The 245,719-nt window shown below is 38.1% G+C and overlaps 2 protein-coding genes across 2 annotated transcripts in view; both read left to right on the top strand.

Moving 5' to 3' along the window:
* The first annotated feature begins 2,670 nt into the window (after positions 1 to 2,670).
* Positions 2,671 to 164,837, top strand: LOC150081223 (uncharacterized). Its single transcript, XM_090378899.1, has 7 exons — positions 2,671 to 2,872; positions 26,393 to 26,708; positions 27,116 to 27,269; positions 39,195 to 39,309; positions 74,475 to 75,618; positions 124,558 to 124,749; positions 164,716 to 164,837. The coding sequence occupies exons 2-6, from the start codon at positions 26,420 to 26,422 to the stop codon at positions 124,734 to 124,736; spliced, it is 1,881 nt and encodes a 626-aa protein (XP_090235025.1). The 5' UTR covers positions 2,671 to 2,872; positions 26,393 to 26,419; the 3' UTR covers positions 124,737 to 124,749; positions 164,716 to 164,837.
* Positions 164,838 to 223,233: 58,396 nt separating this feature from the next.
* LOC150081221 (protein still life, isoform SIF type 1-like) overlaps positions 223,234 to 245,719 on the top strand; it is a 496,225-nt gene continuing 473,739 nt past the window's right edge. Inside the window, exon 1 of the mRNA XM_090379423.1 lies at positions 223,234 to 223,532. The gene's annotated coding sequence lies outside the window, so the exon portion shown is untranslated. The remainder of the gene's footprint in view (positions 223,533 to 245,719) is intronic.

Below are 245,719 nucleotides of genomic sequence, written 5' to 3'. Positions count from 1 at the left end.
GTCAGATCCCCGAGTTGAGCTATGTGGGTGTTTAGGAAATTGAGTTAGTGGGATTCTAAGTTGAGTTTTTTTGTTGGTGCTAAGGAAAATGAAATAGTCAGTGGACACAGCAGTCGAGATTTTCGTCGAGATAGGTAAAATGAGTTAGTAACATGGACAGTTGAGGGTTCTGTTGTGGTAGGAAATATGTGTCAGTTAACAGTGGAGTGTTTGGACGTGGTGGGAAAAGAGAAGGGTAGCGCCCTGGGGAAGTTTTCTTCTTGAAAGAGTTCTTAATAGGTGGAGCAGAAAAACGAGGGTAGCACCCTATGAGTTTTAATAAAGTGGAGTGGAGAAGGAGATATGTGAGATGCCCTATGAGTTTTTCTTTGTAATAAGTTTTAATAAAGTGGAGAGGAGAAGGAGTTAGTGTGAGATGCCCTATGAGTGTTCCTTGTGATAGGTTTTAATAAGGTGGAGAAAGAACGCCAGTCCCAGTGCAGCAAAGAGTTCCAAAAAAATCATCTGTAGCAAATTCAGGTGTAGCTGATGAAAGAGATCCCCAGAAGGTACCCTGAGAGCCAGGAAAGCTTGGAACCTCCCCGGAAAGAAAAAAAAAGAAAAAGATAGAAGTAGGTGAGATACTATTAAGTACTGTAAGTTAAGAAGAATACTGTTAGTGAAACAGTATAGTGATTAATTAATGAAAAACAGAGATAGCACTAGAAGTAAATAGATAGATAAATTATCTCTTAAGTTGTGTTAGAATAATATGTTAGAAGGATAATAAAGTTTATAGTGAGAATCTTGGAATGTTCTAGAGATAGATGATTGAATATGGTAAGTTTTATGTGAGAGTATTTGAATGTTCTAAGGATAGATAATTGAATATAGTGTTTGTATTAATGGAGAATTGTTGATCTAACTGAAAGACTAATAACAAATAGAGACTTTAGGAAAGTTAAGATTAGTCTTCAGTGTATTGTAACAGAATGGCGAGAACACAGATTATAATGATGAAACACAGATTATAATGATGAAAATAGCATATTGATTGTTAATATAAGAATAATATATGCAAAGTATCCTTGACTTAACCTTGTATGCATATTACATGTTTTTTATTCAATTGCATATTATGTTGTATATATATATATATATATGTAAATAAACTTTGTTGTTGTTTGTTAATTTGTGAGTTGTTATTCCTGAACACTCAGCCTTTCCGAAGGGAATTATACACAATTGAGAAGTTCCCTCGAATCTGGAATTCTCCTAGGAAGTAAAGTCAGATGCGTAAGTGGGGGAAATAAGAATAAAGTGGACAAACGCATAATAGGGAACAAAACGAAATAAAAATAAATATATAAAACAATAACAAAAAATGTATAAATATCATCACCTTTAAATTTCCCCCCCCCCACAACAGAATATATGAATTCAACAGGGGATATTCTGAATATTAATGGAACACAGATAAAGAATGTGAAGCAATTTAGATTTCTAGAAGCTATTGTGTAGACGGACGGCTCATCTGAAGATGAGATTACAAGAATTAATGAGGGAAGAAAGGTCTTGGGAACGTGCTGCATGAGTATTATAGAGCAATAATATTTTTCCGAAAACCAAACAATTAATATATAACGCAATTTTCCAGGGTATCCTACTATATGGATCTGAGGTTTGGACTATAAAGGAAAGGCAAAAGAAGAAGTTACTAGCTGTCCAGGTAGATTTTTGGAGAAAATCAGCCGAAGATCTAAATTGGAAAGAGTCAGGAATGAAGATTTAAGAAAAGCAATGGACGCTAAAAAAACAACATAGACAGAATAGAACAGAAAAGATTAGAATGGTATGGACATGTTATGAGAATGGCGAAGAGAGGCTACCTGAAAAAGCAATGGAATGGTTACCCCCCCCCCAGAAGGTAAAAGAGAGGAAGACCTAGAAGCACATGGGTGAAGGGAGTGAGGACAACTATGGAAAAGAGGAAATTGAAGAATGGGGGCTGGCAGGGCAGAAATGAGTAGAGGAACAAAATTAAAATATGTTAGGTTGAGGATAACCGTTGATACAATGGAGAAATCTAAGAAGAAGAAAGAAAAATAAAAATAAATAAAGCGTAATAAATAAAATAATCTTTATTATATTTTTCACATATCTATTTATTTCTTTTTATTTAAAAAAAAAGTAAGAGAAGTATAAATAATCAGATTTTGATAAGAAACCTGTTATGGCTGAAACCTAATATTTCACAAAACAATTGTGTAATTTTTAATTTAAGCTGTAATTATCACTCCTAAAATGCTGTGGCAGTAGTTGTTCTATTTATAAACAGCAATAGCTGTTTTTATTTCGTGACACTCTATACATTAAAATAAAAATCATCCTCTCCTATCAAACTGACAATAGGAGAGCGAGGAGAATGCGAGTCCACTGAACGAATCGAGTGAATAAAAAAGTTTTGCGTATCCCGGAACCATAACAGATAATAATAAACGCTGAGTGGCGCCTGCAGTCGAGAGTATCACAGTTTACAATGCACGCCATTTTATTTCAGTTATGTTATGGCTTTCGGTTGGGAAGTACGCGGTGTAATCGCTAAGATGTGCTCCTTGTTCATAATTTGTGTTTGTGAAAAGAATTATTTTACTTGTTAATTTTTTTTTTATCGGCGTTATGTTTCATTTGGATGAATCACCGAGTGTGACTCAGGGTGTTTCATCGTTCCTAAAAGATTTTTTTATTTTAGTGCGACAAAACTAAAGCGGAACTGTCATCAGTCGAATGGCAAATGTTGGTGGAAGAGGCGTCATATGAACTGCTGGACCGATGGACGATTACAGTATTTGAATTTAAGAGGAGACGGTTCTTGTAATATCAGAGGAGTTTAGTAAGTAAATTGGGTGCGTGCAGCTTAGCAGTTAAACGAATATGGATGAATAATTGCAAATTCGTTTCTGATGGCTGTCTAAGAGCGCTCCATATTTTGGTGTTAGATGTACTTCATGCATGTAAATATTAACATTTTTTTAAATGAATGAAACTGTTCTGTAATGCAATGATTATCTTGTAAGAGATGCAACCTATCCGATATTCGATTTAATTTTAGGTATAAAAAAATATCAGTGTTTAGTGAGATTGCTTAATGAGGAAGCATACTTTGCGTAGAGAATTGAAAGTGATGCCCTAGTGGCTAAATGATTATATGGTCTTATTCATCTTATCTTTGGAATTTATATAAATATGCAAGCGACATTGCAACATCTTTATTTCCTGTACACTTTAATACGAATCTGTCAATTCATCCAGCAGCTGTTAACTAACTGACTGCTCTCGTTAGCACATGGGGGGGGGGGGTGACAGATTTATGTGGCCAAGCCCAGTTTGTTGGACCATGCAGTAAACTGATAGAAGTCATTCATATGCTCAGTTGGACGAAACTTTTTTTTTTTTTTTATGGTTTCTACTTTTATGCAAGAATTGAAACATATGCTTGTTATTATTTTCACAATCGAAATGCTTAAATAGCAATATTTATATTTGAAAATTTTGAAATTTAATTTCATTATTGTGCACTTGTTTGAAATCATGTTAAGTGACCAAAAACTAATGTAAACTTATTGTTTAGTATATGTTAAAATTGTATTAATTATAGATAGATAGATAGATAGTTATGCATGTGCCTAACTATTCATAATTTTTTTTAAATTATATAACTCATTCATATATACCCAAATGTCACATTAGAAATCTGACTCAGTTTTAAACCACATAACATAGCAGCTTGATTTCAAATAATAAATTAATTTTATTAATCCGATTTATTAGTTAATCTCTAAAAAAAAAAATCATATTTTTATTTATTATTTTGAATTCAATATTCAGTTGCATTTAGTATTAGTAATGGTAAATGATACAAGGAGGCAATCTTATACAGCATTCAGCCAAAACCCCAGGGGCTCACATCTGGTGAATATGGGCTTGGCACACCCAGGGTCCTGAGCTGGATATCATCATTCTTCTCCATATTGGTGATTCCCTTCTACTTTTGACTGTCTCTCTCACTCAGGGTAACTCAGATTTTTTTTTTTTTTTTTAGCTGGTGCAGCATAAGCCTCAGGCTTCCTTGCACTATATGGCTAGTAATAATAATAATAAAATAACAAAATCTGAAAAAATATAAATATAAAACTCATTTGTACAGCCCCTCTAACAATTTCTCTAATGCTTCCTTCAATTTATTCAAACTACCTACTTTCACAACACCAGATGGAATTTTATTTCGGCAGTCAATTACTCTCCCTGGCTGAAAGAAAAATTTCCCACATTTATCGCTTGTGTATATTGTCTGAGAAAGAGCTTGCCTTTTGCAAGCATATTAAACTGAAAATATATAGTCCTAAACTAATATGAACATCTTGTTTATAGGACAATTTTTTTTTTTTTTTTTTTTTACATTCAAGGGATTCATAAACTATGCATTATACTCTGTTTATTATGAAATGATGGTTATTGCTATATTTACTGTCTTTCTTAAATTAGCCAGTTCGGTAAAACTCCAGATCTTGGGTACTAGTCCATATTTCGACAAACGGACAGAAACAAAGCAGTGATTGGCAGGTGCCACTCACTGCTTTCTCCACCCACTGCCCTTCTAGGTTGATATGCCTAGGGTGTTTATTCCCCCTTTGCCAATGTTTTTAAATCTAGAATTCTTTTTCTGATTTTAAAACAGCGGGATGGGGGGGTTAAACACCCTACCGAAGCTAAACCCCCCCTCCTCGACGACACAAAACAATCAGAAACAAAATACTTTTACACTAATCATCCAATTACACAACTCGACTGTACAATCACTTCGTTCTATGACCACGCCCGCTGCACAGAGATGTGGTACCCAGATAATAGATTTTAGTAACCATTTCAATTCACAGTTCAGTTTAAGACATGCTCATTTATTCTGTTATGATAATCAAGTTAAAATTATCCATTTCACATCTAAACATTTTAAGGTATTTTAAGAAATGCATAACAGAAAATTAAATCCCAAAGAAAAGTTGAGAAGTTTTGGTCTAACCAGTTTGATTGGTTACTATGACGTGGTCACAAAGGAACTGGATGCAAAAATTAATTTTGATATCATATATTTGGATTTCAGGAAAGCTTTTGATACTGTTGCACAAAGAAGACTACTGTACAAATTGGAGCAGTATGATATTAAGGGCAAATTGCTACAATGGATAAAAGGATGGTTGAGTGGGAGAAGACAGAGAGTGGTAATCAATGGATACTACTCTACGTGTCTCATGTTATTAGTGGTGTTACTCAGTGTTGGGCCCATTGTTGGTTTGTATATTTATTAATGATATTGATGAAGGTATGTCAAGCTTAATGTCAAAGTTTGCAGATGATACAAAAGTTGGCAGGGTTGTTAATAACAGTAATGATAGTATGCTGCTGCAACAGGATCTGGAAGAGACAGGCTGAGAAGTGGCAACTGAAGTTTAACATTGATAAATGCAAATTACTGCATCTGGGTAGCAGTAACCCGAGAGAAATGTATCAACTGGGTGGTGTTACACTCAGGGTAGTGGAGAATGAAAGAGACCTGAGGGTCATCGTGCAGTCAGATATGAAGTTTTCTGAGCAGTGCAGACAGGCCGCCAGAGTAAGTCATGGGGTCTTATCAATAATATACAGGAATTTTGTGAGCAGGGATAAGCAGGTGATTATCCCCTTGTATAAGGCAATGGTCAAGCCACACCTTGAGTACTGCGTACAGGTCTGGAGGCCTCATTTTAGGAAGGATGTAGATTTGCTAGAACAAGTACAGAGAAGGGGAACAAGGAGTGCTCGTACAAAGAAAGGCTTAAGTTCTGCAAATTGCAGCTTCTGGAGACTAGGCACCTGCGAGGTGATCTGATTGAGGTGAAGGTTATTTCAGAAAAACAACAGTTGAATGAATAAACAACGAAGATTAAAAGTTGGTTCTGTGAGTTTGAAGTTGGACAGTAAATAGATGTTGGCTGGTGGCAGCACGTGCATGTGTTTGGACTGTTTTGAAAGAGAGCCGGGAATTACAGAAGCCAATTCAGAAGAACAGTGCCCATGGAACTATCTCTAGAAGAGGCATGCAGCAGAAACAGTACGTCTATGAGATAGGGAGTGGAGAGGCTCTGTTAGAGATGAGTCATTAATTAACCTAACTGCCTTCTTCTGAATGGAATCTAGAAGCCTGAGAGAGGTTTTGGGGGCACCACCCCAGATGTGGGAACAGTATTCCATGGTAGGGTGGATTTGCAATTTGTACAGAGTGAACAGATGTTTGGAAGAAAAGTAATGCTGTTTTTTAGATGCAGAGGAAGAAATATTTGTAATATACTTGTGCCAAGAGAGAGATTAGAAATCAGGGTAATCTCCAAAAGAGATATATCATTTTGCCTAGAAATCGGAGTGTCACCAAAGATAAGCATAGGAGCTGAAGAATCCTTTTTGCGAGATATAAGAAAAGACTGAGTTTTAGAAGGATTGAACTGAAAAAAATTCAAACTGAGGAAAGACATTGTAGAATAGATGTGTGGAAATTTGCCTTTAGCCAGTGGGTAGTTGATTGCTGGAACAAACTTCCATCTGTTGTTGTGGAAGTTGATAGCTTAAATAAATTCAAGGCAGAACTAGACAAACATTTGGAACAAATGGGAAGGATTTTTTTTTTTTTTTTGGCTGATGCTGTATAAGCTTGCTTTCTTGCATCATATGCCTCTACTAATGATAATGCTAAGAAAGCTATGTGGGAATTAGAATGTCTTGTATTGTTATGAAAAAAATCAGAAAGGAAAGGAGAGCCATGTTTAATGCAGAACTTGCATATCTATTGCAACAAATTAGGAAACTGTTAACAAAAATTGAGAATAAGCTTTCATTGTCTGTTGGGCAAAAACTGTGTTAATAGGCATCCTCGCCTATTGTAAATGGGCATTAGATTGCACTAAATAAGGTTATTCAGCTGTATTTCAGGAATGAAACTGTTTTGATTTCCTTTGTGAAAGAAAGGAAAACTATTGAAATTCATTATATAAAGAGTTGCAGTTAAAAGGCTATATGAATTTCTTTAGTTTTGATTTAGGTGCATGAAAATTTAGGTTTGATTTTATTTTCAGTAAGTAGATCAGTGCGCTGAAATGGGACATTTTACTTATCTTAAACTCTTGTTTTTCTGCTTTAGAAATGATTGTCAAATCACGTTACTTATAATGAGGTGTTCTAAATAAATTATTTAAAAAAATTACCTTAAATTTATTTAACGGAATGCTGATAAAACAAACAGCTTAAAGGAATGCACAGAAAATTATTATTATGTTAATAAATAAAAATTATTATTAAGTATATTTTTGGTAAGTTCCATATGCATTCTCTTCCATTAACAAATAAGTAAAAACTATAGTAGATGATGCATTGAAATAAATATATCATGATCGATTTACCTTGAAACGTAATTTTATTGGAAAGTGTGAGGCAGTAATTTTTTCCTGATATTTTTGATTGACATCCAAGGATGGCAGGCTATCACAGAATTTTTAAATTTTGCAGCTTAAATAAAGACATAAACTTTATTTTCAGAGTGGTATAATGAACTTTCAGAATAGAATTTCTGCAAAGAGTTGTTCTCAGAAGGTATTCAGTTCTGTGGTATGTTTATGCTATTAATAAGTAAGATAGTTTAACTCCAAAGAAGCATCCAAAGGTGTCCCTTCTTGAATAGGATTCAAGGACCAGTACATCCTGACATTTGGCAAAATCAAAAGTGGCATATGCTTACAGTTATAAGTATACCTGATTTACTCTTTGGCATTAGCTGAATTTGCAGCAATATAGCATTCTTCAAGACACACTCACAGAACCAATTTGCAAACTGTAACCTCTTTTTTTCCTTTCACTTATTAGCATTACTAGAGGCATACATTGCAAGAAAGCAAGCTTATACAGCATCAGCCAAAAAAACAAAAAACTCCCATTTCACCTGTCCATCTTAGCCTTAAATTTATTTTGGCTACTGGTTGGTGGAACAGACTTCCATCTTTTGTTGTGGAAGTTGATAGCCTAAATAAATTTAAGGCTGAGCTTGAGCTGGACAGGCATTTGGAACAAATGGAGGGGTTTTTTTTGGCTGATGCTGCATAAGCTTGCTTTCTTGCATTGTATGTCTCTAGTAATGCTAATGCTTATAAGTGAAAGGTAAAAAGAGGTTACAGTTTACAAATTCGTTCCATGTGTGCATTTTGAAGAATGCTATACTGCGGCAAATTCAGTTACTGCCAAAGAGTAAATCAGGGATACTTGTAACTGACAAATGGACCATATTCTGATATTGAATTATTATGCTGTATTAAGTTACTCAGCCAGTGTGATGATCTGGCAAGAATGATGCTTAATATTTAGTGTCTATTGAAAACGGTGTTAAATTTCAACTCTTGTCTTGTTCTCTAAATTTAACCAGTAGCTAGTAGTAGTAAAAGCAAGTGATGCAAGAAAGCAAGCAAGCTTGTATAGCCTCATCAAAAAAAATAAAAAAAACTACACACTTCTCTCATCCATACCCTCCAAGAATTTGTCTAGTGCTTCCTTAAATTTATTCAAACCATCCACTTCCACAACAATCAGCCACCCGCTGGCTGAAGGCAAACTTCTGTTCATCTATCCTGCAACCATCCTTCCTCAACTTAAATTTATGCCCCCTCATGTGCGTAGTCTCAGCAAGAGAAAGCATGCCAGTCACATTCAGCTTACTCAATCCATTCAAGGCCTTCATCTCGATCAGATCACTCCCACAGGTGCCTATGTTCCAGAAGCTACAGTTTGCAGAATTGAAGGCTTTCTAGGTAAGAGCACCCTTTTGTTCCCTTCACCAATCTGGTTGCTTTTCTCTGTGCCTGTTCCAGCAGATCTACATCCTTCCTAAAGTAAGTCCTCCCAGCTTGTATACAATACTCAAGGTGCAGCATAATGGATAATCACCACCTTATCCCTGCTAGCAAAGTTTCTGTATATATTTGACAAAACCCTTGAGGTGTTCTGGCATAACTTGCATTTGTCAACATCTTCACTGCTCAGAGAATTTCATATCTGACTGCACAATTACCTCAGGTCTTTCTCATTTTCCATTACCCTGAGCGTAGTACCACACAGTTAGTAAATTACTCTGGAATTACTGCTACCCATATGCAGCCTTGCATTTGTCAATGTTAAACTTCAACTGCCATTTCTCAGCCCATTAAGCCAGTTTTCCTAGATCTGTTGCAGTAGTTCAACCTCATTACTGTCATTAACCAACCTTATCATCTGCAAACTTTGACATTAAGCCTGATATATCTGCATCAGTATCATTAATAAATATTGAAAACAACAATGTGCCCAGCACTAAACCCAGGGAAACTCCACTGATAACATTAGTCCATGAAGAGTAGTGCTGATTGATTACCACTCTTGTCTTCCACTTAACCATCTCTTTATCCATAGCAGTAACTTGCTCTTAATGCCGCACTGTTTGTACACCAGTCTTTTATATGCAACAGTATCAAAAATCTTCCTGAAATCCAAGTATATGATATAACAATTATTTTTTGCATCCAGTTCATTGCATCATAGTAATCTATCATATTAGTAAGACAAGACTGCTCCTTAACAAACCCATGCTCTAACTGCAGTATTATTGCATTAGCATTAGTAGAGGCATATGATGCAAGAAAGCAAGCTTATTCAGCATCAGCCAAAAAAAAAAAAAAAAAACACAACCACTACTCCCATTTCACCCCGCCGTTCGTTCGAAATACCTGTCGAGCTGAGCCTTAAATTTGTTTAGCCTATCAACTTCAACAACAAGTGATGGAAGTCTATTCCACAAACCAACTGCTCGCTGGCTAAAGGCAAATTTCCGCACATCTATCCGACATCCGTCCTTCCTCAATTTGAATTTATGCCCTCTCAGGTGATTATTCTGAGCAAGAGGAAGAATCCCATCGGCATTGAGCATACTCAAGCCATTCAAAGACTTATACACCTCTATCAGATCACCTTGCCGATGCCTAGTCTCCAGACTCTGTAATTTGCAAAACTTAAGCCTTTCTTCGTAAGAGCAACCCTTTGTTCCATTCACTAATCTTGTTGCCCTTCTCTGTACTCGTTCCAGCAGCTCTACATCCTTCTTGAAATGAGGCCTCCAGACCTGTATACAGTACTCAAGGTGTGGCCTGACCAATGCCTTATACAAGGGAATAATCACATCCCTATCCTTGCTAGAAAAATTCCTGTATATCATTGACAAGACACCATGAGCTACTTTTGCAGCTTGTCTGCACTGCTCAGAGAACTTCATATCTGCCTGCACAATTACCCCCAGGTCCTTTTCATTCTCTACCACTGTCAGCGTAGTACCACAGAGTTGATACGTTGATCTGGGGTTACTGTTTCCCATATGTAGTACTTTACATTTGTCAATGTTAAACTTCATTTGCCACCTCTCAGCCCATCTGCTCAACCTTTCCAGATCCTGTTGCAGCATCAGTAGTGTCCTTAACAACCCTGCCAACCTTTGTATCGTCTGCAAACTTGGACATTAAGCTTGATCTACCATCATCATAAAATACAGAAAACAACAATGGACCGAACACTGAACCCTGAGGAACTCCACTAATAACATTAGTCCACGTTGAGCAGTGTCCATTGATTACCACTCTCTGTCTTCTGCCACTCAACCATCCCTTTATCCATAGCAGCAATTTGCCTCCAATGCCACACTGCTCCAATTTGTGCAGCAGTCTTCCATGTGCAACAGTATCAAAAGCCTTTCTAAGATCCAAATATATAATATCAAAGTTATTCCCTGCATCCAGTTCTTTTGTGACTACATCATAGTATCCAATCAAATTGGTCAGACAAGACCTGCCCTTAACAAAACCATGCTGTGTCTGAGCTATAACTGAATTCTTGTCTAGATGATCCTGCAGTGCTTCTTTAACCAGTGCCTCCATTAATTTTCCTGGAACCAAAGTTAAACTAACAGGTCTATAATTACTTGTGTCAGCCTTTGATCCTCCTTTGTGAATTGGGGTTACATTTGCACTTCTCCAGTCTATGGGTACCTCCCCTGAGTCCAAAGAAGCTCTCATAATTATGGCTAGGGGTTTGCTTACTTCCTTTGCTGCCTCCTTTAATATAACTGGATAGATCCCATCCACCCCGGGTGCCTTTTTTATGTTTATCCTCAACAATTTCTCCTCCATTTTCCTCTCAGTTATTAGAAAATCATCTAGCTCACTGCCAATGTTTACTTCACCTACGACATTCCCCTTCCTGAATAACTCCTCATGTGTGAATGTAGATGCAAAATACTTGTTTAGATTGTTAGCCACCTGAGCAGGATCCTCAACTGTTGAACCATCAACATCCAGTGGACCAATCTGATTCATCCCTTTCCTTCTTCAGTTTAAATAGGTAAAGAACTCTTTTCTGTTTTTCTTTGCATCCTTTGCCAAGGATTTTTCGTAGTCTGCCTAATCTCCTTTGTGACTTGGTTACAGACCAACTTATATCTATCATAGGCTTCCATGTCACCCATTAATTTGTATGTATCCCATGCATTTTTCTTCTCTGCCATATGTCTCATTAGTTCATCTGACAACCATTTAGGCCTGAACCTTGAACAATATTTCTTGGTTGGTATGGTATGTAAAGCCTGGTAGCTTCCAAGATTAGTTCCTTGAATGCTTCCCATTTTGAATTTGCTGTTGGTAACATCATCAGTTGGTCCCACTGTATAGAATTTAAATACTGTCTCAGACCATCATAGTCGCCTTTACGAAAGCAATATCCCTTCCCTTTACCTCTGATGGTAGTTACCTCCTTGAGTAAATCCCACTTCAGCACACTGTGATCACTGCCACCTAGTGGTTCCTCTATCTGCAGATTCTTAATGCATGAAGAATCACTACTGATAATCAGATCAAGAGTATTACTCCCTCTAGTTGCCTCCCGAACATGCTGGTGTAGAAAACAATTATCCAATAAATCCACAAAAGCCTTGCTAGTGTGTGTGACCAGCCCACAAATTCCAGTCAATATCTGGGAAATTAAAATCCCCCATTATAAGACTCTCTGATTTACTGGCCCATTCTATTTCCCTGTACAGTATCTTATTATACTCATCAGAGTCATTAGCCCTATAGCACACTCCTACTCTCAATTTTGATTTACCTATGCTTATGTCACACCAAACTGACTCGACGCTGCCCTGTCCATCAATGTCGACTGACTTCACTTCCTTGGATTTTATGTGTTTCTTAACTAATAGCATAACCCCTCCTCCCTTCCTATCCTGTCTATCCTTTCTGTAAACGTTGTACTCCCCAAATTCCAGTTCTGCATTCCTTATATCTGTGTGACACCACGTCTCTGATATCCCAACAATATCTGCCTTTGATGTTTTGAGCAAAACCTCAAATTCATCAAATTTATTTACTAAACTCCTAGCATTGGTGTACACGCAAGTATACATGCACCTGTTTCTATTCTTAGCTACCCTAACCCAACCCATGTGTTTACTTGTACCGCAATGACTTCCAGCAGTCTCTGAAATATCCTGCATCTTGTTTTTCAGGCTTCTGCTCATTCCAATAGAAGCAGTGCAAGAATCTCTTTCACTTCTGCCAGTGGCTACTGTTAATCTATTAGTCTTTGTCTGCCCCCAAGCTAGCAGTTTTCCGACTCACCTAACACTGCCTCAATAGCATCAGCAAATATTCTTGCACCCTTTCTATTTAAGTGTATCCCATCCCTGTAGAAGCAATCTCTCCTGTTAACAAGTACAGTCCAGGCTGAAAAAAATTGCATTCCTATCCAGATGATACTTCGTTACTTCTTTAACCAGTGACTCCATTATTTTCCCTGGAACAGATGTGTAGCTAACAGGTCTATAATTACTCATGCCATCCTCTTCATGTCTTTTTGAATTGAGGATACATTTGCACATGTCCAGGCTTTGAGGACCTTCCCTGAATCCAAGGCTGCTTTCATATTTATGGATAAGAGTTTGATTACTTTATTTGCAGCCTCTTAATATAATTGGATAGATCCCATCCATCCCAGGTGCCTTTCTTCTTCAACAATTTCTCTTCCACTTTCCTTTCAGTTATCACAACACCATTTAGCTCCTCATTAGAATTTGATAAACCCCTGGCATCCCTTCCCCCAAAGAATTCCTGATGTGTGAATGTAGATGCAGAATACTTATTGAATTTGTGAACAACCAGAGTAAGGTCATCAACAGTTAACCCATTGACATAAATTGCCCCAATGTGATTCAATCCCTTCCTGCTACTGTCAATATAAGCATGGAAGTCCTTGCTGCTTTTCTTTGCATCCTTTGGCAGAGATTTCTCAATCTGCCTTCACTTGCCTAACCTCCTTTTTGACTTGATTACAGACTAATTTATATTTACCATCACCTTCTGAATCACCTGATAATTTCTATGCATCCCAATCACTTTTCTTGTCTGCCACTTGTCTTAGTAGTTCATCTGACATCCATTTAGGTCTAATCCTTGAACTGTATTTCTTTGTTGGCATGAAAAGCCTAGTAGCTTCTATGATTACTTCCCTGGAATTTTCCTCATCACATGCCCTCCCTCTTGGCTTATAATCTATATACAACAACTTTTTTGCGATTCTGGCTCTAATTTATGTACAATATGTCATTTGTATAATTGTTCTGCCGAATGGTTAATTCAGTCATATCCTTTGTATAATGTGTATAATTTGTACATTGTTGAACTCCTGTGTTATTTTGTTTGTTATGAATATTATGAACATCATTTTGAATGCTATGTATATTTGAACATTACTGAACTCTTCTATTTTGATTCATAAAGGAGGATCAAAGGGCAACACAAGTAAGTACAGACCTGTTAGTCTAACTTCTGTTCCGGGGAAAGTAATGGGGCCACTGGTTAAAGAAGTACTGCAAGATCATCTAGACAAGACTTCAGGTATAGTTCAGATACAGCATGGGTTTGTTAAGGGGAAGTCTTGTCTGACCAATTTGATTGGATACTATGATGTGGTCACAAACGAACTGGATGCAAACAATAATTTTGATATCATATACTCGAATCTTAGGAAGGCTTTTGATACTGTTGCACCTGGAAGACTGCTGCACAAATTGTAGCAGTGTGGCATTGGAGGCAAATTTCTGCTATGGATAAAGGGATGGTGAGTGGTAGAAGACAGATTGGTAATTAATGGACACTGCTCTTTGTGGAGTAATATTATTAGTGGAGTCCCCCAGGGTTCAGCGTTGGGTCCATTGTTGTTTTCTGTATTTATTAATGATATTGATGATGGTATATCAGGCTTAATGTCTAAGTTTGCAGACGATACGAAGATTGGCAGGGTTGTTAATGACACTAATGACAGTACGCTACTGTAACAGGATCTAGAAAAGTTAAGCAGATGGGCTGAGAGTTGGCAACTGAAATTTAACATTGAAAAATGTAAAGTATTGCAATGGCTAGCAGTAACCCCAGAGTAACATATCAACTGTGTGGTACTACACTGAGGATGGTAAAGAATGAAAAGGATCTGGGGGTAATTGTGCAGTCAAATATGAAGTTTTCTGAGCAGTGCAGATGGTCTGCAAGAGTAGCTCATGGTGTCTTGTCAATGATATACAGGAATTTTTCTAGCACAGAAAAGGAGGTGATTATCCCCTTGTATAAGGCACTGGTCAGGCCACACCTTGAGTACTGAATACAGATCTGGAGGACTCATTTTAGGAAGGATGTAGAGCTGCTGGAATGAGTACAGAGAAGGGCAAAAAAAACCCCTTCCCATTTCACCCATCCATTTGCTCCAAGTGTTTGTCTAGTTCTGCCTTGAATTTATTTAAGCTGTCAACTTCTACAGTAATAGATGGAAGTTTCTTCTAGCAGTCAGCCACCCACTGGCTAAAGGCAAACTTCTGCCAATCTATTCATCAACTGTTTTTCCTCAATTTGAATTTATATCCTCTCAAGCGATTAATCTGGACAAGAGAAAGAATCCCATCAGCATTCAGCTGGCTCAAACCATTCAAAGCCTTATACACTTCAATCAGATCACCTCAGACAGGTGCCTAGTCTCCAGACACTAAATTTGCAAAACTTAAGTCTTTCTTCGTAAGAGCAAGATTAGTGAATGGAACAAAGTATTGCTCTTACGAAGAAAGACTTAAGTTTTGCAAATTTCAGTATCTGGAGACTAGGCACCTCTCTGAGGTGATCTGATTGAAGTGTATAAGGCTTTGAATGGTTTGAGCCAGCTGAATGCTGATGGGATTCTTTCTCTTGTCCAGATTAATCGCTTGAGAGGATATAAATTCAAATTGAGGAAAAACAGTTGATGAATAGATTGGCAGAAGTTTGCCTTTAGCCAGTGGGTGGTTGACTGCTAGAAGAAACTTCCATCTATTGTTGTAGAAGTTGACAGCTTAAATAAATTCAAGGCAGAACTAGACAAACACTTGGAGAAAATGGATGGGTGAAATGGGAAGGGGTTTTTTTGGCTGATGCTGTATAAGCTTGCTTTCTTGCGTCATATGTCTCTACTAATGCTAATTTTGAAAGCCAGACATGTATACAGTAATCAAGGTGTGGCCTTGATCTTGTTTATAATACTTTCCTGTACTATCATTTTGCTGTGTACTATAATCAAATTAGTTTTATCTAGTTGCTTTTGGTAGTAGTTTCTGATATTTAATGTCTTCCATGCTACAATATTTTTACTTATACCATATATTGTTTTTTTTGTAATCAAATATTTTTATCCAGTCAGATTGTTTTGTAGTGTATGGTCAGAATTCACCACTGTTATTCTTTGATAATATTATACAATTTGATTATGTTCCTGTCCCTTTATTCTTTTTTTTTTTTTCATGGTCATTGTCTTTGCCACTAGGACCTGAAAACTTCCTTTTTTATTTTTTTTTTAAATTTTTACTGGCAGCCATTGGTATTGCACTTTCTCTAGTAATTGCAGGATTCCACCTCTTGGGCAGTTATTGGTTGTAGTGGTCTGGCTCTTCATGCCAGAGATGGGCACTGGAAATCAGTTTCCTGATGGCTAAGAGGCCAACAAAAGTTACACAGACAACACTTTACCCATACATTGGCCTTTTTTATGGAGTCTGTTTTTTTTTTTTTTTTTATGAAAAGTGTTACTTCACAGCTGATACAAGGTAGAGTTGAACTTAGTTTCTGGTGCAGCCCATACATTAGAAACTTACATATGTGAGTTGTAGTACCACTGTGTGGTACTACACTCACATATGTATGTGTATGTCCTTTCTGTACACATTGTACTCATTAAAATTCTGCATCCCTGATGCCTGAGTGAGACCTTCTCTCCAATATCCTTACAATATCTGCATTTGATGACTTAATCAGTCCTTCAAATTCATTATTTACTCTACTCCTAACATTAGTGTAATGCAAGTATAAATGTGTCTGTTTTTACTCTTAGTTACCCTAACTCACCCTATATCTATTTTTTCCATGATGATCCACAGCAGAACTTGAAATGTTGCCATGTGCTAATGGGAGAAGTGAATGGGCACCGTGGTAAACGGGACAATGCACACACACAAAATGTTCTCTGTTCACACATAAAAGTTGCTGCATTTTGCTTTTTTCTTTTAATTCATGAAACTTCTGGGATTACTTCACGAGTAACCCTAGAGTAACGTATCAACTATGTGGTACTACACTCACATTGGTAGAGAGTGAAAAGGACTTGGGAGTAATTGTGCAGGCAGATATGAAGTTTTCTGAGCAGTGCAGACATTCTGCATGTGTAACTCATGGTGTTTTGTCAATGATATACAGGAATTTTTCTAGCAGGGAAAACGAGGTGATTATCTCCTTGTATAAGGCACTGGTCAGGCCACACCTTGAGTACTGTATACAGATCTGGAGGACTCATTTTAGGAAGGACGTAGAACTGCTGGAATGAGTACAGAGAAGGGCAACAAGATTAGTGAATGGAAAAAAGGTTGCTCTTACAAAGAAAGGCTTAAGTTTTGCAAATTACAGTGTCTGGAGACTAGGCACCTATGAGGTGATCTGATTGAGGTGTATAAAGTTTTGAATGGTTTGAGCATGCTCAATACTGATGGGATTCTTTCTCTTGCTCAGAATAATCACCTGAGAGGGCATAAATTCAAATTGAGGAAAGACAGTGTAGGATACATGTGCAGAAGTTTGCCTTTAGCCAGCAGGTGGTTGATTGCTGGAACAAACTTCCATCTGTCGTAGTAGAAAGAAGTTGATAGCTTAAATAGATTCAATGCAGAACTAGACAAACATTTGGAGCAAGTGGATGGATGGAATGAGAAGGGTGTGTGTTGTTTTTTTTTTTTTTTTTTTGCTGAAATGCTATATAAGCTTGCTTTCTTGCATCATGTGCCTTTGCTAATGCTAACTAATGTGCCTGAAATATAATGCATTGAATATATTAACTAACTTATTTGTATTAATTTTTACTGTTATAAGGTACAAGAATGGCTTCAGTTTTTCTTTTTGTGATTAGGCTTTGTTCCATAACAAGATTGATGCCAATAATTTTAGCATTAATTTTCATTTATGAGGTTTAAAATTTCTGCTGTTTTATTTGTAGTTAACTTTTGTTTTGCATTTTCTGCATATTCACCATTTTTCTTTTCTTCACTGGACACTTGATCTAGTTTTGCTGCCAAGAGGTCTTCCTATACTACTTCAAATCCACTTCCAGCATTCCTAGCCAGCTCAGCAGTTCTCTCTTGTAATTATGGGAAATCCTCAAAACTCACAGACAATGTATACCTGTGATGAACTGACCCCAGAATGCTTTAATGCTTTCTGCCTTTCCAGATGCTAGAGTTATTAAGATGTTGGAGCTATTAAGAATACAAACAGATTGTATATTATACTTACTGATAGTATATGTATAGTATACTTGCTTCTGCATTAATGCAAGGAGCGTAATAAATAAATTTGAAACATTGGTGAAACTATGAAATGCTGATATTATAGGAATATCAGAAACATAGTGTCACTGTGATGTAGGCTATGCAGGATTTAATGCCATGAATGTACAGGCATGATAGGAAGAGGGATGGGGAGATAGAGGAGTTATGATTTTTGTTAAGAAGTGCATAGATTCTAAAACAGTATGCTGAATATACACATTCATTTCCAATCCAATGTTGAATTAATGAAGGCATGTGATGCAAGCGCATGAGCTTATGTAGCATCAGCCAAAAAAAAAAAAAAAAAAAACACGCTCCCATTTCACCCCTCCATTCGTTCCAAGTACCTGTCCAGCTCAGCCGTTAAATTTATTTAGGCTATCAATTTCCACAACAAAGGATGGAAGTCTGTTCCACCAACCAAACCACCCGCTGGCAAAAGGCAAACTTCCACACATCTATCCTAGATCTGTCTTTCCTCAATTTGAATTTATGCCCTCTCAAATTATTATTCTGAGCTAGAGGAATAATTCCATCAGTATTGAGCATGCTCAAACCATTCAAGGATTTATACACCTCACTCAGGTCACCTCGTAGGTGCCTAGTCTCCAGACACTGTAATTTGCAAAATTTAAGCCTTTCTTCGTAAGAGCAACCCATTGTTCCATTCACTAATCTTGTTGCCCTTCTTTGTACTCGTTCCAACAGCTCTACATCCTTCTTAAAATGAGGCCTCCAGACCTGTATACAGTAGTCAAGGTGTGGCCTGACCATTGCCTTATATAAGGGGATAATCACCTCCTTATCCCTGCTAGAAAAATTCCTGTATATCATTGACAAGACACTATGAGCTACTCTTGCAGACCGTCTGCATTCCTCAGAAAACTTCATATCTGCCTGCACAATTACCCCAGGTCCTTTTCATTCTCTACCACTGTCAGTGTAGTACCACAGAGTTGATATGCCACTTTTGGGTTGCTGCTTCCCATATGTAGTACTTTACATTTGTCAATGTTAAACTTCATTTGCCATCTCTCAGCCCATCTGCTCAACTTTTCTAGATCCTGTTGCAGCAGCGTAGTCATTAGTGTCCTTAACAACCTTGACAACCTTCATATCATCTGCAAACTTGGACATTAAGCTTGATATACCATTATCAATATCGTTTATAAATACAGAAAACAGCAATGGATCCAATACTGAACCCTGAGGGACTCCACTAATAACATTAGTCCATGATGAGCAGTGTCCATTGATTACCACTCTCTGTCTTCTCCCACTCAACCATCACTTTATCTATAGCAGCAATCTGCCTCCAATGCCACACTGCTCCAATTTGTGCAGCAGGATTCATCATGTATTAAAAATTCTCAATTAAAGGAACCACTAGATGGCAGTGATCATACTGTGTTGTTGAGAGATTTATTCAAATGAAATAACTACTTTGAAGAGAAAGGAAAGGGATTTTCTTTTTGCAAAGGGTAATAATGGTCTTAGACATTTTGAATTTTTTTTTTTTTTTTTCCAGTGGGACCAACCAATTTTAAAAAATGCAGATGCCTAATGGAAAGTGTCAGGGACGTGATCCTAAAAGCCACTACAGATATATTGAGTGTGTTGGAAAAAGCAAATGTTAGATGAACTAATGAGCATAGTGGTAGCAAAAAAAAAATGCACATCATGATTATAAATTGCCAGGGGACACAGAATCTGACAGTAAATAGGATTTAGTCTGTAATCAAATTACTCAGTGTAAGGCATACATATGCCATGAGTAACTTGATTACAGATTAAGCATGTGAATTAAGTGATATGTATATCATAAGATGGGTGGCTGTTTCATTTTTTATGATGCATCAGCAGCAGGCCATAATCCACCAAGTCAGGATTGCACAAATACTGATGATCGTTAGCATTAGTATCAGTAGGGGCAAAGGATGCAAAAAAGCAAGCTTATACAGCATCAGCCAAAATAAAAAGACAACACCTCCCACATAACCTAGCAGTTTGTTTAGTCCTTCATTGAATTTATTCAAACCACCCAGCTTTCAACACCAGTTGGTTGTTTCAGCCAGCAGGTGGTTGATTATTTCAACAATCGAGTCTACTGGCTGAAGGAAAATTGCTACCTTGCAACTCCTTCCTCAGTTTTAAAGTGTGCTTCTTGATATGTTTAGTCTGAGAAACAGGAAGGATTCCATCAGCAATATGTGTATTCAATCAATTCAAAGCCTTAAACACCTCAGTCAGATCTCATCACAGGTGCCTGGTCTCCAGCAATGCAGTTTGCAGACTTGAAGCCTTTCCTGATGAGAGTACCCTTTTATTCATCTCGCTGATCATGTTGATCTTCTCTGCAGCAATTTTCAAACAGAACCACGTCATTCCTAAAATGAGACCTCTAGACCTGTATACAGTATTTAAGATGTGGCCTCACCTTATCTCTACTCAAAAAAAAAACAAACTCAAACTATTATATTAGGGCCACCCATAATTTCTTATATATACCCATTTATGTATTATGTCTGTAAATTGCATGTGTTCTACGGTTGATTTGCCTGTTTTGGTGGATGAAAAAAACCCCAGTTTCTGGGGGGAAAAAACCTTGCTATCTATGTCTGAGACTGACTAACTCAGCTACGGAGTGAAAAAAGCCTATTAAAGTTTCTCGCGTCATCTATGGGATTCGAACCCAGGCCTTTTCCACCCGGTGTGGGATCTTATCTCTACTGGCAAAATTCCTGTATATTGTTGACAAAATCTATGAGCTGTCCTGGCAGCCTGTCTGCAATAATTAGAGAACATCATATTTGACTGCACAATTACACCGTCTTTTTCAATATCCACTATCCTGAGTGTGGTACTACACGGCACATTAATCTGAGATTACTGCTCCCCTCATGAAGTATCTTGCATTTGTCAATATCAAACTTCAATTAACACTTCTCAGCCCACTACCCAATATGTCTAGATCTTATTGCAATACCATACCCTGATTACTCTGATTAACCAACCTGCCAACCTTACTATCATCTACAAACTTAGACATTAAGCCTGATATGGCTTCATCAGTATCATTAATCAATGTAGAAAACAGCAATGGGCCCGGCATTGAACCATATGGCACCCTGCTAATAACATTAGCGTTAGTACTAGCAGTGGCAAATGATTCAAGAAAGCAAGCTTATACAGGATAAAAAAAAACTTCCAATATCACCTGTGTAGTCCAATCTAATAGTCTGTTTGGTTATTCTATACCCACTTCCACAACACTAGCTGGAAATTTTTTCTAACAATCAACTACCCTCTGGCTGAATGCTAATATTTGCACATCTTTCTTGTAATCATCCTTCATCAGTATGAACTTATGCCTTGTTTTATGTAGTGAGCAAGAGAAAGGATTCCATAAGGATTTATCTTACTCAACCCATTCAAAGCCTTAAACACTTCAATCAAATCTCACTGCCTGTGCCTAGTTTTCAGATACTGCAGTTTGCAGAACTGAAGCCTTTCCTGATAAGAGTACCATTTTGTTCCCCTCATTAATCTCATTACCCTGCTCTGCATCTATTTCGACAGGTCAACGTACTCCCTAAAACGAGGCTTCCAGACTTGTATGCAATATTCAAGATGTAGCTTAACCATTGCATTATACAAAGGGAAATCATTTCCTCATTCCTGCTGGAAAAATTCTTGCATATCATTTACAAAACTCCATGAGCTGCCCTGGAAGCAGTCTCTGACAGCACAGTTATCCCCAGCTCTTTTTTGTTCTCCACTAATCTTGCTGCACCAGGTGGTATCTTATTCACAGATTACTGCTACCCATATGCAGTACCTTGCTTTTGTCAGTATTAAAACTTCAATTGTCACTTCTCAGCACATTAGCCTAATTTTTCTAGATCTTGTTGCTCTAGCTTGCATTGACTACTATTATTAACCACCCTGCCAACCTTCTTATTGTAGGTGCACTATAGTCAGTGTAGCTTATGCACCAATAAACACCCATAACACACCCCCTTCTTATTGTCTGAAAACTTAAAAGATATTAAGCCTGATATACTTTCATCAACATCATTAATAAATATAGGCCGACCGGGCTAGCTGGGTGGGTAAAGTGCCTGCCTGTCAACCCAAAGGTCGCGGGTTCGAATCCTGCCTCGGGCTTGGATCAAAGTACCTTGGGAGGTGCAATGTGGCCACAGAAGCTGATGCGCCAACAACTAATAAATATAGAAAATAACACTGGGCCCATCAGTGAACCCCCTAGGGAACTCCACTAATAACAGTAGTCCAAGAAGAGCAGTGCCCATTCATAACTACTCTGTCTTCTCCCACTCAACCATTCCTTTATTCATAGAATTTGCTTACCACTAATGGCACACTGGTACAATTTGTTTGGCAGCTTTTTATGTTCAACAGTATCGAAAACTTTTCTGAAATCTAAATATGTGATGTCAAAGTTATTTTTTTCCATCCAGTTTCTTTGTTATTGCATTATAGTATCCAATCAAATTGATCAGATTAAGGTAACCCCTTAACAAATCCATGTTCTGAATGGAATATAGCTGCATTCCTGTCTAGTTGGTCCTTCATTACTTCTTCTTTAACCATTGACCCCATTGTTTTACCTGGAATAGATCTCAAGCTAATATGGTCTGTAATTATTCCTTTCATTCTTTAATCCCCATCTGTTAATTGGGGACACATTGAAACAATTCCAATCAATGGGGATCTCCCATGAATCGAAGGATGCTCATATAACTATGGCTAAAGGTTTGCTTACTTCTTTTGCTGTCTCCTTTAATATAATTGGATAGATCCTATCCACCCCAGGTGCCTTTTTAGGTATTTGCATATATATGTGCAAACACCTGAATATTATTATTATTTGTAGTACGAGTAGCAGCAGCAGCAAATAATGCAAGTTTATACAGCATCAGCATAAAACAAAAAGAACTTCTCATTTCACTTGTCCATCCCCCTCTAACAGTTTATCCAGTTTCCCCTGAATTTATTCAAACTACACACCTTTACAACACCAGATGGGAATTTGTTTCAACAGTTAACCACCATCTGGCCAAGGCAAATTTTGCATATCTGATCTGCAACTATTCTTCAATTTGAATTTATATCCCCTTGTGTGTAGTCTGAGCAAGAGGAAGGGTTTCTATCAGCATTGAGGTTACACAGTCTGTTCATAGCATTAAACACCTTAATCAGATCTCCTCACAGGTGCCTGGTCTCTCAATGCTGCAGAATTGTAGTCTTTCCTAGTAAGAACACCTTTTTGCTCCTCATCAATCTTGTTGCTCTTCTGTCTCCTCTCTTCACCACCACCCACCCTCCATTCCCATTCCTTTCTAAAATGGGTCTTCCGATTTGTATGCATTACTTAAGATGTGGCCTAACCATGCTTTACACAGTGGGATGATCACCTCCTTATCCCTATTAATCCAAGAAGAGCAGTGTCCATTGATAACCACTGTGTCTTCTACCACTCAGCCACCTCTTTATCATGGCAGTCATTTGCCATTAATGCCATACTTCTAATTTGTGTAGCAGTCTTTTATATGCAACAGTATCAGAACCTTTTCTGAAATTTTAAGTATATGATGTCAAAATTATTTTTTACCTTCAGTTCATTTTTTATTGTGGCATAGTTAGCCAATCAGATTGGTCAGACAAGATTGCCCTTTAACAAATCCATGCTGTGGTTGCAGTAAGAATGCAGTATAACTGCATTCCTCTCTAAATGGTCCTAGATTATTTCATTAGCCAGTGACTCCATTATTTTCCTTGGGACAGAAGTCAAACTAACAGGTCTGTAATTATTCATGTCACCCTTTGACTGAACCGAACATTGACATACAGCATGAGTATTGTTAAACTAACTGCTGGTTGACTTCCAGCAGTGTGTTTTGTCATTGGATAAGAAGGGTGTGTTGTAGTCTTCTTTTAAAATAGATGTTTTGGCATAGTTATTGTGGTTATTTCTCCATTTGCAATGCAGAAAAATTTCATTATGGCTTTTTGTTTTTTCAGTTGCATTCTATTGGTAGGTAAACAAGGATTTGAAACTGTAAATGATTATTCTAGATTGGATTGGATTGTATTAAGTGTGTGCGCGTGTGTGTGCCACAGTTTGAATTGTGTTTTTTTGTATCTCTTAGGGAACCTAATTGAGAGTATACCAAAGAAATGTTTGGTTGATGTTGAGTCCACCTCAAAGTGGATCCAAAGTCTGATATATTTTTAATGACATCACAGAAACTAGAAGAATCCCTCTGTTGATAAACTGATGCTAATTTTAAGTTTAGTATATGTTGGGGTATTAATATACTAAACTTAAAATGATGTATTTGAACAGATGCACCAATGTATAATGTTCCATAATATACACAGATGTATAGTTTGCTTATGTTTGACAGCCTAGCTGATTACATTTTCAGTGCTTGAAAGTAATATATTAACCGTCATATGAGCAATTTGAGAGTGGCCTGAAATGCAAAAGCGTCATTAGAATCATAAATAGAGGTACTACCAACTTCATTAAACATTACCGTGCTTCACTCTGGTCACCTTTTCCCCTGCATTACCCTTACAACTTAAATATTAGATATTGAAATGGCTTAACTTCAGCACTCTATCACATAGCTAATCAAGAACTCAAATATCAAATCTTTGGAGTGTCCCTTCATTTCGAAAATCCCAAATAATTCACTCTTTCATGCAACTGCTCAATAGCACAAACAATTACATCATTTTGTGGCGCCTCTATAGCCAGGTGGGCAGGAGCAGCAGTGCGTAGCACACGCTTCTTGATCAGACCGGGGTTCGAGCCCGTGCCCACCAAATACGGAGGATGCGGAAAGGTCAGTGAATGACCACTGCATATCCCCGGAGCAATATGGCCTTAGTTGTTAATGCTCCTAAAATCCAAATAACAAACAAACAACATCATTTGGAACATTATTACCCGGTGAATCCCTCTCGGGTTTTATTCAAGTCATGTTTCTATATGAAAATAGTTTAGTATACAAATAATGTTTTAATTCATAATTGTGGACCTGAATGCAGTAGTGTGGTAATCACTAATTTAAAATAATAGGTGGTTAGACTACTATTACAGTCTGAGCCACAATTTAAAATGTAATTATTTGTTTTGTTTTTTATTTATTTTTTGAATTTTTTAAACGTCAGTGGCATTTCATTTGTGAGTGCCATTTCACATTGTTTTTGGTTTGTTGCTTTTGGCAGTAAAAGGTAATAATTATAATATAATATTGAGATAATAATAATAACTTCAGGTCATTTGAATACAGTAAACATACTGAATTTAATATACTGATATTTCAATCGACACAGTTGGAAGGAATATCACTGGTGAAGATGGAAATGATAGGGATTCCAGTTATACCCCAGAGGAATGCCAGTGTTCAATCTGTATTTTCGTTTAACAAGTAATATTTGTTGATTATAACAAATTATATCGCCTTGGTGTTGAATGAATTAAGTGCACAGGGTGTTTCATTTAAAAGGTACTGTGATCTCTCTTGCTTATTTTCAGGCTTAGGCTGTTTTTTGTCTATACTTTTTTTTTTTTTTTTTTTTGTCATATTTGGGCTGGAATTTGAAGAATTGGTGTAAGTATTACCATTTAGATTTTATAATTTCTAAACTAAAATTTTGCTTAATCCATTTCTTTTTTTTTTCTCAGTGGGAAAGTTGTTCACTGCCCATGATTTAGCCAAAACATGTCATTGGTATACTTTTAAAACAAATGTAAAACCGACTTTTTTTTATTTGAAGAAACACAAAACAACCACAATGGTTCTAGTGTAAGTAGAGATGATGTAAACTGCCTTCATGTAGCCAGCAGTTCTACACAGCTAAATGCATACTGAAGACTGAGCATTGCACCCTTCAAATAAAATGATTACTTTGTTTTAAAAGCTCAGTGATGATGTTTTTAAGCTAAACTGAGGGCAGGGAACAGCTTTCCCATTTAAGAAAAAGTATTTGATTAGGCAAAGTTTTAATTTAGAAATTTTGAAATATAAATGAGAATATTAAGTCAAATTTTAACATCCGATTCAAAAATTTCAGTTCAAATATGACACAAAAGTCCAGACAATAAATAACTTAAATCTAAAAATTGGTGAGATAGACCTTGGTGCCTTTTAATCAAAGCACCTTGTATAGCTTTAATGTAAATTTTTTCCTGCTATGCTATAAAAAAATTATTATTATATGGAAATTGTGATTTATTTAGGATTTTGGCTTTTTCATATAAAACTTAACAGTGCAATTTCATAAACTGTACATGAAATGTATTTTTCACTTTTGTTTTAATATCAAATTTTGTTGTTTTAACAGGGCTTTTTACGATATTAAACTGGTACAATGCCATTGTTACATCGGGTAATCGAGCCAGTTCATGTGTGTCGCATAACCCAGCCTTTGAGCTTTAATAAATTTGCTGTTGAATTGCCAAATGAATTAGAGTATGTGAATAATGGCACATTAGCTAATATCATCCGCCAGCTTTCATCCCTCTCCAAACATGCCGAGGATATATTTTCAACTTTATTTAAGGAAGCAACATTCATTTCAGAGAGAACTAATTCTTTACAAGGCAGGATTGAACGTCTTGCAATAAATGTTACACGATTGGATTCTAATGAAGAAGAAGGTACTCAGTTTTAGGTTTTATTTTATCTATTTATTATTTTAAATCTAAGTATAGTTCCTAAATTTCTGGAAAGTATCAGCAAAATGATGCAAGGAAACAACCTTATGTTGCACCAATGAATAAAATAAACAAATAAATCAATTTTAAATTAAAGTAAAATAAATAAACTAATGTCACCTTCCTTCCTTTCATTTACCTCTTTCTTTCAAGTATTTATTAATCTCTCCTCAAATTCAGATCAAGAGTTTAGCAACTGAATGCAGATTTTATGAATTTGTTAAAGTAACTTGTAGGTTTTGATAACCATTTTCTGTACTAACAATTAATATGCCAATTGTGATTAATCTCCCTTTTACATTTATCCTATTTTAGATTATATTTATTTTAAATCTGAATTATATTTTCAGTGTCTTTACAAGATATTCACATGAGAAAAGCTTTCAAAAGTTCTGTTGTATATGATCAACAAGTGGTATCTCGGACAACTATGCCCAGAGCTATGTTAGAAATGCATTACTCTTGTGATAGGCCACCACCTCTAGATAAATTAAATCCTTACAGGTATGATTTTTTGCTTTCTTTGGATTTTATCGTTATATTTAAGTATTGTTATATAGGGAAAGAATTTTTCAGTGTATATTATCTAATGTGTTACTAATCTTAAGTACATTTTTAAAATTTTTAAATAACTAACATTTGCTCGTTATGGTGGACAGTTTCATCCATTATTCATGGTCAAAAGTTGGTATTTAAGTTGGAACATTGATGGCTTAGGTGAAAGATATTTAAGTGAAGTGAAAGATAGTGTTCACCTCCTCCATCCCCTAACTACACTATTGTATTTAATAATAATTGGTTCCAGGGATGACAAACTTAAGCATTAAACTCATTTTGCAGATTGATAAACACCAGTAAAAACTTGTTTAATGATAATTTTATGGATTTAAACATAACAATGTGCATATAAAGTTACTTTTTAAAGGGTGAATCACCTTCAAGCTACATATCACAAACTAAAATTCTGAAAGTTTGATGACTGTGGATTTCTAAAGGCATATCCTTCTTTTTGCAAAAGGAATCTAGAGTTTATTGCATCCTAGTCTTCTTCCTCTCATGTAGGATTTCTTTGTAGCAAGAAATCAGTAGAAACCAGTATAAAAAAAAAAGGTAAAGTGCAGCCATTATCAACCCACTGCAGGATGGAAGCCTCCTCAACAATTCATGCTGAGGGAAATGGACCATAATCTGCCACGCTGGTCCAGTGCAGGTTGGCAGATCGACCGTATTCAGCAGTCAGGGGCTTGAACCCCGGTCTACTCAAAGAGCGTGTGCTACTGCACTCCCGCTCCTGACCACTCGGCTACGATTCATTTCAGTCTTCTGTAGAAAAAAACACTTTTCTCTCTACAGTTGGTACATCCTCCTAGGTCTCTCTGCATTTGGGTACTCATCTAAAAGTTCCTCCCAATGCTCCCATCTTCCCTTGGACTTTCAAATCACTCAGTTAAACCAACATTTGTGTGTCCGGATTTTCAGTCTGCTACCGACAGTTTTTCAACATCATAGGGCTTTAATTCGAAACTTAATTGGTTATCTATCTCAGCAATCCTTTCCTGTCATTTTTTAAGTGACCACTTGAAATCCAGTGCAATTGGTGACAATCAATCCATAACTTCCATGTGTCATTCCTACAGTAGGTGCTGACTTCTTCATGGTCATTTGCATTTGTGACATTGAAGCATTTTCAAAATACCCTTAAAGTGTGCTCTTTTTTCCCATCAGTGGCCTTCAAGAATTTAGTATTGGTGTTAGCAATATGATGCAAGGAAGCAAGACTTATACATCACCAGCCTGGGGTGGGGTGGGGGAAGTTGCCCATTCAATCATTTTGTCCAAACCGTCCTTAAATTTATTTAAACTATCCACTTCCACAACATTTAGTGGACGTGAATTTGAATGGAAATGTATTCTGCAGCCATCCTTTTCCAGTTTAACCCTCCCACTCATTTGTACTTCACCCAGGAAGAGTAAAGATGCTATCAACATTCAGTTTACTTATCTCTTTCAAAGCTTTATACAATTCAGTTAGATCACCCTTCAGATTCCTAGTTTTCAAAGACTTCTTTATAGACCCCCCCCCCCACCAGTACAATGGGATAATTACCTCTTTACCCCTGTTCAAGAGAGAACTCTTGAACTTTTGCAATGAAAACAAACTATTTATCAACAACACACTGTTCTACCACAGATTTCAACATAAATATACATGGATGTCATCTAACGGAAATACAAAAAACTGCATCTACTAAATCTTAATAAATAACAATTGGAAATCATTTATTTGAAATGTTAAAACTCTAAGAAGTACAAATTTTGACACCAACCATGAACTGCTAGCAGCAACAATTAAATGGAAATTTAAAAATACGAAGCTAAAGAACAATGGAGCAACATTAAATATATCAGGATTTGAGGAAGACAAAATAAAGGAAATTTATGGGAAAACACTGCAAGAAAAATTAAAAGATATGAACTATCCGACATGTGTGGAAAATATATGGGAGAAAACTAAACAAATGATTAAAGTTGCAGCTTTAGAAACCTTAGGAACTAAACCAAAACCAAATAATCCTTAGATTACAACAGAAATCTTAAATGTATGGACAGAAAAAGGACAAATGAAAAACCTCCTAAACAAAGAAAACACTGAAAAAAAATATAAAAGCCTAAAAAATAAAATAGGCAACCTTTATAAAGCAGCTAAAAGGAAATGACTGGAAGATAAAGCAAAATTGTGCAAAGAAGCAAATAAATGGCATGACTCTAAAGCAACTTACTGGGTTATAAAGGAAATCTCTAAAACATACATCCTGAAAACACCAATAGTGAAAAACAATATAAATCAGGAAACATGTAAGAAATTAAAAAAAATATATGGAAAGAATATTATCAAACCTTGTTTAAAGGGGAAAGAAAAAATATTCTTGCCTTAGATAATAGGAGAGATAAAGCACCCCCATAACAAAAGGGCGCCTCCGTAGCCAGGTGGGAAGGAGCAGCAGCGCATAGCACACGCTCTTGATTAGACCGGGGTTCGAGCCCGTCACCACCAAATACGGAGGATACGGAAAGGTCAGGGAATGACCACCGCATTTCCCGGAGCAATATGGTCTTAATTGTTAATGCTCCTAAAAATCAAATAACAAACCATAACAAAAGAAGTTCAGAAAGCAATTAGCCAAATGAAGAATGGCAAGGGAACTGGAAATGATGGTATCAAAGCAGAAATATGGAAATTTGAGGTGAAACAATTTAAAAATCTCACACAATTCATTAATCTAATTCTATTTACATAATTCTATATACCAAGAAAAGTGGAATAATTGTACCTATACACAAAAAAAAATAAAATTGTCATAATTATAGACCCATTACCCTTTTTAACCATATATATAAAATATTCATAAGGTTCTTACAAAATAGGATACTTAAAATATATGAGGAAACAATAGGGGAAGAACAAGCAGGATTTAGAAAAGACAGATCAACAATGGACCAAATATTGATGCTAAAGATTATTGCAGAAAAATATTGGACTCTGTGCTTCATTGATTTCAAGCAGGCACTTGACTCAGAAAACAGAGAATATTTAATAAAACAACTACAAAAAATACCACTAGATCAAGAAATACTCATGTTTTTAAATAATTTCTACCTAAAAAAACAAAAGCAATTGTAAAATTCAGCAACCTTAAAATGGAGAAATTTGAAATAGAGAAAGGAGTTATGCAGGGCTGTCTTTTATCCTCATATCTATTTAATATCTGCTTAGAGGAACTAATAAAATCAATTGAAGAAAAATGAGGCACAATAATATGTAAAAATATAAACTACATAAAATATGCAGGTTAACATCAGATTTAAATAAGAAATGTACAGCTCTCTTGTAAAGAAAAAGAGCATCAGATAAATTAACAGAAAAGAGATAGTTCATTTATAAAAAAAAACCAGCCACATTTAAATAATGGTTTTGAATAAAAAATAAAATTAAAAATAGTGAATGAAATTTGTGAAAATTTTATTCAGCACATATAATAATGTTTTAGGGCAGAAAGCCACAAGCTCCATAAAATTCAAGCTATGATGTTAGTGCATTTGCATCATTACCACATAGTTTAATTTTTTTTTTTTTAAACAAACCAAAGTTTTTTAAACAAACCAAAATTGATATCATTATTGTAACATCTCATATTGTGAAATCCTTCACAGTGAGTTTCTTTCCTTATACTTCAAATAAGTAAAGCTTCCCCATTAGAGAAGACTGCTGTTACTTATTTACAGTTGAGTACCACCACTGAAACAGCACTGTTTCCAAGCTGTTTGGTTTCTCATCAGGGAGTAGGTGGTATCAGAGGTTTAAGGAGGGACAACCCAGTGGTCATCAGTGTGGGCCAGTAACTCGTCACTCTCAACTGTGCTTCAAATGATAAATATTAAAACTAGAATGCTAATATTTAGTAATAAAAATAGATTACATTTATTTTTTGTGAAAATTTTATTCAACACACATAATATTTTAGGCCATCAAACTAGGTAAAATTCAAACTGACATTAGTTAGTGTGCTTTTTCATAAACAGTTCCAAGACCAGTTCTATTAACATCGTCACATCGTCAGTAACATCGTCAGTTGATCCCACTGTACAGAATTTAAAAACTTTCTGAGACCACTGTACTCACCTTTACGGAAGCAAAAACCCTTTCCTTTACCCCTGATGGTAATTAAATCTTTAAGTAAATCCCATATCAGTACACTGTGATCACTGCCACCTAGTGGTTCCTTTATCTGCAAATTCTTAATACACGAATGATCACTGCTGATAACCAGATCAAGAGTATTACTCTCTCTGGTTGCCTCTCGAACATGCTGCTGCAGAAAACAATCATCCAATAAATCCACAAAAGTCTTACTAGTGTGAGAGTGACCAACCCACAAGTTCCAGTCAATATCTGGGAAGTTAAAAATCCCCCATTATAAGACATTCTGATTTTCTTGCCCATTCTATTTCTCTGTACAATTGTTCGTTGTACTCATCAGATTCATTAGGCCTATAATACACTCCTACTCTTATTTTTGCTTTCCCATTGCTTATGTCACACCAAGCTGACTGAATATTGTACTGTCCATCTATATCAACTGGATGCACTTCCTTAGGTTTCATGTTTTTGTTAATTAACAGCATAACCCTCCTCCTCCCTTCCTATCCTGTCTATCCTTTCTGTACACATTGTACTCCCCAAATTCCAGTTCTGCATTCCTTATATCTGTGTGACACCACGTCTCTGCAATCCCAACAATATCTGCCTTTGATGTCTTGACCAACACTTCAAATTCATCAAATTTATTTGTTGTTGTTATTGTTTGGTTTTTAGGAGCATTAGCAACTAAGGCCATATTGCTCCGGGATATGCGGTGGTCATTCTCTGACCTTTCCGCATCCTCCGTATTTGGTGGTGACGGGCTTGAACCCCGGTCCAATCAAGAAGTGTGTGCTATGCACTGCTGCTCCTTCCCACCTGGCTACGGAGGCGGCAGCAAATTTATTTACTATACTTCTAGCATTGGTATACATGCAAGCTTTTGATTGATTTTTTTTTTTTTTTGATTTGGTAGTTGTTGGCGCATCGGCTTCTGTGGCCATATTGCACCTCCCAAGGTTTTTGCAGTACTTTGATCCAAGCCCGAGGCGGGAATCGAACCCGTGACCTTTGGGTTGCCGGGCAGGTACTTTACCCACTCGGCTAGCCCGGTCGGCCATACATGCAAGCATACATGCTCCTATTCCTAGTTACCCTAACATATCCCATATACCCGCCTATTTCAAGATGACTGCCATCCGTCCCTGAAACCCCCAACACCCCTCGCTCCAGGTCGCTACTTATTCTAATAGAAGTTGTGCAAGAATCACCTTCACCTCTGCCTGTGGCTACTGTTAAACTATTAGTCCTTGTATCCCCCCAAGCTAGCAGTTTTCCGACCCACCTAACACTGCCTCGATAGCATCAGCAAATATTCTTGCACCCTTTCTATTTAAGTGTATCCCATCCCTGTAGAAGCAGTCTCTCCTGTTAACAAGTACAGACCAAGCTGAAAAAAATTCTATCCCTTGAGCCTTGCACAATCTTTCCAGGGCCGAATTGATCGACAAGGCTCTCATCATATACTCCCTTCTATCGCAGTCTGGGCAGAATTGCAGACATGATAGAAGCAGTGGCCTGGAGCAAGGGGAGCTGGGGGTTTCAGGGACTGATGGCAGTCATCGTGAAACAAGTGGGTATATGGGATGTGTTAGGGTAACTAAGAATAAGAATAGGTGCATGTATATCAATGCCAAAAGTATAGTAAATAAATTTGATGAATTTGAAGTGTTGGTCAAGACATCAAAGGTGGATATTGTTGGGGTATCAGAGACGTGGTGTCACACAGATATTAGGAATGCAGAATTGGAATTTGGGGAGTACAATGTGTACAGACAGGATAGGAAGGGAGGAGATATTATGCTGTTAATTAAGAAAAACATAAATCAAAAGAAGTGCATCCAGTTGATATAGATGAACAGTGCACTGTTGAGTCAGTTTGGTATGACATAAGCACTGCAAAAGCAAAAATAAGAGTAGGATTGTGTTATAGGCCTAATGACTCGAATGAGTACAATGAACAGTTTTACAGAGAAATAGTGGGCTAATAAATCAGGATGTCTTATAATGGGGGATTTTAACTTCCCAGATATTGACTGGAACTTGTGGGTTGGTCACTTGCACACTAGTAAGACTTTTGTGGATTTATTGGATGATTGTTTTCTGCAGCAGCATGTTCGAGAGACAACCAGAGAGGGTAATACTCTTGATCTGGTTATCAGCAGTCATCATTCATGTATTAAGAATTTGCAGATAAAGGAACCACTAGGTGGCAGTGATCACAATGTACTGATGTGGGATTTACTTAAAGATATAATTACCATTAGGGGTAAAGGAAAGGGTTTTTGCTTCCGTAAAGGTGAGTACAGTGGGATCAACTGATGATGTTACCAATAGCAAATTCTAAGTGGGAAGCATTCAAGGAATTAATCATGGAAGCTACTAAAAGTTTCATGCTTATTAAGAAATATTGTTTAAGGTTCAGGCCTAAATGGTTATCAAATGTGTACTTTTGCTGACTATGTATCGATATTTACTTTAGCTGACATCAGATTTTTGCATTTTTGCTATCCTCTTTTTTCGACTTAGGCTGTCTTACCTTTTATTTTATTTTATTTTTTTAATCATTTTGCTTTACAGTTCACTCACCTCCAATTGGCTTTGTGATTCAACCTATAATTCTACAATTTTCTTAATTCATCATAACATAATAGAATTCACATTCTTTCTCTCATTACAAACCTACAATAATTCTTATTTCTGCTATCCTCACCCTTCTAGTTCTTGGCACTTTATGTATTTTTCATTTCCATCTGTGCGCCTTTATCAAACTTGATCAGACTTATCAATTCCTACATATATAGATATATATAGATAAAAAAACTTTAATTATAATGAAAAATTATAATAAAAAGAATGCTTATAATATTTTCAGATGAAAATAAATAAAACTGATGCCAAAAGAATTATGCATATCAATCGAAAATTATCGAGGACAAGGGTCCTCGATAATGGGCCAAACATGAAAGGTATCAATAAAGGAGTTCATGCGCAGTTTTTGAAGGAAAATCTTTAGCAATATATACTCCCCGTGCATGTCACAATATAAACCTTGTTTTGGGTGATATTTCCAAATCTTCCAAACTTGGAGTAAAATTTTTCAAGACAATACAACGAATATATACTTTATTTTCATCATCGACATCTCGTTGGGATCTATTGAAAAAACACATAAGGCAGTATATACCAAAACCTTTGTCAGACACTATATGGGAGTGTCATATGAATAGTGTTAAAGCTATACTGCTTAATCTGGTAGAATATTTTTCAGCATTGAATGAAATTCAAGAAAAAGTTTCTGATGATGATCTAAAAGTAGAAATCAGGAGCATTGAGAAACATATGTATGAATTTGAATTTATTTTGTCTTGTAATTTGGTATGAATTACTCACAAAAGTTAAAATTTCGTAATAAATTGTTGCGAAGTTCAACAGTGCATATAGATATAGCAGCGAGGCACTTGGAAGAGTTAATTAATTTCTTTCAAAAGTATAGGGAAAATGGATACGTCTCTTGTTTAGCAACAGCTGAGTGGAACTAAACTCACTTCCTGTGAGGAACTAAACACTGATATCTCCTTCAAGGAGTGGCGTGTTGGTCGAAAAAGAAGATTTTTAGAGATTTTAGAAATCCCATATTGAACCCAGAAGAAATTTACAAAATAAATTTCTTTTCATTAATTGTTGATGCTGCCGTAGTATCGCTTGAAAAACATTTTAAATTGTATAAAGAACAAATTGTAACATTTTAAATTGTATAAAGAACAAATTGTAACATTTTAAATTGTATAAAGGTCAGTCTGTTTTATTTAATTTTCAGTTTTGTTGGTCCATTGTTGTAGTTAGTTTTCAACCCTGGTGTTAGTGATATTGACATTTCACACAATTTGGACCTGCTGCTTTCAGAGGAATGCTGCTAAATTTTATTTAATTGGCATTTTAAAATATTTTTGTTAATTGGTATATTTTTTAGGCTTTTCTAAATTATCTTAGGAGTGTTCCTACTCTTTTTGTTATGTTTTATCATATATGTTTATTTTTTTTTTTACTTTGGCTCTACAGTTTTGCAGTGCTGGCGTCAGTTTAATTTACTTTTATCTAAAAATATTATAAGCAGCATGTATTGGATTGTGCATTAATGCTGCCACTGATGCTTGCAATACTTATTTTTATTATAACTTTTTGTTTCATTATAATTATAAGTTTTTTATCTATTTTACATAATAGTAGTGAGTGAGATGCTAACACAGCATTTGTACTGTCCTCTAGAGCCCAATTTTTCATATGTATTGAGGTTCGACAGTGATTTTTTGTTGGTGGTATGGTGTTGCCACATGAGTGCTAAGTTCTATTCTATTATAATTTTGCATTAAATTTGCAGATCGATCAGAGTATTGGTTCGTTTATGCATGGATTTGTCTAATGTTCGAAATGAAGTGATTCCCTGACCATTATTGGCCTTGTAGTCCTCCGTCATTATGCTCTACAAACCTGTAGAGCATAATGGTCAGTCTGTTTTATTTTATTTTCAGTTTTGTTGGTCCAGTGTTGTAGTTAGTTTTCAACTCCAGTGTTAATGATATATTTCACACAATTCAGACCTGGTGCTTTCAGAGGGGTGCTGCTAAATTTTATTTAATTGGTATTATACTTTTGCTCTACTGGTTTACCATGCCGGCATCTGTTTTATTTATTTTTATCCGGAAAAAAAAAAAAAATATATATATATATATATATATATATACACATACGTACATACAGTAAACCCCCGCTATTCGCGGTTTCGTGGTCGCTGATTTAATATAAAATGAAACCTAAAAAAATGTGAATTTTAAATTGCCGTGAACATTCTGCCATAAAAAAACATGGGCGTGGCTAAAATCATCTTTCCCGGTCAAAACAGCGCTCAGTGGGTGGGGGGAGAGGGTTGACAGAATCGCGAGCGTGGATGTTTCTCTCTAATCCTTGTTCAGTATGTGTTATGCGCTTGTCATGGAATGTTTCGTCGTTTGCTTTTAATTTTATAAATTGATATGCTTACAAAAGTGAAAAATCTACCGTTTTGCAGTGTGTTAGTGTAAACAGACTTTTTCGAGTTTGTTAACAGAAAAAAGTGACTTTATTGTGGACAAGTTCTTTTCTGACCCCTACAAAAATATGGCTATGAATAACAAGGAAATTGTGAAAAAATCAAAGAAGGTGATGACGTTAGCGAGTAAAATTCAGTTATTAGACAAAATTTTTAATGGTGAAAGTGTCTCATCAGTGGCAAAACATTATAAAATCAATTAGTCAACGGTATGATCAATCAAGAAATCAGAAGAAAAAATCCGCCGTAGTGTCCGTGCGCTAATTGCTTCAAAAATTTGCTCTGTAACTCGTGATGTTAAATTAGAAAAAATGGAAAAAGCTTTAAATCTGTGGATAGAAGACCGAACTCAAAATAAAATTCCGTTAAGTTCACTCATCATTTGTGAAAAGGCAAAACTCCTTTATCAACACTTGAGCAAAACTGGTGATAGCACTGGCGGGATAAGTTTTTTAGCTATAGCAAAGGTGCTGGATTGAAAGATTTGTTTGAAATTTCTAATAAATATTACATTTAATATTAAATTGTTTCTTATTTCCATTTTGATGCCTTATGCTTGCATTTCACTACGTACTGTCTATGTACATAGTCATATTATGAAGGTACATATAATACATATATAGACAAAATTTTAGACTAGTTTTTCTTATATATTTCATACTTTGGAACGGAACCCCTTTATTACTATGGGAGCCATAACTCAGTATTCGCGTTTTTGGTATTCGCAGCATTTCTCAGGAACGTAACCCCCACGAATAGCGGGGGCTTACTGTATTTATTTATTTATTTAGAAACAAATTCTTTGGATTGGGTACTAATGTAATTTCTGAAATGATTTTATTAATTCCATTAGCCCAATCCATACAATTTGTTTCTAAATATATAAATAAATATATATAATTTATGGTTTTCTAGAACTAATGTTCTTTCCTAATTCATTTAATTTCTTTAATTCATGAAACTGTATAGCATTTGTTGTGACTAGCCCTCATTCAATTTATTTTTCTAGACTACAATAATTTAATAATTATTGTGTAATTGATAAAAAATATCACAATGTACCTTCATGACTTTCAAAGCATATCTTCATGTCTTTTTCCTCATAATTCATGCAATTTCTTTAATTTCTTAAAATCAATTTCTCTAGACTTGAAAACAATATCCGCAAGGATTTTGCAATGGTGCCAAAATTGTTGGCCTCTAAATGGTTGTTATTGGAATGTTTTCTTTTCTGTAGAGCAGGGGTGGCCAACTTAATTTGTGATGCGATCTACTTTTTTTTCTTCAAAATGTGCTGCGATTTACCATCTCAAGAATTTCATTGCACATGGTTAAAAAAGTTAATCAATACATATTGAAAAATGTTTATAAATTTTAAATTCACGCGTATTTAAAATTTTAATTTATGCAAAGTTTGTGTTTATTTCACCCGCCAAGATTTCAAAATCGGGGCTATACCGTGATAAGGCCAGCTAAAAATCTTCTCTATGCAAGTCCGTAAGAGTAGAGCGTTTCTTTGTTTGTTTCAAATACAAAATGGCCGATTCACATAGATATGTGGAACCAAAACAGGAATTTAAAAGTTCACTGCATTTTTTTACATTTGGGTACTTTTCTCGGCAAACATATTTCCAAAACTCTTTTTCTGAAAATCTGACTTTTAGGAAGATATCATTTTGCAATGTAATAATTTCATTTTCAAGTAATATTTTCTCCATTTGAAAAATCTCAACGACTTTTTTGCAATTTGTTTCGTATCTGAGTTGACATTAAATGGATAACAAATATATTGAACAATGTTCTTCAATTGTTTTAAAATCACCGAATTTGGTTTCAGAATCATCCACAACTTTCTCAATTTCGGAAACATATTTCTCACAATTAAATTCAAAAACAGGATATTTTTGCAATTGATATTGCATATTTACAAAATGATCGGATTTTTTTTCCCTTTGAAATCCTTAACCATTGCCAAAAATTGATATTTATATGCAAAAATACTACTAATCAGTGCTTTGAAGTGCCTTTCTAAATTTCCCTATTTTTTTGGGGCGTATAGCCACGGAAGCATTGCAAATCAAACAACAGCATTTTTCTTTTATCATTACAAAAAAAGTATTCTAGTTCCCATTCTTGATGAAAATTATATGTTTTGCTCTTTTTTTATAGTATTCATTTTAAATCAAAGGTTATTAAATTAACGTATAAGTACTGTCCAGTTATTAATATTAAGTAAGCTAAATAAGAATTCGACACATACACAGTGCCCTTCGCCACATAACTGCATGAATTTTCATTAGACAAGCCTAGCGGCTGCATGGCAAAAAGAGTAGTTTACGTAATTCAACGGATTTGTAATTAGCGTATGCAGTGGAGTGCATAATAATAATATTTAGATTTTGACCAATCTATTTTTTATATATATTTAAAATTCGTCGTGATCAATTGAAATTAAAGCCGCGATCGACTTGTTGGCTACCCCTGCTGTAGAGATTTCTTTCCAGTTTGCTTCAACAAACTATAATTTTTTTCCCTTTAAAATTTATTTGGATCCCAGCATTATTTAATCTCTTATTACAATTAGTTTATTCCCACATATGTGTTCTCCCAATAAATTATTTATTCTAAACTTTCATTCTAGGGAAGACAGCAGAGATGGTTTAAAATTCTATACAGATCCTAATTATTTCTTTGAACTTTGGAGGCAGGAAATGCTTAAAGACACTGAAAAGATGTTGCAAGATAAAGGGAAGAAGGTATGACTGTCTCTTAGTTCATAATTTTTTTTTTCCTGATGAATTACAGCTGCCCTGTAAATCTTTTATATTTAAATAAATTTTGATTATACTAGCTTAACTATTTTTTTGTCTCAAAAAAAGTATTTAAGCTAGTATAAATTGAGGTTGAGAGAATCAGGTTTCATGAGGCTGATTAGAAGAGCTAAGAGAGGGGAAAGACAGTTGCTTGAGCTATTTAATAATAATAAGATTCTTTATTAACATAAATTGTATGCAATAGTGATTTCTTACACAGAAAGCCAGAGGAATCTTACCATTTGTTGTTTATAGAAGTTATTTTGTTTTATAATAGAAAAAAAAATGAAATAAAGTAATAATATTAACTAAATAATAATAGATAAAAACAAAGATGATAATCCAAATGTAAAAATGAAGTAGTAATTACAGCGAAAAAGGACTACAAGTTGACCAGAACATAAAATGACATCAGCTAACTAAGATCGGCACTTACATAAATGTCCTTTACAAACAACAAGATAGGACAAGATGCCATCACCATATGCCTTGTCTATAGTCCACAGGTCGATGTTGAGCGAGTTGAGTGTGTCCAGAGTCACATTAGGGAAGTGTCTCTTGAAATTCTGTAACCGCTGGAGTCTTGAACACAAGGAGGGGGTACTACGGAGATATCTGCCTGGCAAACGCCAACCAACCATGTTCCAGATGGTGATGTGATCCTGCTTAGCTGAGCACAGATGAAGGAATGACTTTATTTTTAGCACATGGGCTCTGTGAACCATGGGCATATATTGCAGGTTGCAGCAGAGAGTAGATTTAGATGTTGTGTAGATCTGGTGTTGACCACAAGTTGGCCCACTTCAGCACCCAGAATTCGAGGCCCCATAGTTTCCTGAGGCTAGTGGGTGGTGCCGCCGACCAAACTTCCACGGCATAGGAGAGCGCACTTACAGAAGTAAGTTGCAAGGTATTTCTTGATTATTTGCTTATTGTGCATTTTGCACAGATCAATTTTCATTCCCCAGAACGCTCTCAGGGCTTTGGAATACTGAGCTTGGATTTGTTTTTTATAGGTGAGGTTGGCATCAAGGATTACTCCTAGGAATTTGACACTGTCTGTGGGAGTCAGAACATTTCCTGCCAATTCCGGAAGTAGAGAAGATGCAGTATCAGCAGAAGTCATCAGACTTGGCGTAAAGATGAGATAGTTTGACTTCTCTGGATTGACTGACAGGCCAAAAAATTCGGCATACTTACAGAATGTATTTAGGTAGCTGTTTACAGATTCAGAGGAGGTTTGTCTTTCTTGTGAATCACCAACATTGCATTTGCATGGCAAGTAGCATACAATATCATTAGCATATGATAGGAAAGCTGGAATTTGATCCATTAGTGGAACGAATATTGCTGCAAATAGCAAGGCTGAGAGAGAACCACCTTGTGGGATCCCTACTTCGACGCTTTTAGTGACTGTAATGCCATCACCTTTGAAGTGAAGCATTCTCCTAGATAGCAAATTATTGAGGATCTCGAGCATATTTCTGGATATCTCATAGAATCTCTCAAGTAAGGCAAGAAGGGGTGTTATTTGGACTGAGTCGAAAGCAGATTTCATGTCCAGAAAAATGGTGTGAAGATCTTTGTTGTCATTCCAGGTGTGAAGTATTTTCTGCGATAAGGACTGTAGCCAGGTTACAGTAGATATATTAGGCATGGCATACTGGGTATGTTCTGACCTATGCGCAAAGATTGCGAGTGCTACATCATTATAGATGCACTTCTAGAGGCATTTCAAGAAGGGAGAGGCAATTGATATTGGCCTGAAGTCAGCCGGTCTATTCGCACAAGGCTTCTTCGGAACTGCCACGACTCTGTATGATAACCAGCTTGAAGGTGCCTTCAAGCTGGTTATCATACAGAGTGCAAATTTGAGTACTTTGTTGTAGAGTTGAGTGAGCTCTTTGCTGATGAAATAAGAAGCAATTTTTAAACTAAAAAGAGGTATTGCGTCAATTCGTATGGTGGACCTGCAGGTAGTGAATTTATTATTTTTATTAGCTGTTCTTCGGAAATTTCTGTATTACTAGAAGGTGAAGAAACTTTAAACACTTGGTTCCAAGGATATGCCTCAGACACACGGTGATCTTGCTTAAAACACAGCACATGCTCACACTATTCCTGGACATCTAAAGATAGAGGGGTGCAAGTATGACTTGTGGACCACACACATTTTCCTCTGGATAGCCGGCCGTTCATGAAATTGTCAATAGCAAATTGTTTACTCTTCTGGAAATCCATCCTTGCTTTGGAAAGTTTGGCGTATGATTCTTGTGAAGGCGACTTCTTGTAGGAGGCATGGGTTGCCTGTTTTTCCTAAAGGCCTTAGTCAGGAGGTCATTCCACCATGGCTTTGAGTGGGGACTAAGGATGCAAGTTTTGGACATTGCAGACCTTGCAATGAATTCCATCCATCTTGAAAGCCAGTAGGCAGCTTCATTTATGTTAGGCTCAGCCAGTATGTTCCATGGGTAAAGTTGGAAAAGGGTAGTAACTTTTCCAATGTTGGTGTATTTTGGATTGTATACTCTCCTGACAGTGTTTGTAGTTTGTACTTGTGTACGTTCATCCTTAGGTGCCTGCAGAGATATCATAGCAGCAATCGGAACGTGATCGGACAGGAGGAAGTTCTTAGTTATGGTCAGGGTTTCCTTTACTAAACAGTTTGAGAAGATGTGCTGCAGGATGGCATCGCCACGTGAGGGAGGAACATGAATAAGACCAATGCCTATTTCCAACATGTTCAATGACAGTGTATCTAGGAGCTTCTTTGTGGCTGGCAGTGGAAGGTTAAAGTCTCCGAGGATGATGACCTTTTGCCGATGATTGATTGTGGATAACAGCCATGCTGTCAGATTAAGGACAGAATCCTCAGAAACCGGTGTAGGGGAATACACGGCACACACAGAGATCGATAAACCAGCAATTCGGTAGATTTCAAGAACAGCTTCTATGTCACCTCCTGGATAAGTGGATGCCTTAATCAGGGGGAAGTGAACTCCTTTGACAGATTGCTACACCGCCACCTCGTCTCCCAATTCTATTAGCAGCCAGCATGTGATAGCCAAGATTTGAGGTGAAGGCAGCAATTTCCATTTCATCTCTGAGGCAGGTTTCGGTCAGAATGACGAAGTCATACTCTGTGCAGAAAAGCAAATCAAGTAGGCCATCCAGTTTGTTTTCAACACTCCTGATGTTTTGTAGGAAACGTCGAATATTTACTTTGACGGAAGGTTGTACTATGATGAGATTACTCTCGGAACAGTATTTGCTTTTCATATAATAATCTGAAATCTCATCCCGGGATCGATGTCACGTTCGATGTGCCCTCTTACTGGATATTCTAACTGGAATGCAACCGGTCCAGCGTTCGCTCATCATCTCCACGTTAGACATCCACAAATTGCACCCGCTCTCAGATATAATTTGGGAGACTCCGCTAGAGAGGACAGGTAGCTATGCTGGCGTAGTTATACATTGTTGTGGAATGGGGTTCGGGCTTGATAAGTTCTTGGCCTTTAGTCTCCCATAGTATGGCATTACCAACAGACCTCTGGGCCAGTATTCGGCATTGAGGTATTGTTGGTAATTAGGAATATTACAACTTTATTAGGAATATTACGAATATTACTTTATTATTAATATTATTAGTAATATTACTTTATTAGGAGTATTAGGAATATTACGACGAGGAATATTACAACTTTCTGAAAATGATAAAACTCAAGAAACCTATAGGGAAAAAGAAATCCAAAGAAGAAAAAATTAGCCAAGAAACACTTGTCGTGATGAACCGAAGACGACAAACGAAAAGCAAGACAAACACTGACAGGGAGAAAATTTGAGTTTACTGAGTTATGCAAAGCCATTAGAAAGAGACTCAGAGAGGACATAAGAAGATTTAACACAAGAAAAGTAGAACAAGCATTAAGGGAAAACAATGGATTTAAATCAGCAGCCATGAGCAGTAATACAGAAAGACAAATGATACTGAAACTGAAGAATAGCGATGGTGTACTTATAAACAGCAGAGAAGGCATAATTCAAATAGCAGAAGACTACTATAGAGAATTATACAAGGAGCAGGGGAATGATGCCAGCAGTGGGGAAGATGGATTGCAAAGTAGCAACACATACAACATACCCAATATTCTTCCTGATGAAGTAGAACATGCATTGAAGAAAATGAAGAATCAGAAAGCCCCGGGGGAAGATGAAGTTACTGTAGAGTTGTTAAAATTGGGAGGAAGAGACATAACACAAAAACTGGCAAGGCTCTTCACAAAGTGCATTAGAAAAGGTGTGACACCTGAGCATAGTGGAATAATGCAATCATAGTTTTGCTGCATAAGAAAGGAGATAAATCAGAAATTGGAAATTATAGACCAATTAGCTTGTTATCCCACATCTACAAGTTGTTCACAAGGGTCATTACTAACAGATTAGAAGGAATACTTGATGAGAATCAACCGAAAGAGCAAGCTGGCTTTAGGACAGGATTCTCAACTATGGATCACCTTCACGTAATATCACAGCTAATGGAGAAAGCAAATGAATATAAAACACCATTATGCCTGGCATTTGTGGATTATGAAAAGGCATTTGACTCCATACAGCATAAGGCAATGTTTCGGGCACTGGAAAGACAAGGCATAGATACCCCATATATTATGATTTTGAAGAAAATATATGAGAGTGCTACCTCCTTTATTAAACTAGACAAAGACAGCAGGAAATTTAAAATCGAGAAAGGAGTTCGACAAGGAGACACAATATCTCCGAAGCTGTTTACTGCTGCCCTTGAGGAAGCTTTCAGAAGATTAGACTGGTCACAGAAAGGAGTCAATGTGAACGGAGAGTACCTAACCCATTTACGATTTGCAGATGACATTGTGGTCATAAGCCACAATCCCAAAGAATTAGAGGAAAATCTTAATCAGTTATGCAAAGTTAGTAAGGATTTTGGACTAAAGATGAATATGGCTTAAACAAAAGTAATGATGAACAAGTATGCTATAGAAAGGGAAATAATGATTCAAGGAGCAGTAATTGAAAAGGTGGAGTCATATACTTATCGGGACAAGTTATTAGCTGTAATAATGATAAGTGGCTGGAAGTCAAGAGAAGAATAAATTTTGGATGGATAGCATTCAGGAAATATAGTCACATACTGAAGAGCAATATACCAGTTTGTCTGAAACGTAAAATAATGAACCAGTGTATACTCCCCACTATGACTTATGGAAGTGAAACTTGGGCACTCACCAAAAGAATGGAAGAGAAGCTGAGAACTGCACAGCGAAGAATGGAACGAATTATATTGGGAATCAGACTGTTAGATAAGAAGAGAAACACATGGATTAGGCAGCAAACTCAAGTAAAGGACATTCTTATCAAAACTAAAGAACTAAAATGGTCTTGGGCAGGACACATAGCTCGAAGACATGACGACAGATGGACTAAGAAAATAACAGAATGGTATCCAAGAGGAGCTAGAAGAAAACCTGGAAGACAAAGGCGGAGTTGGATAGATGAAATTCATCAGTTTGTGGGTAGTAAATGGATGGCCAGTGCTCAAAACAGAAGGAACTGGAAAGTTGCTGGAGAGGCCTTCATCCTGCAGTGGATCGAAAATGGCTGATGATGATGGTGGTAATTAGGCCCATCAATCTGAATCCTGAAGGAAGCATAAAACGGATGCTTGGTATTGATTTTGAAAGGCTTACCGGGTATGCCTAGTTCCATCAATGGTGCCTGAATTTCTTCAACTTTTGTCAACAGATCCAGCCTGCTAATGAAGATGTTTGCGTGAGTATTGCTGGTGGCTTGGCGATCTCGTGTTGTGAGGCTAGTATTAACTACTCTCATGCCAATCAAGGTGGTTTTGCTGTTTCTGGAATACCGTTGGCGTGGCGATGCTTGCGTCGGTTGAGGTCCGGGCATCTGGCCTTGCTGTGCTCCATTGATGCCTGCAATGTCAGAGTTCCGTTTCGTAGATTTTAGCATGGCGCTATAGGCGCTGTCTTTAGATAGTGCAAATATATCCATTTCGGGTAGTAGCGATGACTCAGGTGTGGGAGATGGGCATTCCTGTGGGCCAGGACAAGGGAGCCTAGTGTTCACGGGCAAGGGACCTTGTAGTAGGCTCAAGGACTTTTGTTGATAATCTTCAATCTGGCTCAGAAGTTCCCTTAGTGAGCTATTTTCTGAATGCAGGTTTCTTAGAATGGCTTCAGTAGTTTCAAGTTTTGCCTGTCATATTTTAATAAGGCTTCTGTTGTCAGTACAGTTTTTTTTTTTTTTTTTTTTTTTTTTTAAGAATGTGAAGAGTTTGGTGAATAAATTAGGGAAAAAAAACTGAGATTTTCAAACGATTATCAAATGATAATGATCTGTCTAATTTTAATTTTCGAGTGATTCAGCTTAATAGATTGAAGAATAGATGAGGGAATGGAGTTGTTATCTAAATACATCCATTTTGATCCACTTGCTACCCATCTATATACCTATCAGTGCAGAGAACTTGATGTCCACCTATCTTGTAAATCTCTAATCCCTTTCTTCCTCAACTGTTTTTAATTTAATCTCATGAAATGTATGAATTATTTTGTTGTTATATTCTCCAAATGTATGACTGCATATTGTTACATTAAAATTTAGCTACCACCTTTCTGACCATCCATAAAATCTAAGTCATTCTAAAGAAGTGCGTTACACCCTCATTAACTACTTTCCCAGTAAAGTAAAGTGTATTGATGTCTAAAGGCACCAGGGGTTCCCCCAGCTCCACGTTGCTTTCATTGTTGGTGTACCAGTTTGCTGGGAAGGCCAGAGATTTAAAAGTGAATGGATTTTGTATATGTCTAACGTTGTATCACTGTTCATCTGGCCATTTAGTAGCCGATGGACCCCTTCTGAAGCCCACTGTTGCCCACACTTGGCCCCGTGGAGGCAGGTCAGGTAAACAGTAGTATGAAGTTTTACTCTGGCAGGCCCTGCCACCTAGTTTCCCCGAGTCTTTTTTATTCTCTACCACTGTCAATGTAGTACCACTCAGTTGATACATTACTCTGGGGTTACTACTACCCATATGCAGTATTCACATTTGTCAATGTTAAATTTCAGTTGCCACCTCTCAACTCATCTGGTCAACTTTACTAGATCCTGTTGCAGTAGCGTACTGTCATTAGCCTAACCTTTTCTGTGGCACTATTAAGATCAACTTCTAGCTGTTATAGGCTACATTACTTTTTATTGCTCTTTCCCAAGCCATCTTTTTCTACTACTGGCTAGCTCATTATTCATCCACCTTGCCATCCTCATTCTGATGTATTTTCTTAATTGTATACATGCATTCATGGCTTCTGCAACCATTGCTTGAAAGGTATTTCAAAATTTTAATGTTTGCCCATTGTGTGCTGTCTTCTCCATTGATAGAGGCCATTCAGCTCTTTAAGTTGAAATTAACACCCATTCCTTTTTGGCACCTCCGTAGCCAGGTGGGTAGGAGCAGCAGTGCATAGCACACGCTTCTTGATTAGACCGGGGTTCGAGCCCGTGACCACCAAATACGGAGGATGCAGAAAGGTAAAGTTGAACAAGTACTTTCTTACTAAAATCCCATTTTGAATGAATCAAATAACATTATGTAAAAACAAACCCAAGTCATGTCATCAAGTAACATAATTCCCAAAGAATTTGAAAGCCATGACCAGTATGAACATAAAAAATCAATTGTAAATAAAATAAACATACGTAGAATTCCTTCCAAAAGTGATATCCATCCCAAAGAAAATAAGGATCCATAAGACCTTTCCAATATTACGGATTAAAACTAGATAAGAACTAATTCAGACAATATTTTTCATATTTTAAACCTCATTTCTACTGTTACTGAAGAAGCCATCCTTTTAGAAAGAGGGAAACAGGTAAGCAAATGAAAGGCTAACCAAAGCAAAATTATCACTCTTCAAAAAAAAAAAAAAAAAAAAAAAAATCTTCAAAGGGTAAGAAGAGAAGCTTCATGGGTTTTTTATAGTCATAATGTTTCATTCCATTGCATTACTTCAGAATTACGGGGAAATGGAGGGGTGAAAAGAAAAGGAAGAAAACAGAAGAGCATTTCCTTCCTCTTGTTTCCTAATAGCTTGAGAAAGGAAAATAATTAAAAAGAAAAAGTTGAAAGGTTTCATTTTGAAATCTGGGCCCGGGACTGCCCATCCTCTTGATCAGAGTCCAGGATATCAAACCTAAGCTCTAAGGAAGATGAGGCATTAGATTTCTGTTCATTATTACAAAAAGTAATATAGAAACATGTTGAAGATTCGATTCTGCACAAAGGATTACAAGCCCGTGAACATTAATAAACTTTTTTGTTGGTCTATTTGCCAAAGTTTAATTTGTTTCTAACTTAAACTCGATTTGTTTATCAAGTACTATAGTGTTATTAAATTCTGGATAATGTACTGAATATAAAATGTGAAACTAGTTCTGAACCTATTTGGTGTGAAATAAGCACTGCGAAAGCAAAAATAAGAATAGGAGATAGGCCTAATGACTCAAATGAGTACAATGAACAGTTGTACAGAGAAATAGAGTGGGCTAGTAAATCAGAATGTCTTATAATGGGGGATTTTAACTTCCCAGATATTGACTGGAACTTGTGGGTTGGTCACTTACACACTAGTAAGACTTGTGGATTTATTGGATGATTGTTGTTTTCTGCAGCAGCATGTTCGAGAGGCAACCAGAGAGGGTAATACTTTTGATCTGGTTATCAGCAGTGATCATTTGTGTATTAAGAATTTGCAGATAAAGGAACCACTAGGTGGCAGTGATCACAGTGTACTGATGTGGGATTTACTTAAAGATATAATTACCATCAGGGGTAAAGGAAAGGGTTTTTGCTTTCGTAAAGATGAGTACAGTGGTCTCAGACAGTTTTTAAATTCTGTACAGTGGGATCAACTGACGATGTTACCACTTAGATCTTCCCACTTAGATCTTCCCACTTAGAATTAACCAACAGTAAATTCTAAGTGGGAAGCATTCAAGGAATTAATCGTGGATGCTACTAAAAGTTTCATACCTATCAAGAAATATTGTTCAAGGTTTAGGCCTAAATAGTTATCAAGTGAACTAATGAGACTCGTGACAGAGAAGAAAAATGCATGGGATGCACATAAATTATCAAGCGACTCAGAAGCCTATGGTAGATATAAGCTAGTCTGTAATCAGGTCACAGAGGAAGTTAGGCAGGTGAAGGCAGATTATGAGAAATCTTTGGCAAAAGATGCTAAGAAAAACAGAAAGGATTTCTTTACTTATATAAACTCTAAAAGGAAGGAGATGAATTTGATTGGTACACTGGATATCAATGGTTCGGCTGTTGATGATCCTGCTCAGATAGCAAACAAACTGAATGAGTATTTTGCGTCTACATTCACACATGAGGAGTTATTAAAGTTTGAAAATGGCCGAAGGTTATCAAATTGTAGCAGGATGCTTAATGATTTTGTAATAACTGAGAGCAAAGTGGAGGAGAAATTGTTGAAGTTAAACATAAGAAAGGCACCTGGGGTAGATGGGATCTATCCAGTTATATTAAAGGAGGTGGCAAATCAACTAAGCACACCCTTAGCCATAATTATGAGAGCATCCTTGGACTCAGGGGAAGTCCCCATGGACTGGAGATGTTGTGCAAATGTATCCCCAATTCACAAAGGGGGAGCGAAGGGTGACACGAGTAATTACAGACCAGTTAGTTTAACTTCTGTTCCGGGTAAAATAATGGAGTCACTGGTTAAAGATGCATTGCAGGATCATCTAGACAAGACTGCAGCCATAATTCAGACACAGCATGGGTTTGTTAAGGGAAAGTCTTGTCTCACAAATTTGATAGGATATTATGATGTGGTTACAAAGGAAATGGATGCAAAAAATAATTTTTATATCATATATTTGGATTTCAGGAAAGCTTTTGACACTGTTGCACATGGAAGACTACTGTACAAATTGGAGCAGAATGGTATTAAGGGTAAGTTTCTACAATGGATAAAAGGATGGTTGAGTGGGAGAAGACAGAGGGTGGTAATTAATGGGTGCTGCTCTTCGTGGACTAATGTTATTAGTGGAGTCCCACAGGGTTTGGTGTTGGGTCCACTGTTGTTTTGTATATTTATCAATGATATTGATGAAGGTATATCAGGCTTAGTGTCGAAGTTTGCAGATGATACAAAGGTTGGCAGGGTTGTTAATGACAGTAATGGCAGTGTGCTACTGCAACAGGATCTAGATAATTTGGGCAGATGGGCTAAGAAGTGGCAACTGAAGTTTAACCTTGACAAATGCAAAGTACTGCATATGGGTAGAAGTAACCCCAGAGAAAAGTACCTACTGTGTGGTACTACACTTAAGGTGGTAGAAAATGAAAAAGACCTGGGAGTAATTGTGCAGTCAGATATGAAGTTTTTTGAGCAATGCAGACAGGCTGCCAGGGCAGGTCATGGGGTTTTGTCAATGATATATAGGAATTTTGCTAGCAGGAAGAAGGAGGTGATTGTCCCTCTGTATAAGGCAATGGTCAGGCCGCACCTTGAGTACTGCATACAGGTCTGGAGGCCTCATTTTAGGAAGGATGTAGATTTGCTTGAACGTGTACAGAGAAGGGCAACAAGATTGGTAAGGGGATCCTCTTACCAAGAGAGGTTTATGTTCTGCAAATTGCAGTGGCTGGAGACTAGCCACCTGTGCGGTGATCTGATTGAGGTGTATAAGGCCTTGAATGGGTTGAGCACGCTGAATTCTGATGGGATCCTTCCACTTGTTCAGATTATGAACCTAAGTGGGCATAAATTCAAATTAAGAAAAGACAGATGTAGAATAGATGTGCGGAAATTTGCCTTTAGCCAGCGGGTGGTTAATTGTTGGAACAAACTTCCATCTGTCGTTGTGGAAGTTGATAGGTTAAATAAATTTAAGGAGGAACTGGACAGGCATTTGGAGGGAATGGTGTGGGTTTTTTTTTTTTTTTTTCTTTTTGGCTGATGCTGCATAAGCTCATACACTTGCTTTCTTGCATCACATGCCACTATTATCTCCCTATTAGATTTTCATGAACTTCTGGCCTCCACTTCTGCTTACTTGCCTTTATGCTCAAAAGTTTTTCTAATAAATAATCATCTGTAATTATTATCACTACTACTATTTCATTCAATATTTTTAAAATCTTTTTTTGGAACCACACTTAAAATGCTCTTATGTTTCTGAAATCTAGAATGTAGGGAATTTCTAATACTTCTTGTATATATGCAATCACGTCCCTGTTGCATGAAACAGCATATGGAACATTAATTTACTGTTTAAATTCTGTATCTTTGGTTTACCTTCCCAGGTTTTTGAAATGTGATAGTATTTTTTTAGAACTAGCAAATGCTAAATTTAACCCTTTATGAATATTTTTTAAATGGTTTCTGGTATGTATCAAATGGCAAACCAAGCCAAGGTTTGTTATTGGTATTCCTTTGCTTTGTTGTCCAATATTTCATTTAGCTAATTTCAGTGAAGTTTTTATTAATCAAATGGGATGTTCCCATTTCTGAAATATTTTTGATAATATTCACTTAACTCTCTAGGAAAGAATATTTTAAAAAAATCATAAATTGTCCAATGAACTTGATTTTTGATTTGATAACAGACCATAACCATTGATTTATAATACGTTTTATAAATATAATTTCTTCAGTTTCATTAGTGTACCTAACCATTATTTTTCATTTATCATATCTGGTTTTTCCACCGGGACACAATCATCAAACATACCTTTCATACATTTTTAATTGGCAGGTGGGAAGGGAAGGGAAGAGGAGAATACTCAAAAATAATTTTATTTTCAATTTTTGTTAGAGTGAGACAGCTTCAATAAATCCTTCAATTTGGTGGAGGGGTTGTAGGTCCACTTACAGCTCTTCCACCTCTCTCAAACATGTACAGATAAAAAAACAATATCACGTATAGAATAATTTGTGGCTAATAAAATGTCTAATAGGTTTATAATGGTGCTATTAATTTAGTCCTTGTATATAAGCTGCTACCTTGATTGAGGAGATTAACTGTTGCTGTTAACATTTTTTGTGATGTGCATTAGTACACACTGATTTTATATCAAAAGGAAAAAACTCTGTTCTCATTGTCTAACTTTATATTGCTTATGGAATGGTAGAAATTTTCTGTACTACTTGTATGATATTTAGATAAATTCATTAGTGGCTTAAGAATATTGATAATGAATTTTGCACAGTTGACCATTATGGTATTTCCGAAACTTACTGTAGGCCTTAAGGACTTATCTGGTTTATGTAACTTAATGATGCAAAAGCTGTACACAGAGCATGTCGTGTATCGTAATAACTATGTATCATAATAACTATCATAATTTTAATTAATTTTATATGCATATCCTGATTTTCGATACTGGATTTTTATCCGTAAAGGTGTCACCATGAAAAAGGGTATTTTTATTTTCATCTTTCCAGGTGAATGTTTTTATTAGTCCTGCTATGTAAGTTTAGTTGTCTTAAATAGGAGTTCAGATTCTCTCATTTTATTGACATTACTGTAGACACAGTTAAAACTAAGTGTAGTTTCTTGTATGATTTAGTATCACAACACATACCCCTAGCCATTGCATTAAGCTTGTTTCTCTAGTGTTAACTTCTTCCCATTTGTTTGAAATGTTGCTATTCTTGCGCATTAGCATTAGTAGAGGCATATGATGATGCAAGAAAGCAAGGTTATGCAGCATCAGCCAAAAAAAAAAAAAAAAAAAAAAAACCCTTCTCCCATTTCACCCCTCCCTTTGTTCCAAATACCTGTCCAGCTCATCCTTAAATTTATTTAGGCTATCAAATTCCACAATAAAAGATGGAAGTCTGTTCCACCAATCCACTACCTGCTGGCTAAAGGCAAACTTCCGCACATCTATCCTACAACTGTCTTTCCTCAATTTGAATTTATGCCCTCTCAGGCGATTATTCTGAGCAAGAGGAAGAATCCCATCTGCATTGAGCATGCTCAAACCATTCAAGGCTTTATACACCTCAATCAGATCACCTCGCAGGTGCCTAGTCTCCAGACACTGGAATCTGCAAAACCTAAGCCTTTCTTTGTAAGAGCAACCCTTCGTTCCATTCACTAATCCTGTTGCCTTTCTCTGTACTCATTCCAACAGCTCTACATCCTTCTTAAAGTGAGCCCTCCAGACTCGTATACTCTACTCAAGGTGTGGCCTGACCATTGCCTTATACAAGGGGATAATCACCTCCTTATCCCTGCTAGAAAAATTCCTGTATATCATTGACAAGACACCATGAGCTTCTCTTGCAGACCGTCTGCATATATTGCTAATATCAGCTGTTTGGCAACAAACAAAAACTTTTGAGATAAGTGGAATCATTACTTTAACCCATATCATCAGATAAACACATTTATATTAGTGCCCTCCCCAACTAGCAGTTCCCCTGAACTCTTAAAGTCTATATAATGATATTGGCAAAGACTGTTGCACCATCTTTGTCCAAATGTATTCCATCTCTACATAATAGGTTCATTCTGCTTACAAGTGTGGGTCATGCTAAAAAAATTGCCACCTTAAGTCTTAGTTAATCCACACGACTCTCAGCATATAGTCCCGCCTATTGTTTCTGGTTAGAATTGCAATAACAAATTCTGACCTAAATCACATAGCTATAGGGATTGTCCAAAAACCATGTTATGTGAAGAAAAACACAGATTAATAACACAGAAGTGGATTCAAATGTACACAGATGACGACTAACATCTGCAAACTTGTTGCAACAGGTTCTCAGAAGAGATGATTTTAAATTATGGATTTCAAAAGTTAGTTTCCTTTTATGTTACCAAAACCCTGTTGATCAGCATAATTTCAAGGAAGGAGTTTATCACCCTTAGGATTTGACTGAATATGAGCAAATTTTTCTGTGGAAGGAAAAATGCTAGTGGAATTAGTGTATAAAGAGGTGCATTCACTCTGGAGCACAGATAGAAAAATGCATTCTGAACCAGGGCACTTCTTGCAGTCAAGATTTTTCAGTATTATTGTAATCTTTTTCCGTTAGAAATAGATTGGGTTGAGAATTAGTGTAGGATGCTGATAAGTGAACTTTATCTTTGCATGTAAGGAGGACACTTCACTGCATTCAGATTGAATATGTATTTCATTGAATTCTCTAATTTACATTTAATTTAAAACCATATGATTTGGGGTCTACTTCAAGCTCTTTTCACTATGGCACAATATTAGTATTAATATTAAAATGGCAGAATAGTGCAAAAAAAGGAAAGCTTATTTAGCATCTGCCATAAAAAAAAAAAAATTAAATAAATAAAAAATATCTTTCTGGTTTTATATGTTTCTCTTCCAACTATTTGTGTGATTCCTTTTTAGGTCCAAATTATCCTATGACTCTACCGTGAGTCTTGTTGATAGGAAAGTCTGAGTTTTGTTGAGTCTTATTGATAGATGCCCTTGACTAAGGAAGAATAATTGCATCAATTATTCTTCCTTTTGAATCCATATCCCCTTCATAGAAAGAGAAAATATGTCTCCATCATTAAGTTTGTTTAATCCTGTTAAGGCCTCTTAACATCTCAGTCAGTTTCCCATGCATGATTTCCAAACTTGAACCTATAGAACTAAACTATCTTCCTATAAGAACCTCTTTGAATCTATAACTGTAAAGACCTGCTTCTGTTCATGGGCAATTGGGATTCCACAAGGTTCAGTGTTAGTTCTCCGATATTTATTAGTAACGTTGATTTAGGTACTTAAACTTGAAAAATGTAATGCACCTCAAGTTTAATGATGATATAAAAGCAGGCAGAGTTGTTTGTTTAAGTTTGTTAATGACATTAATCAGGTATGATACTTAGAAAGATATAGATAAATTATTTGTATGGACTGCAAAATGGCAATTGAGTATAATCTTCATAAATGGAAGGTTGTTTGTTATTTGGTTTTTAGGAGCATTAGCAACTAAGGCCATATTGCTCCGGGATATGCGGTGGTCATTCCCTGAATGACCTTTCCGCATCCTCCGTATTTGGTGGTGACGGGCTCGAACCCCGGTCTAATCAAGAAGCGTGTGCTAGCACTGCTGCTCCTTCCCACCTGGCTACGGAAGTGCCCATAAATGGAAGGAGGCTGCATTTGTATAGATGCCAACTCTTCAGGTTTATGATGGAGAATCCTGTAATTTTAACTCAATTTGACCCTTCTCTGTTTGAAATATAGTTTGGTGAGAAAGAGTTTCTCTGTCTTTTTGCAAAAATGCAGTTTTCCTCATATTTTTCTTTTCACAAAAAAAAAATATATCAAAATAAAACTGTGTTAAAATTGGAATTTTTAAATTTTTATTTTGTGAATTTCTTATTTTCCTTAGCAAATTGGTCATGAGTTGTTCTGTGGTAGTCAATGTTGCAAAACAGAAATGTAGGATAATAGCACTGTCCTGTTTTGTGCTGGCATTTCATTTTCATTATGTAGTGCAAAGCTAATTAACAGTCTTTCAGTAAGATAACAAAGAATTTCCATGTAAAATTTCAGAAGCCATATATGCAAGATTTCCATTTATAGTATAATCTAAAAAAGGTAACCTGTTTACCTTTTTGTAGTGTATAGATGTAGATGTGATTTTTCAATTTCAAGCAGCTGGAAAGGTGATAAGGTGATATAATCAGACATTCGCATAATTAACAATATCTTGCAGTGCATAGAAAGAAATGCAAAAATAGTTGTTGCATTTCATGTAACAATGACATAATATGTGCCAAATATTTATTTCCTTTTGTTTTCCTTTCTTTAGAGCATAATCTTGCTCTAAGCTATACTGATCATGCAGGTGCATCATTTGTTAATGTTTCTTAATAGCAAAATAGCAAAAAAATATGATGGCAAAAGAACCAAAACAGTAGGTATTATTAATAAAATTGCACAGATAGAGAAATAAGAAATAAGCATAACCAAATATAGTGATGTCTGAAAATGAGTCACTTTCAACTGTGATGGCAGTTATCAAAGTGATTTCAAGCTATATCCCATTGTGGTGACCTATTGTAATAAAAAAAAATTGACAAATTGAATGTAGATTGCTCCCATTGACAGGGGCTTACATCTGGTGAGCCCTGTCAATGGGAGCAATCTACCCTGAGCTGGATATCATCATTCTTCTCTTTCTTGGTGATTCCTCTCTCTCTCTCTCAGGGTAACTTGGGAATTTTTTTTTGGCTGGTGCAGCATAAGCCTCAGGCTTTCTTGCACCATATGGCTGATAATAGTAATGAATGATAATGACAGCATTAGAAGATGATTGTACAGGGTACCATGTTGGGCATCCTCTTCTGAAAAATCTGAAAGCTTGTGAATTTCTATCAAAACAACTATCTAGGGCCAAGTGTCATAATAGTTATGTAATGCCAGACATTATATTTTTGATAATGTACTTTTTATGGTAGGCCTAAAAACTGGAGTAGCAAGGATGTTAAAAGAGGAGATTGAGAACATGGTGGTAATGGGTAAGATGTTCTTGTCATTTTATTAATTTTGTGCTGAAAAGTTGCATGCCTTCCTGTAAAAATAGATGAATACTTTATGGAAATATACTACTGTCTAGAAGTTCTAAAAGGAAATGCCAGAAGTCTTAAAAGAATTGCCATGTAAAATTTCAGAAGACGTATATGCAAGATTTCCATATATAGACTTAAACAGTTTCAACTGATGCGTGCCACTGAAGTAAAAAAGATTTTGAAGCATGTGTGTACACGTTGGCTCTCTTTGCTTAAAAGTGTAACTAGATTGGTAGAACAGTGACAACCTTTGAAAAGTCTATTTAAAGTGGAGTTTATAAGTTGTGAGAAAAGCAATATGAGCACTTTTCAGTTTCCAAATTTAAAGGTACAAGAAGTGATCACTAGTGGGAGGCACCAATTTGTGTTCCATTTTATGATCCAAAAGTTTTGAAAGAAGACAAATTAGTGGACTCAAAAAAACTTCTATATTGCAAACATTTAAAAAAAAAAGTCCTAAACTGGATATACAAACTGGTAATTCTAGGCATGTTATCTTCACTTGTGCAGAAAGTCTTTGGTTTTTTCTCTTATCAGTTGAATAAAGCAATTTGCTTGTTTAAGTGTTATGTAAACTCCTGAAAAAAAGGCTTAAGTACCCAAGATTTATGCTAAAATGATAATGCTGCACCACTGGGAAACCAGGAAATAAAATAAAATATAAATGGTTGGGTTAAAATCGTTTAATGACTAATTAGAACCAAAATAAAAGTAAATATACAAACAAAAGCTTTCAGACGGATGTTGTCCTTCCTCAGTTGTGATAGTTAACTGTTATTGTAAAATGCACAACATCACGTGCGTGCCATGGTGGTCATGCATAGTGAGAATTGCATGCCCCAGGTGCTTGCAACAATTAGCTGGTTGTAGTGGAGGCTTGTGGTTGTAGTTACAATACCTGGGAATGCCCCAGGTGGCAACATTTGTCAGCTAAGAGGATGGTTGCCTCAGTTATGGGGTTGAAGTTACAACCTCTGTTCCTGTTGAGGGAACTGCTGGAACATGAGATATGGAGCGATTCCAATAAGACAGAGCAACAGTAGTTGCAGGATCGGTCAATGATCTTGACATCATGGGTGGATCAATGTTGACCAGAAGTGCTCAGCATTTGCTGAGTGATCGATGTCTGCCCTTATGGATAGCTTTCTCATGTTCAGAGACTCGATTACTGAGTCTTCTGCCGGTTTCCCCAACATAGCAGCCAGTGCAATCATGGCAGGAAATACAGTACACCAATCCACTCTGTTGTAGGGGAGGGAACTGGTGTTTTAACCCTCGAGATGAGGGAATCGGAACTTTCACCCTGGAAGTTGTAAACACTTTATCCCTTGAACCGCTACGACCCTAGAAATTTGTTGCGACAAATTCAGGTAGTAAGAGACAAATGCGGTCGTGGTGGGGCCCTGTGGTTGACAACACAGTCGTGGGTCTGTAGGTTGTACCTATCCAGGGCACTGGTAGGGTATCCACACTTTGCCAGATCTACCTTAACCTTAGTAACTTCAGTGTGTCTATCATCCTCAGAACTGGAGTGTATCCAGGCACGGGTTAGTAGGGCTTGCGCCATGCTGAGAAGATGATTGCGTGCATGTACTGACCGGTAGTTGGTAAACTGGCCAGCACACATCGGCTTGTGAAAGACTGAAGTCTTTAAACACGGACAAGGGTGTCTAAGAAATGTCTTTCTTAGACATCCTTGTCCGACGCAAGGGTTTGCGTTGGACAAGTGACACAGTATTATCATTTTAGTATGTAAACTTTTTAAAATCCAGATGTAGTTCTTCAATCCATTGTATCTCACATCCATATACTGAGGTCATTACTCCTAGTTACATTGAATAAGTTATGTGCAAATTTATTTTACTAACCGTTTTCAAATCTTCCACTACTAGTTTAAAATTGATTAGCATAGTAGACTAAACCAGATGGATAATTCTGACTTAGTCATAGGCATTTCTACTGTCATACTGTCAAGGTTGTGGAGAGTAAAACAAAAGGAGAAGATTCTGTTCTTTTTCTCAGTGAGGAATTACTTTATGGCTTCAATTACCCTAGTTCTCACTGCAGCTAAGAGGATGTTCTTATAAATGCTGAGATAATACAAATTTCATTATTTTGGAGCACATAATTTTCAAATTTGATAATTTTTGTGGACAAGTTTCCAGCACTTTTTTGGTATCATTAAAGATGAAATAGATGAATCAGTAAATGTTTTGCAACATCAGTTTCTGTCGATTCCAGTGCAAGAACCTACTAGATGCTATTATGAAAGAAGAAAGAATTAATGTACAGAGGTCCTTGGTTGGGGAACTTACAAGTGCATAAGGAATCTTGAAATCCCAAGTTATGCTTGGCATTTTAACAATTTCTCATAGAAATGCTGAGTATGAGAGAATATTCAAACATATTAGAATTAGAAAGCAAACACCAAGTTCAATTCTTCGCTTTCTGTTAAAGCTTTGTAAATGCTCCTTATAGCCAAATGTAGACCAGTTTTGTCATGAACAAAACTTTGACTCAAGATTTCTGAAGAGGACGATGTCTGCACTATATCTTTCTTGAAGTAACCAAAATCAGTTGATGTTGTAAGAGAATAGCCAAACAGAACTTCATAGACAGAATAACATTAGGTAAACTAATGTTTAAAATCATTTGTAACATCAGAAAATCCTGTGACTGTATTTTAATATAAAGTATATATTTTGCAGTAGAATTTATAGTGCAGTGTGGATGTTAAGAAACTCTCTTGTTCCTGAAAAATCCCTGTTTTCCTCTTGTTTTGTGGGCAGCACTCCTGCTATTTGCAACATTTCTCCTTTGGTCCAAATCTAATGCTTTCTTTCTTATATCATTTCATATCTGACTATGCAGATTAATGCCAGACAATTCAGTGGCTGTATTTTAATATAAAGTATGTATTTTGCAGTAAAATTTATAGTGCAATATTGCTGCCCAAAAGCTAGCTATGCATTTGGGTAGCAGTAATTGTAGGATGGGGGCTCATATCTTTTGAGTATGGGTTTGACATACCCAGGGTGCTGAGCTGGATATCCTCATTCTTCTCTCTTTTGGCGACTCCCTCCTCCCTCCTCTCTCTCTCTCAGGGTACTCAAATTTTTTTTGGCATGTCTCAGGCTTCCTTGCACCATTAATAATTTATTGTTTTGTAGTACCAAATTCAGGTTAAATAGTAATAATAGACTTGAGAATTGTACAAAATTAAAGGATGTAAGTAAACCAGAAGCCATAATTATAAGCCCATCCTTGGATTCAGGGGAAGTCCCTGTGGACTGGCAATGTGTAAATGTATCCCCAAATCATGAAGGGGGATCTTTATGACCCCTAGTTCTGGTATTCTTTATAACAGTGAGAATTCCACTGTCATTCATTTTGTCAAACAAAAACGCCCCAAGGATCCCTCACTAAAACATGGGATGATTCAATTAATAACATTCTTAATACAATCATTCTAGAACCCCCAGACAATCTCAGTGACAAGCAAGAAGAAATCTCCCAAGCGAACGAGGCATACACATCGCAACAAATGGAGCCACCCTTCACCATGGAGGAGCTACAAAATGCCGCGTCACAGATGCGAAATAGGAAATGCCCGGGACCGGACCTCCTGGAGCCGGAGCTGATCAAAAAGGCTGTGGAACACATACCTGGCTTCCTGCTCAAACTTCTAAACTGCTGCCTGCAAGCGGGGAAATTTCCGACCTCCTGGAAAACCGCAAATCTGAAACTCATCCTGAAGAACCCTAACAAGCCACCGGAACAACCGGATTCCTACCGACCAATAGCTTTACTGACTACCCTGAGTAAACTATACGAAAGGCTGTTGCATAAAAGAATTATGAGCCACTACAAAGCTGCAAACCTAGATTCACCAAAACAGTATGGATTCAAACCGGGATTATCAACCATAGAAGCAGTCCAAAACCTTATATTCAAAGCAACCCAATGCGACAGGAAGTACTTCCTAGTCATTGCAGTGGACTTCGCAGGGGCGTTCGACACCCTGTGGTGGCCGAGCGTCCTCGGCCGGCTCCGTGAGGCAGCGCTCCCAATAAACCTCTACAAGTGTATAAAGGATTACCTAACTGATCGAAGAATTGAGGTGGTAACACCTTTTCGAAAAGTGGCTCGATGGGTCCGCAGGGGCTGCCCCCAGGGCTCGGTCCTGGGGCCGCTCATGTGGAACATTGTCTTTGACGACTTCCTGGCTCAGGACTTGGGCGAAGTGAGCTGCCAGGCCTTTGCTGACGATTTGGTCCTGATGGTGGAGGCGGACTCCAGATCGGGCCTGGAGACTCATGCAAACAAGGCAATACAGGTGTTACAGGATTGGGCAAAGCTACACATGTTGAAGATCTCACCCACGAAGACGAACTCTGTTCTACTGAAAGGAGTGCTCGACATTCACAGACCACCGCAAATAAAGATAGCAGGAGCAACCATCAAACTTGCAAAACAAATACGATACTTAGGGATTACAATCGACAGTAATTTATCCTTCACCCCTCACATCATCCACCTGAAAGAAAAACTAAGAAATTACGCAGCATTAATAGCAAGAGTCTCACGCAGGGACTGGGGATTAAATAGAAAAACCCTGTCCCTGTACTACAAAGCAATTTTCATCCCAGCCATTACCTACGGATCCCCGATATGGTACAAAAAAGCAGGGACAGCAGTAAATAAAAGACACCTGGACACAATCCAGCGTAGCATTATGCTCATTATCTCTCGTGCATGCAGAACAGTGAGCACGCGTGCCCTCCAAGTTTTGACAGGAGTCCTCCCACTGGACCTGGAGGTGACTCGCTGCGGGCTGATGTACCACCTGTCTAAGGGAACACCCACTACAATCTATGGGCTCACCCTAGAACCAAACAACAACCGCAAAGCAGAGAAGCATAGAATCGTGGCTCACCTGCTACAGCTGTGGCAGGACAGATGGACAGCATCAAACAAAGGCGAAGTGACGAAGAGATTCGTACCACTGGTTGCCAAAACTTATCCAAAAGCCCCCCCGTGGTTTAACCCGGGGTTAAATGCAACCTACTTACTAACGGGCCATGGCCCATTCAAGGCAAAATTGAACATGCTGGGTATAACGGAGGAGCTAACTTGCACCTGTGGTGAGCCTGAAACATGGCATCATATAATGCACGACTGTGAGTGTTATGAGGAACACAGAAGCGTGCTAATAACTAAAATAAAGTACATACCGAAAAACAAAGAACACCATCTCTTGGACACAGAAGACGACTACGCGGCTTTCAGCAAATTTGCACGAGAAGTCTTCGACCGAAGAAGAACAGAAATTGCCATCCACAATGAATGAAAGTAAATTACATACTCGAAGAAAATCGACCACCCCACAAGACTGCAAAGAGCAAGAGGAAATCAAAATGAGCGTGGAAGAAGACAATCCCGACCGACGTGAGGCCACAAATGGGTCAAAGGACCCAACAGGACCCTACAAAGATCAAGGAAATAGCAAAGTGACAAGGAACCTGGTCAGACACAGCCACAGGAACTACCCGACGAAGATGAGTTTTGGCAAACAAACCAAGTGAAAAAAAACCCGGACTGGACATAAATGCAGGAACTACTTGCAGTAGTAGTAGTAGTAGTAGTAGTAGTGGCACATGATGCAAGAAAGCAAGTGTAGAAGCTTATGCAGCATCAGCCAAAAAAAAAAAAAAAAAAAAATCACACCATTCCCTCCAAATGCCTGTCCAGTTCCTCCTTAAATTTATTTAACCTATCAACTTCCACAACGACAGACGGAAGTTTGTTCCAGCAATTAACCACCCGCTGGCTAAAGGCAAATTTCCGCACATCTATTCTACATCTGTCCTTTCTTAATTTGAACTTATGTCCCCGTAGGTTGGTAATCTGAACAAGTGGAAGGATCCCATCAGAATTCAGCGTGCTCAACCCATTCAAGGCCTTATAGACCTCAGTCAGATCACCGCGCAGGTGCCTAGTCTCCAGCCACTGCAATTTGCAGAACTTAAGCCTCTCTTGGTAAGAGAATCCCTTCATTCCCCTCACCAATCGTGTTGCTCTTCTCTGTACACGCTCAAGCAAATCTACATCCTTCCTAAAATGAGGCCTCCAGACCTGTACGCAGTACTCAAGGCGTGGCCTGACCATTGCCTTATACAGAGGGACAATCACCTCCTTTTCCCTGCTAGCAAAATTCCTATATATCATTGACAAAACCCCATGACCCGCCCTAGCAGCCTGTCTGCACTGCTCAGAAAACTTCATATCTGACTGCACAATTACTCCCAGGTCTTTTTCATTTTCTACCACCTTAAGTGTAGTACCACACAGTTGGTACGTTTCTCTGGGGTTACTTCTACCCATATGCAGTACTTTGCATTTGTCAAGGTTGAACTTCTTAGCCCATCTGCCCAAATTATCTAGATCCTGTTGCAGTAGCACACTACCATTACTGTCATTAACAACCCTGCCAACCTTTGTGTCATCTGCAAACTTCGACATTAAGCCTGATATACCTTCATCAATATCATTGATAAATACACAAAACAACAGTGGACCCAACACCGAACCCTGTGGGACTCCACTAATAACATTAGTCCACGAAGAGCAGCACCCATTGATTACCACCCTCTGTCTTCTCGCACTTAACCATCCTTTTATCCATTGTAGCAACTTACCCTTAATACCATTCTGCTCCAATTTGTACAGTAGTCTTCCATGCGCAACAGTGTCAAAAGCTTTCCTGAAATCCAAGTATATGATATCAAAATTATTTTTTGCATCCAGTTCCTTTGTGACCACATCATAATAACCAATCAAATTTGTCAGACAAGACTTTCCCTTAACAAACCCATGCTGTGTTTGAATTATTGCTGCAGTCTTGTCTAGATGATCCTGCAATGCATCTTTAACCAGCGACTCCATTATTTTACCCGGAACAGAAGTTAAACTAACTGGTCTGTAATTACTCGTGTCACCCTTCGATCCACCTTTGTGAATTGGGGACACATTTGCACATCTCCAGTCCGTGGGAACCTCCCCTGAGTCCAAGGATGCTCTCATAATTATGGCTAAGGGTTTGCTTAGTTGCTTTGCCGCCTCCTTTAAAATAACTGGATAGATCCCATCCACCCCAGGTGCCTTTCTTATGTTTAACTTCAACAATTTCTCCTCCACTTTGCTCTCAGTTATTACAAAATCATTAAGTATCTTGCTACAATTTGATAACCTTCTTCCATTTTCAAATTGTAATAATTCCTCACGTGTGAATGTAGATGCAAAATACTCATTCAGTTTGTTTGCTATCTGAGCAGGATCATCAACAGTCGAACCATCGATGTCAAGTGGACCAATCATATTCATCCCCTTCCTTTTAGAGTTTATATAAGTAAAGAAATCCTTGCTGTTTTTCTTAGCATCTTTTGCCAAAGATTTCTCGTAATCCGCCTTCGCCTGCCGAACCTCCTTTGTGACCTGATTACAGACTAGCTTATATCTGCCACAGGCTTCTGCGTCACCTGATAATTTATATGCATCCCATGCATTTTTCTTCTCTGTCACGAGTCTCATTAGTTCATTTGATAACCATTTAGGCCTAAACCTTGAACGATATTTCTTAATCGGTATATAAAGTCTAGTAGCTTCCACGATTAATTCTTTGAATGCTTCCCACTTAGAATTTACTGTTTGTAACATCGTCAGTTGATCCCACTGTACAGAATTTAAAAACTGTCTGAGACCACTGTACTCCCCTTTACGGAAGCAAAAACCCTTTCCTTTACCCCTGACGGTAGTTACCTCTTTGAGTAAATCCCACTTCAGCACACTGTGATCACTGCCACCTAGTGGTTCCTTTATCTGCAAATTCTTAATACACGAATGATCACTGCTGATAACCAGATCAAGAGTGTTACTTTCTCTGGTTGCCTCTCGAACATGCTGCTGCAGAAAACAATCATCCAATAAATCCACAAAAGTCGAGTCACCAACAACTACTAGTTCCTGTGGGACCAGCGCATTCTGCCTTAGGGGTTGCCGCTGTGTTGCGTGATGACCAAGTGCAAGCTCTGGCGTTGATGTGGGCAGCTGAGAGCCTGATGGGCCCCTCAATTTAGATCTTTCGAGGGCATCCACCCTGTCCCTCAAACTCTCATATAGGCCCACAACAACGCTGAGTTGTCGCCTGATTTCCTTACACTCCTTACATCGTGCACACACAAAGACAATATCTGGGAAGTTAAAATCCCCCATTATAAGACATTCTGATTTACTGGCCCACTCTATTTCTCTGTACAATTGTTCATTGTACTCATTCAAGTCATTAGGCCTATAACACACTCCTACTCTTATTTTTCCTTTCGCAGTGGTTATCTCACACCAAACTGACTCAACAGAGCACTGTTCATCTATATTAACTGGGTGCACTTCCTTTGATTTTATGTTTTTCTTAATTAACAGCATAACACCCCCTCCCTTTCTGTCCTGTCTATCCTTTCTGTACACATTGTACTCCCCAAATTCCAGTTCTGCATTCCTTATATCTTTGTGACACCACGTCTCTGCTATCCCAACAATATCCGCCTTTGATGTCTTGACCAACACTTCAAATTCATCAAATTTATTTACTATACTTCTAGCATTGGTATACATGCTCCTATGCCTATTCCTTGTTACCCTAACACATCCCATATACCCAACTATTCCATGATGACTGCCATCCGTCCCTGAAACCCCCAACACCCCTCGCTCCAGGTCGCTTCTTATTCTAATAGAAGTTGTGCAAGAATCACCGTCACCTCTGCCTGCGGTTACTGTTAAACTATTAGTCTTTGTATCCCCCCAGACTAGCAGTTTTCCGACCCACCTAACACTGCCTCGATAGCATCAGCAAATATTCTTGCACCCTTTCTATTTAAGTGTATCCCATCCCTGTAGAAGCAATCTCTCCTGTTAACAAGTACAGTCCAGGCTGAAAAAAATTCTACCCCTTGAGCCTTGCACAATCTTTCCAGGGCCGAATTGATCGACAAGGCTCTCATCATATACTCCCTCCTATCGTGTCTGGGCAGAATTGCAGACACTTTCAAATTCAACCCTATTTCACGGCTTTTTTTCAACAGTGACCTGTACTTGTTGAGTAATTCCGCCGGTCTCCTACTCTTAATATCATTAGTGCCAACGTGTACAACTATATCACCTTTTGTGCCCCTAAAAGATGATATCTGCTCTACAACGTCATCAACCTTTGCCCCTGGCAGACATACCCTGGTCCTGTTCCACCTATCCTTTTTACATAGCATGTTCCCCGTTTCCCTGACAATCGAGTCACCAACAACTACTAGTTCCTGTGGGACCAGCGCATTCTGCCTTAGGGGTTGCCGCTGTGTTGCGTGATGACCAAGTGCAAGCTCTGGCGTTGATGTGGGCAGCTGAGAGCCTGATGGGCCCCTCAATTTAGATCTTTCGAGGGCATCCACCCTGTCCCTCAAACTCTCATATAGGCCCACAACAACGCTGAGTTGTCGCCTGATTTCCTTACACTCCTTACATCGTGCACACACAAAGACATCCCCCATGGCAATATCATGTTCCGTTCCAGAGAGTTCGGCAAACATTTCACAAGTTGCACATTTTTTTAGGCTGTGATGCGTTGGAGAATTGCCCCCCTCAGTTCTCCCCCGAGTCACAGCACTCCTGCCACTTTGTGCCCGTTGCTTTGCTGCTCTAGTCTGGGGCATGGTAGTTTAAATTAATAAAATCAATAAATTAAATGTCAATAGTATTTAAATAGAAACAGTGAAGCGTATTACTATATAATTATGCGTTAGAGCTACCTAGCTACCTCAATTAAAAAATTTGAATTCCCTACCACTATATCCAAAAACAATGGCTACAAAAATGGAACGAAATAACGGTTTTACCTATCGTAAGTAAAATCCACAAAAACTCTTTATCTAAATTAAAAATAAAAAATAACCAGCGTAACTATAACTATATGACTACGTATTAAGTACAATATAAAATAACAATCATGTAAATAAAAGGCAAACACTTATCGTTTTTGCGGAGCCTGTAACTGACGCCATATGGCGGTCTGAATAGGACACCCTAGTCCTATTCACCTTTAATTCCCAATCCCCAGGCAGGGGGAGACGGTTTCCTGTTCCCTCCCCTGCCACTCCCCACTTTTCTACTCCTGGTGGGGCATGCCCCACTGCTTTTGGGGACACCTACTCTATTGTCCCCATACTTCTGGCTTTTCCCCCCAGTCTTTAGTCTCCCTCCCTTACTCTGTCTATACACCAGCGCATGTCCCACACAATGTTAAAAATTAAAATATGTCCAAATTCAAACCGTGCACGTAAAACTCTTTCGGTTTAAACCTTTCTCAGCGATTATTTTATTTTATTATTATATATATATATATATATATATATATATATATATATATATATATATATATATATATATATATATATAATTTTTTTTTTTTTTTTTTTAAGGCCCTAGCCACTGAAATCTCAGGAAACTAGGTGGCAGGGCCTGCCAGAGTAAAATATCAACTACTGGGTACCTGGTCTGCCTCCACGAGGCTAAGTGTGGACAACGTTGGGCCCCAGTAGGGGTCTAGCGGCTAAATGGCCAGAAGAACAACGATACACAACACTACACTTACAAAATCCATACACTTTTAAATCTCTGGCCTTTACAGTGAACTGTTACACCTACAATGAAAGCAACGCGGAGTTGGGGGGAACCCCCGGTGCCGCTAGACACGAATACACTTTACACTTTTGTCATTCATTTTACTTATCCCTCTCAGTGCCTTGTAAACCTCAATCAGGTCACCTCTGAGGTGCTTGGTTGCTAAGCTCTGTTGTAGCCCACATAATCGGAGTCATTCCCCTTACAGTGATCCTTCTGCTGATCTCACTATTCGAGTTGCCTGTCTTTAGACCCTCTCAAGAAGCTCAATGTCTTTTTTCAGATGAGGTATCCATACTTGACCACAGTTATTCCAAATGTGGGCTTACAATTGCCTTATACAGTGGAATTATGACTTCCCTATCTCTGCAAGATAACATTTGGTAAATCATTGTAAAGACACCGTGGGCTTTCCTGGCTGCCTGTTTACACTGTTCAGAAAACTTCATATCTGCCTGTATTGTAACTACAAGATCCCTTTCCTCCTCCACTGTTATTAATTCAGAATTTTCAGAACTTAAGCCTTTCTTGGAAAGAACATCCCTTTGTCCCCTCACCAATCTCATTGCCATCCTCTGTACTCATTCCAGAAACTCTACATCCTTCCTAAAATAAGACCTCGGACCTGTATGCAGTATTCAAGGTGTGCCTTATACAAAGGAATAATCACATTCTTATCAGTGCCAGAAAAGTTTCTGTATATCATTGACAAAACCCCATGAGGTGCACTACTCTGAAAACTTTATATCTGACTGCACAATTACACCCAGGTCTTTTTCATTCTCCACTACCCTGAGTGTAGTACTGCACAGCTGGTTTGTTACTCTGTGTTTATTGCTACCCATATGCAGTACTTTGCATTTCTCAATGTTAAACTTCAGTTGCCACCTCTCTGCTCATCTTTTCTAGATCCTGTCGCAGCAGCGTACCATTGTTACTGTCATTAACAACCATGCCAACCTTTGTATCATCTGCAAACTGGGACATTAAGCCTGTTTTACCTTCATCAATATCATTGATAAATATAGAAAATAAAAATGGTCCCAACACTGAACCCTGAGGGACTCCACTAATAAGATTAGTTCACGATGAGCACTGTTTATTTATTACCACTCTCAGTCTTCTGCCACTTAACCATCCTTTTATCCATAGCATCACCTTAACCTTAATGTCATACTGCTCCAATTTGTGCAGCAGCCTTTTATGTGCAACAGTATCAAAAGTGTTCCTGAAATCCAAGAGTATGATATCAAAATTATTTTTTGCATCCAGTTCCTTTGTGACCACATCGTAGTATCCAATCAAATTGATCAGGCAAGATCTGTAAACTCATGCTCTGTCTGAACTGTAACTGCAGTCTTGTCTAGATGATCCTGCATTGCTTCTTTAACCAGTGACTTCATTACTTTCCCCGGAACAGAAGTTAAACTAACATGTCTGTAATTACTCGTGTCACCTTTTGATCTCCTTTGTGAATTTGGGATACATTTGCACATCTGCAGTCCATAGGTACCTCCCTTGAATCCAAGGAAGCTCTCATAATTATGGCTAAGGGTTTGTTTACTTCCTTTGTTGCCTCCTGTAATATAACTGGATAGATCCCATCCACCCCAGCTGCCTTTCTTATGTTTAATTTAAACAATTGCTCATTCACTTTCCTCCCAGTTATTACAAAATCATTTATCTCCCTATTAGATTTTCATAAACTTCTGGCCTCCACTTCTGCTTACTTGCCTTTATGCTCAAAAGTTTTTCTAATAAATAATCATCTGTAATTATTATCACTAATTTCACATGGCTCCACCTTACTCGTACAACTTCTTCTCAACATGAAGAGTCTTTCATTAGTAAAGGAGTCACTGGTTAAAGATGCATTGCAGGATCATCTAGACAAAACTGCAGCAATAATTCAGACACAGCATGGGTTTGTTAAGTGAAAGTCTTGTCTGACAAATTTGATTGGATATTATGATGTGGTTACAAAGGAACTGGATGCAAAAAACAATTTTGATATCATATACTTGGATTTCAGGAAAGCTTTTGACACTGTTGCACATGGAAGACTACTGTACAAATTGGAGCAGAATGGTATTAAGGGTATGTTTCTACAATGGATAAAAGGATGGTTGAGTGGGAGAAGACAGAGAGTAGTAATCAATGGGCGCTGCTCTTCGTGGACTAATGTTATTAGTGGAGTCCCACAGGGTTCGGTGTTGGGTCTACTTTTGTTTTGTTTATTTATCAGTGATATTGATGAAGGTATATCAGGCTTAGTGTCGAAGTTTGCAGATGATACAAAGGTTGGCAGGGTTGTTAATGACAGTAATGGCAGTGTTCTACTGCAACAGGATCTATAAAATTTGGGAAGTGGCAACTGAAGTTTAACCTTGACAAATGCAAAGTACTGCATATGGGTAGAAGTAACCCCAGAGGAACATACCAACTGCGGTACTACATTTAAAGTGGTAGAAAATGAAAAAGACCTGGGAGTAATTGTCCAGTTAGATATGAAGTTTTCTGAGCATTGCAGACATGCTGCCAGGGCAGGTCACGGGGTTTTGTCAATGATATACAGGAATTTTGCTACCAGGGAAAAGGAGGTGATTGTCCCTCTGTATAAAGCAATGGTCAGGCCACGCCTTTAGTACTGCATATAGGTCTGCAGGCCTCATTTTAGGAAGGATGTAGATTTGCTTGAGCATGTACAGAGAAGGGCAACGAGATTGGTGAGGGGAATGAAGGGATCCTCTTGCCAAGAGAGGTGTAAGTTCTGTAAATTGCAGCGGTTGGAGACTAGGCACCTGCAAGGAAATCTGATTGAGGTGTATAAGGCTTTTAATGGGTTGAGCACGCTGAATTCTGATGGGATTCTTCCACTTGTTCTGATTACGTACCTAAGGGGGCATAAATTCAAATTGAGGAAAGACAGATGTAGAATAGATGTGCGGAAATTTGTCTTTAGCCAGCAGGTGGTTAATTGCTGGAACAAACTTTCATCTGTTGTTGTGGAAGTTGATAGGTTAAATAAATTTAAAGAGGAACTGGACAAACATTTAGAGGAAATGGTTGTGTGAATTTTTTTTTTTTTGGCTGATGCTGCATAAGCTCGTACGCTTGCTTTCTTGCATCACATGCCACTATTACTACTGCTACTACTACCACCACCTACAAATGACCGGTTTAATTCACTGCAACATCAGCTGGAATTATCTAAGACTTTCCTACACCCACTGGACATGAGTCCAATCTGATTTGCTTTTTTCTTCCACATACGTGAGAAATTCCTTGTTCCCATTCTTTTCTCTCTTAGCCAATGCTTTCTCATATGCAGCCTTGGTCTCCCTGACCTTTTTTATCCTACCATTTCAGATCAACTTATACCTGTTGTAGGTATAAGTACCTCTGTAACTGTCCCAGGCTATCTTTTCTACTCTATTTGACCTGCTGTCTCCACAGTCATTCATTCTGGCCTCCTCCTCCTGCAATATTTTCTTAAAAGGATGTATGAGTTCATGGCTTATGTGATCTTTGCTTAAAAGGTATTCCATAATTCAGATGTATTCGCCATCCCTCAGCAATCTGCCCAGTTCACAGATGCCATATATCACCTTAAACTGTCAAAGTCCCCTCTTTTGAAGTTAAAACCCTTGCTTTTACTATTGCAACATCTTTCTTCATCTTCCAGCTGGCGATCTGACACACCCCTTGAAGTTATTTAGGTTTGTATCCCAAGCTTTATCTTCCCTCTCATTTGAAACATTGCTGCTCTCGGAACATCTTATCAACATCTTTATTACTTTTAAATAGCTAAATTACTTAAAACAGCAGAACTACAGGATTGGTTCTGGAAATGCAGTCATGTCTAATGAAAAAAAAATATCGGTATTCATCCCAAGTAATGCATTACACCTCGAGCACTTATGTCAATTTAAGGAAGGGTTTGTTGGTACCAGGTGATTATTTTTTTTATTTTAAGGTTAATGGAAACAGAACCATTTCCTATAATGTTATTCTCACTCACACAGAATTCACTGCCTTCTGATGGATAAGTTTGCCACAGACTAAATTTTGCTGTCCAACTATTCAGAAGGTGGATCTTGTTGCAGTTGGGGGAGCATGAGCCAGATACTGAATGACAGTTGAAAATGGCATGACGTGCTACATTAGAGCAGAATATTAATTTGGTAGATAGGATGAGTGGTTCCTGTTCTGATTAGAGGCGGGAGTCTACCCTGTGAAACCTGCATCTTCTGAAGAACCTCACGATGCCCTCCAGATTCCTCTTCCACTAACAGGTGATTCAGAGCATTTGTTGAGGAGACTACTGAAGCTTTTTGGGCAGGCTTGTTTTTTTTTTTTTTTTTGTTAGTTGTTGGCGCATCGGCTTCTGTGCCCATAATGTACCTCCCAAGGTTTTTGCAGTACTTTGATCCAAGCCCAAGGCGGGATTCGAATCCACGACCTTTGGGTTACCAGGCAGGCACTTTACCCACCTGGCTAGCCCGGTCAGCGGTCAGGCTTGTATCAGAGAAATTGGTGCTCAGGTGGAGGGTTAGACCACTACGAAAAGCCTGTGGACTGCATTGTAGTTGCTTCCTCAATTGATGACTATAATGTTGTCTGGTTTGTATTTGCAGGTACTGTATGTGGAGACTGATTCAGGTATTCCCTTTACTGTTAACTGCTATACTTTGGGACTGTTCAGGTTTGAGAAGAGTTGACTTTTTTCATTGTGACCACAATTCCTGGTTTAGACTTCTGCTTCCTGGATTGGACTTCTACACATTTTAAATATTTATGGTGGACCTACAAGTGTCAGTTGTATCCTTGGAGATCATCACAACCCTATGTTGGGATTTTACATTGTCAGATACCTTCATGGTATTGGATTGTGATATGGACATCACATTGAGAATGAACTGACCCTCTACAAGGGAATCTGAGATTATTGTACATCAACATTGTTCAGTGGTGTACAGCATTGTACCACTGAACAATGTTGAACAATAAATAATAAAAAAATAATAATAATACCATGTGTGCATAGGATATTGTAATTTATTTGGTGATCTGAGTTGAAATTCTTTCAACAGAACAGTTCTAGAGCAGCACATGGTGTTTTTCTTTGATCTACTGGAATTTTGTTTTTAGGGACAAAGGTAATTATTCATTGTATAAAGCCTTGGTGAGGTTACATTAATATCGATATTAAGATGAGCCATATGGTGCAAGTTAACCCTAGGTTTTTGCTGCACTGGCCAAAAAAAAAAAAATTAATTAATAATAAATAAACTGCCCATATTTGATTCTCTCATTATGCTAGTGTCTGTCCAGCTGAGCTTTGAATTTCCCCTAGCCTCTACCACCTATGGAGGTAATTTATTCCTGTAATAGCAAATATTGTATACAGGTTTGGAACCCTCACTCAGGGAGCCTGTAGATCTGCTGGAAAAAGGTGCAGTGAATAGTAACATAGATATCGATATAAGGAAGTGCAGTATAAAAGCAAGAAGTTTGGTTTGAAGATAAATATGAAGAAAACACAAAACTTATCAGACTAAAGAAAATTATGGCTGATGGACAAGAACTAGAAGAAGTGTAAAGGTATGTCTACCTTGGACATTTCAGCAGATGGAAACTGAACATTGCATAAAATTGGGATGGCAAGCATTTGGAAAGCTTAATATAGTCTTGAAGACAAAATTGTCACTGTCTCAAAAAAAAGTTTTTGATCAGTGAAACATGGATGTTGAATGCTAAAGCTTTACAAGGGCTTCACACATAAAGAAGTATAGAGCGCTGAATTTTAAAAATAACCAAAAGAGACCAAAACACATGTTCATGGATGTGCCAACAAACCAAGGTCTGGGACATCATTGAAAGAACAAAGTGCTTAAAATAGAAATGGGCAGGTCACATATCAAGAAGAACTGATGATAGATAGACCAAAATAATTTTGAAATGGATACCACTTGACTCTAAACACCCAAGAAAAAGACCAAAGATGAGGTGAATCAATGAAATTTTGAAATTTGCTGGTGTATAATGGCAACAGAGAGCACAAGACTGCAGTTGCTGGAAATGTGTTCAGGAGGCCTTCATCCTGGTGAATATACTTCTTTTATCATTTGCTAGTCCTGAGATCAAAATGGTCTGCATTGGGTACATTGAGTGAAGTATTTAGGGGCTTGAAAGACTTTAGCAAATTAAATAATGAGTTATCTTTTTCTTTTGCAAGTAGCTAAAACTAGAGGTAACTATCCATATGCACTTAAATTATTGAAGAATATGTATAGACTGGATATAAGAAAATTTTCTTTTACCCAAACAGTTAATTATTTGAATGTGTAATCTTGTCGAATTAAAGAACTTGTTCAAAATTTTTGTTTATTTTTTAAATCAGGCACTTAATTCCATGTTTTTGTGTAATTTTAAATGATTTATTGACACCCAAAATTAGGGTATTAAAAGTTATTGCCTGCCAAGGTCAAAAAAAAAATTGCATATGCCCATTCCATTTAAAATTGCATAAAAATGCAGTCAAGTGTCTAATTAAGAAAAAAAAAACAAAAGAATTCAATATTCTTCCTAAGTAATGTGTTACACCTAGACACTTATGTAAATTTAAGGGAGGGTTGTTTGGTACCAGGTGTTTTTTTATATTAAGGTTAATGATGAACAAGCCTTGTATTATATAACTCCTAAAAAAAAAATTATGCAGTTGGCCATCAAAAATTAATTCTGCAAGACAAATCACTATTTGACTTATGGCATATTGCAAGATCTTTTGAAAATATGGATTATTGACTTTATTTTGGAGAGTATGACTGTGAAGTCTGTACATTTACAGTCACTTTTTTATGTAATCAGTTTTTAACCATTTACAGAGTATATGTGTACATAATCTTTATTTTTTGGTGTGTGTGTGTGCGTGCGCTCTGGCGAGTACACGTATTTTTTGAGCTCATTTCAAGTGGGTTTAAAGTACCACATACTTTAGCTTTGAAAATTGGAGGAGGAGAGCATACTTGTGAGCAAATTTTGTTTGATTTGAGTTTAAAAAAGCCAAAACTTTCTGGAATTGAGATCCAGAAGTTGATGAAATTAAATTAAGTGATAAATAGATGTAGAGGATATTACTATATAAAAAAAAAATTATAGCTGTGGGTTTTTACAAATTTAGGCTTTTTACAAATTTAGGCTTGATGTAGCCTAGTGGTCAGGAGCGCGAGTACAGTAGCACATGCTCTTTGAGTGGACTGGGGTTCAAGCCCGTGACTGCTAAATACGATTAGCATTTGTATTGATTGATTTATTGTAAACTCCAGTGACCTGGTGGTCATGTCAGAGTATAAACAAGAACATTTTTATGATTTAAATTTTTTTTTTATTATTATTATTAAGGAAAGTTTTGAGGTGTTTTTAATGAATTTTTAAAAAAAATTGATTCGATTCATTGACAGTAATTGTATTCTAATCTTCAGCACTAGATCAAAATAACAATTTAATGTTTAAAGCATTTATGTACAAAGTTTTAAAATTTTAAAAATTTCCATAAAACTTTAATCCTCGAAGAAAAAATAAATAACAACTTTACTCCTGAAAAAGTCATAGACTTCTAAATGGAGTTAGAAATGTTTATTCATTTCAATTTGGGTTTTGTTTTTTTGATCGCTTAAAATTTTATGGAAGAAGTTACTACTGTTTTAATCATCTGTTGCTTTTTTTTCCCCCTGTATTAGCCACACAGACCAAGACCAGATGGGAAGAGGCATAAAAAAGTTCGTCAACCACATAATACAAGAGAAAGGTATCGACAGATGGCTACAGCCCAAGAATTTATTGATAAGACAGCCAATTATCCTAGAGATCCATATGGAACAATTGTTCCACGGTCATCCAGCCATGGTGGTAATGCAATAGATGTAATTAACCAGGAGCATATGATGAGGCCAAGTAGTTTAGAATTGTCTAACATGTCATATCTGACTAATGACAGTGCTATCTGCAATAGTCCACATGATTACCCTCCACCTCCATATTCTGAGGATAATTCTCACTTACATCAGCAGCAATATCTTCCTCCTCCACCCTATGGTATAGGTTCACCTGAACATAGGGTCTCTTCAAATTCTGGTACCCCAACACGACAGAGTAATCGTTACGTATCCTCAAGACCTTCACAGCCACCTCCAGCACCTCCACTCTGCAATTCATCTGGATCAAGTGGAACTTCTACACCAACTATAAATGCTGGAACTCCTTCTAGTGGAGCAGGAAGGTGCCGTGCTCCCAGTCATTCAAGAGACACTTTACCCCCTCCACCTCCTCCACCTGAAGCTGTTATGACTAATGGTATATATAATAGTCATATGTCTTCTTTGTATCTCTCTCAGAAAGCAGCAGTTTCAGGTCCAAATACACCAAATCACACTTTCCAACAAGGTACAAGATCTCGTCATAATACCCCAACTCATCATCCTCATTTGTTAAATCATCTTCCCAATTCTCACAGGGACCATACTCCACCATTAGAAGTAGTTGGACTCACACCTGATGGTTTAGATCTTCCACCTCCTCCACCTATTCCTGATATGGTGCCAAATGAAGAGCATAATCCTCCATCACCACCACCACCTCCACCTCCAGCTGTAAATGGTCCTACTAACTTACCGCCTCCACCACCTCCCATGCCACTTCCTCCTGATACTGTTGACGAACCAGGTTTGTCTAGAATAAGGGATACCAGAATTCAAGAAGCAGTTTCCCTGTCTTCAGAATCACCTAATATCTCCTCACTTAAAACAAATGATACAAATGATTCAAAGACTAGAACAGCTATGCCTGGAGGTGCAAGAAGTGACCTACTAGCTGCTATAAGAGAAGGTATGGTTTATACGTTTTATTTGAAAATGTTTTTCTAACTTTCAGTTTTCAGCCACCCTAACCTAACACAATATATATATTTTTTCAAATGATGAACATTTTTATCATGGATAATTCATATATATTTTTTTCTCATTTAGTCTTGATTTGTGTTATTTATACTATCAAAGATATTTTACCATAACAAAGGTATGGTAAAATATCTTTGATAATTCCTAGGCAAATCAGGTCCTCCTTGGATAATTCAGTTTCACACTGACTGGTGACCCTACCCAAATAAACTTTCTCAGAAGTATTAAGAGAGCTGGCTAAAACATATCAAGTCCTCTTGTTTTCTTTATAATTTCTATTTTTGGACTCCTCAGTATTAATACCATCAAAAGTTTTAAACTTAGTTGGTGCCATAAAGTTAGCAGTGTCATAAAATTAACAAATCTCAGTAACTGGACTATCTATCCTTCATTTCTTCCTATACATATATATATATATATTTTTTTTTTTCTTCTCTACAAGTGCTCACTAATTGAGAATAGAATTCTATATCATGTAAACAGTATCAGCCAGAGACTGTGTAGTGTCATTTAGTTCAATAATAAAGTTAGTTAGATTTCATGGAAGAAGTGGTCACTCTTGTTTGATGCAGCAATTTTGAATAGCGTTTATTTTTGTTTACTTTCTCTCTATCTCTAAAATTTTCTATAAAGTTAATGTGTTGCAAACATATTAACTTTATAGAATATGGCAGAAATCATCAAAGAAATAGAGAAAAGTATGCAAAAGAAGTGCAATATAACCAAGAGGTTTGGCTACAATCTCTTTGAGAGGGTGATCTGGTCATGGAAGAGAACAGTCGGTGGATTTTTGGCTGCTGTAAAAGGATAAGTAGTTTCGATATTTTATCGTATTCTTCGTTAATTAACATACTACATTGTGTTCTACAAAGATATTAAAAATAGGTAAATAGGTTTAGTGATGCCTCCATAGCCAGGTGGGCAGGAGCAGAAGTGCGTACCACATGCTTCTTGATTAGACCGGGGTTTGAGCCTGTGACCACCAAATACGGAGGATGCGGAAAGGTCAGGAAATGACCACCGCATATCCCCGAAGCAATATGGCCTTAGTTGCTAATGCTCCTAAAAACCAAATAACAAATAAACATAAACAGGTTTAGTAGCATTCGTTAGTTTCTTTTTTTGAATTTAACTAGTGATTTTTGGAAGTTACGACTCACTGGTGTTGGTGCCGATATTGTTGAACTAGCCGCCATATTTTAGTCGATAAGAAATAGCATAAGGTATAACATAAAACTCGATAGCATAATACGTAACACTGTATTGGGAATCTGTTAGCTTAGTGTAGTATTATCAATTAATCAAAAATATTTATTAATCTTACTAAATTTGCTGATGCTATCGAGACAGTGTTAGGTGGGTCGGAAAACTGCTAGCTTGGGGGGGGATACACAGACTAAAAGGTTAACAGTGGGCAGAGGCAAAAGTGATTCTTGAACTGCTTCTATTAGAATGATCAGTAGCCTGGAAAGCAAGTTAATGGAGATTTCCAGGACTGCTGGTAGTCATAGTGGAACAAATAAATACATGGGCTGTTAGGATAACTAAGAGCAGAAACAGGTGCATATATACTTGCATATACACCAATGCTAGGGGTATAGTTAATAAATTTGATGAGCTTGAAGTGCTAGTCAAGACATCAAAGGCAGATATTGTTGGGATATCAGAGATGTGTCACACAGATATAAGCAGTGCAAAATTGAAATTTGAGGAGCACAATGTGTACAGAAAGAATAGACAGGACAGGAAGGGAGGAGGGGTTATGCTGTTAGTTAAGAAACACACAAAATCTACGGAAGTGCATCCAATCGATGTTGGTGGACAATGCAGTGTTGAGTCTGTTTGGTGTTTGGAAAGGAAAAATGAGAGTAGGTGTGTGTTATAGGCCTAATGAATCTGATGAGTAATGAGAAGTCGTGCAGAAAAATAGTGGTCTAGTAAATCAGAATGTCTTATAATGGGGGATTTTAACTTTCCAGATATCGACTGGAACTTGTGGGTTGGTCACTCACACACTAGCAAGACTTTTGTGGATTTATTGGATGACTGTTTTCTACAGCAACATGTTCGAGAGGCAACCATAGGGAATAATACTCTTTATCTGATTATCAGCAGTGATTATTCATACGTTAAGAATTTGCAGATAAAGGAACCACTGGGTGACAGTGATCACAATATACTGATGTGGGAATTACTTAAAGATGTAACTACCATCAAGGCTAAAGGGAAGGGCTTTTGCTTTTGTAAAGGTGCTACAGGGGTGTCACACAGTTTTTAAATTCTGTACAGCGGGATCAACAGATGATGTTACCAACATTAAATTCTAAATGGGAAGCCTTCAGGGACTTAATTTTGGAGGCTTCTAGGCTTTTCATTCCAACTACGAAATACTATTCAAGGTTTAAGCCTAAATGGATGTCAGATGACCTAATGAGGCTCGTGGCAGAGAAGAAATGTATGGGATGCATATAACGTATCGTGATACAGAAGCCTATGGCAGGTATAAACTAGTCTGTAATCATGTCACAAAAGAAGTAGGCAGGCGAAGGCAGATTATGTGAAATCCTTGGCAAAGGATGCAAAAGAATAACAGCAAAGAGTTCTTTACTTATGTAAACTCTAGAAGTAAAGGGATGAATCAGATTGGATCACTTAACATAGATGGGTTCACTTAATGATCATGCTCAGGTAGCTGATAAACAATGAGTATTTTGCATCTACATTCACACATGAGGAGTTATTCAATGAGGGGGAGTGCCAGAAGTTTATCAAACTAACAGGGAGTTAAGTGATTTTGTAATAACTGAGAGCACAGTGGAGGAGAAATTGAAGTTAAACAAAAAAAGGCACCTTGTGTGGATGGGACTGTCCAGTTATATTAAAGGAGGCAGCAGAGGAAGTAAACAAACCCTTAGCCATAATTATGAGAGCTTCCTTGGACTTAGGGGAGGTCCCCATGGACTGGAGGTGTGAAAAGTATCACCAATTCACAACGGTGGTTCAAAAGGTGACACAGGTAACTATAGACCTGTTAGTTTAACTTGTGTTCTGGAGAAAATAATGGAATCACTGGTTAAAGAAGCATTACAGGATCATCTAGACAAGACTGCAGTAATAGTTAAGACATAGCATGGGTTTGTTAAAGGGAGGTCTTCTCTGTCCAATTTGATTGGATACTATGATGTGGTCATAAAGAAACTGAATGCCAAAAATAATTTTGATATCATATGCTTGGATTTCAGGAGAACTTTTGATACTGTTTCACATGGAAGACTGCTGTACAAATTGGAGAGGTATGGCATTAAGGGTAAGTTGCTACAATGGATAAAGGGATTGTTGAGTGGGAGACGACAGAGAGTGGTAATCAGTGGACTCTGCCCTTCGTGGATAAATGTTATTAGTGGAGTTCCCCAGGGTTCAGTGTTGAGCCCATTGTTGTTTTGTTTATTTATCAATGATATTAATGAAGGTATATCAGGTTTAATGTCCAAGTTTGCAGATGTTACAAAGGTTGGCAGGCTTGTTAACGACAGTAAAGACAGTATGCTACTCCAACTGGATCTAGATAAGTTGGGAAAATGGACTGAGAAGTGGCAACTGAAGTTTAACATTGACAAATGCAAAGTACTGCATATGGGTAGCAATAACCGAAGAGACTGGGGTGGTACTACACTCAGGGAAGTGGAAAATGAAAAAGACCTGGGGATAATTGTGCAGGCAAATATGAAGTTCACTGAGCAGTGCAGAGGGGCTGCCAGGGCAGGTCATGGAGTCTTGTCAATGATATATAGGAATTTTGCTAGCAGGGACAGGGAGGTGATTATCCCATTATGCAAGGCAGTGGTCAGGCCACACCTAGAGTACTGTGTACAGGTCTGGAGGCCTCATTTTAGGAAGGATGTAGAGTTGCTAGAACGAATACAAAGAAGGGCAACAAGATTGGTGAGGGGTACAAAGGGGTGCTCTTACCAAGAAGGGCTTAAGTTCTTCAAATTGCAGCACCTGTGAGGTGATCTGATTGAGGTGTATAAGGTCTTGAATGGGTTTGAGCAAGGTGAATGCAGATGGGATTCTTCTTCTTGCTCAGATTAAGAACCTGAGGGGGCATAGATTCAAATTGAGGAAAGACAGTTATAGAATAGATGTTCGGAAATTTGCCTTTAGCCAGTGGGTAGTTGATTGGTGGAACAGACTTACATCTTTTGTTGTGGAAGTTGATAGGCAAAATAAATTTAAGGCTGAGCTGGACTGGATTTGGAAAGATTGGAGGGGTGAAATGGGAGGTTTTTTATTTTTATTTTTGATGATGCTGCATAAGCTTGCTTTCTTGCATTGTATACCTCTACTAATGCTGATATCAGTGATAATGTACTGCCCACTGGCCAGTACATTATCAATATTGAAAAATAAAAGCAAGATTTTGTAAAGCTGTAGTGGACCTGTAACTCAGAAAAGACTTCATGATACTAACAATGAAAATATTGGCAATTGTGTTTTTACATGGTTCAAACAAGCAAAAGCTGATAACATCTCATTATTGGGAACTTTCTCCAAGCTGAATCTGAATCACATGGAAAACAGTTTGTATTGAAAACTTAATGAAGTGTGGGTGGCATGCTGGTTTCCAGAAAAACCATAAGTCACTTTTAAGTAGATCTATGGAAGCTTCAGTAAATAGTAACAAATGTGAAAGATGAATGCACAAAGTGCCAGGTTTTATTCAAAATTATCACCACGGTGGAGCTTTTAATATAAACAAAAACAGTTTTTTTGTGTATCATACAAAATATTCAAAAGTTTGAATGCATTCTAAAGTGAGTAGTGTACTAGAGGAAAGAGGGAGCAATGAAATAGTTACACTGTTGGGAGCTAACATCAGTAGATCAGAAAAATTTGCTGGTACTCCTTATTGGTAAATCACCAAAACCAAGATGTTTTAATGTAATTAAATCTTGACAAGTGGACTCCAATTCAAATAAATTAGGGGGCAACCTTTGGAACTGTTTGAAAAATTTCTGTGCCATCATTTCATAAACAGATGACAGCACAGAAAAACTATGTGAATATTGAAGAAAATTTGGCCGTTGCTGATGAGTTTATTGATGATAAGGTAATGTTACTCCCAAAGGAAAAGTAAATGAGGAAAGTTACTCCCAAAGGAATAAAGGAGATGGAATTCTTCAAAGGAATAAAGAAAATGAAAATAGAAATAAGATTACTGCGAAGTAAGGAAAAGCTTCTGACTTTACAGAAGCACTGGCAGTGTTATATTGAATGACAAGGAAGATGCTTCAGTTTAATTTTACTATTGATGATATTATTACTTTTGTGAAATGTGAGGAGAAAAAAAGCAAAAGAACACAGTATGATTTTTTTCTTTTGGAATTGCAATAATTGTTTCTGGTTGTTCATAAGTTATTATAAGGATCAATAATTTAATACATTTAGGTTGTTTGTTGTACCTCAATTAAAAACTCATCTGAGATAATTCAATATTTTTGGCGGGGCTCTTCAAGTTCAAATTATCGAAGTTTTGATGTACAGGAAGGTTTTTGTCAACTACACTCAGGTGTAATAATGCATGGCACATCACTCGCCAGCATTTTCATCAATAACATGTTGCAAGTGCAGAAAATGGCATTCAGTGGCACCTGATAATTTCACGAGCGCGTTGTATTCTTTTAACTGCAAATTAGAAATAAAAATTTTAAATTATTCCAATTGTCTAAACTAATCAGATGTAATAGTTTCATTAAGCCATGTCATAATTAGTGGCAACGTCAGTTATGGTAGCACTTAGAATTGATATTCTCAGTAAAGTGTATCATCAAGTCCTTTTCAATTTATAAATGCCAGTTAAACTTTTTTTATTTTTTATGCCCTACAATTCTTGGTGATGGGTATTCAGTTCTCATTAGCTAAAACAGGAGACACCCAGCTGTCAGCCATAAAAGCCAGTGACAGGTAACATCAGCTACACTATGCAATCATTCATGTGAGATTACCAGTAAACTTTTTTTTTTGTTGCAATACTCTTGTTACAAGTCTAGATTGAGGGAAGAGACCCAGCTATGTAAGTTACGGTGGGTGAAAAAAAACAAAAGCTAACATCAGCTCTGTTGCATAATAAATCATGGCAAATCTATTGGCAAGGATTTTTAGTCATAAATGAGAGTGGCTTTTGATTCTTCTTGCCCTCGTTTCTTGCTTTCATTAACCTAACTTAATTAAATTTTTACATCCAGTTAGGCGGGTAAAATGGGAATAAGTTAATGAAATTTTTATTTCTAAATTTGCGGTCAAAAGAAGTTTGTTTGCTCAAACTATCATCAGAGCTGATCACAAGAAAATGCTGCTGAGTAACGTACCATGCTGCATTTTGTTCTAAGTACACTCCTTAAAAAATATTCTGTAATTCTTGTACAGGGCTATAATCACGTTTAATATTCCTAGCCTGCAAATTGAAGATAATGGAATGCATTTTTTTTTTTTTTTTTTTTTTGGCAAGGGGACAGGTGGAGGGATGCTTATTCTTCTGATCCTGACCTCTGTGTATGCCTCTGTCATATGCTCCCTTACATATATTCCTGTTGTATGTGCCTCCGTACAACAATGCATGATGGGTGGTATGTGGCTCATTTTATCTCTCTCTCTCTCTTTCTCTTTATGTACCTCATCAGTGGCCTAAATTAGAATGAATTACAGGAACAGTTGAGATACTTAGTCTAATCAAGACCTAAATTAAACTAAGAATAGACATATTTTCTCGATACATTGTTTAGGCCTTCAAAAATTCTTTCCTACTCTCCAGCCACATTTCCCACCTAGCTGTAACCTTCAAGAACAATCTGATCTTTCCTTTCAGTATTTAAAGTTTTAACAAATGACTGATAACCATTGAGCAAACTGGAAATGAATGTACAAAATACTGATGTAACTGTTACTGTACAGTTTTCTATTTTGATATTTTAATTTATGGTTTTGGATCATAAATTAAATATCAGAACCCTAATTCATCAGTAATTTAATTTTTTGCAGCTGTAAATGGTGTGGAAGTTTCAGAATGTTGGCCAGACAGGTATTATATTTTTAAAATGAATATGAAATGGCATTGCAAACAAAGGAAGAAAAAAGCAGTCTTCTTTAATTTTAATTTTTTTTTTTTTTTTGCAGCACATTTTTTCATGTATTTGTGGATGGAAAGGAGACCCTTTCTGGTGTTTTCTTCAACAAATTTTAATTTTTGGCATTTCCTTTAAAAACTGTTTTCAATTTTGATTTTTATCATATTTAGAAGCATTTTTTTCTTTATGTAAATTTAATTCCATAATTAAATTTACATAAAGAAAAAAATTTAAAAAAAGAAGAAGATAAATCATAAAACCATGATTTATCTTCTTCTTTTTTTTTTTTTTTATATATATATTTTCATTTTATTATAATTATTTTAGATTCTATAGTTCCAACTAAATGCACTCCAGCCACAAATTTATTTCCACAATTTTTAAAAATAGAAATGATAGCATTTATTCAACGGCATCAGTAATTCTAAAATTCACCTCTTTTGTACATGCAGCACTGAAGTGTGTGTGTCTTTCGCATGTGCGTCTGAGGAATTGACTTTTTTTTTTTTTTTTTATGTAAACCCCAAACACGAGAGGTATTAGAACCTATTGGCGCCTCCGTAGCCAGGTGGGAAGGAGCAGTAATGCGTATCACATGCTTCTTGATTAGACCGGGGTTCGAGTCCATCACCACCAAATATGGAAGATGCGGAAAGGTCAGGGAATGACCACCGCATATCCTGGAGCAATATGGCCTTAGTTGCTAATGCTCCTAAAAACCAAAACAACAACAACAAAATTAGAACCTATAGTACTTCTTAGTACCGTGCTTGGGTTGAAGGTTGAGAAGACGAAAGAAGATATTTGTTGACATTGGACTTGAACTTTTGTAGACTGTAATTTTCAGGAAATTAGCATTAGTAGAGGCATTTGATGCAAGAAAGCAAGCATATGCAGCATCAGCCAAAAAAAATAAAAAAAATTTAAAAAAAATAAAAATAAATAAATAAATAAATAAAAAATAACCACTTCCACTTTACCCCTCTGTTCGTTCGAAATACCTGTCCAGCTGAGCCTTAAACTTATTTAGGCTATCAACTTCCACGACAAGGGTTGGAAGTCTGTTCCACCAACCAACCACCCACTGGCTAAAGGCAAATTTCCTCACGTCTATCCTACATCTGTCTTTCCTCAATTTGAATTTATGCCCTCTCAGCTGATTATTCTGAGCAAGAGTAAGAATCCCATCAGCATTGAGCATGCTCAAACCATTCAAGGCTTTATACACGTCTATCAGATCACTTCGCTGGTGCCTAGTCTCCAGACACTGTAATTTGCAAAACTTAAGCCTTTCTTTGTAAGAGCACCCCTTTGTTCCATTCACCAATCTTGTTGCCCTTCTCTGTACTTGTTCCAGCAACCCTACATCCTTCTTGAAATGAGGCCTTCAGACCTGTATACAGTACTCTAGGTGTGGCCTGACCATTGCCTTATACAAGGGAATAATCACCTCCTTATCCCTGCTAGAAAAATTCCTATATATCATCGACAATACACCATGAGCTACTCTTGCAGCCCGTCTGCACTGCTCAGAAAACTTCATATCTGCCTGCACAACCACCCCCAGGTCCCTTTCATTCTCTACCACTGTCAGTGTAGTACCACAGAGTTGATACGTTGCTCTGGGGTTGCTGTTTCCCATATGTAGTACTTTACATTTGTCAATGTTAAACTTCATTTGCCACCTCTCAGCTCATCTGCTCAACCTTTCCAGATCCTGTTGCAGTAGCATAGTGTCAGTAGTGTCCTTGACAACCCTGCCAACCTTCGTATCATCTGCAAACTTGGACATTAAGCTTGATATACCATCATCAATATCATTTATAAATACAGAAAACAACAATGGACCCAACACTGAACCCTGAGGAACTCCACTAATAACATTAGTCCACGATGAGCAGTGTCCACTGATTACCACTCTCTGTCTTCTCCCCCTCAACCACCCCTTTATCCATAGCAGCAATTTGCCTCCAATGCCATACTGCTCCAATTTGTGCAGCAGTCTTCCATGTGCAACAGTATCAAAAGCCTTTCTAAAATCCAAGTATATAATATCAAAGTTATTCCCTGCATCCAGTTCTTTTGTGACTGCATCATAGTATTCAATCAAATTGGTCAGGCAAGACTTCCCCTTAACAAAACCATGCTGTCTCAGCTATAACTGAAGTCTTGTCTAGATGATCCTGCAGCGCTTCTTTAACCAGTGCCTCCATTAATTTTCCGGGAACAGAAGTTAAACTAACAGGTCTACAATTACTTGTGTCGCCCTTTGATCCTCCTTTGTGAATTGGGGTCACATGGGTACTTCCCCTGAGTCCAAGGAAGCTCTCATAATTATGGCTAAGGGTTTGCTTACTTCCTTTGCTGCCTCCTTTAATATAACTGGATAGATCCCATCCACCCCAGGTGCCTTTCTTGTATTTATCTTCAACAATTTCTCCTCCACTTTACTCTCAGTTATTACAAGATTCTCTAGCTTACTGCCAGATGTGAATACACCTGGCATTCCCCTCACTGAATAACTCCTCATGTGTGAATGTCGATGCAAAATATTCATTTAGTTTGTTAGCTACCTGAGCAGGATCATCAACAGTTGACCCATCGATATCAAGTTGACCAATCTGATTCATCCCCTTCCTTCTAGAGTTTACATAAGTAAAGAACTCTTTGCTGTTTTTCTTTGCATCCCTTGCCAAAGATTTCTCGTAATCTGCCTTCGCCTGCCTAACCTCCTTTGTAACTTGGTTACAGATCAACTTGTATCTATCATAGGCTTCTGTGTCACGTGTTAATTTGTATGTATCCCATGCATTTTTCTTCTCTGCAATATGTCTCATTAGTTCATCTGACATCCACTTAGGCCTAAACCCTAAACAATATTTCTTAGTTGGTATGTAAAGCCTAGTAGCTTCCAAGATAAGTTCTTTGAATGCTTCCCATTTTGAATTTGCTGTTGGTAACATCGTCAGTTGGTCCCACTGTATAGAATTTAAATACTGTCTCAGTCCATCGTAGTCGCCTTTATGAAAGCAATAACCCTTCCCTTTACCCCTAATGGTAGTTACCTCTTTGATTAAATCGCACTTCAGCACACTGTGATCACTGCCACCTAGTGGTTCATTTACCTGCATATTCTTAATGCATGAAGAATCACTACTGATAATCAAATCAAGAGTATTACTCCCTCTAGTTGCCTCCCGAACATGCTAATATAGAAAACAATCATCCGATAAATCCACAAAAGCCTTGCTAGTGTGTGAGTGAGCAGCCCCCAAATTCCAGTCAGTATCTGGGAAATTAAAATCCCCCATTATAAGACACTCTGATTTACTGGCCCACTCTATTTCCCTGTACAATTTCTTATTATACTCATCGGAGTCATTAGGCCTATAGCACACTCCTACTCTCAATTTTGATCTCCCAATGCTTATGTCACACCAAACTGACTCGACACTGCACTGTCCAGCAATGTCAACTGGCTTCACTTCCTTGGATTTTATGTATTTCTTAACTAATAGCATAACCCCTCCTCCCTTCTTATCCTGTCTATCCCTTCTGTAGACATTGTACTCCCCAAATTCCAGTTCTGCATTCCTTATATCTGTGTGACACCACGTCTCTGAAATTCCCACAATATCTGCCTTTGATGTTTTGAGCAATACCTCAAATTCATCAAATTTATTTACTAAACTCCTAGCATTGGTGTACACGCAAGTATACATGCACCTGTTCTTTTTCTTAGCTACCCTACACAACCCATGTGTTTACTTGTACTGCAATGATTCCCAGCAGTCTCTGAAATATCCTGCATCTTATTTTCCAGGCTGCGGCTCATTCCAATAGAAGCAGTGCAAGAATCACTTTCACCTCTGCCAGTGGCTACTGTTAATCTTTTAGTCCTTGTATCCCCCCCCCCCCCAATCTAGCAGTTTTCCAACCCACCTAACACTGCTTCGATAGCATCAGCAAACATTCTTGCACCCTTTCTATTTAAGTGTATCCAATCCCTGTAGAAGCAGTGTCTCCTGTTAACAAGTACAGACTAGGCTGAAAAAAATTCTACCCCTTGAGCCTTGCACAATCTTTCCAGGGCCGAATTGATCGACAGAGCTCTCATTATATACTCCCTCCTATCGAATGAAGGAAGGTTGTTCCAGAAAACGGCAGTTGAATGAATAAACGAGGAAGATGAAAAGTTGGTTCTGTGAGTTTGAAGTTGGACAGTAAATGGATGTTGGCTGGTGGCAGCACGTGTTCGGACTGTTTTGAAAGAGAGAGCAGGAATTATAGAAGCCAATTCAGAAGAACAGTGCCCATGGAAGTATCCGTAGAAGAGGCATGCGGCAGAAACAGTATGTCTATGAGACAGCGAGTGGAGAGAGACTGTTAGAGATGAATCATTAATTAATCTAACTGCCCTCTTCTGAATGGAATCAAGCAGCCTAAGAGAGGTTTTGGGGGCACCACCCCAGATGTGGGAACAATATTCTATGGCAGGGCAGATTTGCGATTTATACAGAGTGAGCAGCTGTTTGGAAGAAAAGTAATGTTGAGAGCAAAAGAGAAAACAAAGTTTTTTAGATGCAGAAGAAGCATTATTTGTAATGTGCTTGTGCCAAGAGAGATTAGAAGTCAGGGTAATCCCCAAAAGAGATATATCATTTTGCCTAGAAATCGGAGTGTCACTAAAGATAAGCATAGGAGCAGAAGAATCCTTTTTGTGAGATATAAGACAAGACTGAGTTTTAGAAGGGTTGAAATCAACTAAGTTGTCTTTGCCCCACTGGAGAATTACCTGAAGATTGGAATTTAAGGAATTGGTAGCGGATTTTTGAGAAGTTGAAGCTGATTTAGCAGGACAAGGTTTCTCAAAATGGAAAGTAGAATGCAATGTGCTATCATCGGCAAAACTATGGATAGGATTTCCAGTCAATGGAAGAAGGTCATTAATATACAAGAGAAAAAGAGTTGGGGAAACAACTGAACCTTGGGGGACACCGGCATTAGTAGAGAAGTTAGAAGACAGAGAGCCATCTACTATCACCCTCAGTGAGCAATCAGAGAGAAAACTGGATAACCAATTGCTAAAAACAGTTGGCAAACCATAAGATGGAAGCTTGTTTAGAAGACCTTTATGCCAAACACGATCGAAAGCCTTTGAGATGTCAAGAGCAACTACTTGTGTTTCACTGAACCTTTCCATTGAATTAGTCCATAAATGGGTAACATAAGCCAGAATATCACCAGTGGATCGACACTGACGGGATCCATTCTGGCGATCGTTGATCAGATGGAAGGGTTCTAGGTAGTTTAAGAGTTGGCGGTTAATTGATTTCTCCATTACCTTTGAAAGAGTAGAAGTAATTGCAATGGGATAATAATTGGAAGGTTTGTTATTTTTTGATTTTAGGAGCATTAGCAACTAAGGCCATATTGCTCCGGGGATATGCGGTGGTCATTCCCTGACTTTTCTGCATCCTCCGTATTTGGTGGGCACGGGCTCGAACCCCAGTCTAATCAAGAAGCGTGTGCTACGCACTGCTGCTCCTGCCCACCTGGCTATGGAGGCGCCTATAATTGGAAGGGAGAGATTTGTCACCCTTTTTTGGAACTGGCTGGATATGAGCAAATTTCCAAGCAGAAGGAAAAACACTTTTGGAATAAGAAAGTGAAAAAAGGCGGCAAAGAATAGGAGTAAGTTCAGGGGCACAGGTTTTGAGAACAAGTGGAGAAATACCACCGGAACATGAAGCTTTGTTAGCATCAAGATTCGTCAAAATCCTTCTGACATCCTTTTGACAGAAGACCACAGGAGGCATTGAATGGAGTGTGTTGCGAATTGTGGGAGGTGTTTTACCAAGATCATTAATACATGAGGTGGAAGAAAAATGGGATGCTAGCAGGTCAGCTTTATCCTTGGCTGAAGTGACAACAGAACCATCTGGTTTGGACAGAGGTGGGAGCAGAGATGGGCAAAAGTTGCGGCCAATAGCTTTGGCAAGAGACCAGAATGCTCGGCTACCATTAGGGCAAGAAGCAAGTTTTCTACTCTTAGCCTGTTCAAACTCTAGTTTGGAATGATTAATAACTGCTTTACAATTGCGAGCTTTGGTGTAGGCAGAAAATGAAACCGAAGAATTAGAAACAAGCCAATTACGATATGCAACATTCTTCTCTTGAACAGCCTTAGCACATTTATTGGAAAACCAAGGTTTATTTAAAGGCGATATTTTTAAAGTGGAGTGTGGGATAAAGGATTCCATTCCTGCAAGAATAATTTCACTGACACAATCTGAGCAAACGTTGATATCAGAAGTTTTGAAACAGTAATCCGACCAAGGAAAAGAAGAAAAGAAGTCTCGCAGGTCATCCCATTTTGCATTCTTGTAATGCCAAACAACACGAGGTTGGGAATAGCCATGAGATAAAGGTTCCATTGAAGGAGAGACAATCACCAAGTTGTGATCTGAAGTGCCTAAAGGACCTCTCACTTCGGCCGTGTACTTAGAAGGGTTGTTTTTGAGAAAAAAATCAAGCGTATTGGCTGTATGATTAGAATTGTCTGGTATCCTTGGAAAATACATACTTTTTAATTTTTTCGAGGTCACTTCAAGTACATTTCTTATAATGTTTTTTTATGAACGGTCTTGAATTCTCCCAGAAAGTGTTACTTTACCTGTGTTTCTAACTAATTGTAGACACAGTTTATAATAGATGGCAACCTTTATAATAGACGGCAACCCGAAAATGGATTTAAATCAAGTAAAGAGGAAATCATGCCTATCAGCCATCATTTTCTAATTTTAGCTTAAAAAAAGAAGAAAATCTTTGGGATTCAGAGGCAAGAGTTGATGAACTTGAATCAGATGATGATAAATATATGTAGAAGGTAGTATAACATTAAAAAAAGAAGTATTGAGATGTTTTTTCTCCCCCTTTCAATTCTCTTTGATTTTTGAAATAATTTCACTTTAATATTGGCCAGCCAGGTAAAAACTGAAACAAATTAATATTTAGAAGCAATATATACAAAGTTTTCTTCTTATGAATTTTGAAAACTCATAAAGCGAAAACTTTAATGCCATAATGCAAGATTATAGCATTAAATAGCTATTTTGTGAATCTGATTAGGAGATACTGGCTTTTAGTTAGCTACTGGCCTGTAGTCAGGCAGCTTTGAAGTGAGCTGAAGTATTAACATTAATAGAGGCATCTGATGCAAGAAAGCAAGCTTATGCAGCATCAGCCAAAAAAAAAAAAAAAAACCACTCCCATTTCACCCCTCCGTTCGTTCGGAATACCTGTCCAACTGAACGTTAAATTTATTTAGGCTATCAACTTCCACAACAAGGGATGGAAGTCTGTTCCACCAACCAACTACCCGCTGGCTAATGGCAAATTTCCGCACATCTATCCTACATCTGTCTTCCCTCAATTTGAATTTATGCCTTCTCAGGTGATTGTTCTGAGCAAGAGGAAGAATCCCATTGGCATTGAGCATGCTCAAACCATTCAAGGCTTTATACACCTCAATCAGATCACCTTGCAGGTGCCTAGTCTTCAGACACTGTAATCTGCAAAACTTAAGCCTTTCTTTGTAAGAGCAACCCTTCGTTCCATTCACTAATCCTGTTGCCCTTCTCTGTACTCATTCCAACAGTTCTACATCCTTCTTAAAGTGAGGCCTCCAGACCTGTATACAGTACTCAAGGTGTAGCCTGACCATTGCCTTATACAAGGGAATAATCACCTCCTTATCCCTGCTAGAAAAATTCCTGTGTATCATTGACAAGACACCATGAGCTACTCTTGCAGCCCATCTGCACTGCTCAGAAAACTTCATATCTGCTTGCACAATTACTCCCAGGTCCTTTTCATTCTCTACCACTGTCAGTGTAGTACCACAGAGTTGATACATTGCTGTGGGGTTACCGTTTCCCGTATGTAGTGCATGTCATCACAATCTTGGGCCCTGGTGTGATATTAACTTATTTTTTTTATTTGACTTTTAATTTTTCTGTCTTGAAGAGATTATGAGTGTTTCCTTCCCTAGCTTCGCCATCTGAATCATATGACAGTGATTTTCAAACATTTGTATCACACTCATAATTAAAAGATGTTATACATGTCATATTTGTAATGCAACTAAAAAGTAATTGCATTGAATATCATTTTAGTGGAATTTTTCTGATCTCATCAGTCTGTTCATAAATATTTTGAATTTGAAGTACTTTCAACTTGACTTATAATTTGCATTAAAACAACTAGAACAGTAGTGTTCTACCACATTCGTGTATATATATCAAGGCAATTTACCTGGCTGTTTTTTTTTTTTTATAAAAATCTCAAGCATGAGAGGTATTAGAACCTATAGTATTTAGTACCGTGCATGGGTTGAAGGTTGAGAAGATGAAAGAAGATACTTGTTGACATTAGACATGAATTTCTGTAGATTGTAATTTTCAAGAAATATGTGGAAGAAGAAAAGTTGGTTGTGTGAGTTTAAAGTTGGACAGTATAAGGATGTTGACTGATTGTGGCATGTGTTTGAACTGATTTGGAAGAGAGAGTGGGAATTATAAAGCCAATTCAGAAGAATAGTACCCATGGAATCCCATGAAGTATCTATAGAAAAGGCATGCAGCAGAAACAAAACATCTATGAGACAGAGAGTGTGCAGAGACTGTTAGAGATCAGTCGTTAATTAACCTAACTTCCTTCTTCCCTCCTCTAACTTTCCCACACACTATCTTTTGAATAAGGATAGTGTGTGGAAGGTCAAAATTAAAAGCATCAGAACAATAGACAAAGCAAAGTAGCAAAATAGAAAGATGGAAAATTTAAAAGGTGTTCAAGGTAGTAGTGAACATTAATTTAATCTCCCTATCGTACCACCACTTAAAGATGCTGCAGTTAGTCCTTTTGGGAAGGTTTGAACTTGCCCTTGTTCTGTAAGTATTGTCAGTCGGGGTCCAGTGTGATTAGTTGAAAGGATTCCATTAAGGGTAAAAAAAGTATGAGAAAAATAAAGTGAAAAACTGCGTAATGATTGGGTCTGTATAAATTAGTTAGTGGGGATATGTAAATTAGAGGGAAGTATATGGGGCAGCGTTTCTCAACCATTTCGTTGTCATAACACACTTTTAAAGGCACTAAAATTTTGCGGCACACTACAATCACTATTATACTCATATATATTACATACATATATATATATATAATATGTTTATAATATATATATATATATATATATATATTATAATATACATATACATATTCGCAAACTGGAAGTTATTTCTGTTAGGTATACTTAATAATACACTTATTATTTGTTTTAAATGCTTTGAATGTATGCAATTCACGTATGCTCTTTTTAAAAGAGCATACATGAATTGCAGGAAATTTAAAAGAAAAAAATTATTTAAAGAACAAACACGAAATTTTAAAAGAATATGTAAACAATCAACATATTTTGTAGGTGGTAGATGACTTTCATCAACCGGTGAAATACCACCACTTTGCTTATTGGAGGCTTGAAGTGGTGAAACCCATGTTTAGTCTCTAGAGCAAAGTTTCCGGCATCCCCTCCCCCCCATACTTCTCCTTCAACTCATGCACGATACTAAATACTATAGGTTTTGATACCTTTCGTGTTTGGGGTTTTCATAAAAAAAATATATATATATTTAAATATAAAAACAAACAAATATACAATTATATAACATTTTAATCAGTGAGGTGGTTCTGTTTGATGGGAGCGCACAGTTTTTTTAATACGAGGATTTATTGTGGATAGGCTTACTCTCAGCTCCTCTTCTACCAACTTTAGTCCCTCTCTCTTTTTTATTTAATCTCGTTTAAAGAGGAAAACCCTGTTTTGCACAAGTAGGCAGTGGAAAATGGCAATAAAATTCTAATTGCCTTTTCCAAAATTTATCGATTTTTATTTTATTATTTTTTTGTCCTTGCCTTTTTCCCATTACAGTAAACCACCGCCATTCGCGGTATCTGTATTCGCGGTCACTGATTTAATATAAAATGAAACCTAAAAAAATGTGAATTTTAAATCGCCGTGAACATTTTCCGCCATAAAAAAAACATGGGCATGGCTAAAATCATCTTTCCCGGTCAAAGCAGCGCTCAGTGGGTGGGGATAGAGGGGTGACAAAATTGCGAGCGTGGATGTTTCTTGCTAATCCTTGTTCAGTATGTGCTATGCGTTTGTCATGGAAGGTTTTGTCGTTTGCTTTTAATTTATATGCTTATTAATTGAATAAATTTATCAATTTATAAATTGATATGCTTACAAAAGTGAAAAATCTACCGTTTTGCAGTGTGTTAGTGTAGACCTTTTCGAATGTGTTAACAGAAGAAAGTGACTTTATTGTGGACAAATTCTTTTCTAACCCCTACAAAAATATGGCTACGAATAACAAGAAAATTGTGAAAAGATCAAAGAAGATGATGACATTAGCAAGTAAAATTCAGTTATTAGACAAAATTTCTAGTGGTGAAAGTGTCTTGTCAGTGGCAAGACATTATAAAATCAATAAGTCAACAGTATGATCAATCAAGAAATCGGAAGAAAAAATCCGCCGTAGTGTCCGTGAAAACGTGCTAATTGCTTCAAAAATTTGCTCTGTAACTCGTGATGTTAAATTAGAAAAAATGGAAAAAGCTTTAAATCTGTGGATAGAAGACTGAACTCAAAATAAAATTCCCTTAAGTTCACTCATCATTCGTGAAAAGGCAAAACACCTTTATCAACACTTTAGCGAAACTGGTGATAGCACTGGCGGGATAAGTTTTTTAGCTATAGCAAAGGTGCTGGATTGAAAGATTTGTTTGAAATTTCTAATAAATATTACATTTAATATTAAATTGTTTCTTATTTTCATTTCGATGCCTTATGCTTGCTTTTCACTATGTACTATCTATGTACATAGTCATATTATGAAGGTACATATAATACATACATAGACAAAATTTTAGACTAGTTTTTCTTATATATTTCATACTTTGGAACGGAACCCCTTTATTACTATGGGAGCCATAACTCAGTATTCATGTTTTCGGTATTCACGGCATTTCTCAGGAATGTAACCCCCGCGAATAGTGAGGGTTTACTGTATATATATATATATGAGGTCAGTGTTTTTACTGTTTTGGCATGAAGTTTTTATAGTCGGATGCCCTTCCTGACGCCAACCCTCACCCTTTATCCGGGCTGGGGATATGCGGCGGTCATTCCCTGACCTACCGCATCCTCCATATTTGATGGTCATGGGCTTGAACCCCGGTCTAATCAAGAAGCGTATGCTACGCACTGCTGCTCCAGCCAACCTGGCTACGGAGGTGCCTTGTTGATATTTATTTTGTAATTTTGCTAATATTTAAATTTTCTAATATTAGTGTTATTAAAGTGAATTTCCAGCGACTGGTCACTACAGATCTCAGCCAATTCTTCTTCCTCTTGCAGATTAAGTCAGAAGGTTTCTTGTTGCAAATGGGTCTCTTATCCACAAATATTTTTTGGTATCAAGCAATTGAAAGTAATGGACAATTTTTGTCTTTAACAGCTCTAATGTTTCACTTATTACATTAATTATTTTAGTATAATTCGTTTTGGCATTCAAGGGAAATATATCTAAATTATTTTCATTTATGTATTTTTTCCATATACAGCAATACCCCGCATAGCACTGATAACTGGTACCGAAACTGTTCTGTGTGAAACCATGTTGATTGAGGTATAATTATAATGGGTTTTAATTGAATGCATACCAGAGAAACAGTCTATAAAGAAATTATGATAAATCTATAAACAATTTGCGCTTGATAGCCAATTAAAAGGATTTGAATTAAAAAAATATTACAAAAATTGTATTAATGAAAAGGAAACATCATGAGAGATGAGAAAAAAAGTGAATTTGTCTCTTCTTTTTCTCGGCGCACAAGTCTTTGTAGCATCGAATCCTATCTTGTAAAATTTGCCGTATCTTGATGCTATGTTCAGCATCTGGATCTCCATTCGTAATTGCCTCACAGGTCATGCCAATCCCCAAAAAAACTTTCTCCAATTCTTCTGTTGAAGATTCTTTTGGTGCCACTTCAGAATTGTTTTCCTTTTCTTCATATGCAGTTTACTCATCAATTTCAAGGAGAGTTGCTTCATCTATGTCATTTGCATGTGAGTCAATGCAGTTACGTACATTGGCAGTGTCCAAAGTTTCGAATCCCAAGTCTTTACCGATCTTCACAGTGTCTTTGGTAATTGTCTGAATTTGCAATTCAAAACCAGTGAAATCATTTGCCAAATGGGGCACAACGTGCTGCCAAGCAGAATGCATGTGGTTGGCAGTGATTTCTAGTGATATATCAGTGATATATTTTCGATCGTATTTAAAGGGGTAAAAATAAATTATGAAATGAAGTTATGAAAAGCTTGAAAAGCTGTCATGTCGTCTCATCAGGATGGAATTAAGAATACTGAACACTGTTGCACGTTGTCGCTGACTGCCTCAAGGGAGCTATTAGCACATGTGCACGCGAGACAATAGAGTTGACACTGCAGCATATGTGTATGCATACCTACGCTACAACAATGCAGCATATATGTAGAGTGTGTGTTTAGGCTATTGAATGAGTTTTAACATGTACAGCAAATTTTTGACTTGAACTGAATTGAAAACCGTGTTATAGTGAAACCCATGCTGTTTGAAGCCGTGCTAAGCGAGGTATTGCTGTACTCAACTTTTCTTTAAAGGCGAACAATTTATCAATAGAAGTGAATAAATTTTCCTCTGGACCTTGCATACTTATATTTAATTTATTAAGCTGCGCGAATAAATCTGCTAGAAAAGCTAATTTACAGCACCAAATTTCATTGCTTAAATAATCACAAAATTCTGATTGCTCCAGTGAAATAAATATGAGCATTTCCTCACGCAACTCGTCCATACGTACATTCCTCTTCGATAGCTACCGAACCTTAATATGCATTCCTAAAGGGAAATGATCAGACTCCAGTTCCTCGCATAATTTTCCAAAAATACTTATTTTTTTGTGTTCTAGTTTTGATATAATTGACCATTTTAACTGCTTGATCAAGTACGAGTTTTAAATCTGGTATGACTGTCTTCGTTACTAGAACTTCTCTGTGTCTAAATCAGTGTGTGGAATAATATTTGAATTGTGTTGTTTTACTAAGTTTTCAAATCCTTTTAGTGCTCCTATCATTGCAGGAGCACTGTCGGTACAAATACCAACACATGACTTCCATGAAATACCACACTTTTGTAAATAATTATTCATTACATCAAAAATATCTTAGCCGTTGTTCTTTCAGTGAGTTCTTTACAACAACAGCAAAAAATCTTAATAATTGTGTGCTTTTCGATGAACCTGACAAATGCTATTAATTGGGCTTTCCCGCTAATATCTGTAGAGATATCTATTTTCAATGCAAACAGTCGCCCAAAATTATTAATATGTTGAACAACTTGTTCTTCACTGTCATTCGGCATTTCTTTTATACGCCTGCTAATTGTGCTGCTCGAAAGTGGTACCTCTCCCAAAATACTTTTCACAATTACCCAACTCCATTATGGTGCAAGGGCCCAGGGTATCCTATAAGGGATTTAATGAATTGCAGAAAGTCTGATTTTAAGATCAGACTTTCTGCAATCAGGTGAGATTTCTTTTCTTTTCTTTTCTTTTTTTTTTTTTTTTTTTGCCACCAGTTCAGCTACTAAATAGCTGGCTTCTTGAGCTCTATCAGATATTTCAGCCATACTATAAAATTCTATACCTTGTTTTCTAGTAGAGGCCTGCAGTGTTTTAAAATATTCCATAGTTTTGGGTGATAAATTCTTGATTCTTTCAACAATTTTAAACCATATACATATTTACCACAACATTTTTTTCTTCTTTTTTGATGTTGGTGGTTGTTCGTTGTTATCAATTTGCCTCTTCTGATTTCCTTTCACTAAAAATTTATCTATCGCTAATAATTTCGAAAAAAAGTTAACATTACTTCTAGAACGTACTAATACAGTTAATTGAAAATACCTGTTCTATACGAATTGAATATGACGTTTTAGAGATATAAAATCACAAAAATTACTTTTAAAACACAAAGGAAATTTCTTACTATGCTGCTTACAAGTTGTACTTGTACAGCTGCAGGGCACCTAGGACAGTCTCTCAAATGATAAGAATGGCTGAATTATTCTATTTGTCAATTCTTTTATTTCTATCTAAAAAAAGTATGTGTAATAGGTTCCTAAATAGAGGATATCCCATTACATCCATCAATAATATAAAATTAGAAGTTAAAAATAAAATAATTAATAATACAAATAATGACAGAATTAAAAGTAAAAAATATTTTATTGCAATACCCTATGTTAATCACTGGAACAGACAAACCTTTTTTAGAGGTACAGAAATGAAAATAATAGCAAAACCTGTCCATAAATTATTTACGTCACAAAAAAATACACATTACATGTGAGGACTGTGGTTCTAGTTACGTCGGATCCACAAGATGTGTCTTAGACTAGAGGGTAAGACAACATGGAGCATCAGTCCATGCTTTGCATGCAAATGCCTCAGAACTTGCATTTCATGTGATACATGAAAATCACATATTCCCTTTCAATAAGGCCAGAATTTTAAATATACAACATGGTTATACTAAGCTATTAATTGCCAAAACCTTGGAAATGAAATTACAAAGAAATTCTATCAATATCTGTCGGCCATTCCTCATTTCTGATTCATAGTCATTTGAGCACATGCGTACCAAAGATTAGTCTCCCATTTATAAATTCCCGTACATACTAGTCTCATTAGTTTTATTCAGCTCTGTGAAAACGATGCTTGTTGAAAAGTTTTTGTCCGCTTAAGGGGAGGAAATCGCAGTGGATTTTAATTGTAAATTTTATCGCTCTTAAGAATATTTTACTTCTTTTTAGATTCACGATTTTGACAAAATGTTTTCCAGTACTAGAAGTGACGTGGGGGTTTGGTATTCCTGGGGTCCGGTTCAGGTGTGCTGTGCTGATTCTGGGGGTGTTAGATTGCTCATGGACTGATAGCATGGAACACGTTATTAGTTTAAATCATTTTTAGATTAACTTAACAACAATTTGTTTTATTAATTTATAATTTACAAAAAAAGGAGTTGATCAAGAAGAATTTCTTCCAACAGAATGAAAGGTAACTCCGTGTTTATTCTTAAATACTAATACAACGTAGGAAAATATCAGGCACATGTATGCTCTCACTTATTTAAGTAAATAGTATAACATAATAACAGACTTTGTTTGTTTAAAATGTTGTGTGCCATTTTTTTTTTTTTTTTTTTATGAAAACCCCAAACACGAGAGGTATTAGAACCTATAGTACTGTGCTTGGGTTGGAAGTTGAGAAGACGAAAGAAGATATTTGTTGACATGAGACTTGAACTTCATTAGACTGTAATTTTCAGGAAATACATATGAAGGAAGGTTGTTCCAGAAAACGATAGTTGAATGAATAAACATGGAAGATGAAAAGTTGGTTCTGTGAGTTCGAAGTTGGACTGTAAATGGATGTTGGCTAGTGGCGGCACATGTTCAGACTGTTTTGAAAAGAGAGCGGGAATTATAGAACCCAATTCAGAAGAACAGTGCCCATTGAAGTATCCGTAGAAAAGGCAGCAACAGAAACAGTACGTCTATGACACAGTGAGTGGAGAGACTGTTAGAGAGGGGTATTTAATTAACCTAACTGCCCCTCATCTGAATGGAATCTAGAAGCCTGAGAGAGGTTTTCGGAGCACTGCCCCAGACATGGGATCAATATTCCGTGGTAAGGTGGATTTGCGATTTGTACAGAATGAACAGCTGTTTGGAAGAAAAGTAAGCGAGAGCGAAAGAGAAAACCAAGTTTTTTAGATGCAGAGGAAGCAATATTTGTAATGTGCTTGTGCCAAGAGAGATTAGAAGTCAGGGTAATCCCCAAAAGAGATATATCAACTTGCCTAGAAATCGGAGTGTCACCAAAAATAAGCATAGTACCAGAAGAATCCTTTTTCCGAGATATAATACAAGACTGAGTTTTAGAAGGATTGAAATCAACTAAGTTGTCTTTGCCCCACTGCAGAATTACCTGAAGATTGGCTTTTAAGGAATTGGTAGCAGATATTCAAGAAGTTGAAGCTGATTGAACAGGACAAGGTTTCTCAAAATGTAAAGTGAAATGCAATGTGCTATTGTTGGCAAAACTATGGATAGTATTTCCAGTCAATGGAAGAAGGTCACTAATATACAAGAGGAAAATAGTGGGGAAAGAACTGAACCTAGGGGGACACCAGCATTAGTGGAGAAGTTAGAAGACAGTGAGCCCCATCTACCATCACCCTCAGTGAGCGATCAGAGAGAAAACTGGATAACCAATTACAAAAAATAGATGGCAAACCATAAGATGGAAGTTTGTTTAGAAGACTTTTATGCCAAACACAATCGAAAGCCTTTGAGATGTCAAGAGCAACTGCTTGTGTTTCACTGAACTTTTCCATTGAATTTGTCATTAAATGGGTAACATAAGCCAGAATATAACCAGTGGATTGACACTGATCGAATCCATACTGGCGATTGTTGATCAGATGGAATGTTTCTAGGTAGTTTAAGTGTTGGCGGTTAATTGATTTCTCCATTACTTTAGAAAGAGTAGAAGTAATTGCAATGGGATGATAATTGGATGGGAGGGATTTGTCACCCTTTTTAAAAACTGGCCAGATATGAACAAATTTCCAAGCAGAAGGAAAAACACCTTTGGAATAAGAAAGTGAAAAAAAGACGGCAAATAACTGGAGTAAGTTCAGGAGCACAGGTTTCTTAACATCAAGATTCATCAAAATCCTTCTGACATCCTTTTGACGAAGACCACAGGAGGCATTGAATGGAGCATGTTGGGAATGGTAGGAGGTGTTTTACCAAGATCATTAATACATGAGTTAGAAAGAAAAATGGGATGCTAGCAGGTCAGCTTTATCCTTGGCTGAAGTGACAACAGGACCATCTGGTTTTGACAGAGGAGTGAGCAGAGATGGGCAAAAGTTGTGGCCAATAGCTTGGCGAGAGAGCAGAATGCTCAGCTACCATTAGGGTAAGAAGCAAGTTTTCTACTCTTAGCCTGTTCAAACTGTAGTTTGGACTCATTAATAACTTCTTTACAATTGTTGCGAGCTTTGACGTAGGCAGAAAACGAAACTGAAGAATTGGAAACAAGCCAATTACAGTATGCAATGTTATTCTCTTGAACAGATTTAGCACATTTATTGGAAAACCAAGGTTTAAATAAAGCACTAGATTTTAAAGAGGAGGGTGGAATAAAGGATTCCATTCCTTCAAGAAAAATTTCACTGATGCGACCTGAGCAAATGTTGACATCAGAAGTTTTGAAACAGTAATGCGACCAAGGAAAGAAGAAAAGAAATATCGCAGGTCATCCCATTTTGCATTCTTGTAATGCCAAACAATACGAGGTTGGGAATAGCCATGAGATAAAGGCTCCATTGGAGAAGAGACAATCACCAAGTTGTGATCTGAGGTGCCTAAAGGACCACTCACTTCGACCATGTACTTAGGAGGGTTGTTTGTGAGAAAAAGATCAAGCATGTTGGCTGTGTAGTTAGGATTGTGTTGTATTCTTGTAGGTAAATGAACAATTGTGCAAGTTCATTAGTAATTGCAAAAGGCTCAGCATCTCGACCAGCTGGGTCGGTGTGACTAGAAAATGGAAGCCAGCTGGAGTTGTGAACATTAAAATCACCAAGGAAGATTACCTCACTGTTAGGGAAGTTGAACTGGAAAAAGTCAAGTTGCAAAGAGAGAAAGTCATTGAGCTCCAAGTGATTAGTGGAGTTTGGAGAACGGTAGAGACAACAGATGAATTTGACACAATGAGGTAGAGAGATTTTAAGCCAGAGAAGATCGAAAGGAGGAGATTCCAAATTACCAAGTCTGTTAAAGGGAATATCGGAATGGACATATGCACAAGCACTACCTTTGAGGTGAAAGGAATCATACAGCAAATAATTTGGGCAACTGAGATGAGCAGTAGTTGAATCAACCGATAATTGAGATTCTGTCAGGAAAAAGTACATGGGGTTTGGCATACTGCAAGTGGAAATGGACATCATTGAGATTAGAATTGAAACGATGTATATTTGTCAGATGAACTAGGAAGTGTTTTGGAGGTTTAGATCTTTTTGCAGATAAGCTTACTATTAGTTTGACAATTCATGGTGTATTCAATAGTAAGAAAAGGTGGAGAAAAGGTGGGGGGACATGCTGTATGAAGTAATGAAATTTTTGGGTGTGGCGTACACATGGTAAGATTATACTCAGATCCTTGACATAACGTGACCTTGACAATGCCCTCCCCTCCGCATACACACTACTCAGACTTCCTCCAGTCACTATCTGGCAGAGCAGATGTAGCAAGATTATACACTGGCTGATCTGGAAGCCCGCTAAAGAGTTACCAATAGGTTCGGTCTGGTGTACTAACTAGCAGCCGGGCCTGCGAACACCGTTTTAGAGCTGTACCCTCGAAATGTAAGAAGATTGGATCTCGCCATGATGTTCATCATAACCACAAAAGTCATCAGTCAAACTGCTTGATGGAAGAGATGGGGAAGGGTTGACCGGAACTTAGCTCTAAAGACTAAACATGGGTTCCACCACTTCAAGCCTCCAATAAGCCAAGGCGCCTCCGTAGCCAGGTGGGCAGGAGCAGCAGTGCGTAACACACGCTTCTTGATTAGACCGGGGTTCGAGCCCATGACCACCAAATATGGGGGATGCAGAAAGGTCAGGGAATGACCACCACTTATTCCCGGAGCAGTAGGGCCTTAGTTGCTAATGCTCCTAAAAACCAAACAACAAAACAAACCAATAAGCAAAGTGGTGGTATTGCACCGATTGATGAGAGTCATCTACCACCTAGTATTGCCTGGTAACACAGAGGGGCGGCATTCCTCCATGTGGTGTTGGGTGCCACACCTCAACTCCTGCTTACATTGGTTCACACCTAGGTGGTCACCCACAGTGTGCTTGTGCATGGGAGTAATACTCAGGATTACTAACAGTCCCACCATCGTGAAGGTGCAAGCAGAGGATTTGTCTGTCACAGACCGTCCGTACTTTGCCAAAATTGGGTCCACTTGACTTGAATGTCATCCGAATATCAGTTCCATCAGAGTTTTAGACTCCCAGGTAGCAAGTACAGCTTGTCTGGCATATCTAAGAGAATGTCTGTGACAAACTCAAGGACCAAATTTGCCCACGAATACTTACAGATTACATAAATAATATATTGCAGTAGAACCCAGATAAGAAATGTTCCAAGGGACTGGAGGTTTAGAACTTCTTATGCTGGAATACTTCTTAGAAGGGAAAATGGCATAAGACTATGAAATATTAACTACACAAATAAAAATGAAAAGATACACATAAGTTAAAGATGATTTTTAAGTACTATTTCAGAATTTTTAAATATTTTACTCTGCCTATGAGAAACATTTTTAAACTGAGGATTTCTAATTGTTTAACCTTCTGTTCATTAAACTCATTACCAAGTTGGAAGAATGAGCTCCTTGGAGTTTCAACACACCTTAAAAGGTCACAATTACAATAAGACAGAGGAACAGTCCACTAAGTAATTCAGAACTGTTCACAACCATCAGAACTTAACTCTTAATGTGGTTGACATATCCAATTATGCATATCAATAAAAACAATTGCAATATGTCACTTCCATTACATCAAAATGTTTATGCTAAAAATGTATTAGCGCTGAAAGCCTCAGACAACGGAAAATTCACTAATCAAATAAGTTAGTGCCTGGCATTATTTTAGTTCGTGGTAAACCACTGAAGTAGGTGAAATGGCATCCTTTCTGTTATATCTAATATTGTGGATGCCTTCACAAAGAGTTGCTCTAGTATTGCACTATCTCCAATAAGCAAATGCTTCACCAATGAAGAAGACTAATGTTACTTATTCTTGGCAGATACCACCACTCTTGGGTGGTGGTGGTATCTGCCGAGAATAGGTAACTTTTAGTCGTCTCCATTGGTGGATGGTGGTATCCACTGAGAATGAGTAACATTAGTCTTCTCTATTGGTGAAGCGTTATTGGAGGTAGTACAATATCAGGGCAACTCATTGTGAAGGCATTCACAATATGAGATGCAACAAAAACGATGCTATTTCATCTTGTTTGGTGATTTGCAATGAACTAAAATGATGCTTGGCACTAACCTGTTCGGTTACCAGATGTTTATATTGTTTAATATTTTTTAATTTTAAAAATAAATAATTTCTATATTTAAAAATGTATTAAATGGGAAAACGTCATTATAATAATACAATGTATATTCTTTATCATGAACTTTTTATGCAGGAACTTCTTAAGCGGAAAAATAATACATTACAACGTATAGAGTTGAAATTGGGACTTAAGAAACCAAACCTAGTACAGGGGAAAACTTCTTATGCTCGTTATCTGGGTTTTACTGTATATGACAAAAAGGATCCTCCAGCTCCTGAAAATTCTGATAATACATCCCTTCCACAGAAAACAAGTAACACCGAGAGCAAACCCAGTTTTTTAGTTGTATAGGAAGCAATATTTGTAATGTGCTTATGCCAAGGTAGATTAGGAGTCAGAGTAATCCCAGTGAGATATATGATCTTGTCTAGAAATTAGTGTCATACTCTAATTTCTAGGCGAGAAATCTTCTGCTCCTATGCTTATTGAAGATTGAAATTAACTAAGTTATCTTTGCCCTACTGGAGATTAGTATTTAAGGAATTGGTAGTGAATATTCGAAAAGCTGAAGCTGTTTGTGCAGGGCAAGATTTCTCGAACTGGAAGGTGGAATGCAATGTGCTATCATCAACAAAACTATAGATAGGATTTCTGGTCAATGAAAAAGTCATTAATATACAAAAGGAAAAGAGTGGAAGAAAGAACTGAATCTTGGTGAACACCAGGGATTAGTGGAGAAGTTATAAGATAGAGAGCCATATACCATCACCTGCAATGAGCAGTCAGAGATAAAACTAGATATCCAATTACAAAAAACAGTCAGTAAACCATGAGATGGAAGCTTATTTAGAAGGCCTTTATCTAAACATGATCAAAATACTTTGAAATGTCATGAGCAGCTGCTTGAGTTTCACCGAACTTTTCCATTGAATTTGTCTATTGGTGATTAACAGAAGTTAATACTGGCAGAAGTCAGTACTGGCAGAAACCATACTGGCGATCATTGATCAGATGGAAAGTTTCTAGACAGTTTAAGAGTTGGCAGTTAATTGATTTCTCCATTACTTTATAAAGAGTATAAGTAAATGCAATGGGATGATAATTGGATGGGAGGGATTTGTCACTCTTTTTAGGAACTGGTTGAATATGAGCAAATTTCCAAGCAGAAGGGAAAATACCTTTGGAATAAGAAACAGAAAAAAGGGACACAGAAGAGGAATAAGCTCAGGAGCACAGGTTTTGAGAAGAAATGGGTAAATATAGAAGAGGAATAAGCTCATCAATATTATCAGTACCTGCAGCTTTCTAAGCATAAAGATTGTTTAAAATCCTTCTGACATTCTTTTGACGGAAGACCACAGGAGGCATTGAATGGAGTTTACTGGGAATGGTTTACCAAGTTCATCAATACATGAGTTAGAAGATAAGTAGGATGCTAGCAAATGAACTTTATCTTTGGCTGAAATGGCAGTAGAACCATCTGGTTTTGAGAGAGGTGAGAACAGAGATGGGCAAAAGTTGTGGCCAGAGTGATTAGCTACCATTTGGACAGGAAGCAAGTTTTCTACTTTTAGCTTCTTTGAAGTCTAGTTTGGACTGATTAATAACTGCTTTACAATTGTTGTGAACGTTGGTGTAGGCAGAAAATGAACCTGGAGATTTGGATACAAGCCAATTATGATATGCAACATTCTTATCTTGAACAGCCTTAGCACATATATTGGAAAACCAAAGTTTAGACAAGATTTTAACATCTAGCGTGGAATGAAGGATTTTAACTCTGCAAGAATAATTTCACTGACACGATCTGAGCAAACATTGACATCAGAAGATTTGAAACAGTAATCCAACCAAGGAAAAGAAGAAAAGAAATCTTGAGGTTCGTCCCATTTTGTATTCTTTTAATGCCAAACAACACAAGATCGAGAATGGCCACAAGAGAAAGGCTCGATTGGAGAAGCGACCATCACCACATTGTAATTTGAGTCACCTCTACTATGTACTTGGAAGTGCTGGTTGTGAGAAAATGATCAAGCATGTTGGATTAGGATTGCCTGGTATTCTAGTAGTTAAATGAACAATCTGTCTGAGGTCATTAGTGAAAGCCTCAGCATCTCAACCAGTTGGTGTGTGACTACACAATGAAAGCCATCTGTGAACATTAAAATCACCAAGAAAAATTACCTTACTATTAGGAAAATTGGACTGGATAATATAAAGTTTCAGGGCGACGAAGTCAGAGTTCCAAGTGATTAGTGGAATTAGAAGAACGATAATAGAGGCAGCAGATAATTTGACAGAATGTGGTAGAGAGATTTTAAGCTAGAGAAGATTGAAAAGATTAGATTCCAAATTACTGTCTTCGACACGGAATATCAGAGCATACATATTCACAAGTACTGTCTTTGAAGTAAAAGGGATCATATAGCGAATAATTTGGACAACTGAGATGAGCAGTGGTTGAATCAACTGGGATTCTTTCAGAAAAAGTACATAGGGTTTGGCAGACTGCAAGTTGAAGTGGACATCATTGAGATTGTAACTGAAATCACATATATTTGTGAAATGAATGAAGAAGTGTTTAGACCTTTTGATCATTTGACACCATTTTGCAGCTGTACCCTTGAAATGTAAGGAATATTGAATATATCTCCATCATAACCTCAAAAGACATCAATCACACATCAATGAAACAGAACCAGGGTATGGCTCCTAGGGAAAAAGATTGATGACGTTTAGAGCAGATATCATCTTTTAAGGGCACAAAAGGTGATATTGTTGTACACATTGGAACTAATGATATTAAGAGTAGGACACCAGTGGAATTATTTAACAAGTACACGTCAGTGTTGAAAAAAGCCATGAGTTAGGGTTGAATTTGAAAGTATCTGTAATTCTGCCCAGACACAATAGGAGGGAGTATATGATGAGAGAGCCTTGTCAATCAATTCGGCCCTGGAGAGATTGTGTAAGGCTCAAGTCGTAGAATTTTTTTCAGCCTGGTCTTTGCTTGTTAACAGGAGAGACTGCTTCTATAGGGATGGGATACACTTAAATAGAAAGAGTGCAAGAATATTTGCCGATGCTATCAAGGCAGTGTTAGGTGGGTCGACAAACTGCTAGCTTGGGGGGGAGGGGGTACACGGACTAATAGATTAACAGTAGTCGCTGCAGAGGTGAAAGTGATTCTTGCATTGCTTTTATTGGAATGAGCAGCAGCAGCCTGGAAAACAAGGTGCAGGGGATTTCAGAGACTACTGGGGGTCATTAAGGAACAGGTAAATACATGGGCTGTGTTAGGATATCTAAGAATTTGGACAGGTGCATGTATACTTGTGTGTACACCAATGCTAGGAGTTTGGTAAATAAATTTGACGAATTTCAGGTGTTGGTCAAAACATCAAAGGCAGATATTGTTGGGAGATCACAGATGTGGTGTCACGCAGATATAAGGAATGCAGAACTGGAATTTGGGGAGTACATTGTGTAGAGAAAGGATAGATAGGATAGGAAGGGAGGAGGGGTTATGCTATGTTAAGAAACACATAAAATCCAAGGAAGTACAGGCAGTTGACATGGCTGGACCGTGCAGTGTTGAGTCAGTTTGGTGTGACGTAGGTACTTGGAAGGCAGAATTGGGAGTAGGAGTGTTGTTATAGGCCTAAGTGACTCTGATGAGTATTATAAGCAACTGTAGAGGGAGGCTGAGTGTGCCAGTGAGTCGGAGTGTCTTATAACGGGGGATTTTAATTTCCTAGATGTCGATTGGAGTTTGTGAGTTGTTGATTGGAGTTTGTGGGTTGGTCACTCACACACTAGTAAGACTTTTGTGGGTGTATTGGATGATTGTTTTCTATAGCAGCATGTTCGGGAGGCGACCGGAGGGAGTAATGCACTTCATATGATTATCAGTAGCGATTTATCATGCATTAAGAATCTGCGGATAAAGGAGCTGCTGGGTGGCAGGGATCACAGTGTGCTGAAGTGGTATTACTCAAAGAGGTAACTACCATCAGGAGTAAAGGGAGTGGTTTTTGCTTTTGTAAAAGGTGACTATGGTGATCTGAGACAGTATTTAAATTATATACGGTGGGACCAACTGATGATGTTACCAACAGCAAATTCAAAGAATTAATCTTGGAAGCTACAAGGCTTTTCATCCCAACTGAGAAATATTGTTCACGATTTAGGCCTGAGTGGATATCAGATGAACTAATGACACATGTGGCAGAGCAAAAAAAGTGGATGGGATTAATATAAATTAACAGGTGACACGGAAGCCTATGATAGATATAAGCTGGTCTGTAACCAGGTCACAAAGGAAGTTGGGCAAGCAATTGCAGATTACAAGAAATCTTTGGCAAAGGATGTTAAACAAAAACAGCAAAGAGTTCTTTATTTATGTAAACTCTAGAAGGAAGGGGATGAATCAGATTGGTTCACTTGATATCGATTGCTCAACTGTTGATGATCCTGCTCAGGTAGCTAACAAACTAAATGAGTATTTTGTATCTATATCCACACATTAGGAATTCTGTAAGGAAGGCGAAGACAGAAGTTTACTGAACCCCAGAGGCTCGCATCTGGTGAGTATGGGCTTGGCACACTCAGGGTCCAGAGCTGGAAATCATCATTCTTTTCTGTGATCTCTCTTTCTCTCTCTCTCTCTCTCTCTCTCTCTCTCTCTCTCTCTCTCTCTCTCTCTCTCTCTCTCTCTCTCTCTCTCTCTCTTGGGGTAATTCAGAAAATTTTCTTTTGGCAGCATTTTTTGGCAGCAAATTTTCTTTTGGTGCAGCATGGACCTGGGGCTTCCTTGCACCATGTGGCTAATAATAATAATAAAAACTCTAATATGGAGAAAATTGATTTTGTAATAACTGAAAGCAAAGTGGAGGAGAAATTGTTGAAGATGTAAGAAAGGCACCTGGGATGAAAGGGATCTATCCAGTTATATTAAAGGAAGCAGCAAAGAAAGTAAGCAAACCATTAGCCATGATTATGAGAGCTTCCTTGGACTCAGGGGAAATACCCATGGACAGGAGATGTGCAAATGTGACCCCAATTCACAAAGGAGGATCGAGGGTGACACAAGTAATTACAGACCTGTTAGTTCTGTTCCACGGAAATTAATGGAGGCACTGGTTAAAGAAGCACTGCAAGATCTTCTAGAAATGACTTCAGTTATATCTCAGACACAGCATGGGTTTATTAAGGGGAAGTCTTGTCCAACCAATTTGATTGGACTCTATGATATAGTCACAAAGGAACTGGATGCAAAGAATAATTTAGATATCATATATTTGGATCTTAGAAAGGCTTTTGATACTGTTGCACATGGAAGACTGCTGCACAAATTTGAGCAGTGTGGCATTGGAGGCAAATTGTTGCTATGGATAAAGGGATGGTTGAGTGGGAGAAGACAGAGAATGGTAATCAATAGACACTGCTCTTCATGGATAATGTTATTAGTGGAGTCTCCCAGGGTTCAATGTTGTGTCCATTGTTGTTTTCTGTATTTATTATTGATATTGATGATGTTATATCAGGCTTAATGTCCAAGTTTTCTGACAATACAAGGTCGGCATTGTTGTTAATGACAGTATGCCGCTGCAACAGGATATAGAAAAGTTGAGCAGATGGGCTGAGAGGTGGCAACTGAAGTTTAACATTGACAAATGTAAAGTACTGCATATGGGAAGCAGTAGCCCCAAAGTAATGTATCAACTGTCCTGTACTACACTGACGGTGGTAGAGAATGAAAAGGACCTGGGGGTATTGTGCAAGCAGATATGAAGTTTTCTGAGCTGTGCAGACGGTCTGCAAGAGTAGCTCATGGTGTCTTGTCAATGATATACAGGAATTTTTCTAGCAGGGATAAGGAGGTGATTATCCCCTTGTATAATGAGGCAATGGTCAGGCCACACCTTGAGTGTTGTGTATAGGTCTGGAGCCCTGATTTTAAGAAGGATGTATACTCGTGGAATGAGTACAGAGAAGATCAACAAAATTAGTGAGTGGAACAAAGGGTTGCTCTTACAAAGAAAGGCTTAACTTTTCCAAATTGCAGCTTCTGGAGACTATGCACCTGTGAGGTGATCTAATTGACGTGTATAAGGCCTTAAATGAATTGAGCAAGCTCAATGCTGATGGGATTCTTCCTCTTGCTCAAAATAATCTGCTGAGAGGGCATAAATTCAAATTGAGGGAAGATGGTTGTAGGATAGATGTGTGGAAGTTTTCCTTTAGCCAACAGGTGATTGATTGCTGGAACAAACTTCTATCCGTCTTTGTAGAAGTTGATAGCTTAAATAGATTCAAGACAGAATTAAACAGACATTTGGAGTGAATGGATGGGTGAAATGAGAATTTTTTTTTTTTTTTTGGCTTATTCTATATAAGCTTGCTTTCTTGTGTCATGTGCCTTTACTAATGCTAATGCTAATACTGCATGTTGCAAGAGATGGTGGGGGAGGCTGCCAGAGCTTTTCTCTGGAGACTAAACATGGGTACCACCACTTCAATCCTCCAATTAGCGAAGTGGTGGTATTACACCGGTTGATGAGAGTCATCTGCCACTTAAGTTGTCATATTGTTCTAGTTTCTGAAATTTATTGGCAATAATATTATTCTTGTGCATTACTAGTTGCTTTTGTAACAGATTATTATTTAACTGTCTACTGGATTTATGTTTTACTGGCTTTGTTTCTTTCTGATTATAATTTAATTTGGACTCATTAAGTTAATGGAATTTATAACCTTTTCTAATTTTATTATTTATGGGTACTTACTGTAATACCAGGATCCTGTCTTATTGGCTGGTCAGCTACACTCCTGGTCAGTCTGACAATATTGGTTATTAATTGTTCCTTCTCTGTAGTGTATTCACTGTCTATTTCTTATTTTTATAAATGGTTCTAAATATTTGAGGAAGCACAAGGTGCTTTTATTGTTCTATTCTATTCTTACTTTTTTTTTTTTTTTTGCCTTATTTTAGCATCTGTTTTTGCCGTCCTGTTACCTCAGTTTTGCGTAATCAAAAGAAGGTTGTATTTATTGTATACAGGGTGTTTCAGTTAAACGTTTCAGAACTTCTAAGAGGGGTAGGGTACATCCTGACAACTCGAAATCATATAGCAATGTGGGGTCGGAAATGCTTTCCTGAAGCGGTGTTGTACACAGAAGCACCATAAAAAGAAAAGAGACCGTAAGTGAGAAATCGTTTTAATAATACATGAAAAGAAGCAAAAGGTACATGGATTAAAGTAAGTGTTCGAAGTTTCTTCAACCTCGTATTGCTTTCGCACAGTGGTACCTTGGAAAATGTGCTACAAATCCCCTTTTTCCTGCTGAAGTGTTGTTTTCCGATGAGGCATCCTTCACAAGGGAAGGAATTTTCAACACGCATAACGACCATATCTGGGCGGTCGAGAACCCGCATGCAATACGACGTTGTGCAGCACAGATTCGATTTTCGGTCAATGTATGGGCCGGTATTATGGGAGATCACCTCATCGGACCTTACCTGTTACCGTGTCGTCTAACCGGACCTATCTACTTGATCTTTCTGCAGCAAGTATTGCCACAACTTTTGAGAGATGAACAGATTTCTGCATCGACGCAACAGACAATGTGGTTCCAACACGATGGAGCCCCTGCCCATTATAGCGGAGATGTTCGTAACTACCTGGATGTCACATTTGGTCAACAGTGGATCGGACGTGGTGGTCCCGTGCGTTGGCCTGCTCGGTCACCCGACCTATCATGTCTTGATTTTTATTTCTGGGGTCATATGAAATTGCTAGTTTATGACACCCCTGTTGACAATGCTGAGGAGCTGGTTGCAAGAACAGTAGCTGCCGAAGAAATTCGAAATTCGCCTGGAGTATTCCAGAATGTTCGGATGTCCATGCGTCGGAGATGTGAGGCGTGCATTGTAGCCCGTGGAAGAAACTTCGAACACACTTTAATCCATGTACCTTTTGCTTCTTTTCATGTATTATTAAAACGATTTCTCACTTACGGTCTCTTTTCTTTTTATGGTGCTTCTGTGTACAACACCGCTTTAGGAAAGCATTTCCGACCCCACATTGCTATATGATTTCGAGTTGTCAGGATGTACCCTACCCCTCTTAGAAGTTCTGAAACGTTTAACTGAAACACCCTGTATAAGTATTAGTAGTGGCGAATGATACAAGAAAGCAAGCTCATACAACATCAACAAAAAAATAAATAAAGAGAGAGAGCACCTACCCTGTTCCTCGTAAATGCCTATCAGAATGCTGAGTTGATGCATAATATCCTTACTCTTTTTATCTACTAATGCCAACCTATATGATTTAAACTGTCAAGATACCTATTGCCACTACAGTACAAGGTATGAGATACGATATTTGCACCAAATCACTGTTACAAAGGCTCAACGCATATAAAGTGTTAACCTACAAAATCTATAGCTAAATTAAAAAATAACTAATGAGCATGACTAAGACTATAAAGCTATTTATAGAATATCATTTAATTTGACAATTCAGTGAATCAAAGAGCAAAATTTTTTCAAACCTTATCTGTTTCCGGGAACTGAAAATTCTCAGAATAGCACATACTCTCGTGTAGCTCAGACCAGAACAAGCAATCCTCCTAAGGCAAGCAACAGTTTAATCGCTTTAGTGGTGAAGTTGCTCTGGAGCTTGAAGTCATGCAAAAATAAGACATTAATTCCAAGATAATGAACTCTGGAAACTGTTAGATTAAGGTTGTATAGGAAATAGGAGCTGAGCTTGGAGCTATATGTAGCTTGATAACATTTTATTAATTGGACTGAGAGTAATAATTCATGTAATTTTTATATATTATCAGAATCCCACTTTTTACCATCAAAAGCTTTTTGACCAAAGATCATTTGTCAAAAAAGAAAGTTTTGTGACAGTGAATGCAGAGAGAGTAGTCATTAACAAAGTGATACAGGAACATCACAAAATGTTTGAATGTACCACTCTGCTCAACTATTCTCTTTTAAATAATAATGGCAAATCTTAACCTATGTATGAAGAAATGCTCCAATTTCTCCATACATAGAACTTTAAAGTGTCAAACTTTTCTAACCTTTACCTGCAAATTAGCTGTTCTAATCTTTACCTGCAGATTAGCAGGTAAAGGTTAGAAATTAGTTATTGATCCAATATTCCTTACATTTCGAGGGTACAGCTCTAAAACGGTGTTCGCAGGCCGGCCGCTAATTAGTACACCGGACCGAACCTATTGGTAACTCTCTAGGAGGCTTCCGGATCAGCTAGTGTATAATCTTGCTACCTCTACTCTGCCAGATAGTGACTGGAGGGAGTCCGAGTAGTGTGTATGCGGGGAGCATTGTCGAGGCCATGTTATGTCAAGGATCTGGGTATATTCTTACCACGTGTACGCCATATCCAAAAATTTCATTACTTCATACAGCATGTCCCACCCACTTTTTCTTACTATTGAATACACCATGAATTGTCAAACTAATAGAGCAAGCTTATCTGCGAAAAGATCTAAACCTCCCAAGCACTTCCTAATTCATTTCACAAATATACGTGGTCTCAATTCTAATCTCAATGATGTCCATTTCCACTTGCAGTCTGCCAAACCCCATGTACTTTTTCTAACATAATCTCAGTTATCGGTTGATTCAACTACTGCTCATCTCAGATGCCCAAATTATTCGCTGTATGATTCCTTTCGCCTCAAAGGTGGTACTTGTGCATATGTCCGTTCTGATATTCCCTGTCAGAGACTTGCCAATTTGGAATCTCCTCTCTTTGATCTTCTCTGGCTTAAAATCTCTGTACCTCATTGTGTCAAATTCATCTGTTGTCTCTACCGTTCTCCCAACTCCACTAATCACTTGGAGCTCTTTGACTTCCTCTCTTTGCAACTTGACTTTCTCCAGTCCAACTTTGCTAACAGTGAGGTAATTTTCCTTGGTGATTTTAATGTTCACAACTCCAGCTGGCTTTCATTTTCTAATCACACCGACCCAGCAGGTTGAGATGCTGAGGCTTTTGCAATTACTAATGACCTAGCACAGATTGTTCATTTACCTACAAGAATACCGGACAATCCCAATCATACAGCCAATACACTTGATCTTTTTCTCACAAACAACCCTTCTAAGTACACAGTCGAAGTGAGAGGTCCTTTAGGCACTTCAGATCACAACTTGGTGATTGTCTCTTCTCCAATGGAACCTTTATCTCATGGCTATTCCCAACCTCGTGTTGTTTGGCATTACAAGAATGCAAAATGGGATGATCTGCGAGACTTCTTTTCTTCTTTTCCTTGGTCGGATTACTGTTTCAAAACTTCTGATGTCAACGTTTGCTCAGATCATGTCAGTGAAATTATTCTTGCAGGAATGGAATCCTTTATTCCACACTCCACTTTAAAATCTCATCTTTTATCTAAACCTTGGTTTTCCAATAAAAGTGCTAAGGCTGTTCAAGAGAAGAATGTTGCATATCGTAATTGGCTTGTTTCTAATTCTTCAGTTTCATTTTCTGCCTACACCAAAGCTCGCAACAATTGTAAAGCCGTTATTAATCAGTCCAAACTAGAGTTTGAACAGGCTAAGAGTAGAAAACTTGCTTCTTGCCCTAATGGTAGCCAAGCATTCTGGTCTCTTGCCAAAGCTATTGGCCACAACTTTTGCCCATCTCTGCTCCCACCTCTGTCCAAACCAGATGGTTCTGTTGTCACTTCAGCGAAGGATAAAGCTGACCTGCTAGCATCCCATTTTTCTTCCAGCTCATGTATTAATGATCTTGGTAAAACACCTCCCACCATTCCCAACACACTCCATTCAATGCCTCCTGTGGCCTTCCGTCAAAAGGATATCAGAAGATTTTGATGAATCTTGATGCTAACAAAGCTTCATATTCCGGTGGTATTTCTCCACTTGTTCTCAAAACCTGTGCTTCTGAACTTAATCCTATTCTTTGCCGCCTTTTTCCACTTTCTTATTCCAAAGGTGTTTTTCCTTCTGCTTGGAAATTTGCTCATATTCAGCCAGTTCCTAAAAAGGGTGACAAATCCCTCCCATCCAATTATCGTCCCATTGCAATTACTTCTACTATTTCTAAAGTAATGGAGAAATCAATTAACCACCAACTCTTAAACTACCTAGAAACCTTCTGTCTGATCAACGATCACCAGAATGGATCCCGTCAGTGTCGATCCACTGGTGATATTCTGGCTTATGTTACCCATTTATGGACTAATTCAATGGAAAGGTTCAGTGAAACACAAGTAGTTGCTCTTGATATCTCAAAGGCTTTTGATCGTGTTTGGCATAAAGGTCTTCTAAACAAGCTTCCATCTTATGGTTTTTGCCAACTGTTTTTAGTAATTGGTTCTCCAGTTTTCTCTCTGATCGCTCACTGAGAGTGATGGTAGATGGCTCTCTGTCTTCTAACTTCTCCACTAATGCCGTGTCCCCCAAGGTTCAGTTCTTTCCCCCACTCTTTTCCTCTTGTATATTAATGACCTTCTTCCATTGACTGGAAATCCTGTCCATAGTTTTGCCGATGGCAGCACTTTGCATTGCACCTTCCATTTTGAGAAACCTTGTCCTGCTCAATCAGCTTCAACTTCTCGAAAATCTGCTACCAATTCCTTAAATGCCGATCTTCAGGTAATTCCCAGTGGGGAAAAGACAACTTAGTTGATTTCAACCCTTCTAAAACTCAGTCTTGTCTTATATCTCGCAAAAAGGATTCTTCTGCTCCTATTCTTATCTTTAGTGACACTCCGATTTCTAGGCAAAATAATATATCTCTTTTGGGGATTACCCTGACTTCTAATCTCTCTTGGCACAAGCACATTACATATATTGCTTCCTCTGCATCTAAAAAACTTTGTTTTCTCTTTCGCTCTAGGTGTTACTTTTCTTCCAAACATCTGCTCACTCTGTATAAATCGCAAAACCGCCCTGCCATGGAATATTGTTCTCACATCTGGGATGGTGACCCCAAATCCTCTCTCAGGCTTCTTGATTCCATTGAGAAGAGGGCAGATAGGTTAATTAATGATTCATCTCTAACAGAGTCTCTCCACTTGCTGTCTCATAGACGTACTGTTTCTGCTGCATACCTCTTCTACAGATACTTCCATGGGCACTGTTCTTCTGAATTGGCTTCTATAAGTCCTGCTCTCTCTTTCAAAACAGTCCGAACACGTGCCGCCACCGGCCAACATCCATGTTGGCTAGTTTTAAACTCACGGAACCAACTTTTCATATTCCTCGTTTATTCATTCAACTGCCGTTTTCTGGAACAACCTTCCTTCATACGTATTTCCTGAAAATTACAGTCTACAGAAGTTCAAGTCCAATGTTAACAAATATCTTCTTTCATCTTCTCAACCTCCAACCCAAGCACAGTACTAAGTACTGTAGGTTCTAATACCTCTCATGTTTGGGGTTCACATAAAAAAAAAAAAAAAAAAAAAAAAAAAATAGATTAATAAGATGCTAATTTCTTACTAATGCAAATTAGCATTAGTAAGAGCATATGACGCAAGAAAGCAAACTTATATAGCATCAGTCAAAAAAATCTTCCTGTTTCACCTATCCATTCACTCCAAAAGTTTGTCTAGTTCAGCCTTGGAATTTATTTAAGCTGTCAACTTCCACGAGAGATAGAAGTTTGTTCCAGCAATCAACCACCTGCTGGCTAATGACATTTCCACACTTCTGTTCTACAACTGTCTTTCCTCAATTTGAATTTATGCCTCCTCGGTGCAGAATCTGAGCAAGAGTGAGAATCCCATGAGCATTGCACTTGTTCAAACCATTCAGGGCAATCAGATCACCTTGCAGGTTCCTAGTCTCCAGACGCTGCAATTTGCAGAACTTAAGCCTTTTTTCATAAGAGCAACCCTTTGTTCCTCTCACCAGTCTTATTGCCCTTCTCTGTACTTGTTCTATCATTTCTACATCCTTCCTAAAATGCGGCCTCCAGACCTATATGCAGTACTCAAAGTGTGGCGTGACCATTGCCTTATACAAAATAATCACCTCCTCATCCCTGCTCACAAAATTTGACAACACCCCATGACCTACTCTGACAGCTTGTCTGCACTGCTCAGAAAACTTCATATCTGGACTGCACAATTACTCCCAGGTCTTTTTCATTCTCCACTACCCTGAGTGTAGTACCACATAGTGATATGTTACTCTGGGATTACTGCTACCCATAGCTGAACTTTTCCAGATCCTGTTGCATTAAGCATACCGTCCTTACTGTCATTAACAATCCTACCAACCTTTGTTATCGTTGGCAAACTTGGATATTAAACAGCAATGAGTGCAACTCAGACCCTGGGAGACACCACTAATAACATTAGTCCAGAAGAGCAGTGTCCATTGATTACCCCCTCGACGTGGGCACCTGTACGTGGTGGGGGGACCTCCCAGTGACGCTGCTGGACTTCCAGACTAGCATCACTGGGATCTAACGCCCACAGCCCAGGTTCCAGGCTTACATCAATGGAATCCGGCGTGTTTGCCATGCGCTGCGACCCGTGGAAATTCGGAAAGGGGGATCCTGGTGGTTGAGGGGCCCAGCTTCAATACACCACTTTGGCCCCTGCTTCGACAAGACGGGTGGTCCTGGAAGGCCCGGCTAGGATCAATCGGCTAGTAGACTCGCCTGCGAGGGTCAACCGTGTCAATGCCACGCCCCTACCCTCATGGTCCGAGGGACAGGATTCAGGCTGGCGGCGGTGCGGGTATGGGGTCTTGGTAGCCCTGGCGTCCCACTCCTGAGCGCATTTATTGCTGCCGGGTAGTGGGCGTCCCTTTGGGCTCCGTGGTGGGTGGGGAGCCCGGGTACTGAACCATTTCAAAACTTCATGAATCCTGATAAATATATTTCTTCAGGGGCCCCAACCCGGTCCCTATCTGAAAACAGAGACGGAGAGGCAGATAGCATTATTGCTACAAAGAGGTAGCGAACCGAACTACCATCAGGGCCTGTCCCAAGGTTCTTAATTATGCACTCCACGAATGAAACACCGATTGGTAAAATGTCACCCTTTTTTATACAAAAAGGGTTGGATGGGTTAGCAGGTTCACCCAAGTCAGTTAAGAGGCTCTGTTCTGGGGACCTCTTGATTGAAACAAAAAATGACAGGCAGTCTGAACATCTACTCCGAGTAACATCAATCGGAGGAGTACCCATAACAGTGACACCACATAGAACACTCAATTCATCGAGAGGTGTCATTTCGGAGTGGGACCTTCTCGATGTAACCGAGGAGGAAATCTGCTCTGAATTAAAACCACAGGGAGTTACTGCCGTCAAGAGAATTACTGCGCGAAGGGATGGAAAAATTGTTAAAACCAGGAGCGTTATCCTGACTTTTAACTCTCCTAAACCTCCTGACGAGATTAAAGCTGGATACATCAATTGTTCAGTGCGTCCATACGTTCCGAACCCTTTACGGTGTTTTAAATGCCAGAAGTATGGACATTCTCAAATGGCCTGCCGTGGAGTCCTTGCATGCGCTCGATGCGGTGCAAAGGACCACGAAACAACAGCATGTTCAGCCGCAAAACCCACCTGTATTAACTGTGAAGGCGAACACCCGGCCTACTCACGAGCATGCCAGAGGTGGAAAGAAGAAAAAGAAATTCAACGGCTGAAAGCAGAGCTAAATATATCATACCAGGAGGCAAGGAAATCGGTCAAACCCCAGAAGGTAGCAGGGAGATGTTCCGTCGGAACTCAGACGGACATGACCATTCCTCCAAAGGAGTCTTTCACTCCCATCGCGCGTTATCTCTTAAGTTCTCAAAAACCTGCACAGAAAAACCAATCATCTGCCACTCCTATATCAGTACCTCCTAATGCTCCACAAGTAACAAAGGTAATTATGAAAGAAAAGAATAAGAAAGGGGAAGTCTCCCCTACTACCCATGAAAACATGGATGTCGAGCAGAAGGAGGTACCCGAAGATTCAGTCTTGGAACTCTTTACGGAGGAAGAAATGGACACGGGACAGCATCCATTCTTTCCCAAAAAAGATAAACCCAGGACTGATAAAAGTAAGCCCTCAGCACCTCGGAAGCCGCCTGATGGACCCACCAAGCCAAAATAATGGCTAAATTCCTACAATGGAATTGTTGTGGATTCCGGCGAAATATTGATGACATCAAGGCCCTCCTGCAAAAGCACGAGCCAGTTTGCTTTTGCTTGCAGGAGACATATCTAAAGGCAAATGATGATTCCACCATGCACAACATCACAATTTTTCGAAAGGATAGAATTGCGGATGGCTCTGTATATGGGGGAGTGGCTATCCTTGTGGGTAACCAGACCCCAGTGCAGCCCTTGCTAATTACAGCTAGCATAGAAGCTGTTGCAATTCGCCTTACGGTGGGATTTTTATTAACCGTCTGCTCTATCTATTTGCCACCTGGGACTGACTTCTCCCAGGAAGACCTTGATGATCTTCTAACGCAGTTGCCTCCCCCTTTCTTACTTCTCGGGGATTTTAATGGACATAACACCCTGTGGGGTAGTGCTAACATCAATGGAAGGGGACGAGTCATAGAGCATATGCTAAATGACAATGACCTTTCCCTTCTAAATACTGGAACAAATACCTTCTTCCACATGCCTACCCGTACTTTTTCTGCCATTGATCTCTCTATCTGCTCCACTTCTCTACTCCCTTCACTCACTTGGGAAGTGGAGGAGAATCCATACGGAAGTGATCACTTCCCTGTGATAACCTCGTTACAAAGTGGGAGACCATGTCTTCCCTTCAGGTTACCACAGTGCAAGATTGATCAGGCTGACTGGACTGCCATCCAACATCAGGCAAATTTTAATCTTAGCACAGTCAGTCAAGAGCCTATCAATGATGCAGTTACGTACATCACAGAAATTATTGTCCAAGCAGCTGCGATGCTGTTCCAAAAACATCTGCCCGGTTTCCACCATTTCCCAAACCTTGGTGGAATTCACAATGCACAGCAGCAAAAAAGGCTCAAAACAAAGCGTGGGGGATATTCCGCCGATATCCTACCACGACCAACCTTATAGCCTTTAAACGTGCACGAGCCAAAGCACGATATATCCGCCGTCAGAGTCAAAAGGAATCGTGGATCCGTTTTACATCATCTATTAACCAGTCTACCAACTCTAAGGTAGTCGGTATAAAATCCGGAAAATGAAGGGAAAATATACATCCCACCCTTCTTCAATCCTAGATTATAATGGATGCGCTATTGCAGATCCAACTGCAATAGCCAATTCTCTTGGGGAAACATTCTCCAACATCTCTGCACCATCTTCGTATTCCCCAGAGTTCCTGGTCCTGAAATATAAAATCGAAAAACAGGCACTTAACTTTAAATCTAAGAGCATTTATCCCTACAACGGGGATTTCACTATTCAGGAACTGAAAAGAGCCCTCGCTCTTTCCAAAGCAAGTGCTGTTGGCATCCATTATGAAATGATTAAGCATCTTTCACCAAAATCTATGGATTATCTGCTCTTTCTATATAACAGAATCTTTATTGAAGGGCAGTTTCCAGATTCCTGGCGCAAGGCAATCGTTCTTGCCTTTGCTAAGCCAGGAAAGGATCCAAAAGTCACTACCAATTATCGTCCTATTGCTCTGACCAGCTGTCTGTGCAAAATCCTGGAGAGAATGGTTAATTCTCGTTTAATATGGTACTTAGAATCAAATGACCTTCTCTCCAACATCCAGTGCGGCTTCCGAAGGAACCGGTCCACTTTGGACCATCTTATTAGACTGGAAACATCCATCCGGGATGCTTTCCTAAAACGCGAACACTTGGTGTCGGTGTTCTTTGACATGGAGAAAGCGTATGACACAACTTGGAGATTTGGCATCTTAAAAGATCTGCATAGCCTTGACCTTAGGGGGCAACTCCCCATTTTTATTAAAAACTTTTTAACCAATCGATCTTTCCAAGTTCGTGTGGGATCCTCACTCTCTCGTTCCTTCAGTCAAGAGGAGGGAGTACCACAAGGATCAGTATTAAGTGTCACGCTTTTTGCCATCAAAGTAAATTCCATCACAGAACAACTTCCTCCAACTGTAAACAGTGCCGTCTATGTTGATGACTTTAGCATATTTTGTCAGTCATGCAACATGAGGGTTATTGAAAGACAACTGCAGAAGCTAGTGATCGCCTCAACTCCTGGGCTCTTGCCAATGGCTTCAGGTTCTCGCCGGAGAAGACCGTTTGCGTACACTTTTGTCGTAAGCGTAATCTTCATCCTGAACCTGAATTAAAGCTCAGACAAAATTCAATTCCAGTAGCAGCGGACACAAAATTCTTGGGACTCGTATTCGATAAAAAGCTGACCTTTCTGGATCACATCCGTCAACTCCGCACAAAGTGCACAAGAGGGCTGAATGTTCTGCGCTCTCTTTCCTCAACATCTTGGGGTGCGGATCGATGCACCCTACTACGCATCTATCGTGCACTTGTACGATCCAGACTAGATTACGGGTCCCTAGTATACAATTTGGCCAGAGACAGTGTACTTCGATGGCTGGATCCTGTCCATCATCAGGCTCTCCGTATCACTATTGGAGCATTTCGAACATCTCCTGTCCAGAGCTTATACGTCGAAGCAAACGAACCACCGTTATCACTTCGATGTAAGCAGTTGTCTCTAAAGTACGCCTTAAAACTGAAATCCCTGCCAGACCATCCTACGTGGCCATTCGTTTTTGAGCCACGATGGGAAAATTTGTACAACACCCGTAAGACTGCCAATCGTCCTTTTGGTATTCGTCTCCAAGAGCTACTCAAAGAACTTAATATTAAGGTAGACAAGGTTGCCCAAACACCAAAGCAACCCCTTCCACCCTGGCATGCTCATGTTCCAACATGTGACTTGTCCCTTAGAAATTGGAGAAAGTCGGACACTCCATCGTCTGTCTACCTGCAGCTTTATTCAGCACACCGAGCTGAACATTCTGACTTCGCGCCAGTTTACACAGACAGTTCGAAGTCGGAATCATATGTGGGATCTGCTGCTGTCTTTACAGACAGCACTACATCGGAGCAGATTCCCTCTGAGTGCTGTATATTTACTGCAGAGCTGCACGCTATTGAGTTAGCCTTGGATCACATTAGTAAATGCCAACACCAATGGTTCATTTTATACTCTGATTCTCTGAGTGTTTTACAGGCCTTAATAACTGTGAGATATAATTCTCATCCAGTTCTGTCTAGCATTCAGCAGAAGATTCACTTCCTCCGTGAACGTGAACGTGAATATGATATACGCTTCTGCTGGATTCCTAGCCACGTTGGGATTAGTGGAAATGATTTGGCTGACACCGCAGCCAAAGCAGCAGTTCCCAGTAATAATCGCTGCCTGTTAGTCCCCTATACAGACTACAGGCAAATAATACACGAGAAAATACACTCCCAATGGCAGGATTCGTGGAATAGACAGACTGCGAATAAATTATATCATATAAAGCCTGTAATTGAACCGTGGCAGTCTAGTCTGCGCAGGAATCGTAAGGAGGAAGTTGTTCTTGCCCGGACCCGCATAGGACATAGTCATTTGACTCATTCATTTTTGCTGAGGGCTGGTGACCCTCCTATGTGTGAGTCCTGTGGCACAGTTTTATCCATGAGACACATTTTAATTGATTGTCCAGATTTTAGCAATATCCGTTTTACCGCTTTTAATCATCTGACTGAGCCGTATACCCTCAGTCAGATTTTATCCGACAATGACAACGTGTCTGCTGTTTTTAGCTTTTTAAAATCAATAAATATTTTTGCTCGTATATAAAATTTACATTTTTCTTTTATATATTTGTTATACCTTTGGACATAGTGACCTAACTAATTAGGTCACTGAAAGTTTAAACTTTTTTATAAATGACATGGTCTTGGCGCATTATAGCCTTAGTAGCTAATGCGCCAATAAAATCAAAACCAACCAACCAACCAACCAACCATTGATTACCACTCTCTGTCTTAGCATTAGCATTAATTGATACATATGATGCAAGAAAGCAAATTTATACAGCATCAGCCAAAAAAAAAAAACTCCTTCCCATTTCACCCATATGGTCACTTCGAATATTTGTCTAGTTTAGCCTTAAATTTATTTAAGCCATCAGCAATCACAACAACAGATGGACATCTGTTCCAGCAATCAGCTACCTGCTGGCTAAAGCCAAACTTCCACACATCTGTTCTACAATGGTCTTTTCTCAGTTAGCATTAGTAGAGGCATATGATGCAAGAAAGCAAGCTTATGCAGAATCAGCCAAAAAAAAAAAAAAACCCTCCCATTTAACCCCTCCATTCGTTCCAAATGCCTGTTCAACTCATCCTTAAATTTATTTAGCCTATTAGCTTCCACAACAAAAGATGGAAGCCTGTTCCACCAATCAACTACTTGCTGGCTAAAGGCAAATTTCTGCACATCTATCCTACAACTCTCTTTTCTGAAACTGTGCCCTTCAGGTTCTCAGTCTGAGCAAGAGGAAGAATCCCATCAGCATTCAGCTTGCTCAACCCATTCAAGGCCTTATAAACCTCAATCAGATCTCCTCGCAGGTGCCTACTCTCCAGGCGCTGCAATTTGCAGAACTTAAACCTTTCTTGGTAAGAGCACCCTTTTGTTCCCTCACCAATCTTGTTCCCCTTCTTTATACTCATTTTAGCAACTCTACATCCTTCCTAAAATGAGGCCTCCAGACCTGTACACAGTATTCTAGGTGTGGCCTGACCATTGCCTTGTATAATAGGAATTTTGTTAGCAGGGACAGGGAGGTCCCTGCTAACAAAATTCCTATACATCATTAACAAGACTCCATGACCTGCCCTGGCAGCAAGTCTGCACTGCTCAGTGAAATTCATATTTGACTGCACAATTACCCCCAGGTCTTTTTCACTTTCCACTTCCCTGAGTGCAGTACCACACAGTTGGTACATTTCTCTTCAGTTATTGCTATCCATATGCAGTAATTTGCATTTGTCGATGTTAAACTTCAGTTGCCACTTCTCAGCCCATTTTCCCAACTTATCTAGATCCAGTTGGAGTAGCATACTGTTGTTAACAATCCTGCCAACCTTTGTATCATTTGCAAACTTGGACATTAAACCCGATATACCTCCCTCAATATCATTGATAAATATACAAAACAACAAAAGATCACCTCTCAGGTGCCTAGTCTCCAGTTGCTGCAACTTGCAGAATTTAATTTAATCCTCTCTTAGTAAGAACACCCCTTTGTCCCTCTCACCATCTTGTTGCCCTTCTCTGTACTCGTTCTAGCAATTCTATATCCTTCCTAAAATGAGGCCTCCAGACCTGTATGCAGTACTCAAGGTGTGGCCTGACTATTGCCTTATAGAAAGGGACAATCACCTCCTTGTCTCTGCTAGCAAAATTCCTAAATATCATTTATGACATGCTCTGGCAGCTTATCTGCACTCTTCAGAGAACCAGTCTTCTCCCACTCAACCGTCCCTTTATCCATAGCAGCAACTTGCCCTTAATGTCATACTGCTCCCACTTTTACAGTAGTCTTCCGTGTGCAACAGTATAAAAGCTTTCCTAAAATTCAATTATACAATATCAAAATTATTTTTTGCATCTAGTTCCTTTGTGATCACATCGTAATATCCAATTTGATTGGATAATACGATGTAACCAGTGACTCTATCATTTCCCCGGAACAGAAGTTAAACTAACAGGTCTGTAATTACTTGTGTCACTTTTCGATCCCCCTTTGTGAATTGGGGATACATTTGCACATCTCAGTCTGTGGGGACCTCCCCTGAGTTCAAGGGTGCCCTCATAATCATGGCTAAGGGCCTGCTTACTTCCTTTGCTGCCTATCCTTTAATCTAACTGGATAGATCCCATCCACCCCAGGTGCCTTTCTTATGTTTAACTTCAATAATTTCTCCTCCACTTTGCTCTCAGTTATTACAAAATCATTTAACTCCCTGTTAGAATTTGGTAAACTTCTGCCCCCCCCTCCCAATTCCATACTGACATTCCTTATTGTTGAATGTAAATGGAAAATACTTTTTCAGTTTGTCAGCTACCTGAGCAGAATCATCAACAATCTAACCATCAATATCAAGTGGAGCAATCTGATTCATCCCCTTCCTTCTCGATTTTACATAAGTATTATTATCCTGCTTTAGATGAAAAAAGAATACCTGATTTGTTTTAACGATTATTTGAAAACATTTTGGGTGAGCAAACTAGGTTGTCCAGTTTTTTCATAACATGGTTAGCTTTCACAGTATTGCTAAATGTAATTTAAAACTTATTTCAAATGAAATGTTTTAGATGAAAGTAAAAATTAAAATTTAGTCTTAAGAAGTATTTAAACATTTATTCTTGTAACAGGTATTAAATTAAAGAGAGTGGAGGATATAAAGCAAAAAGAAGTTGAAAATTCTGCTCCTCTGCATGATGTTGCTTCCATTTTGGCTCGCAGAGTGGCCATGGAATACTCTGATTCAGATTCAGCATCTGAAAGCGAGTATGATAGTGAAGGCTGGGAGGATGAAACAAGTGAATGTTGAAAATAAAGAAAAGGTAATTTTTTTTCAATATGATTTGCTGAGTGAATGATTAAACTGGCTATAATATTTGCATGTACAAATGCATATATTATGGCCACTTTAATCATTAATGCATGTAATACAAATATTACTAGCAGTACTATATATTTCATTAACTTGATCTGATTTTTCAGTAATTAAACTTGGAAATATGATTTGAATAACTGAAAATATCATGATACCATAATAACATTAGTGTGGGAAAACATGTAAATAACATTTTATTTTAATTTTATGCAATGGGGAATACATTCTTTGCATGTGTATCATAAAAGTTAAGTGTTTGCTATAAAAAAAATTGCAGAATTGACAGTTTGAACTTTTGTTCAAAATGCCAAAAATGAAATATATAATTTATGAAATTATAGATTGCCAATCACAGAAAATATTTTGCTACAAATAGCAGTGTTGTCTTTTGTGTTGTTTTTGAAGAACATTCCATGTGTGTGTGGGGGGGGGGACAGATCAACCAACATGTTGAAAACAACAATTGGGGTCAAAAGTAAAAAGAAAAAGCAAAGAAAAATGACCAGATCACTGCTTTTAATCAAGCCATGTATCTTAAGAGAAGAGAAGAGAAAAGTTACATTAAAAAGGATCTATATCTTGCCTTAGTAAGTAGCATATTCCTTTCAATAAGTTAAAAATCCAGTTTCAAAAATAAGTTGAAACTTCTGCTGCTCCTTTACATGATGTTGCTTCCATTTTGGCTCACAGAGTGGCCATGGATTATTCTGAAAATGAGTACAATAGTGACGGCTGAGGATGAAACAAGTGAATGTTGAAATAAAGAAAAGATATAGTTTTTTGGCAAATCTAACCATTCCACATGAATCTGCCTTGGAAGAATTAACTTAATGTTATTCATGATATTGATCAACATATCGCAAAATATATTCGTAAGGAGGATGATTGGAACAGTGGGTGTGTCTACTAGGACTAAAGTTGATAATGCTGTAGAGCAGTTATCTTTTAAGGGCATGAAACATGATATTGATATACACAATATACTAATAATGTTAAGTGTAGGAGATCTGAGGATTTACTTAAGTACAGAGCAATGTTTAGGAAAAGTTGTGAGTTACAAATAAATTTGAACGTGTCTGCAGTTCTGCCAGGATCATGGGGTAGATGGAATTAATTTTTCTCATCATGGTCTGTGCTTGTTAACAGGAGCAACTCTTTTTATAGAGATTGGATGCCCTTAAATAGAAGGGGTACAAAAATATTTGCTGATGCTTTCAATGCAGTGTTAGGTGTGGGAAAACTGCTAGCTTGGAGGGATACACAGACTTAGATTAATAGCAATCTCTTGCACTGCTTCTATTGGGATGTTCAGCAGCCTGAAAAGTGTTGGGTATTGCAAGGCCTGCTGGGGGTCCCTCATGGAACAAGCAATTACATGTTTTTTGTTGGGTTACTAAGAGTAAAAACAGGCTCATGTATTCTTGCATATACACTAATGCTAGGAGTATAGTAAATACATATAATGATTTTGAATTACTGGTAAGTGGAAGAAAGAACAACCTTGGAGAACACCAGCATTGGTGGAAAGTTAGAAGACAGACCTACCATCACTTGCAGCAAGCAGTCAGAGAGAAAACTGGATATCCGACTGCAAAAAATAGTTGGCGGTCCATAAGGTGGATGCTTGTTTAGAAGGCTTTTATGACAATAAAAGCCTTAATTTTCCATACTTCCGATCATTGATCAGATGGAAGGTTTCTAGATAGTTTGAGTTGGTTAATGAATTTCTCCATTTTATTGAAAAGAGTAGAGGTAAGTGCAGTGAGATGATAATTGTATGGGAGGGATGATTTTTCACTCTTTTTTTATTAGGAATTGGTTGGATATGAGCATAAGGAAAGACATCGGTGGAATGAGAAAATGTAAAAGGGCAACACAGAACAGAAGCAAGATGAGCAGCACAGGATTTGAGAAAAGTGGAGAAATGTCATCAGGACCTGGAGCTTTCTTGGCATCAAGATTTTTCCAAATTCCCCTGACATCCTTTTGACAAAAGACCACAGGAAGCATTGAGTGGAATGTACTGGGAATGATAGGAAGTGGTTTACCAAGGTTATCAATACAAGAATTAGAAGAAACGTAGGATGCTGGTAAGTTGGCATTATGTTATCTTTACCTGAAAGGGCAATAGAATCACCAGGTTTTAACAGAGGTGGCAGTATACATGGGCAGAAGTTGCTGCCAACAGCCTTGGAAAGAGACCAGGATGCTTGACTACCATTTGGACAAGAAGTAAGTTTCTACTCTTAGCCTGTTCAAAATCCATATTGGATTTATTAATAACTGCTTTACAATTGTTGTAAGCTTTAGTGTTGTAAGGCAGAAAATGAACCCGGAGATTTGGTGTGAGCCAATATTGATATTCAACATTCTTGTCTTGTACAGCCTTAGCAAATGTATTGGAAAACCATTAAGGTTTAGATAAAGAATAAGATTTTAAGGTGGAGTGTGGAATAAGGAATTTCATCCCTACAAGAATAGTTTCACTGATGCAATCTGAGCAAACATTGACATCAAAAGATTTGAAACAGTATCCAACCAAGGAAAAAATAAATAGAAATCTTGAAGTTCATCCTGTTTCACATTCTTGTAATGCCAAACAGCATGAGGCTAAGAATGGCCACGAAGGGAAAGGCACCATTGAAGAAGAGACCATCACCAAGTTGTGATCTGAGGTACTGACAGGACCACTTGCCTCAACTGTATACTTTGAAGGGTTGTTTGTGAGAAAAGACCAAGGGTGTGTGGTGTATAGTTGGGATTGTACAGTATTCTGATAGGTAAATGAAAAATCTTAGTGAAATTTTAATTGCAAATAATTGCAAAAATCTCAACATCTCAACTACAGTTGGGTTCATGTGATTAGATAACTGAAGCCACCATTGTGAAAGCCAAAATTGCCAAGAAATTATCTGACCTGTTTAGAAAAGTTGGGCTGGAGAAAATTGACTTTCAGAGAAAGGAGTTTAAAGCATTCCAAGTGGTTGGTAGAGTTGGAAAAGAGATTGAGGCAGCAGATGAATTTGACAGAATGAAGTAGAGATTTTAAGCCAGAGAAGGTAAAAAAAGGGGAGATTACAAATTACCAAGTCTTTGACAGGGAGTAACAGAGCAGACTTATGCACATGTGCCATGCCATTTTAAAAGCGAAAGGAATCATACAGTGAATAATTAGGATTTCTGTGATGATAAGCATTGGTTGAGGCAACCGATAATTGGGATTCTGTCAGAAAAAGTAAGTGAGGCTTGGCAGGCTGCAAGTTTAAATACACATCACTGAGATTGGAACTGAGGCCACATATATTTGTGAAATGATTGAATGTTTGGGAGTTTTAGATCTTTTTGCAGGTAAGTTTGTTATTTTAATTTGACTATGCATTAAATAGATAAAGCAAAGGTAGACAGGGGAGCATATGATATGAAGTAATGAAATTTTTGTATATGGTGTACATCTAGGAAGATTATATACACTACTTGGACTCCCTGCAGTCGCTATCTGGCATAGTAGAAGCAGCAGGATTATACACTAGCTGATCCGGATGCCTCCTAGAGAATTGCCAGTATGTTCAGTTTGGTGGACTATCTTAGTGTCTGACCTGTAAACACCATTTGAGATTTGTGCCCTTGAAATGTAAGAAGATTGGACCTCACCATGATGCCCATCATAATTTCAAAAGACATCAGTCATACTGTGAGATGGAGGTTGACAGAGCTTTGCTCTTGAGATTAAACATCGGTTTCACCAATTCAAGCTTTCAATGAGCAAAGTGGTACCATTGCACTGGTTGGTGAGAGTCATCTACCCCCTAATATTGCCTGGTGATATACAGAGGGGCAACATTCCTTGGTGTGGTGTCCACCGAGGAATACTGTCTAACACCTTGCTTTACCTGCAGCAGCCTGGAAAGCAAGGTGTTGGAGATTTCACGTTATGCTGGTGGAACAAACAAATACAGTGGATTCCAGTTATTTGGGCCACCGGTTAATCGAGGCAGCCGGTTATTTGGGGCAAATCTTATAAAACAGAAACCAATCGAGAAAATAGCCAGGGTTTACTTCGCTTAATTGGGACAGCATGCCGTTTAATCGGGGCAGGAGACCGCAGCACTGGAGATTACCCTACGATTGTCTCCGATGGTACCATGTGGTTCATTGCTGCATAAGCTTGCTTTCTTGCATCAAATGCCTCTACTAATGCTAATGCTAATGTTCGATCAAAATTCTGGAGGTCACAACCATAAAACAATAAAAACAATTAGCAGTCACCTGTTTATTGGTCTTTTCTGTTAGTGAAATCTATCCTAAACGGACAGTAAACTCGATCTTACTGAATTTGCGATAATACCGACAGCTGGAATTCTGCGGGTTATTATGATGAAATGTGTTTACACTTCCATGAAATCTTCAATCATATAAAAAAATTAATTTTCAGATCTTCTCTTCATTCCTATTTTTAAAGCTTTGTAACTTGTTACTCCATTCTCACTTGCGCGTATCGTGTTACTTGCAATTTGTGTGTGCCGTGTTCTTTGTTATTGATTGCTTATCTTTTTACTGTTTTAAATTTTAACCCCCACCCACAAATCTCAGTGAACAGAAACGTCAACTAGTTCGCATGTACTTATTACAGTACGTATTATTTATTCCGATTATGACGTATATTCTTCCGATTTTCACGTATCAATTTTTTAATTGGTAAGGTAATAAAGGGTAAATTTGTGCTTAATATATCTTTGCTTTTATAGCCTGTGGATAATATTCCTCCTATTTTCGCTAATTAGAATCGCTGTTTAATAGAATTAAAATTCAATTCACAAACGTTATCACAATGACCGGCACTTACTGCACATCTTATAGTGAACGGTACTTTACTATGCTACCTATCAAATCACATTACGATGGTGACTCCATCATAATGTGATTTGATTGTACAGTGAACCAATTGTAAAGGGTGGGGTACGTTGTATTTTTAACTATTTACATGAAACTTCGGATAATTGGGGCAGCCGCTTTATCAGGCCAAAATGCACTAGTCCCGATGTGTCCCAAATAACCGGAATGGACTGTATATGGGCTGTGTTAGGGTAACTAAAAATAAGAATAGGTGCATGTATACTTGCATGACCTGACATAGCCGAGTGGTCAGGAGCGCGAGTGCAGTAGCACACGCTCTTTGAATGGACCGGGGTTCAAGCCCATGACTACTAAATACGATAACATTTGTACCAATTGATTTATTGTAAACTCTACTGACCTGGTGGTCGTGCCAGAGTATAAACAAGAACTTTTTTTTTTTTTTATGCTATGAGCATAATAAATAAATTTGTTGAATTTGAACAACTGGTTAAGTTATCAAGTGCAGACATTGTAAGGAAATTGGAGACGTGTCACTCAGGCATAAGCGATGCAGAATTTGAATATGGGGTGTACAGAAAGGACACATGTGTTTCTAAGGTAATGTGGTTCTGGAACAGATGTTCAACTCTGGTGTGTAAAAGTGATCATTACAGATCTCATCTCTGTAAACCCAGTCATATGAGTAAAATGTTCTCTGTGAAGTGTAGTGTTGTTGTTGTGATGTCAACTGGCCACTTAGCTACCAGGAAGTGAGCAACTAGCCAAAAGACTTCTGGTACCTCCCCTTGACACAAGTGTGCCTTGACAAACATGTAATGAATGTCCTGAAGAAAGAGGGACTTACAAAGAAAAATCCCTTGCTAGCTCACACACAGACACTCACATACTTTCACATCCTACATAGAAAAGAATAAAAGAGGGAAAAAAATAATAAACCTACACTGACTAAAACCGATGCTAGCATGAAAAAAAAAGCATGTGCGTACCCTGTACACACAAAAGATGTTTTATGTGAAAATATCTTTGATGAAAATGAACCATTTTAAAATTTAACAGCTTGAGCCGAAGTTATGAATGATGTAACATTTCATGCTCATACCCACTACTTACTCTACCGAATCAACATTAGTGACTGAGTTAGCGTCATTAGCATCATTTAGGAAGTATCCAGGCATCTTGCATTTTCATTACCAATTAGTTTTACTTCAGTCCAAAGTATGAGCAATGTAACATTTTATGCTCATGCCAGCTACTTACTCTACCGAATCAACGTTAGTGACTTAGTTAGCATCATTTAGGAAGTGACATAATTTTCATCGTTTTATTTCACATTTTTGGGACAAATTGGTTTTACTTCGGTCCAAAATTTAATAGGGGCCACCAAAGATGTTTTCATATAAAAAAATAAAGAAAACAAAATTGGATAAAATAAAAATAAAATTCCCAACCCAAACATGGGCTGCAATCATCGGAGGCAGATGATCTTCATAATCTGTCATTCTGAAATAGTTCATCGGAGAGCAGTAGAAGCAAGAAAAAAATGACTGTGACACACAAAGTTTTCAGGCAAAATCCTGAAGACAGAGGACATTTTCTTTAGAAGCCAATAAAAAAAAGTTTCAATACTGGAAACCAAGAGACCAATGATAGAGAAAAGTTGTTGATGCAAATCAGAGTAGAATGGATAAAAGTAAAGCACATGCTTCCAACCTTCAGGATTGCCACAGAAACAGAGTGCAGAATTGCACTCTGTTTCTGTGGCAATTGAACCCTGAGAAACTCCACTAATAACATTAGTCCACGATGGCAGTGTCCATTGATTACCACTCTGTGTCTTCTCCCCCTCAACCATCCCTTTATCCATAGCAGCAATTTGTCCCCAATGCCACACTGCTTCAATTTGTGCAGCAGTCTTCCCTGTGCAACAGTATCAAAAGCCTTTCTAAGATCCAAATATATAATATCAAAGTTCTTCTCTGCATCCAGTTCTTTTGTGACTGCATCATAGTATCCAGTCAAATTGGTCAGGCAAGACTTTCCCTTAACAAAACCATGCTGTGTCTGAGCTATAACTGAAGTCTTGTCTAGATGAGCCTGCAGTGCTTCTTTAACCAGTGCCTCCATTAATTTTCCTGGAACAGAAGTTAAACTCACAGGTCTATAATTACTTGTGTCAGCCTTTGATCCTCCTTTGTGAATTGAGGTCACATTTGCACATCTCCAGTCTATGGGTACCTCCCATGATTCCAAAGAAGCTCTCATAATTATGGCTAAGGGTTTGCTTACTTCCTTTGCTGCCTCCTTTAATATAACTGGATAGATCCCTTTTTATGTTTATCCTCAACAATTTCTCCTCCACTTTCCTCTCAGTTATTACAAAGTCATCTAGCTCACTGCCAGAGTTTACTTCACTTCTGGCATTTCCCTTCCTGAATAACTCCTCATGTGTGAATGTAGATTCAAAATACTCATTTAGTTTGGTAGCCACCTGAGCAGGATCCTCAACTGTTAAACCATCAATATCCAGTGGACTAATCTGATTCATCCATTTCCTTCTAGAGTTTACATAGTAAAGAACTCTTTTCTGTTTTTCTTTGCATCCTTTGCCAAGGATTTCTCATAATCTGCCTTTGCCTGTCTAATCTCCTTTGTGACTTGGTTACAGACCAGCTTATATCTATCATAGGCTTCCATATCACCCATTAATTTATGTGTCCCATGCATTTTTCTTCTCTGCCAGATGTCTCATTAGTTCATCTGACATCCATTTAGGCCTAAACCTTGAACAATATTTGTTAGTTGGTATGTAAAGCCTAGTAGCTTCCAAGATAAGTTCTTTGAATGCTTCCCATTTTGAATTTGCTGTTGGTAACATCATCAGTTGGTCCCACTGCATAGAATTTAAATACTGTCTCAGACCATCATATGCCGACCAGGTTAGCCGAGTGGGTAAAGTACCTGCCTGGCAACCCAAAGGTCGCGGGTTCGATTCCCGCCTCGGGCTTGGATCAAAGTACTGCAAAAACCTTGGGAGGTGCAATATGGCCACAGAAGCCGATGCGCCAAAACTACCAAATCATAAAAAAAAAAAAAAAAAAAAAAAAAAAAAGACCGTCATAGTCACCTTTACGAAAGCAAAAACCCTTCCCTTTACCCCTGATGGTAGTTACCTCTTTGAGTAAATCGCACTTCAGCACACTGTGATCACTGCCTCCTAGTGGTTCCTTTATCTGCAGATTCTTAATGCATGAAGAATCGCTACTGATAATCAGATCAAGAGTATTCCTCCCTCTAGTTGCCTCCCGAACATGCTGATGTAGAAAACAATCATCCAATAAATCCACAAAAGCCTTGCTAGTGTGTGAGTGACCAACCCACAAATTCCAGTCAATATCTGGGAAATTAAAATCCCCCATTATAAGACTCTGATTTACTGGCCCACTCTATTTCCCTGTACAGTTTCTTATTATACTCATCAGCGTCATTAGGCCTATAGCACACTCCTACTCTCAATTTTGATCTCCCAATGCTTATGCCACACCAAACTGAATTGACACTGCACTGTCCAGTGATGTCGACTGGCTTCACTTCCTTGGATTTTATGTGTTTCTTAACTAATAGCATAACCCCTCCTCCCTTCCTGTCCTGTCTATCCTTTCTGTTCCCATTGTACTCCCCAAATTTCAGTTCTGCATTCCTTATATCTGTGTGACACCACATCTCTGAAATCCCAACAATATCTGCCTTTGATGTTTTGAGAAATACCTCAAATTCATCAAATTTATTTACCAAACTCCTAGCATTTGTGTACACACAAGTATATATGCACCTGTTCATATTCTTAGCTACCCTAACACAATCCATGTGTTTACTTGTACCACAATGACTCCCAGCAGTCTCTGAAATATCCTGCATCTTGTTTTCCAGGCTGCTGCTCATTCCAATAGAAGCAGTGCAAGAATCACTTTCATCTCTGCCAGTGGCTACTGTTAATCTATTAGTCCTTGTATCCCTCCCCAAGCTAGCAGTTTTCCGACCCACCTAACACTGCCTTGATAGCATCAGCAAATATTCTTGCACCCTTTCTATTTAAGTGTATCCCCTCCCTGTAGAAACAGTAGAGTACCTGTGAGGTGATCTGATTGAGGTGTTTAAGGCTTTGAATGGATTGATTAGGCTCAGTACTGATGGCATTCTTTCTCTTGCTCAGACCACACTTGTGAGGAGCATAAATTCAAATTGTGGAAGAATAGTTACAGGATAGATGTGCAGAAGTTTGCCTTCAGGCAAAAAGGATGGTTAATTTTGAATAAACTTCATTGTGGAAGTAGGTAGTTTGACAAAATTCATGGGAAAACTAGAAACTATTGGAAGGGATGGACAGATTATGCAGGAAGTTTTTTTTTTTTTTTGGCTGATGCTGTATAAGCTTGCTTTCTTGTTGATACAAGACTTGGTGCTACTAATACTAATAATACCTCTCTTTTATTGGCACTGAATGTGACAATGTAGATGCTAACTTTCAGGTAGTGGTAAGTCTTCTGAAAATGTTAGTAGTTCAACAGAAGTACTCTCAGAATCTTTTGTGTATAAGCCATTGAATTCCTAATAATCAAATAACACAAATTGTGAAACAGCCAAGAATGGAATATCTGCAGACTTTCTAACTTCAGGAAGATTCTTCAAAAAGGTACATTTATTCCATTTCTGTTTCGAGCATGTTTCATGTTTTATTGATGATACAGTGCTATAATTTATAAAAAAATTGTACTGAAGTCAAATCTTGTTGACTACAATATAATAATTAGAAATTTTATTAAAAGAAATGGATGCATTGCTTGGTCTGTTTTATGCCTGCAATTCTAATGGCTTGGGAACATGTTATCAAAATTAAGAAATACACTGCAACCTCGCTATACTGCACGTAAATATGCCTTGGTTTTGGATGTACTGTCTGTGTGATCATGTCTTCCAAGATATATCTAAAAAATAGTTTATGGTAAAAGAGCAATTTCCAGACATAAACGGAAAAGGATAAACATTTGGTCTTTCAGAGGGTACCTAGCTACTGAAGTGATGTGCAGTGTGTGGCACTCTCCGTTCCAGAGTTAGGGTGTGAATGAATATTTGTGTGAAACTGAAATATTCAGAATGAAGGAGGCAGTGAGAAGTGCTATTACATAAAGTATGGAAACCACTGAGCTATGGTATTCTCTTTTGTGGTTTGTTCAGTTCCCCCAGCTCTCTCTCAACTAGAGATGCAATAAAAGGGATATCAGTGTAATACTAAAAGGATAAAGGATATCAGTGTTGTTTCTCTCTCAGTAAACGTTTACTTCTGAGAGGGCAACTAGCTGTTATATTTGCCAGTTGCTATATATTCAATTATTGAGTAAATTTTTGTAAATAACAGCATATACCAGCTTTTTAGATTATGAGATCACATTTAGAATAACAGAAATTGCAAATGAATAATTCAAAGTGTGCTATGCTTGAACTAATAAACAGCTTGCAAGTTGTTACTTGCTGCTGGCTGCAGTTAGTGTTCTCCATATGTATGTACTATGTGAGGTTTGCATGTGGCCACATAATCCAAAGATGTACATCCATGAATAGAAAAAAAAGTGCGATAGTCTGATCCAGAATGTAATCCAATGTTATTTTCTATGTAAAAATGATTTCTGAGATGCAGTTTTTTGCATTATGTTAACAATTTACTAGAACATGTATTAATCTCGTGACTCGAAGGATGGCTTAAAAAAAAAAAAAATCAAGCCCTTTTTGGTTATGTTAAATACGAACATCTTGCAGCAGCATAAAATAGATTTTCACTCTGACTCTCTTAGTAATATTTGAGGCTTGAAATGGACTAAAGTGCACTAAGAGGCTATCTTGGTTTGTCATATGCATTAGTAACATTGTGTATATACTTGATTATTAAAAATAAGATATTTATTACTGAGCATCGTTGTTCATAAAATTTTCCGTTTTGACCTCTAGTTATATTGCAACATTTTTCACAACGCTGCACAGTAAACTGCAAATAAAGTGGTAAATGCAAGTTACTATACTTCTTTATGGAACTCAAAAGAATGTTCTTAACGTTACTGTCATTCTGATGTTATGTACATATGTGGCATATTGCCTTTTTATGTGCTGTATTGTAAATGGTTTTCCTGTAAACAGTGTCTCATTTGGAAGCATATGATCTCTAAGAAATTTGTTCGCAGTAAATGTGTGCTTAGTGCTTCCTGTCTTTTAGTCACCATATACAGTATATATATATATATAAAGAGAAGGAAGATAAATTTTATTTTCAGTTATGATGCAGGTGTTAAGGGTTTTGCAAATAGCTACAGTATATTGAAGTTGCACTGTATGTCTGGTTTGACAGAAAGGCAACAGATAGAAAGAAATCAAGATGAAAAATTTGCTATAGCATCCAAAATTTGGAATAAATTTATAAATAATTACAGAATATATTACACTTGATTCGAAAGAATATCATTAATGAACAGCTCTTTTTAAAAAAAGCTAGATGCTGATTTACACGTTTTGGTGAAAATCTGATAAGTTTAGCATTAAATTTTAGTTAACTGTAGCATAATTTCAAAATTCCTTTTGAATGGATTTCCTTATTTTGAAAATTACTATAATTGACTAACATTGGACACATCAAAATATGTAGTTTTGAAGTTAGTGGAATCATTCCTTCAAAAAAAAAAAAAAAAACAAATAAATAAAAATACAGCAATCATGGGCACCACGGTCCTCCATAGCAGAGTGGGTATGAGTGCAGTAACACACACTCTTTGAGTAGACCAGTGTTTAAGTCCCCTGACTGCTAAATATGGTCGATCTGCCAACCTTCACTGGACCAATGATTATGGTCCATTTCTCTCAACATGAATTGTTGAGTAGGCAGCCATCCTGTGGTGGATTGATAATGGCTGCAGTTTACTTTTTTTTTTTTTTTTAAATGGGCACTATGATGATTCATATTGGGAAAGAATTACACACCATTGGTATACAAAAGCTGAAAATAATGATCTTTATTCTGCTAAAATTAAGAAATATGATTGTTTGTTGATTAGTTATCAAAGAAAAGTAGAACATAATGCACTTATCAGTATCAGTTGATCAAAAAAGGAAACCTGACATTCCGAAGTTTTAAACGTGGAAATGCTCTGTCAGTGCAAGTCCTTGGAGTTGGCTGTTACAATTTTTCTGTAATGTGTTGGATCAGCTGCTGTAAACACATGGATAATGCAAAATTAAAGTAAAAAAATTCTCAAAAAAAATTTATTTTGCAAAAAAACTAAAGAACTTAGAAAACTTTCATAGATCTAATCAAAGAGATGTTTAGATGTAAAAACAGTGTGTAATTCTTTCCCAACATTAACAACACTTTCTAATTCATTTCACAAATATACGTGGTCCGATTCTAATCTCAACGATATCCATTTCAACTTGCAGTCTGCCAAACCCCATGTACTTTTTCTGACAGAATCTCGGTTATCGGTTGATTCAACTACTGCTCATCTCAGATGCCCAAATTATTCGCTGTATGATTCCTTTCGCCTCAATGGTGGTACTTGTACATATGTCCATTCTGATATTCCCTGTCAGAGACTTGGTAATTTGGAATCTCCTCTCTTAGATCTTCTCTGGCTTAAAATCTCTCTACCTCATTGTGTCAAATTCATCTGTTATCTCTATTGTTCTCCCAACTCCACTAATCACTTGGAGCTCTTTGACTTCCTCTCTCTGCAACTTGACTCTCTCCATTCCAACTTTTCTAACAGTGAGGTAATTTTCCTTGGTGATTTTAATGTTCACAACTCCAGCTGGCTTCCGTTTTCTAGTCACACCGACCCAGCTAGTCGAGATGCTGAGGCTTTTGCAATTACTAATGACCCTGCACAGATTGTTCATTTACCTACAAAATACCGGACAATCCTAATCATACAGCCAACACGCTTGATCTTTTTCTCACAAATAACCCTTCTAAGTACACGGTCGAGGTGAGAGGTCCTTTAAGCACTTCAGATCACAACTTGGTGATTGTCCCTTCTCCAATGGAGCCTTTATCTCATGGCTATTCCCAACCTCGTGTTGTTTGGCATTACAAGAATGCAAAATTGGATGACCTGCGAGATTTCTTTTCCTTGGTCGGATTACTGTTTCAAAACTTCTGATGTCAACGTTTGCTCAGATCGTGTTAGTGAAATTATTCTTGCAGGAATGGAATCTTATATCCCACACTCCTTTAAAATCTCGTCCTTTATCTAAACCTTGGTTTTTCAATAAATGTGCTAAGGCTGTTCAAGAGAAGAATGTTGCATATCGTAATTGGCTTGTTTCTAATTCTTCAGCTTCATTTTCTGCCTACACCAAAGCTCGCAACAATTGTAAAGCAGTTATTAATCAGTCCAAACTAGAGTTTGAACAGGCTAAGAGTAGAAATCTTGCTTCTTGCCCTAACGATAGCCGAGCATTCTGGTCTCTTGCCAAAGCTATTGGCCACAACTTTTGCCCATCTCTGCTCCCACCTCTGTCCAAACCAGATGGTTCTGTTGTCACTTCAGCGAAGGATAAAGCTGACCTGCTAGCATCCCATTTTTCTTCCAACTCATGTATTAATGATCTTGGTAAAACACCTCCCTCCATTCCCAACACGCTCCATTCAATGCCTCCTGTGGTCTTCCGTCAAAAGGATGTCAGAAGGATTTTGACGAATCTTGATGCTAAGAAAGCTTCAGGTCACGATGGTATTTCTCCACTTGTTCTCAAAATCTGTGCTCCTGAACTTACTCCTATTCTTTGCCGCCTTTTTTCACTTTCTTATTCCAAAGGTGTTTTTCCTTCTGCTTGGAAATTTGCTCATATCCAGCCAGTTCCTAAAAAGGGTGAGAAATCCCTCCCATCCAATTATCGTCCCATTGAAATTACTTCTACTTTTTCTAAAGTAATGGAGAAATCCATTAACCGCCAACTCTTAAACTACCTAGAAACCTTCTGTCTGATCAACGATCACCAATATGGATTCCATCAGTGTTGGTCCACTGGTGATATTCTGGCTTATGTTACCCATTTATGGACTAATTCAATGGAAAGGTTTGGTGAAACACAAGTAGTTGCTCTTGATATCTCAAGGGCTTTTGATCGTGTTTGGCATAAAGGTCTTCTAAACAAACTTTCATCTTATGGTTTGCCATCTGTTTTTTGTAATTGGTTATCTAATTTTCTCTCTGATTGCTCACTGAGGGTGATGGTAGATGGCTCTCTGTCTTAACTTCTCCATAGGCGCCTCCGTAGCCAGGTGGGAAGGAGCAGCAGTGCGTAGCACACGCTTCTTGATTAGACCGGGGTTCGAGCCCGTCACCACCAAATACGGAGGATGCGGAAAGGTCAGGGAATGACCACCGCATATCCCGGAGCAATATGGCCTTAGTTGCTAATGCTCCTAAAAACCAAATAACAACAACAACAACATTAACTTCTCCACTAATGCCGGTGTCCCCCAAGGTTCAGTTCGTTCCCCCACTCTTTTCCTCTTGTATATTAATGACCTTCTTCCATTGACTGGAAATCCTATCCATAGTTTTGCCGATGACAGCACATTGCATTCCACTTTCCATTTTGAGAAACCTTGCCCTGCTCAATCAGCTTCAACTTCTCAAAATCCGCTACCAATTCCTTAAATTCCAATCTTCAGGTAATTCTCCAGTGGGGCAAAGACAACTTAGTTGATTTCAATCCTGCTAAAACTCAGTCTTGTCTTATATCTCGCAAAAAAGGATTCTTCTGCTCCTATGCTTATCTTTGGTGACACTCTGATTTCTACGCAAAATGATATATCTCTTTTGGGGATTACCCTGACTTCTAATCTCTCTTGGCACAAGCACATTACATATATTGCTTCCTCTGCATCTAAAAAACTTGTTATTCTCTTTCGCTTTCGGCGTTACTTTTCTTCCAAACAGCTGCTCACTCTGTATAAATCGCAAAACCGCCCTGCCATGGAATATTGTTCCCACATCTGGGGTGGTGCCCCCAAAACCTCTCTCAGGCTTTTTGATTCCACTCAGAAGAGGGCAGTTAGGTTAATTAATGATTCATCTCTAACAGAGTCTTTCCACTCGCTGTCTCATAGACGTACTGTTTCTGCTGCATGCCTTTTCTACGGATACTTCAATGGGCACTGTTCTTCTGAATTGGCTTTTATAATTCCCGCTCTCTTTCAAAACAGTCCGAACACGTGCTGCCACCAGCCAATACCCATTTACTGTCCAACTTCAAACTCACAGAACCAACTTTTCATCTTCCTGGTTTATTCATTCAACTGCCATTTTGTGGAACAACCTTCCTTCGTATGTATTTCGTGAAAATTATAATCTACAGAAGTTCAAGTCCAGTATCAACAAATATCTTCTTTCATCTTCTCAACCTCCAACCCAAGCATGGTACTAAGTACTATAGGTTCTAATACCTCTCGTGTTCGGGGTTTACATAAAAAAAAAAAAAAAAAAACCCACAGTAATCACAACTGCAGACCCATAGAAATGGTGACAGTGTAAAATACAAAAATGAAAAAATAAACCCAGTGTCAAAGATCTGTTTTGTGCCAAATATTATGAAGCTCATATTGTTATTTTTATAACTTGCTATCTGAATCAATTTTATATCTCTCTGTATTACTTCATAAGTTTTAATTTTGTATTTAGTTATGAATACAAATAAGTGGTGCTTTTTTAAATAATTACATTTGGTTTATTGGTACAGTCAATCCTCGTATAACACGTGTTTACACTACACGAATTCGATCATACACGATTTATAAATACGGTAAAGACATCTTATATAACACGAATCGAATTCGCTTATGCACGATTCGCCTTTGTGTTTACAAGAAATGGCAGTCGAATGCGGAATCATCCCAACTGAACGCAACACGATAGGAATGAAGAGAAGATTCTGAAAATGTATTTGTTTTTTATATCAGTGAAGGGGAAACACATTTCACCATAATAACGTAAAAACCAACACAATTCCAGCTATCGGTATAATCGCAAATGCAATTAGATCGAGTTTACTACCAGTTTATAACAGATTCCACTAGCAGAAACGCATCTGAAATTTTACTGTTTTATGGTAGTAACCCCTAGAAATGTGCTTTAGTAAAACATGAGGTGTTAATAGTGTATCTCTGCCTTTACGGTGTTGTTTATTCAGTTGCTACACACGCGCAGCTTTGTTTATGTGTATCAAGCGTGCGTCCTCATTTTGTAATTGTACTTTGTTCCCTAAATGAGTAAAATACTTAAAAGGTGTGAAAAGGAAGCATCCTGGTGAAGACATGCAGATTCAGAGAGAAAAAGAAAAGCAATATCGATAAACAGAGGCGGACTGGGTCAAAAATTCTTACACGGGAAAATTTGTAGTGGCCTCATACTAGCGTTTATGGCCAAAATCACACCGACCTCCGGCCCACCGGGGTTTCCCCTGTAAGGCTTATGGCGAGTCCGCCTCTGTCGAAAGAGAAAAAATATAAAATTGTGAAACGCTTTGAGCGAAATGAAAGCCCATGTAATATTGCACTTGCTACAGACCTAAATGAGGCAACTCCGAGAATTAGAAAGAATGCAGAGAAAATAAAAACTTTCAAAGCAGGAACAACTCAAAGTGTTATTAAAATCCATTAGATTAAGACACAAAGAATTGGAAGAGATGGAACGCCTGTCATCTGTTTGGATAGAAAATCAAACAAAAAACTTCTATCGAAACAAGTTTGTTCGATAGAAGTAAAAGCATTAGCAATATTTTATTACGTAATAGTCGTAATAAAATATGTAAGTATTTTATTACAATTATTTATTGTGTTTGGTAATGTTTTGGTTACAAATGTGTGTTCAATCTTGGGTGGTCGGCACCTAACCCTATTTTTCCCATAGGGCCTGTTGTTTATATTGCACGATTTTGCATTGCACAAGGGTTTGACTGTATTAATAAAGGACTGACTGTATTAATAAAGTACACAAGTTTTTTCTTATGAATTTGTTTTATAAATTTTTAATTTGAATGAAGAACAATGATATGAAACTGCTAAATTACATATACAGTCAGATTGACTACTGCTGTACTTATACTTAGTAGTTTTAAAACTATTGTATTGTATTTCTGTGGTTAAGGAAGGACTAATGTGTGGTTCTAGGAATATAAAAATGGAATTCTTAGTCACTTAAATTAACTATAAAACTCTACATTATCAGAACAAAATTTTTTTTCCAGAATAGCATCTTAGTTGTTTTGGTATTTAGCAAGACTGTATGCACAAATAACCATTACAGCAACATTTTTTGCTCAATGTGACAGTATAGCTGTTTCGCCTCTTGTTAATTATTTGGTATGTCTGGGTTCAAATTTCATCTCTTATGAGATTCAAACTCTGACGTCTTCAAACGTGTGATAACCCCAGGGGCTCAACATCTGGTGAGTATGGGCTTGGCACACCCAGGGTCCTCAGCTGGATATCATCATTCTTCTCTTTCTTGGTGATTTCCTTCTACTCTCTCACTTTCTCTCTCTCTCTCTCTCTCTCTCTCTCTCTCTCTCTCTCTCTCTCTCTCTCACACACACACACACACACACACACACACACACACACACACACACACACACACACACACACACACACACACACACACACACAGGGTAACTCAGAAAATTTTTTTGGCTGGTGCAGCATAAGCCTCAGGCTTCCTTGCACCGTATGGCTATTAATAATAATAATAATAATAATAAGGATTCATAAAGGAGCTTATTCATGGTAGATATTAGACAATTACATAGAAAACATTTATCTTATGTCTCTTTCATTGTCTCAAGTGAGCTGACCTAAATCAGCCACTAATGATCTATAACCATAGCTGCAAAACACCATATTGAAATCTTTCAAGGACAGCAAAGCTAGCACACTCTCGAAGGACCACATGAACATTGACATAAAACAGCTAAGGACTACTTCATCCACATGCACATTAAAAACATGTACAAAATGTAAGGAGCATAACTAACAAACTCCATGCATTTTAGTCTATTCTCCTTTCTGGAAAGTATGGCATTATCTGTATAATGGACCTTGCTCAGCCATAATAGATTCATTGGCACCCTTTGAATTACACCTCTGAATATATCTTATATCTGATATTCAGAGATGAATATAAATTGTATTTGTTGCTGTGTAGTTCAATGGGTTGCTATCCCTCCACCACACCTTTGAATAGAATGGCTGTGTTATTATATTCAGAGTTCATTTTCTGCATTGTTTCTACACTAAATATAATATTTACATACAGTAAAAAAAATCTGGTGCTCCCCTTAAATTAGGGAATAATTTGCAGTACTCCACAGTCTACTAATGATTGAAAATCACTGCACCAGAAGACAGAATAGAACTATTGTGGGGAAACAATTGGGCCTTCAGTGTTCTGTTGCCACATTATTCTTAGACTTCTCTTGGAAACATTGTACGTTAGCTTGACCTTCACTCTCTTGTAACTCTGCCCCCCCCCCAGTTGTTGATCAGAGCATCAACCACTAGGCTGCAGTATAAATATTGTTGCCTCGTCTAAATCCCCCTCAGCTTTACACCTTCATTCTGAAAGATGCAGTATATTTGGCCACAGATACCTCAGTCAGTAAGCCACCCTGCTTAATCTAACCACCTTTGAATGGGAGCAGATACTTGACAAAATAGGCACAGAAGCTGCCTCTATATCAGCTGATAACCTGCATAAAGTTGCTATCCTTGGCACTTAAAAAATAATTATCAAATTGCGATCTTCAGTGTGAGAAATAAAAATTATATCTAGAACCTAGCCCTGCTTCAGCTCTGAACTTAAAAAGCCTTTAGGAAATGGAGACAGGGTCAATCTGACAACAACTGCATAGAATATAAAAAAGCTCAGAGCAACATTTCTCCAGCTGAAGTTGGCATAAGCAACATCAGAAAACATTGTGAACATTGTACAGATGACTGAATTTTTTAAATCTTCACAAATAATCATCTAATCATCTAAGTGCCACCAGTGGCTATTAAAGTTCATTCATGACAAAACTCTAAACAATCCATTCATCAGCACAAGACCTCTCTTACAGCACATTAGTCTTACTGAAAAAAAAAAAATGTATATGTATATAGAAACTGTTAAAAGCTACTCATGAAATCTAATGTTGTCCCAAACAAATTCCATATATTACCTTACATCTTGAAAACTATTGACATCCTGAGAATGGACATAATATCAAAGTATTGAGTGCTTTTTTTCTTGCCAGGCCTGTTCCTCAACTCAATCACACCAACACAACTTAAAGATTACAAACCTATCTCCATTGGATGGGTCTTATAACTTGCTGCTTTTTGCAAAGACCTGCATTCAACCATTCCTAGAAGATCTGTCCAAATTTATTGGATATACTGCTGAGGATTCAGTTGGCAGTAAACTGAAAGTCTTAATTAGTATTAGTAGTGGTAAATTATGCAAGGAAGCAAGCTTATACATTGTTAGCCAAAAAAATAAAAAGACACTTCCCACGTCACAAGCTCTTCATAATTTATATTAGTGCAAATGATGCAAAAGAGCAAGCTTATAAAGCATTATCAAAAAAAACCTTCCCATTTCACCTATCCATCTACTCCAATAGTTTGTCTAGTTCTTTGAATTTATTCAAGCTATCTACTTTCACAATGACAGTTGGAAGTTTTTTCCAGGAATTAACTGGTCAAAGGCAAGCTCCACAAATCTATTCTGCAACCATCCTTCCTCAATTTGAATTTGTCTCCTCGTGTGTGTAGTCTGAGCAAGAGGAAGAATCCTATCAGCACTGAGATTGCTCAATCCATTCAAAGCCCTAAACACCTTAATCAGATCACCTTGTTGATTGCTCCAAATGCTGCAATTTGTGAAAAATGAACCATTTCTTGGTAAGAGCACCCCTTTGTTCCCCTCAACAGTCTGGTTGCCCTTCTCTGTACCCATTCCAGAAGCTCTACATCCTTACTAAAATGAGGCCTCCAGACCTGTATGCAGTACTCGTCATAGGACCTGACCATTGCCTTATACAGTGGGATAATCAGCTACTTATCCCTTCTAGCAAAATTTTTTTTTAAGAAGCCTCAGGCTTCCTTGCATCATATGGCTAATAATAAAAATTAGACAGATCGGCTGAGAAATGGCGATTGAAAAATTTGTCTAATTCTTCCTAAAATTTATTCAAACTGGCCTCTTTCACAACACCATATGGAAGTTTGTTTCAATGATCAATTACCCTCTGGCTAATATCAAATTTCCATACCTCCTGCAACAATCCTTTCTAAATATAAATTTATACCTTATGTGTGTGTTGTCTGAGTAGGGGTGCCATCAGAATTTAGCTTGCTTACACACCTCAATCACATCTCCTCACAGGCCTATTTTTCAGATGCTGCAATTTGCAGAACTGAAGTCGTTCTTGGTAAGAGTATCCTATTGTTCACCTTTCTGATTGTGGTATTTTTCTCTGCACCCATTCCAACAGATCTGCATCCTTCCTAAAATGAGGCTTTCAGACCTTTTTATGCAGTACCCCATACAGAGCCTAACCATTGCCTTATACAACAGTAGAATCACTTCCTTATGCCTGTTGGCAAAATTCCTGTATATTATTGACAAAACCTCATAAGCTCTCCTATCTCCTGAGAGGGCATAAATTCAAATTGAGGAGAGACAGTTGTAGAATAGATATGCCAATCTATCCTACAACTCTCTGCCTTTAGTTAAGTTTGCCTTTAGCCAGCAGGTGGTTGATTGCCGGTACAAACTTCCATCTGTCGTTGTAGAAGTTGATAGCTTAAACAGATTCAAGGCAGAACTAGACAAACATTTGGAGCGAATGGATGGGTGAAATGAGAAGGGTGTGCATTTGTGTGTGTTTTTTTTTTTTTTTTTTTTTTGGGTGATGCTATATAAGCTTGCTTTCTTGCATCATGTGCTCTTGCTAATGTTAATAGCCCATCTGTACTGCTCAGAGAACTTCATATCTGACTGTTACCATCCAGATTTTTTTTTCATTCTCCACTTCTTTGAGTGTGGTACTACAAAGTTAACATGTTTTACTGGGATTATTGCTGCTCATATGCAGTACCTTACATTTGCCAATGTTAAATTTCTGTTGCCACTTGTCTAAGAACCTGTGTATTGAAAAACTATGATTTGGAAATAGATTCAGACCCGCTGTCATGGGGTTCCCACAAGAACAGGACTCATACTTCCATTGACAAATTGCTATGTCACTTTATGCAGATAATATAAAATTGTCTTTTAATGAATGTAATCATAACTACACCATGAATATTGCCAAACAAGCAAAAACCTCCAAATACAAAGGATCAAAATCTGTCTTCTCATTGTAGGATTGGCCATTATCCCTGAAAAGTTGAGGGTCATGTCTTTTGGGTATCTGAAAAAGAGAAATAGTATTAGCCTTTGTATTAACACATCACAGATCAAGAAAGTAAACAATACAGATGACTTAAGATTGACAGGAGATGATGAACTATGTTGTTTTAAGCATCGCTTTTCCAGAGCCAGAACAAAAGCCCTATTTGCCATTTGGAAATCAGGCAAGGACTAGTGGGCATTTCTGACAAACATCTACTAGCCAACTATTTTCAGACATGCTTGATATCAGTACCAATGTATGGTGTCACCATCTGTCCCAAAACCCCAAATAAAGATTCATGTTAATGAATATTGGACCATTAGCATTAGTAGAGGCATATGATGCAAGAAAGCAAGCTAATGCGGCAACAGCCAAAAAAAAAAAAAAAAAAAATGCTCCCATTTCACCCCTCCCTTTGTTCCAAATACCAGTCCAGCTCAGCCTTAAATTTATTTAGGCTATCAACTTCCACAACAAAAGATGGAAGTCTGTTCCACCAATCAACTACCCGCTGGCTAAAGGCAAACTTCCGCACATCTATCCTGCAACTGTCTTTCCTCAGTTTGAATTTATGTCCTCTCAGGTGATTATTCTGAGCAAGAGGAAGAATCCGATCAGCATTGAGCATGGTCAAACCGTTCAAGGCTTTATACACCTCAATCAGATCAGCTCGCGGGTGCCTAGTCTCCAGACACTGTAATCTGCAAAACTTAAGCCTTTCTTCATAAGAGCAACCCTTCGTTCCATTCATTAATCTTTTTTGCCCTTCTCTGTACTCGTTCCAACAGCTCTACATCCTTCTTAAAGTGAGGCCTGACCATTCCCTTATACAAGGGGATAATTACCTCCTTATCCCTGCTAGAAAAATTCCTGTATATCATTGACAAGACACTATGAGCTACTTTTTGCAGACCGTCTGCACTGCTCAGAAAACTTCATATCTGCCTGCACAATTACCCCCAGGTCCTTTTCATTCTCTACCACTGTCAGTGTAGTACCACAGAGTTGATACGTTACTCTGGGGTTACTGCTTCCAATTTGTAGTACTTTACATTTGTCAATGTTAAACTTCATTTGCCAGCTCTCAGCTCATCTGCTTAACTTTTCTAGCTGAAGCCTTGTCTAGATGATCCTGCAGTGCTTCTTTAACCAGTGCCTCCATTAATTTTCCTGGAACAGAAGTTAAACTAACCGGTCTATAATTACTTGTGTCGCCCTTTGATCCTCCTTTATGAACTGAGGTCACATTTGCACATCTCCAGTCCACGGGTAACTCCCCTGAATCCAAGGAAGCTCTCATAATTATGGCTAAGGGTTTGCTTACTTCCTTTGCTGCCTCCTTTAATGTAACTGGATAGATCCCATCCACCCCTGGGTGCCTTTTTTATGTTTATCTTCAACAATTTCTCCTCCACTTTCCTCTCAGTTATTACAAAATCATCTAGCTCACTGCCAGAGTTTAATTCACCTCTGGCATACCCCTCCCTGAATAACTCCTCATGTGAGAATGTAGATGCAAAACAGTCATTAAGTTTGTTAGCCACCTGAGCAGGATCATCAACAGTTGAACCATCAATATCCAGTGGACCAGTCTGATTCCTTCTTCTCCTTCTAGAGTTTACCTAAGTAAAGAACTCTTTGCTGTTTGTCTTTGCGTCTTTTGCCAGTGATTTCTCATAATCTGCCTTTGCCTGCCTAATCTCCTGTATGGTTTGATTACAGACCAGCTTATATCTATCATAGACTTCCATGTCACCCGTTAATTTATATGTATCCCATGCATTTTTCTTCTCTGCCACGTCTCATTAGTTCATCTGACATCGATTTAGGCCTAAACCTTGAACAATATTTCTTAGTTGATATGTAAAGCCTAGTAGCTTCCAAGATTAATTCTTTGAATGCTTCCCATTTTGAATTTGCTGTTGGTAACATCATCAGTTGGTCCCACTGTATAGAATTTAAATACTGTCTCAGACCTCCATAGTCACCATTAAGAAAGCAAAAACCCTTCCCTTTACCCTTGATGGTAGTTACCTCTTTGAGTAAATCCCCCTTGAGCACACTGTGATCACTGCCACCTAGTAGTTTCTTTATCTGAAGATTCATAATGCATGAAGAATCACTACGGATAATGAGATCAAGATTATTTCTCCCTCTAGTTGCCTCCCGAACATGCTGATGCAGAAAACAATCATCCAATAAATCCACAAAAGCCTTGCTAGTGTGTGAGCGACCAGCCCACAAATTCCAGTCAATATCCGAGATATTAAAATCCCCCGTTATAAGACACTCTGATTTACTGGCCCACTCTATTTCCCTGTACAGTTTTTTTTATTATACTCATCTGAGTCATTAGTCATATAACACCCTCCTACTCTCAGTTTTGATCTTCCAGTGCTTGTCATGCCAAACTGACTCGATAGTGCAGTTGACATCACTGCACTGTCCACTGATGTCAACTGTCTGCACTTACTTGGATTTTGTGTGTTTCTTAACTAATAGCATAACCCCTCCTCCCTTCCTATCCTGTCTATCCTTTCTGTACACATTGTACTCCCCAAATTCCAGTTCTACATTCCTTATATCTCTGTGACACCACGTCTCTGATATCCCAACAATATCTGCCTTTGATGTTTTGAGCAACACTTCAAATTCATCAAATTTATTTACCAAACTCCTAGCATTGGTGTACATGCAAGTATGCATGCACCTATTCCTATTCTTAGCTACCCTAACGTAACCCATGTGTTTACTTGTACCGCAATGACTCCCAGGAGTCTCTGAAATACCCTGCATCTTGTTTTCCAGGCTGCTGCTCTTTCCAATAGAAGCTGTGCAAGAATCAATTTCACCTCTGCCAGCAGCTACTAGCATTAGCATTAGTAGAGGCATATGATGCAAGAAAGCAAGCTTATTCAGCATCAGCCAAAAAAAAAAAAAAACACAACCGCTACTCCCATTTCACCCCTCCGTTCGTTCGAAATACCTGTCCAGCTGAGCCTTAAATTTGTTTAGGCTATCAACTTCAACAACAAGTGATGGAAGTCTATTCCACAAACCAACTGTCCGCTGGCTAAAGGCAAATTTCCGCACATCCATCCTACATCCATCCTTCCTCAATTTGAATTTATGCCCTCTCAGGTGATTATTCTGAGGAAGAGGAAGAATCCCATCGGCATTGAGCATGCTCAAGCCATTCAAAGCCTTATACACCTCTATCAGATCACCTCGCCTAGTCTCCAGACTCTGTAATTTGCAAAACTTAAGCCTTTCTTCGTAAGAGCAACCCTTTGTTCCATTCACTAATCTTGTTGCCCTTCTCTGTACTCGTTCCAGCAGCTCTACATCCTTCTTGAAATGAGGTCTCCAGACCTGTATACAGTACTCAAGGTGTGGCCTGACCAATGCCTTATACAAGGGAATAATCACATCCCTATCCCTGCTAGAAAAATTCCTGTATATCATTGACAAGACACCATGAGCTACTCTTGCAGCTCGTCTGCACTGCTCAGAGAACTTCATATCTGCCTGCACAATTACCCCCCAGGTCCTTTTCATTCTCTACCACTGTCAGCGTAGTACCACAGAGTTGATACGTTGATCTGGGGTTACTGTTTCCCATATGTAGTACTTTACATTTGTCAATGTTAAACTTCATTTGCCACCTCTCAGCCCATCTGTTCAACCTTTCCAGATCCTGTTGCAGCAGCATAGCGTCAGTAGTGTCCTTAACAACCCTGTCAACCTTTGTATCGTCTGCAAACTTGGACATTAAGCTTGATATACCATCATCTATATCATTTATAAATACAGAAAACAACAATGGACCCAACACTGAACCCTGAGGAACTCCACTAATAACATTAGTCCACGTTGAGCAGTGTCCATTGATTACCACTCTCTGTCTTCTGCCACTCAACCATCCCTTTATCCATAGCAGCAATTTGCCTCCAATGCCACACTACTCCAATTTGTGCAGCAGTCTTCCATGCGCAACAGTATCAAAAGCCTTTCTAAGATCCAAATATATAATATCAAAGTATTCCCTGTATCCAGTTCTTTTGTAACTACATCATAGTATCCAATCAAATTGGTCAGACAAGACCTGCCCTTAACAAAACCATGCTGTGTCTGAGCTATAACTGAATTCTTGTCCAGATGATCCTGCAGTGCTTCTTTAACCAGTGCCTCCATTAATTTTCCTGGAACCGAAGTTAAACTAACAGGTCTATAATTACTTGTGTCAGCATTTGATCCTCCTTTGTGAATTGGGGTTACATTTGCACATCTCCAGTAGCTATGGGTACCTCCTATGGGTACCTCCCCTGAGTCCAAAGAAGCTCTCATAATTATGGCTAGGGGTTTGCTTACTTCCTTTGCTGCCTCCTTTAATATAACTGGATAGATCCCATCCACCCGGGTGCCTTTTTTATGTTTATCCTCAACAATTTCTCCTCCACTTTCCTCTCAGTTATTAGAAAATCATCTAGCTCACTGCCAATGTTTACTTCACCTACTACATTCCCCTTCCTGAATAACTCCTCATGTGTGAATGTAGATGCAAAATACTCGTTTAGATTGTTAGCCACCTGAGCAGGATCCTCAACTGTTGAACCATCAACATCCAGTGGACCAATCTGATTCATCCCTTTCCTTCTTGAGTTTAAATAGGTAAAGAACTCTTTTCTGTTTTTCTTTGCATCCTTTGCCAAGGATTTCTCATCTGCCTTTGCCTGCCTAATCTCCTTTGTGACTTGGTTACAGACCAACTTATATCTATCGTAGGCTTCCATGATAGATACATACAAATTAATTCCCATTAATTTGTATGTATCCCATGCATATTTTTTTCTCTGCCATATGTCTCATTAGTTCATCTGACAACCATTTAGGCCTGAACCTTGAACAATATTTCTTGGTTGGTATGGTATGTAAAGCCTGGTAGCTTCCAAGATTAGTTCCTTGAATGCTTCCCATTTTGAATTTGCTGTTGGTAACATCATCAGTTGGTCCCACTGTATAGAATTTAAATACTGTCTCAGCCCATCATAGTCGCCTTTACGAAAGCAAAAACCCTTCCCTTTACCTCTGATGGTAGTTACCTCCTTGAGTAAATCCCACTTCAGCACACTGTGATCACTGCCACCTAGTGGTTCCTTTATCTGCAGATTCTTAATGCATGAAGAATCACTACTGATAATCAGATCAAGAGTATTACTCCCTCTAGTTGCCTCCCGAACATGCTGGTGTAGAAAACAATCATCCAATAAATCCACAAAAGCCTTGCTAGTGTGTGAGTGACCAACCCAGAATTTCCAGTCAATATCTGGGAAATTAAAATCCCCATTATAAGACTCTCTGATTTACTGGCCCATTCTATTTCCCTGTACAGTATCTTATTATACTCATCAGAGTCATTAGGCCTATAGCACACTCCTACTCTCAATTTTGATTTACCCATGCTTATGTCACACCAAACTGACTCGACACTGCCCTGTCCATCGATGTCAACTGGCTTCACTTCCTTCGATTTTATGTGTTTTTTAACTAATAGCATAACCCCTCCTCCCTTTCTATCCTGTCTATCCTTTCTGTAGATGTTGTACTCCCCAAATTCCAGTTCTGCATTCCTTATATCTGTGTGACACCATGTCTCTGATATCCCAACAATATCTGCCTTAGATGTTTTGAGCAAAACCTCAAATTCATCAAATTTATTTACTAAACTCCTAGCATTGGTGTACACGCAAGTATACATGCACCTGTTTCTATTCTTAGCTACCCTAACACAACCCATGTGTTTACTTGTACCGCAATGACTTCCAGCAGTCTCTGAAATATCCTGCATATTGTTTTTCAGGCTTCTGCTCATTCCAATAGAAGCAGTGCAAGAATCTCTTTCACCTCTGCCAGTGGCTACTGTTAATCTATTTGTCTTTGTCTCCCCCCAAGCTAGCAGTTTTCCGACCCACCTAACACTGCCTCGATAGCATCAGCAAATATTCTTGCACCCTTTCTATTTAAGTGTATCCCATCCCTGTAGAAGCAACCTCTCCTGTTAAGAAGTACAGTACTGTTAATCTCTTAGTCTATGTATCCCCCCACCTAACATTGCCTCAATAGCATCAGCAAATATTCTTGCACCCTTTCTATTTAAGTGTATCCCATCCCTGTAGAAACAGTCTCCCCTGTTAACAAGCACAGACCAGGCTGAGAAAAATTCTACCCCTTGAGCCTTGCACAATCTCTCCAGGGCAGAATTGCATACATTTTCAAATTCAACCCCAGTTCACAGCTTTTTTTTAACAGTGACCTGTACTTATTAAATAATTCGACCGGTCTCCTACTCTTAATATCATTAGTGCCAACGTGTACAACAATATCATGCTTTGTGCCCTTAAAAGATATCTGCTCTACAACATCATCAACCTTTGCCCCTGGCAGACATACACTGGTCCTGTTCCATCTATCATTTTTACACAATATGTTCCCTGTTTCTCTGACACCGACAACTACTAGTTCCTATATGACCAGCACATTCTGCCTGAAATGATTTTGTGTCTTTTACAAGTCACAAAATCATTTCTCCATTCAAACCTTGAAATGACTCCTTGGAACCATCTTCTCATTGAGAAAAACCTTATCCTCTTTAAAATTATCATTGGATAAATTGATCAACAGCCAAGGACTACAAGATTTACAGAACCAGATGGATGTAATTTGTGAAGAGCCTTGCCAGTTTTTGCGTTATGTCTCTTCCTCCCAATTTTAACAACTGTACAGTAACTTCATCTTCCCCCGGGGCTTTCTGATTCTTCATTTTCTTCAATGCATGTTCTACCTCATCAGGAAGAATATTGGGTATGTCGTATGTGTTGCTACTTTGCAAGCCATCTTCCCCACTGCTGGCATCGTTCCCCTGCTCCTTGTATAATTCTCTATAGTAGTCTTCTGCTATTTGAATTATGCCTTCTCTGCTGTTTATAAGTACACCATCGCTATTCTTCAGTTTCAGTAGGCGCCTCCGTAGCCAGGTGGGAAGGAGTAGCAGTGCGTAGCACATGCTTCTTGATTAGACCGGGGTTCGAGCCCGTCACCACCAAATACGGAGGATGCGGAAAGGTCACGGAATGACCACCGCATATCCCGGGAGCAATATGGCCTTAGTTGCTAATGCTCCTAAAAACCAAATAACAAACTAACAAACAAACAGTTTCAGTATCATTTGTCTTTCTGTATTACTGCTCATGGCTGCTGATTTAAATCCTTTGTTTTCCCTTAATGCTTGTTCTACTTGTCTTGTGTTAAATCTTCTTATGTCCTCTCTGAATCTCTTTCTAATGGCTTTGCTTAACTCAGTATACTCAAATTTTCTCCCTCTCAGTGTTTTTCATGCTTTTCATTTGTCGTCTTCGGTTCATCATAAGTGTTCTTGACTAATTTTTTCTTCTTTGGATTTCTTTTTCCCTATAGGTTTCTTGGGCTTTATCACTTTCAAAAAGTTGTAATATTCCTCGTCGATATCTTGGTCCTGAGCAGTCTGCAGAAGCTCAAACTTGTTCCTAAGTTCTAGTACATACTGCTTTTTCTCCTCTTCTGTTATCTCAAAGACCTTTGTATTATTTGCTCGAGTCAGTTTTTTCCTTTCCTTTCCTACATCTATATCAAGTGTACATCTTACCATTCTGTGATCACTTCCAACATTTACCTTATTCAGGACGGTAACATCATTCACAATATATCTTCTGTTAGTGAGGATGAAGTCAATTTCATTAGTAGTTAATCCATTTGGACTCTTCCATGTCCACTTTCTGTTCACCCTTTTCTTGAAAAAAGTGTTGATTACTGACAGTCCTTGAGATTCTGCAAATTCCACAAGTCTTTCACCTCTTTCATTTCTTTCACCAATTCCAAAATTTCCTATAGTTCCCCTTTCTGCGCTGTTTTGTCTTTTTCCAACCTTAGCATTGAAGTCCCCCATAATAATAGTGTAGTGAGTTTTCTGCTCATCTAGAAGACTCTCAATTTCGGTGTACATTTCTTCGACCTCTCCATCATCATGGCTCGATGTTGGTGCATAAATCATTATAACCTTTAGCTTGTACCTCTTAGAAATCTTGAGTATTAGTCTTGACACCCTTGGTAATGTACTTTTGAATTCCAAAATGTTGTTTTTAAAATCTTTATGGACCAGAAATCTAACTCCACCTTCACTCCTTTCACTGTTTCCATTGGTGTACAGCAGATTTCCACTTGATAAACATATAAGTGATTCATTTCTTCTTCTTGTTTCAGCCAAACCAATGATATTCCAATTCACATTTTCTAATTCCTTTTCCAGCTCTAATATCCTATCTTCACCGATGAGTGATCTTACGTTATAACAGGCCAGGTTCAGTTTCCGTGCATGGCAGCCTGGTCGTACCCAGAGATTCTTAGCACCCTCTGCTTCCACTCTGATCCTCTCACTGCCGTAAGAGGGAGAGTTAAAGCTGCTGGGGACTGAGGGCCATTTGTTTCGTCGTGCTGTCATTTGCTGGGGTGTTTGGTCTTTTCCTCCTCACGCTGACCAGGCGTCTTGAAGAGAACCACTCTACACGTTCGTTGCCACCTAAGTGACGTAACGGGGCTTACCATCGAGAAGGTGTGCATGAGTGGATTTTAGGGAGGCAGGCCAACTGGACTTCTCCTAAATCTTCTGTAATAAAGAGATATTGGATCCTGATGGATCCAATATCTCTTTATTACAGAAGATTTAGGCTGAGTGTCTGATAACACACAGGATACCTGTTCCCCTCTAAGCCCCTACAGGGTATATGGCATCAACGCATGCCTTTCTCAAAAGTTTTTCTAATATGTAAATCATCTGTAATTACAATGACACTAATTTCATATGGCTCAGCCTCACTTGTACAACCTCTTGTCAGCATGAAGGGTCTTTCTTCATTAAAGACCGATGTAAAGTACCTATTCAATTCATCTGTAACATCAGCTGGGTTATCTAAGACTTTCCCAAATCCAATGCATAAGGGTGTGATCTGATTCGCTTTCTTCATTGTATTCACATACATGAAAAATTCCTTGGCCTCCCTGACCTTATTTGTGGTACTATTATAGATCAACTTGTTCTTGTTGTAGGCTTCAGTAATTTTCATCACTCTGTAGCTGTCCCATGCTATCTTTTTTTGCCCTATTTGACCAGCCAGCCAGATTTTTGCCATAATTCCAATGTATTCACCATCCCTTGGTAATCCACCCAATTCATAGATGCCATATAGTGCCTAAACTGTCAAAGTCCTCTCTTCTGAAGTTAAAACCTGTGCCTTTACCTTTAACTATTGCAACATCTTTCTTCATCTTCCAACTGATGATTGTGTGATCACTTCCACACAATGGCTCCTGTACTTTAAGCCCTGTGATGTCATCTAATGAGTAATGATGAGATCAAGAATATTTTCACCCCTAGTACTTTCTCTAACATGCTGGTACAAATAATAATCATCCAGTTTAATAAAAGTTTTTCCCCATGATGAGTTTCCCTCCAACTTATTCCAATTAATCTAGGGCAGATTAAAGTCCCCCATAATAAGACATTCACGCTTGCTTGCCCATTCCATCTACACATAAAGACTTTCTCTCGTCATTGTTCTTCACAATATTTTGTCTGTAGATTACTCCCACTCTCGTTGCTTCCAACCTTTACTCCCACTCCTATTCTTTTGCTTCTAACTAACTCACACCACACAGATTCGAAATTAGCATTAGCATTTAGCATTAGTAGAGGCATTTGATGCAAGAAAGCAAGCTTATGCAGCATCAGCCAAAAAAAAAAAAAAAAAAAAAAAAAGTAACATAAATAAATAAAAATAACCACTTCCACTTCACCCCTCTGTTCGTTCGAAATACCTGTCCAGCTGAGCCTTAAACTTATTTAGGCTATCAACTTCCACGACAAGGGATGGAAGTCTGTTCCACCCACCAACCACCCGCTGGCTAAAGGCAAATTTCCGCACATCTATCCTACATCTGTCTTTCCTCAATTTGAATTTATGCCCTCTCAGGTGATTTTTCTGAGCTAGAGGAAGAATCCCATCAGCATTGAGCATGCTCAAACCATTCAAGGCTTTGTACACCTCTATCAGATCACCCCGCTGGTGCCTAGTTTCCAGACACTGTAATTTGCAAAACTTAAGCCTTTCTTCGTAAGAGAACCCCTTTGTCCCATTCACCAATCTAGTTGCCCTTCTCTGTACTCGTTCCAGCAGCTCTACATCCTTCCTGAAATGAGGCCTCCAGGCCTGTATACAGTACTCTAGGTGTGGCCTGACCATTGCCTTATACAAGGGAATAATCACCTCCTTATCCCTGCTAGAAAAATTCCTATATATCATTGACAATACACCATGAGCTACTCTTGCAGCTCGTCTGCACTGCTCAGAGAACTTCATATCTGCCTGCACCACCACCCCCAGGTCCCTTTCATTCTCTACCACTGTCAGTGTAGTACCACAGAGTTGATACGTTGCTCTGGGGTTGCTGTTTCCCATATGTAGTACTTTACATTTGTCAATGTTAAACTTCATTTGCCACCTCGAAGCCCATCTGCTCAACCTTTCCAAATCCTGTTGCAGCAGCATAGTGTCAGTAGTGTCCTTGACAACCCTGCCAACCTTCGTATCGTCTGCAAACTTGGACATTAAGCCTGATATACCATCATCAATATCATTTATAAATACAGAAAACAATAAAGGCCCCAATACTGAACCCTGAGGGACTCCACTAATAACATTAGTCCACGATGAGCAGTGTCCATTGATTACCACTCTCTGTCTTCTCCCCCTCAACCACCCCTTTATCCATAGCAGCAACTTGCCTCCAATGCCACACTGCTCCAATTTGTGCAGCAGTCTTCCATGTGCAACAGTATCAAAAGCCTTTCTAAGATCCAAGTATATAATATCAAAGTTATTCCCTGCATCCAGTTCTTTTGTGACTGCATCATAGTATCCAATCAAATTGGTCAGGCAAGACTTCCCCTTAACAAAACCATGCTGTGTCCTAGCTATAACTGAAGTCTTGTCTAGATGATCCTGCAGTGCTTCTTTCACCAGTGCCTCCATTAATTTTCCGGGAACAGAAGTTAAACTCACAGGTCTATAATTACTTGTGTCAGCCTTTGATCCCCCTTTGTGAATTGTGGTCACATTTGCACATCTCCAGTCAATGGGTACCTCCCCTGAGTCCAAGGAAGCTCTCATAATTATGGCTAAGGGTTTGCTTACCTCCTTTGCTGCCTCCTTTAATATAACTGGATAGATCCCATCCACCCCAGGTGCCTTTCTTGTGTTTATCTTCAACAATTTCTCCTCCACTTTGCTCTCAGTTATTACAAGATTCTCTAGCTTACTGCTAGAGTTGAATACACCTCTGGCATTCCCCTCGCTGAATAACTCCTCATGTGTGAATGTCGATGCAAAATATTCATTTAGTTTGTTAGCTACCCGAGCAGGGTCATCAACAGTTGACCCATCGATCTCAAGTGGACCAATCTGATTCATCCCCTTCCTTCTAGAGTTTACATAAGTAAAGAACTCTTTGCTGTTTTTCTTCGCATCCCTTGCCAAGGATCTCTCGTAATCTGCCTTCGCCTGCCTAACCTCCTTTGTAACTTGGTTACAGATCAACTTGTATCTATCATAGGCGTCCGTGTCACGTGTTAATTTGTATGTATCCCATGCATTTTTCTTCTCTGCCATATGCCTCATTAGTTCATCTGACAACCATTTAGGCCTAAACCTTGAACAATATTTCTTAGTTGGTATGTAAAGCCTAGTAGCTTCCACGATAAGTTCTTTGAATGCTTCCCATTTTGAATTTGCTGTTGGCAATATCATCAGTTGATCCCACTGTATAGAATTTAAATACTGTCTCAGTCCATTGTAGTCGCCTTTACGAAAGCAATACCCCTTCCCTTTACCCCTAATGGTAGTTACCTCTTTGAGTAACTCCCACTTCAGCACACTGTGATCACTGCCACCAAGTGGTTCATTTATCTGCAGATCCTTAATGCATGAAGAATCACTACTGATAATCAAATCAAGAGTATTACTCCCTCTAGTTGCCTCCCGAACATGCTGATGTAGAAAACAATCATCCAATAAATCCACAAAAGCCTTGCTACTGTGTGAGTGACCAGCCCTCAAATTCCAGTCAATATCTGGGAAATTAAAATCCCCCATTATAAGACTCTCTGATTTACTGGCCCACTCTATTTCTCCGAACAGTTTCTTATTATACTCATCAGAGTCATTAGGCCTATAGCACACTCCTACTCTCAATTTTGATCTCCCAATGCTTATGTCACACCAAACTGACTCGACACTGCACTGTCCAGCGATGTCGACTGGCTTCACTTCCTTGGATTTTATGTGTTTTTTAACTAATAGCATAACCCCTCCTCCCTTCCTATCCTGTCTATCCTTTCTGTAGACATTGTACTCCCCAAATTCCAGTTCTGCATTTCTTATATCTGTGTGACACCACGTCTCTGAAATCCCCACAATATCTGCCTTTGATGTTTTGAGCAATACCTCAAATTCATCAAATTTATTTACTAAACTCCTAGCATTGGTGTACACACAAGTATACATGCACCTGTTCTTTTTCTTAGCTACCCTAACACAACCCATGTGTTTACTTGTACCCCAATGATTCCCAGCAGTCTCTGAAATATCCTGCATCTTATTTTCCAGGCTGCGGCTCATTCCAATAGAAGCAGTGCAAGAATCACTTTCACCTCTGCCAGTGGCTACTGTTAATCTATTAGTCCTTGTATCCCCCCAATCTAGCAGTTTTCCGACCCACCTAACATTGCCTCGATAGCATCAGCAAACATTCTTGCACCCTTTCTATTTAAGTGTATCCCATCCCTGTAGAAGCAGTCTCTCCTGTTAACAAGTACAGACCAGGCTGAAAAAAATTCTACCCCTTGAGCCCTGCACAATCTTTCCAGGGCCGAATTGATTGACAGGGCTCTCATCATATACTCCCTCCTATCGTGTCTGGGCAGAATTGCAGACACTTTCAATTTCAACCCTAATTCACGGCTTTTTTTCATCAGTGACCTGTACTTGTCAAGTAATTCCGCCGGTCTCCTACTCTTATGCTGAGACATATCTGTGACATAACCTATTCTATGCTGAGACATAACTTCAGACTCAGCGGAAGCTCTTTTCACACTCAGGCTGCTTTTGATAAGAAATATGACCCCCTCCACATCTATCTTTATTTAATACATTATACATACCATAGTGCAGGGATTGGCAACCTGCGGCTCTTTAACTTTTGGTCACATGTACGACAAGCAACGTATTTCATGTGAGCAAATATTTTCAAGCATTAACTATATTAAAAATAAATCAAGAAAGTGTCTAAACAATGCGAGCCTCTCAGCATGCTTAAAGATGAAAATTACGGAATACTTGCTTGATATTGAGACTCACTCAAGAAGTTCAGCAGCAAAAGTCACATTAATTCTTATCTAATTGGATGTTTGTTACGTGTTTTCAGTATTAATATATAACATTTCAAAGAAAATTTTTTTACTAAAACACCTTCCCACTCTATTCTATTTTTTAAAAAACTCCAACCCCCTCATCCCAGCTTGAGCTGAGGTGTGGCTCTTCGGATTCTTTTTTTTTTTTTATTAGATGAAAAATGGCTCTTCACTCAAAAAAGGTTGCCGACCCCTGCCATAGTGGAACTCATCATCACCAATATCTGGGTGGCACCATGTTTCTGCTAGCCCTATTGTATCAGCATTAGTTGTCCTAACCAGGAGTTCAAATTCAGCCATTTTATTGACAACACTCCTGACATTATTGTAGACACAGTTGAGACTAAGTAATCTTCTATAGTTTGCTACCATAACACACCCCTTGAAGTTATTTAGGTTTGTATCCCAAGCTTTATTTGCCCCCTCATTTGAAACATTGCTATCCTCAGAACGTCTTATCAGCATCAGGTGTTGTGGCAGCAAACAAGAATTCACAAGGTGAATACAGGTTTATCTGATGATATGGATCAAACATGGATCTAAATTACCTTCTCCCTAACTAGCAGGTTCCCTAAACCGTTAGGGTATCCTCAGTGATACTAACAAAAATGGCGCCTCCTTAGCCAGGTGTGAAGGAACAGCAGTGCTAGCACACGCTTCTTGATTAGACCGGGGTTTGAGCCCGTCACCACCAAATACGGAGGATGCGGAAAGGTCAGGGAATGACCACCGCATATTCCCGGAGCAATATGGCCTTAGTTGCTAATGCACCTGAAAACCAAACAACAACAACAACAATCCTGGCAAAAATGAATACCATCTCTACAAATGCAGGCCCCCCTGATAAAAATTCCTCCTCCCCGTAGAGTTTTGTAGATTCTCTCAAGTCTCAAGTTAATCCACAAAGCTTTCACCATATAATCCAGCCTATTGTGTCTGGGCAGAATTGCATACACATTCTGACCTCACAGATGCCAGAATGTGTATGCAGAATTGCATACACATTCTGGCATTTTTTCAGCATAGTCCTATATTTATCCACAGCTGGTCAGCTCATGTACGTTTAGTATTGTTAGTCCCCACATAAATAATAATTCTCTCTTTATCTCCCTTAAAATCTGACAATCTATGGTAACATCATCAATTGTTGCTCCTGGCAAACACACTGGTTCTGGACCACCTATTTTTATTACAAAAAATGTTACCCATTTTCCTGACAGTGGAGTCTCCCAATAAAACCTTCAACCAGAGCAGTCTGCACTGGTCTGTTCTTTTCTGTTCTTTTCTGAGTGATGCACACCGAATCGGGTGTGCATCACTCGACAGGTCAGAAGATACTTGAGTTCCTGATGAGCTCCCAGTTACATTTGTTTCTAGGGCTAGCACTCCTTTTTTTTTATTGACTCAAATTCTTCTCATAACGCTCCAGATTATTTCAGATTGGTACACTCCTTACATCGGTTGTAAATAAAAGAATAGCCAGATGAGCTAGGTCTGTCTACTAGCCCAGCCTCAGGATACATGCAACAAGGCATTTCCATTTGGGTCTTCATATTCCTGGACTTTGTATTTTAAGTGAATCTTATACAACCATAATTTAAGTAAAATTTAAACCTTACAAAGATTATGAAATTTAATTTTACAATATATTACAGAATTTATGTTAAAAAATATTTCAGAAATTAAACTGTTGACAAAACTTAAATCACTAAAGAAGTAGATTTAGGCAACCAAACGAAAGTACGAAATTCCCACCAAAATATTGCTAACAAAGGCTATTCGAATATTGAATGTAGGTTTCCAAATACTTTACAAATTTAAATTTACAGTATATTATGGAATTAAAATTAATACAGAGTATTACAGAAATTATACTGCTGACAAAACTTTTAACCAGTAGTGAAATAAATTTAAGCCATTCAGTGAAAGTTACGAAGTTCCTGCCAAAATATCGATACCAAAGACTATCTGAATAATAAGCTGTAGATTTTCAAATACTTATCTAAATACAAAAATAAACTACTCATGTGACTATGGGAATTCGCGGCGCCTCCGTAGCCACGTGGGCAGGAGCAGCAGTCCGTAAAACATGCTTCTTGATTAGACCGGGGTTCGAGCCCATGAGCACCAAATACGGAGGATGCGGAAAGGTCAGGGAATGACCACCGCATATCCCTGGAGCAATATGACCTTAGTTGCTAATGTTCCTAAAAACCAGAACAACAACAACGGGAATTCACATTATATATTAACTACAGTTTAGTATATTAAAATGGGGAAAAAAAAAAAATTGTTTCTAAAACTAATCTGCAATGAAGAGCTTCAGAAATGTGCAGCAACATCCTGTAGCCTCGATCCCCGATTCGATTTTATGTAGCATCAGCCAAAAAAATCCTCTCACATCATCTGTCCATCCCCTCCTGTAATTTGTCTAGTTCTTCCTTGAATTTATTCAAACTGCCCACTGGTGCAAGGCAAACTTCCTCACATGTATCCTACAACCATCCTTCCTCAGTTTGAGTTTATGTCCTCTCATGTGTAGTATGAGCAAGAAGAAGAATCAACATTGAGCCATCAACATTGAGCTTGCTTAATCCATTCAAAGTCTTAAAACATTTCAATCAGATAATCTTGCAGGTGCCTTGTCTCCAGACACTGTAATTTAAGAACTGAAGCCTGTCTTGGTAAAAGTATCCTTTCATTCCCTTCACCAATCTCATTGCCCTTCTCTGCACCTGTTCCAGCAGATTTAGAACTTCTTAAAATGATGCCTTCGGACATGTATGCAGTACTCAAGATGTGGCCAAACATTGCCTTATACAATGGTTTGGCCACAGGAAACACATCCTTATTCTTGGTAGCAAAGTTATATATAAAAAAGACCCAGTAGCATACCTTGATTACTGTCGTTTACCACTCTGCCAACCTTTGTATCATCTGCAAACTTAAACATTAAGCCTGATATACCTTCATCAATGTCATTAATGGGGGGGGGACTCTGCTAATAACATTAGTCCATGGAGAGCAGTGTCTTAATAACCACTCTAATTAACTTGCTACAGCATTAACACTGCTCTAATTTGTACAATAGTCTTTTATGTCCAACAGTATCAAAAGCTTTCCTGAAATCCGGGTATATATCAAAATTATTTTTTGTATCCACTTTCTTTGTTACTGCATCATAATACCCAATCAGATTCTTCAGACAAGATCTTCTCCCAACAAATTAATGCTGTGCCTCTTTAACCAGAGTCTCAACTATTTTCCCTGGAACAGAAGTTAAGTTAACAGGTTCCTAATTACTAATGTCACCTTTTGTTCCCCCATTGTGATTTGGGGATACATTAACACATCTCCAGTCCATAGGGACCTCTCCTGAATTCAAAGATGCTCTCATAATTATGACTAAGGGTTTACTTTGTCTCCTTTTCTGCCTCCTGTAATATAATTGGATAGATACATCTATCCCAGGTGTTTGTTTTTTTTTTTTTTTTTTTAATGTTAAGCTTCAAATTCTCTACCTCTTTCCTCTCAGTTAACACAAAATCATTTAGCTCCCTGTTAGATTTTGATGAACTTCTGGCATTCCACATCCTTAAAGGACTCCTCATACACAAACGTTGATGCAAAATAGCATCACCATTAAGTTTTACTGAATACATTTAAGCCTTGAACAATTCAGTCAGGTCTCTTCACAGTTGCCTAGTTTCTGAGTGCTGCAGTTTTCAGAAGTGAAGTCTTTTGTGGTGAGGGTACTTTTGTGTCCTTGACTGCCCTTCTGGTTACCCTTCTCTGCACATGTTTGTAAAGAACCACATCTTTCTTAAAATGAGCCTTCCAGGCCTGTATGCAGTATTCAAAGTGTGACACTGTGTGGGATAATCACCTCCTTGTCCCAACTGACAAAGTTCCTGTATATCATTGACATCACCCTGATGCTCAGAGAACTTCATATATGACTGCAATTACTTCTATGTCTCTTTCATTCTCTGCCACCTTGGGTGTGTACTACCTAATTGATATTTTATTCTGAGATCAAGTTTTGGATCGACTTCTGAGAGCCAGAACAAGATGTTTTAGTTCAATCAGAGAACTAGCCAGAACTATTCAGTCTCCACTTACCAAAAACTTGCGGAAATTATAGAGCTGCTTCTTAAAGTTATGTTAAATTGCCTTGGTTGTAAGACATAGATAGTAATAATAATAAGCAAGTTTAAAATACTACAAAACATTAACTGGACCCTTACCATTAACAGACTTGGGTAATCTTAAAATTTTATTTAAAAATAAAATCCATTCTTCAGTTTTAATTTGTTGAAAATAGATTAACTTTTTCATTCAAGTTTGGTGCACTGTTCAAATCGGCACTGCTCACTCTACAGTTCCTTTGCCTCATTTTGTCACTTCTGAAAAATGCCTATTGGCAACCTGCCAACTAGGCACTGACTGAACCACTTGGACCGAAATGTGGAACTGTGTGGCGCACAGTTCCGCCTACAGTTAAACTTGAAAGTTGAAAACGATTTAGTGTTTTTATTTGTTTATTATTGAAATGATTATTGGAAATAGAGGATGAATATACTATATGTGGGACCAGTTAATAAAAATATTTGTTGCCATTGCATTGTTCTTCAAAATTTTCATATAACTCCATTGACTGTATATTTAGATTTAAAAATCTGGGGGTGCTGCAGTTCCGCAGTGCCTACTAATGAGCCACCCCTGGTTGGAAGATAATGTTTTTATAAGAATACCTCAGTTGTTTTTTTTTTTTTTTATGTGAACCCCAAACACGAGAGGTATTAGAACCTATAGTACTTAGTACCGTGCTTGGGTACCTTACTTACTTTAAGTTTGTAACTGTTCTTTGAAATATGATAATTGTTTTGGGAAATTTTACTTGAGAATTTTCTTATAAAATTTTTGAATATTAAGTTTAAAAAAATTATTATCTGTTTTTTTTTTTGGTAAAAATTAAAACTTCTTTCACCTGTTTTTTTATTTATTTATCTTTTTCAGAGCTTCACAGAAAGCTTAAACATAAAATGTCTTTAATATGCATCTTGTGCTACACAACTGCCAGCTATTATTTAATATCCAGAGTAATTGGGAAACCCGGATTAATCTGTAAGTTATTCCTACTTTGCATTTCAGCTGTTATTCTGGATAAGAGATTTATAATCAAGAATCTGTTCATTAGCTGACTGACACTGCAGGCTCCTTCAAATTGATATTTTTATTTTTAAACAGTTGATGAATCCAGCATAAAAATGTGTAAAAGATTTGAAGATTATAGACCTCATTGAGTACACTTTTGCTGTATGTAATGTAAATTTAATAGGTATGTGTTTAAAAAAAAAACAAAAAGGTTTTAACATATTTGATTTTAAGAGTTAAACGAGAATGATAGCCTAATTGTAACATAGCTTTTTGTGATTTAGATCAATGTCCTTTGTAATGTGAATAATATATCATATTTATTAATTTGTACATTGATTATTAGATTTGGCTTTTTGATTTTACTAGAGGCCCTCTGCCAGTTTTAAAATTCCATTTGCTGTAATCTTTTTCTTATCTTCATTTGAAAAATTTTTTTTGTGTATATACATATAAAATTTTTGACATGATGCCGAACTCAAGATATGAAAATTGTCATAATTAATATATAGTCTTAGGTTCAGTTTGTTAATTTTCAGATAAATTATTTTAACATAATAATGTAAGCCAGTGAGTGATATTTACTCTTTGGTCTAAACTAAGTTCTTTCTCTGTTGATTTATTCAGTATTTGTTGTTTGCTATACCAACAGTTATATTATTGCAGAATTATTTCTTGTTTCTGTTTTCAGGCATGATTGTTTCTGTACGTGATGTCTTCCATTTCATTAGCAATGCATTTATAATAATGATATGGGTAAACAAAACTACATTTTCATATATGCATAGAAGTGATGCATTGTAAAATACTTTATTTCTTTAACTGAAGAATTTTTTTGTTTAGTAGATTTTGTTTGGAGTGCTGCTGATTTCATCATCGGGCCAGAATGATAAGGCCATCCTCTTAGTAGAAATGGTCTTTAATTTAATTCTCTGCTGTAACTCCATTCATATTTTCAAAATGTTATATATAGGCACATCAAGAAAATCTTCATTTCACTCACTTCACTTTCACATTTTGCAGGTTGAAAGTAAAGTGAATTATATCCAACAGTATCTTGCTCATTTAATTGATAGTAGTTTAATATGTTCAAGAACCATACTAGTGAATATTTAAACTTTCCTTGATTTTAATTACAGTTAACTGAGTAAAATAACATGCTTTTCTTATTCATCCTAATAAAAATATATCTATAGCATGAAATATTAGTGTTGTTTTCACATTGTCACTTTCAGGAGTAGTTTATTTTGCATTCTTTAATAAGGCTTTAGAGGATATGGTAGTAGGATTCCAGAATGAAAGTGCTGATTAATCTGTTTTACCAAGAATGTTTTGATTATGTTTTGTTTCCTCTGTGTGTGTGTATGTGTTACTGCAAGCAATATTCCAGATATTGTGTACAATTGATATATAATGCTCTACCTTAATATGGAGATATTCTTATAAAAGTATTAGTTGAAATACTTGTATGCCTCTGCATTGCTATTGGTTCAAGCCATGCACAGTTCAAATTATCTGCTTGACCATGCTTTGAGCATGAAATTTCTAACAGAATAATTAATTATTTTGTCAGAGATTTAAGCTGATAACATCAAGGATGACATCACTATACAGTGATGCAAAATTTATAGTATGTTAAGTATGTTATAGTATGTTAAATTTGTAGTATGTTAATCCTGACCACACTATTTGCAAAATAGTGTGGTCAGGATTAACATACTACAATAATGGACAAAAAAAAAATACAATATTCAAATATTAAATGAGGTGAAGGTACTGTTTCTACATGAAAAAGTTCAGTTAATTTTTTTACAGTTGTAAAGTATACATTAGCTCACATCTAGTATAATAACTTGCTAAACTCATTTGTTATGGAATACATTAAGCGGTGGCAGAATGATGCAAGGAAGCAGGCTTATATATATATATAAAAAATACTACTCACTTTATACATTTCAGTTTTCCAATTCATCTTTAAATGTATTTAAACTATCTGCTGCACAACACTTGTAAGTTTATTCCAGCAATCAGTTACTCTCTAACTGAAAGTAGATTTCAGCACATCTCTTCTGTAATAATTCTTTTTCAATTTAAATTTATGTCCCTTGTTGTTTGTATCATCTGAGAAAGAGTAAGAATGCCATCAGCATATAATTAACCCATTTAAATCCTTAAGCAGGTCAGTCAGATGCGGCGCCTCCATAGCCAGGTGGGAAGGAGCAGCAGTGCGTAGCACACGGTTCTTGATTAGACCAGGGTTCGAGCCCGTCACCACTTACGGAGGATGTGGAAAGGTCAGGGAATGACCACCGCATATCCCGGAGCAGTATGGCCTTAGTTGCCAATGCTCCTAAAAACCAAATAACATACATACATACAAATGCCTAGTTTCCAGAAATTACAGTTTACAGAACTCAAGTCTTTTTGATAAGAGTACCCTTCTATGTCCCCAAATAATCTTGTTGCTCTTCTTTTATCCATTCCAACAGAGCTACATCCTTCCTAAAGTGAAGCTTCCAGACGTGTATGCAGCACTCAAGATATGGCCTAATCATTGCTTTATGCAATGGGATAATGATCCCTTTGTACCTGCTGGAAAAATTCCTTTATATTAGGAATTTTGGGCAAATGATGTGATGGTGTTTTTTAACCGAAGTATAAACTTGCTTCCTTGCATCGCTTGCCAGTAGTAATACTAAACTGTGCAATCCCATTACCAGGCTAAAAATGGAACTTAGTTTTAGGCAAAATAAGAAGTTCAAATTAATTAAAATACCTGTAAATACTAAGTTAGAACATTGAAAACTTACAATTGAATACATTATAAGTGAATTATCGTGTTATTATGACATCATGAAAGTGATGTCATTGTACAATGCTTAGTGGGGAGATTGATGTAGTCCAGTTATAAGATTAACAAGATTATGGGGGCATGGGGATTAAGGCTGATTAAGACCACCATACAAGATAGTCTGATCAAAAGATTAGCATACAACAATAACAGAATACTTGATTGAAAGTTAATATATGAAGATATGTCGAGATCAGTATGAGGTAACTTTACAACTATTGATATAGAATTAACAGTGACTTCATGTTTTAGTTTGTCCTAATGATGTTGTAGTTGGTGTTGTGTTATATTTTCTTTGAAAATTTTTAACTCTTCTAGAACTAAACCACATTTTTAGCCTGATGATGAGATTACATAGTTCATCCAGAAATGTATCCTAACAGATTAGTTTAGCAATTTATTATAATGGATGCAGGTTAATATATGCTTGACAACCTGCAAAAATAAATTAAGCTTCCCTTCATTTTATATTTATGTATTCCACATATGTTCTTTATTCATAATGTTCAAATAATTTCTTGAATAAAGTTTAGTGCTAATTGTGGGATTTTTAAAGATATGAGTGAAGTACATTAGCTTAAGAACAGAGATAATATACCTACAACAAATGCATTATTCCCAAAATGTGCACTTCACTCAGAGCATGACTTGAGGGTAAGCAAACTGGGTTAGTTCCCATGGTGCTAGAATTGCAGGACCGCATTTAGTTTCATCACATATAGGGCTGATTCTAAAGGTATATAGTTGAATATTATAATTGGTTTTACAAGTTTTGTCTCCATGAAGAAAATTTAAAAAATGAATGCCAAATTTGTTTTTCTGCAGAAAATGCAAAATAAATTTTTGTAGTTGTTTAACTTATATTTTTTATCATCTTCCATAATCCACTGTGTCACCTCCTGAGGTGACATACAGGAGATATACCTTGCAGTGAGGTAACTTAAATTAGAGAAGCTTTGCTGTTTTGTGGGTGGTTGATTGCTGGAACAAACTTCCATCTGTCGTAGAAGTTGACAGCTTAAATAAATTCAAGGAGGAACTAGACAAACATCTGGAGTGAATGGATGGGTGAAATGGGAAGTTTTTTTTTTTTTTGGCTGAAGCTGTATAAGCTTGCTTTCTTGCATCATATGCCTCTACTAATGCTGTTTGTTGAAAAATTAATGCAAAGGAACGATGCATATATCATCAGCATAAAAGAAACTGCTAATTATAACCATGTATTCCTCATTTAATTCCTCTACTTCATTCATCTAAGTACTTATTAAAAAACGATATCTAAAGAATGGTTACTTATCATCACCTATACTTTACTTGCTTACTTTGCTTTGGTGTAGAGCTAAAATCCATTGTTATATTGAGTTCATTGGTATATTTATGGTAAATTATGCATACTATTGCTCATAAGGTTCAAGAACTAAGCTATTTATTTTCTCCCTTTCAAAAGTATTCAGTAATCACTAAAGAAAAATATGAGTCTAACTGACTCATATTTTGAGTCACTTAGACTCATAAGAAACCATTACAACTTGAACAGAACCTTATATGTTGGCGCATTTTTATTTTTACATCCGGTATTGTATTACATGCTTTTAGGATGTAAAAATAAAATTTAATAAAATGTATTACTACTCTGATGATATTTTTTTAATTACTAAACTACATACATTTAGAATTTTAAGAAGCTGGGACAAATAAATACTTCAGGAAATTAAAAATAAATAAATAAACATGGTCATATGTTTGGCCATGGCCAAATGAATAAGCATGGCCCACTTACCCAGCCCTTTTATTGGGGCTTAAATTTTTATAATGAACAAATATCTTAAATTATATTCTTCCCGGGTACACAAATGCGGTCTGTTTTGCATGACCACAAACGATAAAATTACTATTCTTTTATTTGAGAACAAAGAGAACAGGCCTGATAAGTGGCCATTTTACATGCATGACATCGGAGTCATGTGGACAGGTTCTTGGGTGTTGGCTCATTTTATTGGATTAAATTGTTTTTTCACATCCCACAACCATCCAGCGAAGTATCCTTTTGCTGAAGAATGTCCTTGGTATTGTGGCATATTAGATTTTTACAGGTTAGGTTAGGAAACATTCGAGTAATTGTATTGAGTGTTATTAATTTAATATCTCTTATATGAATTAATTACAAAGAAATTATATACTCGGGAATTTTTTTTGGCTGGTGCAGCATAAGCCACAGGCTTCCTTGCACCATATAGCTAATAATAATAATAATAATAATAAATAATAATAATGATTAAATATCACAGTATATACCTTTATCTGTACACTCTGTTTAGTGTAATTGAACCTATTCAGCTCTAATATTATGCTGGTTCCCTTATTATTGTACATTATGAGTTTAAACATTTCATTGGGCTTTATTTGCTTTGAGTTGCAACTTAATCATCAAATTTTTACTTATGATAGAACTTCTAGATCAGGGAGTTCTCTAACTCCTCTTATATCCATTGGGCTTTCAGCATATTCTGGAAGGGAAGATGGGCACAGCTATAAAAACATAAAATTGATCCATGGTGGGAGGGAAGATTTTTACAGATTTGTAGAGTTAGCAGCTGTTTACAGTAAAAATAACTCTCAGATCAAAGTAGAAAGTTATAATTTTTCTGATGGAAAAGAAGTGCTTTTGATATGCTTCTGCCAGAAAATGTCAACTGTAGGCCAGGAAAGGTTAAAGTCAAGGTAAATTTATTTTTAAATAAATGGTTTTTTTTTTTCCTTCTTGTTTTCAATTTTGTATTAAAGAATGGTTTTAAGGTAAAGCATCATATGTATGTCAGGCAGATGAATAACAACTTATGCAAATCACTGAGGTGTAAATTTCGGTTTTGATGATTTTTATTTCTTTCAACATCAATCTGTTCAGATTGTAATGGTTTCCCTGCAAAGTTAGCAAGTTTCTTTTTTAATCAAGGAATTAAATCCTTTTGTAAGAAAAATAACATGTCTCTTAAACTCTGAACAATGTTTTTCACCATTACTTTTGTCCCACTATATACATTTGTATTGCCTAGTTTAACAGCTCTCTGATCAAAAATATCATAGTTACACATTAATTCATTTAAACAGCTGATTAGCAAATTGAAGCTGTGAAAATAACTTGCATTTCTAAATATTGATTCGAAAATAACTGCCTTGTCAGTTCTGTTATTTCTTTATGCCTAACTCAACCCAAGTAAAAACTAATTTGTATTTGTTTGTTCATTTTTTTACTTATTCACTAATCTTTTGATATTTTTTCTTTCATATTTTTTCTGCCTTCATGAAATGTGTCACCCTAGGCTACAGCCTAGGTATCTCATATTACAGCCAAAATTTAACAGGTGGATGGCACTGCTGATTTCTCACAGTCTGAATGCAGTTCAAGCACCCTGTCACAGCTATAATCATCTCATTCTATCCAAGTGTTCTCAAATTAATGGCCTGAATACATTGAGTACACAATGTGAATTCATAATAACTGTGAATAAGCTACTAGAGAGTCATTCCAGTAGCAAACTAGAGAACAAATCTGTGCAGCATGAAGATGCCAACATCATATTTGGAACATGGCAATGTTATACAACCACATGTATAGTGTGAGAATTGATACAGCATTTATGCAGTTAAATGCTATCACGATTATTACAGAAGAATGGAAAATTGCATGGCAAAATATATCATTGGTTATCAAGAAAGCTGAAATAAAAAACCAGCAGTGTCTATCCATGTGAACTCTGGCCATAATATCATCCCTATGAATACACAAATGTTATCTGGCATTCACCATTCATAGTTCTTTCTCCCACTCTTTTCCTCTTGTATATTAGTGACCTTCTTCCATTGACTGGAAATCCTATCCATAGTTTTGCTGATGATAGCACATTGCATTCCACTTTCCAGTTTGAGAAACCTTGCCCTGCTCAAACAGCTTCAACTTCTCAAATATCCACTACCAATTCCTTAAACGCTGATCTGGTAATTTTCCAGTGGGTCAAAGATAACTTAGTTGATTTCAATCATTCTAAAACTCAGTCCTGTCGTATGTCTTGCAAAAAAGAATTCTTCTGATTCTATGCCTATCTTCAATTACACCCTGATTTCTAGGTAAGATCATATATCTCTATTGCAGATTACCCTGACTTCTAATCTCTCATGACATAAGCATATTACAAATATTGCTTCCTCTGCAGTCATAGTTTTGCTGATGATAGCACATTGCATTCCACTTTCCAGTTTGAGAAACCTTGCCCTGCTCAAACAGCTTCAACTTCTCAAATATCCACTACCAATTCCTTAAACGCTGATCTGGTAATTTTCCAGTGGGTCAAAGATAACTTAGTTGATTTCAATCATTCTAAAACTCAGTCCTGTCGTATGTCTTGCAAAAAAGAATTCTTCTGATTCTATGCCTATCTTCAATTACACCCTGATTTCTAGGTAAGATCATATATCTCTATTGCAGATTACCCTGACTTCTAATCTCTCATGACATAAGCATATTACAAATATTGCTTCCTCTGCAGTATTTGCTGGTTTTCTCTTTTGCTCTCCGCATTACTTTTCTTCCAAACAGCATTCATTCTGTACAAATCGCAAATCTGCCCTACCATGAAATATTGTTCCCAAATCTGGGGCGGTGCCCCCAAAACCTCTTTCAGGCTTCTAGATTCCATTTAAAAGAGGGCAGTTAGGTTACTTAATGACTCATCTCTAACAGAGTTTCTCCACTCTCCATCTCATAGACATCCTGTTTTTGCTGCATGCCTTTTCTGTAGATACTTCCATGGTGAATTGACTTCTATAATTCATCTCTCTCTCTCTCTCTCTCTCTCTCTCTCTCTCTCTCTCTCTCTCTCTCTCTCTTTTAAAGAGCCCAAACACATGCTATGACCAATCAACATCTTTTTACTGTCAACCTTTCTTCTTCCTCATTATTTATTCATTCAACTTCCATTTTCTGGAACAACCTTCCTTCATACCCATTTCCTGAAAATTACGATCTACAGATTCAAGTCTGATGTCAACAAATATCTTCTTTCATCTTTTCAAACTCCAACCCATGCACGGTACTAAGTACTATTGGTTCTAATATTCTGCATTCTTATTGAAACTCTGATTCTTTGTCATTGACTTCATTATAAACTCTGACATGGCAATTATTCAACAGTTTGTCCATGAGACGTCTTGAATGAACTGTAGAATAATCTCCTTACCTGTGTTGTCTGTGTTCTGAGCACACCATTGATATCAGTCAGTCAGTATTACAATTTGGAGGAAAATCACTGCTGTAGGCTATTCTATTCCTGTAGATATTTTTTGACTGCATATTTGACGGTTCTGAAACATATTGGTGTTTCTGTGGCCCTGAGCTAAAAACGTGAGAATCTCAAAAGAAAATCATTTTACCATTAAATGTAACCAGTTATCTGTGAATATTAGGAAAACAGAAATTGAATTTGTTTTCCTTTCTGTCACAACTGTGTAATATGTGTATGTTCTCTTCATAACAACCACAATTGTGGAATCCTATACTTTAATGTTCTATTGCCTTATAAATAAAAATAATTTATAACACTACTGTTAAAGAGAATTAACCAAAGAAATCTACTTAATTTATATTTTTCTGTCTGTGTATGTGTAAAAGATAACTGAAACTACAGACTGCAGTAAGGTCTTAAGTTAGTATATCATTCCTTCAGTTTGTGATTTGTTTTGTTTCATTTTATTGTGGGAGAACAAAATAGTTTCTGAATGGCACTCTTGTTTTGTAGTTGAATATGTACATGACATCCTTTTGTCATTGTTTCTCTGCATTAGGTAATCTGATAATGTATCTAGCAAATTGGTGAATAGATTTATTTCATTGGCTCTTCTTTATTTTGTAGCTCAAGTACTTCAGGTAGAAATAAATACATTATATAGTTTCTGTAGGACTACTGGCTGTCCCAGTGGAGCTAAAGGGAGCTATGGCTCCCATATTCACATAATGTGGGTTTTGGATTTTTTTTACTGCTAATTCCAATGATGATAATTCCCCGGAAATCTGTTTATTCCCCTGCACTGCTGTTATAATGGTGGGAAAATTAAATAATATGTGTATCACCCAAACTGGTGTTATTTGTACTTGCATCCATGGAGTCTGATCTGAGGAACATAATGCTTCTCTTCTCTTTAATCCAAAAGCTCTGTTTTCCAAAACATCTTTCTCTTGAAGTACCCAAGGCGAGATACCGATTCTTGCTGTTATTCTTGCATTTGAATGTTTGAGTAGTATTCCTCCTCCCTCCAAAAAACTTGGAGGGGGGAAATACTACTCCCTCCAAGTTTTTGACTCATGTCTTTAGTATTCAACTGACACAACACTAACATTTTTGTAATGGTATTTTAGTTTTTAAACTTTTCACAACACTCATATTAGGTTTAGTTCTAAAATGTAAACCAGAAGAGAAGACAGATTTACAAGGCATGCTCACCGCTTAATATTGGACTGCATGTCAACTACTGCATTACTCTACTAGTGAATCTTGAGACATCTGGTTATTTAAAGAAATGTTCCTGACACTTTTAATTGCTCTAAAATTCTCCGTTCTCCTGCCTTGCTATGAGCACTTTGAAAGCAAAATCATTTGCATTCCTGAATTTGTATCCCATCAAATTACAATCGGATGCAATATTTTATTTTTATTTTATTATTTTATTTTTTTCATTATTTCATTACATGTTTAAAACATTGTTCTTTCCTTCATACTTTGATTTTACCTAGATTGGCCTCTAAAGGGAAATCAATTAAGGAAATCATTCCAATGTGTTTAAGTTAACTCTGTGAGAACTTTATGTTGTTTGTCACTTTATTATATCATTCAGTTATCATAAAAGGATGTGTATTGTTCTGTGGTTTGCATAGTTTGGAGAAGAAGTTATTCTGAAGTTAAACTATAAAATATATCTTATGTTTTTATTAATTATTTTTTTGTATTAAGGTGCACTTCCAATTTCTAAGAATTAAGTTACTTTCTGTTCAAGATGTATTTAATAATTAAGGGTTGTGAATATTTTATGGTTTAGGGGCAGTCTAATACTGGGGTGGAGTCATCTAAAATAACCATGACACTACTATTGGTTTGTCTCAGAACTGTGAATGAAATTTTCTACTTTTTGTAGTTTTCTATTCTTAACCATAATTTACAATCAAAACATAAATTAATGATTTAACAAGAAAGGCTTCTGTAGAGATAAAACCTCCACAGTGAAAGTATCTTCTGCTTTGGATGCATACATTGAACTTTCCAGTTTTTCCAAATATTTTTAGAAATTGTGAGTCCTTGGTTCGATTAGTAACACATGCCATTACTGCCTAATATTCACATGTATAGTTAGTTTTTTCTAAAATATTTAGGTTGTTTTTCTAGTTATTTTCTTCAAGTATTATTTTTTCTGAATATATTGGGTAGCAGACACCTGCTGTAGAATAAAAAAATTCTTATGCTTTGTATGTAGAGAAAGTGTTATTTATTTTTCATTCAAAGTGCTCTTCACCACATGATTTTCTGGTTGTGAAAAAGTGTGACTATGCTTACTGTGGCATTTATTCAAATGCAAACAACAATATTAAAGTTGAAAAGCATAAAGTGGAATATCTGCTAAAAGTTGAGTTACTGCAAAAATGAACACTATGCTCCATTGAGAAATACAAAGTAATCAGTTTATTGAATCCCAAAAGGATTATTCCACACTCAGTACATTGGTATACAGAAATAATTTGCTAATGGCACCATTTTAGATCTATTTTATTCATTATCAAGTTTATTGTGAGAGATAATTGTGGATAACAACAATCTGTCATCTTGACAACAGGTGAAGAAACATCTTTTATTTTGAATCTCTTCATAAGTTTATGTTTATGCTGAATTTCTTTTAATTTCAAGTTTTTTGCTTTTAAAGTAGCATTAATTACAGTTATATAAATTTGCATTATGGCTTACTTCATGATTGCCTAGTAAAAGCATGGAGAATGAGAAATATTAAAAAAATTAAGGATTCTGAATACCCCTAGAAAAAAGGTGAACTTGCTCCAATGGTTTGCCATCGAAACATAAAACTGGTAAGAAACACGTCCTGTTTTATGTCAATGTCATCATTAGTCCACTGCACGCATGAGTGAGTAAGCAGAGAGAACCTGTGTTAAGAAATGGTTTCTTAGTTACGATTATACATGTTAGCTAGTTTGGTAGAGGAGGAATCTGAATGTAGACCTAACTCAATAATAATAAGCTCATGTATTAGACATATTGGTTGATTTATATTTTACTGTAGTACTTCGGTATTGTGTGCTTAGGTATTGCAGTTTTTCCTGGCATTGCATTAAATAAGCTGTCATTAGTTTCTTGAATGATTTGTTTAAAGATATCTTTATAGTTAAAATGTGCCACATCTGTTATAAGAAAAGAGAAGATTAAAATGATATCTGCACCAGAAAAATAAAAAATAAATAAAATAAATAATAATATATTTTCTTAGTTGTTTGCTTAACTAACTACAGTATGGGAAGATTATTTTTGTAATTTGTGTGGTCAACTGTCTCACTGGAGGATTATTCAATCTATTTTTTACTTCTAGTATCATTTAGTGATTAAGATGAATATTTTCTCTTATGAAAAGGCATTGTTTAAATATTGTAGTTCTGTTTATAAATCAGCTTCTTTGAAAATTATTTCACAGCCTTGCAAATCTCTGTAAATAAATAGCCTTTTTAACACTGCAGATGGTGGGAATAAAAATGCAGAAGTGTGTGTGTGCATTGTTTATATTTATGTATAAGTTTATTATTATTAGTTAAAGATGTCAAGGTCTCTCCACACATGGGATTTGGAAATCTTAGTTCTTAATTTCTCATTCATGCTTTAACTGGGCAGCCAGGACATAAATTTTATCTTCTAAAGCCATGTTAATTTATCTAATTGTTATAATTTCTCAGAAAACTTGAAACAGTGCTGCAAATCATTCTTATTGTAATAGTAATTAATAATTAATACTTACAATATATATATGTGAGGTGTGACAATAAAGTTCCCAGATTAGTGCAATAAAAAGAACATAAAATGAAGGAGCTCAGAAATGGTTTTATCTTTATTCAAAGCAATCACCACCTGATTGAAAGCATTTATTCCACCATTCTAAAAGTTTCTGAAAAGAGCCAGCGAAGGAGTTCAGAGTAATGATGCACAGTTCAGTAGTTATATTTTTCTTTATGTCCTCAACATCCTGAAATCCCTTTCCTTTGAGGGCAGATTCACCTTGGAAAAGAGGAAGAAGTCTGCCTGATGCCAGATTAGAAGAGTGTGGTGGATGGTTGATCTGTACATCACCATGTTTTATTAGAAATGTTTTCACAAATTTGGAATGGGTGTGGGCATTTGTGCAACAAGAACCATCTGCCTTTGTCTCGAAATTGCAGCCTCATTCAGGAAATGTGCTTCAGTAGTCTTTGAAGCACCTGTACATAGAATGCGGCATTGACTCCCCCCGCCTTCAAATTCTTTGTGAATCACATCCTGTTTATCAAAAAAACATGATCAGTATCATCTTGATCCTGGATTTCTGTAAATGAACTTTTTAGGCCTTGATGATTTTGAAGTTGCTGCATACTCTTACATTTCATCTCTGGTCATACTGAAACACCCAACACTCATCTCAGTGACAATAAGGTTGAGGAAATTGGGATTATGTTGACAAATCTGGATGAAGTCTTTGCATGATGATGCCTTTCATTGTTTATGCTTATCGGTGAGGCTGTACAACACAAATTTTGCACAGACCTTCCTTTTCCCTAAATATTTGTGCAGAATTTGAAAAATCATCTCCTTATTCATAACCAACTCATCAGCCATCATGCTGAGGGTCAAACGATAATCTCTTACCACAATTTTCCCAACTTTTGCAACTCTGTCCTCATTTCAAGAGGTTCACAACGACCCAACAAGTGGGTCATTGTGAACATCTTCACATCCATCTTTGAACTTCTCAAATGTTTCATCACCATAAACAGTTTTTAACATTTCATATATCTCTGTTGTAGATTTTCCCAGTTTAAAGCAAAATTTGAAATGCTACTAATGTAAGTGGTTGTTACTTGCAACCCTATCAGCTTACTGGACAATGTCTGTACCACCATCTGTTTGAGGAGGTTTAAAATACAACTTCCAATGGTGCTGGAGCAGTCATGTTGGATGATTTTCCAAATCATCCAACATGACTGCTCCAGCACCATTACGGGAACTTTATTGCCAAACCTTGTATCTGCTTGCCTACTCGCCAACAAAAAAAAAAAAAAAAAAAAATTAAATATGGTTTGTTACAGTTTATAATAAGATGCATTAATTATTTTAGGTGAATTGTAAATGAGTAAAGTGTGTGCTTTTACCAGTCAGTGCAGTTCCTTTGTAACTCAACATTGCTATTTAATTTATAAACTTGCAAGAGAAATTCAAGTGAGCAAGTTTGATGAAGAGCAGATTTATGGAAGAAACATCCAGAACTCTGTTCCAGTGCCTTTGGGCTGGAAGACAGGTATTTACCGAAAGTTTTGTGCATTCTGACTTGTAAAAGTTTACAAGTGTACAATTACCTCAGTGATGTTATTGTATGCAATCTGAGGAGAAATTTGTTAGAGTTCTAAGAATAACATAAGATCAGGATAAAATTTTATCTTCTTAAGGTAAGGATAACTTATGGTAAAACCCTTTAGGACTCATTGCTTTCTCAGATTTTAATACAAATAGCAAGTAGGAGTGAAATTGTTTTTCAGTAAGTCTGGAAATTTTTCACTTAACAGTTTGAATCAAATCAGTGGATATGTTGATATGGTAAATATGAAAGCTAATGTATTGCATCCTATGCATTTTATAGTGTACTGTAAATTTAATGATAATGTAGTGACAAGGTAATACCAGCAACTAAAAAAAAAAGAAAAAAGAAATGAATTGCTTGAAGATGTGAATTACTACGTGAAGATATATTTTAATTTTATTTTTTTTCCTCTTTGTAATTGTAGATGAAACTTTAGTCAAGTCCTTTTAATTCTCTGAAAACATTTTTAGCAGTTTATATTATTTATTATATTGTGTTGAAGATTAGTAATAAACTGCTATTTGGATTTTCTTTGATAATGGTATAATCAGATTTTAGAAAGTGCAAATTAATAAAAATTCTGTTGAGGATGTCACTTTCAGTAAGTTTAGGCAGATTGTAAATGAGTAAAATGTGTGCTTTTAACAGTCAGTGGCAGTTCATTTGTAACTCAACATTGATAGTTAAGTTTATCAACTGGCAAAAGAGGATGGGGTGAGAGAGTTAATTGTGTTTGGGTGATGGAATAACTATAGATAGGTTTATATGTGCACAACAGGTATTGTTTTGTGTATTAATTTTTTTTTTATAAGCTCTGCCTGGTTGTTATGCATAGAAAGTAAATTTTTTTTATAAATTTTATGCAAAACATACTGGAATTGTTTCAGTAATTAGTTATTGTTGCTTACTAAACAAGTAATTTTTTGTTTAGTATTCATTATTATTCCACCCTTGTTACTGCTTAGTATTGACATGCAGTTCTTGTCAATATCCATGCTGCTTATTCCAGATTTAATGAATAATATGTTAATAAAAATCTGATTATTCAGAAATATTTCTTACTATATCTTAATCTTATCTTAATATATTTTACTTCTAATAAACTTCTGCAATATTTGTAAAAGAGCTTAAAAGAGAAATTAAAGAACTCAATTAAAAATCACTGTTAAAAAGCAATGACATATTTGCAGAGCACCCTAGATCCTTTGTGGATGATCACACTTCCTAGACAATATCCAAATTCAGAAATGTCTAGACTTTTGTTTTAACCATTTCCAAATCTTGGATATTTCTTAATTTTATATATTAAAAAATTAACTAAGAAATATACATTCAATAGCCTTTATCTCATACATGTCAAAAACCCTTAACTCATACTTTTTTCTCCCCTATCACTTATTACAACACAGTGATATTGGGATACCATTAAGAATGGCATTATTTTAAATTTTATTTTGATATTAACAGTAATGTCCTATGGAGAACTCTATGATGAACTACCACCAGTTTGCTTTTATAAGAAATATATGAATAATATAAATAAATAAATTTCCATTTATTCTTTAGACAGCCAAGGCCACAATAGCTCAGATTTTCAGCATCATAGTCACAATGGAACTTTTTGTGGCAGTGCACAGACTCAAACTCACTACCTCCTTACTTGCGACTGTGCATGCTAAGCAATGGACCACGTACAGCCTAAATTAACATCTATCTGATGCAAAATATTAATACATATATATATAATTTTTATTGCATATCCAGGTAATAGAATCAACAAAAGTGGATTTTTGTGTAATTTGTCAGTTAAATATTATATGTGGATTAAGCAGCATTACCATATTTTTATTCACAATTATTGAAGTAAAATTGAATTACTGAATTAATCCCACTTCCTCCTCATCATCACCAATAATCTCTTGTGCTAATTACCATTGAATAATTATATTATATGCCTGGTTTGGATTGATACTTAATTTAGAGGGAAAAAATGGAGTTGCACAAGGTAAAAGTGTAAGATGATAAAGGAAAATGAAAAAAAAACAGAAGTTCTCTTATTGCCTTAAGGAGGCTTCCTGCTCTAAGTGCCACACTGTTTATATGTTTTCTTAACCTTAGTTTCTCAGAGGACAGTTTTTTACTATCTTCTACTGGAAAAAAAAAAAAAAAAGGAAAAAACTTTTGTATATTTCATGATATCTTGGTGCTGTTTATAGCTCTAACAAAGTTGTTAATATATGGAACTTTTTTCTACTTGACTTTAAGTATATACTGCCTATAATTTTTATATTACCAAAAGTTTTTGAAGAAATTTTCAGGTGTTGGACCTCAGTAAGCATTTGCTTATAGTACTAGAAAATTTTACAAATTTATATATGCTAACATATTACAAGAATTACAAAGATATATTTCCTTCTCACATTCCTCTTTTTTTTACCTTATATTTAATTTTTTTTTCAATGTACGTGTCTATGCAAGTTGCAGGCGTATGTGTACAGCCATGAAAAGTTTGAATAATAGCTTAGTTTGTGCTCTTATGAGTTTTATAGTTAATGTTAATAGCAAACTATTTATTTTATTATGGAACCCTACCATAAATTGCTTTTCTAGTCGTCTTTAGTTTTTACAACACCGATGAAGAATGTGGTTAGATAACTTATGTAATGGAAAATCATAAATTCTGTAAATGGATATAATGTGAATAAATATGTGGTGAAAATAAAACATATATATATATATATATATATATATATATATCTGTACAATTCTTGTTACGAAAACAAACAAAAATATCAGATTTATGTTAATAAATATGTAATGTTCTATATGTTATAATAATGTTATATAAGAATTTCTATGCTAATTTTCAAAGTTTCTTTATTCAGACAGCATTTTTTGTGAATTTTTATTCAGAAAGCAACTGTTATAGCAGTCAAAGTCTGCCATAATAAAAACAGAGAATATTAGAAAAGAAATACTTGTTATAGCAGATTCTCAATATAGTCAAATTACAGCTTTAAAAACAGAGATGCTGAAGAAAATGCAAGAAATTGAAAAATTTATATATATACTCATTTTTAATCACTACCCATCACAATAATGCCCTTTACTATAGTCAAAGAATAGAATAACAAAATAAATACGGTTTTGTTATCTTGCGTATGAATGTTTACACTAAATGACTGCATGACAATTAATTCAGCAACTTGCAAGTTTCTTTCTATTTTCTGGAGCAGTGTTACAGAGTTGTTTATAATTCTGCACCTTTCAGAAAAGAAACCCTTCAGTTTCTTTTCTATCCCAGTGAACTTTATCTTAAAATGTGCCTTGCATGTTTCCCTTGGAAGTAACTTTGACACACAATTTTTAGTAGTACACATTCCAAGTGCACAGTTCACTCCACAATAAATATGTCCACAATTACTGGCCATTTATTTTATAGTGCTTTAGTCATACTTTTTCATGCTCTGATAACAAAAGCATGTTTGCATAACTTTGAAGAACAAAATGATGGAGGAAGTCTTTTTACGAAATCCTGTCAATTAATGAATCTGTTAAAATGAGGAAGAAATAGTTAAGGACTTTTATGTTACATCAAAAAAAAAAAACACTGCAGTTACATTCTAATGATAAATATTGAAATATCACACACTTCACATAAAAGTGTTTTATTATTGTTCAAACTCAGTAAAACCAAGAAAGAGTGCTGTGTGAAATTGCAAATCCTGTACTAATACATCGGTAAAAAAATTTGTTACAAGTCATCAATTTTTGAGAAATGGCCAATAGCTGTTCCTTTTTATTCTATGGGTTACAAAAATGCAGAATTCTTTTAATTACATAATTTAATTAGAGCAGTAGCCTCAGGTTACGAAGAAATTAACTAACGTATAGATTTGTGCTATAGCATCATGTTTATACATAGCCAACTACTAAGTAGTTACAAAATTGGCATCATTTATATATATATCTGATATTGTGAATGCCTTCGCAATTGGGTTGTCATCATTGCAACACCAGGGTACCTGCCCACCCACCTACCGATGAATAGCCAATGAGTTCTGAAACAGTGCCATCTGCTTGTTGATATCCACCGCAAATAAGTAATAGTAGCCTTCTCTATTAGTGAAGCATTACTTATTCGAGGTAGTGCAGTATCATGGCAATGCATTGTGAAGGCATTCACAGTATGAGATATATGTAAACGATGCCAATTTTGTAACTACTTAGTAGTTGGCTACGTATAAACATGATGCTACAGCACAAACCTCTGAGAGTTCTGTTAACTAATGGATGTAAATTAATTAACAGCGCATTAACTGAATCAAGGTTATGATTATATATGCATAATATTGGAATAATATTCTGGAGTACTGCTACTACTCTGCTGTAACACTTTAGTATTGATTGATATTAAGAAAAGAATTTTTAAGGACTCCAATTGACACCTTTTGATAAGTATACTTATCCTATTTTTTATAAAGATGATAAGTTGTCCTGTTTGATATATAGATTCCAGGAGTTACAATGAGTTTTCACTTAGCTAAGTTTCAAATATCTAATTAAACTTTAAAATAATATGGATTACTCAGTACTAATGTTATAGAATTAATATAGGTTAAATAAATTGCAGAAATGAAGGTTTTGAGAAAGTTTTATACATTGTTTGGAATTTATATCCAAATTTAATGTTCCATTACATAAGTTTTACCTCTGATGTTGGTGATATCAAACCAAAATATCACTATTCCGTACTTTAGTAATTATTCCAGATATTTATCGTTCTATGCTCAGGACTTTAGCCCCATACACAAACACAGTGAAGAAGCACGTAAATATATTTTTTTTAGTAATTCACATTTTTCCAAAAGTTACATTAAACACATTTCTTGATATGATGTATGCATCATATCTTGATGTGATGTATATATTCGCCATTTTTTTCCCCTCGGTAATAAGCTGTGAAGAGCACAGAATTTGAGTGGCAATGTGATCTAGTCAGATAAAAGTTTAGATGTAATTTGTTTTTTGTATTTATACCTATTATGTATTTGTAAAATCATGAGGGAAAAAGGGGAGAATTAATGAACTGCTTAAATTGACATAAGAAGTATGTATTATATATAATATAATTGGAGACTATTTGCTATTAGGCCAGCACTAATATAATAGTGCAGGTATTGTCTTTGAACTTTTCATGACTGTGCATTATAAAGTGTAATATATTTATACTGTAATTTTTTAAGTAATATATATATAAGTAGATGTTTTCTATCTGAATTATAAACTTCAAACAGTACCTTAGTTCAAAGCATATCCTTAGTTACTATGTTAAATTTATTTTATATTTATTATAACAGAGTTGTTTAACATGCTTAGTTTTGTAAAGTTATTTGTTAAAATGTGCTTCTCAAAGTTTCGTTTTTTTTTTTTTTTTTTTTTTTGCGTTAAGTTTTAGCTTATAGAAAATTAAAAGAGAAATTTTGTATTGCACTAAGAATTATGGAGCCTTTTTGGGCATCTGCACAATATAAATGGATAGAGAAGGTAGTGTTTGTATTTTATATTGTCTGTAAAGTCCATTTACATATTGTCATAGTGTTTAATAGCTTGAGATTCTTAAGACTAATAATTGAAATGTTTATTTACCCAGTAATGCCTTCTTTTTTCAAAATGTTCTTTTATAAAAGCCAAATTATTGAAAGCTGCTTGTTTGAATAATTTTTGCTATTTTTGTAGAAAAGACATGTTCACTCTGGCCCATTTTTCATCACTGTGGTACGTAGAACTTATCTAAGGCCATAGCATTTTATACAACGATATGTCATTTTTATTGGAATACAGTTATTAGCTTTCAAAGGAATTTTCTCTAGTATATATTTTTTTATATGTTGATATATGCATTCTTGAATTCATTTTAACACAAAATATGGGTTGATACTAAGTGCATTTTATGTAGCATTCTGTAGTGTACATCAAAGCTTAATTATTTTATCATAAACTAACTGAATATGTGAACTATCTGATTAGTTTATAATACTCTGAAAACAGTGGTTTAGTGAACATGTTTAAACTGTAAGATTACTGAAAATAAACTATTTACACTATTGTTTGTTGGTAGTTGCTATACATACACAGACACAAACACACACTGAATTTATTATATTGAAACATCCTTAGTGTGTCTGGATCAAAATTCATATATCTTGTACAAGCTTGGTTCTGATAATGGATTTATTGTCAGTAGATGATACATATTTGTAATTACACTTTAAGCAGCAACTAACTGTCACTGGCTATACAGTTCTTGGAAGCACTGCTAAATATTAATTTTTGGAATGCTCATAATAGAATGTCTGTTGTTGTTTCTCCCTTGTCATCTGAGTGTGTGCTACTGAAATGGCACATTTCAGCTAAGATTTTATAACAATGAAGAGGTTTCAGATTTCACACCAGTAAAGAGGTGAAACACTAGCAGAGAGAGAGTGAGAGAGAGTGCAATGTGGGAACATCTTAGTATCTATCAGGTAATTTGTCCCATTTATTGCTTAATCGGTTGCTACATAATGAAGAGGCAGTGAAGAGATCCATAGATAGTTTGGGCATTATTTAAAAAAAATTAGAATAAAAAATTATTCCCTGTTTTTATTCAAGCTTCAAATAAATTATTGCATATTATTTCTTATAGCCTACTTCCCTAATACCACGTAGTACACTGAATGGACAGAAATCATGGGATACCTGCCTATTAACAGGTAGGCCCACCTTTTGCCCAGATAAGGGCAGTCATATGGCAAGGGATTGAGTCCACTAGTTCACGAAAGTGTTCTACAGGTATTTCTATCCATGCTTGCTGCACTGCTGTCCATAATTCTGTCACATTTCTGGGTGGAAGATGCAAAGCTTGAACGTGGAATGGATGCAAAGCGTGATCAAGCTTTGCATCCATTCCACAGCATCCCAAAGATGCTCCACAGGGTTCACGTCTGGTGAATGGGGAGGCCATTCCATGGTGGTAAAATCTGCAGAATGCTCTTTGAACCATGCTCTAGTCACCACAGCTCTGTGGGAAGGCACATTGTCCTACTGGAAGAGTCCATTGCCATGTGGGTGTACGATGACCAAGAAGGGATGCAGATGGTCCACCCACACTTAAAGTGGACAGTTCAGAGATGCATCTAAACATACCAGAGGTCCTGGTGTGTGTCAGTTGAACACTCCCCAGACTATTAACTACCGTCCACCTGCCCGAACAGTTCCTTGTTGACATGATGGGTGCATGGCTTTGTGAGGTTACTGCCAGATATGCACCCTCCCATCCACTTGAAATAACTGGAATCATTGGAACAGGAGACCCATCTCCAAGGTCCAGTGCTGATGTTCTTTTGCCCAGTTGAGGCGTAGAGTCCTCTGTCATGGTGTTAGCAATGGGATTCTGGGTTGGTGGTTCCCATAACCTATTGCGGCTAATGATCGCCTGATAGTCTTGGTGGAGACATTTCTGGCACCTCCCTCATTGAAGCCAGTGGTGATTTGTACCACTATCGCTCTCTGATTGGCTGAAACAATGCAGGGTACGTCGAAAGCCACATTCATCCACCACCTATCTCAGCCCACAGTTCTGTCCATGTTATTCCGGGCACCTCCATAGCCAGGCGGGCAGGAGCAGCTGTGTGTAGCACACGCTTCTTGATTAGACCGGGGTTCGAGCCCGTGACCACCAAATACGGAGGATGCGGAAAGGTCAGGGAATGACCACCGCATATCCCCGGAGCAATGTGGCCTTAGTTGCTAATGCTCCTAAAAACCAAAATAACTATCATCCCTCTTTCAAAGTCAGTTAACTCACGACGTTTATCCATACTGACATCAGATTACCGTCTACGTGAATGCAGTGGGTTCATCCACTAGTGAGAAGGGTGACAGCATCGCATTGCCCAGGAACCAGGTATCCCATGAATTGAATTCTGTCCTTTCGGTGTACATGGAATGGCATGTACATGTTTAACTGATGTCTTCAAATAATTCTTTACATTATCTTCAAGTAATTGTATTACAAAGCTGAATATTGTTTTGACTATTTTGTTTACAATTCATTATGATAAAATTCAGGAATTAACTAACCTTGAAAAATATCTGAATTTAATAAAATATTTTGATGTGAAAACATCTTTGGTGGCACCTACTAAATTTCGAAATGAAGTAAAACCAATTTGTTGTGGAAATGACACAAATTATATCATTTCTGCTAATGCAGTCACTAACGTTGATTCTTGATGTGAAAATGTCTTTGGCGGCACCTACTAAATTTCACTCCGACAGTCAAGTGTTCAAACCATTGGCAAAATTGTGAAACGTAAGTGATCTAATTATAAAAAAATTTTTGTGCATACAGGGTAGGCGACTCTGTAGCCAGGTGGGAAGGAGCAGCAGTGCATAGCACACGCTTCTTGATTAGACCGGGGATCGAGCCCGTCACCACCAAATACGGAGGATGTGGAAAGGTCAGGGAATGACCACCGCATATCCCGGAGCAATATGGCCTTAGTTGCTAATGCTCCTAAAAACCAAATAACAAACAAACAAGCATACAGGGTACACATGCACATATTTTTTTGCTAAGTACTATATGCCATTACCAGCTTCAGCTACTGTTGAAAGACTTCACCACCATAAAAATCTGCCAAATGTATAAACTTACTGATGAAATTTTTGAGAAAAGGGTTGTGCTGGAAGAAAGTTTACAGAAGATGGACTAGATGAGGCAGTATACTCAAGTTGTTATTCATGTCTAAAAAAATGGGAATGCATTACTGAAGGAGGTAAGCTGTCAAATCTGTAAATGAATGGTTGGAGCCTACAACACACAAAAAAGTAAAATAAAAAAAGCATTTTTCAACTTATAATCAATTATAGTTAAGGACTTTTATGTCACTGGGATCAGGTGCAGTGCATCTCTTGCATTCACAGAGTACCAGTCCAGGCATGACCCCACTGAGATGTCAACACTGTCTCATAGGGGACTATAGGGGTTTATAGTCCCCTATCCTCCGTTATGATCAAAATAATGTGGATTTGGTTTGTGTTTTTTTTTTTGTTTTTTTTACTTCTACATGATGATACTGATTCCTCAGTACTGCTTTAGCTCTACCCCTCTAGAAAATACTGGGACTACCCCTATACTGTAGGACTTCATAACTTAAGTGGTGGATTAATATTATTTGAGTAGTGAAATAATTTGGCCAGTCAGTTCCTCTAAATTCAAGCTACTCAAAACGTATTGTAAGAAGGGTTATTTGTTATGCTGGAGAAATAATAACCTGGCTTTCCTTCTGAGACTGTAAAATGGGAAGAAGAACCATTAATGTTTCTGGTTACTGCCTTAATAGTTAAAACATGTTTAAAATTTTAATCTAATTTATTTGTAATATATGGACATGATTAAATCTGTATGCCAGAATTGTTTTTATAACTTATAAAAAACTTGTTATATGGTATCAGTATTATTTTATATTTTTAATGCACAAGACCTTTTTCTGTGTTGGCCAATGGCTGGGAGGTACTAAGATTATATTTGTATGCACACAGTGTGTAAAGTTACAATTCCTTTAAAATACACAATATAGGACAATAAACTATTTTAGATGGTAACGAATTCTTACCATATAGGAATATAAGATAATGCCTACTGGCCATAAAGAGTTATAAATAATGATAATCCAAAATTTATATGCAAAGGCTAATTTCAGAGACTATATAAGGTCGTGCAGGAAAAACAAAATCGCTGCTGCTGAAGAGAGGTGGACAGCTATGGTAAGACTGAAAATTGATTTCTAATTGATTATTGATTCCTCCACCATTTTTCAACCTCAGAAGAAAGGTAGCTCCCAAAATATCTGGCAATGCATAGACAAATATGCTATTCAAACTATCTACTTTTACAGCATTAAGTGGAAGCTTATTCCAAAATGAAGTTGAACTCTGGCTAAAGGCAAAATTTCTGATTATTCTACAACCGTTGTTTTCCAGTTTAATTTTATGTCCCCTCATCTCTGTCATCCTGCAAACAGTAAGAATGCCATCAGCATTTAGTTTATTGAATCCATTTACACCCTTAAACACTTTATTCAATTCTTGCAGATGCACGGTTTTGTTTAAGAAAATCCTCTGACTGAGTTTGTCACTCTTCTTAAAAATGTGGCCTTCAGAATTCTATTCTTCAACAGAGAGAGAGAGAGAAAATCTTTATTGCAACCTAAAAAAAAGGTGGTTACAGAGAACTGAATGTTGCAACCGAACTGTCGTGCTAAAACATACAAAGTGGAAATAAACTTAAAAAAAAAAAAAAAAAAAAAAAAACGGTCCAACTGGTTTCATTGTATGGAAAGCACTTGCTTTCTATATCTTTTATCAAATGCAAATTTGTGAAGATCAGCATCAAATTTGTAGACAGAGAGCATCTGAAAAGGGAGGAAACGATCTGTCATGAGAGGTCTTAAGTTCCAGTCTGCCAGTCCAGGGGTAGTCCACAAGGAAGAGATAGGGATTATCCAGCAGCATGTATCCAATATGGATGGCTCAGAGATAAGTTCTGCAACCATTTTCACTGTGATGACCAACTGGGAATCACAGTGAAAATAGACGAGGAACCCCCATTGCGCATTTGCTAATGCTGTTGTTTTAGTTTGTGGCAACAGATTGGTTTCCAGTTGGCCCATTTCAGTAGCCAATATTCCAAAGTAATAAGAGGCTTTTTAGTCATTTTGCATTGCTGAAGCCCAGACTTCGACGCATACAGTAATGGTGGGTAGATAATCATTCTGATATATTTTCTAATGAATGCAGGATCTTTAATGTGCAACAGATTTTATTTTGTTGTCCAACGAAGAGGCCTGTGAGGCGAGTTTATCCAGCTGTGCATTAAAACGGAATTTGGGGTTGAACATTACACCTGTCAGAATGTGAAGTAAGAGAGATTTGGGTGTTACCAAATGTGAGAGCATTCATAGAAGGATTGGTCTTCAGAGAGAACATCATTATCTTGGTCTTCAGGCCAAAGTGCTGTAGAAAGGATGCAATTTCCAAAAGAGTATTTATTAACATGGTGGGTATTTATTATTAACGTGGTTGTGATGATGGGACTGGTCCCGATTGGGGTAAGAACCTTAAGGTCATCAGTGTAGGAAATGATTTTTTGTTTATTCCTACCAGTGGAGCAATAATTTCTGACAATCCACCACAGTGACTAGGGGGGTGGTTTGAGTAATGCACGAGAGCCCTTCGGAGTTCAGCATGTTACTTAAGTATGAGACCTAACCATTACCTTATATTAGAGATTCTTGAACTTTTATACCTTATGCAGTCCCTTTGAAATATTTCATGTTAAAGAGTGCCAAAAGCTATCTGTATTATTTCAAAATTAATTTTGCTTCCAGATCATATGTTACTGTGTCATAGATAATCAGATAAGATATACCCTTTAACAAAACCATGATTTCTGTGTAGCTCCGTTCCTGACAAGATAATCCTGCAATACTTCTTTAACCACAGATTCCATTATTTATCTAGAATGGAGGACAAGCCTACAGGTCTATAATTACTAACTTTGTATTTCTACCTTTGTGGATAGGGAGTGATATCCAGTCTATAGGGACTTTGCCTGAATTGAATGTTCATAATTAATGCTGATGGTTTAGTTACCTATTTTTGCTGCTCCATTTACTATAATTGAGTAAATTTCATCAGACCCAGGTGCCTTATTTTAGCTTAAGTTATTTCTCTACCAATTTCCTCTCATTTATGACAAAATGATGTAGATCCCAGTTAAAAATTGATGTGCTTCTGGTATACCCATCCCTGAAAATATTCAGGGGTAAATGTAGGTGCAAAATGTTTGTTTTTCAGCAAACCCAAACAGGATCTACTAGTTATAGTACTTGTACCATGTGGATCAGTGTGGTTCATCCCTTTCCGTCTAGTGTTAACACATAAGCAAAGAATTCCTTGCTTATTCCTTGCTAAGAAGGGCAAATTCTTAGGCAAAGAATTTTTGTAATCTGCCTTAGCTTGCCTATTTCACTGCCCCTGATAATTTATAATTATCTCATCCATTTTCTTCTCTGTCAGTCTCATTGGTTAATCTGCCCAACATCCAGTTGAGGTATAAACCTTGAACAGGGTTGGGCTAGACAGGTAATATGGGAAGTATTGGGTTTTTTTTGGGCTAATGCTGTATTTCTGCTTTAGCTTGCTTTCTTGCATCATTTGCCACTGTTAATGCTAATACTAATTTGCTTTCCAGGTTATTTTTTATTTTTTTTTAGGAGCATTAGCAACTAAGGCCATATTTTTCTGGGATTATGCGGTGGTCATTCCCTGACCTTTCCGCATCCTCCGTATTTGGTGGTGAGAGGCTTGAACCCCGGTCTAATCAAGAAGCCTTCCCACCTGGCTGTGGAGGTGCCTTTCCTTTCCAGGTGTTTGTGTGTGTCCAGAAGCATAACTAGGATATGGCATATGTGTCCATAGCCATGGGTGCCAAATGGAATTATAGATTGGAATAAATTAATTTGTAATTGTTATCTAAATCATTATAAAAGCCTATCTCTTTTATATAAAATATATTATGTATCAATAAATTTTCTGTTTACACATTGGTTTACACATAAAAAAAAAAAAAAAACAAAAATGTGAATTTTTGCACCCTCCTGCATGACCTTTTGGCTGCGCCAGCCTAAATTAGGTTTATTTCATATATACTATGGAATGATCACAAGAGGCCAAAGTACACAAGATACATTTGTCGTTTGAATGAGCAACCATCACCACCTGGGCTTGCCCATATGTGACTAGTTCTCATCTGTGTCATAAGGCCTTTCAACCAAACTCATGTGTTTATTAATTCAGCACAGAGACTCCAATGGTCAATATAAATAAAAATTATTAGAGCTTGTAATGATCATTTGGCCTCATAGTGGAGGATGAGTAATCATGCCTCCACCTGGCGCCTCAGTAGCCAGGTGGGAAGGAGCAGCAGTGCGTAACACACGTTTCTTGATTAGACCAGGGTTCGAGCCCGTCACGGAGGATGCGGAAAGGTCAGGGAATGACCACCGCATATTCCAGGAGCAATATGGCCTTAGTTGCTAATGCTCCTAAAAACCAAATAACATTCCTCCACCATGAGTTAGTGTCCCCACAATGAGGCGATAGGTCACTACTGCCTAGCAAAAAACTCAAAAACTAGATGGATATATTCAGAAAACTTGCTGAACAAATCCCTTACTGTCAACATCTTCACAAAAGTTGATCCTTGAAGAGCAAGCATCTCACTTGCTCTCAAGCCAATTGTCCAGTCAGGACAGCCACAGTCAACCAGAACTGCATAGTGTTGGGGGAAAGGCGCCTCCGGTGGTTTCCCACATCTGTGCGTATATACGCTGTGGAGACAAACAGTATCACTGTGAAAGCCAGAAAATTTTTTTGTGTTGTAAATGAAGTATTATGCTGGGTTCTGTTGGGTGTCCTGGCTTTTGGCCGCAGGGCCTCTGATGGGACCCCACGTTGCCCGCACACACCACTAGGAGGTGTGTGCGGGCCAGAACTGCAACGATGGATCCACTGTTGACAGTATGAACGGAGCGTATTAAGGAGTACAGATGGCCACATTCCTTAAAGTTTGTCCATTGTACCCGCCACATTGTATCCAGCTCATCATCGATCTTCCACTCGGATGGAATATGAGTGCCACTGGACACCAAAAATTTGTTGAACTTTCCTCAGGGCATAATTTACCTGGCCACCAACAAGTCTGCTGGCCACTTGCCTTCAAAGACATAAAGCCTCAATAGCCATGGTTTTTCAAGCCATGATGCCCAGAAGAGTGAAATGTTTTGCAGAGAGAATAGCTCTATGAATATGTACCCTCATGACTGCCCATTCGACTACAGCAGCCTAAAGTAGACTTTGTTATATATACTTGGGAACACTTCCTAATTAATTTCACAAATATACGTGGTCTCAATTCTAATCTCAAAGTCCATTTCCAGTTGCAGTCTGCCAAATCCTATGTACTTTTTCTGACAGAATCTCAGTTATCGGTTGATTCAACTACTCATCTCAGATGCCCAAATTATTTGCTTTATGATTCCTTTCGCCTCAAAGGTGGTACTTGGGCATATATCCATTCTGATATTCCCTGTCAGTGACTTGGAAATTTGGAATCTCCTCTCTTTGACCTCTGGCTTAAAATCTCTCTACCTCGTGTCAAATTCATCTGTTGTCTCTACCGTTCTCCCATCTCCACTAATCACTTGGAGCTCTTTGACTTCCTCTCTTTGCAACTTGACTTTCTCCAGTCCAACTTTCCCAACAGTCAGGTAATTTTCCTTGGTGATTTTAATGTTCACAACTCCAGCTGGCTTCTGTTTTCTAGTCACACCGACCCAGCTGGTCGAGATGCTGAGGTTTTTGCAATTACTAATGACCTTACACAGATTGTTCATTTACCTGCAAGAATACAACACAATCCTAATCGTACAGCCAACACGCTTGATCTTTTTCTTACAAACAACCCTTCTAAGTACATTGTTGAAGTGAGTGGTCCTTTAGGCACTTCAGATCACAACTTGGTGATTGTCTCTTCTCCAATGGAGCCTTTATCTCATGGATATTCCCAACCTCATGTTGTTTGGCATTACAAGAATGCAAAATGGGATGACCTGCGAGATTTCTTTTCTTTGGTCGGATTACTGTTTCAAAACTTCTGATGTCAATGTTCGCTCAGATCGTGTCAGTGAACTTATTCTTGCAGGAATGGAATCCTTTATCCCACATTCCACTTTAAAATCTCGTCCTTTATCTAAACCTTGGTTTTCCAATAAATGTGCTAAGACTGTTCAAGAGAAGAATGATGCATATCGTAACTGGCTTGTTTCTAATTCTTCAGTTTCATTTTCTGCCTATACCAGAGCTCGCAACAATTGTAAAGCAGTTATTAACCAGATCAAACTAGAGTTCTAACAGGCTAAGAGCAAAAAACTTGCAACTCGCTCTAATGATAGCCAAGCATTCTGGTCTCTTGCCAAAGCTATTGGCTGCAACTTTTGCCCATCTCTGCTCCCAGATGATTCTGTTGTCACTTCAGCCAAGGATAAAGCTGACCTGCTGGCATCCCATATTTCTTCCAACTCATGTATTAATGATCTTGGTAAAATGCCTCCCACCATTCCCAACAGGCTCCATTCAATGCCCCCTGTGGTCTTACGTCAAAAGGATGTCAGAAGGATTTTGACGAATCTTGATGCTAAGAAAGCTCGAGGTCCCCATGGCATTTCTCCACTTGTTCTCAAAACCTGTGTTCCTGTACTTACTCCTATTCTTTGCCGCCTTTTTTTTCACTTTCTTGTTCCAAAGGTGTTTTTCCTTCTGCTTGGAAATTTGCTCATATCCAGCCAGTTCCTAAAAGGGGTGACAAATCCCTCATCCAATTATCGTCCCATTGCAATTACTTCTACTCTTTCTAAAGTAATGGAGAAATCAATTAACTGTCGACTCTTAAACTACCTAGAAACCTTCCGTCTGATCAACGATCGCCAGTATGGATTCCGTCAATGTCGATCCACTTGTGATATTCTGGCTTATGTTACCCATTTATGGACTAATTCAATGGAAAGGTTCGATGAAACACAAGTAGTTGCTCTTGACATCTCAAAGGTTTTCGATCGTGTTTGGCATAAAGGTCTAAACAAAATTCCATCTTATGGTTTGCCATCTGTTTTTTGTAATTGGTTATCCAGTTTTCTCTCTGATCGCTCACTGAGGGTGATGGTAGATGTCTCTCTGTCTTCTAACTTCTCCACTAATGCCGGTGTCCCCCAAGGTTCAGTTCTTTCCCCCACTCTTTTCCTCTTGTATATTAATGACCTTCCATTGACTGGAAATCCTATCCATAGTTTTGCCGATGACAGCACATTGCATTCCACTTTCCATTTTGAGAAACCTTGCCCTGCTCAATCAGCTTCAACTTCTCGAAAATCTGCTACCAATTCCTTAAAAACCGATCTTCAGGTAATTCTTCAGTGGGACAAAGACAACTTAGTTGATATCAATCCTTCTAAAACTCAGTCTTGTCTTATATCTCGCAAAAAAAGATTCGTCTGCTCCTATGCTTACCTTTGGTGACACTCAGATTTCTAGGCAAAATGATATATCTCTTTTGGGGATTACCCTGACTTCTAATCTCTCTTGGCACAAGCACATTACAAATATTGCTTCCTCTGCATCTAAAAAACTTGGTGTTCTCTTTCGCTTTCGACGTTACTTTTCTTCCAAACAGCTTCTCACTCTGTATAAATCGCAAATCCTCCATACCATGGAATATTGTTCCCACATCTGGGGTGGTGCCTCCAAAACCGCTTTCAGGCTTCTAGATTCGATTCAGAAGAGGGCAGTTAGGTTAATTAATGATTCATCTCTAACAGAGTCTCTCCACTCGCTGTCTCATAGACGTACTGTTTCTGCTGCGTGCCTCTTCTTCAGATACTTCCATGGTCACTGTTCTTCTGAATTGGGTTCTATAATTCCCGCTCCGCTCCCTCTTTCAAAACAGTCCGAACACGTGCAGCCACCAGCCAACATCCATTTACTGTCCAACTTCAAACTCACAGAACCAACTTTTCATCTTCCTCGTTTATTCATTCAACTGCCGTTTTCTGGAACAACCTTCCTTCATACGTATTTCCTGAAAATTACAGTCTACAGGAGTTCAAGTCTAATGTCAACAAATATCTTCTTTCGTCTTCTCAACCTCCAATCAAGCACGGTACTAAGTACTATAGGTTCTAATACCTCTCGTGTTTGGGGTTTACATAAAAAAAAAAAAATTCACAAGAGGTCAGAGGAGTACAGATGGAATAGAAGAACAGTATTTAGCAGTCATTCATAACGTACTTCTGCTTCCACGTGTTACTGATTATTTTCATAATTTAATTGCAATGAATATTATAATTCAAAAATATTAATAGGTATAACTTATGAAAACAAAGGCATATTCATGATATTTTTCTATAGTGTCAAAATTCTTAGTAAAGCATCGGTGGTGTGAGTTGCCACATACACTAAAGCTATAATGCAAAAGTATACTATGTCTGAATTACATGTATTTTGTAGTCAGTTTTGTTGGACGAAACACCTACCCCAAGCTTCTTGGAGAGGAAACCATGCCACTATTTCTTGAGACCAACTACCTCAGCCAAGTGAAAACTCTTCGCATAGCTGATGGGATTTGAACCCAGGGATGTTTTACTTGGTGGAGGAGGATGGCGATTTTATTCCCTGTGCTACCCTGGAGGATATTATGGAATAAAAATCCAACTTTTGCATACCCCAATAGAAATCCCAAAAATCATTTTGAATTCTGCTTGCAGCTATAATAAAAATCAAGTTTTCCGGGAGGAAAACGATGCTACCCTCACCTGAACCCAATTTACTCAGATCTTTTCCACCCAGCGTGGGGAGAACTACGATTCTACCAACTTTTCTACCCACGATGGCGTTTCTTATATATATTTTAAATTATGACGCTAGGTTTATGCAAATGATAGTAGTTAACAGCAGTAGTAATGGCAAATGATGTAAGAAAGAAAGCTTATATAGCATCATGCAAAAAAAAAAAAAAATAAAATAAAAAAAAAAATACACAGTTCACCCATCCGTAACCTCCAAGAACTGTTTAGTTCATCCTTGAATTCATTCAACCCATCCATTTCCAAAACAGATGGAAGCCTGTTCCAACAACCAACAACCTGCTGGCTGAAGGAAAACTTCTGCACACCTTCCTACAATTATCCTTCCTCAACTTGAATTTATGCCCCTTCGTGTGTAGACTCAGCAAGTGGAAGAATGCTATTAACATTTGGCTTACTCAATCCATTACTTAATCTATTACTTACTCACCAGTCTGGTTGTCCTTATTTGCATCCGTTACAGAAGATTTACATCCTAAAGAGAACTTCAGACCCGTATACAATACTCAACATTCGGCCTAACCATGGCAGTATACAAAAGGATAATCACCTATTTATCCCTGCTAGTAAAGTTTCTGTGCATCATTGACAAAACCCCATGAACGGTTCTGGCAGCACGTCTACACTGATCAGAGAATTTCATGTCTGACTGCACAATTACGCCGAGGTCTTTTTCATTCTCTACTGTCCCCTACCCCTTGAGTGTACTATGCGTTGATAAGTTATTCTGGAGTTACTGCTACCGGAGTGCAGAACCTTGCGTTTATCAATGTTAAACATCAACTTCCATTTCGCAGCCCATCGACGTAATTTTCCTAGATCTTGTTCCAGTAGCTCACCCTCTACTATCGTTAACCAGCCTGCCGACCTTTGTATCATCTGGAAACTTGGACATTAAGCCTGATATACTTTCATCAATATCATTGACAAATACTTAAAAAATACTGAAAACAACAATGGGCCCAGCACTGCACCTGGAGAACTCCACTAATTACATTAGTCCACATAGAGCAGTGTCCATTTAGTGAAGTGTCCATCTTTAGTGAAGAAGACTCACTGTCTTCTTCACTAAACTGCAGTAACTTGCCCTTAATTCCACATTGCTCCAGTTTGTATAGCAGTACTTTATATGCAATAGTATGAAAAGTCTTCCTAAAATCCACGTATATGATGTCGAAATTATTTTTTGCATCCAGTTCCTTGGTTAGTGCAACATAACTTATCAGATGGGTTAGACAAGACGACCTCAAACCAGTTCAAGTCATCCTGAAGAAACACTGCTTGGTACTGGTTATTAACGACTGTCCAATCCTTACGTCGTCTGCAAATTTTGACGTCATGCCCTTCATCCCTTCGTCGATGTCATTTATAGAAATAAAAAACAACAGTAGCCAAAGGACAAATCCTTGGGGGAACCTACTTCTGACCTTAGCCCAATCTGAAGAATATCCATTAATCATAACTCTCTGCCTTCTGCTCTGCAGCTTCCCTGGAAACTATTTTAGAATCTTTCCATTAATCAGATTATACAGTTACCTCTCATGAGAGACTGAATCAAATGCCTTGCTAAAATCCAAATAAACATTGTTGAAATCGATTCCCACATCTAGATCATGGGTAACTGGAGGGGAACTTGTTACATGGAAGTGTTAGTTGTCTGACGGCACTAGGCATTTCCCCCATCTCCGCTGGAAATCTGAAAAGTTGATAGAACTGATATTGAAGTTCGACTTGTGAGTCAAGTGGATTGGTTTTCGATGAAGCCGGTCGTTCTACGACAACCAAATCTTTGCTTCCTTGAACCTGAACCACTGCACCCACTATACAGGAGATGACCACTAAGGTGTAAACTACATAAGCAAATTTAGAGGTATGGCATCTCCATCACAAAGAAAATGCCACTCTTCTGCATCACCAGTTAATACACTGGTGTGCAAAATTTAAGGACCAGTCAGGTTTCACCTGTAGCTTCTCGCAGGAGTAGCCTGGATATGGGAAAAGCATACCAAAGGAACCTGTTGTTTCTTTCGTTATTTCTGTACTGTACCTGAGGTACAGAAATGACGAAGGAAACAACACCGACACAACAACGGAAAAAAACAGTACAGAGGGACGTTATTCAAAAATGGCAACATAGCACTGACTGCCATAATACAGATGCATCACTGCCAAATATGGAACAAAGCGGTGGCCATATCTCCTCAGTAGGAGATATGGCCACCGCTAATGTCGATGCAGGCTTTGCACCGCCTGTCCATACTTAGAACAATGTTGTTGATAAGTTCTTGCGGTAACTTCGTCCATTCATCTCTCAGCGCCATTTTCAGCTGGTGAACATTTTCTGGTGGGTGTGGAAGTGCCGCTAGGCGTTTCCCCAGAGTGTCCCATATGTGTTCGATGGGATTTAGATCGATCGAACGGGCAGGACAATCCATACGAACAATGTCCTCACTTTCCAAAAGCACATCAACAGCTGCAGTGCGATGGGGTGTGGCGTTATTATCTATAAACACGAACTCGGGGCCAATGGCACCGCGGAACAGACGCACACGAGGAAGAATTACCTCAGCACAGTAGCGTGCACCGGTTACAGTACCGCCTTCCAGTATCTGGAGTTGTGTACGTCCATACAAGATAATGCCTTCCCAGACGAGAACACCTCGACCGCCATATCGATCCCTTTCAGTGATGTCTGGGGGTGATACCGTCTGCCAACCTCTACCCAGATTAGCTGACGTCTAGAATTGCTGCTGAGGTTGAATCTACTCTCATCAGTAAAGAGTACCTTAAGTAAAGATTTTGTGAAACTACATAAGCAAATTTAGAGGTATGGCATCTCCATCACAAAGAAAATGCCACTCTTCTGCATCACCAATGGCCTGACCATTGCCTTTACAAATAGCGTTGGTCCTTAAGTTTTGCACTCCAGTGTACTATATGTTGACACCATCGTCCAGCGTAACCCACCACTTTACTTATTCGAGACTTGAAGTGGTAAAATCTATGGTTTAGACTGTACAAACAGCTCTGGCAAATCTCATCTCTTTCGTCATAGAGTATGAATGCTAACAAAAGAACCGGGGAAAGTGGAAAAGAAATTGTTGAAGTTAAACATAAGTAAGGCAATGCTAATACTAATGCTAAAGGCACCTGGGGTGGATGGGTTCTCCCCAATTATATTAAAGAAGGCAGCGAGGAAGTAAACAAGCCCTTAGTCATAGTTATGAAAGCATCCTTGCACTCAGGGGAGCTCCCCACGGACTGAAGATTAGCATTAGCCTTAGTAGAGGCATATGATGCAAGAAAGCAAGCTTATGCAGCATCAACCAAAAAAAAAAAAAAAACACTTCCAGTTCACCCCTCCGTTCGTTCGGAATATCTGTCCAGCTCAGCCTTAAATTTATTTAGACGATCAACTTCCACAACAAGGGATGGAAATCTGTTCCACAATCCAACTACCCGCTGACTAAAGCCAAACTTCCGCACATCTATTCTACATCTGTCTTTCCTCAATTTGAATTTATGCCCTCTCAGATGATTATTCTGAGCAAGAGGAAGAATCCCGTAGGCATTGAGCATGCTCAAACCATACAAGGTTTTATACACCTCAGTCAGATCACCTCGCAGGTGCCTAGTCTCCAGACACTGTAATTTGCCAAACTTAAGCCTTTCTTCGTAAGAGCAAACCTTTGTTCCATTCATTAATCTTGTTGCCCTTCTCTGTACTCGTTCTAGCATCCCTACATACATCTTAAAATGAGGCCTCCAGACCTGTATACAGTACTCAAAGCGTGGCCTGACCATTGCCTTACACAAGGGAAAAATCACCTCCATATCCCTGCTGGAAAAATTCCTGTATAATATTGACAAGACACCATGAGCTACTCTTGCAGCCCGTCTGCACTGCTCAGAGAACTTCATATCTGCCTGTACAATTACCCTCAGGTCCTTTTCGTTCTCTACCACTGTCAGTTTAGTACCACACAGTTGATATATTGCTCTGGGGTTGCTGTTTCCCATATGTAGTACTTTACATTTGTTAATGTTAAACTTTATTTGCCACCTCTCAGCCCATCTGCTCAACCTTTCCAGATCCTGTTGCAGCCGCATAGCGTCAGTAGTGTCCTTAACAACCCTGCCAACCTTTGTATCTTCTGAAAACTTCGACGTTAAGCTTGATATACCATCATCAGTATTATTTATAAATACAGAAAACAACAATGGACCCAACACTGAACCCTGAGGGACTCCACTAATAACATTAGTCCACGATGAGCGATTTCCATTGATTACCACTCTCTGTCTTCTCCCCTTCAACCACCCCTATATCCATAGCAGCAATTTGCCTCCAATGCCACACGGCTCCAATTTTTGCAGCAGTCTTCCATGTGCAACGGTATCAAAAGCCTTTCTAAGATCCAAGTATATAATATCAAAGTTATTCCCTGCATCCAATCATCCAATAAATAAATAGATTTTTTTTTTTTTATGTAAACAACAAACACGAGAGGTATTAGAACCTATAGTACTTAGTACCGTGCTTGGGTTCGAGGTTGAGAAGATGAAAGAAGATATTTGTTTACATTGCACTTGAACTTCTGTAGACTGTAATTTTCAGGAAATACGTATGAAGGAAGGTTGTTCCAGAAAACGGCAGTTGAATGAATAAACGAGGAATATGAAAAGTTGGTTCTGTGAGTTTGGAGTGGGCAGTAAATGGATGTTGGCTGGTGGAGACACGTGTTCGGACCGTTTTGAAAGAGAGAGCGGGAATTATAGAACCCAATTCAGAAGAACAGTGCCCATGGAATTATATGCAGCAGAAACAGTACTTCTATGAGAAAGCGAGTGGAGAGACTCTGTTTGAGATGAATCATTATTTAACCTAACTGCCCTCTTCTGAATGGACTCAAGAAGCCTGAGAGAGGTTTTGGGGGCACCACCCCAGAGGTGAGAACAATATTCCATGGCAGGGCGGTTTTGCGATTTGTACAGAGTGAGCAGCTGTTTGGAAGAAAAGTAACGCCGAGAGCGAAAGAGAAAACCAAGTTTTTTAGGTGAAGAGGAGGTAATATTTGAAATGTGCTTGTGCCAAGAGAGATTAGAAGTCAGGGTAATCCCCAAAAGAGATACATCATTTTGCCTAGAAATCGGAGTGTCACTAAAGCTAAGCATAGGAGCAGAAAAATCCTTTTTGCGAGATATAAGACAAGACTGATTTTTAGAAGGGTTGAAATCAACTAAGTTGTCTTTGCCCCACTGGAGAATTACCTGAAGATCGGCATTTAAGGAATTGGTAGCAGATTTTCGAGAAGTTGAAGCTGATTGAGCAGGACAAGGTTTCTCAAAATGGAAAGTGGAATACAATGTGCTATCATCGGCAAAACTATGGATAGGATTTCCAGTCAATGGAAGAAGGTCATTGATATACAAAAGGAATAGAGTGGGGGAAAGAACTGAACCATGGGGGACACCGGCATTACTGGATAAGTTAAGACAGAGAGCCATCTACCATCACCCTCAGTGAGCAATCAGAGAGAAAACAGGATAACCAATTACTAAAAACAGTTGGCAAACCATAAGATGGAAGCTTGTTTAGAAGACCTTTAGGCCAAACACGAACAAAAGCCTTTGAGATGTCAAGAGCAACTACTTGTGGTTCCCCGAACTTTTTTTATTGAATTAGTCCATAAATGGGTAACACAAGCCAGAATATCACCAGTGGATCGACACTGACGGAATCCATACTGGCGTTCGTTGATCAGACGGAAGGTTTCTAGGTAGTTTAAGAGTCGACAGTTAATTGATTTCTCCATTACTTTAGAAAGAGTAGAAGTAATTGCAATGGGACGATAATTGGATGAGGGATTTGTCACCCCTTTTAGGAACTGGCTGGATATGAGCAAATTTCCAAGCAGAAGGAAAAACACCTTTAGAATAAGAAAGTGGGAAAAAAGGCGGCAAAGAATAGGAGTAAGTTCAGGAGCACAGGTTTTGAGAACAAGTGGAGAAATACCATCGGGACCTGGAGCTTTCTTGGCATAAAGATTCGTCAAAATCCTTCTAACATCCTTTTGACGGAAGACCACAGGAGGCATTGAATGGAGCGTGTTGGGAATGGTGGGAGGTGTTTCACCAAGATCATTAATACATGAGCTGGAAGAAAAATGGGATGCTAGCAGGTCAGCTTTATCCTTGGCTGAAGTGACAACAGAACCATCTGGTTTGGACAGAGGTGGGAGCAGAGATGGGCAAAAGTTGCGGCCAATAGCTTTGGCAAGAGACCAGAATGCTCGGCTACCATTAGGGCAAGAAGCAAGTTTTCTACTCTTAGCCTGTTCAAACTCTACTTTGGACTGATTAATAACTGCTTTACCATTGTTGCCAGCTTTGGTGTAGGCAGAAAATGAAACTGAAGAATTAGAAACAAGCCAATTACAATATGCAACATTCTTCTCTTGAATAGCCTTAACACATTTATTGGAAAACCAAGGTTTAGATAAAGGACGAGATTTTAAAGTGGAGTGTGGGATAAAGGATTCCATTCCTGCAAGAATAATTTCACTGACACGATCTGAGCAAACGTTGACATGAAAAGTTTTGAAACAGTAATCCCACAAAGGGAAAGAAGAAAAGAAGTCTCGCAGAAAAGAAGTTTTGCATTCTTGTGACGCCAAACAACACGAAGTTAGGAATAGCCATGAGATACAGGTTCCATTGGAGAAGAGACAATCACCAAGTTGTGATCTGTAGTGCCTAAAGGACCTCTCACTTCGACCGTGTACTTAGAAGGGTTGTTTGTGAGAAAAAGATCAAGCGTATTGGCTGTGTGATTAGGATTGTCCGGTATTCTTGTAGGTAAATGGACAATCTGTGCAAGGTCATTAGTAATTTCAAAAGCCTCAGCATCTCGACCAGCTGGGTCGGTGTAACTAGAAAACGGAAGCCAGCTGGAGTTGTGAACATTAAAATCACCAAGGAAAATTACCTCACTGTTAAGAAAGTTGGACTGGAGAAAGTCAAGTTGCAAAGATAGGAATTCAAAGAACTCCAAGTGATTGCTGGAGTTGGGAGAACGGTAGAGACACAGATGAATTTGTCACAATGAGGTAGAGAGATTTTAAGCCAGAGAAGATCAATGAGAGGAGATTCCGAATTGCCAAGTCTCTGACAGGGAATATCAGAACAGACATATGCACAAATACCGCCTTTGAGGCGAAAGGAATCATACAGCGAATAATTTGGGCATCTGAGATGAGCAGTAGTTGAATCAACCGATAACTGAGATTGTGTCAGAAAAAGTATATGAGGTTTGGCAGACTGCAAGTGGAAATGGACATCGTTGAGATTAGAATTGAGACCACGTATATTTGTGAACTGAATTAGGAAGTGCTTGGGAGGTTTAGATCTTTTCGCAGATAAGCTTGCTCTATTAGTTTGACAATTCATGGTGTATTCAATAGTAAGAAAAAGTGGGTGGGACATGCTGTATGAAGTAATGAAATTTTTGGATATGGCGTACATGTGGTAAGAATATACCCAGATCCTTGACATAATGTGGCCTCGACAATTTCTCCCGCATACACACTACTCGGACTCCCTCCAGTCACTATCTGGCAGAGTAGAGGTGGCAAGATTATACACTAGCTGATCCGGAAGCCTCCTAGAGAGTTACCAATAGGGTCGGTCCGGTGTCCTAACTAGCGGCCGGCCTGCGAACACCGTTTTAGAGCTGTACCCTCGAAATGTAAGGAATATTGGATCTCGCCACGATGTTCATCATAACCTCAAAAGTCATCAATCATACTGCATGATGGAAGAGTTGACCGGAACTTAGCTCTAGAGACTAAACATGGGTTCCACCACTTCAAGCCTCCAATAAGCAAAGTGGTGGTATTTCACCGGTTGATGAGAGTAATCTACCACCTAGTACTGCCTGGTAACATAGAGGGGCGGCGTTCCTCCATGTGGTGTGGGCGCCACACCTCGACCCCTGCTTACGTTGGTTCACACCTGGGTGGTCACCCACCATGTACAAAATTTGTACTTGTGCATGGAGGTTATACCCAGGATTACTAACAGTCCCACCATCGTGAAGGTGCAAGCAGAGGATTTGGCTGTCACAGACCGTCCAGACTTCGCCGAAATTGGGTCCACTTGACTTGAGTGTCACCCGAATATCAGTTCCATCATCGTTTTAGACTCCCAGGTAGCAAGTACAGCTTGTCTGGCATATCTCAGAGAATGTCTGTGACAACCTCAAGGACAGATGTGCGAATGTCTCCTCAATTCACAAAGGAAGATCAAATGGCGACACAAGTAATTTTAGACCTGTTATTTTAACTTCTGTTCCAGGGAAAATACTGGAATCACTTCTTAAAGAAGTAAAGCAGGATCACCTAGACAAGCCACAATTATACTTCAGACACAGCATGGACTTGTTTGACCAATTTGATTGGTTACTACAATGTTGTCACAAAGGAATTGGGTGCCAAAAATAATTTTGATATCATATACTTGGAGTTCAGGAGAGCCTTTGATATTGAGACTCATAAAAGGCTGCTGTATAAATTGGAGCAGAAGCCATTATGGGCAAGTTGCTGATAAACAGATGGTTGAGTGGGAGAAGACAGCGTGGTAATGAATGGAAACTCTTCGTGAACTAATATTATTAATGGACTTCCCCAGGATTCAATGCTGGATCCATTGTTGTTTTCAATATTTATCAATGCTATTGAGCAAGGTATATCAGATTTAATGTCTAAGTTTGCAGATAAAACAAAGGTTGGCAGGATGATTAATAATAGGAATGTCGGTATGCTACTGCAACGGGATCTAGAAAAGTTAGGCAGACGGGCTGAGAAATGGCAATTAAAGTTTAACATTGGTAAATGCAATGTACTGAACATGGGTAGCAGTACCCCAGAATTCCAGACAAGCTGCCAGAACAATTCATGCGGTTTTGTCAATGCTGTACAGGAATTTTTCCAGCCAGGATAAGAAGGTGATCATCCTTTTGCACAAGGCCATAGATGAGGTCGCTTTTTGAGTATTGCATATAGGTCTGCATGTCTCACTTTAGGAAGAATGTACATCTGTTGGAACGGGTTCTGAAAATTGCATCCAAATTGGTGAAGGTAACAAACGGGTGCTATTATTTAGGCTTCAGTTTTACAAATTGCGGGGATGGAGACAAGGCACCTTTCTTAAAGATTTGATTGAGGTTTTTAAAGCCTTGAATGGAGTGCGTAAGTTGAACTTTAATAGTATTCTTTCACTTGCTGAGACTACACACATGTGGCATAAATTCAAGTTGAGGAAGGATGATTTCAGAATAGATGTGGGGAAGTTTGCCTTCAGCGAGCGTGTTGTTGATTGTTGGAACAGGGTTCCATCTGTTGTGGAAGTGGATGGATTGATTAAATTCAAGGAAGAACTAGGCAAATTCTTAGAGTTAAATGGGTGAAATGAGTGGGTCTTTTTTTTTTTTTGGTTGATGTTATATAAGCCTGCCTTTTTGGATCATTTGCCATTACTAATACTACTACTGCTGGTATTGTTTTGTAGTGCCCATTTCATTAAGAACCTTGGATACTGTATCAACGTCAGGCATAAATTATAATTCATTTTCATAGAACTTTTTGCAGAAAATTGGTTTAAGTGACTTTAATGCAGATGTCAGCACCACACGCGTCGTTATGGGGAACAGCCGCTAACGACCGAACTGGCTCCCATCCTGTCACCAAAAAACAAGAAGTTATAGGACGCAGACAACCGAGCAGCGAAGGACTGGAAAATGTTGCCTCGTCTAACGAATTCTGGGTCCTGCTGTTTCAAGCTGATGGGAGGATCAGAACATGAGAAAACAGCGTGTGTCCATGAACCCATCCTACTAGGTGATGGCGTAATGGTGTCGGAAGTGTCTTGGCGGTGCCCACACGTTGGGCCTTTTGATAACAATGGAGCAACATGAGGAAGATACAGTTCCATCTGAAAAAGAAGACATTTGTCTTCCAGCAGGCTAATGTGTCCTCTCACAAAGCCAGAATTATACAGAACCAATTTCAGGAAAGTGATAATTGATTCCACCTGCTGCGATGGCCTCCACCATCACTAGTCACAATCCAGTGGGGCACTTGTGGGATGGGATGAGAAGGAACAAGCTTTTAGGAATATAGTTCAACAATATTCTCTTTGAAATGATTGTGGTAATCAGTTGAATCAACATTTCCCTTTCTTCCTTTATTGCTTTCAATTCAGCCCATCCAAGTGTATAATTTATTTTGGAGTTAATATTCCTCAATTCTAAGAACTTGCATTTTTGCTGCAGTAAAACCTAGATGCCATTTTTCAGACTATTCTTGAAGCCTGTTCAAGTAATCCTGAAGAATATACTTAGCACTGATCATTAACACTGCTTAGCGCTGCTTAGCACTGATCATTAACAACTCTACCAATTTTTACATCGTTTTTAAATTTTGACATCATATCTTCTATCCATTCGTTCATGTTGTTTATGAAAACCAGAAAACAGATCGAGAACCTATATTGGGCAACCCTACTTCTGACGTTACACAAATCTGAAGAATATCCATTAATCACAGCCTTCTGTCTTCTGCCCTGCAATCCATCTTACAATTTTTCAGTAATCTAACCATGTTCCAGCTTATACAGCAACCTCTGATTGTAACATTGAGATGACTACAGGAGTATAAAGGGTTTAGGGGTTGCTCTCCATAAAATACACGTTCATACATGGACAAGGTTTGTATTTTATCTCACAAAGAGATTTGCTTGTCTTTGGATCCTTTCAAGAAGATCGATGTCTCATTTTTAGAAGCGGTCTTACAATTGCCATATACAGGTCTCAGAGCAGTATAAACAGGGGCTTTCCAGGCCACCTGCTTACGATGCTCTGAGAACTTCATGTCCAACTCCCAGATCCCTTTCTTTCTACTGTTTTTATTTCCGCCTCCATCAAGTGTGTACGCTATTTTTTGGTGCATATGATAGTGAAACTCATCATCCCCAATTTAGCACCACATTTTTGTGGTACTAATTTAGGACATGACGTCTCTGAATTACTGGCATCTCACCGCCTGAATTACCTGGTTGAGGAGGACCAGGATGTTATATTTTAATCTGCATGTTTACGTTTCTGGGAAAAAAATGAGATGTCTCCAAGACACCAGTCCTTTTCACTCTTTTAGCTCGTTCCATCAACGCTTCTCCGACGATGGAGAAGCGTTGATGGAATATTTACAAAATATAAAAAAATATTTACAAAATACTAGACTATTTACAAATATACAAACTATATCAAGTCCCTCCATCAGCTGACATTTATATGCAAAAAAAAAAAACCGTTACAATGGAACATCAAATGATGCCAGGAGTGGTCATGTGTTAGACAGTGCAGCAAGTGCATGAGGTTAGTGAAGGTTATGGAGGCAGATGTATTACAATGCGGTGAACGTCGGCATGCATCCCATGTACGCACTCTATACATTGTCAATAGCAAGTGTCTAATTCTGCCCAGTAACTCATTTGTGTTCCTTCTATCTAACATTCACCAACCTCGTGCACGTGCTTCACTGTCTAGCACATGACCACGCCTGGCATCATTTGATTTTTCATTGTAACGTTTTTTGTATATTAATGTCAGCTGACGAATGGACCCATCGTCCCCATACAGTAAAGGTATAATTGTAAATAGTTTAGTATTTTGTAAATATTTGTATAAGTTTGTATTGTATAATGACATTATACTAACATATTAACATTATAACTCGCTGATCGAAATCTAATCAGGAAAGGAAATATGTGTAATTATTTACTTGCGCATTTGAGTGACGTAATTGCCTCGCCCTCTTCTTCCATTGGCTCGAATAAATATTACTAGGAGGAAAACTTTTTTAATGTATAGAGAGAAAAATTAATATTAATGTTACACCGAATGCTTTCCAAATATAGGGGAAATATATACAGAAATTCATCAGGTATTTACAATTTTGTTTCCCAAAATAAAACGAACCATTTCTTCAATTCTCAAGAAAATTATTATATCATGAGTATGTTGAACTGGAGGAACTCATCAGCAAGTAACACAGAATAAAGAAAAATACAGAAATCCTACAAAATGGATGCGATGCCATCAAGGAGAAAGACACTGGCTCCTGACAGATCTTAAGAAAGGAACGAGGGGAAAAAGTAACAGGGGGCTCAAGGGATTGAACGTAGCAGATGCGCCCCCAATTGCGTCACTAAAGTTTCTCTGTGTAGAGAACAACATATTTTGTGAAAAGTCGACTGAAGGTTGTTTATAGTTGAAAAACAAACGTGAAAGGAATAAAAATATGTGATCTTTCAAAAATATTTTGTAATGTCAAAGGAGCTCAAACAACAATTTGAATCATATTGTTGTTTGAGCGATTGCTTTTTAAGACTCAGAAAATGTGTTCAATCACTTCAAAAACAAATGAAATTGAGGACATTGACCACAGATTCATATTATTAAGCTTATTGACATGATCACACATGAATTTTTTCCCATCCCGATTTGTGCAAATCATCCCGAACAACAAACGAATAGTGTACATTAATCTAAGACGTGGACAGTAGCTCTAGATCTAATTATTCGGGTAATGTAGAAGATATAATGCCTATGGGAGGTTCGGTTAATATAAATATGTAAATCAATGCACAGCGTTCAAGGAGAACGCTGTGCATTGAGAGACGAAATACATCGAACTATTGAGGAAAATCAAATTGACATAGTGACAATACAAGAACCGTCTTGGGTGAGGGTGTACTCAGAGCAATCTGCCAAGATGGTGGGTTATTCTTCGTCCTCCAGGATAATACAATCTGTTGAAGATCATCCTAAGGCGGGAATGATTGTTATAAATCAGGAAGCCTTTCTTCGTAAGAGCAACCTTTTGTTCTAAGGGCAACGAGGTTGGTGAATGGAACAAAGGGTTGCTCTTACGAAGAATGGCTCAAGTTCTTCAAATTGCAGAGTGTAGAGAGCACCTGCGAGATGATCTGATTGAGGTAGATAAGATGTTGAATGGTTTGAGCAAGCTCAATGCTGGTAGGATTCTTCCTCATGCCCAGAGTAATCGCCTGTGGGGACATAGATTAAAATTGAGGAAGGACTGTTGTACAATAGGTGTGCGGAAATTTGCCTATATTTTAACATCTATTTTACGGGCAGCTTATAAATCTAAAAAGAAAGTTACCAATTCAAGATCTTGTCCATGTGGTCAAGAGAATTCACTGTTTTACGCAAATCTGTGACTCGAGCTAGGCGTCAATGCCAATATCATTGGAATTGGACTTTGAGTGAGGTAAACAGGCTGCATGAAGTTTATATACCTTTAAAAAATACATACAGGAAGAAAATTGCAGATGAAAAGAGGGCTATATGGCGTTTATATTCCAATGATTCAGGGAATGCTAACTCTTAGGGATGCTGTATAAAATAACTAGGGATAAAATTCGAACTGGAGAGATATACGGAACAGTGATCGTGAGACCGTTAGTTGGGAAGATTCTATTGAGGTTGTATCAAATAAGCTATCTCCAATGGATGACTCTACATCTGATACTCAATCCCAATTGGATATTAGATTTGAAATCAAGAATATGTAACACATAGGCTACTGTTCCATTTTTATTCGATGAAATTTGGCAGCTATTAAGAAAGTTAAGATCAATAAATGCCCTGGACTGGATTTATTAGAAAATGCTTTCATCATAAGGTTTCATAAATTGTTTCCAAATATTCTACTTCTTGTGTATAATAAATGTTTAGTTGAAGGTGTCTTCCCTGAGGATTGGAAAATGGGCTTATTAAAGCTTCTTAAGAAACCAAGTAAACCAGTATAATCCCAAATTATATCGCTCTTGGAAAATCTGGGGAAAATACTTGAACAGTTAATGGCCTCACACATGGAAGATCTATGCTTTGGTAGATTTCTTAGAGCATATCGAAAATTTTGAAGGGGCATGTCACTCACTCCGGTGGGAGTCTGCCCTGGTGTTCGCTGGAGCTTTATAACCTGTTCAAAACTTATTTTTTGGCAAATGTGTTATAGTGAAATCGAAATATTTCTGTGTTAAAAGACAAGTGACACGAGGGTGTCTCTAGGGTTTTGTGATGGGGGCCTCTTATCTGGAACTTGGTTCTGCAAGATTGACTGCACGGACCTATTCGAATTGTAAAATGTTTGTTTTTACAGATGACCATACTGTGGTGATTGTTGGAAGATCTAGGGCCGTTTTAGAACATAAAGCTAACAGCATATGAATGATTTACACAGATGAGCCAAAAGATTATGACCAGCGAATCGTTTTGCAAATCGAAGTAACTACAGGTGAACTACAGCGCGTGCGCGGGTCGGGACACGGTATAAAAAACACCTGATACTGAGCTCCGTTAATTAGTGTTACTCTTGTTCTTCAGATGGGAAAGGCAGCGGACTTAAGCGAGTTTGACTAAGGTCAAATTGTAATGGCCAGACGATTGAGTCAAAGCATATCCGAAACGGCACGACTGGTGGGATGTTCACGGGCAGCCGTGGTCAGTACCTACAGAAAGTGGTGCGAGGAGGGAAATCCCAGGAACCGCCGGCGAGGTGTTGGACGATGACGGCTCGATGCTCGAGGTGAGCGAAGGCTTTTCCAGATGTTAAATAGCAACAGAAGGGCGACTGTGGCGCAACTCGCTTGTAATTGGAATACTGAGGATGGGAGTAATGTGTCACAACACACAGTACATCGAACCCTGCTGAAAATGGGGCTGCGTAGCCGCAGGCCTCTCCGAGTGCCCATGCTAACCACGGTTCACCGGCGACAGCGCTTACAATGGGCACACGAGCATCGAAACTGGACCTTGAGTGATTGGAAGAAGGTCGTCTGGTCCGAGGAATCACGTTTCCTGTTGCACCATGTGGATGGCCGGGTACGTGTGCGTCGTTTACCTGGGGAAGTGATGGCGCATGGATGCAGAGTGTCATACATCCTGGCGACAATGTCAAGCTTTGGGCGATGTTCTGCTGGGACACCCTGGGTCCACTCATCCATGTGCTGGCCACTCTGACATCTACCACTTACAACTTATCTAAGATATGGATGAGTTGCTAGTGTAAATTTTATGCGTTGTTGTTGTTTTTTTAATTAATTTATATATTTTTTAATCAATTTATATAATTTGTTTTTACAATCTTGTATTTATATATTTATTTTATGAAAGATGTAAGATGCTCAGTTGAGAGTTGTTAGGCAGAAAGGAACTTTTGTTCTGGGTGCCGCCTTTATTTTTAATAAAAAAAAATAACTTATTTATAATACACAACAAATCCGCAGAAAGGCAAATCCTCAGAAAAAAAGAGGTTAATGGAACATCTGCAACCTATTTGCCAAAATAGATAGAATCTTACCACAAAAGGGCAAGTCACAAAAAAATTTATACTCGATGTCAGCAGGGTACATCCCATCTCTTCTTCCTGGATTTCCCCTGGCCTGCACACCACCGTCCTTCTTACAGGACACGGCTCCTTCAGAGGGAAACTTCACGAGCTGGGAATCTCCGACACCCCGAGCTGTAACTGCGGGCAGGACGAAACTTGGGAACACCTTATCCACGACTGCGACAACTATAAGGACCTCAGATGTCAGCTATACACACGAATCAACTCCTTGCTAAGGAACCAAGAAGACAGAATATTGCAAGAAGAAGAAGACAATTACCGGGCGAACTCTTTGAAAGACAAAGATTCCTGCCACATCATCACTAACCTATGATCCAAATACCAAACATGAGCTGATATCCGAACCTCTGAACCAAGAAGCCCAGAATGAGACTGGCCCACCCAGGGGACCAGAATACCACAATTAGAGACTAATAAAAGCAACAAACCGGACCAAAACAAGGATATAACAAACAGAAAAGGAACACTAGAAACAACCATATCTCGAGAGACAACTCCAATGTAACTATCTCCCAAAGCACAGATGTGAACATCAAGGAAATGACTGAAAAACTCTGTGACCACCTGAAGTAGATACATAATACAACACATGAATGCGACGAATTGGACCTGACTTCTGGACCTGAACCTCCACCGGACTAACGCAAAGATGAAGATTGCATCGTTGAGTGGACTTCCACCGGATTAACGCAAAAATGAAGACTGCATCTTATGATGCCAAACAGCCATATGGCGCCCCTGGCTGGACCCACTGCCTAGCGTGCTTTTTACTCCTCTTTCCCTGACAGGGGAGGGGACGGCTTGCTCTTTCTTCCCCTCCTGCCACCCCCATTTTCCCTCTGGTGGGGCATGGGCATGCGCCACTGACACCTATTGGGGTTGCCTTCCCTACTGACCCCATATTTCTTTCTCTCCCTCCAGTCTTTAGTGTCCCTCCCCTACTCTATCTGTACATAAGCAAGCGAGTGCTCTACACGTCCAAATCACTGTTTGCCAATATTTTCGACCTTTCAAATCCTAGCGCTATTACCTCCCCCCACGCGAAAGATTAAAAAAAAAACAATTTTTTTTTTTTTAGGTCCTAGCCACCGAAATCTGAGGAAATTAGGTGGCAGCACCTGCCAGAGTAAATAATTATAATGCTGGTATACCTGGCCTGCCTCCACGGGGCTGAGTGCAGAGAACGTTGGGCCTCAGCAGGGGTCCAGCGGCTAAACGGCCAGAAGAACAACGGTACATAACACTATATATATACAATATCCACACACTTTTAAATCTCTGGCCTTTCCAGTGAACTGGCACACCTACAATGAAAGCAACGCGGAGATGGGGAAAACCTCTGGTGCTGCTTGACACTAAATACACTCTACACTCCTGCCACCCCTCTTTCTCCTCTAGTGGGGCATGGGCATGTCCCACTGTTTCAACAGGAGTCATCTTCCCTGTCGACCCCTTATTTCCAATTTCCAATCTGCCAGTCTTCCACCTCTCCCCTATCTCTTTCCCCTTACATGGCACCTGCCCCACACGTCCAAATTTAAAACACCAAAATTCATGCCCGACCTATTAGGAAACCTTATCACTTCCAGCGTATATCCCTTATAGCCCCTCTAAGCACCATACAATATACCATCCCAACAGCGCCCAAAAGAAAATAATTTTTTTTTTTAGGTCCTAGCCACTGAAATCTCACGAAAGTAGGTGGCAGAATTTGCCAGAACAAACTTTAAGGGAACACCTGGCTGGCCTCCCCGTGGCAGAGTATGTAAACGTCGGGTCCCATCAGGAGCCCGGCGGCTAACAAGCCAGATGAACAATGGGCACAACGTATTACACAACACAATTTTAAACCTCTGGCCTTGACAACGTACGGTCCTCGATAGAAAGAACATACGCGAAGATGGGGTAAATCCCTGGTGCATACTTCTGTACCCAAACATCATTGCTGACCAGGTACACCCTTTCATCACAACGGTCTTCCCCTCTGGCGGTGCCGTCTTTCAGCAGGATAATGCACCAAGCCACACCGCCCGGATTGTTCGAGTCTGGTTCGCGGAATATGAGGAAGACTTCCAGGTAGCCCTGGCCTCCAAATTCCCCAGACATTACAATAAGTCCCATCGAGCATCTGTGCTTTGTGTTGGAACAGCAACTCTGATCTGCGGCGTCTCAACCACGGACCTTACAGGAGTTAAAGGATCTGCTGGTTGCGTGTTGGTACCAGATACCACAAGACACATTTAGAAATCTTGTAGTGTCCATGCCTCGCCGGGTACGAGCTGTTTTGGCTGCAGGTGGAGGACCAACATCATATTAGGTAGGTGGTCATAATGTTTTGGCTTATCAGTGTATATTCTTTGGTTCAAACCATTAAGCTCACTATACATTCTCGGAATACCAAAATGATGATTTTTAAAACTAAACTGAATTTAAATCGTCTTCTGCAGATGAGTAACTAATTTAAACAAACTTTAAATCTACATATGCCCTTGGGCATTTATACCGTACAGCGATGACTTTAATCGTGCACGATCACACTGTAGCACGCTACAGAAAGGGAGACTGAGTTTGTCATTCAGTACTGACTTATCTAAATGTGGTTGCCCCCATGCTCTGGACAGATTCCAACGTGTCTGTTTGTCGCGTTAACCAGTGTAACGATTTGGTTGCCACTGCCTGCACTCCCTACTGTCCGGGTATATCCGCACACATTTCCAGGATGTTGCGCCGATACCGTATTAGTTGGGTGCAACTCCCTGTCAGGAAACTGCAATCGGTTTTATCCAAAGTTAAACTGGCAATTCGACTTTTGCATACAGCGAACGCTGTATATCGGATTACTTTCTGGGATTGTTAGGTGTATTACGTCAAAGCGAACGGAGATTTGGTGATCGTATTAATGAGCGTGAGGGGGACATTCGTAGTGCTGATTTTGTCAGCCATCTCTGAGAATTACTGGTGTGAGCGGCTTTTCAACTATAATCCCCGTCCCAACGTTGAAATAATAAATCAGACTAATAGTTCTCTCCATCTCTGGTGGTTAGAGGCCCTTCATATTGCTGTGGCGGTTCCACCATCAATCGTAATGTTGAAACTCGCATACATCCTATTATGGAGACGGTCATTTTACAATGTGATGTGAGGTGGCGACCTAACAACTTGCCTGATGTACAACGTTGAGCCTGGCAGTTAATATTCTCTTCCGTTGTTCCTCCCCTTCCTTCTTTCTTTTCCTTTTTTCGCCAAGCGCGGTCGGCAGCTGGTATCTATACGCATGCACAAGATAAAATTTTAAATTGTAAGAATATTTAAATTTCTTATAAGGCAAGTTCTAATCAAATAAATGCAATTTAAAAAGTCTTTTATTTTTAAGTTCTGTAGTGTGTTATGATCAACATATCCAGTGCAAATACTAACATTAGTTGAATCCATACTAGTAAGTCTAAAAACATCTGTTACCTGGCTACTCTCTCAACGTTTGGTTTGTAAATTTATTTAAAGTTACACATTCCTACTCTTATTCTTTCATCTCTTGTCTCTTACTCTTTTTTCATTCTTTCCAAAGTCCAAAAAGGTGCGTGTATCTTCCCACGATTTCAGTTATCTATCTTCATCTATTTCCATGTGTCATTCTCCTTATCCCAGTTATAAGGAAAGAAACCCGCATTTTCTTATCGACCTCAGCAAAACTCTCTCACCATGAAGCAACACGAAAGCTAAATTCAGTTGGAGCGTTCAAGTTTTTACAATTTTTTTTGGCCGATACCATCTTTTATCATTTTTCTTTAAAAAAAAGATTATTTGTCAATGAGTTTACTCCACCGGTTCACTGCGTGGTTTCTTTCTCTTTTTGGTTTTTAAAACCATCTGTATCTTCCTGAATTTCTACTTTCTATCTTTAACTAATGTTTAACTTTCTTACCATAAGATGAACAAGTTGGTGTCGTATGTTTACAGATGGCCTAAGGGCTTCAATTTCTGGAAAATTTCGATGGGAAAAAGAAATCTGTGATCATTCCCAGTTAATCAATAAAAAAATGTGGACTTCTACTCTTTCAGTTGATTTAATTTATGCTAGAGAGGTGGCCTACCAAACACAGGAATTCTTAAATAGGATTTACTTACCACGTTCCAAACTACTACATTTAATTTTATAAATACCTTCTTGGATGTCCAACGAATTGCTTCACCTGCCAAAGAACTTTCAACAAGATTTATATCGTTTTTCTTCCATCTTCACTCTTTTAAACTTTCCCTAGGAAGAGTAAAACTCGATAGATTATCAAAAGGCACGTTCTCTGGACTGAATACTGCTTTCATTGTAGGTTTCTGAGTCACCGGCTCAAAAAGAATAAATGTATTTGTTCAGACAGGGTATCGAGACTGTTATCACAATGCCACTAAGCAGTATCCAATCCACATTTCGTCTACAGATCACGGCAAGAATTCTTCTCTTTTTATCCCCTTTTGTTCGTCTCCATGGCAGCAACACAAGGCTTCATTTAGAAGATGAATCACCAGCTGGTTATAAATAGGGTGCGAGAGTAAATTGACAGAACTATCACACCGTCTGAGCTATCACACCATTTTTTCTCTTTGTTTGGTTTGCAGAGAAGAGAGGGGCACGTCCGCCGTCAAAGAGGAGAAGAAAAGTATATTGTTTGCTCATGAAAGCTTTTTCATATACGTATGTGAATTCAAATGACTGTTATCTGTCATGAGAGGCGTCACAGCATGACATTAAGAGAAAATAAATGGCATCACAGAGAGCTGCTTATGATATAAACATTCAATTTATAACTGAGGATCTGATGGAAGCATGAATAACAGATTTGTAATTAGGATCGAACTCTTTTAGGAAGCACAATTAGCAGTACAAGGCTTTTTGGTGATTGACAGGAAGTGACTTAATGATCTCAGTAACCAAGATTCGATTCGATGTAACCGAGCTGTACACTTTATTCACCACAAGAACTGATATTTTTGCCTGGAAAATGCATGATGAGATAGTTGCACTGGAATAATCACAGATGAGTCTTACATTAACATTTTGTTCAAAATTTTACCAAAGGTGGACAATTGTTTTTACAGCGGGTAAAGAGGAATACATATTCCATTGAACATGGACAGATAATCTTGTAGAAGTTTTATAATGTAAAACTGTCATATGAAAGCCACCCGTGAACGCTCCCATCTGCCTCTTCCCATGTGTATACAATCATAAATTGCTTGTCTCTGGTCGATTTATCTGCTTTTCTGGACGAAAAACCAAGTTTTGGGTGGAAGGACCTTGCTGTCTATGTCTGAGACTAATTAACTCAGCCACAGAGTAAAAAAACCCATAAAAGATCCTCGCATTATTGACGTGATTCGAACCCGGGCCTTTTTATGTTCCAAAGCAACTGAGATTGATCTTCGATCTGAAAGGACATCAATATTAAACCAATATATGGAGTTAAGACGGTTCAATTCGCCCACTTCTTGCAGTCTTTCGTGCAGCCTCTTCCACCTTTGAATTCTATAGTCGAGATTTCTATCGCAGGAAAAGAAACACGATTGTCACCAATAATTCCAACAATGATTTATAGAATTTATTTGAAAATTGAGTCCCTTTATACCAAATGTTTCAACAAAGTTTCCCAACTGGTGCAATAAAAGGAACAAAAAATGAAGGGGCTCAAAAATGTTATTTTTATTCAAATTAATTGTCATCTCCTGGTTGAATTCAATTATTACGCAGTTCTAAAAGTTTCTGAAACGAGTCAGCAAAGGCATCCAAGAAATGATGTTCAGTTCAGCGGTTGTGTTTTTCTTTATGCCCTCAACGTCCTGAAATCTCCTTTGAAGGCGATTTTAACCTGGGGGAAAAAGGAATAATGGTCCGCTGGCAACATCTTAAATACCTAAGAAGAAAGATACGCAGTTACACCGCCCTCGTTACCAGGGTCTTCAGACGGGACTGGGGACTCAATAGGCACACTCTGTCCTTATTCTATAAAGCGGTATTTAACACCGATGATAGGCCAATAGCTTTTAAACGGTGCCATCTGGGTGGTGGTACTCACTGAGAATAAATAACAATAGTCTTCTCTATTAGTGAAGCGTTACTTATTCGAGGTAGTGCAATACCATGGCAACTCGTTGTGAAGGAAGAGCACAATATGAGATACAGAGCAAATGATGCCCCCGATACTACCATCGCAGTTTTTTAAGCGTTATCTATGGTGTATCTACACCGATATTATATAGATATTACCCCGATTATAACATACGCAGCAGGAATCTGGTCCCCGAAAGCCATCACCGTTACTGGTAGAAGAATCCTCGACTCTCTGCAAAGGAACATCCTGCTCGCCACTACCCGTGCCTGCTGCACTATCATGCTCTGAAAATCCTGACAGGCGCCATGCCACTGGACCTGGAGGTGGTCCGCTGTGGACTACTCTTCCACCTCTCCAAAGCAAATTCCAAGACCATCCTCGACTTCACAACAGACCCCGCAAACTACAAAACAGCAGAAAAGAAGCGTCTCCCCACGCAACCATTGCAGCAGGCGTGGCAAGCAAGATGGACTACTTCCAACAAAGGTGAAATCACTAGAACGTTCTTCCGTTACATTAACAAGGTGTTCCCCAGACTTCCCCCCTGGTTTTCACCTGGCCTTTATGCTACATACCTGTTAACTGGCCATGGATCATTAAAAGGCAAACTGACGGGCCTGGGAATCATCGATGATTCCATCTGTGGTGGGACTGAGAGTTGGTCGCACCTTATGTACGACTGCCCCCTGTATGACAATCTCCGCTGCACCTTCATCACTTCCTTGACCTACATACCCAAACACCAAGAATCACACCTGCTTGATAGTAGGGAGGAATATACAGCTTTTACGCGTTTCGCACAAGAGCTCTTCAGCCGAAGGAAATCCTTATCTACAGTTCCTGTACCGACACCACAACGGTCCCAAGGAAGACAACAGACGATCTGAGACCATGATGGACTTCCATCCACACTAGACAGTCATGAACTTGACCGTCACACTATCAAACGGGCGACTATCCGACGATTGGAGTTTGAAAGCTACCATTGGACTGACTTAAGCACCTGGATTGGGCACTACCCGGACTTGACAGAGGCGCCAAATGGCGATCCTATCTGCTCCATTGTACAGTCACTTTCGACCCTATTCCTTCCTCTTTCTTCACCTTCGCCTGATGGACTGAGTGTCCATTGATTGGTGGGAGATGCCTTCGCCTATATCCCCTTACTCTTCCTTTCATTCCCCCTCTTCTTCCGTACACTCTGTATTACCTCACTCTCTCTAATCGCTTTTTTTATTTACTTATTGTTTTTTTAAATTTATTTTCTTATTTATTTATTTTTTCTTTTTATTATTATTCTCTCTTAAACTTGGTCTCCGCTCAGGAAGCTGACGCAACCCTGATGGAGACTAGCCAGAGAATTATGGACAGCCTGGCTACCTCCCAGTGGTGTGTGTGAGGGCAACGAGGGGTTCCACCAGGGGCCCTGCGGCCAAATTTTATTTTATTTTTTTATTTTATTTTATTAATAAAAAGATACACAACAGGTAACCATTAACAGTGTATCTGAGATCAGATCAATAAACATAATAACAATAATGTGAAATCCTACAGGACGATAAACATTGATACAAATTCAAACAATAAAGCATATGTACAAAAGAGGATTGTATTAAGTTAAGTTACCGGTAAAATGCCAGGTCACACAACAGAACGCAACACAATACTGCACATTCAACATACAAAACTTTTCTGGCATTTACAATAGTACTGTATTTCTTTACAGTGTACATATGGCGCAGATGTGGCAAACCACAGGTGGCGCCTCACCCTAACACTATGCACACTATGGCGAGAGTAGATTGGATGGTTAATCTATACAAGGCAATGTTTGGTCTGAAATGTCTTCACAAGTGCGAAATGGGCGGGGACATTGTTGAGCAACAAGAACCAACTGCCTTTCTGACGAAATTGTGGCCTCGTCAGAAAATGATATTCAATAATTTTTGAAGTACCCATACGGAGAACACAGAATTGACTCTCTCTTCCCCTCCAGGTACAAATTCCATGTGAATCACGCCCTGTTTGTCGAAAAACACGACCAGCATCGTCTTGACGAAAGTGTCTTGGTCATGATTTTCAAGTCCATTGCTTGCTCTTACAGTTCATCTCTGAGTCATACTGAAACACCCAACGCTCATCTCCAGCGACAATGTCCTCGTAGGTAGGATCACCGTCCTACCCACACCGGGTGAAAAAGACCTGAGTTCCAGTCTCATTGACGATGTGAAGAATTTTTATGTGCCCTTTTGCTGAAGTCTGAAGTCGGTCTGAAGCGAGAGTAACATGGTTTTTTCTCCCGGAAACTCGGGTTTTTTTGCCCAGCAAAAATAAATCAACCTCGGGACACACGCAATTTGCAGACAATATACACAAAACAATATGGCCTTAGTTGGTCACTGTTCCTAATCCAACAACAACATCCAGTGACAATAAAATTGAAGAAATTAGGATTCTGTTAAAAATCTGGATGAATGGCTGAATCGCATGATGACACTCTTCTACATATCCGTGAGGTTGTACAACACAAATTTTGCACAGAACTTCCTTTTCCATAAATCTCTCTGCAGAATTTGGCAAATCGTCTCCTTATCCTTGTCCAATTCGTTATCCGTTATCCTGAGAGTCAAACGACGACCTCTTTAGCATTAGTTAAGGCATATGATACAAGAAACCAAGCTTATATAGCATCAGACAAAAAAAAAAACCTTTCCCATTTCATCCATCCGCCCACTCCAAATGTTTGTTTAGTTCAGCCTTCAATTTATTTAAGCTATCAACTTCCACAACTACAGATGGAAGTCTGTTCCAGCAATCAACTACCCGCTGACTAAAGGCAAACTTCTGCACATCTATTCTACAACTGTCTTTCCTCAATTTGAATCTATGCCCCCCTCAGGTTCTTAATCTCAGCAAGCGGAAGTATTCCATCAGCATTGAGCCTGCTCAAACCATTCAAGGCCTTACACACTTCAATCAAATCACCTCGCAGGTGCCTAGTCTCCAGATGCTGCAACTTGCAGAACTTAAGCCTTTCTTGATACGAGCACCCCTTTGTACCTCTCACTAATCTTGTTGCCCTTCTCTGTACTCGTTCTAGCAACTCTACATTCTTCCTAAAATGAGGCTTCCAGATCTGTACAAAGTACTCAAGGTGTGACCTGACCATTGCTTTGTGCAAAGGAACAATCACCTCCTTGTCTTTGCTAGCAAAATTCCTATATATCATTGACAAAACTCCATGACCTGCTCTGACAGCCCGTCTGCACGGCTCAGAGAATTTCATATCTGACTGCACAATTACCTCCAGGTATTTTTCATTCTCCACCTCCCTGAGTGTAGTACCACACAGTTGGTATGTTTCTCTTGGGTTACTTCTACCCATATGGAGTACTTTGTATTTGTCAATGTTAACCTTCAGTTGCCACTTCTCAGTCCACCTGCATAACTTTTCTAGATCCTGTTGCAGTAGCATACTCCATTTATTGTCATTAACAATCTTGCCAACCTTAGTATCATCTGCAAACTGGGACATTAAGCCTGATATACCTTTATCGATATCATTAATAAATGCACAAAACAACAATGGGCCCAGCAACGAACCCTTGGGGACTCCACTAATAATATTAGTCCACGTAGAGCAGAGACCATTGATTACCACTCGCTGCCGTCTCCCACTCAACCACCCCTTTATCCATTGCAGCAACTTTCCCTTAATGCCATACCGCTACAACTTGTACAGTAGTCCTCCATGTGCAACAGTATCAAAAGTTTTCCTGAAATCCAAGTATATGATATCAAGATTATTTTTTGCATCCACTTCCTCTGTGACCACATCGTGGTATCCAATCAAATTGGTCAGACAAAACCTCCCTTTAACAAACCCATGCTGTGTCTGAACTATTACTGCAATAGATGATCCTGCAATGCTTCTTTAACCTGTAACTCAATTTTTTTCTCCGGAATAGAAGTTAAACTAACAGGTCTGTAGTTACTCGTGTCACCCTTTGAATCCCCTTTGTGAATTTGTGATACATTTGCACATCTCCAGTCCATGGGGACCTCCCCTGAATCTAAGGATGCCCTCATGATTATGGCTAAGGATTTGCTTACTTTCCTCACTGCCTCCTTCAATATAACTGGATAGATTCCATTCACCCCAGGTGCCTTTTTTATGTTTAACTTCAATCATTTCTCCTCCACTTTGCTCTCCGTTATTACAAAATCATTTAGCTCCCCGTTAGAGTTTAGTGAACTTCTTTCCTCCACTTCCTTACAGAATTCCTCATGTGTGAATTCTTGCCACAGTTTTCTGAAATTTTCCAACTCTCTCCTCATTTCGAGAGCTTGACGGACATCCTCTTCTTCTTAACGAAGATCCTCATATCCGTCTTTGAACCGCTTTTGCTGATCATCTCACATAAATTCTATGCTTGGATCCAAAGAGTTCAATTTGCATTCATCCGTCCATAGTATGTTTATTCAATTGTCCAATGTTGATGTCTCTCAGCCCAACCCAACCGTATTTCTTTCGATTTCCCAGTTTCAATAAGGGCTTTTTGAAAAAAAAATGAAAGGGGATTCCAAACTTTCAGGAGGGAGTGTATATGAACTATAATCTCTTTAAACCGCATTCTATAAACAGTACAATACGGTGCTATTTTGTGAGTTAATTCTCCAAAATGTAGTTGCAGCATGGAACAGAGCATTAATTCTAAAGACTTGTATTTGTAGTGTAAATTAATTTACATTACCAATAAAAGGCCCTCGCAGGTCACAGTGGATATAATCATTGTCCTGCCCGGTGAGAAAGACCTGAGTTCGAATACCACGGTTTCACAGATTGTTTTAGCTTCCTAGCGATATAAAAATAAACGTCCAGAGATGGATCAATATGGATGGGAGGTATAATGATTCCATTACAACACTGTTTGAAGAACGGAGGTAATTTACTTTTGGTCTTCATGGAAGGAGGCTTTAAATACCTGGGAACTTAATTCCTCATGCTGGCTTGAGTTGTTAAGGCTCTTGGGTATCTGTTTATAAGAAAATATCGAGTAATGTTCCTCCATTTCGCATCTAATTAAGCAATTGTGGGATGTTGCTTCATCTGTGATTAACACCCTTGGTTTTTATGACCTCCAGTAGGGATATTCAGGATTTTTCCCGTCTATAATTAGTTGGAGAATAGCTGGGGAATAATAAAATAAAAATTTTATTAGAAAAACAATGCTTTATATTTTATTAATCACAGATAATAAGAACCCTTTAGCAACCCTTTATTTTATTGTTCATTAAAAAATAAAAATAGAAAACAAGTTTTTACTTGTTAATTGGGCTCTTCTTGTTTTGCAGAATTTCTTAAAAACAAACAAACAACACCATTAATTTCTTGTATGATTAATTTTCCTGAGAATTTCCTACCTTCTCAGTAGTAATGGGGCTGGTTTCTACAGCTGAATTTTCACTTCTTGGAGAAATTATCTGAGATATCAAGATTCTGCACCACTCCTATGGTGATTGTACGTCTCTTCCAATATCTCTAATGCTCAAGCCGTTTCACGGTTTGTTGCAACCACCCTACGCTTCGAAATCTACCCAGACTATTGACTGAGGCAGTTGCCTTGACAACGATGTTGTCATAGCAACCACTGCTCCGAAGTTCTCTCTCTCATCCACAGTGCACATACAGAGACACAAACAGTTCGCTCTTCGGAGCCATCCTCTTGCTCTAAGGGAGGCTTAGGAGGCAGATGGGCTGGACCAGTGCCTGGACCTAGACAGGATCTTGCACTGCTCACTGGAAGCCCTCCTGTCTGTCGACATACCAATGGAGCGCGTAGTGCGATGGTGTTTTGTATTTCTGATTAAGTAGATCCTTAGTTAACCTCGGAGTGATTTGTTCTCTACCTCTGCGGATCTTGCTACCACCGATAGACGGTCGATGGGGGGATATCGTAGGCCCTTTTGCGACTGCTAGTGGCGTTTCTGACTCCTAGATGCTCGGATGCTGGGCGAATGTCTGTGCCAGGACTATCGTACACTCTCTTTTCTTTACAAGGTGAGTAGACATATTTCCTTCTGCGTTTCAATTAATGGTTCCGGATATTTATTCTCCATCGTCCAATAGAGCTGATGGAGTCCACCTCGTTTGGAGAATGGAGGAAGACCACTACGAGGTCGACGTCCTTGTTCGATCTGAGAGCTTCCACTCTCCTGACGAAATAGCTGCAGCTATTTGCTAGACAGTGAATGGCGCCATTATAACATTCAGTACTCGTGCTTTTCTGGTTACCGCGTGCCACTCGCGCCAGCAGCACGTGTTCTTGGCATTCTTTGACAACCAATTAGAATCTTGTTTTTTTTTAAAGCAGAATGGACGATGGAATTTTAGAATTTTGTCTGAACCAAAATGGCAGCGATACTAACATTAAAGATTTATCAGTGCACTGCGCACAGTTAGGATTAAAGAAGTAGCGGTGCACCGGACTTTTATTTGAAACAGCGCTTGATTTCTTTACCTTTATTTGCCAGATGGCAAGAAGTTCTCAAAATAAAAACATTTCTTTCGAATTTCATATTCTTAAGTCGTCGTTAGGCTTAGCATTTAGTGTAGCAATGCTGCAATTTGTGTCGCGAGACTTAAGCCTAACTGACTACGCTGGGAAAATGACGTCTTTATGCATTAATATATAGGCGCATAATAATAATAAACATTTTATTACACCTTAGGACATATATATATATGGTTTATACATGTTTATAAATATGAGTATAAATTCTTACGTGTTATTTTCATTAATTAAAGACTCGAAATATGTTACTGCATAAGATTAAACTTGAAACTGCAGACGATTTGACTTCGTTTGCCTTTTCTTCAAAGGCTTGAAATAGACAAGTTTGAAACTGCAGACGATTTTACTTCGTTTGCTTTTACTTGACAGACTGCAGACGATTTTGAAGTATCGTATGTAGTTCCTTTTATTGGAATTTTACCTTCCAGCTTTCTAAACTCTAAGTATTAGTCATAATTAGTACAATTTAAATAATTACACTAATTTGTTATATTTTAAAATTATGCTCTTTAAAAATCTACCAAAGCCAGCTACAATTTCCATCACAAATTTCAATCTACAGATGGACTGTTCCTTAATAAATTGAATGCAGTCCTATTGCATTACGGGTAGTCATAAGCTAGTTATACATAAACATTCCATTCACGGGTTTGTCACCCGTGATGAGTTTCCGCATAGATGGTCTCTGAAATCCTATTCACTTTCCTGTTTACAAAGCCAAATCGTTGAGCTAGCATTGAATTTGTAACTCAGCAGTGTGGTAACATGGATACCAGTGTACTCTATTTAGAGCTCTGGTAATTTAGTGACAGCAGGGGTACAGTGCAAGAAAGTGGGCTTGTTATCTCTAGATTAAATTAAAGGTGAATATTGCAATCGAAACGATACTCTGCCATATTGGTGAAGGGTTTGCATTTTATTGCAGTTGTATTCTTAAATGCTTTGCAATTAGCGTTTTATTGTTGTTATAATATGAAGATATTTGGAAATTATTGGCCACACTTAATAGGAGCGAACACTAGAGACTGATGATTAACTTCATTTGTGTGTTCTATTCGAAGTCTAATGTTCAAGGACACCCATCGCTAAAGATAGCAAATTATCTGCACACCTCATAATAGAGTCTTTGAGTTTCGCTTAGTTCAATTGGCTGGGATCCTACGTTTAGATTAGTGGTTATGATAATACTACAGACACGCAGCAAGGTACAAGACCTCAGAAATATCCTTCAGCAGAGATCCTTCCTTATTATTAAATTCTTTATCCTTTAAGAGTTCCACAAAAAAAGTAATCAATCTGTAAATCCGGGTTGCACCATTGTGGCCATTCAATGGAACCACGCGTCCAATTTTTGTACAGTGAGCTGGTGCTCCATCTTGAATTAAAAGAAATCGTTAAAATTGATCTTGGACTGCAGTAATGGAATGATGTTTTATTTTGACAGTCTCACGTAGCTTTCTCCTCTCACACTTCCCTCAAAGGAAAAGGGCGCGAGAATATGTCCTGTCCAAAGTCTAGCCCAACCTGGACTTTGGGCAGGAAAAGTCTACCAAGTTTTGGTAAATTGTGTACTGTTTCCACTTCACCAAACTTCCTAACAATTTGCTTTATGGTTTTTATTATGGGTAGTTTATGTCCAAAAAACTTCTTGAGCTTGTGTGCAGCTTCTGCAGCATTTTCAATTTTGCATTCCACTTTATAATTCAACCCTCTTTCTAATTGTAAGGTAGTAGTAGTAGTAGTAGTAGTAGTGGCACATGATGCAAGAAAGCAAGTGTAGGAGCTTATGCAGCATCAGCCAAAAAAAAAAAAAAAAAAAAATCACACCATTCCCTCCAAATGCCTATCCAGTTCCTCCTTAAATTTATTTAACCTATCAACTTCCACAACGACAGATGGAAGTTTGTTCCAGTAATTAACCACCCGCTGGCTAAAGGCAAATTTCCGCACATCTATTCTACATCTGTCCTTTCTTAATTTGAACTTATGTCCCCGTAGGTTCGTATTCTGAACAAGTGGGAGGATCCCATCAGAATTCAGCGTGCTCAACCCATTCAAGGCCTTATAGACCTCAATCAGATCACCGCGCAGGTGCCTAGTCTCCAGCCACTGCAATTTGCAGAACTTAAGCCTCTCTTGGTAAGAGAATCCCTTCATTCCCCTCACCAATCGTGTTGCTCTTCTCTGTACACGCTCAAGCAAATCTATATCCTTCCTAAAATGAGGCCTCCAGACCTGTACGCAGTACTCAAGGCGTGGCCTGACCATTGCCTTATACAGAGCGACAATCACCTCCTTTTCCCTGCTAGCAAAATTCCTATATATCATTGACAAAACCCCATGACCCGCCCTAGCGCCCTGTCTGCACTGCTCAGAAAACTTCATATCTGACTGCACAATTACTCCCAGGTCTTTTTCATTTTCTACCACCTTAAGTGTAGTACCACACAGTTGGTACGTTTCTCTGGGGTTACTTCTACCCATATGCAGTACTTTGCATTTGTCAAGGTTGGACTTCAGTTGCCATTTCTTAGCCCATCTGCCCAAATTATCTAGATCCTGTTGCAGTAGCACACTGCCATTACTGTCATTAACAACCCTGCCAACCTTCCAACCTGCCAACCAATAATTCCTCACGTGTGAATGTAGATGCAAAATACTCATTCAGTTTGTTTGCTATCTGAGCAGGATCATCAACAGTCGAACCATCGATGTCAAGTGGACCAATCATATTCAGCCCCTTCCTTTTAGAGTTTATTATAAGTAAAGAAATCCTTGCTGTTTTTCTTAGCATCTTTTGCCAAAGATTTCTCGTAATCCGCCTTCGCCTGCCGAACCTCCTTTGTGACCTGATTACAGACTAGCTTATTGGAAAGGTTCATGGTACCTTTCCAATCTCAAATTATTATGAAACAATAGAAAGCGATTGTAAACTATTTTTCAATTAACTTGTACATATTTACAATAGCAGTTATTTAAAATAGTTTCTTACTTATGGACCACCCTGCACATATAAAAGTTGTCCCAATTAGGAGAAATGCGTTACATTCTATATAACATTGAGTTAAATGGATTCATTTGAAAAATGAAAACGGGTGTAGCTTTTAGAATGAATTTATCTGCATACTATTGGATAATGACCAAAAGGTAGGCAACAGGAGATGGTTGTGTAGTACAAGACTTTTAAAAATGGACAATGAAATATAGTGTACTCTCATTGTACAGGTAGGATTTCTATTCAATGTAAGAACACTTTCTAATGGTTTTGTAAATGTGAAATCGTAAGTTTCTTTGAAACAGAGATTGAGCAGAGATTGTTTAATTGGTAAACTGGAGAGACATTTCACATCAGTAATTTGTGGAGACTCAGAAGGTGCACGCATTGCTATAGATGAGAGTTTATCTAATGGCAATGGATAAATCCCATGGGCTCCTTCTGCCTTTTTCAGATTCAAACAGAATACTTTCACTCTAAATCCATTTTTAGTGATCATGCAATCGCCTATTCCCTATACCTGCTATCTAGCCCATTACAAACTGAAAAAATTCCTTTAACTCAACACTGATCCATTGAGTCATCGATTATGTTGAAATTAATGTCTAGTAGAACTTCTTTGTCAAAGTAGTTTCAAACTAGGCCTCAACATGTCTCATTCTAAGAATAACATTATTTCGAATTAATTTATACTTGACAAACTCTTCCATGTCCCTGTGGTTATTTATATTTGTCCGTGCAACTTTTCTGATACCAAATAAATCAGTTCGGTGTTCGAAACAAGGACACTTTAAAGGTATAAAAAGATGTCTAGCTTCTAGAATTACTTCTTTGGACATTGCTCATTTAATATTATTACTTATTAGATTCACCAAGCGTTCCCATCAAACAGAATTAAAATAATACCTAAGGTCATCATAATTTCCTTTGAGAAATACAAGAACAATAAGTAGAGACTGCATGGCATCGAATTTTACAGAAGAGCTGCAGAACACATGACATGAAGTCATGTGTCCTGCAGCTCTTCTGTAAAATGATGTAGCATCTCCAAAGGAATTTCAGCAATTTCTTCACGAATTCTTTCTTTCAGTTGTTAAATATTGTGTAGTGGTGAGAATACACCTTGCTTTTCAAATGTCTTCATAACAAAAATCACATGTTGACAGGTCTGAGGTCCTCGGAAGAGCAAGAAATATCACCATTACTGGAGATGATGTGGTTATGAAAAAGCAGTCACGGCGTCCATTGACTGCCCACGGTGGTATAAGATGTTGCGCTAACTTGTTGAAGCCAACTGTCGTCATTAACTCGAGGAAACCTTGTGGATAGTTCATCACTGCCAGAACTGTTCAGTTAGAGTGATTGCTCAACATCATTCATACAGTAATTCTGTTTCCAGAAGATGCCTCCAAGGGTCTGTCCTTGTGGACTCTCATCTGAAATATCATCTTGGACCAGTGGCTTTCCAGGGAGTTTGAACACTGCTTCAATATCGCACACGGTGAGTTAGTTATCTGCATTTCTGGAAGATCCCGCAAAGCCTTGGAGGGAAAGAGCTGAAATAATCCTAAAGGACTTAACTACTTGGGCCTCAACTAACAAGATAAAAACTTTCTCAAGGCTGTAGTGGTGCTGTTTGCACGGACGTAAATTGCTCTCATATGAAAACTGCCTGGGGCGCGCCTAAACAAGTTTCACTTCAATAGAGTTAATATTACTTCTCATGATCTGTGATGACTATCTCTGTTTTCTCTAACAAAGATATAATCGAATATCAAGTGGTGATCTCTTGCGCAATTCATGTTTTCACACAAGGAGAGTGTGTCTTTTTTGGCTATTTATACTACACTGTATATCTACAGTCCTATAAAGGGTCGTTCAGTTCGTGACAGGTGTGGCAGGTTTCTTTTGGGTTGGCATGATGTGGAGCCTACCATCTTTTCCCAGTCCTGCTCCTGCCTGTTGCTGTGCTTTAATCTGTTTTCTGTATACCTAGTCTGTGATTGTTTCTTTCAGATGTGTTCCGTTTTGCCATGATGTCAGGGGCATCTTCTCCTCCATATGTGCAGACACATCTGTAGGTCCAGATGGAGTACATCAGTTGAACGACAATGATCAATTTTCCTAGTTTACCGTTATTGAGCCAGAAGAGGATACTTTCGTGAATGGTGGGGCTTTCTCCTAAAGAAGTGTCACTTCAAAAGTCCTTTGTCACTTTGTCCTTGGATTTGTATATAGCTTTTATAGGCATGGCATATAGATTAATCTTGCCTAGGTTAATACCTAGGATAGAAGACTCACTTATATCCTAGGTATTAACAACGATCCAGCATATAATTTAAAAAAATAAAAATCTAAAATTTGGACAGAGTTGCACAACAACTACAAAATATTTGGACAGAGTTGACAGCCTCAACAACTACAATTAAAAATTGGTTCTATCTTTCAATGACTGCATCATATTGACCCATAGGTCATGGCTCCCTAAAGGCGGAAGGTGGAAGAAAGAGACACGGCTTCTTCCAAAGAGAACTTGTTTAAGAGACATGGTTTCACATATTTCTTTTCTGCTTACGGGTAAGGCACCATTTTTTTTTTTTTTTTTTTTGGTGGTAGGTTCCCAGAGCTACTTCCAGTGGCTGTAGGTTCCACCCTTTTAGGACAGGCAATGTTTGTAGTTATCCACCTCCTGATGGTCAGAAACACACTCAATTATGGCCCACCTCCCCGTGGTACATCAAAGACGCTAAGCAGGCTCTCTAAATGATCGCCTTCCTGATGGCAAAGTGGCTAGAAACAACCGATGAATTTAACAAACGTGCATGCTGATGTGCCCAATGCTTTGGACTCTGCATGTGTGTTGTCCTGATAGCTACGAACTTTCCTGGTGTACGGGCGATTTTTGTTCTATCCGGAGGCTTCTTTTTGACAGCAAAACCAGTTTTTAAATGAAAGAATCGAATAAAATTCGCAAGGTTCCTTTTATCATTGCCCTTGCAGGTAGCACAGTTGGTTGGATTGCCGTCCTCCCCACCTCACGTTGAAAAGACCTGAGTTCGAGTACCGTCGAATTTTTATGAGCCTTTTTCACAAGGTGATTGAGTTAGTCAGTCTCAGGAGAAGATGGCATGGTGTTTTCTCCCGGAAACACTGGTTTTTTATCCAGCAAACAGAAAATTGACACCAGAACATACGCAATATACACGGAGCAATATGGCCTTTTACGCTGATGCTCCTATTACAACAACATCTTACCACTGATTAATAAAAACCAGTCGAATAAATTAAATTTAAATCGCAGTACGCGCGAGTCGCTCATTTAAGTTTTCCGGCCCTATTTTTCACGACAGAACACTAATTAATGTTAGCCATTTGAAGGCTTCGCCTAGTGCATTAACTGCACCACAAAAACTATTCGAAGCATCAGCGGTGGAGAAAAGTAAGACACTGTTTTGTCATTCTCTTGAGCCGATTTCTTTTAAGTTTTCCTTTTTATTACTTGAGATGCTTTTGTTTTCTTGAAGCATTGTTCTTGAAGAACACGCAAAAAGCATTTCTCAGCTTTCGCATTCAATTATGCTGACATATTTGTATCTTCACTCTACTTGCTTTATTTTCGTATAAACATTGCTTTTTCTTGTCGAAGATGAAGATTTGAAAAACTTACAACATCCATAAGGCAACAATTGGTGTTAATATTGCACGCAAAAAAATCACTGATGAAACTTTGAGCCTTCTTGCTTACACTGCAAGAACAACTTCATAACTGCTTATAACGTAATCATTGAATCTTTCTTATCTTGAACCACCTTTACTTCCGTGTACCCCCAGTCTATAAGTCATCGCTAGGTTTGTTCCGCCCCCTTTTATTTAGAAGGATTAAACTCAGTCACCATCTTTCAGACCATATGTGTAACTGATCTAAGTCCTCCCCACACCCGGTGGAAAAGACCGGAGTTCGAATCCTGTTAATGACACGAAGAATTTTTATGGGTCTTTATCCCAATGGCTGAGTTAGTTTGAGAGGAGGATAGCATGTTTTTTTACTCCCGGAAACTCGGGTTTTTCATCCAGCAAACAGCAAATCGACCGAAGAACACCCATAATTTATAGACATATCATATTTGGCACAATATGGCCTAAGTTGCTGATGCGCCTAAAACCTTAAATAAGAACATTCTGAAGCAGCATAGCCCGATTATTTACCATTCTATCCAACTTTAAATCATCGGCAAACTTCAATAGCATTCCCATTAAATCCTAATCAACATCATTGAGGAAAATCAGAAACAAGAGGGCTTTGACGAAAAGCCTGAGATTCCCCTCACTGCGTTAATCTACAGATCCATTTTAGAATAAAGGGATTGGTAAGAGGAAGAAGTCTCGATAAGCCACCCATGCTCCAGATAAGCGACCGAATCAAAACTTTACTGTAATCTAGGTATACAATACCGAAACTGTTTCCAGCATTCAAATGCTTTATGACTTCATCATAATAATTAAACATATGTTAGACAAGACTTTCACTTCACAAACCCCTGCTGTGGTCCTCTTTAGGATTTAATTCTTATGAAGATTTTCCTTATTATACCTTTAATCACCGATTCCATCGTGTTACCAAACATCTATAACTTGAATTCTTAATTCTTCAATTCTTAGGGAGGGAAAACAGTTACATTGGTCACGTCCAATTACTATCAACCAGGAGAAATATCTGGTTATCATGACAATGTAACACCTGTGGTCGAGAGATTCTGGAGTCTGTTTACTGAAAGGGTCCAAAAATCCATCCTCACGGAACACGACTGACCATATCACAAGTAATCCACATGAGGCGTCCTTATCACAGAGCCCACATGGTACCTCTTCGGGTACATTTATGTTTATTCTTTATCTTTATGCTTTGTACTTATTTAATCAGCAGCATCGAGTAGATCTATAGACTATGGACTATTGGTCTATGGGCTGTGGATGGATTTACCTGTTCATGTGCCTACCGTTATTAACTCCTCCGCCTGCAGTGGACACGGGAGCACAATTCCTGGACATTGGACGACTGGAAAAGAGTCGTCTGTGAGGAATCAAGTTCCAGCTCCACCATGCTGATGGATGAGTGCGTATTCGACTGCAAGCAAGTGAAGAGCTGTAAGCAGACTGCATGGTTAGACGAAAACAGGTGGTATTATGGTTTGGGGGATGTTTTTTGGAAATCACTCGGTGCCCTCATCTCCCACTGAAAACGCCCTCACTGCCAAGTCCTACTTGAATCCTTGGAGGTCATCGCAACCTTACGTTTGGACTTTTATAGTTTCAGATATCTTCATGGTATTGCATTGTGACATGGACATTACGTTGAGAATGAATGTGATCTTTAACGAGGGAATGTAAGATAATTGTACATCAACTTGTTTAGTGACTGTATCTGCACAGCAATAAAAAATATTCCTACTTCGGCATTGTTTGGGCCTAAGTTTTCTCTACCTAGTGACCGTGTATCCAGATGGCACTGGACTCTTTCAACAAGACAGTGCTCTGTGTTTCATAATTCCCGCATAACGAAGTAATGGTTCCAAGATCATGTACAAGAAATTCCTGTGCTCCACTGGCTGCCAAATTTCCCCGACATTAATCCCATCGAACGTTTATGGCATACGATGGAACGCAACATTCTCTAGTCCACACCAGGGCCTCGCCGAGTTGCCAGACTTCGGGACTTCCTTCTATCCAGGATACTTGAGGACACCTTCCACGATCTCTTCGAGTCAATGACATGCTAGGTACAAGCAGTTATCAGGCGAAAGGTTGTCATAATGTTTTGGTTCGTGAGTGTATATACTGGAGTCTATCATTGCTATTTATATTGATTCACTTATTTTGGTTAGAAAATAAACTTCATTTATGTGCATTTATGGCGCTGTGAGGAATTCCAAATTCCGAGAAGAAACTCAGCTGCATTTCTTAGAATCTAGAGCATAAAAAACACATGCGCATAAACGACAACTTACTCCTTAAGTACAAAAATTCCGTTCAGCTTTTCTTCATTGCAGTGTCTTCATTTCTTGTGTGTTGCTCCCATCACAAAATCGTAGTTCCTAAGGGGTTTATATCACGGCAATGTATCTTTCTAAGTACGAAGGAGTTTCTAAAAGGCTTCTAGGAATTTGTTACGGTTGGCGACGCTGGTTGTGTATGAAGAGTAAGAAAGGGAGAAGTGAAGCATTAATTCGTTTCGCAGGTTCTTTTCCTTACATTATAATTGAGCAGACATGCTCTCCAATCTTTGCTAATATCGATTAGTTAAAAAACTTCTAAAAGATGGGCAGAATTTCAGGTCTACGTTGAGTTCTAATTTCATTGTCTTGGACATATATGATTCTCTTTGTAAAACTTACCTACCGAGATTCGGGTTTTTCATCCGCTAAAAGGTCAGAATCTATGCAAATATATTAAAATTTCCATGTTCATTACACTCACTGGCCAAATAAAAAAATATTTTGCAATTGAAATCAGAAATCTTTTTCAATTGTGACATCATCGATTTTGCAATTGATGTCACTATTGGTAGAATCGCTGTCCTTCCCACACCAGGTGGAAAAGACCTGAGTTTGAGTTTCATCGATGATAAGAGGATTTAATGGGCCTTTTTACAACGTGGCTGAGTTAGTCGGTCTCAGGCGAGGGTTTTTTTATGCAGCAAAAAGAAAATCTAAATCATCTAAATTGAATGTTTTTCAACAGAACTATTGAAGAATTTGGGATCTGCCTATATCTTTCTGTAAAATATCAAAAGATTTGACTGGAGTGGTGCTTCCTAACCTAAGACTGGACTATGGAACAGTGGAAAAAGATCGTGTCTGACGAGTCTCGATTTACACATTTTTGCACCAATGGTAGGGTGAAAGTGTGGCGTGAACGTCATGATGTTGTTGTTGTTGTTTTGGCTTTCAGGAGGTCGATTTTCTGTTTGCTGGACGAAAAAACTGAGTTTCTTGGAGAAAAAACCATGCTGCCCTCGCCTGGGACCGAGTAACTCAGCCGCGTTGTGAAAAAGACTTATAAAAATTCCTCCCGTCATCGATATGATTCGAACTCAGGTCTTTTCCACCCGGTCTGGGGAGAACCTCATGAAGCCATGTGTCCACTACTCAAGCGTCTGTAAGTGGTACCACATTGTGGTATATGTTCTGTTTACAGGCTGGGTTCGCTCATTCTATCTTATTACCTCCAATGAATATCTTTCTGTTGTATCGGACCAACCCCATCCTGCAATACTTCATTTTTACTTGAACTGCGATGGTTTCTTTCAAAACGACAACAACTATCCACCGTGCAAAAATTGTACCCGAATGGTTCGAGGAATATTACTCCAAATCTAAATCCAATTGGAATGCTTCGCTCTTCTCTACTGACCACGACAGCGGCTGACAAATATCCTGTTGGAAGAATGGTAAAATTTGGAGCCAGACTCCTTCAGACACCCAGTGTAATCATGCAACGACATGGGCAAGCTTTTAATTCAGACAAAAGGTGGTCCCAACAAATATTAAATAAAGATTTTAATTTTTTGGCAAATGAGTAATTTTTCGAAATAAACTAAGCTTTTAAATCTCTAATCTATCTGCCAGAGGATATTCAATCACGAATGTTCACGATGGTAATGCCAAAAGGGTTAATACATTGAAAACAAATATATGAAATAATTCAGAAGGTCGACGTTTAGTGAGACGTCTTCCTGGCAGATGGCGCTACTGTGTAATGGAGTTATTGTAGTTGATCAAGTAACTGCTCATCAGGTAGGACGGTACTCAGAAGGGCACTCCGTATTCAATTTTTGGAAATTGAAATGTTTGAAGGTGACAGACCAAGGCAAGATATAATTTGGGAGTTTGTGTTGATCTCTAGACAATCCACCGTGAGTGGTAGGTCAACTTACCTGATTCTATTAATGTAGTTGAAGAGTGATTGTTGCAATCTTGAGGAAAGAAGGAAGAGGTTAAATCCAGGGTGCAGGTCCAATGCACTTTATTATTTGTTATTATTATTCTATAGATTTTTAGCTTTAAATTTTAGTTCCAAAAGAGGGACAACACATTCGTGGACGTTACCACATACTCAGGCAAATTCTGATAAAAAAAATTTTAATTTTCATCATATTGAAACCCTTTCCTGTAAGCTTGACTTCTGTTCCATGGAAATTAATGGAGTCGCACATAAAAGACCGCTATAAAAACTGTAGCAGTGTGCCATTAAGGGCAAGTTACTGTTCCGGATAAAGTATGGGGTGGGTCAATGGAAGAAGACAGAGGACGGTTATTATTGGACGACACTTTTCTTCATGGACTAATGTTATTAGTTGTGTCCCTCAGGGTTCTGTTCTAGGCCCATCATTGTTTTCTGTATTTATTAATGATATTAATTGAAGGCATATCAGGCTGTATTTTTAAGTTTGCAGATGATACGAAGGTTGGCAGGGTGGTTCTGTGGTACCACACTCATGGTGGAAGAGAACAAGAAAGACTGAAAGTAATTGTGCAGTCAGATATGGAGTCCTCTGAGCAGTGCAGACAATACCAGGACAGCTCAACTCAATGAGTTTTGTCAATGTTCTACAGGTATTTTGCAAGCAGTGATAAGGAGGTGACTTTTCCGTTGAATGAGGCAATGATTAGACCACATCTTGAGTACTGCATACAGGTCTGTAAATCTAATTTGCGGAGGAATGTGGATCTGCTGGAACGGGTGCAGAGAATAGCAAGAAGATTGGTGAGGGGAATAAAGGGGTATTCTTACCAAGAAAGTCTTCAGTTCTGCAAATTGCAGGGTCTGGAGCCTCGGCATCTCTGAGATGATCTGACTGAGGTGTTTACAGCTTTAAAGGGATTGTTCTTGCTCAATGCTGATGGCATTCTACTCTTATTAAGAGTAGAATGCCATTACTTGAGGAGGTATAAAAGGATGGTCGCGGTATAGATGTGCTGAAGTTTGCCCTCAATCAGCAGTTAGTTGATTGTTGGGACAAACTTCCATCTATTGTTGTGGAAGTGGGTAGTTTCAATAAATTGAAATAAGAACCTAGACAAGCTATTGGAGAGGACGGACAGGCGATTTTGCTTTTTGCATCTTTTCCCCCCACTAATAGTAATACTAATCTCTCATTTTGAATCAACTGAAGACCTTAAGGGTTTGACATCGAAAGATACTGGGATTCGTGTATAAACTGCAGACGATATTACTTTAAAAATGATAAAATATTTGTTTCCCACAGAATTACTCAAATCAAGCAATGCTATAAAAATGAAATGGTAAAAATGAAAAAAATATATAAAATACCAAAGTTAGCAAAAAAAGGGCAGCACCTCAAACAAGGAAATATAGAGGTACGAAATCCTGCGAAGATAAAGTGCAACTGCTGTTCGAAATGATGCACAGAATTCTGTGCATCTTTGTTTCTCAAAATCAGACAAACTCTTTCTTATATTTTAATTTTAACTAGAACTTAATCTACCCTTCAATTCGTTTTGGAATAATGATAGAAAGAGAACAGATTGTCCTTAAAAGTATTACATTTTGGCCGGCTGCAAATATTGGCCAGGTAGGATGCGCTATCTAAGCTTTGAAGAGCTGTCGCTCGGATTTGTTGCTTCCATTTCTTACAATTTGTACGAAATTTCATTGCCTGCTAGACTATTGGTTCCAGATTTGTCAAGCCATTGTGTGTTAGGAGGAGAAACGTGCTAATGGCTATTTCATCCTTCGGTGCAAATCAATAATGCAGTATAGGAGGAAGACGCCAAGCTCTGCAGGGACTTGTCTTTCCATCAGCCTCTTTTCTTCGTGTGTGCGGACACAATTTCAACATTTGTCACCTACGTACTTGTTAGGTGTCCATCAAAAGGGTGCATAGAATTCCTTGGCCGCAACGTGTTAGAAATATGAACATCTGTTGCCAGATTGTCTTCAATTTTTAAGTCCAACAACTGCGGTGCTGTCCACTTGCCTTTCACATAACTGGAGCCAAAGGTAGGATTCATTTCCATCTATTACACCATCGAATAAAAGAACTCATAAACAGGCAATCAATGAACATCGGTTATTAATATTCCGAAATCATTTCCCCTGGTATTATTAGCGACTACATCCAGTGCTCAATTGAGCTCCAAGATCTGGAGTCTTGTTGCTATAGCAACTTTTATCATCGCAGATGCGGTCAATAAAGTTTATCGTTTTTTTTTAAACTCTCTCTCTCTCTCTCTCTCTCTCCTTCAATAGGTTAGTGATAAATTATAAGCTCCACTAATCTTGAGTTTTGTGTATTTTAAGAACTAAGGATTTCCAAGAATTGTTATTGTGTTGGTTGCTATGGTAACATCACTTGTGGTAACTTTCTTGAATTCAAATTTACGTCATGCAGCTAAGAAAGCTAAACAGGGAAAGTGATGATATTATATAGATACATAATTTTCAGTTTAAAGCCAATACGATAAAATCCCTAAATAGCAGGGTAAGTGGATGGGTTTAGGGTTGTTAGGATTGAAACTTGTTAAAATAAGTATTTACTGCACTGCCCGACAAAAAAATTAAAAACAGAACAACTTGTTAGAGATTCTCAGGTGCGGTTAGAGACATGTGGACATGTGTTTTTGTAATGGGCGGCTCCTAGAACGTTAGTTCAACTCCGCCTCGTATCTCTGTGAAGAACAGTATCACTACAAATGGGCCAGATATGTGTGTGACGTCGGTTTGTGTGTATTATGTGTGTGTTCTGTTGTTCTGTTCTGGCCACTTGGCTACCCAGAAGCATCAGTCACCTGGACAGATGATTCTGGGTACTCGTCCACACCACGGGAAGGTGGGCCAGTCTCAGCTAATCACGTACTGTCTCAATATGAGACTCTGATCCACCTGATGTTGCCAAAAGGTGGGCCAGATTCCTCTAGGGGCCCACTCCAGAGGAGAGAAAAAAAAAAAAAAAAAAAAAAAAAACATATATATTTATTTAGATTTTCCCGTGGTGCAAAAGAAAAAAAAAAAAAAATAACAATAATAATAATAATAAAATAATAATATCACTGTAAAACGCAAAAAAAAAGTGACAGCAACCCTGAAGAACGCAAAAAAAAAAAAAAAAAAAAAAAAAACCAACCATGTGACTGATTTAGAACGCGAAGAGAGAAAAAAAAATAAATAATAAATAAATAAAAAATAATAAGAATAAAAGAAATAAATTAAATAAATAAAATAATAATAATAATAATTAAAGAAATAAAATTAATTTAAAAAAAAAAAAAAACAGCCATGGACTGATTGTAGAATGCGAGGAAAAAAAAAAAAAAAAAAAACATATATACATATATATTTATAAAAAAAAAAAAAAAAAAAAGGGGGGGGGGAAGAGAAAGAGAGAGAGAGAGATATTTTCCTTCCTGAACACAGGCCGCAGAAACAAGCTCCACAGCCCATGCAGCAGGCTGGGGGGAAGGGGGGAAATACATGGTCGGTTTCAGTCCACTGCTGGGTCATCGATGTTTGCCACTGGTGGTCTGTTAATCCTTCTTCTGCGCCTAAAGACTTCAGCTGAGTAGGTTTGCAGTGCAGGGAGGTTGTTAGGGTTCTGTAGGAAGAGCTCTAGATGCTCGCCAGAGATCTGTGTACAGCTGACAAGGTTGTGTCTCAGATCAGCATACGCAATGCACTCGAATAGTACATGCCACCAGTTCTCTTTGGCTCCACAATGGCAGAGATCTGTTGGGTGGAGACCCAGATGGTGTAATTTTTCATTCATGGATCCGTGTCCGGTAATTAGGTATGATGTTTCTAGTGAAGGGGTGAACCAAGACTGTACAGATTTAGTAGCAGTGTAGGTTACATCAGGTAGGAATCTTTTTGTGACAATGCCCTTTGTTGAATTATGCCATCGAGTTTGCCAAATGTTGAAGAGCTCGTTGTAGCAACGTGTCATCTCAGCCTTGGGGTCAGCATCCAGATTAACCTCAATGTCAAGGATCCTTGTTGGGATATTTTTCGTAATGCGGAAGCACAGCCCTCGGAAGGTGACATGTAGATCGAGCGGAAGTGCTCCCGCAATGACCTGAATGGCAGGAGTGGAGACCGTTCTACACACTCGGCAGATTGCCATTAACATTGACCTCTGGATGGTTCCAAGCTTGTCTCGCATCTTTACAAGAGTTACCCGATGGAACCAGGTAAGAGTAAGAGTGCGGTTAGAGAAAACAACCCTCGGCAAGAGCAAATTTTCCAATTAAAATATACAGTATAAGACCAAAAGTATTCGGACGCTCTCCTTGTGTTCTGCGCCTCAAGTTCCACTCACGTACTTTTCTTTTCCAGAGATTTTTCATACTCTGCCTTCACTTGCCTAACCTCCTTTGTGACTTGATTGCAGACCAGCTTTTATCTACCATAGACTTCAGGGTCTCCTGATAATTTAAATGCATCCCGTGCACTTTTCATCTCTGCCACGAGCCTCATTAGTTCATCTAACATCCATTTAGACCCACTGTACAGAATTAAAAACTATCTAAGACCACTAGTCTCCTTTACCCCCGATGGTAGTTACCTCTTTGAGTAAATCCCACATCAGTACACTGTGATCACTGCCACTTAGTGGTTCCTTTATCTGCAAATTCTAAATGCATGAATAATCACTGCTGATAATCAGATTATGAGTGTTAATCCCTCGTGTTGCCTCTCTAACATGCTGCTGTGGAAACAGTCATCCAATAAGTTGCAGTCAATATCCTGAAAGTTAGAATCCCCCATCAGGTGAACTTCTTGGATTTTCTTTACACCATAACCGTTAATTATATTGATAAAATTCGAAATTTAAAGAAAAGCGTTTCTCAAATTTCTTGGAGGCGCCTGTCTGAATTCCAAATACAGAGACCATGTGGAAAACTCCTAATTAGCTGTCTTACTTTTAACTTCTAATTAACTTTGGCTGTCTCAATTTCTGTCTTACTGGAATTTTCAATTCCTGGTGGTTTCTTTCGAAGTTATTAACATTAGCTTCACATCTGTTAACATCCTGGTCTTCCTTGGAATTGTTGCCATGGGATTTATATCCGAACCTTAGATTCTAAGACATTTTGGGCAAGGAAAAAAAACTCTCCATTGATTTTCAGTGTCAATGATCCTTATTAATATTTTCGGCATATTTAATTAAAATTTTAGACTGCCTGTCATTCAACACCATCTAGAGATCCCTCCCCTTTTTTGAAACTACCAATCTTTTAATTAGTTTCTGCAAATGGACAAAACTTAATTCTCATATATTTGTCTCTTTGAACATCCGAGGCCATATCACTGATTTAATATCCTTCATTTTAAAAGATAAACTGATTTTCTGTATCCACAGGTCTCATGAAATTTCATTTAGCTGTTTCATATGCCAACTGGTGGGTGTTGCTTGACTAATATTATGAAATTCAATCCACCATTATCCCCGTTATGAAAAAATGGTTATTTGGGTGGGATGGTGTTGGTGCTTCGGGGATGAGTGATTACTTTTTTAAATACCCATCTTCGGACTGAGGCGTCTTTTAGGATACATAATACTCTGCAGAGCAGGGAACCAGCGTTTTACAATAACATCTTTAAACATGGTGAGCGTTCACTGGCCTCATTAGCATATCTCTGTAGGCGATGTCCTTGGTAATACGTGGTAGCATTCGTTTTCTGTGAAGTTACTATAGAAACGACGGATATGAGGGTTATGTACGTTCAAGCATGAAAGTGGTGAAAATGGAAAGAAGCAACATTTTAAGAAGAAGGGGAGAAGAACTTAGTGGCCAAGAAGGGACAAATATATCATCTGATATTATAAGAAACAGAAGAAAATGGATTATTTTTTGTGTATATGGCTTACAATAGGGAAATCTCGCTGGCAAAGAGTAAATCTTTGTACCTAATGGAACTGAAGAAAATCAAGAAAGATAGGCGCCTTAAAGAATCTGCCAAAATTACTGGAGTACGGTTTGTCATCATTTAAAGTACTTCGCTGGAAGGAAACGACTCTTTTCGTGTTTCGGGTTCTCCATTTATATGAATAAATATCAGGCAAGATGTAAGCAAAGCGGTACTTATGTAGTCACTAAATATAACTAAAATATTTAAGACTTTCCTTCTCCAGAGATATTGAGAAATAGGAGATAGGCAGAGAAGGAAAGGTACCTAAGAAATATGTTGGTATAGCTAAAACTTTGTAGGAAATCACAGTTAATGCGACTGTGCTTGAAAGAGATGGCTATTTGGTAGACGCATTCATTTTCATGATGTTTTGAGGTCCAGTTCTCTTTCAAAGTTTTTTATGGACTTTTGTCAACACCAGAAAGAATATTATAAAACATCAAATCCTTGTAATAAGACAGGCGAAGATGATTTTTAAGTATATCTGGAAAGAACTTTCTAAACACCTTGGGTTGTATTTTTATGGAAGTGTGGTGCAGAAATGTGGTCCTCCGGAAAATAAAGAAAAATTGCGATTTCCTCAAGGTTATTTCAGTAAATTTATATAATTCTGGAATTCGAAAGAAAATTTTACTTGTCAACTTGAGTTTCTGGTAGAAGAGCTTATGACTCAGACTCAATAAGCAACTCATTAATTGCAATCGTTAAAATGTAAACGAAAAGCAATCCGGCAGCTGGTACTCAACAGAATAAATCACTCCAAACGTATTGCATCCAAATGCAACAAGGATTTCCATATTTCAGGAACGAGTATCTTTGATTTTCAACGAGGTGCCATCAGATCCAAAAACCCCAAACCTCAGCGATTTCTTCATACACTCCACACAGTCCCTTTCAACTATATCTATAACAAAGCAACACCATATAAATACCATCAACAGACTTCCCAATAAATCTACAATTGGTCCTGACAGCTTTCCTCAATTCATGGTTAAAGTGTGCAGTGCCTAAATATGGGATTTCAGCCTATGATCGTGCTGGCCAAGGCAGTTGCTTGATATCTTCAGTTTCAAGATATTCCTCCACCACTCTATGTGCATTGACGTTGTCGTGCACGAAAAAAAACTTTGGGCCAACCGTGCCCCTAAACAGTCGCAAATAGGGTTTGAGGATCTGTTCTCGGTACGACTGTGCAGGTGTGGTACCCATATCAAAAACATGAAGAGGGGTGCAGCAGTTGATCATTATTCCGCGATACACCACACCTCATCTGCTGTAAGTGTCCCTTTCTCTTATGTTGGAGGGACTGTACCGCATTCCTCATTTTCTCGAGATGAAATAATGTCTAGAATTTGTTTGTAGTCTAAAACGGGACTCATCAGAGAAGAGAACTGTACCCCAACTGTCAGGGCTCCAAGTCAAATATTCATGAATCATTTCGATGAGCTCTGCGGTGGATTGGGGTTAATGAGATACAAACCACCGGCTTCCTTGCGTAGAGTCCGCTTGAATTGCTCCTTCTTAACACAGTTCGGTGGTAAATGCTTCCAACTGTGGCCGCAGCAACCTCGAGAGACAGTTGATAACAGGACATCGTAGGGTTTCGTCTTGCTGTTAGAGCCAGATTTGACTGATCGAGTTGACCTAGCCCTCGGTCGGCGACCTTGGCCAGCTCTTCTTGTAATGGATCCAGTTTCCTGAAACTTCTTCCATAGTGCCTGGCTTCAAGTTGTCCAACGGTCCGCCATCTCAAAGAATCATCTAAATGATGATCGTGAATTACGATGGATGGTTATACGTAACCATCGGTATGGTTACGTATATTTTCGAAAATTCTCATACTGGCCAGATTAGTTACAGCAGATGTCAGCATGCCACCAAGGGGGACAGTAAGGATCACCAGGCAGGGTGGCGTCCGGTGAAGGTTGCCAACTCGCCGAGTCTAATTTGGGTGGGGGCCTGTCAGAAGAAACACACACACACTGACACATTTGACTTGTGTCATTCATCATCTTCATTCAACATCACAGTTGGACCCTTAAATATTGACATCAGGTGGACACTTACACACGTTTTAATTTTTTAACATTTCATCCCGCACAATGTGAAATCGGCTGTGAGCACACACACACTTATATACACATAATACATACAATAAAGGTAACGTTATGGGCATACTGAATTTGATGTCCAACGCACTCTGCGTCAAGAAAACACTTGCATCCCAGAGAAACAGAATTTAATTTTTTAAAATAGAGCTCCTCTTTGTTCATTTTCCCCTCATTGTTTTAACCGAGTGCGTTAAAACAGAAGTTTCTCATTACGAAAATTATATTCTAATGTCCCATTATGTTTAAGCACTATCCAGTACAAAATAGCCACGCTCCCATCCTTAACGACTGCTCGTTTAGATCTATTGTATCATTCACGGTGCCCCTTGCATCTGCTAAGAATTTAACTCCTTCAGAGACACGTCAGAAGAGAAGAGAGGGATCTTTCTGAAGGGCCTTGCGTTGTGTTCAGCCAACCAACTCTAAGGACTTCAACCGCCAATCACATCCTTAGGTAGCTCCTCCGTGTGTGCTCTATCTCTTTGCTCTCAGTTTCAGCTTACCCGTCAGCCAGAACTTCTGAGAAAAGAATCAATTTATACCTTGGCATTTTCTTCACCTTGCAAAGAATGGTAGAGGGCAACCCAAAGTGAAAGTTTTTGTCTTAAATATAATTACATAATAGGACACAAAACGTGCAGATTATTTAATAATTAATAAACGTATTATAGAAATATAAGAACTAAAATTTACTTCGAATACGTCTGCATTTCTTCTGTTGATAAATATAGATAGACAGATAGATAGATAGATAGATATCGCTTGGTACAGTTACATAATAAGCAATAACAAAATATTGAGACCAGTAGTTATAATCCACCATCCTCCACCCATATTGCTCCTCCATATATACTGTCTCTAAATATCGTGTTTTCTCTGGTCGGTTTTCTTTTTTTCTGGAAGAAAAATCCATGCTATCCTCGTCTGAGATCGACTAACTCAGCCATGTTGTGAAAAAGACCCATAAAAATTCCCAACGTCATCGAAGGGAATCGAACTCGGTCTTTTCTGTCTGGAGGATGGCGATTCTACCAACTCTGCTACCCACGAGGGTGTGAAAAGCTTGAGGTCCACTTCCATGACTGATGCAAGGAATGGAGGCACTATACTATTATTGCTTTAAGAAACCAGTTCAGCTTGCTCTTCACAACGTGGCTGAGTTAGTCGGTCTCAGGCGAGGGTAGCATGGTTTTTTCTCCCGGAAACCAGGATTTTTCATTCAGAAAGAAAAAAAAATCGGCCTCAGACCTATAGACAATATACATAATATGGCCTTAGTTGCTGAAACTCTCCTAAAATCAACAACAACAATTGAGAAATATATCATTAACAGAGAAGTACCACAAGGGGAAGTACCACAAGGTCATTGGTGCTGAAATAGGCACACATAGGCACTCAGTGAGGCCATTGTTCTGCTGTCTCTGCGAATCAGAACATGTCATACGCAGGAGATCTTTAACTGTTCATCTATTCAGACAAGACGAGGCTAGTATTTCTCCAAAAATGCTCACCAACAAATAACTAATATCTGATCACATCTTGACCTCCACAAAAATCCTAGAGAGCAGCGCAAATCTCTTTTCTGTTCTTGAACTAGAGACCAATGGAAAGCTGTGCTTTGGAGTGAGGAATTACGGTACATGGTCCACTAGTCTGATTGTTATGCCTAGGTGTGGAAGATTCCCTGTTGTTCTTGTTTGTAGAAGGATTTTAGGAGCATCAGCAACTAAGGCCATATTGCTCCATATATATTATCTGTAAACTGCATGTGGTGAAAACCCAGAGTTTCCGGGAGAAATAAAATTCTACCCTCGCCTGAGACCGACTAACTCAGCCACGTTTTGAAAATGACCCATAAAAATTGCACCCCGTCATCACGGAATTCGAACTCAGGTCTTTTACAGGAGGACGGCGATCCTACCAACTCTGCTACCCACTAGGGCTTATCTCTTCGTGAATGCAATTTATATGGGTGGTGAAACGCGATAGTACATTTTTATGCCAGATTTAGAACCTGGTTCCAGGAATATGAGAACGAATTCAGTTTAAGGCGGTGGCCCACCCACTCACCAATCTCATCATTCAGCATAGAGATCCGCAACCATCCAATTTGCAACTATGAGAAGCAGTTGGGTCAGCATGCAGCTTCTGTTGCACGCTCTTTGTACCTCGTGGAGTTCCTGCTACTACGACGAATCCAGGTTATTGAAATTGTGTGGGTTCTTTGGTAGATTTATTGTTTGCTGGATGAAAAATGCCGGGAGGCAAATCCAAGCTACCATCTTCTGACACCCGCTAACTCAGCCACGTTGTAAAAAAGACCCATAAAAATCCCTCACGTCATCAACATGTCAGAACATGCATATTACGATATATTTCAAGAAACCTTTTCAATCTATGGTAGATGTATTTTATGAACCTTGAAAAAAATCGACAATTTCCTTTCTAAGAAGGTTGATTTTTGTTCTCAGAATAATGCAAAACAATATTTTTTTCTGGAAGACTATTGTTGCTATAAGAAGGTGCTTTAAATATGAAAGACGTATGGTGGCTCATAAATTGCTTTTACTCCGGTAAAATGTAATATAGTCGAACAACAACGCTTACTGTAACGTCTTACCATTGCCTTCTTTTATTCTAA

The sequence above is a fragment of the Mastigoproctus giganteus genome, chromosome 8 (assembly GCF_048544385.1).
Source record: "Mastigoproctus giganteus isolate SK-2022 chromosome 8, ASM4854438v1, whole genome shotgun sequence".
Lineage (NCBI taxonomy): Eukaryota > Metazoa > Arthropoda > Arachnida > Uropygi > Thelyphonidae > Mastigoproctus > Mastigoproctus giganteus.
This window is presented reverse-complemented; position numbering and strand designations above follow the sequence as displayed.

What these genes read in the sequence shown, in the direction of transcription:
- LOC150081223 (XM_090378899.1), top strand. Translation starts at nt 26,420, where the DNA reads ATGCCATTGTTACATCGGGTAATCGAGCCAGTTCATGTGTGTCGCATA. An exon ending in GGATTCTAATGAAGAAGAAG is followed by an intron (nt 26,709 to 27,115) that starts GTACTCAGTTTT and finishes TTATATTTTCAG; the next exon opens with TGTCTTTACAAGATATTCAC. An exon ending in ACTAGCTGCTATAAGAGAAG is followed by an intron (nt 75,619 to 124,557) that starts GTATGGTTTATA and finishes TTCTTGTAACAG; the next exon opens with GTATTAAATTAAAGAGAGTG.